This window comes from Silurus meridionalis, chromosome 5, assembly GCF_014805685.1.
Source record: "Silurus meridionalis isolate SWU-2019-XX chromosome 5, ASM1480568v1, whole genome shotgun sequence".
Lineage (NCBI taxonomy): Eukaryota > Metazoa > Chordata > Actinopteri > Siluriformes > Siluridae > Silurus > Silurus meridionalis.
This window is the reverse complement of record NC_060888.1, coordinates 20158631-20446988: the sequence shown is the minus strand read 5'-3', so window position 1 is coordinate 20446988 and position 288358 is coordinate 20158631. Positions and strand designations below refer to the sequence as shown.

The window sequence follows — 288358 nt, the reverse complement described above, 5'->3', positions numbered from 1 at the left end:
TCTTCTGCCACAGAGTTACACTGCACCTGCATAATCAACACTGTGCCATTGAATTGCATCTTAGGCAAATGAAGGCAAATGCATACTCTGCCAAAGGTTCTCACTTCAAGGTGTTTTGCCCTTCCCAAGCCAGGAATTTAAACTGTTCTATTGATGCACCCACAGTAATGTTTTTTTATCTTTTCTCCAACTAGTTAGATCAAATCCCAAATAGATTCCTATTTCCCCCAGTGCCCTAGATATATCCAGTATATAAAATAATAGGTCTGAGCACCCATCCTAGTGCCCTAGAATGCTTAATACAGCTCCAAAGTGCTTTGATCATTTTGCTTTACTTACCTCTAAAAAAACACAAGCATGGGATTTAAATATGAACTGATATCAAAGCAGAGAACTATATGAGAATGAAACATCTGCAGTCTATGTACACTGTAGGCCTGCATTTTTTGACAGAAGTAGACATGACTTACAATACAAGATTTCAGCAAACAGTCCTTGTGCTCAGTGTTTAATGATTCTGTTACATAAGAAAATTCAGATTGGCAGAGTCTGATCACTATCACATTCATGCAATTTAGCTCATTGGTTGGCCCCAGCTGGTTTGCCTGGCTAATGCAAGGACATTTCCTTTCTCGCTATAAGGCAAGGATGTCATATTTTGTCATAAATAGCCCAAGCAGTTACCCTGGATCTCAAATTACTAGATATACAAGCTGTTTTGGAGCCAGAAAACCAGTTTAAATCCACAGGAAAAGGATATCAATGCCTTTCAGAAACCTCAGTCAATTAGCTCGCTTTGGATGAAAATGTAAAATGAAAAATCACCCAATTGTGCTGAACCCAAGCTCATTCAAACTGAGGAAAAATGAACCATTCAGAAGGTTTTGTTAAAAAAAAAATATTTTTATGCTTTAAGTACAGATTTTTTTGTGAGATTCATGTGGTAACCGCAATCCAATTCTACAAGCGTACAAGGGCCTGGCAATATATTTAAAAGTCTTAACCTACTTACTGTGGAAATTGTTAGAGTACGAGGACATCAAGAAGGTCAATTTGTGTCCTAGAGCCATATCAGTTTAAACATAGAAAAAAAGTTAATTGACAGAGAGTCAAAAATGGAGAGAGTGTCAGTGGGTGTAGAAACAGACCAGCCCAGGCAGGCTACATAGAAATTGGTGTCCAGTAGAACTGAATGATTCTGATATGACAGGGTGAAAATTTGCAATGCTGATTTTTCAATGGCACAATGTGTCACAAGTTAAGACAGTGACTTCACTATGTTTCACTGAGGAAAAAAAAATCTAAAAAGTTTTCATTTTGATTTGAACTTAACTAATTCATTGCTGCAAATTTTTGCATCCCATGACCAATCACTGGGTATATCCTATAGCATATTGTATGGTGTATTGTACAGAGATGAGTAATTTACTGACGATTTTGTTTTCACTTGCACTTTTTGCACACAAGTTCTGTTTTTTCATGTGATACTTTGACACAACTTTTACACATGATTTTCATTTGAAATGTTTATGTTATTTACTTGTTTTTACACATTTCTTTTTTTCCCCCCACCAACATGTGCTTTTTTAATGAGATTTATACATGGTTACGTTATTCATTTCATTTCCTGGTATTTTTTTCCTCAATTTATTAATAACAGATTATACACATGATGAGATTGTTTGCTTGCATGCATGAGGGCATTTTCATACTTATTAATCACATGAGAAAAACATATGATCACATATGTATGATTTTTCCCATAACAGGAAGCCACAAAGCCCTGCACAATTTTAGTTTTTGCTCTGTTTTATGCACACTTCATCCAACTGGTGAGCTAATTTGAAATCTATCATGATGTGAACAGATGTGTTGGGAGCAGGAAAAAATAAACTCCTTGATCCTGAAGAAAAGTCAATGTTTATTTATTAATGAAATACTCTGTGAAATCAGGATTTTATATATGAGTAGAACCTTTAAACCTTGAAGTGTCTTTGTGTTTTATGGAAACATCTGACAGCTGAAGCCTTTGCCCTTCTCTCTCTCTCTCTCTCTCTCTCTCTCTCTCTCTCTCTCTCTCTCTCTCTCTCTCTCTCCTCTCTCTCTCGCTCTATTTTTTCTTCTTCTTTGTGTTTCTTTTCTGTCCCTGTGTTCAGAAGCAACAGGCTGAATCCCTCCGGCCTCACAGGTCCTGTGGTTCTCCAGATGGCTTGGAGTCCAGACTGAAGCAGCTGTAGTGATGAGAGATAAGGATAAACTGTGGAAATTCTAACACTCTTCAGACGAGATGGAGACAGAAGGGAAAAGATGAAAGATGTGGACAGAAAGCATGTTTTGCTGTTTTTTTATTAATTATATTATTCTATTTTACTTTTTAATAAACACGTGTCTGTTGATGAAACGTAAAGAAGAGCTGAATGGAACTGACTAGATTTGAGAGGCTCATTTTTTATTCCAGACTGGTTTTAGAATTACTGTAGATTTCCAAGGAGCCAAAAGATTAAAACAAACTGAAAAAAGGCTTCTTTTTTGTGTAAGAAAAGTGCATTTTATACCTGATGTTACATGAACTCCCGTTTTTTAACCTCATGAGCAGCTTCGCTGTGAAGTTTTACCCCATAAGCAGATATTAGGATATGAGATAATGAGTTTTCTCCAATACAATTGCTGCTTCTCAATCTTAAAGTTATGCAAATAAAGTCAAACAGCATCATTCATTTATTTTGATCATGACCTCAAACCAACCGATCATTTCAGACTATAGACGTTTTTTATCCAAGTATAGAAAATGATTCCTATATTTCTGATCATGTTGGTTTGTCTAAGTATTTTTAAACATAATGGACAAAATGGAAGGACTTTAAAAAATAATTCCTAAATGGCTCATGTAATATCATTGTTAAGCTCCTTGAATTCAGTCTTCAAGTCTGTTCAGCTAGCATTTTTGCGCATTGTTTGTTTGTGTACCTCCAGTTTTCAAAAAATTCAAGATAAAATTTGATTTCAGCTTCTTGTTGAATGACAGGTCTGTAAAGATCGGCTGTATTTATTTACTTTTTTTTATGAGAAATGACTATGTGCATTTTTGAGGAAACTCAAAAGGTGAGAGGTATTTGCTGTGTGAGTCACAGATATTGGTCTACACATAGCCAAAGTCTGCACCATATATTGCTTGAATATATTGAGTGAATCACTGTGTACAGCTTCTGGACTCCTGCTTTCCAATAGGCTGGCAGTGTTCTGATGCAGAGTGGTGATATTTAGTCTGCAGTGGTTCGCTGGTTCATCAATGTCACTTCCTTGGAGATGAATCAGTCACCTCAACAGGTGGTGAGGGCTGTTGGAGTGAAATCAAGCCTCTAAAGGAGCAAAAAAAAAAAAAAAGGACGCACCAATCTCTGGCTTTGATCCACAAATAACTGTGAATCCTGCTTTCTGCCTTACAGCTCCACGGGGAAGAGTAAATAGTGGGATGACAAATTTCACATTTCATTCCCACCAATAATTGTGTTTTGATCTAGAGAGGTGAAGCGTGATCCATCAAAGTGCCCTCAGCACAACACCGTGATTTGTTGTGTGTAGTGCATTCTGCTCCTATGAAGGACTTTTCCTAGACAATTTTTACTCGGAAACCTGCACCCATCAACCAGTGTTGATGCATAGAGGACTACAACTAGCTTACCACTACTTTGAACTGCAAAGTATTTATATTTTTTAAGCAAAAGATTATTGTGACAAAACACTACACTTCACTGCCTACCTCTCTCTCTCTCTCTCTCTCTCTCTCTCTCTCTCTCTCTCTCTCTTTCTTTGTTTCTCACTTTCTACTTTCTACTTTCTACTGTATTTTTTAATTATTTAATAGCAAATATTTTTCATTATTTAAAATAATTTTTAATTAAACAACCTGCAATATTTTCTTGAGGAAACCGGATCCACCCAGAACTAAGGTCAACACTATAGTGTTTGATTTGCTCATTTACACATCAAATGCACATTTATTTGTAACTTCTGCAAACCAGGAATCAATATACTGTCCACATGAAAACTTGATACACCGATGTAAAGCACACATTTAGGTGGCTTGTTATCTTGTTAACTTTTTTTGTTCAAGTTGTTGAATACCTAACCTTGAAAAATTGTTTTCTACCTACCAAATTGTTTTGATGAAGCATGACAACTGACATTATATATTTCACTTATCAAAAACTAAAAAAGTTTTTTCTACAAAATTTTTCTACAAGCATCCAAAACCAGCAGTTATTATAGATTGCTGTATGCACATTAGTTTTATCCAGATCTATATTTCTAAAATCAAATCAAACCAAGACCAGTGTGAGTCCTGTCTTTATTTCTTTGATATTTTACACATAATATTTCACAGTTAACTCTTTCTTACTTAAAATTAAATTTTTCCTAAAATCTTCCAAAGTCATTTTTGCTTTATTTTTAATAACGTCTATATTAACTTGTATTCTAGCTGCTTTATTAAAATGGTAGTTTTCTGTAATTTAGCTATTTTAAATCATGAGGTGCTTATAGATTGGATGGCTACAACTGCAAAGCTCTTGCCAAACCACCATTCTGAAATATTTGCTAGCTATACCATAAGCTAAATTTTCTTAATACTTAATTAAGAAGGTATTGTTGCTGTAGTGTATCTATTTCATAAAACATTAGTAATAGTTTATAGTTTGACTTAAAAAAAAGAAAAAATTATTAAAAAGGATTTAATTGCAATAGTTTGCCCAACGCTATGCCGTATCCTTCAGACAGTGCCTTAAGTTTATCACTTAGCAGTTGTCAGATTCTGATGTATGGACTCTTCAATTTTAATTTAATGATCTAGGATGGTCTGTTACAAGCACAGTTCAAGTCAAATCCTTTCACAATATAAGGCCTTGCACTAGTACCAGATCCTAATCTAGGTGTTTCTTGCGGTCTTCTGGTGTCACAGAAATGAGAAAATTATTTTAAGAGCACTAAAGCAAGCTATTACCTGTCCAGCAGCAGGAGGGGGGTAAGTTGTTTGAGGATGTTGTATTGACAGAATTTTTTGGTTAACACTCATTTACTATAAATACATACCTTTAAAAAGTGTTCTTATTCAGTGTTTTAAATAATGTTGGATGTTTTGGGACAAATTCAATTCCACTGCAGTTTCTCCCTACTGAAGCTTCATTTGGCATACAGTAATTATCAATGATTTGACTGTTAACCATAGCTGAACATGTCAGGTTCTCTAGAAGTTATTTATGTGACTTTGCACAGTGCAATTAATGAAATTGTGCGTGTATTGTATTTCAGTATGCCTTTTAAAGTCTGCTGGTCATGTGTGAAATTTCACTTTATTAACAGAAGTACTCAACACTCTTTGTCTGCCTTGTGTTGGTGGGTTACAATACATTTATTAATAATAACCTCATAGCCTGTAGCATCTGCAGAAACAATTGTAAATGCTTGGCCCAGGAGTCACACAGAATTAGTGGATGCATGTAGGCCATCGATTAATACTACATTTGACATTTTAATAATATTTTAATAATAAATGAATAAGCACATTTTTACATTTTGAATAAGGATACACATGATTGCAAACTACCTACTTTCAACAACTGTCCTGACTGTCTGCACTGTGTACATAGTAAAAAAATTAAATAAATGGCTAAGCAAAAGACTTTTTAAGAAAATGACTTTTATTGTGAAAGCCTAACTTGGTGTGTGTATATAGAATACAGTATACAAAATAAAGACATTATTTTAAGTAACCAATGTAAATCAATCACTGTCAATGTAAAAAAATGTATCAAAATTAAATAAAATTACATTTGAAAAAATGGAATTGAATTAAAAACCACTGTTGTAGTAGTCAAATGTGGTTTCTGAAGGCCTTCTTGCTTTTTTCTGACATGTCATTCATGTGGGTTCAGTGAACACAACAACTAAATTGTGGATTATAGGAATAAAGGCCATCATTCATCTGTCTTCCACAAACAAAATAGAGTGATTGTAGAGCAAACAGACTTGCAGAAGCTTTGCTTCCTCTGATGTGGACATTGCAGATATCTTCATGAATGAATTTGCGAAATTGCAAAACCTGTATTTCAAGTATTCATATGTGAACAAGAACCGCAAAACTACAGGGTTTCTCACAAGTTCAGACCTTGTAAATGTCATGTGCTGGTATTCAGCAAGGGTGTTTACCGTATGTGTAAACTGGTTGCATTTAGTTTTTCACGAAAAAGAAGTCTTGTAATTTGCTTTCAAAACAGTGTGAACCTCAAGCAAACGGTTGCAACAAAACATGCAAGTACACACATCCCTTTACTTCAGTGACTGATAAAGTATAATTTAATCAGCTGTTAGCTTCAGTAGTGATGTACATGTGCTGCCCAACAAAATACTCTCACACATGCATCTGTCCTATGTCCTGTTCTAAGTCATTTGGATGCTGAAAGTCTGAAGAGCACAGCTACAGTAATGACCTTTAATTCCAGATATTCACAGTAAATTAGAAGCTAACCAGGCATGTGATCTGGCTATAGTAGGTACCATTCAATCGAAAGTGGCTATAAAAGAGACTATTACTTGTTATTACTATTAAATAGATCTGTACAGAATCTGGAACCATAGTTGACTGGAAGAAAACGTCACATGATTCGGGTAATAATTTAGTGATCTGGTTTTGTTTTGCAGTCGGCCTGCTCTGAACTTCATCTTCAAAATCTGTTGCAATATTGAATAAATTTTTATCTACCAAAAATTATGTGCCTTATAGTTTTTTTTTCTATGCTGCTCTAATAATTGGCCACCTATCCTGCATATCATTATGACCACCTGTCTAATATTGTGTTGGTCCCCCTTTTCCTGACCTGTTGAACATTAACAGCCTTTATTTCTTCAGCAATTTGAGCTACAGGAGCTCGACCACATGGACAAGCCTCCGCTCCCTGCATGCATCATTGAGCCTTGGCCACTCATGAATCTGTTGCCGGTTAACCACTGTTCCTTCTTTGGACCACATTTGATAGATATTGACCACCGCAGACTGGGAACATCACACAAGATTGCAGTTTTGGGGATGCTCTAACCCAGTTGTCTAGCCATCACAATTTGGCCCTCATCAAACTCACTCAGATTGCCCATTTTATTTTGCTTCTAACACAAACTTTGAGGACAAAATGTTCACTTGCTGACTAATAAAACCCACCCACTAACAGGTGCCACAATGAAGAGATAATTAGTGTTATTCACTTCACCTGTCATAATGTTGGAATGTCATAATGACACCTGGTCAGTGTCAGTACAATGCAATAAAAATTTAGAGTTTGTGAAACTGACATTTGATCATATGGCATTAGATTGTGTCTGCTAAGTATTTTTGAACAGGAGGAAAAAAAAGAATAACTTTCTCATGGATATGCTGAAAGACTAATTTGGCTTAGCTCTTAGCATTTATTTGCCAACCTTAACTTTTGCAACTCTGTGTTAATTGGCTGTATTTGGATATTATGTGTCTGGATGAAGCTAAAATGAAAAGTAAGGACTAATTAATGTCTTTCTTTTATATAGACTCATTAAGGCAGGTCAGCGGACACTCAAGGGAGAAGTCACTCTCCATTAGTCCCATTATCTCCTATCTCTAATCTCTTCTTCTTTTTCTACTGTTCCATCAGGAAATAAATGAATTTCATTATGTCTCAACATCATTACTATAAGATGTACTATAGCTTTAGGGGACCAGTATAACAATATCTTTAATAGTCTACAAATATCCACTTTACCAAGAGGGAAATACTCTAAAAGATCTTTCTGTAGTTTGTAGATAGAACTTGGATGTACATGGAAATGAACACATGTAGTTAGTCCATATATGGAATTGAGAGCATGTATTTTTCAATTCTGTTAGCCAGCTAGCTGATTTAAGCCTTCATACGGTATTTCTGCAATTAACATTTAAGTGGTAGCAGTTATAAATTAAAAGTTAATGATGTTTCAAAATATTATGTCATATTATGTCTAATCTTGGCAGGTAAGCTAGCAAACAAAAACTTTCTATGTAGCTCTCAAGAATCTGTGCCACATGCAGTATTTGAGTGTCTATTACTACCCTACCATGTTTTCTTTTATTGTCTGGGTACGTATCAATCTTGGTTGCACATGGGAAGGCATCTCCTCCTGAAAGGTTGCTAAATTGGTTGGACTTTGAAAGTGATCTACACCAAATTGATGTATCCTCTGCAGTCAGCATCTCTGAAAAGCAACAGGGCTAGAAAGGAAATGTATATTTTTTCCTCATGAAATATCCTCCCTTGACACATTTTGTAATGCATTCCATTGACTTTTGATCCCTGCAGGTCCTCTCTAGCCTGAGCAGTAAGTCTCTAAAGGATTGTACAGCAAAAATGTCCACCTATTTTTTTTTTCACGAAATCTCAGATTTAATCCCATTCAAACTTGTGTTTAAAAATAAATATCATTTACCTGTAATTAGGTAATTGATCAATCCTAAAAAAGATTAGCTGTTAGCTGATTTAAATCTTATCCCAAAAAAAAAGTAAACAAATTTGAAACTGCTGTGCAAAAGAGATCTTGTTAGATTTAGGGGATTTTTGTGAAATATTAAAGTACAGTGGCTTATCTCACCCTCGGTTATCTCGACAACCCTATTAAGTCAACGTTTTTGAAGTGGAACTGCCAAATTCTTGCTTTTTTTCTAAGCATTTTTTCATCGGTTATGTCGCCTAATGAACCCTAATATCTCGAGCACAAGGGGGGAAAAATTTGCCATTTAACGTCGGTTATCTCGGTGCAGCCGCAGAAGAACTCGCGGAAGTGGCGGAAAAATCAAGTCTTACAGCTGCTACAGGTGTTGTATTGTATACTGGTGAATCTCTGCTGTTAGTTAGTGCACATATGCCTTTTGTTGTTAAATGTTATTCGATGAACGGGAGGCGAAAGCCGTGCTTGGCGGCGCGGAACGTGGGATGAGCAGCAAAATCATAGAATGAACACCGGCAGGATCGGGGGGGGGAATCCGCGGTGAGCAGCCGTTGAGAGAGTGCCGGTGGAAAGGCACGTACCGGGATACGCATGCATGATAACAACGACCGCCGTGAACCAACATATACCAACAATAACGGACAGTGAGAGTGTGGAAGTTAAAATAGGAGCTGGTGATGATGCTAAACGAGCACCATATGCGCGCGATTGAAGCCGGGAGCTTCAGAGAAAGCGGCCGGCACCTGCCACGCGAAGGGGCGAAGGGGCGAAGGGGCGTGGCAGGTGGATTCCTGACAGTTAACAAACATGTACTGTATGTATTTTTATAGCATGCCTTCATCAAACAAATCGCGGCAACGCTGTTGTGTAAAAAACCTCTCCAAAAACACGTGCATGCACATTCTCATTTATTAACGCACATCATGTACATAAAGAAATTTCAAGCACGTTAATATATTGCCGCCATTTTGATTTTCGTTTATCTCGATCATCGGTTACCTCGATGCTTTTTGGCGACCCCCTAGGACATCGACATAACCGGGTTCCACTGTAAAATAAAATTGCATTTGAATAAAATAAAAATCCATCAGGATGTTTATGGGTCTTCAGGATGTTCCATCTTTTTTTTATTACAAGCAAACAGCACTTGCAGATGTTGTACACAAGTTATTGTAATATTATTTCTTTCCCTGAAACAATTCAATTTGTTTTCCATTTGAATGTTATTGGTTGATTTGTTTCCCACATTAAATATGGGAAAATAAATCAGATTTTTTAAAACACATTTGTTTTACTTCACAAAAACTTAAAATAAAAAAGGTGTGTACACTTTTTTTATCGACTTTATGATTTCCCATTGACTACTTTGTTGTGTTGAAAAGTGGTGGCTGAATGGTCAGCCATTCTTGTGTGACCTTCTGCAGTTTACCATCCCTTGAGTATGCCTATTACAAGAGGGAATGACAAGATTCTCTGAGGACTCAAGGATAATTTAGGAACAACAAGTTCTTTTTTAAGCGCCGATTATGAAGAGAAAGGATGACATTCAGGCAAATCTCTTGTGAACAGGTTGTACTCTACAGTAATGTTAGCTTTAATTTGACTGAAGCTTGCACAGAACTAGGTATTACTGCTTATCAAAAGTACCAATAGCAAACTGCAACTTCCTGTCTGTCCTTGAAAATGTTTCTCATGTGCAATAATAATGACGGTTTGAAGTTCCTGAGAGGCGCCTCTTCCCCTTGAAGCTTTACTAGTGACAACTTGGAATGAATGTGCTAAGCAAGTCAGACATTATTTTGTTCTCCTTGTGAGTACTTCAAACCAACTCCACAGGCACCGCCCTGTGCTTGTGTTCTGCATCATTCTGATGTTTTATCACTTTGAATTTTAGTGTCTGTCATTTAAACATACAGTATGTGCTACTGCTGTCACAGCACTTTTTTATTGTTTCTTGACTTCATTAACAAGCCAGGGATTATAGTTTTAAATTATTGCTCTTGGCAAGACAGTGTAATGCTCATGTATAACTTTTCAAATGTCTCCAAACTCTTTTAACAGTGACAGTGCAAGACTGCAACTAGTCATCACATAGAAAATGATTGCATTCTTGATAGCATTTAGTGCCATTGATGGACTCTAATAAAGTTTGAATTATGGCTTGACATACTATTTAAGGTTGATAATAAAACAAGTAAGAGGCTTCATGTTGACTTGCACAAACTGGTCGAAACATGTAAGTGCAGAGCAATTTTGAAATGTTTGAAAAAATTTCATATACATTCATATAACTATTCATATACATTTCATATAAATTAACACATTTCGTCGCCATTTACTTTTATAATAACCTCCACTCTCCTGGTAAGATGTTCCACTAGATATTGGATTGTAGGGTGTGGAAAATGAGCTCATTCAGGCACAAGGATGTTAATAAAGTCAGGTACTGATGTAGGTGAGGTGGAGAGGCCTGGGGTACAGTCAGCACTCTAACTTATCCCAAAGGTGTTCAGTAGGGTTGAGGTCAGAGCTCTGTAGCAGGGCATTCAAGATCTTCCACTTCAAAACATCTAAACCATATTTTCATGGAGCTCAATTTGTTGTACTGGTTTGGGTCTCTGACTAGGGAAATAAGGGAATGTCTTATTATAAGGGAAATAAAATGAAACTATAAAAGTGTGTGCCTCTAGCTTTCTGGAAACAGTTTGGGGAAGAACCACATATGCTGGAAAAGTTAGGTGACCCAATATCTTTGTCCATATAGTGCAGCTTCAGCATTGCAATATATCTCTATTTAGTTGTTGAGGCCATACATAGAAAAAAAGAAACAGTTTTTTATTTTAATGGGAATACGGTGAAAGAAAAATGTATTTAGAATGAGACTCAGGTGTCTGTTGTGCAGACACTTGTCTTTGATTTTGTCTTTGCAGGTGGTTAGGCTCTTAAAGGAGTGACTCATGCTTCACACAAACAAAAACACACACATACACACAGATCATGGCATTTATTCACCAACGACATGCGTAATAAAAATAGCATACAAGGTGGGCACAAAAAAAAAAAAATTTAAATCAACCGTGTTTAAGTCAAAACAATTGCAACTGATGTTTTAATGTCTTTAGCAATACTGACTGCAATTAATATAAGAATATTAAGAATTTATTAGGCATGCAGAATTATAGTATTCAAATATGGGTAATGTGATTGCATGATTTGTTTGATTTATTTATGTTTCATAAATCAGATGTATAAAATATATTGTACAACATATTGTAGAGTTTGTTCTTTTTACTGTAAATAAATACTTGTGTACAAATACAACCCATATAATACCTGGATACAGGCTCTAATATATCAGCAAGCAGGGATAATTAAAGTAACAGAAAAACTGACTTCCAAAGTTGGGATGATTTAACTTTGTATCTTTTGTATCTTTGTATCATTGTGTAAAGTGAATTAATAGTTTGTTTAAAGATATGCCTATCACTTGAGACCACTGCTGTAATTTAACAAACATTACCCTGGAATTCTGATGTGCTCTTGACCACTTGTGCTTCCTTATGCAGCATGTCTCAGGCATAAGTTTATTATATATATACTGTATATATATACTGTATATATATACTGTGTATATATATATATATATATATATATATATATATATATATATATATATATATATATATATATATATATATATATATATATATATAAATATATATAAATGTGGAAATGTGTTGACTAGTGAGGAGAGTGTGTTGAGAAGATGGAGGCAATATTTTGAGCAGCTGATGAATGAGGAAAATAGAAGCATGGAGATGTTTAGGAGAAATGGCAGTGGGGTTTTTAGCCAGGTTGTTCACAAAAAAATTTTGGAAGTTAAGAGGATGTCTGAGGAATGGAGAAGGAGTGTGCTGATACTGATATTTAAGAATAAGGGAGATGTGCAGACCTGCAGTAACTACAACGAAATAAAGATGGGAAAGAGTAGTGGAAGCTAGGCTGAGCAAAGAGGTAACTCTTTGTGAGCAACAGTATGGTTTCATGCTGAGAAAGAGCACTACAGATGCATTATTTGCTTTGAGAATGTTGATGAAGAAGTATAGAGAAGGTCAGAAGGAGTTGCATTGTGTGTTTGTGGATTTAGAAAACGTGCACGACAGGGTGCCGAGAGAGGAGTTGTGGTATTGTATGAAGAAGTCAGGTGTGGCAGAGAAGTATGTGAGGGTGGTGAAGTGTGCAGTAGGAATGAAAGACTGGTTTAAGGTGAAGGTTGGACTGCATCAAGGATCGGCTCTGAGCCCTTTCTTGTTTACAGTGGTGATAGATGTGTTGATGGATGAGGCCAGACAGGAGTCTCCGTGGACTTATTTGTTTGCTGATGATATTGTGATTTGTGGTGAGAGTAGGGAGCAGGTTGAGAAGAGCCTGGAGAGGTGGAGATACCGGCTGGAGAGAAGGGGAATGAAAATCAGTAGGAGTAAGACAGAGTACATGTGTGTGAATGAGAGGGAGGGAGGCCCGATTGAGATGGTTTGGACATGTGCAGTGGAGGGACATGGGGTAGGAGAATGCTGAGGATGGAGCCACCAGGAAGAATGAAAAGTGGAAGACCAAGAAGGAAGTTTATGGATGTGGTGAGGGAAGACATGCAGGTAATTGGTTTAAAAGAGGCAGATGGAGAGGGCAGAGTAGTATGGAGATGGATGATCTGTGGATAATCTGAACTGTGGTGACCCCTAATTGGAGCAGCCGAAAGAAGAAGAAAAAAGATTTTAACTCTTGAAATTCCTGGTGTTTTTATTAACATATTTACTATATAATAAAAGTGGTATTTATTAATGTTCAAATTTCTTATGAAACAGTCCTTATAAAGGAATATCTAAAGATTTATGAATTAGTACATTTGTATAGGTCCATTGAAAATACCTCACATTTAATAGTCAAGACAAAAATAAAATCTTAAAAAAATTTGTCTAGTTTGGATTAAGATCAGGTGATGGTTTTTGACTGATTATTTTTAGACTATATTGAACCCAAACTGATAATGCGATGTGTTTGAGGCTAGGAATGTGTGATTTCCTGTTACTACAGCATGGTGTCAGTTACTGTGTTTGTCTATGCATGCATGTTCGGTTAAAACAGAATCTTTTCTATGAGACGGAAAGCTAAAAAAGAGCAGAAAAAAAAGCCGGAGAGCAGAAGAAACCACTGACATGCTTTTACTTAAACATCCTTACCTGTATCAGCCTGAGATTTTATGTGTGCTGTGTCTACAATTTAGGAGTGCATCACTCTTTGTTTCAAGCGGTTGTGAGCTATCACTTCAATGTGTCACTTTGTCATTGGCAAAAAAGAATTGGCTCTGCGTCATGCCATTTTGGGCAATGATAGGTTGGCATGGTTTCCGTGACAACCAGGACTTCAGACAGTATAATAGGAACAAAAAAGCCTTTGCTGTGAGAGAAGTGGTGGTAAAAAAAGAAACGAGATAAGATTGGTTCACAGGTGCTCAGCAGGCATGATGAAGCATTCTTCTTCCTGATGGCCTTTAATGTATCTGGGGGTATTTCGAAATTCCCCACCACTCAATCACAAATCCCAAGCCATTCATGGCTAAAGATATTATCCTTAATATGAGCACGGTAACTATGTACTTCGCCGGTGGTGATTAGTCTTGGCATTTAATTGGATGAATCATTGCCGAGGCTAATAACTGTTGATATTTGTCTCCTCCAAAAATTTTGTATTGACATGCAATCAGAGCTCTATTGTGGTGTTTGCAAAGCATTCAGGCCAGAAAATAGATTAATTCAGTTTAAAAAATAAAAAGCCCACAGGGTTTGTGACTCGAGAAAAGCAGGCGTGCATCCTGACTCCCACGCACTGATAGAGGGGCTGCATTGCTGCTAAATTTATCAGTTTTCACTTGTCATGAATGGTAGGCAGAAGCAGATGTGAATGCAGTGTAGAATTATATTAGAAGAACTGTTAAACAGATCTAAAACGTGAGGCAAAGATGTAAACAGGAAAAAGGCAAAAAGTCAAGCGATCAGCAGACTACAATATAAGTGCAAATCCCAAATCCATGTAGAGAAACAAAAAAAACACTGAATAGATGCCTCAGTGAGATCAGGAAATGAAGTGGTTTTTTTTTTTTTTTTTTTATTGAGTGAGTGTTTGTGAGTCCCTTTTATATTGCTTAGAGTGATTGGCACAATGAGAAGTTCAGGGACAGCGTAAGCATGACTAAGCGTGGACATCTCAGTCAGCTCCCTTTTAGAATAGTCAGGGCACTGATCAACGACTCAGCTGGCTCAATCTCAAAATCTTTCCAACGCACTGGAATATTTGCTTTCTAAACTATCCCACAATGCACCACAAAAAGCTAGGGCACACTGAAGCTTACTGTGTTTACTTACTGGAAATGAAATCATATTTAATGCAGTTAAATTCAAAATTCAAGAATTTATTGTCATATGCACAGGAAGCAGTCTGTTACACCATACAATGACATTCATACTCTGTGAATCCCGCAGTCTATGACAAAAGATAAAAGGACACAGCGGATGTGCAAATGTCTCACAGAAGTTCTCAAGTAGCCAAGTAGTTTCTTATTGTTGTTGTAGTTTTGAAACGATTACTTATATTAGTAATTCATTTGACATTACATATATTATTTGATATTTAATTGGTTATGAGTTAAAGAAAAATCTTCTAGATAGCCTGCAATACTACATGTCTGAATAAATTGACAAATGTAGATTATATATCTTAAAAGAGTGGTTCAGCTGTCGTAGATCTAAAATGGGAAGCAGCCCCCCATCCTTCTTGGGAACTATGAAATACCGGCTGTAGAACCCGGACTCTCTGTCGAACAAAGGGACCACCTTGATGGCCTACTTGCTCAAGAGAGTTTCTACTTCTTGTTCCATAACCAGAGCCTGTTCAGGCCCCACCAGTATGGGACATGGAAACGGGGTGGACGATCCCTTGACTGAATCCTATAGTCTTCCTTTACAGTGCGCAAGACCCATTAAGACACATCCGGCCGTTGTTTCCAGGCTGCCAGATAGTCTCTTAGGGGAATCAGTCTCTCGAAACCCTGGCTCCAGGGGCCTCCTGAGAGGCGGCGAGCCTCCCAAATCCGCTAAATTCTTGGGGTTACACGCTACGTTAACAAGCCGATTCCCTCAGGGTGCCGTGGAGGGGCGGGTACCGTATGCTGAGGTGCACGTCGTTCCCCCTGGCTGTGAGCCCAAAAAACTCCTGGCCTCCTGGAATTTATCGACAACCTTATTCACGGCATCGCCGAACAGGACAGTTGGTCCCACGGGGACGTCCAGAATGGCTCTATCCCTGGCAGACAGGGTTAGCCAGAGGTGTCTCCATGTAGATCTCTTTCGTGGTAGCCCTCAGAGGCTTGGTGGGCTGTACCGGGGCCTTAAGGGACGATGCAGCACACAGGGAGAGATAGCTAACGTCTCTTCAACCCGGAGCATCAATCCACAACCACACTCGGTCAGCACAATTACATTAGGGTAGAGTGAAACGTTGGGGTTGAAGAGGCAAGCCGAATAAGAGTTATTCCATGACCTGGTGTGCAGGTCTGGGGAAAAAGGCAGACCCCAGTGTGGCGGCAGCAACGTCATTTGCAGGAAACCTTTGTCCAGCTTGCTTAGGGGAAGACTACCTTCAACAGCTCCTCGAACTGAACTGGCTGTGGGAGCGTATCCTCTACAGGATCTCTGTTGTCCATACCCTTCCCCTCCTCAGAGGAACAAAGGTGTAGTGCAATGCTTTCTGCACAGGGGAAAGAAACCACTGAAAGGTGTACTTCTGAAACAGGGGAGAAAGCGCTGGATCTTTGCTAGCCCAAAGACATGAATTGCCACTTTGCCTCCTCAAAAGAGTGCTCTCCTGGAGTGAAGCATCCACATGGACATACGCTCGCAAAGTGGGCAGCTAGCTCCCTCAAGAGCCGACCGAGCATGCTCTGCCCCTAAACAAGTTACACACAAACTGTGTGTACACCCTGTAATAAAGCTGGGGCAAGAAGGAACACACAGCCTAAAACCCTGCTTGCTCTACCGACTTACCAACATTTACCTGTGACAAAAACAGACACACACAGAGTGCTTTCTGAACAAACAGAAGCTAGCGCCGTCTCCACGGCATGCGCTTTTATGGCTCCATGGTCATGATGTCACCCTGCTGGTGACACCATGCTTTTCAGTTGGAAAGATTGCACACTTGATTCAGAGTGCGGAAACACGGAAGCGTTCCCAAAGCATTGTTGACGCAGCTCGAGTTCCTGAAAGGGAACAGGGTTGACCTCTAAATTATCCAGTGCTTCCAAGGGAGCAAGCAACAGGTTTTAGTACTTACAGCAAAAAGGAAATTATGGACATCTATGTCAAAGCCTAAGAAGAATGTGGATTGAAATAATACTGTAATAAATAATAACCTTTGAATAAATGACTATGTAATCAAAACATTTTTTTCCATGGTAACTAGTTGTTATCACATGTGACATGTGCTCAGGCATAATCAATTTGGTCTTAAAAAAAGGGTAGCTGATGTAATAATTTATTAAAGAAGGAAGTAAAAGTGATAAGGCAGAAAAAAATAAACAAAGGAGGCATTGTTTCTGTTTCTGGATCTTTTTAAACTCCCACAGACAAGCAGAGCAAATCATGACTTTTAGATGACAGTGTAATTTAGGATGACTGTGTTGTAAGTATTTTTTATAATTAGGAAGGTAAGATTTTTTTTTTGTATTCATATCTTTGTGTTATGTCATTCAAAGAACAAAATGTATGCACTTTTCTGTGACTCATGCTCTTTTTGTTAGTCCTACAGTCTAGAGACAACGAGAAAATGCTCTGAGCTGTTAAGTTTACTTATTCATGAAGTTTGGATCAGCATGAAATCATCAAGTTCTTTTTAGGTGGTGGCACATCTAGTCCCTGTTCTTAGGTGTTCAATTTTTTTTTTTTTAAGTGCAGAGAAGACAAAGAACATTTTATTTTACATAATAAGAAGTCCCAAACACTCATATATCACAGTCAAGAGTAAGCAAAAGGCAATTTTTCTTTATATGCAGTAGGTGCACATGAATGAGCATGCCTCCCAACTTTCATGCTTTTTGCATCCAGTATTAAAGTTTTTAATATTTCTGAATATGTTTAAAACAGTAAGTGTAAAAAAAAAAAAAAAAAAGGTTGTCATTAAATAATTACCTACTTTACTCACAATCTGCAGAATGAAGCTAATAACTTATAGGTTATTAGCTTCATTCAGCAGATTGTGACATTTGAATCATGGATTACAATTACAAAATTACAGAAGTTCAGTAAAGAAGAAATTGTAATCCATGATTCAAATGTATTAATTGTGGTCATTTGTGTCGAATGAATAGGAATTATACTGATCATCAGGTAGTACACAGCTGTGTGTCAGGAGATGTTAATAAGAGGCAATGGTGGTAAAAGTGAACATCTGGGAAAAGGCACATTTACTTTGTCCTGTTTGGTCAAGGTGAAGTCTGTTTAAGAGATGACTGAATGCGTAAAAATCTTAATGTGGCTCTATTTTTAGACCACATCTCCATTTTCAGACAGTGACATTGAATGGTTTGATGAGTTGCAGAATGATATAAATCATATGCTTTGGCCTTCTCTGTCATCACATCTCACATAATTTAAAACCAAAGAACAGTTTTAGACTGATATATCGCAATGTTTGTCTTTCTCATCAAGCCACCAGCTGATTGGAAGATTTTTTGGAAGATCTTTGTTCATCTCCAAGTACACTTCCAGATACTTTTGCAAGAAACACTGACGGTATTGTGATGGTTCAGATCCTTAATTTGTTGTCTATGAGCTCTAGAAGCTCTATACGTTTTGCATTAACCAAGAAGAGCAGCTTTAATTGATATTCTCCAGGATCTAATGTTCCAGCTCTTTTCTATCTAATATATGCATAATGTATAATCTTCTAGTCAATATGCCTGTATTTGTATTTGTTAAAAAAATCCAGCATTCACTTTTTCTTATTTGTCACAATTGCCAGATGCTAGCACAGATTTCCATCTACAGTATGATATATAAAGTAACCATCTGTTTTTGACTTTACCACAAAATTATAATTCAAATAAATCTTCGAATAATTTATTTACCTGCAAATCAGGCATTTTTATAGATGTGTGTTAGTAAAATATCAGGGTCAAATGATGAAATCCGTCAATAAGGAAACTAGTAATAAAATGTGCATGCACTTGTTGGTCACATTTGACAAATTACAGCTTCATTGACTAAAGGCCGAAGGTTTTGTTGACATGACTGTAAATTTTCTGCTCTTAACATTTATTAATAAAGCGTTTTAAATGTGTCTGTCATTTAAGTCATATGAGCATCATCAGAATAATTAATATACCAGTTTGTTTTGTCAGATATCAGACTATATTGCTACAAACAAGCTTTTTGCTCATTACACATATACAATATTGTTGTACAATTTCTTTTTGTTTTAGTATTATGGCAGTAAATGTCATGTAAAAGTAACCCAAAGCATAATCAATCCACTAATCAATACTTAATTTCTCTTGCACTTGTTCATTGCATATGTTTTTTTAACTGATACACAATGACCAAATGTGCATTTAATCCTATTTAATCCATTAATCACATACATACGAACGACAACTGGAAATCGACATTAATCTCTCTGCTAACAGCCTAGTGACTCAATTTGGCAACTCCAGGGATTGTGTTAGAAGAAATAAGAGCATTTGTCTTTTACACTGATTGAAACTTTACCATTGTTCAAACTCAGGCACATCAATTCATGTAAATATTTCAGTCAGTGCCACATATCCCACTTTCCCTTATTTTATATTGCACTAGAATTCTACTTCTTTAAATGAACTAACTACGTGGCATAAACCATCATGTAAATATCCTGTAACTAAGCTTACTAATTACCCATATTATTAACCGGCTAAAATATTGATTCCCTCTGAGGCACTTATTGGATTTAATTCACTGGTTAAAAAGCCCCAGAGTCTCAAGAGCCAAAAATAGAAAGATATTACTTTGACCTGTTAGTCAATCCCATGAAGTGAAAGACATTCATCTGAGATATGAAGAGGACTTTGTACCATGGAAAACAGCCGTTTAATAAGACTGATGAAAATGTAGTCAAAAAAAGGCTCCCAAAAATACTCATACACTATTTAAAGGGAAAAAAGTATTTATTTGTATTTATTATAAAGTAGCATTTTACCTTACAATTCCCTTAACTGATATTTAACACATTAGTTAACCATGTACTTTGATAACATACTAATTAATTGATGTTGGCATACAGTTGATAAAGATAATAAGACAAATAACACCTGCATTAAACAATGTTCATATATATATATATATATATATATATATATATATATATATATATATATATATATATATATATATATATATGTTTGACAACTGTCCATATTGTATATGTTAAGTAGCTCTGATTAATATATATATATATATATATATATATATATATATATATATATATATATATATATATTAATCAGAGCTACTTAACATATACAATATGGACAGTTGTTTATGGACACATGAGCAAAATATTCTTATGTGCTTTGTAACATCCCAACATTCCCAACAAGTCCCCTATTTGCTGTTATATTAACCTCCAGTCTTCTGGGAAAATGTTCCACTAGATTTTGGAGTGTGCTTGTGGAGATTTGTGCTCATTCAGTCACAAGGGTGTTAGTAATGTCAGGTAATAATGTAGTGAAGAGGCCAGGAATGTACTCAGCGCTCCAATTCATCCCAAAGATGTTTGATAAGGTTAAGGTCAGAAGTGTATAGCAGGCCACTCAAGATCTTCCACTCCAAACCATGTAAACTATACCTCCTTGGAGCTGGCTTTGTGCAAGGGGCATTGTCATGCTGGAACAGGTTTGGGTCTCCTACTTTAAGTGAAGGGAATATTTAATGCGTGGATTTAATTCACTGGTTAAAAAGCCCCAGAGTCTCAAGAGCCAAAAATAGAAAGATATTACTTTGACCTGTTAGTCAATCCCATGAAGTGAAAGACATTCATCTGAGATATGAAGAGGACTTTGTACCATGGAAAACAGCCGTTTAATAAGACTGATGAAAATGTAGTCAAAAAAAGGCTCCCAAAAATACTCATACACTATTTAAAGGGAAAAAAGTATTTATTTGTATTTATTATAAAGTAGCATTTTACCTTACAATTCCCTTAACTGATATTTAACACATTAGTTAACCATGTACTTTGATAACATACTAATTAATTGATGTTGGCATACAGTTGATAAAGATAATAAGACAAATAACACCTGCATTAAACAATGTTCATATATATATATATATATATATATATATATATATATATATATATATATATATATATATATATATGTTTGACAACTGTCCATATTGTATATGTTAAGTAGCTCTGATTAATATATATATATATATATATATATATATATATATATATTAATCAGAGCTACTTAACATATACAATATGGACAGTTGTTTATGGACACATGAGCAAAATATTCTTATGTGCTTTGTAACATCCCAACATTCCCAACAAGTCCCCTATTTGCTGTTATATTAACCTCCAGTCTTCTGGGAAAATGTTCCACTAGATTTTGGAGTGTGCTTGTGGAGATTTGTGCTCATTCAGTCACAAGGGTGTTAGTAATGTCAGGTAATAATGTAGTGAAGAGGCCAGGAATGTACTCAGCTCAATTCATCCCAAAGATGTTTGATAAGGTTAAGGTCAGAAGTGTATAGCAGGCCACTCAAGATCTTCCACTCCAAACCATGTAAACTATACCTCCTTGGAGCTGGCTTTGTGCAAGGGGCATTGTCATGCTGGAACAGGTTTGGGTCTCCTACTTTAAGTGAAGGGAATATTTAATGCGTCCACATCTGAAGACATTCTATACAATTGTGTGCCTCCAACTTTGTGGTAACAGTTGTGAAAAGAACCATATACGGCTGGAAAAGATAGGAGTCCCATATAGGTGTCTATATAATATATTTAAAGTTGCTTGCTGCAAAAATTCTAAATTCAGACTAAGAAATAATTACCATTGACACATGAACTCATCCACATTGAGAGACATTCGGCACTCGGAAAATGTGCTTGTTACTTTGATGTAAATGAATTTGGTAAAGGAGTAAATAAAATGTATTTATTTATTTTTTATTATTTTTTTTTTAGCAATGCCAGTGACAATATTAACCTAATTTCAAATGTGTGGACTGAACAAGAGAACCTTGTGTTTGTTTAACTTAGATAAAAAAGATTTAATTCAATATATTTCAGTGCCATTGCGCGATAAAGAAAATAACTCGTTAGCTGAAATGAAAGTATTTTCATGCAAATAAATCGCTCCCTTTTAAATTGATTCAGTTTTGTTGATCAATTTTAATTTAGTAATATTGACTAGACTTCATTTTCATTGACTGCATTTTCATTAACTTAATTAAAATTGGTTCGCTGAGCATAGACATGGCAGTGTTGGTATATTTCACTTATACTATATGAATAAAAGTATTGGGACACCGGACTTTTACAACAATACTGTATGCGATTCTTCTCCAAACTGTCACTGCAAAGCTGGAAGTACCCAAATTTATAGGATGTCTCAGGATATGGAAGCATTAAATTTTACCCTCACTTGAATTAGGAAACCCAAACTTACATCAGTACCTGACTTTCCTAATGCCCTTGTGACTGAATGATCATATATCTTCAAAACCACACTACAAAATCTAGTGGAACATCTTCGCAAAAGAGTAAAGGATAACATAACAGCAAATATCTTATGTTCAGGTGTACTGATTAATTTATAAATGATCTACGATCTAAAATGCCAGCATTACAATCAAATTATGTAATACATTTACCGTATTTTTCCGACTATAAGCCGCTACTTTTTTCCCACGTTTTGAACCCCGCGGTTTAAACAACGGAGCAGCTAATTTATGGATTTTTTCTGGGTTTTTCCCGGTTTCACAAACTTCAAGCCAAAAAACTAAACAACATAATATTAGACCAATGAAATTTCCGAACGGAAAAACAAAAAACGCACCTCACTTGTGTTTTGAGCTCCATGGCATCGGGAGAAAAGCTTCACCGATGGAGATTTTTAAACGCACGACGATGCCAAAAGATAAACTCCCATGAGAAATAGTTGTGAAAGGAAGGAGGAAGACAGTGAACAATGACTTTCTTGGTAGGCTACTGTTTAGATACAAGCCGTTGTAACGCGTTGTATGAGGGTCAAGGGGATAGTTTGCTAACTCCAGTTGCAACAGAAATCATATAAGCGCAGACATGTTTCCAACAGTGTTACGGGTTAGTCAAAGAGAACTGAGCATCAGAAAATAATAAAGACATATTCCTCGGCCTTGCACACATGCAGTAATTCCGGAAATGTATATGCTGGTTATAATAATAATTCCATTTAAAATTTCACAAACATTTATACACTTTCATGCCAATGAGAATCACAGACATATGCAGAAAGAGAAACAACCTGAAATCAACCAAAAATTCCAAACTAAATTTCCTTGTTTTACAATGCAAATGCCAGGCACGAACAGCTCAATGACCCCAAATTCCAGATTTCACAACTTTCATTTGTGATTTCTTTCCATCTAGACTATTTTCTATCCTATTTACTATTTTCAAGCACTTCTAAAGATCATCATGGAGATCTTCTGGGGAGTTTCTTGATAGTTATGTTCCAGTGAATAGCTAAGGCTGAAGGATATATCAATCCGAGCAACATTCACACTGCAAATGCCACACTATAGAGTGCTCTTATCACTTAAAACCCCTCAAGGATTATTCTCATATGTTCTGTGTCATCTGTGGTCAGTGAACCATCATGTTTTATAGCACAGGTGGCAATCACCATCTATAGCGTCTCTTTATTGAAATGTTCCATTTCCTGCAACAAAACAAAAGCGAACTTTATCTCACCTCAGTGTTGAAAAATAGGGATGCATTTCAAGTGCATGTAAGGTGAGAAAGTGATCGTTTTAAAAGCTTTAAAAAAAAAGGTTTGAGATTGACTGAGAAAAGAATAACATCCATAAAGAAAGAGAGAATGAGAAGCATGATGGCTACATGGTATGAGTGCAGAGAGGAATGTTTATTTGGATAGAGGGAAAGATGGATGTACATGTTTTTAAATGAGTTGAAGAAAGGAAGGAAGGAGGAAGAGAGGATAAAATAAAAGGGGAAGAGTGAAAAGGGGTATATTGAAATCAAGAATGGAATAGACAGGCATAGAGAAGGGAATAAATTAGTAGAGAACAAACTAACACAGGAAAAGAGTGCATGAATATGTAGGCATGAGTGTGTTTGTGTGTGTGTGTGTGTGTGTGTGTGTGTGTGTGTGTGTGTGTGTGTGTGTGTGTGTGTGTGTGTGTGAGTTTGTGTGAGTAAAAAAAAAAAGAAACTGAATAGTATTTGGGGATACAGACCACTTCTTCACCACTTTGCTTGGATGTTCTTTCAGGTACACACAAAAGCTTCATACTGTAATTCTTGTAAAGAGCATGTTGAACAGTGGATATGGATTAATTTGTTTCTAACTACACCCAAGTTGAAATCGTGAGGGATGTGTTTCCGGCTCCTGTGAGTGCAAAATAAACGATATATACACTATTTCTTTAAAAACGACCGGTGGTGGATGAAGCACACAAAGCATGTTCTAAAAAAAAGGAAAAATAGAGATACAGTAGGTGAAATATTTCTCCAGTAAAAGTAAATGTAGTTTCTTTTAACTTCCAGTCGAGTAAAAGTACAAAAATATTTGCTTTTAAATGTACTTAAGTATCCAAGTACTATGATTTATTATGGCTATAACGTTCCTATTATCATTTTCTATCATAAAATGTTTGCTTAATCAACTTAGTTTATGTAAAAAGACTCTAATGTTACTCTTAGCATCTATTATTCACCCATTCTCTCAGAAAGAGGAGCGGGGTATAAGTAAGAAGAGCTGAATCCAAATAAAAATTATGGATGATAAAAAAGGTCTAAACCCTCAGGAGCCCAATTCAGAAAAAAGAGGAAAGAAGTTAGGGGGGAAACATGGTAACGATTAAGGTGTGTATGCAGCTCTATCACTCTCGTTATGAGGATAGTAAAGACTAATGCATTTAATGAAATAGGCTAATAATTACATTTACTTCGTTACTGTCCACCACTGGACAGCCCTTAAACCTATAATTTACAGATTCTCTTTCTAATTTAAAAGGTGCATTAAAATCTTCCCTTCACCTGAACTAGGCGACCAAAATCTGTTCCAGCATGACAATGCCCCTGTGCACAAAGTGAGCTCTGTGAACATATAGTTTACATGGGTCGGAGTGAAAGATTTTGAGTGGCCTTCTAAAGACCTCTGACCTCAACCCAATTAAACACATTTGGGATGAATTAGAATGCTGACTGCATCTAATGTCTTAAAATCCTACATCAGTACCTGATTTTACTAACATCTTTGTGTCTGAATAAGCACAAACCTCCACAACCACACTCTAAAATCTAAGTGGAACGTCTTCTCAGAAGAGTGGAGCTTATTATACCAGCAAATAGGGACCTAATGTGAAATGGGATGTTTAAGAAGCACACACAAATCTTATAGTCAGATGTCCAAACCTTTTTTAATATAGTATAGCCTAATAATAATAATAATGCCCTTGTTCTAATTTATTATTGTTTCTATAGCAACAGCTCAGACACAGGAACATGTATGGCAGGAGCTCCTATGTTTCTTGCAAGTAGACATTTCTTTAGCATTTATGGTTTCTCATTAATGTAGCAGACTGTGTGTTTTTTTCTTTCCTTTTTTTTGAGAACCAAAGAAAATAAATGTCTAAACTTCTTTCTTTAAATCTGAAACACATGTTGTTTAATAAATGAAACATTGTAGTTATTGGTAGATTGATGTATTATTAATGGAATAACTCTGTGGAATGTCCCTATATAAGAATGATTTATTTTCATATAATGACATTCTGTTGTGTGGTGGTGTTGTTGTTGTAACCTTTACTTACTGTTGCTAGGCAACAAACATCAAACTTCAGCTTAGCTGAAATAACTAAAAGCGGTAATGTTTGAGCTAGCACAGCAATGTGAGCAAGGCTTACCATGTTTAAACAATTCTGACATGTAGCTTCTATGCACTCAAGTCATGACTTTGACATAGTCATTTTGCTTACTCCTATGAGCACAATTGCAAAACCTGGATAACACACTCACACATAGACACACAATTGATGCCTGGTCCACACAAACACATGTAAATCTAAAGACATGCTAAGTCGTTTTCAAATGTACACAAGGGCTAACGCTCATCTTTGTAGTATACAATTAAATTAAAAATGTAAACACCTGAAAAGGTATGAAAAAAGTAGGAATTTAATGAAAGCTGTGATGTAAAGACAAATACTTTTTTTTTACCAATACATTCGTTTAAGGAAGCAGACAAATCTTTTTAAAAACATCTGTCCACGACGTCTGGAGTGTGAAATTCCTCTGAGACGTTAGCACAACCCAGCCATGTTTATGTAGCCAAAGTGGTTTTGAAGTTAACGATTAGTTTGTTTATGTTCTCTTGAATCATGTGTAAAAATTAATTCAACTGTTGATTATTTAGTTTTCCTATCATAGAGAAGGTGCTAATACTTCATGTCTGTAAAGTAATTTCTGCTCATTTATGTACGCGTGCAGTGGGAAGTATTGCTGCCTCACAGCACCAGAGTACATGGTGTGAATATAATTTCTATGCATTATTGTTCGCATATCCGGGTTCTCCAGATTCCTCATACATTTCAAGACCTTGCTGGATTGGCTATGCAAAATTGCCTTTGGGTGAGAATATTTGTGCATGGTGTGGTGTGATGGATCTCAACTTTACACCCAGTGTTCCTGTAATAGACTCTGGATTCATTGTATGTTGAGAAATTTTGCTAGTTCAGTTTATAATATAATGATAATAAATATAATATAAAATAATAATAACAGCAATAATAGTAGAAAAGTCAGTTTAATAGTAATAGTAAGGTCAGTTTATGGTGAGTGGCAGGTGCATTGTGCACAGTGTGCAAAAAATCAGCCAGAGAATTGGCATGTGCATGTGCATCATGCACTGTGCAAAATTCAGTCAGAGTATGTGTGGAACATGATTGAAATTTCAGTAAATATCAGACAAAGATTTTAATACACTGCTGCCTATGTGGTTAATCACCTTGCCTATGTGCAAAAAACAGAGAGACCACATGACATCTTGACTTATCTTGCATAATAGCGTGCATAAAGTTCACCCATGTAATTAAGCTTTGGTCAGCTTCAGCTATCAGTAGTAGAATTCAATAGTCATGCTTTAGAGTACAGTTTAGCATATATAAAATTAGCATACATTATATGATCAAAATGCTTGTAAATGTAATACGTTATAAAGGCCAGTGAGCAGATAAGGCTGATGGATTAGGTTAGGGATTAGAAAAACTGGCAGTTGTAGGAAATAAGGGGAAAGTTCATAGTGAAAGAACAATAGTGTTCGGTCGTGAGGAATATGATGGACCAGAATTGTCTCCAGTTGCCATGGGAGAGGTTGGGGTATAATCAGGAGAGACGGAGCGTGGAAAAAAGGCTTGATCAGTAGCTCGAGATCAGTTTAAGTAGAGGCGTCACAAGTATGAACCAGAAGAGTTATTCGAGGTGGAAAATAGAGACGCATATGAGGACCAATAAGTCGCTCCAGAAAACAGATATGAGCCATGGCCAGTAGAAAGTGGTGACCACGCACACCAGGCAAAGTATGGAGACTGAGGAGACAAAGATAGGAAAATCTATTGGGAAATAAAAATAAAATAAGCAAGCAGCATGCAGGCAACATGCATTAACTATTCTCAAACAGCACATATGCATATATATTCAAAGCACAAGTAGAAACTTAAGTGAAAAAACATATAAAAAATGAGAATATTTGCAAGAAAATGTATAAGAGATCCAATGGCCAAAACACACAGGAAGTAACATGTTTCTATGAGAGCATGATGTTAAGATGCAGGCAGGATGGGAGTAAGACAGGAAATTCTATATAAAGAAGGACTAGAACAGAAGTATATTTTGAGAAGATTTTAGGAAAAACGTAAAAGTAAGTAAAAGACGAGAGCTATGAAAAATAGGAAAAGCATTTGAAGAAAAGAGCTGGTGTTTTCAAATCAAATCAAATCAAATCAAATTAAATTTTATTTGACATATACACATACATACAGAGTAAGACAAGCAGTGAAAAGCTTTTTACGACGGTCCGGCATGAGGGAAAAGGATGGGGAGAAAAATAACCCAAGAAAAAAAGAAGGCAGATAAATAAAGAGTATAAACTATATAACATATAATATATATAAAGATATATATGAGAAAAAAATTTATATACAAGGATGCTTATGACAGTATACAGTAAAACAGTAAAACTTTGAGGTGGTTGATTGATGTGATGGTGAAGTGTTATTGATTCGTGTAAGTCCTATACTTTAAAACTAAAGCCCCGATTTGGTAAAACTAGAAAAAAGAACATGTTTCTAGACAAGGTGTATACAAAACAAATGATGATTTGCAGACAGAGAAAAAACCCAGATGAGATTTTTAAAAGGTGTGAAAATTGCAGCGGATGATCTGTTGCATTGCTATTTGCGAAAGAGCACGATCAGGGATTTTTTTAAAAAGGTCACTATCAAGAGATATTGAGATATTTTTGGTACATGTAAATTAGAATTGTATAGAGGTGAACAAGAGGTTCACATCACCAGAATGTGCTTAAGCCAATGGGTGGAGTATGCAAGCCCTCGTAAAATATTGGTGTATGTAAATTTGAGGAGATATTAGAAAAATATGTACATTTTACTAGGTATGAGATATAAAAAATGAGGATTTTTTAATATGAATTTCGCACTTACATGCATAAGCTGACGGGTGCCATTGCTGTCAAGATGGTTTTCTCCTGAGAGCTCTATGGGACAGGGATGAATTGAATGCAATAAAGCTGATTTGCTCCTTTTCGTTCATTACAAGAAGATGTCTTCATTTGGTTGGTTTAAGTATTATTTGAAGTTTTGAAACGTATTGATAATTGATTAGTGAATAGCTAAAACTGATTTGAGTATTGAGCCACTAAATGAGCGAATTATTAATAAGTGTCACTTATTGTTAGTTAATGTATTAATGATGTACTTATTCATTATTTTAGCTTTTAGTCACTTCCTTTTATAATTCACAAACTATTTCAAAAGTTAAATGAAGCATGTAAGCAGTCCGCCGAGATCGATTGCTGGTATGCAATGTTCTGCCTGTTCATGCAATAATTTCTGGGAAAGTGTGAGATATCACTTCCCCTCGTAAAAATGATCCCAAAAGGAATGTACACATAGATGAATTCACTTGATGAATGCAGATTTGGAAAGCAAGGCTATTTGTTGAGTGTTGTCATCTGTCAACACTAGATACAAGAACATATTTCCAGGTTTGCCCATTAAAGAAAGGAAATTGTAGGCTATTCCCAAAACAAAATGTTTAGCAGTGATAAATGCTTAAAATATGTGCTTAGTGTATTTTGGTCATATGACTGATGGGGCCCCACTTGTGGGGCACTAAAATAGCAGGGTCAGTATTCTCAAGCGTGGCTAATGCGTTCATTAACTCTAGCCATGGAACAACTCTGTAGGAAAAAATCTCATCCTTTCAAAGAGAAGTCAAAGAATCACAGCATTCTGATTTCATTGCACTTCCTAGCAGGATATCATGTGCTGTTGTGGAAAGTGCAAAGTTTAATCATGCAGAGCAGAGCAAGAAAATGATCAGAAAAACGGAGGGTCATAGGTCTTATAATGGCATGATCCCACAAGCATCAAGGAGCGTAATGCGCATTATGATGTGAGCCTCTGTGGCGTAAATCAAAACCCACAGGCAGGTCAGAGTGACCTTTCTCTTTCCTGTGGAGCTCAGAAACCTTTTAATAGGACACTGACCACTGTTCAGGCATCAGCAGACATCATGCCTACAGTAGAGTCTCACGCTTTTTTAAACTTAAGTAGCAGCACTAAGTTTCTGTGAATAAAAATTTTCTCCCTCAACTCACTGAGATTCCTGGTTGGCTGATATAAATGTACTGTTCCACTTTTCTTTCAGATCACTATCCCAATCCATCCTTTCTCAAAAAAGAGAAGAAGTCAGAAAGCAGATTTCTTTTTTTTTCTACATTTATGAAACAGTGCACATTACTGGCAATTGAAGCAAAAATGGTGCAAAGGTGCAACCTATCGCTGATTTCTTTCTAGTCAAGATTGCACATTCATAAAGCCTATCCGTGACAGTCATGTCGAGATTTCATCTCTATTTTGCTGCTATTTTTTAGCCCATGTTCCTGACACCGTATTAACGTCATCAGCAGTGATTGAAAAGGCATGTGAGCAATACAGTTGCAGACATAACAAACATAAACAAGGCAGATTATTTACTCTATTGAGATTTTTTCTGCCCAAAAAATGCTTTTGGAGGATAAACTACAATTTTATAAACACACATTGTCTGATCAAAGTAGAAATTAAACAAAGGGACAGAACACAGAACTATAAACATGACATGTGGAGCTGTGTGTATGATCGGTTGCTGCACAAAATTCTAACAATGCCATTGGTGAAGCCTTGCGATATCATGCATTGATCGAGTTTCATTGACTCATTGTCTAGAGACAGTATTAATAGATATTAGATTTCCATTTACTATTGTTTACCTATATGTCTCCGTGTCATTGCTATATTCCTCTGTACACTTTGTCTATATCATTTCCCTGCACACCTGCTTCACCCGGATGCCTTTGAGCCTCGTTCATTATACTCCTATCTCTCACTCTATTTAACTTCTGTCATTTGCATCTGATTATAATGCTCCTGCTTGTGCTTCTGATACTAATGTCTCGTTTCTGATTTCCTCCTATCCCAACCCCAAGGCCTGCCCCCGATGTCCAGACACGGAGAAGGGAAACACAACCTTCACTTTGCTATAATCTTGTGGGTCCTGAATTGAGTGTATCCTGTCTGTCTGCCACCTGCCCATGTCTGACACTTGAACCTCTTGACCTCACATCTTGACCAAACATACTCGGCGTAAATGAAACATAATTAGTTGTTTCAAGTACAGATTTATTACCATTTAAAACCGCACTCTGTTGTCTCATCAGCTCTGTTTACTTTATTAATAGTAATCATTATTAACAATCCTATCATACTATGGATGCTGAACCACATCTTTTGAAAGATTTTGTTTTGTTGTTGAGGTTTAGCTTTTTTACATTTTTTTATTCTGCCTATTTCATAGCACTGCAATAGGAAACACCTTAATTAGCTACAGTACAATGTTGCATGCCATTTGGACACAGGATTCAAAATCCGTGTGGCATTTTACTTTAGCTAATACATTTCTGATTGCAATTTCACAGGCATTGATTGAGTCTCCCGTATCCTGAACCAGATATATGGCTCTTTTTAGCTTGTTGGATTGTCTATTTAAATTCATTATAAACTTGTGCATTGATTTGGCCTGTTTTTTATCAAAGCATCAGTATCTCCTGTACCTTCTGAATTTTGACATTGTATTACACTCACACCTGATAAGTGATTTTAATTGCCGAATTGATGTTAATTGCTGATTAATAGGACTAATCATGTCCTGTTTACTAACCATGGAGTGTTTGTGATTAGGCAAGGTAAACAGACATCAGTGTTGGTACATTTGGGTTGTGGGATTTTGAAAAAAACAGTGTATGTTTTAAATCTGTTAAACATGATAAACTGACCTTCTTGTAACCTGGTTGCCCAAGTGCGCACAACACTTTAATGCTTTTGCTTGTAATACAGCATTATTTTGGTTAATAATATACGCACTTACACATCATGTCTTGATTATGAACAAACATATCTTTAATTATGCCCAAAATACAATACCTTAGTATCAACAGACCATAACATACAGTATTTGCCTTAAGTTTTGTGGTGATTTTTATATTTTATTTATTTATTTATTGTGCAGGTATATATGTATGTATGTATGTAAGTATGTAATGAATGATATTAAAATCACTATGGTTACGGCAAGGCAACCAGTGCAATAACTGTGAAATAAGGGTGATGTGATCATGTTTGCAGCCACCCGTGAGCAGACAGGAAATCACATTTTGAACCACCTGAAGATGAGAGAATTTATAGATGTTACTTAAGATATTACTTAAACTCCTGCAGATAAATGCTCAAGTTCAACAAAGCACAACCAATTGTTCCTTAGTAAGAGCGATCCTCAAGTGGTACATGTTGAAGGTCTAGGAAGCTTTTATATCTATTAATCTTTTTAGGTATCCCACATTAATACTTTTCCTTTGTTTGCTACTTTTGTGCTGACACTTTCTATCCTTCACTCATCAGAAACTCATTGACAGTAAAATCATGAGTACGTAGGTAAAAGCTTCTGTTTATTGGATCTACTGCTAGTCTCCTTTTTCACATTCCAAATATCCAGAGCACCTTTTATTTCTGTATCACTAACTTGAACTTTCTGCAACCCCAAATATACAGCATTCTTGCTTTATTTCCTGCATTTGGGTCAATTCAGGGTCAAATCTTTCTCATTGTAATCAAAACAGTACTACAGTGAAATTGTTTCAGGATTCAATTCAAACTAAACACTGCATATATGAAAACATCCTTAAGTTTAATGGTGATTCAGGGCCCAACTGCTAGGCTAAGCTTATATTTACTCCTTTGAAACACAAAGTCTAAGTACACACCCTTATTAAATAGAATAGGTTTAATGATTGACAACAAGTTTCAGTGAAATAGACTTGATAATTTCTTATATATTCTCTTTCATAATTGGCTATTCAACATAAGCCTCAATTTTCACTCTCATTAAGATTCTTTGGATGCTGTTATATGTCACATATAGCCTGAGAGGAAACTCTGTGTGACCTGTATTTGACAATAAGTGAAAAAACAGGTATTACTGCCTGAGTACTTTCTGCTTGTATCATAAACCCTAAAATTATAACCGAGCATGTTAGGTTATGTAACATTTGAGCCACGTACACTGCCTTAGAAGCCTCCAATACTGCCTCCTGGAAAAAACAGGGAATTGAGTCTACTAAAAGTGTCTGTTTTACTGTAATAAAAACTGAACACTCTGTACAAACTTTCTTTATTTTCCTTTCTAAAGTAATCTACTAACTAAAAGAACTTTCAAATGTTGACTCCAGATGGTCCTTAGGACTCCCCCATTTCCCAGGGTCAAAGTTCAAGGGTGAGTGACTTCTAAAAGTGAACTTGAATCCGAAGAGAATGCTGTGTCTCTTTCCTGTGCTTCCTTTTCCAAAACCATGATGGCTGTCTGGTCGGGCCTGTCTGATTGGAGTGTAATGTTGAGAGGCATGCTGCTGGCTGATGGTGACTGGTGGATGAGAGACCTAACACGTTGCTCTTTGTTCCAGCATGCATTTCAGGAGTCTCTCATCATATCCAATCAACACAAATGGGACTTGCTATGACTCCTGCTATCAGCAGAAATCAGCAGCTCAGCAATAATAATGCAATCAGAGATTGTCAATAACTTGGCACAGTGGGAAGACTTCAAGAGTCGACTGACAGAACATTTGCATATTGATAAGTGAGTGTGCAACTTTATCATTTCGCTTTACATACTGCTGCTTGTGCTAGGTATAGAATTCAGTCGGAAGCACAATATGGCTTACATCTATGCTAAAGCAACATACAGTCCCATGTACTTGCTTCATCATGTATCGGATTCAGCTCTTTAGAAAATAAGGCTTACCCCTGTGCTGCTCTATGCCCTTTCTCTGCATTTGAAAGATAGCATGAGTGAATGAGCTTGGATTTGCAGCATGGGTAAAAGTCTATGGGACCTTAAAATTTGGAGACATTCTTGGTTGCACTAATCCTTGTATTGAATTTTTTGGGAAAAAGGTATGTGAGTAGGCCATAGGATTGTAAAAGGTGCTCAGATTTATGGAGGCAGACAAGATACTGTGTGTTGCCACGTTGTTAAGAAAGGGTATGAAGAAATGCTGATGGCTGCCAGTAATCCACTATTTTATATGGTTATGACCGAGTTTGGCTAGCACCCAAACAGCTGCGTAAATTCCCGTTGAACGGAAAACAATGTTGGATTGTAGGACTAAATTAAATGAACCCCATAAATTTATCGTAATTCTGTCCTTTGCTTTCCTGTAGACTAGTATGTATCCGTCATTCAGAGATCGGGTTTGGAGCAGAGGTGCATCACGAGAGATACAAAAAAGTTTAATCTCCATTATACATGGGAAATATAGTAAATATCAGACTTAATGAACTGTGAAGCATGACCATGTTTAGTCCCTATGCACCATTCTATCCTGCTCACCAGTGTTTCTCACCAATGTTCATGGAGTCTCCTGTGATGCCTGTGCATAAGCATTCCCACCCAGATGCTTTTTTTAATCTTGGATTTTTTTTGCTTAGGGTTTGCCTTTCCGTTGCTTTGCTGAAATAAAAAAAAAATGTTTGTTTGCAGAAAAAGCTAAAAGGGTGGTTAAATACCAAGTGAGCTTTGTGATGTACAGTTCTGCGGTTCAGTAAAATACTTGAACAAATAGCCTTGTTTGCGAAAATAAAGGTCAAGAAGGTCAAGATCAAGAAGCTTACGTAAAAAACGGAGCTGGTATTACTGGAAGAGCATGACGTGATCCATGAACTTGTTTGCTTCTTGATTTGAGTCATTAGCTTCCAAATATGCAGTGAAGTATCACTAAATGCTTTGAGTTCACCCAAAAAAAAAAAAAGTCGCTGCTCCAGCAAGCGGTTGGATTTTACAGCCCGGTTGTTGAATAACTATTACACAGCATTACACTGCAACCGGAGTGTCAAAACTCATCCCGTCTTTATAATGCATGGAATTTGGCATTGTAAATATCTCTGTAATTATCTGGGGGTATCCTAAATGCATTCAAAACACAGCGAGATTCCTGTTCTCTGTGGCTAGAAGTCTAACACCCTCACATCACACTATGTTGTTTAGCAGGTGTAGGAAGTGTACAAATTCCATGTTGTAAGGGAGATAACAGTGCAATAAATTATAGCCTTTCCATGCTGTTTAAAAGTATCCTGTGTTTTCTAACTAACACATTGTCAGGCTTCAACAGTGTTGCCCCTGATTTACTATTGCAAGGAAGTTGTTGTGCACACAATGTCAGTAACTAGTGAATGCCAAAACCAAAACATAACGCTGTACGTCATGCACAATCATAAACAAGTTATAGTGCGTAGAGCTAATGTGAGTGGTTTGCAGTAATGGAAAGTAAGATTCTTATTGCCTGATGTTGGCTACAGTACATGCAGTCAAATTGTCTAACTCAAAAACCTGTACAACTGTGAAAAAAAAGTCCTACTTAGATTTTTTTTTATTTTGCTTATATAATATTAGGCAAACTAGAACAGTGGAAGTCTATTTACACAGATGTTCATGCTCCCATGACTGCCTTTGCTTCCTGGTTGAATAAAATGATTTTCTGGCAGTTGGTCTCAGTTTTGTGGTGTGATTGGTCTGCTGCTTTTATCTTAAAAAGCAAACAAGATTTGCATTTAGATTTGCTTTAAAGTCCCGTTTGATCCAGTTGAGTTTTCTGATATTTAGGCGATGATATTACCTCTTCATAAGCTGCAGTAGTGATGTAAGTGAATATGAATACATTATCCGGATTGAACTGATAATGTTTTCTAAACCGATTTAGGCACAGATACTAATACAGTAGATGGGGCTTTATTGTATTCTTAGCCACAATGGTTCAACAGGGTATCTGGTTTCTGAGAGACTAGAAATGTGCAGGAGTTTGTGTTAGTGTGTGCTTGGTTACTTCTATAGGGACATAAATAAGCATGCAGAATGAAAAAAGTCCACCTTTATGAACATGTGACTTTGTGCAATGCATTTGCAGTATCATTAGCAGTGGAGAATGAAGTACACTAATCCTGTACTTGAGTAAATGTACACATACCCTGCTTTAGGATTATTTAAAAGTCATAAGTAGATGGCCCCCGAGATACGATGGTTCGACTTAACAATTTTCCACCTTCCTTGGATACTGCCTGGTCAGGATCATGATGCCTTAAATTAAGTTAGCTATTTGTTTATATTTTAGGCAATAGAGCTAAATCTGTTAGAAAATATTGTAGGCAGGAACATATATAATGCACAAAAAGAATTTCACAAAACACTCATGACTTGTGCGCATCTCTAGTTAAGACCGATATGAAGAGACATGTAGCTGAGGAAGTGTCAATACAATAAAATTCAAATTTAGGACACGTCTGCTTCAGTTTTACCTCTGAATACAGATAGAGTATTTGAAGAACTAAACAGATACCAATATAGACAAAGTTGCATTACAATAAGTACTTCATGAAAGATATAATTCATCTTTCCTCATCAGATCTTCAAGGTGACTCCAAGCTCATCTTCATTTCTTCTACTAAGCTAATTTATCCTCATAACTACACTGGAGCAGTAAATGAAAAAATAAAATCCTGTACACATCCTAAAAGAATTTCCCTGAGATATGACTCACTCAATCCACACTGGTTCAAAACGTATTTTTTTAGCTTTAGCTATAAAACTGCTGTTATAATATACATTCAGGGATGATCACTAAAGCAATGCATCTAATGGAATAATTGTAGTGAGATTATTATGATTTATTGATTGATCAATGTCTCCTTGGATGTATGTGAGAATTAGCCTTTATGTGATCCTTTTTCCTACTTTGCATTTTGCATTTTATCCTTATCCTTATTATGCTTTCGCATACAGTACATATGCGTCTATAATATGGGTGTACATGTTGGAGGGAAATGGTGCTTTAAACTTGTCACATATACATTACAGAACAATTCTTTCTTCGCATATCCCAGCGATGTTAGGAGAGGGGTCAGAGCGCAGGGTCAGTAATGATACAGGGCCCTGGAGCATTGAGGGTTAAGGGCCTTTCTCAGGTGTCCCAAGAGTTGCAGTTTGGTGATACCAGGGATTGAACATCACCCTTCTTTTCAGTAACCCAGAGCCTTAACTATTGAGCTACCAAAAAAAACATCAATCTTGGAAACCACTTGCGCAAAGAAATCATTAAATTATTATAAATGTACCCTATATGGACAACAATTTGAGGACACCTGACCATTAGATTGTGCTTTTTGAACATCCCATTACACACTTTGTCCCAATTTGCTCTTTTAATTACCTCCACTCTTTTGGGAATATGTTTAAATAGATTTTGTAGTGTTTGGGTTTCCTAGTTCAAGTGAATGGAAATTTATTTCTACCACAACAAGACACTCTATACCATTGCATACCTTCAAGTTTGTGGTAACAATTTATGGAAGAACCAGATATGACTAAGAAAAAGTTAGGAATCCCAATACTTTTGTCCATATGGTGAAATCAAGTCATATAAAAATGACATGTGAAAGTAATCGATCACAAAGTCAGCCGAAGCGTGCATACATTTGCCTGTGCAAAGGAATAAGTACTGTGTGATTGAAAATCTGACTGATTCTTTGGTAAATCAGGCCCACTGATCAGCAGCTTCAATGTTTTTGAGAAATTTCAAAATCCTCATCTTTAGTCTTTTTTTTTTAGAGGTCACCCATTAGCTCCACTCTGTTGCTGTTTTCCTTATCCCACGTCAATTCACATTAATGCAGTCAGAGGCTTTCTAGGCAATTCTGGTTCAGCAGGAAACTTCAAAGTGCTCATTTGCACTGTCAGAGAGACCCAATGATCCCTGAGCGCCTTACTGGATTTGGGATCTGTTTTGAAGTCTGGTCATAGGGTTCTAGCAACTAAGTCATGTCATGCAAATGATAGAACAGTGGAAAACACACTCACACACTCACACACTCCTGCAACGTTAAACATACACACACACACACACACACACACACACACACACACACATAAATGCACACACACACACACACACACACACACACACACACACACACACACACACACACACACACACACACAAAGTGCCATGTGAAGTTGTTCACTCTTTGTCATGCAGCAACACATTATTTATCACAAAAGAACAGCACTGTTTACTTACCTCATTTGGCTTTTCAAACTTTAGCATCTGAGTTTCTCAAACTGAATTTCAAAAAGGGCCATGTTTTAGCTTTTCATGTGTAAAAAAATAGAAATTATAAAATAGATTTATGGGAATCAAATTGGACTGATCATATGAGATGATCAAATGTTTAATATTTTATTTTGTTTAATGTTCGCACCTGCCTTAACATTTTCCATCATCCCCAGCTAGTCAACATGCTACACACATCACATAATTGATCACAATCAGCATACGACCAGTCACAAGCAAGAATTTCTTAATTTTTTCAGTCATGTTTCAATTAAGCACATTCCTGTTCCTGACTGTTGCTATTTTAGACACTCTTTGTAAATAACTCAAACATTTGCTTCTTTATTGTATCAGTGAACTTACAAAGCAATATATTTTTGTGTTCTGTCAACCATTATTTTCTTTTTCTCTACATACGGTATATGCCTTTGCTTACCTTAGCTTGTTGTAGTTCTTCTAACTTTTCCATGTTTTATTTTGATTTGTTTGACTATTTTTTTTTTTTTTTCTAATAACCTTGCTTTTGCATCCAAAAAAAAATGCAGTTGCAGATGCCTGCAGCACACTGTTTCCATGACCTTAGCAGATGTTCCCAGTTTTGTCAGCTATGCCTGGAATTCCATGGTGCGATTTAAATAAATCTAATCTAATAAATAATAAATAAATAATAAATAAATCTAATATATGAAAAATCCTTAATTTTTAACCTGTACATTGAAAAACAGCTAGCTACAAATGGAATGCATGAAAAGTACATAATTGTTTATATTACAGACAAGAATAGACCAAAATGATGGTTCCTTTGTTGTCTTTCCCGTAAAGGGAAGCATCAATGTAACACAGTAAACATCTACAACAGAGGAGTGATTGTTCAGAGCAGTAAACTTCATCATCATGTGGTCGTGAGCGACTGCCCTGTTCTTCACCCTAAAATGATCCAGACTACCAAAGTGAATAAATAAACCTCGTCCCGATACGCTTAGCTGTTAACATACCAACGTGCTGCACGTGGCTCTGCCAAGTGATTAGTGTGTAACTGACCCTAACACAGTGTGTGGCGGATCTAAATTTAGGAAGAAGATTAGCTTTTCTGTTCCAATTACAATCCACTAAACAAGACAGCCAAAATAACACAAGAACCTCATGTAAATGATCAGTTGCTTGATTTTATAACACTTCACTCTAATACTACGCCTGGCACCATCATATTTTTGGACATTTTTGGACGTAATTTAAGAGCATGTTTATAACTTGTAGAAGCATTTGCTTAATGAATGGCTTCCTTTTACACTCTAGTTTGCATTGCTACTATGAAAATATATCTCTACACAGATATCTCACACATTATGTAATCCAAACAATGCAAGGTGGTCAGGTCTTGTTTATAAGGGTAGATAAGTGTGTATGTTCTGGGGATAAAAAGAAATGAGCTGCAAGCACTTTCTTTACTTAACTACAAAGTTTATTGTAATGGTCATTTGGTCAATATATATATATATATATATATATATATATATATATATATATATATATATATATATATATCTAAGATGATGCAAATCTTTCTTTATTTAAATTTCATTTCAAGAGCAAATCAAAATGTAAAATATACACTTAATTTTGCAAAAAAACAAAACAAAATAGTGCTTGCCCTTTTTCCAGTTCCTCCCGGTGCTTAAGGATACCCAAAACTTTAGCTTGTGGCCAGATTATCTCACCATCTTCCAAAGTCCCTGAGAATATTCTTGCCACCCTGCCCGCTCTGGTTCCTGTTCCTGTTCCTGCTCCTGTTCCTGTTCCTGTTCCTGTTCCTGTTCCTGACCCCTCATCTGCCTCACTGGTACCCAGTTTGGACTTTGGTTTAGTTTTGGCGTTTTTGTTTTTGCCCTACCTATATTTCTTTGGATTTTTTGGACTGTTTTTTGGCTTTGGTTTTGTCTTCCCTACATCTCCTTGTTTGCCTGTGTTTTAGACCCTGGACTGTTTTTGGACTGTGTTTTGCCTTGCCCCATTGCTCATTTTGTGTCTTTATTAAAGCCTGTTTTCTCCTTAACCCTGTCGCATCTTGCATTCGGGTCCTCACTCACCTAGTCACCCGTGATTACTGACAGAATAATCTAGCCTTGCACCCGTTATCACTGACAGAATAATCTGGCCAAAAGATGTTGCTCCACCCCCGGGTTTCTCCAAGGTGTTCGCCTGGCCCCAGGGTTTTGCTGATGACGTGGTTCAGACCTCCGCCGAGGGCACCGCTCTGCCTCAGACCTCCACCGAGGGTTAGGGTCATCATTAGCCTCATCACATAGGCTAGAAAGTGCTTGGGGCAGCCACCTGGATGCTCGCTCCACACTTTATCCGACCCATACCCTTTTTCATATACTGTTTACAGTTCACTTAGCTAGTTAGCATCATTGTTTAAAATGTGTTTGTCATATATAAAAACATTTTTATTCGTTTTTGCAAGATGTTACTATGTAAACGAGTTATTTGTATAGTTGTATTTTAGTAGTAAAATTGCTGCAGTATGTTTATGCAAGCCATTGTTTTAAACTCTGTTTAAATTTAGATCATACTGTAAGGCTGGAACTGAGGACCCTCTGGGAAAATTCTTCCTCAACCTAAATAATGCAAATTCCATATCTAGCCAGTCATATTGGGCTGCAAAAGAAGTTTTTACATGAAACCCTTGACATTTATGTTCGTCTGCTAGTACTGATGCAACATGCGATAGACTGAAGAGAACAGAGCCAGCATTTCTCCGAAATCTTGAAAATGTCAAGGCATAGTGTTGCATCCATGGGTGTCTCTCCTGTGGCTCCTGCGAGTGGCAGAGATGACGTCATAATCAAGCAGGCGCACATACCTTCTGTGTTGCAGGATTCTTCCATTATCATGTCACATGCTATTCTACTAGAGTGTTTAGAGCCGATGGCTTTTATGATCACTCCAGCCTTCTGTAACAGACGCTTTGAAAGCCTGCTTTTGACAAACACAGTCCAAATTGCTCTTTTCACATTAGCAGCGATAAAAGGAGCTTGACGTTTACAGATGCACATAACCCAACATCACTGACATTTGGCTGAATGGACTAAGAATAGTGTCTCCTCCAGGGCCTGTATTACATTAGATGGGATCTTTTTTTTTGCCTGAGAGCTGTAGATGCTTGCTGCTTTTGACAGGAAATGGGCCAAGTGTTGTCGGCTCATACATTTTTGAATCTTTCGCTTCTTGCCACAACCTGGTTAAAAGCTAGGTCATTTACATTCTGGCCACATCTAAATAAAAGCTCTAAATACATTTTAAGAGTGGACAATTGTGTAAGAAATTCATTGTCATTCATCTTTAAGGAGCTGTTTATTCTGGTTAGGGCCGTTTTGGATCCAGAGCCTGAAACAGGAACACTGAGTACAAGGAAAGAATAATAAGGGACACTACCACGGGGTTACATGCACATGTGCATACAGTATTTACACACTTACTCACACCTAGGGGTAAATTACCATACCCAATTCACATCCATACCAGTTTCTGATAGAAGGAAAGTGGAGAATGTTGAGAAATAAAAAGAAACACCACACAAACAATAACACAAGCTCTCAGCGGATACTTTTTCTTTTCTTTTCTAAGACCATGCTATATAGACGAGGCCAGATTTGCTTTGCTAGCCCACTTGAAACAAACCAAATGGCGAGTAGGAGAGATAGATAAATAGACGTGTATGAAGTGTGAAGACTGAATGTGTTCACCTCTGTGCAGTTGGCTTCATCGTTCTGTTTTGTTTGTAAATGAAAGAGAATAATAAGTTATGACATTTAATTTCGCTGTTACCACCTACACTACACAGATGGTATTTCAACAAGAGTCCTCTGAGACAGGTCCTGGGACTACAGTGATCTTCAAGGATAATCATTTCTCTCCAGGCTATAACAACAGCCTAGTTAATTAAATCTGAAACAAGGATCTGTTTTTTTGTGGTCCTTGTCAAATTCCAGGAAGGATTTCATGGATTTCCTATAAAAAAAATATCGCCCTAATAATATTAATTCCCTGGTAGGAAAGAGGAAGATAAAGTTTTGTAACACAAGGGTGGGTGGTTAAAAAAGTAAAGAAAGTAAAGTTATGTACATACCAAAACAATCCACAGGGAACAAAAGGAGAAGCTTTAGTAAATGTGCACTAATGGAAAGTTTGCTCGACCCATTATAAAACATCATTTATATTCCCATCAGAGTTAACTGGCGACTGCTTCTCCTATTACGGCTTGGTGCATTAGAGCTAAGTATTAGCGAGCATAATGCATTAAATGGAAATCACTGATAATACACCCTTGGGGGTTCCTATCCAGTCCATCATGTGGAATGAATGCCAGTGTACAATGCCAGCTGAGACCCTGTGTAGTTTGCAGAAGCCCCTGCTCACATGTGCTCAGATCAATTATTCAATGGTGTTTACATTTTGCCCGGCTGGAATTGAATTTCTTTCTGCCATTTGCACTTGGCCTGGTCAAACAAATAAACTTCTGTATGTCTTTGGGCATTGCTGCAGTTTGCTCCTATTTTCCACATGGCTGCTCTCAGATGACCTGCAGGAGGTCTGGGTTTTTAGGGAGTCCTTTGTACCCCCCCTACCATTTAGGTCAAGGAGGCCTGGTCATTCCTGTCAGCATGTCCATTCTGATAAAGACAAACTCTATTTCCCACTTCTGCTTGGAACTCACAGTGATATTATGTGTGAGGGCTAAAGTCCATTATCTGTCAGTAGCTTGTTATTGAAACTAATAGGGTTGAGCAATGTTTTTTACAAGTGGAGAATGCTCTACTGGCTTATGTTTCCTCTAATTATGAAACACGTAATAATTCATATTATAAAAACAAAAACACTAATAAAAGAATGAGAGTGTAATAATCCATCTTGCACATGTTTATAACACCCATGCCTGTATTTTAAAGTCATAGATGTGTCAGTGACAAGGGCTAGGCTAGGAAGAAATCAACTGAAGTTTCACTTCTTCAGATACATTTATATGATCATATGTTTTAAGACCTTTGTTAACACCAAATAATGTAACAACTATTCAAGCTTTTGTTTGTTTTTGAAAAACAGAGGCGCTTAGCCTGCTAGCCTATTTATTTCCACTGCTCCCATTGTCACTATTTTAACTTCAGCTGCCATATATATTATTTTGTCTGGAAATAAAAAATTATATTGGCTTTTAATTATTAAGCTGTAAACATTAGGTAATAAAGTAGGCTTTGGGGTAAACTGTCACACAATAGCAGCGATGGTGGACTTAAGTACAAACATTTATTCTAAGTGCAAATGTAAAACACCAAAAGACATGAAGACAAAACTGGAATTCACTAAGTAGATGAAACAACAAAAAACAAAAAAATATAATGCAAGCGGGAACATGAAACCACAGCAACCATAGAAAGCCAAAATGAGAGATAAAAAATTATAGAATAGAACTGCAGTAAAATTACTTTTTCCTCTTCACTTGAGCTAGGAGACCCAAACCTGTTCCAATACAGTATGACAACCCTGTGTGCACAAAGCCAGCGCCGTGATTTACATGGATTGAAGTGGAAGATCTTAAGTGACCTGCTATAGAGATCTGACCTCAAACCCTAATTGAAAACCGCTGAGATAAATTAGAGTGACGTACCCCAGGCCTTCACACCCAACATCAGTACCTGACTTTACTAACACCCATGTTGCTGAATGTGTGCAAATCTCCACAACCACACTCACAACATCTTTCCAGAAAGTGAAGGTTATTAAAACAATAAATGACCAAAGTGTTATGGTCAAGTGTCCATAGAGTGTATGTGCTAATTATTTGTGATTTCAAGTACAGAAATATAGTGACAGTGTTTTATGCACTGCAAAATCTTATGTCCCTTAATGAAAACAATCAGGTCGGTATGATAGCACCTTCCTCTCAGTCAGTGCTGAATCGATGCACCGAGTCTTATCATTTGAGCACATTAGAAGATATTTCCAGCATTTGAAGCATTTGTCAGTTTTTTTTCTTATCACTTAATTAGCTGACATAATATAATATTACTTTAGCATTGTGATTAATATTTACACATATATTTACACAAGAAATTACTCCAGTAATTTGTATGCCCTTCCTAACGCAACCCTCCGCATTTATCCGGGCGGGACCGGCACTAAGGCTTGTGCAACCTTAATGGCTGGGGTTGGTTCCCTGACCGGGGATCGAACCCGGGCCGCAACGGTGAGAGCGCCGCATCCTAACCAGTAGACCACCAGGGAACCTCATTGTGTTTTATCTACATTTTGTAAAATATTTTTACAGTGTGTAAACATAGTCCAATGTCTCCTTTACATAAACCATTAAAAGATAGTGATTGTGTTGTAATACAACCTGTATCTGCTTAGCTAATTATTTGAAATCAAATATGATTTTCTCACCCTTACTAAATAGGGCTTAATTGAAAGTAAAAATATTACCCATCTTTATGACTTTTTGATTGCATTCTATGGGAGTTGAATCTCAATGCACAAATCATATCTCAACCAAATGTCTTGTAAACCTTTCTAGCAACCTTATATAAAAAAAATTGATAAATAAAATTCATTGTGAACTTAATATTTGTATCAGAATTTCTTTGTTTTGAATAATGTATTCATTTAAACCCCAGAGATACACTGAAAACATTTTTTATTGCTGTTTCTCAATTGTAAAAAAAAATACTTCATTTAACTTTAAATCTGAAATGCAGAGATTAAAAAAATGAGAAAACAAATGAGTATTGCCCTTGCTCATGCTCCTGTGGAAGAAAAATCCAGGTCTCAACAACTTAAATCCTTCTTTATCGGTATCACTAGTGTTTCTCATCTAAAAGGACTATCTGGCAAACTTCAACGCCAAAGCAAGCATAAATAAGAAAAACTGAATCTTGTCGGTTTGGAGCATCAAAATATGTCTGCAGCATGTGTGGTCTAAAGTCACTTCACTGTGTTTTCAATCTAAAACGGTGATGGTGGATAAAAAAGCTTACCAAAGTTTAGGCTTGCACGCTGCCAAATGTTTATTTGTTTGTGTGTTTGTTAGTGTGTTGTTAAGAGATTATAAGAAATACTGTTTTGCAGTATTTTATGAGGTCAGAATGGCAGATATTTGACAAATAACAGTATGACAAATATGCTAACAGATACATGGAAGTAAGAGCTGGTGGTGGTGTATTGGTGGTCATGTAGATCACAAAAGAATAAATAAAGTATGCATTGTAATGTTGTCAGACGATAACAGTGTCTACATAGTTGGAAAAATTTAAGACATACTACATGCACTTAATTTCATTACTGTTTTGTTTAGTTTTTACACTTTATTATGAACATATTGTGATGTCTGTACATGTCTGTAGGCTGTAGCTGTGCTAGAAACTAAATAATTTAAGTCAAACGTCCAGGAGCTTCATTTCTCAGGCAAGGCTTTTTAATCTTTCTCTATAATTTATCCCCTTGTGTTGTACCTTCAACTTGATTCACCTTGGTTTTGACAGGTGTGAGTACTTCCTAGTGTCTTCACATAGAAAAAAATACATGAAACCTTTTTTCCACAGGATGTAAGGGTATGTTTATCGACATGTCAATATCCACTTGGGCAGGATAATAGTTTATTACCTCGGGTTATTTTTTACTAGTCATTTTATAGAAGGAAACACACACTGTAATCTTTCCAGATGTGAGGGATTTTGATGAAAATCTCTGAGATTTGTAAGTAATAATTCAGTGGTGGAAAGAGTACAAGCCAACAATCTTGAGTAAAAGACTATAAACTGTAAGATCACAATATATTTACCACAAGAAGCATTCATTACAAAACATTTTAAGTTTACTATATTTTTATTTAGCTAGTCCACCTGTATAGCTTTTGCAGGTTGAATGTTAAGTTAGCCCTCAGGATTCATCCTGGGATTATTTGCAGATTCTAATCGCACTGATAGCTTTGACTGGTTTTAAAATTGCAGATATCGGATAAATTCGGCCAGGGCCAAGGATGTTCATCAGTATCTACTATTTCTGCTGTTACCTTGCTGCTGCAGATCATTATATTACCACAATTAGCCTCTCCTCTCCACGTCAATCATAAACACCTGCCTTTACAGATTTTCGGCTTCTGATGTCAGTTAAATGTCTAAAAGGAAGACAATTGTATTGCCTAGCTTAATTTGCATTGTCACTAAAACTTAATTGTATTTTGAATGACAGATACAAACTGCAATATCGCCATCTTTTCATCAAAACTGTACTCCAGTATGCATTTTGGAAACATTTTGGACAATTATATATTTTTGCAAATAACTGTGATTTAATTAACATGGTTAAGGCAATATTTGCATTTGTTTTATACAAATATAATATACACATGGAAAAGTTTTACTTTAAGAAACAGCTGGAGGAACATTTTACAAATAATTAAGTTAATTGGCAAAAGGACAGTAAAATGATTGGGTATAACAATAGTATCTTAAAGAGGCAGAGTTTCTCAGAAGTAAAGATGAGCAGAGGTTCACCATTCTGCAATAGAAAACTGTATACAAATTGTGAAACAATTTCAGATTTACAGTTACCAAGACTTTAAATATCTCATCATCTAAAGTTCATAATATCATCAAATTTCTAAAAAAAATGGGCTGAGAAATGTGTGCAAGGGACAAGGGTGAAAATCAGTACTGGATGCTCATTATTTTTAATCCCTCAGGTGGCACTGCATTAAATGATTTTGTAATGGATATCACTGTAGGGGTCTCAGGAACACCTTCAAAAATCATTGTCTGTGAACACAGTTTGTTGTGTTATCCACAAATGCAGGTCGAAACACTATCATGCAAAGAATAAGCTATATGTGAACATGATCCAGAAATCCTGCAGATTTTTCTTAGCCAAAGTTCATTTTAACATGGCCTGAGGCAAAGTGGAAAACTTTTTTGTTGGTCAGACGAATTGAAATTGTTTGGTAAACTATGGATGCCACATACTCTGGCTTCATTTGGCTTTTTATCAGTGCTCAGTTCAAATGCCTACATCTCTGATGGTATGGTGGTGAATGGACAGCTTTCACATCTGGAAATGCACCATCAATGCTGAAGGGTATATACAGGTATTGAGCAACATATACTTCCAACCAAATTGCATCCTTTTCTAAAAAGCTTTGTATATTTCAACATCGCAGTGCAAATCCTCATAGTGTATCTATTACAAAGCCATTACTTTGTATTAGAAGAGTGTGCAGCTTTTAAAATGTGAAAACATTTGCTGCTTTGTGAAGTAAAAAATATGACAAAAAAGACCCAGACCCAGACAAAAAAGACCCAGACCCAGACAAATATGACCAAAAAGATTCCAGACTAGCTAGAATCCTGTTTCAGACTCAGGGAAGGTCACTTCAGAATAATCCAATGTTTTGTTCTGAGTCATTAACTTGATGGATATTCATGAGCTGTAACTGAGACAAAGCTATCTGATGCTGAGAAGTATGTTTCACTTCAGAATGCATTAAGTTTATGGCTCTGCAGTTTCGAGGCACCCTGTGCCAAATACAGAAAAGCAGCCCCAAAATTTCATCAAGCCTTCTTCGTACCTAGCTGAAAACTTTACATATTTGAAAGCTTTACATACAGAGATGTGCCTTGCCAAAAAAGGCAATGTCTAACCTTTGTCTAATCTGTTAATAGTTAATTCTCCCTGAAGTGTTGTGGTTGTGAATATAATATTTTACACTATATATTTGCATTTTAGCAAATTTTAAAGGAAACAAATCATTTAAAAGGTCGATGTAATCTAGTTGTATATATTTATTTTCTAGGGCTAACACATTTGTCCACATCTGTATATGTGGTCATTACTATCAAAAACACCAAATAACCATTTTTTTTTTTTTAACATGAGGACAAATAGTAGGTTGTTTGTTGTGGTTGTTGTTTGTCTGTTGTTTTTTGTAATTCATACTTAATGCAAAATTATTTGATTTGCTGAATATTATATTATTGCATTGGATATTGTATTATATTGGTTCCCAGTAATTTCAATCCCAACACATAAATTTAACTGTTTCAAATTACCCTTCACTCACAGGCATAATTTATTTCACAACTTTTAAAGTGTTCATTCGTTCCAGTTCTGTCAATCATATTTCTTGTAACACACAAAAGCATTGCTGAACTGATAAACCATACTATTTTATGGTCCATGGCTGTACTTTGAACATTCTTTGATATCAATCTGCCACCTCTAAATAAGGAACTGGTTAGTTTGTTAATACTGCACTTTGCTATGTTAGCAAGTATTTATAATATACACAGCCGTACCAAAATAATTTACTTAAATTTGTCGGTCTGTTTTAAACATGCCGCCTTTAATCCTTCAAGGCATTTTATTGCTCGGGCACAGGAATCTGTTTCACCATGAGGCACTTTGCTGTTACTCGCCTAGCCAGACTGTGCTCACTGTTGTTTATCAGTCCTCACTACAGATGAATGACAATCAATTAACTCAGCAGAGCAAAGCACTTTGTCCCCCAGATCATCACAAAGATAAGGATTTGTGACTGCCTCTCTGACCAAAACCTCCTACATTGTGAAGACCACATTGCTGTGTTTCACTCCATGGAAGCTTGTGCTTTTGAAAAATGCAGACCAATGCTACAAAGGATTTTAGCCTTTCATAACAGATTGATCTTTTAAAAGTCAAGCATGATACAATATCCTCTTTATACTTGCATTCATAAAATCTATTTGTTTAAAACAATACAAATATTCAATTTACCACTTCAATTTAATCACAGATATTTGTAAAATAAATAAATAAATAAATGAACAAACAAATAAATAAATAAATAAAAAGACAGCCTGGGCCATATAAAATCATATGCACATCTATATTATCCCAAATGGTCTCGCTAATAAAATTATCATATTGGAGTACGCAAACAGCTGGTGTTTTTACAGATGACTTTCCTGTGATTCAAAATGAAATTAAATTTTGGAGTCATTGACAATTAAGCTAGGGAATACAATAATCTTTCTTTCAGACATTTCACTGACATCACAAGCATAAAGAAACTGAAACAGCAGGGCATTATGATTTATCTGGGAGGGAAAGCTCATTGTAGAGATTGAATGATCTATTTTTTAGGCATTTAACATACATCAATACACATTAAAACACGTAAGCATTAATTATTCAAAATGTTATACCACACCATACCGCACACAGACACTTTACATCACACCATTCCGCACACGGACACTTATGGACACTTTACACCACACCATACCGCACACGGACACTTTATGGACACTTTACACCACACCATACCGCACACAGACACTTTATGGACAATCTAAACCACCTTAAATTGTCTATTGTTTACTGTTTATTGTTTACGGTTTCACTGTAAGCATTTCTTGTATATACTTTTTCCTTTCATATATATATATATATATATATATATATATATATATATATATATATGAAAGGAAAAAAGTATATACAAAAAATTTCACTGCATGTCGTACCCTGTATGTATGTGTATGTGACAAATAAAATTTGATTTGATTTGATTGATCTGATTATAATATAATGAGTGTCACTTATAGACAACTCCCCCAATCCCCCACATACAATTTTCTTTTGTAGTTTTGAGCACTTTTTGATAATATAAATGAGAAACCAAGAACAATCTTTAAAACATGAATCATCTGAAAACTTTTCGTGGGCTCAGACCAGTTTTGCTGTATTGATTAATACTTTTGAAATGTTCAGAATGTTTTGTTACATATACAGTAACACAGTACAGAGCTATAGTTAGTGTGTAGAATAGTGGATCATTCTTTTATTATCTTTTACTTTTATTTATAAATCTCTTTTTCTGGCACCTGTTGTTACTAGACAGACACAACTGTACCAAAGACAGTCCCTGTGAGGTGGATCAAGCATTAGTGCTTGTAAAAGACTGCTAGAGTTCATAGTTTTGTGACCCTGGCCATCTGCCAGCTGTCTCACTATATCTACATTTGCTTCAAAAGACCAGAAAATGTATTTTAACTGCTAAGGATGGATATATAAATGATAAATGATCACTCTTGCATGGTAGACACATATTATAAATGTTTCTCTCAATGTATAGGGATGGAGATATTTCATTCATTCAGTTATTCAAACAATTCAAATAATGTAGCCTATTCAAAGTCTTATTCAGAGTCTGGATATGGAGATCTTTGAATTTGTTATAAATATCACCAGTGTGAGGATCACACTTCAGAATTTTTTTATTAATATAGATGTTCTTTATTATTGTCTATAAAACCACCTTTAAAGACAAGCAGTTAAAGCCGATAGCAAAAAAACCAAAAACAAACCTAATACTGCTCCTAATTCAAGCCAATATCCTGCTAGAACATCGGTTTAAGGTAATCTTAAGGTCAATATTGTTTGTAAATGAGACACACCTGTTTTTCAGCAACCTCCAAAACCTGCCCACTCAACAAACAACAAACAACAAACAACCGCTGGCCAAGTGTCTGAGTAGTTCGATTTGGTATTACTGTAACTCCTCACTATATTCTAGTACCATCACTATACATTTGACAACAGTGTGGAAGGAAGAGTTAGAATTTCTGTTTGTCCTTTCAATTAAAGTGCACAAGCTTAGAATTGTGAACAAAGAGCATTAGTGCTTTCCTCTGAATGCAGTTCAAAACCAGGTACTGGCTAGGTCTAATGGCTAGTGGCTCCCCCCAAAACAAGAAATGTCCCCACTTTATTGCTTCTATAACAGCAACTAGAATGTTATGTCCATCACTGTTGAAGGGTCTGACCACTTGGAAAAAGAAATCCTTGTTGAAAAAGATAATCTTATACCATCTTATATAGATAGATATAACTTTGGATAGATACGACTTTATTGTCATTGCATATATATATATATTTATATGTATATTGTTTGTTTGTTTGTTTTTTATAAAATGCACTCATTGTATACATATATATACATGAATGTGAAATGTTATATGCCTTATATTAAGAAAAAACATAAGGACTAATTAGCCATACTGGTTTAACCTGCTAGAGACGCACAAGCTACAGTAACTGCTCATGATTCTATACAATTGTGGTGAGTAGAAAAGCATCCCAAAATTCACAACATGCTGAACCTTGAAGGCAGATACAGTTGTGTTCAAAATTATTCAACCCCCAATGCTATAAATGGTTTTAGGGAATTTAGTGTACATTTGTAATTGTATTCAGAATGAAATCCTACAAGGACTTCTTAAAGAACCATATGCAACTAAAATGACATCAATTAGTTTTGTAATACAGTAGTAAATGTTTCTTTTGTGAATTCTTCATTGACATAATTATTCAACCCCTTAAAGACTACCACTCTGAAGAACAGAGGTTCAATGAAGTGTTTTCAGTCAGGTATTGAAAACACCTGTGGATATCAGGGAGCAGCAATAAAGCCTAATAAGCACCAATTAGGCAGCTTTAAAATTACTGTGATACTCAGCTCCTTCTAGACATTTACTGGTGTGGTTACAAACATGGTGAGGTCAAGAGAATGGTCCAGGAAGACAAGAGAACAGGTGATTACTCTTCACAGGAAGGGCAATGGCTATAAGAAGATTGCAAAGATGTTAAACATACCAAGAGACACCATAGGAAGCATCATTCGCAAATTCAAGGCAAAGGGCACTGTTGAAACGCTACCTGGTCGTGGCAGAAAGAAGATGCTGACTTCGACTGCTGTGCGCTACCTGAAGCGTAGAGTGGAGAAAAGTCCCCGTGTGACTGCTGAGGAACTGAGAAAAGATTTGTCAGATGTGGGTACTGAAGTTTCTGCTCAGACAATATGGCGCACCCTGCGTAATGAAGGCCTCCATGCCAGAACTCCCAGGCGCACCCCCTTGCTGTCCCCAAAGAATAAGAAGAGTCGACTGCAGTATGCCAAAAGTCATGTGGACAAACCACAGAAGTTTTGGGATAGTGTTCTGTGGACTGATGAAACAAAATTAGAACTGTTTGGGCCCATGGATCAACGCTATGTTTGGAGGAGGAAGAACAAGGCCTATGAAGAAAAGAACACCTTGCCTACTGTGAAGCATGGCGGGGGGTCAATCATGCTTTGGGGCTGTTTTGCTTCTGCAGGTACTGGGAAGCTTCAGCGTGTGCAAGGTACCATGAATTCTCTTCAGTACCAGGAGATATTGGATGACAATGTGATGCAGTCCGTCACAAACCTGAGGCTTGGAAGGCGTTGGACCTTTCAACAGGACAATGATCCCAAGCATACCTCCAAGTCCACTAGAGCATGGTTGCAGATTAAAGGCTGGAACATTTTGAAGTGGCCATCGCAGTCACCAGACTTAAATCCGATTGAGAACCTCTGGTGGGACTTAAAGAAAGCAGTTGCAGTGCGCAAGCCTAAGAATGTGACTGAACTGGAGGCTTTTGCCCATGATGAATGGGCGAAGATACCCATAGATCGCTGCAAGACACTTGTGTCAAGCTATGCTTCACGTTTAAAAACTGTTATAACTGTAAAAGGATGTTGTACTAAGTACTAAGATTGAATGTCACTTGGGGGTTGAATAAAACTGATAATGATGTGAGCTCAGAAAAGACATTTGTGGTTATTTCATTATAAATGTTATGTTATATTTGTCTGACCTACACGTGCCTCTTTGATTTAATTGTAAGCAGGATGACTGAATGATCAGAATCAATGTCAAACCGACCAAAACAATCAATTTCAGTGGGGGTTGAATAATTTTGAACACAACTGTAAGCTACAACAGCAGAAAACCATGTAGGGTTTAATTTAGTCAGCCAAGAACAAAAAAGCTGAGGCTGCAATTTGCACAGACTCACCAAAACTGCACAGTTGAAGAAAAACACAGCCTGGTCTAATGAATCTTGATTTCTGCTACAGCAGACAGTTGGTAGGGGTAAGAATTTGGCCCCAAGAGGATGAATCTAGTAACCCAACCTGCCGTGTGTCAACCGTCCAGGCTGGAAGATGTGGTGTAATAAAAATGGAAACAAATTTGAAAGGTGTGTTTGAAACATCTTCTGGAATCTATATAATAAAGTATTGAGGCTGTTTGGAGACCTTACCCAGTAGTAGTATGATGTTCCAAATCAATTGCTCAGTGAGTATATTAAGACTTTCAAGTATATTATTTGTAAGATCTTTAAATATTATAACACAACAAGAGACTGTTGTATTTAATGTATGTTTGATGTATTTATCAGCTTTATAGATATAAATTGTTCATTTATTATTAAATATTTCGTAATGATATCATCCTAGATTTTAATTTCATTTTATTTTGTTTTAATTTATAATAATTTTTAAAATTTTATAAACGGTCTCGATTTATATTAGAAGCCAGTATTTTCCACTCAGTTGCTGTGACTCATTCTGCCTACTTAACAGGAGTCAAATGCAATAAAGAGTTAGAAACAGTTGGCCTGCCAGCTGGCTGAATTCTCTGAGTAACTTATTTTGAGAACTGCTTTAACAGGGATCTACCATTTATCCCACTGTCTTTAGTTAATTCTACTGTCAAAGATTTGCATTCCAGTATCAGGAACAAAACAAGTTAGAAAACAAACGAGCTGAAAGCGATTTAATTAAATGCATTTTATTCATTTAAGCATAAAAAAACAATGCTTTTTCCATGGTGTCCATTGAACTAAATGTAGAGTGTCTATCATGAGCCTGATGTGCCATTGCTATTCTGGTAACATTTATGTTAATCATTATGCCTTTTACTTTAATTGCAGATAAACACCTCTCTTGGTATTAACAAAATGGCATGTATGGTATTTCCTCTTCCACATCCGAGGCTGTGCTGAAAGTGGACTGTGCCAAGCAAACCATGGAATAAACCTTTTAAATATGTCAAACGCTGATACTTGTTTTCTGTCTATCTTTAAGTCTACTGGGAGTCTAAATATCTACTAGGGAAGAGTTGTACAAGCAGAGAAATCAATTAAGATCCAGCAGCTTGGGAAAAAAGAAATAAAAACTACTGCACGTGGGTGGGCTTAGAGATGCGTGTTTTGTTTTGTGGACAGGCGTATGTTTCTGTGTTTTCCTTTTGATGCCAATCAGCTTGATCGAAATAGAGGCAGGGTTCAGCTGGGTTTTGTGTCAGTAGGGTGTAGCTTAAAGAACAAAATGTTAGACTGAAGCATAACTATAAGACTCGGGGTGGGGGAGCGAATGAATGATCAAAGCCCAACATGGGAAGACAGCAAACCATCAAAACACATGTGAAATCACAAAGTCTTTGAGGGTGACATCTGTGTACACTAGTGGAAAATCAGTGTTTACACCTTTTTTCTAAAAAAAAAAAAAAGTGCTACTACTTTTATGATGCATCTTCTATATACTTTCATATTTTCTATGAAATAGAAGACCAACTGTATTTGCCTGGTATACTGTCGATCAAATGTCTTATTTGGGGTCAGTTGTACCAGACGTTTCAAATTAATAAACAATCACACGATCTATAGGGGTAACACTCACTCTGCACATGCTCAGTAGCATCTATTGCCCACCCACCAAAGAATAGTAACTAAATTAAAGCTCTGCCACTATAAGCTCAATTGTCGACTAGTTTGGACGTAAATGAGCATCTGCTTGAGCTCATTAACCACTAAAATCTGCTGTACCAATCAACAATGCTTTAATGTAGCCTTAAGTTGTGATATAAAACTTACTCTTAACTTAATTCTGAAAACAACCCTACCGTATTTTTCGGACTATAAGCCGTTACATTTTTCTATGTTTTGAACCCCGTGGTTTAAACAACGAAGCGGCTTATTTAATGAATTTTCCTGGTTTTCACAAACTTCAAGCCAAAAAACTGAAACCCATAACATTAGACCAATGAAATTTCCGAACAGAAACGAAAAAACGCACCTCACCTGTGTTCTGAGCTGCACGGCATCGGGAGAAAAAAACGTTTTTTTTTTTAACGCACGACGATGCCAAAAGATAAACTCTTGAGAGAAATAGTTGTGAAAGGAAGGAGGAAGACAGTGAACAATGACTTTCTTGGTAGGCTACTGTTTAGATAGAAGCCACTGTAACGCATTGAGTCTGGGTGAAGGGAGAGCTTGCTAACTCCAGTTGCAAATGAAATCATATAAGCACAGACAGGTTTCCAAAACTCATGCTTTTTTATTTTTCTTGGCAACAGCGTTACGGGTTAGTCAAAGAAACTTAGAAATGAGCATCAGAAAATAATGACATATTCCTCGGTCTTGCACACACGCAGTAATAGCGAAAAAATGCAGAGCCAGGCTATTCCCAAAATACCGCTATGCTCCTAAAGGAAGCGCAACATATTTTACCCGCTACACCGTGTGTAATGTGTCTTTCGTTAAAGCCTGTGTAAAGTTCATTAGTTTCAAATTATGGTATACATCCATTTAGATTTCTTTATTATTCATTATAGAGATATCTTTATGTGTATAGTTATGATCTATGATTACTAGACATAGTAAAAATGTAGCATGAAAACATCAAATTTTCAATAAGATTAATATTTCACAGTAAAATTCTATACCCCAAAACTACGTTTTCGAACTACGTACGGTTTTGAATCAACTTTACACCACGAATTGGAACTTGTGTTTAACTTGTACAACTAACTCTAGATAATATATCAAAAATCAGACTTCTGAGGTATGAAGGTATATAAAATTGAATATAAAAGGGTTTGGCATTCTTTAAACAATGTTATAAATGACTGCAGAATGTACAAAGGACTGCAAAAGTATAGCATTTAATATTCCATAAACCTGCTAAAGGGTTAAGGCTTCAATTTCATTATTTCCAAAAGAAAATCAGCTTTACTGTACTGTGTGTGGAAGCAAAAATATAATAATTTGTTTCCCAGGGGGTGAAACAGAAAAACTTTACACTATATGTTCATGACTTTGATGAATTCCTTGCATCCAAGGAATTTGCAACTCCCTCTATTCATAGTGTAGGCAGACCTGCTTTCTGTATTGTCCAAATGGACAGGAGCTGATAGTTTTGGTGCAAAACGGCTTCATTTCATTTTTATATCTAGAGTCCATGTTGAGAATTTGACTTGCAAAATTAGTTATATCTTATTAAATAATTATTTATTAAAGTGGATTTAGGGTACATTTGGCAACATCAAATTGTAGCCTAATGAAGCTGCAAAAAAAAAAAGCATATTAAATGTAATGTAAGATAATTTCACCTATGAAAAGTATGCCAGCTGGTGACTGGCCTTTTATTAACATAATTAGCTATAGTATTTAGCTATTTAATAATATACATATGAAATAATTTAAACTGAACATGGATTAATACATGGGATTTACAAGGGGTTGGGGAATTATTATAGCTATTGTGTTACTTTTTTAGAGTTTATCCAATCAAATGTATAATTGGTAACTTCACAAAGATTAGAAATTCAAGTTCACCATTCACACAAAACTAAAGTTGATAAAGCTGCTTTCATGCAATTCTGGATTTATTCCTTAAATTGTTTTTCGTAATGTATTCACTGAAAAATTTAATACCAAAGGAAGGTCTTGTGTAGAAAGAAATTTGAAGCAGGTTAAACTGCAGAGTAAAGCATACAAATTTAATTTCTTTGGATATATTCATCTACGCAGTAAGATCTACCACTCTGCATTCTGGCAGCTACACTATATACTAAAAGGTGTGTAATAGAGATAGGAAACAAAGAGTGAAACATCATCCTATAGTAGCAGCAGCAGCAGCAGCAGCAGCAGCACTACTCCCAGCCTGCTTCTAACCTCCAAATCTTTTCCACAATCCTGTGACTTCTCCTTTTTTCTCCCCAAGGGTAAACTAACTCTACTCAGATAAATCACAGGTCTCATTGTATTTGTACGGTGACTCGAGCATCAGAGCAGGTTCCTTCCAGACATGAAGTAAGAATTGAATTCAACAAATAGGAAATTTCAATTGTAAAAGGAGCATAAATATGCAGATGGCTACAATACATCAATACATCAGGCTGTGAATCGAAATTCATTTAGGTCGGCAATGTGATCCAACCAGATAAAATAGGCTTGCCATGGAAAATGCTTTGGGTTTGCCTGATGGAATGTCAAAATGAAAGATCATTTGTCTCTGAGCTCTTCCAAAACCTAGCACATCACAGGAGTTTAACTGTGTAGGTTTTTGTGTCTGAGATTCGAGAAGCGACCTAACGAGCTCATTAATGACATTAATTAAACACACGCCTTTCCAACATAGAAGCGCTGCGCAATCATGAAAGATGCATGACTAACCTTAGTTGACGTCTCACCCACCCATAACCCATGAGCACATACACAAGGATGGCTATTTTCCAAAACGGGGCAATTTTCTCTAAGGAATGTCAGGAGAGTGTCTCAAGGGTGATCATTTTCAAATCTGCTGTCACGTCAGTGGTGCAGGGTGGGCGGGATTTAACACGGAGATGCTGAAGATGGCCTTAGAAATATAAGGCAGGCTACATCAGTTCAACAGGGCAGACTTTCAGGAGAAGGACAGGGAGGTGAAGACTGAGACATTGCTTCATTGAGAAGCAGCGAACAGCCTGCTTTGGCTGTGGCACCTAATCAAAAACTTTATCACCCAGAAGCAACGGCTCAACTGTCAGGCGTAGGGAGGTACTGGACATCTCCTGTTTTGCATGGTTTTCTAGTTTATTGTTTGCAGGAAACACCATTTCCACTTTCCAATTTCCACATGACCAGTGACAGAGGAATAGAGAGCCTGTTGAAGCAAACTGTGACCTGGAAGACATTTTCACTATAGCCAACACCTGAGTGCGCACAAGAAAAAAGCGACATGTTGTATGACATGCTAAAAAGGAAGATCTTCAGAACAACAGTATATTTATACACATCCTTGTTGTCATATAACAACATCAAAGTGAATGTATTATTTCAAATTGCATGGTGGCTAGAGACAGGGTGGCAGAGGCCAGATTCTCGGTCACGTCACGTTCTTCCAAAGCTGGCAACTGATTGGTAATGACTTGTAGGTGTCAGACACAGGTCTCAGTGTCAGAGATCAGCCAGTGTGCATGAGACAAGAGCAGAACACACAATGAGATGCAGAAAAGCAAAACGTTAAGTTGTCTGCAACAGTGCTCGGGGCCGAGGAGCATACCGTTTTCCTGAAGAAGGAAAATATTTAAGCGAATGCGCGGGTGTTTCAGGGGCTTAATGGACCATTTAGGCTGTAATTGCTACTGCAACATCAGCTCTTGAGCATACTTATGCCTCCCTTAATGAACAACGTGTTTCATTCCAACAAATGGAAATAGTCTGGCTGGGGCAGAAGGGTTCAATCTGGAGCCCTATTGCTTTTCGTCTGGGGAGTATTGAAAGTTTAACGGCCATAAACTTGGGTGTGGAGGGTCATGATTTCAAACGTAATATCAGGTTTTATTTACAGTTGCAAGCTACGTTTTAGTGTATGACCATAAAAAAGCTTACAGGTAATGCCTTCCTGTTTTTAGGTCATCGCAGCAGCGTTTGAGGACAACACAAATTCTTTTGTCATGTGCCATTCTGCTGATTTATTTAAGATACAGGAAGTGAAAGTATTTCAATATTTATAGCAGTTTGACCACTTCTCTTGTTACTTACATTAGTCCACTTGCAAGACTAAATATACAGATATTTGAAGTGAATGACTTGGGAACGTTTAGGACTTCCTCTAAAAAAACATGACCCAGTTTGTGAGTAAATGAGGATATAGAAGAACACTTATGATTTATGAATACCTGTTTTCAAAAGAAGGAGGAAACAGGAATGCTCAGCAACAGTGGAAGATGTGTGAACAAGGAGTGTGTGCACATCTGATCTGTGTGTGTGTGTTGTAGAGCTGTAAAATCTCAGGATCATATGTAAAGTTTTAAAGAAAACAGTATAAGGTTGAGTGACATTAGAATGTGTGTGAATAAGGCGTGTATGCTCATCTGATCTGTGTGTAGTGAAGCTTTAGTTAGGAAGGAAGCAGTAAGGTTGAATGACAGAAGATTTTTTTTTCTTTTTTTTTTTGGAAAAGAGTGTTGTGTTACTTGAATATAATAAATGTTTAGAGACAGGAATGCAGTCTGGTCCAGTCTGATTGCATTTTCTGTTGAGGCTTTGTATTAGTGTGCATCTTTTAAACTGACAGCCTTGCCTTGCAAACAAATAGAAAACAAATAGACTTGTAAAGTGGAGTGAAAGCGGTAGGACGCGGATGTGCATTGAAAAACCCACAGTTTCCACACACGCATACACACACGCGCGCACACGCAGACACACCAAAAAAAAAAAAAAAACGCGTGCATACAAAAGCAAAGCGGTGCGTTACGCGGAATACAGTGTAGCGTGTGCACGCCGCGTGGAGATCACCGAGAGGAGGGGATTCGAACGACCCGCTCGACTTTCTCTCGCCCGTGGAAACAAACGCGTGAGCAAGCGCACGCGCGAGCGCGCCTCCGCTGTTCAACCAGCCGCGACGGTGCAAGCGCGCGGGATCTCACGCGCACTCCGACGGAGAGACAGAGAGCGCGAGAGCAAGGGCGCGCGCACTTCTGTCACTTTCACCTTCTGAACGGGGAAAAAAGAAAGCGCTCCGTGGAGAACTATTATTGTTATTATTATTATTACTATTATTATTTCATTATTATCTCTTAGTTTTTTTTTGTTTGTTTTTGCCTGTTGTACTTCGACTGACGCCGTTACGACGAGTTACCGGTAAAAGCACGACAACTTGTCCATTTCCGTGTGTTATATCGTGTTCAGATGCGAGGATGTGCGTTCCCACATGAGGCTTTACAACCGTGCCATGCTACTGACCCGGGGTCTCCTCATGGAAATGGTAATCCATTACTCTCTTTATATATATATATATATATATATATATATATATATATATATATATATATATATATATATATATCTTTTTATATATGCATGCGCGATGACATCCCTCCCCATCATTTCTACTCTATGTCAGGGAATTTCTAGTTTACAACAATAAACGTGTAATATATGAACCTTTTTGGTATATTTACAAATCTTTTTTTTTGTACACAGATTGTTAAAATCGTGCCATTAGCTCAGGAAGTAATTCAAGTAGGCAAAAACTTGTTAGAAACGAGACACAAGGGGTATGTGCTTTGTTTGTGCTTTAAAAGTCACGTTCGATTTCGAGCAGCCACAAAGATTATCGCGATACACATCAAGATTTTGTAGAGGAAAATCGTGCCTGAGGCTTCTAGATGAAGGTAAAGGCCAGTAGGAATTTCTGTTCAGAAAATAAAATACTTGCAGACACCATTACTCTCACTTTCATTTCCTATTTCTATCTATCTATCTATCTATCTATCTATCTATCTATCTATCTGTCTGTCTGTCTGTCTGTCTGTCTGTCTGTCTGTCTGTCTGTCTGTCTCTCTCTCTCTCTCTCTCTCTCTCTCTCTATATATATATATATATATATATATATATATATATATATATATATATATATATATATATATATATATATATATATATATATATATATATATATATATATATATATATATATATATATATATATATATATATATATATATATATATATATATATATATATATATATATATATATATATAGTCAATCACCTTGTCAGACTGTTGGCATGAGGTGTTTGACACAGCATTATGTAATCCAGAGCACTTTAATGGAAAGTACACTCTATCTCATGGTAATTGACCTTATCGCAAGTTTCAAAAGCCACTGAAACCGTCTCAGATATAATCACCTGCACTCTAATAAGGGTTTTTCCTATAATCTATTCTAAATGCATTTCCACTCTTAGTTTCCTTCAGTCACGTATGAGGAAACCTCCAAACACATTGTACTGGAGCGTTTCAAGCCATTGTTTGCTTTATGCTTGGCTCTGGAGTGCAGAACCAACAGAGGTTTTTGTGCGGAAGCTGTCTACACACGGGCATGTGGATGTCCCGATATAAAGGAGCTCACAGCAGGAGAAGTTTATCGCAGACGCACAGGATGGCCAGATCGGTTTGGATTTATGCAATAGAGAGTACATTGTTCGATAGGGTGTCAGACGTGGAACGGATATTTGCTGATGGATGGCACGGCACAGCCCAGAACGCCCATCGGTGGATCAATGCATACCCACTCTCACACCACATTATGGCCTTGTGTAAGTCTCACCAGCAGACAAAGGTGAAACATGAGAGCCAGCAGGAGGAACGTGTGCTTCTGCTACAGGTAGCAGTGTCTTAACTGTCAACAAACATCTCATTTTTGTGTGCTGTTCAACATCAGTGCAATATACCGTACAGTAGTGTGGATATAGTGCTGATATGTTAAATGTCTGGCTTTAAACTGGTTGATGAGGCAAAAATTTTGAGGACCACTGAATTAACAAAAATAAATAATTAAATAATATGAACTTAAAGGTCAGACATTCAGCATTAATGTGAGAGTATTTAAATCCAAACAGCTTTGAAAGTTTAGGAATAACAGCACATTACCCTACACCCTGCACTTCCTTATTATTTCATAGGTCCAGAAAGTGATTTCATATGTGGCATTTGCATTTGGAATCTGCTGCTGCTGCCTATGAATATGAGGTCTGATATCACAAGCCATCATTAAGCGACAAATCCAAAACCAACCCACCAAAGAGTAGGAGTCAGGTGTAACATAGGAACACCAAAAAAACCAAAACAATACTGGTGTGTAACAGAAGAATTCTTCAGCTGGTAAACACATCATTAAGCAGGATTGCATGTTTAGCGAGCTAACTTTGGATTGAACATTGGTTTATCTCTACCATGAAGGCAGCTATCTTTTCAGTGGTTGGTTGATCACCATGGCAACTTATTCCACACGGTTAATTTACTCCAGGGCAAGTTAATTTGAAGCTTACCACACCGAGTGTGTATAAAGCCCACATCCTTTCCAATCAGAGCCCTATAAATTATAATTGCATCACCTTTTGTCAAGGATCCCGTGGAGCTTGCTGCTGATCTCTATGGCATGCCAGAGATTTCGAAAAGAGACGTTTTTTTTCCCACATTTCACATTTTTTGAGGTTTTTCAATCGATTAGAAGGGAATTGACTTGTCAATACTTTGAATTCTATTCAAAGGAAGTCATACATTTACACAATATCTAGTACAAAGTACTATAACAAAGCAGATATGAATATAGAACCTTTTTTTTTTGCCCAGTTCACATGACATTGATGACCAGAGTCAGTCCATATTCTTGTATTCTCAGTGAGTGCACACTATTTAATCATTTATAGCTTTTCTGCATGGATTTGCGTTAAAAATATATAGTTCCTCAATGCCCTTGGCCATTCTGCATTGTAGATTATTTTTAATGGGCTGCTTCGAGACAGAGGGTACACCTGCAGGAAGTGCCTGATGACTCCATACTCACAGCTACTGCTTATAACTAAACAAAGTCTGTTTAGGCAGCTCATGCGAACCCTATGGTCAGAATAGAAATGACTGCTGTTAAGTCGGACTTCAACTGTTTATATAGACCTACTGTAACATGAGCATGTGCCATAAAGGTTTGGCTCTGCATAGCCAAGATTAGGAGAAAAAGATACTCCCAGGTTTGGTGTCATGGCTGTAAGCCAGACAGTTTTAGAACAATTCTCTGTTTCTGAATGAATTTATGTTACCAATGAAACCCCACACATTAAACAGTGCACAGTCATTTTTATTTGGCCAATACATCATTTAGTAATTTTCTGCAAAGAAGAAGAGAAGGGGCTTTGCTATCACATTGCTAGGAATTAATATTATTTGAGCATTTTGTGGCATTTTCCTACAATTTCATTAGTTCTGTTTCATTCAGGTTAACTTATATATTTATCGCAGGAGTTTATTCTTCATGTGTCGTCGAGATTTTTTAGTATAGCACTCTTTTCCACACCTGGCAGATGTAAAAATGCTTAATAATTCGCCCTGCTGTGCCTACAGGAGGAGAAATGTTGTTACCATGTACGCATGGATTGAGCAGGAAATAAATATTCATAGTAGCAGTGTTTGAACCACACAGGCAAAGTAATTAGTCAAAGTCTGAACGAATTTGTATAATATTTTTTGCACTTGTTTGTATATTTATAATATATTTATATAAAGGCTGATTGTGATTTCCAGCTGCACTTATTAATAACGATACATTTTGTTTGCAATTACAGTTAGTTCAGTGTCGTGAAATAAAATAAAATCATCAGTTATATGAGATACATTAGAAGATGAAAGCATTTCTTGAAAGAGTACAGAATAGTACAGTAAAGTTGAGTAGAGTACAGTATAATACAGAAGCGTTAAGTACAGTAGAGTAGAGTACAGTATAATACAGTAGAGTTAAGTACAGTATAGTACAGTATAATACAGTAGAGTTAAGTACAGTATAGTACAGTATAATACAGTAGAGTTAAGTACAGTATAGTACAGTATAATACAGTAGGGTTGAGTACAGTATAATAAAGAAGAGTTAAGTGCAGTTCAGTAGAGTACAGTATAATACAGTAGAGTTGAGTACAGTACAGTTGAGTACAGTATAATACAGTAGAGTTGAGTGCAGTAGAGTACAGTATAATACAGAAGAGTTAAGTACTATACAGTAGAGTACAGAATAGTAGAGTATAGTAGAGTTGACTAGAGTACAGTATAATACAGTAGAGTTGAGTACAGTATTGAATACAGTACAGCTGAGTAGGGTATTATATTGATCCCTGATTGGAAACTCAAAATAACTTTTGCACTTACCATTGACATAGTTGCCTTTTCTTTTCTTTTCTTTTCTTAATTAATTACCTACAGTATTTAATTAATTAATTCTGATGCTGCACTTGTTTTTACACACCCATTATGATTTCTATTTTCTTTGTACAGAATATAAAGAAATAAATAATGCAATTACAAAAACTCTAACCAGGATAAAGCAGTTACTGAATACGTATTAATTAATTAAATTATTGCTAATTAGCCAATTAATTGATTAATGTATGTCCAACATACACCAGAATCAATAAAACCAACATGAAACCCTGCACCCTAATACACTCCCATGTTACAGTTTGTTTTCTTTTTGTCTATTAATCTCAGTTAATCTGTACTGCATAACTGCATTTTTGTTGTGAATGGGAGATTGCAAAAAGCTGGCAAAACCTTATTCTCAGGTGATACTGTCCTGCTTAACGGTCTAGGTGAGGTAACTGCATACCTGACTAATGCCACAATCATATCTGGGACAATATTTAGTTTAAAGCCCACTGTCATTTTCCCAACCCTTAACTCTGATGTGAATTGCTGACAGCAGCCATTTTAGGATTATCTATAATTCCTTTTTAGGAGCTGTTGTAGGTTTAGGAGCCGGTTTAAGTGCTAAAATGCTTTGGGGATACTGCATAATACACCAATTTCGAAGACTTTATTCTAAACCAACCAGTTAAGAGCTATGTATAGTTTAATTGGATGATTACATCATCTGGATTTGATCAGACTTGATCTCACAATTAACTCATGTTATAGGCCGTCAACATTGGTCTATAGACAAAAGTTTGTGGACCATAAGATTACTATATGGTTTTTGAACATCCAGTTGTGCACTATGCATAATTATTCCCATTTGCTATTAAACATAATCACTCTTTTGGGCATGGGTTTGCACTACAATTTTGAGTGAGGTTGTAGATATTAATGCTCGTTAATGCTCATGCAGGTTCTGGTGTAGGTTCAGGAGGCCTGGGGTACAGTGTTCCAATTTATCCCAAAGATGTTCATTAGGGTTGAGGTCAGGATCCTTAATTTAAACCATATGAATCATATCGTCATGCAACTCCCGTTATGCAAAAAAAGCATTGTCATGCTGGGAAGATTAAATGCTGCTGTGTGAGTCTGGGCAGTTACTGAAGACTCATTGGTGAGTTTTCATTGGTTTCATCGGTTTCAGTTCACTATAACAGAACTCCCTAATCCCTCATTTTTTTGTCATATGTATGCTTAATTTGTTTGTAACTTGCTTATTATTAAATTATGTTTTTTAAAATAGTCTCACATGGCTCTGTTTCTCAATTTGTATTCCCATGTGTAAATAAAGATTAATCATGGTGCCTCTTTCCATTTTAAAAATAGTTGTTTAAACAATGTTGAAGCAGTAGGATTAAGGACTAATAGATTTGACTCAACTTTAAAGATTTAAAGGGGCTTTTAGTTTGTGTGTGTGTGTGTGTGTGTGTATTTTGATTTAACAGAGCTGCCTTAAATGCAACAGTTGTGGGAGGGAACTGAGCTCTTGTTCAGCCTCACTTGTCGAAAAAATGGCCACTGAACCCATACACTAACATCATGATGAATACAGTTTGTACCATCACCCCTCCCTCCTTATTTCAGCTAGGAAATTACTTTTTAGGGAGCAAATTTATTTTGTTTGTATGTGCTTATGGACTGATACCATGTAGTACAACAAGCTGGTGGCTGTTATTGTAATTACAACAAGGAGGGTATTAAGGTCAGGATGATGCCTTGTTAAATCACATTACCTTCAGGTCATTTCTACAAAAGCTTTGTAAATCGAAGATTCATCTTCTGTCATCACGATTAAAGTAGAAATTATGAAATAAAATTTGAAGATGCGCAATGCCGCTTTACAGCTTCAGTGCTCTGCTCAAAAATAAGCAGAATATGTGTTCAGCCAGGGAGAAGAAAAGATTAGGTTATAGTTTGCAAAACAATATTAGTTTTTTTATTATCAGATGATGATTTCATTGCTGATACTAAAGGTAATTTGTAAAAACAGAGACAAATGTAATATTTAGATATTACATTGTCATTGTTTACAATACAACCAAATTTAGTGTGGCAATGTTTACATAAAGCAATTAAACAATTAAGCCTTTAAAAGAAATAAGAATACATTTCATAATTTAAATAAGTTATATACAAGAAGGCTTCTGATTACTACATTAATTTTAGAGTGTGATTTTTACTTAGTATTAATGTAGACCAGTTAAATTATATAATCTCGTGAGGACATTGGCACTGACGATAGCTGTAGTATTGAATTGGGAAGTGGAAGCTCAATCATTAAGACATTGCGCTTGGGATCGGAAGGTCGTGACTTCAAACGCCATCACCCTTAACTGCTCATTTAGATAATTGAGATGATTGTAAGTCACTTTGGATAAGGGTTAGGGTTCTGCCAAATTGCATAAATGTAAATTAGCGCAGGATAAACATATGAACCAGACCACAGCCCAGGTGAGAGCGTAAAGTTAGATTTATTTTTCGGTGCTTTAAAAATGCATAATCAAATTGTGCTGGATGTACAACAACAAATTGTGTTAAGGTAAACAAATTCAGCATGTGGATCTAATTTATACACATTTGCATTAAGTTCATTTAATGAGCTATTTTTAGTGCATGGATGTTTTTCAAGTGTCCATATGAGTTTCCTTGTGAGTTTTTTTCTTTCTTTCTCCCACCTCCTCATGAACTTCCTGGATTCACAGAGGGTGATGATGATCACTGAAAAGAAATTAAATAAAATACATATATATATATATATATATATATATATATATATATATATATATATATATATATATATATATATATACACACAGTTTATATGACCTAATACATGATTGCATAACCTTTTTTAACATTCGAAAAGATGTAAAAACATAAATTACACTATGCTTTTCAGCCTTATTCTTTTATTTAGGACATACTCGTACACTATATCACCAAAAGATTGTGGACACCTGGTCATAAATACAGTATGTGCTTTTTGAGCATCGCATTCCACATTTAGTCCTAATTTGCTCTTATCATTTCCTCCATTCTTCTGGGAAGATGTTCGACAAAATTTTAGAGTGTGCTTGTGGAGATTTGTGATCACTCAGACACAAGGGTGTTAGTAAAATCAGGTACTGATATAGAGTAAGGAGCCCTGGGGTGCAGGCAGCGTTCCAATTCATCCCAAAGGTGTTCAGTAGGGTTGAGTTCAGAGCTCTATAGCAGAAGATCTTCCACTCTAACCCATATCTTCATGAAGTTTGCTTTGTGCACAGGGGTATTGTCATGCTGATATACAGGTTTGGGTCTCAAAGTTTAAATGGAGGGGATATTTCTTGCTACTGCATCCAATGACACCCTATACAAGTGTGTGCCTTCAGCTTTGTGATAACAGCTTGGGAAAGAACCACATGGACTGGGAAACTCAGGTGTCCAGATACGTTTGTCCATATAGTGTATGTACACATTTGTGTAATGTTAGAGAAGAGTTGATTGAAGTTAAATAACTTGTGTCTGACCAACGTGAAGTAGGTTTAAATGACAAACATATCAAACAGAAAAGTCATTGTAGATTAGAAACAAGTTTCTTATAATACTGTAGCAGTATGTTGTGCCAGGTTAAGCATCAGCAAGTGTGATCGCACCACCACCCATTAAAATTATTTTGAAATTGTATTTCTTTCATTTTATGGGTTGAACAACACATCATAAATAGCAGAATATTAAAAAGATCTGTGAAATGTTTTTCGGGCATAAAAGCATCAGACATGGTTCGACTGAAGGTGAGAACCTCAGACAGCCTATTCCTCACTCATTAGTGTTGTCATGGCCCAGCAGCATTACAGTGCATCTGGGAGAAGATCAGAGCAATATGTTCGTCTGTGGAGCAAAGAAAGTGCTGCTATTAAGCTTGTGCCTACTGTTCATTTAGTCCAGCGCAATGACTCAAGGTGGTCTTTGCTGAGAATGTGTACTGTTCCAGTGGCAGAAATAAAAGCAGAATCTAAGCTGCCATTTTGTCTCGAAACAGAGAATGCAAAGTGTGAATGCAAAGTGTCAATGCAAAGTGTAGTTCATTTTGTTATTGTAATCAGTCACGTCATGAGAGAAATTCATTAAAATGATCATTGCCTGCAGAACTTGGTGTAAGTGCTGTAGAACTTCAAAAGGCTTGTGTGTGTGTGCGCGTGTGCGTGCGTATGTGTGTGTACAGAAAACTGCTGCAGAATGAAAAAAGCGTCTTTATAGTAAAGATTTTCCTGCAATTGTTTGAAGTTTATTATAGTAGCAAGCTATCAGGTTACTGTGAATATCTACCAGGTAATGGTGTGTGCATGTCAAAAGCACCTGTTTTGCTCATTTAAGTTAAAGAACACACAGAACACAAACTGAGGCATCTGCTTCAGTGCTGTTACACTCATTGTTGCAGTGCTGGTTTTCTAATCACTGTTCCAGCCTTGACTCTTTTTCACTGTAATAATCTCCAACATAGTTTTCTTAAATAAGCTCATGAAGCAGGTCTTGAAGATGTATTGCACTTGTCTCACATCTTGCATGAAGGAAGTTACAATGCTCAGCTAGCCATATTAAAGTAAGATATTGTATGATTTCTGACATGGATGATGGATACAGAATTCTACCCTAAAACACACATGAATTAGTATTGATTAAACTTTTTATTGACATCCTTATTCCAGCTTTTATTGAATAATCTCTGGATGATGGGAAGCACCTGAGGTCGAGGGTTAGGCTTCCAGTTAACACTCGGTTGTATTAATGACCAGAGAGTTGGATTATGCGAAATCTACATTTAATGGAATATCTATGCAAACCAACATGCTAAATCAATACATCGGGCTATTGATATCGATTTCACCTTGACTCGTTTGCTTTAAGTTAAGATCAAGAAAACGTCTGCATGCGCTGGGTGAAACGCTCGTTTATTTCTCCCACTTGAAAAGAGTTTTAAAACCCCTTTCTCCAAAAAAAAATCTATTTAGTTTAGCTTATAGCAAAAATAGTAATAATAAAAAAAGAATACATTGTCATAAAGTGAGCTGTTCAGTTCTATCCCCCAGCGAGACAACAGGAGGTCGCTGTATTGCCTCATGATTTGAGTGCCTGCGTGATGAAAAAAATAAAAACACACACACTTCTGGTGCTGTCAGCACTCAGCTCTCCCTGTGGACAGAAAACAAACCCAGGAACAGAGTAGTTCTGCTCTCCAGGGACCGCATGAATCGTGGGGGACCTCGCCACTGATTTATACCTGTCTCCATTCCAAAGCTAGCCTGGCGAAATCTACAGTGTGTCCTGGAATGTTTAAACGTTCCTTATTTTACAGACCAGTTTGATTGCTGCTGGCCAATGTAAATGCAATTTTCACTTCTGGTGGGAGAGATGACTGGGTGAATCTGACTTGTTATTACCACAGATATTAATACAAGAATTGTTCAAAGATCATCCAGTATGTCATCATGCTAAAAAAAAAAAGTGCACTCAGTCACCTTCAACTTTGTCTAATTTTCTCTACCGTAATTTGGGCACCTGCCAATTCCCAGCCAGCTTTTCCAAATAATACATTACCAACCAGGAAGGGTGAAATCAAACACATGCTTCCTCTGGCACATAAAGCCAGCCATTCTGATCTTTTTCGATTTGTCAAGTCAAGTCAAGAAGCTTTTATTGTCATTTCAACCATATATAGCTGATGCAGTACACAGTGAAATGAAACAACGTTCCTCCTGAACCCAGGTGCTACATACAACAACATAAAACAACAGTCACAGAACAGAAGAACACAGGGCCAGGAACTAAGATCCTCGCCACATAAAGTGCATGTGTGCAACTGGTGCAAACAGTGCAAAAGACAACACAAGACAGTGCAAGACAACACAGGACAGTGCAGGACAATACACAATACACAAAATATAAAAATAAAAACAGCAATAGCTCCGCCAGTAAAACTTGTCGTGACAGAATAAGGTGCACAGTAGCAGAAAAATGTAAACAGAATTGTGCAATTCTACAATAGCTGCAATCAAAATGAACTGAACAGTGACCAAAGGATTTGGACAGAATATTGTGTTGCTGTTCATTCTGCAACTCTTTTGCTGTAAATAAGCTGGTGTTGCGTTGATTTACTGGAAAGCCAGAGTATACCTTCCTACTCAACCAGTATTCCCACAAAGACTTCATTTCAGGTGCTACACTTTGGAGAAATGTTTTGAATAATCAATTTTTTTGGGGGGTGAGTAAATAACTTTAAACAGATATCTTTTTAGGTCTTGCATAATAATATCAATTTGATGCTTCCTTCAATGCTTTCTTTTTAAATCCAGGCTCCTGAATAACAAACATGGTCTGCCCCTGATAAATATAATAAATAATACATTCTTACATAAACATGCACATGGTCTATTTAATCAGTCTCCAATACAAATCCAGTCGCTGAAAACTAAACAGCCACAGCAAGTCTATTACAGCCATCTCTTTTTTTTTACGTCTTGCGTAACCCATTTTAATGAATGTTCATCTTTCTCTGATGTACCACTAGGCTAAATGTCCTCACCACTCACCACTGCTATGACTAAACCTGTATACCTCCTATTGTTTCAATAAATCAGCTACGTCTTCAGTTTCACCTTTTTTCTCGTCCAGATTATTAACCATAGTTGCAACTAAATCAGCAAAGTTTTTAGTTTTGTTACTTCCCATTTACTACATTTTCCATTCGTCTAAATCTTACACAATCAGAGATTTTGGCGATCTAGATCCCGTAGCTTCTACAACACAAAATCTGCACATTTATACCTGGCAAAAGCTCATTTATCGCCACAGATGTTGACATATTTGATTCCTGCTGAGCCAATAGGATCACCATCTAAGAGATAAATCTTCATTTGTTTGTGATTCCCTGCCCACATGCTTGACAACCATCATGTCAGGTTCTTCTTTTTTTTCAGGCGTCTATCAGAGCAGACAGCAGTGCGCAACACTCAAAAGAGCACAAGTAAAACGAATTACAGTAAACTTACTAACAGCTTTCATGTTTGTAATTCAGCCGTTCGTTATTAATCATTAAAATGCTTGAAGCTACAATTTTGAAGCATGGTGTAAAGATCGTCTACTGAGAGCCAGAAGACAAAACTGCACTTCATAATTATCACCCAACCCTACCAACTTGTCCTTCATCGGTTATCCTATTAAAACTTACTGATGAAAAAGTGTATAGAGAAATCTCTTGCACTTTTTAAAAAATCATATGAATTAACTTTTATAGTTTGTGTCCATTGCATTTAATTTTTTTTTCAGCTTGAGGGCAGAACATTAGCACACCAGGTAGTGTTCACAGCTCGCAAAACAGCCAGGTGGGTTGCCTGATATAACCTGCCCCTAGGTGTAAGCGAGTGTATGAATATTTGTGCTCCGTGGCCTATAATGGATGTACACTGAGCATGAGGCAGGAATGCAGGGGAACATTGTGGATAGGGTAAATTAGCTGCAGGATTTGTCTTTTAATCTGGATAATTTAATTAACTTTAAAGTATTAATGCTTATGTGGCTCCTATATAACTTTTTCTTTAGAAAAACATAATAAGGTTCCAGAGAATAGTGTGTAGAATAGAACTATTCACATCTACTGTACTTTTTTCTGTACTGTACTGGGCATCCTTTCATATTTTCATACATTAATATTTCATTTCAAGACTTTTTATGGTCATGCAAGTATTAACCAAAATCTGTTTTTAAATATTATTTTTGAATTATTATTTTTTTTTCCTTTTATTTTACCAGGTGCCAAAAACATTTTGTATTCTTGCATTTTTTATTAAAGCTAATAACTGCAACATACGCAGGCCTGTTTTTAATATTTTATGCTTTTCCTTTACTTGTGCAAGATGAACATAAAATAATAAGGTGCTAAGTATGTGCTTTCTTTTGTCTATGCATGGGACGAAATTTACAAAAAAAGCCTGAGGGGCACAAATGATAAAATGCCACCTCTGTGGCAGTATAATTATGCAGTCGATAAAGTTTTTCATGTTTTATAATTTTTTAATCTCTTTCGTATCTCAACGGTTTCCCTATCATTGTTATTGCAAATTGTGGAGCACTTTGTGAACTCAACTTTGCATAATTAAATTTCTGTTATATTAACAACGTTACTGGTGTACCTTTATGTCCCTTTAGAAGCAATCCATTGAAGACCCCTAGATTCAATTTTCAAATTACTGCCATCAAATCTGATTTGAGACTCAGATATAGTACATACCTGCTTCTGAGCCTGAGAGCATTAGATTCTCTTGGCTCACTATTGTTTTCCTCTTCCTTCTGTCATTAAAGCAGATCCCAGTGATTCACTTAGTCTAATCTTTTGAGCCTGAGCGATCCGACTTGTTTGAAAAGATTCACCTGTTCACCCCGAGTACTGCATACCAATAGATACTTGTATGTCAAACCTAATTCTTTGATCCAGCTCTTCCTCCTTTGATCAGTTCATCCTTCCTCCCATAGAAACCCACTGATTTCATTACCACATTAGCTACATCCAGCAGGTTTCATGTATTCATCAGAGCAGAGAAACTTTTTTGTACTGGTGTCACACTATACTTTTTTATGCGCACTTTGGAAAACCAACTTTGAGTTTGTTCACAAAAACTGCATAGCTGAAAATAAGTAGCCCGTTTTCCAGATTCACTTGAGAGTGGAATCATAGGCTCACTATAGAGTCAGATGCTTATAATAGACTCTTGTAGCCCATCCAGGCTCCAGGTTTGATGTGTTGATGCTTTTCTACTCAGCACTGTTGTAAAGAGTGGTTATTTGAGTTACTTCAACTTTCTGTTCATCTTGAAGCCATCTGACAGTAATTCTCCACTGCTCTCTCTCATCAGCAAGGTGTTTCCTCTTTTTTATTATATTGTATACACTTTGTAGACTGTTGAGAAAGAAAATCCCTGGAATTTTAGAAATATTCAAACACACAATGTCATGGTCCCCATTCTCATGCTTGATGTTAATATCTAAAGGTGAAAGAGGAGAAGACAGTCTCTTGGCTGATAGATTAAAACGTCTCGTCTCTTTTCACTGTTTTACTCTAGCAAATGCAGTATATACAAGACAGGTACAGTGATCCAACATGCTTAAGCACTAACAAAAGATGAAACTGTGCCCCAAAAGCCATCTATCTAAGTCACTGAAGGCTTCTCCTTGTCTCTCCACACAACAGCTCATCGTCTGAATTCCTCCGCCTGGCAAAATCCAAATGCTCCCCAAATGACACTTAGTCTAAGAGTGCCTGAAACCCAGACAGCAAACTGTGAACTATTTACTCTGTGGTTAGGCCAGTAAGAGATCAGCAACATTTATCCTGGCATAGTAGTGTGAGCATAGTATTGCTCTATTAAATGCCAGTCTGTCCTCTTCTCTAGCTCATAGCACAGCAGGTAAATAGAATTCTGGCATACCTGTATAACGCACACAGAGTTCCCCCGAACGTTTATTTCCCCTCCTGAGAGATATTCATTGAGTACAGTCAGATGCTTATACTTCTTTTTCTTTGTTACTAAAATCTTTCCATTTTTTTTCCTAATGATTGGTTGATTTGTGGACTAATTTAATTTGGCTTAATTACTCACTCAGATGAATTACAGTACATTTATAGCTTTTGTTTTCCTAATCACTGTTCATTCATTAATGCTGATTTCATCTTTAAAATGACATTCATATTAGTTGGTAATGAACCGAATGTTATGCAGTATCATGATATGATGGTATCAAATGTTTTTTTGATAATAGCATCGAAATCTTAAGTTTACCCTTCATGGTTATGAGAGAGAGACAGAGAGAGAGAGAGAGAGAGAATATTATACCCAGGGCAATAAAAGTAGGGGCATCGTGGGTTTTCCTGCTGTTGACTTTATATTGTTATTTTTTTTATGCGCCTTTTAGGATCAAGCATGTCATTCTTGTGCATTCCTCAGTTTACAGTACATAGATCATCTCTGGGTTAGGGGATCGAATGAGGGATAAAGGAAGCAGTGGAAATGTTGGTATCCACTTGTGCTGAGGCAAGCTTTTGAAAACCGACACCAAAACAACCTTAATTGAATATACCAAGGCTAACTGTGCTGTGAACCACCGCGCTGGTGTTTTAAAATTGAGTTTGTTCTGGGGATCAGTGTGAGGGATCAATGCTTTTTCCTCACTTCCCACACACTGAACTGCTCAGATATCAAGGACTATACTGGTAATGCTCAGTGTGATGGTTAATGTTTAATTATATAGGAAGGGTTTTTGTACATTAGAGAAACAATTGACACTTGTATACCGGGTGTATACGGCATGGTGTTCGGCGACATTCATACTCATGTTCAAAATACTTCATTTATTCAGAGTACAGCTGCAGCTAGTGATTGTTATGATAGATTCATATTTTGAATCAGTTCATATCACAGGTAATTTTCCACAAAGCTTTGAATGGTCTCCTCATTTTCACTGCCGGAAATCACTGAATTTCATGATGATGTTAACTGAAAGCAAGACGGCGGCTTAATGACTGAACACCCAGCATTTACTGCGATCACAATTTACTGTGTATGCACAGCAAACTAAACAATGCAGGGTCTTTCAACTGTAGAGAAAGTAGGATAGTCGCTTCACTACTTCACCAATCTGTAACGCACAAGTTGCCATTAATAAGCAATAGAGATTTTACTTCCATCCTGTATGTGTTTTTAGGCGAACTGAAATAGTGAACTGAAATAGTGACAATGGTTTTGCACGCTTCATAACGTAGTCTTTGTTTGCTATTTGTTTTATTTTAAATGATTAAAATTGGAAGTTAGTTGTAGCTCTCATTGACTATACTGTTATGGTTTTTGCATCTGTATAAAACAAAACACATTTGTTTTTAAATGCTTTAAACAGTGGGTAAATATTGTAAACAGATTCACCGTATCTTTAAAGGAATAACAACTGAAATGTTTTAATTCTTTTCTAAAATTGCATTGAAAAGTCAAAATCTCTGAACTGAAAATGATTGGAGCATAATGAACTTCTGAGCCATTTTTTTTACAGCAAATAGAGCTCCAGGGTTTCCTACCTTCTTCACAGAATCGTTCTTAGCAGGTGTAGTGGTTAGAGGCATGGGTCTGGTGTCATTTAAAGTCTGTTAAAGAGCTCTTAGTGTTATAATGAGGGAAGTAATAAAGAAGAAAATGTCACTTATCATCTGCAACAATTAATTGGTAGAGGAATTATGTTAATTGTGCAGTCGAATTAAGCATAATATATGAATCTTTTCGATTTTATTTTTATTTGTTAGTCAGATGCTCATGTTCACTTTATTACTAAAAAAAAAAAAAAACACACCTGCTCTTGTCATCTCGCATTCTAAGTAGAAATATGGGTGTTTATTATAATAATAATAATGCACATTAGGGCATGTTTATCACTTCAGTAAGCATGTTATGATCAGTTAAAAATGACATATGAGTTGAACTTAATAGTAATGCAAAATATAGAATGAAAGCTGGTGTGCCAGCTAGCAGGTGACTCCATATAAATTCTTTACTACTTCGGTATTTCCCTCTGTAGGCTTCTGACAGCAGGGACAGAGTCCTTTTCATTTGCGGCACGTCAAAGTGTCGAGTTTTCAAGATAACGCGCCTTTGTCAAAGATTAATAATCCATCAGTCCAAGAAGACCCAAAAGAACTCTCTGTTGTGTTGTTTATTTCTCTCCAGGTTGTTATGTGCACATGATTGAGGCTTGGTGCAGTCAGGGAGTCAGTATTTGATTAGTCTTTTGGCTGAAGTGGAGTGAATGATCGAACGAGGTTTACCCAGTAACGCAGGAGGAAACACGTTTGGGTGTGCGAGTCCTTGGACTCTACTCTAAACGGTACATAGCGTGATATCCTGTAAAATCACTGAGGGGGCGTTCAGGTGGAAAAATGCCATTTCGTTTATTGCATTGGTTTTGCTAACATGAAGCCAGGAAGTGGGTAAACTTTGGCACATAAAAGGGCGTGTAGAAAAGATGTAGAGATGTCGAAAGATTCTTAGCATGTTTGATTCCACAGCTCGCTCGTGTGATCAGCGAGAGCGAAACCTGCGTGTCAGAGCAGCTCAGTGTGAGCTACAAGTGTGTCTATAGGGAATTGTTTGTATTTCCTCTCGCATCAGGGTGCTAGCTTTCGCTCATGACTTATGTATGATGTTTCCATCTTCTGTTTCACATGCAAACATTAGCAGACATGCTTAAAAATTCCGGGTGTGTTCCAGATTACTGGAGCGTGTGTGTGTCTGTCTGTGTATGGGGGGCTTTCCTTTCTGGATGATAAAGATAAAGGGTAAATACTAAACTATTTTATCTTTTGGAGATATTTTATAGTCAAAAAACAACCAATTCTCTTGTTCACATGCATGATATCTTCTGATGCCGTACCAACACATAAAAAAGAGGGATTGTTGTGTCTGTGCTTTTAAGAAAACTTTTTATTCTTTCTCTGGGCACTTGGCCATAAAACTACTTCTTTCTCGTGCTCTATAATCACATGAATGATTGTGTTATTCTTTTCCAAAAGAGAGAGAGAGAGAGAGAGAGAGCAGCAGTACTGAAGTGCATTATGTTGTTTTTTTTTAGACTTACTGCTACTTTATTTATTTCCTTGTCTTTTCCTTTTCCTTTCCACCACTACAAAGGTCAATGATGCATTATATAACCATATACTGAAGCAACATATGGCAGTTGAAGCCTTTCGCATTAAATCTTTGCAATGCGCATTTTATTTAAATATGTTTCAGGTAACGCATAGCATTATTTTATTGTCCATTAGGCATACGTGATCTTAATTCCCTAAGCCAAGTGCTTCACTAATGGAGTATATTAATTCCTTGTTATGGTTTGTGCCTCCAAACTTATGCGTTGGCCTATAGCAGTGTATTCCTCGATGCCTTCTTGAGTGAAACATGTTTCATGATCTGCAATATTAATGGAGTGGTAAATTAGCATGGCACACTCAGCAGCCCTCATCTTCATAGCAGATGGAGCAGAGAGAGAGAGAGAGAGAGAGAGAGAGTGCCATTCACAAGCATAGCCTTCTAAATACCACCCAGTAAGTTAGCACCAGCTTCCCTGAGATCATTTTTAAAGCCAACATTTGCATTTAAATGAAATATAAAGGGCACTGGGGTGGTAGGAGATTTTTTAATGGTATACGGCATGATGACGTTCATTTCCGCGTATTGCGCTCCACATCGCTCTCTATGTGCACAGCAGAAGACCAAGCTCATCCCTGCTTCGTGTCACCTGACTATACATTAACAAGCAGTCTGCACTCTTAATTCAATCTGTCTCCTGGAAACTACTGACTCAACCATTTTTGTTTTATAGAGACAGAGGTTTTCCTCAGGTTTCTCAGGTTTCAGTGCTTGCCTGCTGACCTTTTGCTCTAAGGGCCATGAAAAGTAACATAATAATGGACTCAGAGACGAAATAAAATTTCCCCTTCTCTTCTCATATTCATTAAGTACATCAGTTGCACGTGCGTTATAAATAAAGCATTATGCCCCACACGCAGAGGATGCCTCTCACAATGCATGTTTGCAGTCAGTAAATCGTGTTGCTGCTCAGTTTGTTTGTTTTTTAAAAGCACGATAAAAGTGAACGATTTAAGCCTTTTAATGCAACACTTACCATGTGTAGGAACGACAGTATGCTTTTGCACTTAGTCGTTAGAAAGACTTTGAAAGGTCTTTAAAAGGATCGTTCTTTTTGTTTTCTCCAACACCAAGGCAGAAAGTCTGCTATAAAGCTAAGTGAACCTTCTGATCTCATAAAAGAGTCCAAAGCATCACAAACACGCAGTAAACATATAACTGCTGTATGTTTCATGTTGAGTTTTTTTTCATCTTTTTTGGATTATACTCTAATTTCCTCAACATATTGTTTTAATTTTAGTAGATCATTGTTATATAATTATTACATACATTTGGATGTTTTTTTTTTTTTTTTTTTTATCTTTTGGGATTCCTTTGCACTCTTGACTCGCAGTATTCTCAAAAGATCATTCCAGATACCTTGTCTATACTGAACAGTGTTTCTTAGCTCTGTTTGCTCATTTGATTTGTTTCTTTTACTTTGTCAATGGAGTAGGCCAGTATGGCTAACACACAACACACAACACACACACACACACACACACACACACACACACACACACACACACACAAAGCTGACTTCTTCTCTCCAATCAAACGGAAGATGAGTCAATAGATATCTGAACTTGGATTGATTTGCGCAGGTGTTCCACACTCTTCAGTGCTCAGTGCCTTCGCCTGGAAACTCCGCCCCCTCAATCTCACCTTGCATGCTTTCTGCACAGAGAAATGACTAAATATTTCAAGTTTGTTAATGCAAATGCAAAATTCTATTCATGTATGCTTGACATAGCTACAGTTAGATGAGAATATATTTAACATGTAATGTTAAATAGTAAATATAGATGTTGCCATGTGGACATTCGGCAGCAGAAAGTGTCCCATGACATCTAAAAAGGGGGCTAAGTTAAAGATACATGTCACTGCATTCTTTATTTTCATTGGCTAAATCTTGTGATGCATGTCTTCAACTCCGCCCTTTTTTTGACGCCAGAGGATACGACAACCAATAAATAAGCAGTTTCTTGTAACAATACTCATTTCTTATGATGAACTGAAATCAGGAGCATATATATATATATACTGAAATGAACTGAACTGAACGGAACTGAAATGATATACATGTAGAATGGACTTAGAGCTGGTGGTGATGAATTCCAGTGCACTGGATGATTAATGAAACAAGAAAGGAAGTTTGTGTGTCACTCAGCTGCAATATTTACACAGCAATTTTGTGTGAATTAGCAGGAATATGTACACATTACTGAATTGAACAATTTAAAAGCAGGGAAAGCGCAGTACAGTACAAACTAAACACAAGCCTGCTTAAGTTATTCCAGGACCAGGACTGGGAAACACTTCCCTACGTCATGTAGTAATAATGTGGATGTTGTAGGCATCTACTGTATACATCACATTTAAAACTGTCTGGGGGCCATCTGGAGACTGAAAATTCCTACTGGCGACTTTTTGCAGAAATTCTCTCCCCTAACTGGGTAGGAGATGATGAGCATCCCGCTGGGGAAGCCATCCAGGAAACTCTTTCTCTCTCAATCTCTCTCTCTCTCTCTCTCTCTCTCTCTCTCTCTCTCTCTCTCTCACACTCTATCACTGTCTGCTATGTGAGTGGGTGGAAGGCAGAACAGGAGGCAGGGGGTTAATTGAGATTTTGCTAGTTGTTGTTCTCCCCATGTGGATCTTTCGGTGATGACAAGATTCCTGGCTGCAATTGTAAAAAAACAAAAACAAACACACAAAAAAACTTGAGGCACCCGGAATAAGACGTTTCAGTGTTTTTTTTTTTTTTTATCACTGTGAATCAGGCAGGACCCCTGCTAAGTGCATACCTCAGGGCTTGGGTCAGAAAAACCCGATATGCATTTTAAAAATAGCAGCCTGCCAGTTGATTTCGGTGCATCGATTCGAACACTCAGTTAAAAAGATCAATTTCGACACATTAAATAACGGCTTTCATTTGACAGAAGTTCCTTTCCACTTCGTTTTAGTCCGAGCTGCTGCACATGTTTTAAATTAGCTGCTGGCATTCTATTCAGTGCAATTTGTAATAAACTTTGTCTGGCGTCTAATTTCAGCACTCCAACACTACCCATAATTCTGTTGTATATATTGTATAAGATTTTATTCTTTTGAGTGACTTCAGTTGTGTGCTGTAATAATAGTCATTAGCCCCTTTTCAGGTATTAGTCATTATGTTTCCATTTTGTCTTTTTAATGTGGCATTCATTTTTGCACAGGCAAGGCATTTTTTCCCCTTCCGGACGCCCACAGTCCGTTTAATTTAATGCATGCATCATTTACATAATAGATGTATTTTCTCTATTCAGAGGTGGTAGTGCAGATACAGTAGTATGCAGTCATTTAGGTGATGATTAGGATTAATAAAACAGTTTCATTGATGCTTTATATCTGTAGTCTGAATCAGTATTGGATTAACGTCCATCTCTGCTTTCTTTACAGAGACGCTGTTCTTCTATGGGTACATGAATCTGAGTTCCAGCGGCCAGATGCCTGTGATGGAGGAAGTCGATAGCAGTGAGAGGTCAGAAATCTATTCCTTCAGTAAATGTCTTAATATGTATTCTCTACCTTTGACCCGTTTAGAAATGATCCTCATTCATTTAAAGATTCAGTCATGTTTGTACTCGATTGTGCATTATTGGTGCTTGAAGCTCACCTCAGTGACCTGCTTCGTTTGAAGGAGGAGAAGAATCAATCCACTTCCTTTATAATGGCTGTAGGAGAGCGTTTTTGAGCACGGGCTCATATTTCAGGGAAAAAGGAAACGTAGCCTTCCTCTCGCGGAATCGCCTTCTCCAGCTGCTCTATCTAATTACTGCTCACCCAAATTAACCTTAAGGATACCGTGACAAGTTTCATGCATCACTGCGCTGGAAGGAATTATAAAAAGCAGCAAACAGGCACAGAGGTGACCTTTAATGCTTATTAAACTCTAGACTTTTTAGGCATTTCTACGAAGTTCGGCTGCAGCTGGCATGGTGGATTGACCGTGGCTTTGGAACATTGTTGCAGGTGTCGTAGTTAATTTGCACAAAATAAACCCGTGCATTCTAATAAGGCGCCGCAAAACAGGTCGCTCATTCATGTTTCCTGGTGTGTGCGCGTCTTTCCGCGGACGCACAGCGAGGTTGAATAGTTCAGGCAGCAGTTTGGTTCCATGTGAAAGGCTATTCTAGTGTGTTTAACAAAGCTGTCAAAAATCGCCATTGATAAAACGCAGGAAGCCTGGGCTGAGCTCATGATTATCATCTCCGTGCCGCGCTCGTGCCGCGATTGTGCCTTTCTTCCTCCTTTCCTTACATTTCCATTTACATCTTTGAGCGTGGCCTATAGTGTCACCGCATGATATCGCTCCAAACCACATGTTCTCCCGCTCGCTATAGTCCACGCTTATCAGGAGAGATTTGTTTTGCCGTCTCTCAACAATATTATACAGAGCAAGATTCAATGGATTAAGGAGAAACTGCTTAAGCACAGATCGGGGCAATGTTTTTTTATGCTTTAACACTTAAAATCATTTAGTGTCCTCCAGTAAAATTGGCTCCATTGTTGAATATGAGGAGGAAAAATGGTTCCCTAACCCTAACCCAAACCCTAACCCTATTGTTTAACCTTTGATTCTATTACAAAAATACTCTACTCTTATTGATACCAAACAATTTCAAAGCCAACAGTAAAATAATTTAACTGTACGTGTGGCACAATTATTTGCACCATTTAGCCAGTAACAGCTGTGAGTCTCTTATAATGAGATTGGAGAATAATTGGCAAGACCATTTCTTCATGCGGAATCTCTCCAGATCCATTAAATGTCTCTGCTGGTGGATTTTCCACTTCAGTTTAAAAGTTTCTAATTACCAGCTTTTATTTACTAAGGGTGCATTAGTTACTATTAAGTGGAGTGTCAAAATATCTGGCAACAAAAGTGAGTACATTCTATTTTTGTCTGCTAAAATTAGTTGCTTTGTGTTCAGTTCTTTCATACTGACCACTGCATGCTCAACATGGCACCTCATGGCAAAGAACTGCTATACAAGCTGCATATCCATGTTTTCTTTCTAAATTATTGTCCCTTGAAAAGATTATAGATGGTTATAGAGATACTAGCGGAGTGAAAATCTTTCTATCTTCCAGTGTAGTGTATGATACCTGATAACCATGACTGGTTAATGAAATGAGAATAAGAAAGGGAGAAACGGTTGATAATAGCTGATTTTGTTTCCTTCCGCTGGAATATGTGCTAGGGTTAGATTTAGATGTAGGATAGCATTAATTCGATACATTACCATCCTATTTATTTATTTGGTAGATGCTTTTGCCCTACATTTGCCCTACATTTGAAGAATACAACAAGCCATTTAGCCTAAGATGGCAGTAAACACGGGGAGCTATACAAGGCTTCAATCATCGAACAAATTAGTAAAAAGCTAGTACAAAATGCTAGCCTGCTGTAAAGCTCTGACAACACTACCATATTAAACACCTTTAGGATGAGTTGGAATGCTGACTGCACCACCGGCCTCCTAATCTACATCAGTACCTGACTTTACTAACATCTTTGTGGCTGAATGAGAATATCCACAACCACAGCGTAGAGGTTATTGTAACATCAAACCGGGATTAAACGTGGAATACGATGTTCATAAAACATGTACAAATCTTATGGTCAGTTGTCGGAAGACTTTTGTCCATTTAGTGGTCCATATCTGGATTAATGTCCTACAGACATAGAGTTTGTCCGGAACATTTTCTCATGTCTCCTAACGAACTTTTATGTATGTATATTTGAGGATAGCCCATAATCATGTGTTACAACTCAGAGTCGTGCTGTAGATTTAATATGCTGTGGTATAACATGCTTTACCTTTCACTGGTTGAATAGATGGGATGCGAAGCATGTGGGAAATAAAGGAATTGTATTTTTACTAATACGTTCTTAAAAGCGCTCATCCTTTCGTAGAGAGTTCCTTAAGAAAACGTACCTGATGGGACATCCTGACAGCTGATTGGTGGAAGGGTTGGAGTGTCAGGGTAAAGAGACCTGGTGTGACTTGATGTTTGCAGGCAGGCCTGGCTTAACCCTCTGTCAGCAGCATATGCAGCAGTGTTATCTTACCTAAATGATAAGACTAAATGATGAAGCTGACAAATTGAATAGATCAATGCATGTTTTTTTTTTCTAGCATATGCTTCTGATGCTGCTATGTGCATACTTGTAAAAGTAAACACGATACATGTAATGTGTAGGAAGGATTTATGGTATGCAATCGTCCCATGGCAGAGAAGATAAGGCTAACGTGCTGCACACACGGTGTATCTGTGGTTTTATTATATACCACATGCCCACACATACACACACTGCTTTACACTGATTTACTTGAATAATTTGGACCCAGACGTGCAAACAGTTTCAAACATTTCATCTAGGCTGAAATTTCCAGGACGGTTCGAGCAGATTTAACATAGGCAGCATGCTAATGAGTCACTCTAGTCCTGCAAAACAGTCAGCCATTTTGAATCGTTTAAACATACATTTAAATCCATGCCAGTCATCCACGGAAGCCCCGCAGAGATTGCAGCATAAAAAAGACCTGTTTATTTCCTAGGACAGAAAGATGCCTCTGAATTCGGCATATACAGACAACCTGATCCCATCCCCAGGTGCGAGTTATTATCATATTTCCAAATTAATTGGCATCAATCCGTGTAGCGGGATGAGGCAAAAGCACAAATGATAATTGTCACGGAATGGATTTAGGATCGCGCGAGTGTCTCACGAGCCTGAAAAAAAAAGGAATACAAATCGGTTGACGGACATATTCCGTGTTCTCAAGGCTGCCGGGTGTTCATACGCAAATAAAACAGTAGAACACGGAGAAGCCTCAGAAACGTGGGAGCATGTCGAAGTAGTTCTTTGCCTTTTAGAACATGAACTTCACTTCCTGTCTATTCTTTCTTCCACCTGACTTATTTTCCTGATTTATTCTCTGGAACGTTTAGTAAACGGTTAGACTGCTGTGCGGAAGGAAATAACATCGCTCCGGTATGTACACAAACAGACTGATTCATCCATGTAGTCATCAGATCTGAGCATTGCACGTGTTAATAGAATAAAGAGGGGTGACAAATTTAAGGAATAATGGCGGATCTTAGAACACATCACCTCATATCAGCACAGAACATTTCTATCCTAAAATATCTGCTCAGTGAATTAGTTTTTATAATTGTGCAGGATTCAGGAAATTAAAGTGTTATGTTATAGAGGAATGCATGTAGCTGATATGGCCTCGAAAGCCCTTCCGTTAGTGTGCTGTGTGCCGTGATGTGCAGGGTCGAACTTCAACTGAAATTGCATTAAATCTGGTTGTTTTAATCAAAATATTCCTGCAAGATTTATTTACTACATTTTTTTTACTACATTTAAGTTCCCTGTTATAGGCTAACCAGCAAACCTTGGGGGGAAAAAACACAGTTTATTCTCATGAATTGCTGTTAATTCCCATATATTCCTGTAAATTCCCATATTTTTCTGTTCATTCCCATGGTAAGTTTTCCGCTTTGAACATTTCTGGAATTTCGTAACCCTAGTGTTCAGTAATTACACAAGTTGATAATGTAAGAGCTTAATACGTCATATAATAACAGCGATACCGGCTTCTTCTTTATGTTCCTGTTCTTCGATTTAGTGTAATGTCAAACAACTCGTTGTTTCATTTCATTGAGCCCATGTTAAAATCCGAATATGAATGCTGAAACAGTCTGTAGTAGCTACTGATCAACATTTTCACACAAATCGCTTCTGGCAGGTCTGCCCCTGCATGCCATCCAACTGATCCGGAATGCACAATAACGCTCTCCCCCTATTATTACACTCCCATCACTGGCCTTGCGTAGCTGTCTGAATCAGATTTAAAACCAAGATGGACTTGCATTTGCTTATAGCACTTATTACACCAGCGTCTAGCACCGGCTCAGCTAGACCCTCTGTCTCTCGATACACAAGGAAGACATGCATCAACGCTCTTCTCTGTAAAGGCATACAGGTGATGGAATGAACTTTCCCTGCATGCCCATTACTGGCTGTCTTCAAATAAAGACTAAACACCTACATACTTCTTTAAAATTAACATTCTTTTTTCTACTCTCTACCTGACCAGGGTTTTTGGACTGATGGTATTCTTACTCTCTGTCCTGCTCAACTTGAGTGTATAATAGTGTCTTCTCAATGCTAAGAATGTAAATGTTAAAAAAAACTTAATCTTTAAACTAAATCTTTTTGTGTATTTCAGAGCCAAGGTTACTGCTGATACAGCAATAAAATTGATGCAAAAATAAAAAAAAATAGAACATTATAGTACATTAAAGTCCTGCATGAGATCACAGAAATGCTGATGTGACCCAGGCAGGATTTGTGTTTTGATGCCCCTGCGTAAGTGAGTCGTTTTCTTCTTCCGTCTCCATACCCTCCTGTCCTCTACAAATGCCTCTTTCAAACCAACTACCTGCATGTCTTCCCTCACCACATCCATAAACCTCCTCTTTGGCCTTCCTCTTTTCCTCCTTCCTGGTGGCTCCATCCTCAGCATTCTCCTACCGATATACCCCATGTCCCTCCTCTGCACATGTCCAAACCATCTCAATCTCGCCTTCCTCACCTTGTCTCCAAAACGTCCTACAAGCGCCGTTCCTCTAGTAAGGGATTAGTTTTAAAAGGCATTATTAATTTAAAGTGTAAATAATAAATGCAGTGAACAAGTCCATATTTAATAGACAGCTTCACATGACCAGTTCAGTGACACGGTTGACGTTAAAATGATATAGAAGAGAGTTTGCTCTACACTAATCAGCAAGTAGCACACTTATGAACAGGGACATTATCAACAAGATAATGGACATATATATACAAGAATACATTATTATTCATTGATCATTTGTAAATGCAAATAATGCCCTTTGCTCCCTAATCAACACATTTGTACTTTATGGGTAGGTAGTTAAATTAGGCAGTTCAGACGCAAAAAAAAAAAAAATTAACAGGAAAAGAACTGATGATAAATGGCCTCATTTTATGCCGAGATCGTCACCAGACAGCGAGTGCGATGATTTCTGTGTAATTAAGGTCAAGTTTGCTCTCACCTTTTGCAGTCTAAGTGTGAAGTGTCAGATAATTAGTCTGAGCTCTAGTTTCCGTTTAAAACCCGAATGGGAGATTATTATTATTAATTTTTCCTTTTAGTGACTTGTAGGTTTTTTAGATTATTTTATGCATTTATGAACAGCCTGCAGTCTAGTAAAAATCAGCACATATCTGATCCTCTCTTATATTTCTTATTTTGCCTGTTTTTTACTGTTTAGTATGAATAAAACCAGTTTTCGTAAACATGCCACCCAGAAAAGCTTTAACTGCACATGCTGGATTTGCCAAGACAATTAAACCTTTTATGCTGCTCAGGTGCTGGCAAAGACAATTCAGTTTATTAAAAAACGATAAATAAATATATATATATATATATATATATATATATATATATATATATATATATATATATATATATATATATATATATATATATATAAAATATATAAAAAATACGTTTTTAAGTCAAGGTTCTGTTCAATTTTGGTACGGTTAGAGGAAAGTTTTTTTTTTTAATATTAACCTCATTTATTATTATCAACAATTGTGAACATCAACAACTTTTAACGAAAACAATTTTAAATAAAATGGCAGCTTGTTTATATAATATAAAAATATTTTAGATTTTATAAAAATGAAATACAATAAATATAAATCAATTAAATCAAATTAATGCAATACAATTTTTATTATATTGATTCAATTGAGTAATCACTTATATTAGCACAAATTAAATTAATAAAATTAAATGAAATAAATAGATATAAAATGAAATAGTTTACATTTTGATAGACCCCATTTGGGTCCACTTAACTGTTCCACTTATTGCAGCATACTTTAACAAATTCCTTCCATCCTTCATTCATTCACTCCCTCGATATGTGGAATTGTACGGACTAACTCTAGTTTCTTTTTTTTTTTTTTTTTACCAATGCCATTGTTTGTTTTCACGTTCAATAATAATAATAATAATTATAAAAATGCACTCAAAGTGTGAGGCGGAGACTAAACAAACTTGCTGTCCGCCACTTAATACGTTCCTGCGGGACTACAGATTTGAACTATGGTCGTGTACCGTTTCACCCCTAATCTATATATATATACAGACAATCCCCGATAATTCGTGGCTCGGAAAATTGTTCGGGAACTATTTAACAGCACATTGTGGATTATCTTATAATTGGCGGGAATCCGCAGCATGACCGAATGTTCAGGAACTTTAGGAATAACATTTTAAACTATGTTTTAACTAATTTTATAAAAACAATTTTAAACACATTATTGTATTAAAGTGACATAATATGTAGATCAAGTTACTAAGGTACCAAAGGGTCTGCAAGGGTACATCCAAAATTCGCAGATTTTCTTAGAATGTAGCCCTCATGAGTTCCGGGGGACCACTGCATAGACATAACATAATGATCCATGAAGTGAATTAAACTGATTATCTCTACGTCATAGCACCTGTTAGTGAGTGGGATTTATTAGGCAGCAAATGAACATTTTGTCCTTAAAGTTGATGTGTTAAATGGGGAAACGTGAGGATTTGAGTGACGAGGTCCAAATTGTGATGGTTAGACGACTAAGTCAGAGCATCTCCAAAACTGCAGCTCTTGTGGCCTGCAGTGGTCAGTAGCTATCACAAGTGGTCCAAGGTATGAACAGTGGTGAACCGGCGCAAGGGGCAAAAAAACAGCAACATCCTGTACATTTGTGTTCCTCCAACTTTACAATTGTGCACTTAAAAACATGGCCGGAAAAGTATGGTATAATTTTGTCCATATAGTATGTGTACAAATTTAGGGATTCATTTTAATAAAACTTGCTTAAATATTTTTTTTGTCCTGTGTCGTATTTCTCTTAAAGCTGTTATCCCTTGTAACCTTTCCGGGTTCCGGCTTGTTGTTGTTGCAATGGCTCTAATGTGATTGGCACAAAGGCCACTAAATGATTCAAATGCGACATTTGTTTTGAGCCTCCTGCACAGAGCTGAGCTGCTCCGTGGCCTATCTAACGCTGGAGCTTGTGCAGTAGCTGACCTGAGGGCAGCTCACTTAAAGCTTTGATTACGCTGCTGTGTGGTGATTACACCATCAGCTCCGGAGCACACGAGGGGTGAGAGGTTTTAGCTGTCATCACAAATCACACACATGTGACCGTGTCTGCACATGTTGTTCCCATCACACACTCCAGTCTTACGCTCACAGCGAGGGAATGGAATTTGTAAGAAAGAATTTTGTTTGCTTAAAGTCACAGTGATGTGAAAAGGGAAAAGATTATTATGTCAGAAGAGCATATTCTTTTTAATAATATGATGTTCCTGAGCAGCTGTCAGGAATCTGATATTGATACTGACCCTCAAACTGACCCTGATATACTTTGTAGCAGCAATTAACAATTTGCATTTGTTCACATGCAACAGGTCAGATACATCAAACATCACAACTTGATAATGACAAAAGCTGTAACTATACAGGGGGCAGTGGTGGACAGTAGCAAAGTAAATGGAATTTGTACTGTACTCATGTAGTTCTTTTTGTTTATCTGTACTTTACTGAAGTATTTCCATTTAGAGACACTTTCACTTTACTACATAAAAAGTCAAAAATCTTTTTTTTTTTTTTTTTGCAAAATCAATCGTTCTTTTTTATTTGTAAGTGGATAAAAACCTAACCGGTTAACCACACAGCAAGCAGTAATCAGGGTCGAGCGTGAGCTCCGTTTCGAACTACCGTAGTTTTGATTGGCACTTGGTGGCATCTACATATCACCAACATACAGTTCAGCATCAGTTCAACAGCCAGCAGAACATTTTGAGAGGAATAAATGGTGCAAGGATCTCCTGACTCGAACTCGCCACAACTTTATGGGACTTTATTTGCACAATTCTTTTGAAGTAGTTTTGTATTCATGATCATTTTAATACATAAGAATCAGTGTTTGACTCTGGCAAAAATAAAAGAGGGCATTATAGCCATAATAAATCATAGACATTCGAAGGAAAATTATTTTGTAATTTTACTCAAGTAAAAGTTTAAAGGCAACACTTTTTTTTACTGGAGTAATATTTTACAGAGTGTATCTCTACTTTTACACAACTACATGGTTTGTGTACTTTGTCCACTACTGACTGTGACAGACAGGAGCTGCAACCAGTCATTACACAACTGTAAAGTGATTTAGCTAGAAATCGCATAACAACCGTCTAGCGACTACCACAAGGTCTGTGATTCTCTGTATTTAGAGATTTTGAACTTTATATGAAAATGAAAATGTGTCATCCAGGGCTTATTGTTTAGATTTTTAACTGCCATACTTACAATTTTTGTTCTGTGTTTCACAGGCTGGAGAACTGAGAACATTGATTCAATTGTAAATGACTCATCTGATGGGCCACTTCTAGACAATATTTATTTTGAAATCCCTTCCTTTTGCAATACACTCAGGCAATTACTTGGGCTATGTCATAAACTGCATTCTACCATACTTTATATACTTTATCAGTACAAAGTCGGCATCATTACTATTTAGGCACATGACCAAGTGCGATTTGAGCGCAGTAATCTAAGAGCAATCCATAATGTGCACGTAACGTAGTTTGTAGTGACACTTTTCTACCATATTCTACCCGAGTTTAATTGGGCTGAATGTGATTGCTCAGCATAACAGGAAAATGGTGACTTACTCTAACAGGATGAAATTATCTTTGGTAGAATTGTTGTGTATTTTTCAAAGATGTATCAGGGTGTGAGTAGAGGATGGTGTTGAGGGAGGGGCAGAGACTAGGCTTCCTGTTTTCATTCCTTGAGATCTGATTTTTTATTATTTGTCAGCACACTTAAGCTGCATCCTCATTATCTCTGACAGACGGCTTCTTAACTCTCTCTCACACACACACACACACACACACACACACACACACACACACACACACACACACCATGCTTTTCATGCTTATCTTTCTATCCAGTGCTTACATGATGGTATCGGCTTGTGGCAGAAATCTTTTATCAGGTCAATCTATCAAATGCAACCATTTACACTATCCATAGTTGCAACCAAGCTGAGCAACGTGCCTTCAATTTTTACAGTATAAGATAAGTATCACATATCGGGTTGCCATTTCATCATTGGACCATAAAACAAACCTTAAAATGTCAATCAGCAGATCCACACTGTTTTTAATCAGGCATTAGTAAGTGCCACATGATTGATTGCTGTCAAATAAGTCCTTATCATTTCTATGTTGCCACAGCAACGGCTTGCCGAAGAGAGTTGCTCTCATCAGCTTCCTGTCGCTGGTCATGCTTATGAGCGTCCTGGGAAACCTACTGGTCATGGTGGCCGTCTGCAAGGACCGGCAGCTCAGGTCAGAGTCCCTCCTCTGATACTTTCTTTTTCTCCTTTTCATCTGTTAACCTTACAGGAATGCTTCAATTTATATGATTAATATTTTTTTTACGTATATTACTGCATATGAATAGAAATTAGTTTTGTGAAAAAATTTAAATTAGGTTCAGAATAGAATTTAGATTCATCATAAAATATAGACAAAACATGATTTATTTTTTTATGTGCACCAATCACCAGTTTGGTACACATTTTATATATATATATATATATATATATATATATATATATATATATAAATAACTGCATTTAAAATGAAATGTTTTTTTCCTTTTAAATCTCCATCCTACAAAAAAAAAAAAAAAAAAAACGTCAAAACAATCTGAAAGCACTAGAATGAGCACGCTGAAGCAGTGATACAATGTCACAAACTGTTTTGTCAGTCGTGAGGAGCATGTGTATTGAGCGATAGATGAGGTGAACTACTGCCTACCCTCGAATACAAAGTACCCAAAAATCTCCACTTGCAGTTGGATCTGTATCACCGGAGCAGTGGATTTGAGAGTGTAGTATGTGTCATATTTATGAAGGTGTAATAAAATAATTAAGTGAAATTAGATTGCATGCATGAAAGGAAATAAGAAATGATAGGCCACAAAGTGATGAGCAGTCATTAAAAAAAAAAACAAACAAAAAAAACAGGCACTTATAGCTCATTCGTAACAAACGCAACCAGTACAATAGGGTTTTTGTGTACTCATAAAATTTTGGATGTTTGGTTGTAAAAACTTGTTGAAACAAACTAAAAAAAATCAACAAAAAAAACTTGTTTTCCTACACTACGGTGCATCCGGAAAGTTTTCTCTGTCACTTTTTTCACATTTTGTAATGTTACAGTCTTATTCCAAAATGGATATAATTACTAATTTTCCTCAAAATTCGACTAACAATAGCCCGTAAAGTGTTTGAAATCTTTGCAAATTTATTACAAATAAAAAGTAAAAAAAAAAAAATTACATGTACACAAGCTTTTGCGCTGTGAATACTTTCCAGATGCACTGTATATGGAAAAAAAGTATTGGGACACCTGACCAGTGCTTCTCCAGACTGTTAGCACAAAGCTGGATTCACACAATTGTACAGGACTTTTTTGGATGCGATATAATACAATTTTGCGTTCACTTGAACTTGGAAACCCAAACCTGTTCCAGCATAGCGATGCCCCTGTGCAAAAAGCGAGCTCCATGAAGATATGATGTGCATGGTTTGGAGAGGGACATCTCCTGTTATAGAGCTCTGACCTCATCCTTATTGAACACCTTTGTGATGAATTGAAATGCTAACTGCACCCCAGACTTCTTCACCTTACCTATATCAGTACCTGACTTTGCTAAAGCCCTTGTGGCTGATCTAGTGGAACATCTTCCCAGAAGAGTGGAGGGAATTATAAGAGCATATTGAGACTGAATGTCGAATGCGATGCTCAAAAAGCACTATAGCACTTTACGGCAATATAGTGTATAAGTGACAGATGAAACAACCACAACAGATGCTCCATTTAGTCAGTCATGATAAGTGGTTATTTTATTTATTATTGTTAGACGGATATATTTTTTGGTGCAAATCTGTTCAACAAGGATGCGTCCAAATGAAACGTTTATGTAACGTATGAACCTCGTCCACACTTGTACATGTCATGTGGTGTGAGCAGGACAGGGCTTCTGGGATCTTTTGTCATGGAGTGTCCACTAGAACTTAAAGTACTATTGTGTATTTTTGCTTGAATGAAAATGGCTGTTTGACCAGACTGGACAGGGTTAGAGAGTTTCTGAGCACCTAATCAAAAGCAAAAAAAAACTTTGCTTTAGCTAGATACAGTATGATGATTATTTGACCCCATCTTTTCCGAGAAGGCCCCAAGTCCCTCACATCAGAGAATAGCACTGTGTCTAAAGTATCAACACTCTGGTTGTGTGGAGAACGCCATTATATGAACGATTTTCTCAGTCACCATTGCAAGCTACACATGTAATGTAAGGTCACCTCATTCTTTCATAGCCGGAGGAACCCGGAATTTTAGCCAGAGGGTAAAAGGTAGCGATTTCAGCATTCTCAGTAGACGGCTCTTTGAAGTACACTCTTGGTGGCTTTTCAATGAGCTTCTTCAGCCTTGCATGTCATGTCTGTTAAAGTCAAGTCAAAGTTTTCCCCTTTCGCTTTTCAATGCTTCCCCATTATATCCGATTATATGCTATTTTTTGTACATTCAAGTGTCTTCATTTGCTCTTAATTTTTTCGAACCATTCTAAAGATAAGTATACAAAATAAATCAGTAAATAAATGTATCTTTCTGTAAAATCGTATGAATGCCATATTTGTTCAAAAGATTTAAAAGATGGGCTAAGACGTGTCATCAAGCAGTATTTTTTTAAAGGAAAAAAGTACATGAATTTCAAAAAGTGTAAGAAAATCCTTTCTTTTTCAAGCCTGCAGCATTTTCTGAAAGTACTTTAGTGTTATTTTTAGATCACACTTCATTTAAAAATCTTTTGTTAGCTCTCGAATTGGGCTCATTATCAGCCTAATGAACCGACTGAAAGTACCCATCTTCAGTCCTGAAGAGCCGCCACAGAGTTAAACATAGTGTTTACATTGCTATAGCACACCTGATTCAATCTGAGCTAATTATGTCATTATTTTAGCTTTTGATCAAATGAACTAGTCACAGTGATGCAGCGTGTAGCTTTGCTGCCTCATAGCTTTGTGGTATCTCTTTATCTGTTTATCGTCAGCTCTGGGAAAAACTGACAGGTTTTAAACAAACAAAACCCAGCTTTATTGTGCCACATTCAGGTTATTATTTTCACTTTACATTACATTAGATATAATTATGATAGAAGTGTATCTGCAAGAGTGAAAGGAAAAGTTTATAGGACTGTGGTGAGACCTGCGATGTTGTCTGGTTTAGAGACAGTGGCATTGAGTAAAAGACAGGAGGTTGAGCTGGAGGTAGCAGAGCTGAAAATTTCGAGGTTTTCGTTGCGTGTGACGAGGATGGACACGATTATAAAGGAGTTTATTAGGGGGACAGCGCATGTAGGATGTTTTGGAGACAAGGTGAGGGAGGCAAGATTGAGATGGTTTGGACATGTGCAGAGGAGGGACATGGGGTATTTCGGTAGGAGAATGCTGAGGATGGAGCCCCCAGAAAGGAGGAAAAGAGGAAGGCCAAACAGGAGGTTTATGGATGTGGTGAAAGAGACAGATGTAGAGGACATCTAGAGGAGATGGATGATCCGCTGTGGCGACCCCTAATGGGAGAAGCCAAAAGAAGAAGAAGAAGATTACAGTATATATAAATGTACCAGCAAACTGTCTTGTGGCAGTGTCTTTTCCACTTTTATCCTATTTGCAGCTCACTGAAACAGAGAATGCTCATTAGTAGAAATTGCACACACATGTTCGATCGTTACCACTCACTTTCTCTGGTTACACCCTCAGTTCACAGACCCTCACTCAAACATGCCCAGGCCCACGCCATAATATCCCTGTCTGTCTGTCTGTCTGTCCGTCCATCCATCCATCCATCCATCCATCCATCCATCCATCCATCCATCTATCACATTTTTTTAACTTAGCAAAAGGAACCAACACAGAGTTAGTAAGCAATATATATTGCACTGATCACGTGATATATACTGAATAGGAAAATACTAAATATTCCTTTATATTAGATTAAAAAAAAATATGTACCATTAAATATATTCATAAATATTTAACTTATTTCAAGCTTGAAATAATATCATTCCATTGGCACAGACATAAAAATGTTTAAATATCTGGCTTATTGTAATTTGATAACAGGAGATTTTATATAATGCTATAAATACTATATATATATTTGACTAAATTATATGACTAGAAAAAGGTATATACAGCAAATATGACTATATACATGTAGATATCTTCACATATATTTGATCTCCTTTTGCCCACTTCGAATGGCATAATAATATTTGAATTATGCAAAAAAAAAAAAAAAAAAAAAAAAAAAAAACAGTTCCACCTCAGTCTTTATGTAATTTATATATACAAAGGCTACACACTTCTGTTCAACTTGCAAGTGTTGGGAGGTGAGAAAATGAAGATAAATCATGGCAGATCTTTTTCCACCAAAAAAAAACCCTACAATTACCTGGTTGCTAAATTGTTGCACACACCCTTATTTATAATGGCGCATGCGACTGGGCTCAGAGTGAATCAATCACAATTCAAAATCATGTCCAGCAGCAATTATCATGCACCTGTCGTTAATGAAGTGAAACCGATTCGTTCAAAGTATAGATCAGCCTTTTTTCTGTTTATCATCTTTTTTTTCTTGGTTTTATAATTTGCATCACAAAACCTGTGTTTTTAACAGGTGTAGGTATACTTTGATACCAACTGCACTAGGCTTGTAAAAAAAGTGCGTATATCATGTGACAGTGGGCCAAACATTATACTGTAGGTAGATCCCAGAGACAGGAAACAGTCTTAGAGAATTGTTTTTAAACGAGCTTCATGGCTGTTAGTGCTGTATAAGCCATCTGGCATCATTATGCTTTAACAATGGGCTTTTAATAATAAGGCTTCTGTAAACACTGACATATCATCTGATGCCATAATTATCCAATGTCAAATAGTCATCAGATGTGCAGTGGTAAATGAAAACTGTCAATACACTTCATGTTTTCATTCTTGCACAGATGCATATTGTTAGCCGGCAGCTGGTAGTGCATTTTAATGCCGTGAGTACGAACAAACTACCGAGCGATTAGAATCTGTTTAGAGGTTTTCACGTGGCTATATATAGCAGTCACAGTCCACTCAGTCATTTTGAATAGTTATTAATGGCGAGCCAAAGTTTCTGGTCTTTCTCAAGCACTGTGTGAGAGGTTATGATATTTTATACAGAGATGCGCGCACACACTTTTTTTTATCATGCAGCTCATACCTCACTTTCTTACTTATATACATGTAAAGTGGCTTGAGGGAGGAAATGAATTTCCTTTTTATAAAAGAGTCACCCCTTCACTCCTCCAGGTAAGGAACTTTTGTCTGGTATTGCTTAATATTATTTCTGTTTTTATGCTTTATGTCCATTATTCATTGCCTTGTATTGTTGCACGAAGAACATCTGCTGATGAATGACTCTGAACAGGTTTTTATTAGTGCCATATTCCTTATTGAAAGAGAAATAAGTTAAATAAAATATTCCAGTTTTATATTATATCATGCTTGAGGTCAGGGGTGACTGAATTGGTTTGTGAAGTAGTGTCAAGAAGGATGTATCTGAGACATGATGTATAGTATGTCCCATCTAATCTTATGTCTGCATGGTCAAGTTGTTTCCTTTACTGTTTGTTTACCGCTTCCTACCCACAAAGCCAACTATCTGCTTGTGAGGTTAAAGGCTGATGCGCATCCTCTTCCTCTTTTCAAACCAGTGATCTTGCAGCGTAACAGGGCAGCATAACAGCCTACCTGCCCTCTTCCGCATACCTGACCTCACACGTGCCCTCAGTTGGCTCATGTGGGAAAGCAAGAGTATATCATCCCTCCCACCCAGAGAGCAGGGCCAATTTTGCTGTCTTGACTCCTGGCCATGGATGTCATCTCCTGACAACTGGGCAAACGCTTTTCTGTTGCACCACCAAAATTATTGCTTTTTGAAACCTCCACCTTTTCCATGTTACTGTTTTTTTTACTGAGTTCATAAGCAGGTCAACATATTTTAACTTTGACTTTGGGATGCCTATTAGAGGTTTAAAGTAATCAAATGAATATAATATCCAGCCTCTGTTTTCATTCTGATTATGCTGCTCTTAAACAAAAAAACAATATGCAAAATAAATGGTTTAATCGTTCAAACATTAATAGCGTGTTTACACTAGATTGCCTAAAGTTGTGTTTTCGAGCTGCGCATACCACATTTAGTCCCAATTTGCTCTTCTATTTCCCTCCACTCTTCTGGGAAGATGTTCCGCTAGATTTTGGAGTGTGCTTGTGGAAATTTGTGTTCATAGGCCACAAGGGTGTTAGTAAAATCAGTTAGGGATTTAGGTGAGGTGAGGAGGCCTGGGGTGCAGTCAGTGTCCACATTCATCCCAAAGGTGTTCAGCAGGGTTGAGGTCAGAGCTCTATAGCAAGAGATTTTCCATTCCAAACCATATACATCATATCTTCATGGAACTCACTTTGTGCACAGGGGCATCGCCATGCTGGACCAGGTTTGGGCTTCCAAGTTCAAGGGAATGTAAAAATGTATTATACCGCATCCAAGTGTCCCAATACTCTTTTTAATATATGTGCATGTGTTGCCATTTTTAGATGCCCATTATCTCTCTATGAGCTCAGCATAAAAGAGTTTTGTTTTGCTTTGTAAAAATCAAGAGTTATTGTCTGATATATATTAAGATTGTAATCTAGAGTACCAGTGTAGATTTATTAATTGCTAGAGACTCTTTTGTATGTCGCTCTGGACAAGGGCGTCTGCTAAATGCCGCAAATGCAAATGTGATGTAAATGCAAATGCAAATGTTTTCTTCCATCTATTCTAATCAAATGTAAAATACTTATATAAAGCCTGTGTTTCTTTTTAGGAAAATTAAGACCAATTACTTCATAGTGTCGCTGGCCTTTGCCGACCTACTGGTATCAGTGCTTGTGATGCCGTTCGGGGCCATCGAGCTCATCCATCAGAACTGGATCTACGGCGAGACGTTCTGCCTCGTTCGCACCTCGCTGGACGTTCTACTCACCACTGCCTCCATCCTGCACCTGTGCTGTATATCTCTGGACAGGTGAGACACACATTCTCACACACCCACGCACACACGTCTCCACAACCTCCAAACACTGTTCGACTTTTTACCAGGCGAGCACGGAGAGACGGGCATAAAGATGCATAATAAGTCTCTCAGGTGCCTCCGACTGTTTCTCGCAGGACACGAGGAGAATTCCGTAATAAGCCGTTGTCATGGCAGTCGTGCAGCGTTTAGTCATAAAAGCGTTGGCAAATCAGGCTTAAATTTCGTGAAGATATGCGTAGGGCATGTTGTCACTGTTTCCATGGTGACTTTAGTGTGACTCAAGCTGACTGGTGTATTCAGCTGCTAAATCAGACCTAACACTGTGATTACGAAGCCAATTACAGTCCACAGGATACTTCGAGGGGAATCCAAAGGCGTATCGTTATCACAGCTCTTAATTTTCTTTATAATCTTGGTAATGTCAAAGATTTATGTATAAAATTCATTCAAATTAGATTTGATGTCTCCTGATATTCGCACTTAACTCAAAGACATGTCAGTTGCAGTAAAATAGGGTACTAATAGAATAAATAATGGCTAATTGCCCATATAAACATGAGGTATATAGTTAAAGCATTATGTTTTTTTTTTGTTTTTCATAACAATGTGATGCAACACTGTGCAACTAAACAAAATGTAAGGTGGTGGTAAAAAATACATTATTAAAATAAATAGGTGGTAAATAAGAGTTAAATGCACCACTATAAGACTACTACAGGGATCTAAAGACATACATAAAACATGGGCAAAGAATAAATTATAAATGAGAGAAATAAAAAGACCATTACATAAAGAACAATGCAGTGAATCAGATATGTGCATTAGTCACATAGTGTAGTTTTTGCTTGACATGCCAGTGTCAGTGGCATAACAACACTCTAATATTTATACTCTATTGTGCACTGTACTTTATTTTCATTCAAACATAAATTATATACATAAATTCCATCAAATACAAAGCCAGTGATTAGTAACTTTTCCAAGGTAAAGCATTTACATTGAGCACTACATCCTAAAACCACTTTATTAGGAACCCTGTACACCTGCTGATTCCCACAATCACAATTGGGCAGCTGAAGACTTTGTAGTTTTAGTGAGCCTGTCCCTCATGTAGCCTCAGATTCCTCTTTTTGGCAGACAGGAGCGGATCTCAGTGTGATTGTCTGCTGCTGTGACCTATTCTCCTCAAGGTCTGACTGTGCTGTGCATTCTAAGCTGCTTTTCTGCTCAACACAGTTGTCACGAGTTGTTATTTAAGTTACTGTACACTTGTCGGCTCAAACCGGGCTGGGTATTCTCCTCTGACCTCGCTCATCAGCAGGACGTTTTCGCTGGCAGAACTGTGGCTCCATCACTGTCTCACTAGTAGAGATAAGGTCTAGAGAAGGTCTGTCGAGCGTGAAAAGATCAGCAAACACCTTTCAAGAATTAAGTTTCGGCACCAGTCTTTGAGTTTAGAGCTTTCTGAGTTTACAGCCTGTACCCGCATGCTTTTAAATCATCGTTCTGGTGCTGCATTATTGTCTGATTGGATGATTGCATGATTGAGTAGGTGTTCTTAATACAGAATTATGGCTGAAAAATTACTAAAAAAACACATCTGCAAAAGTATCAAAAAAGTTCCAAAAGGTTTTAGGGTTTAAAAAGTTTTACATTCTCTGTTCTAAGTTGTTCTAAGTGTTCTAACTAAATCATTTTACACAGGTCTTAATTTTCCGATGTCCATGTTACACTACCTTTAATACTCATTGAAATGTTCCCACAGAAATTATTTTTTTGTATTTATTTGTTAGTTATCCATGGTGTTGTAGTTCTTTCTTTTGCTAGCCCAAATATAATTAGCTGTATTACGACTGCAAATAAAACAACTTGCAATGGCCAGTCAGCTTTCTGTTATTGGTGCAAATCTCTCTTGGATTGTACCACAGATGTATGTTTCAGCAATTGGGAAGTGCAAGTTTAGCGATACTTGGCTTGAAAAAAAAATGGTTTGGTTACATTGTATCTGTGTGTGCTTTTGATGTCATGATATAGGTCTTAAATTTCATTCTCAATGGTGTTAAAAAGGTCTTCTGACTTTTTGAAACCTGCAAAAATCCTGTATTGTTTCCTCTTGAATCTGATGGATCAAATATTCTCATTTTCAATGTGTAGTTATATAATGTACAGTCATCCCTTAGCATTATAGGTGGTCCTTTTTTTTTGTTTTCTCCACTTCAGCTTTTATAAAAATGTAACTGATTATCATTATCACTGCTCTGTCTCACACATTAACTTAAAGATGACATGTCTGAACCTGTTGCAGCAAAACACAGTCATTGTCTCATTTCCTATCTTGTGTGCCGGAGTGCCAAATCAATTCAACACGAACTGTTGCACAGGGTCCTGGTGGCTCTTGCTGAATAAGCACAAGCATTGCACTCATCTAGGGCTGCAACTAACGATTATTTTGTTAATTAATTAATCGGCCAGATTTTTTCTTCTTCAATTAATCGATTAATCAGATTAAGATACAGTGAAGAAAATAAGTATTTGAACACCCTGCTATTTTGCAAGTTCTCCCACTTAGAAATCATGGAGGGGTCTGAAATTGTCATCGTAGGTGCATGTCCCATGTCACAATGTATGATTTTTTAACTATTTATTTGTATGATACAGCTGCAAATAAGTATTTGAACACCTGAGAAAGTCAATGTTAATATTTGGTACAGTAGCCTTTGTTTGCAATTACAGAGGTCAAACGTTTCCTGTAGTTTTTCACCAGGTTTGCACACACTGCAGGAGGGATTTTGGCCCACTCCTCCACACAGATCTTCTCTAGATCAGTCAGGTTTCTGGCCTGTCGCTGAGAAACACGGAGTTTGAGCTCCCTCCAAAGATTCTCTATTGGGTTTAGGTCTGGAGACTGGCTAGGCTACGCCAGAACCTTGATATGCTTCTTACAGAGCCACTCCTTGGTTATCGTGGCTGTGTGCTTCGGGTCATTGTCATGTTGGAAGACCCAGCCTCGACCCATCCTCAATGTTCTAACTGAGGGAAGGAGGTTGTTCCCCAAAATCTCGCAATACATGGTCCCGGTCATCCTCTCCTGAATACAGTGCAGTCGCCCTGTCCCATGTGGAGAAAAACACCCCCAAAGCATGATGCTACCACCCCCATGCTTCACAGTAGGGATGGTGTTCTTGGGATAGTGCTCAGCATTCTTCTTCCTCCAAACACGTTTAGTGGAATTATGACCCAAAAGTTCTATTTTGGTCTAATCTGACCACATGACTTTTTTCCATGACTCCTCTGGATCATCCAAATAGTCATTGGCAAACTTAAGACGTGCCTGGACATGTGCTGGTTTAAGCAGGGGAACCTTCCGTGCCATGCATGATTTCAAACCATGACGTCTTAGTGTATTACCAAAAGTAACCTTGGAAACGGTGGTCCCAGCTCTTTTCAGGTCATTGACCAGCTCCTTCTGTGTAGTTCTGGGCTGATTTCTCACCTTCCTTAGGATCATTGAGACCTCTAGTGTCTCTAGTGTCTTTGGACAGCTCTTTGGTCTTGGCCATGTTAGTAGTTGGATTCTTACTGATTGTATGGGGTGGACAGGTGTCTTTATGCAGCTAACGACCTCAAACAGGTGCATCTAATTTAGAATAATAAATGTAGTGGAGGTGGACATTTTAAAGGCAGACTAACAGGTCTTTGAGGGTCAGAATTCTAGCTGATAGACAGGTGTTTAAATACTTATTTGCAGCTGTATCATACACATAAATAGTTTAAAAATCATATATTGTGATATCTGGATTTTTTTTTTTTAGATTATGTCTCTCACAGTGGACATGCACCTACGATGACAATTTCAGACCCCTCCATGATTTCTAAGTGGGAGAACTTGCAAAAAGCAGGGTGTTCAAATACTTATTTTCCTCACTGTAGATATGTGCTATTTTTTTATTAGATGTTTTGCATATTATAACTATGGAAAAATCCTTACTCAGGGTATTTATGTAGAAAAATGTACTTACAAAACAAAACAGAATTTAAGTATGCAAGCTGAAGCAATTTGTTTAAATCAACATGTGTATTGTATTTTGCATATGGCAAGTTGACAAACATACTTAAAAAAAATCTAAATAAAATATAAAAATATAGATATTTTGTTCAGTAGTGAAGCTATGAGCATCTGGAATATATAATTAATTTATATAAATATATATATATATATATATATATATATATATATATATATATATATATATATATATATATATAGTATGTATAATAATGTAATGATGTATTCGTAAATGAAATATACAAACAGTGAAAGCTAACATTTAAACTGGGTAAAGCCACAGTAAATCACGTTTGAAAACAGATAAGTTACTGTTGTAGTAGACAAATGCTATAAAACGGGAATGGAACAGAGAAACGCAGCAAGTTAACAGGCTTAATACCAAAATAAAATTAATATTTAGATATATTTATAAATATTTATTTTAGATTTAGTGTTTGTCCGCACCATTTTAATTGAATCCATCACTATATCGTGAGCGAGCTGATTGCACAACCTGATGCTCGCGAGTCACGGCAGAACAGATCCGGTGCGACCGTCCCGAAGTTACAAACAAAATTTACACAATAGCATTTCATTTTACTATGCCTTTTTCACATGATGAGGATTCTACAGTTTTTACTTACAGTGCTGATGTTTCGCCTTCATCCGTGACACCAGTGTTTTCTTTAAACGTGCTCGTGCATCACTGTGGTACTTCTATGCCACACAAGCTCTGCTTTGCATAACTTCCAGGTACAGTTTTCTTTGTTGCTGTTAATATAAAACGCTCACATGCCTTGGATGACTTGGGATGCACACTTTTCCTGCTGCCAGTTCACCCTGTACTCTCCTCCATTTTCGCAAGCAGCTGTGTTGTCTTGCCGTCAAGCTAAACCATAACTTGAGCAGCCCAACTGACTGATAACGTCATTCGCTGACAACGAATTTGATTATTGATTGTATTGGTTAGTTGTTGCAGCCCTACACGCATTCCCAAACAGCCACACACACTAACCCTCCAAACAGAGAATCATTGTGTGTTACTCATTAAGATGTTCAGACAACATTCTTCATGTCAAATTTCTAATGGCTTTAAAAACCACAATTTAAATGATTACAGGTTTCTTTCCTCACTGCAAGACATTGCGGTACTTTTCCAAGAAGGTAGACAGTATAATGGCCTAGTAATCAATTACACTAAATGAATAGACGATGCTTTTAAAGAATTAAATGAAATTGAAAAAAACATGAACACCAGCAGAACAAGGTGCTGTTTTTGTCCAAATGTGCACTGCTCTTTACTGCTTTTCCCATTAAAGTACCTTTTTTTTATCCTTTGAACCAATTTGTCCAAGTGCATTCATCTGTTATCCATTATATGCTAAAACATTTAATCTAGCAGTTTTTTTTTTTTTGTAGAAATAAACATTCTGGATTGAATGATAGAGGATGAAGGATTAAGTTTTAATACACTTCTGGAACGTAAGCTTCTTATCTGACTCAGGTACGCTGTAAAGCACCATTACAGTCGAACAACATTGCCCTTTTTACACTCACCATTACAGTTACCAGTACCAGTTTAATTGTGACTGGTGTTCGAGAGAGCTAACAATCAAGCTTTCTAGCACACAGCTCTTTTGGCTGGCCTTTGTCACTTCCTGCAGTTACAGAGATCTTTTCAAAATCTGGCTTGTTACTCAGGTCACAATGGCAGAAAAAGAAATTAAATAGGTTTGGAATAATATTTTAAGTGGCTGATCCCATTTCTGGTTTTCTTTCTCTTCGTTGCTCTTTTTCTCTGTATTTAAATGTTTTGCTCACTTATCCACACACGTTTGTAAGATACTTGAATGAGTGACAGAGCAGCAAATGGTTTATTATAGTCTTTTTAGTCAGAGTGGCAGGAAAATAAATGCTCTCTAAATTAAGGATCTGTGCCAGTGTATGTCCTCTGCTCAGTAAGTATGACTGTGCCCAATTTTGTTTATTTTGTACAACAAACATTCTTGCAGTTTTTGCAATCGGAGTTGCGTTCGCCACAATAAGAGGGTCCGGGAGGTTTTTTTCTGACTGGCTGGTTATTGCCTTGATGAATCTTGTATCAGACATTTTTGGCCATTTTGCAATTTATTTCCTAAAGTGATAGAAGGCACTATGGGATTAGAGTGTCTTCTATTTCTCGCACTGGACACATATTATATCAGACATCTTTGACCATTTTGCATCCCTCTACTAAAGTAAGTGTACACAGCAAGAGATTGGAACAATATGCCCCCTGATTATCTGTCCTTCAGACAGTCATTCAACCCTAAATCTCTTATTAACCGTACCGTGTCATTTCATTCCTAGTGCGTGAAACTCGTGTGAAATTCTTAGCAGCAGCTTATTCTCTAATTGACCCGTGGAGCTCAGGTTGTTATCTGCCTCCTTTCATGTCTCACAAGAGACATGAACACGATACCAAATGTGCTTTAAAGTGTCTCACTTGACCTCCCTTTCCAAAGACAAAGACTATTTTTAGAATTTGATAGCTACTGATATGGAAAGTTGATTCAGAATATTCACTGCCGCAGTGATATTCAGACCCTTCAACGTGGCAAAATCCATCACCGACTCATATAATTCACAGAAAAAGATTGGAGTGTAGGTAAACAATGCTTTTCTCATTGAGTAAACTCTCAAAGAGTCCAAATAAATGTAATTTTTTTTACATCTCACTGTTCATGTAATCAAGTTTTTTTTATTTCGTTTACTTTTAACTCAATAACTTAAGCAATAAATACGATCATTTATTTATGTATTTGTTCTGTTATTTTTGTGACTAAAACCGAAACTTGTTAAATGTAATGGCACTGAAAATGTCCTTGATTTTAACTGATTTCAAATGAATTTATGCTTTTCTACAAATTTGAGTAGATTACATTCCAGTTCGAGTAGATGTCTTATACATTCCAGATTGTTTTGTAGGTGGCGTGTAAAGCTTTCTGTATGTTTGTGTTTGCAAAGCTCATAGATGAAATCCAGTGACTGCTAGGCAGTTCAGTTTACGTATTTTTTGTCCATTGGCACACAGGCTGCTGCTGGGCAAAGTATAAACACAATAAAGCCTTTTTAGCAAACAGCATTTTTTTTTTTTGCTTATTTTATGGAAGATGACCCTGTAGGAAGCAAAAAAAAATGTTTTTTAGGTCATATAATAAAGGTAATATACTTATTCATTGACAGACATCCCTAATTGGCTTTCCTTCATCTTTCAGACTGCAATTTTGTGCAGCATTGCTTAAAGTTTTCTGACAACCACATGGTTTAAATAACTATAAATATTTAATAGCACTGCCACACTAACTCCATTAAACCTTTATTAGAATAAAGTAGTATGAAACACTGATGGCCTTGTTATTGATGTTCAGACTAATTCTGTGTACACAGGAAGCGGATTTCTAGCAGGTTTCTAGCACTTGTGTATGTGCAGATTTAGTATGTTATGTATGTAACTGTCATGTTACAGTAGGTAATGAAAAGAAGCACAAGCAGTTCAATCATCACGCATTTACATCCAAATACCTACCATTGAGCATATTTACCGCAGCAGAGCTGTGCAGAGCTCACAACATCATCAAGGACTCCTCACATACCAGGAGCAAACCTTTTAACCTCCTTCCATCAAAAAGGAGACACAGGAACATACGCACCCGAACCAGCAGGTTCAAAGCCAACTTTTTTTCATCCACTATCACCCTACTGAACTCTAAACTACACTGTTAGGACACGGTATAAACACTGTGTATTAATTTTGTGCAGTTGTGTGTGTGTGTGTATATATATATATATATATATATATATATAAATTGTTTAGAACCAGGTGAGTATAATTCTTGGAATTTTGCGATCATCCCTATAGACTTTATCATGATTGCGTTTATAATTGAGGTACCTACAGTACTTTAGGGATTTTTACTTTAGCCAGGTGTGAGAGCAACTGAATGAACATTAGCACTTTGCTGCACTTAAAGACTAACTCACTCACTTGAAATAGCTGCACTTAAAAATGTTTAAAATGGCAGCGATCAGTGTCTAATGGAGTTGCCTCCTGAATCTGCTGCTGCGCATTGCCCTAAAGGCAGGTGAGCAGGTGAACAGAGACATTCTTGTGAGTTTTATTTTTAGAAGTACCACAAAGGCAGCAGACATGCATTAGAGCTCTCTGCTTGTGTTCTCCTGTAGAGCTCAACGGAATAGGCATTATTGCTCACTTCACTCCCACGACTTGGACGAATGCTTTTTATTTGAGTGCAGGAATTCTCTTCACAGTGAGCTCTTGTTCTTTGCCCAGCAAGCTGAGTGCTGCTTGTTTAAGCAACCATTTGTGATTGTATTTCCAGCCTTTACTGATGCACAACAAATGCACAACCAATTGCACCTACATGGAAACTGACCAAGGTTTTAGAAAAAACTATTCATAAATCCACATGTAACAATTTCTGTACAGCGTTCAGTAAAATATTAAAACCCCAGACAGGAGACAGGAGTAACATTGATTTCCAGTTAAAATTGGACAAAGGGGTGTGGTTATATTACACACCAAGTGAACTATTAGTTTGCAAAGTTGATGTGTTGGAAGCAGGATGAATGGGCAAACTTTGACAAGGGCCAAATTACAATGGCGAGCCAACTGGGTCAGAGCATCTTCAAAGCAGCAGGACTACAGTGAGCTCAGGGATCACGTTTTCTTTTACATCATGTAGGTGCCTGGGGACCTATGCATTATGTTGCTGCAAAAGGGATGGCCTCAGGATGCATTATGGGAAGAAAGCAAGCTGACGGACGATTTAATTTAAGCCGTAAATGTTTCTTTGCCACGTACCACTTAACTTGCAGACCAAGCACTCGTCTTCATGGCAACTGTGTTCCCTAATGGCAGTGGCTGCTTTCAGCAGGATAATCTTGCTCAGGCACTGATTCACATATACTAAAGTACATCATTTTTTGCTGGTTGTAGTCAGTCCTGGAAACTAAAAGCAAACCTCATATATTACCAACACTTCAATCTGACTGCTGTGTTTGTGCTCAGTTTGATAATTGTACTACAATTATAATAAAATTAGCCAGGTGGGTCTCTGACAGCTGTCCTCCAGCAGTCCAGCTTTTGCCATGAGATCTTCAGCAGGCTCCAAGTTACACAATGCAGTCCACGATGCCTTGGTACATGCAGAGAGACTAATGTGTGGGTCATGTTTGTCCTGCTGTTAAAAATTTACCCCTGTTGAACTTGCTCCCATTGCCAATCACACAAGTTTTTACAAAGGGAACAATGCATGTTTTTTTGGTCTTGTTATTTTGCATTTCAATTATCGGCGTATTCTGCGATTTAAAACTGAACGGCAACAAAAAAAACAGACTGTGAATGTAAAATGATTGAAAGTTTTGCAGGTGTTTTAAAGAACCCAGTAACAGCCAATACCCTGGAAGCCTCGCTCACCCTCTCGGCTCCTCTAAGCTTTTCTGCCCCTGCTTTTTTTTTGTCAGGATAAGTAAAAAATTATGTAAGTTCTTTAATGTGAAATGTACATGTTTAAATTGGCTACCACTATATAAATATCTAGTTAACATTCATTAACTACATATAATAGAAGAGAAATGTGTACGTCTGTGGGATACAAATGTCAATTGTAAATGACTGACTGTAACTGAAGAAATCGAGAACATCACAACGACTGTGTTATGTGAGAGATTTTATAAAAAGACTATATTTGTATGGCATTGAAAAGTTAAATAATGTAATCATCTTCCTGTTGCAGAAATTTAGGCTTCAGCTTAACCGTGTTAAATGTGTTGTAACGAGGATGTGTATATGTCAGGGGTAGACAAACAAGAAGTCACACACCAGGCTGACCACCGATACAGTCTCAACCACCTGAACTTGCTCATCATTGTGTAGCCCGAGAGCAGCTCTGAGCAGAACGTGCATAGGTATCTAAAGATCTTGACTGTACAGCAGTGGACAGATCATCAATTCATTAGCCAGAACAACGGCTCCAATGTGATGCATGTGCATTTGTATTGATACTGCTGGTCTCTGAGATTTACCAAACTGCTGGTCTCTGAGATATACCAAACTGCTGGTATCTGAGAGCTACCAAACTGCTGGTCTCTGAGAGCTACTAAACTTCTGGTATCTGAGATATACTAAAGTGCTGGTCTCTGAGATTTACCAAACTGCTGGTCTCTGAGATTTACCAAACTGCTGGTATCTGAGAGCTACCAAACTGCTGGTCTCTGAGAGCTACCAAACTGCTGGTTTCTGAGAGCTACCAAACTGCTGGTTTCTGAGAGCTACCAAACTGCTGGTTTCTGAGAGCTACCAAACTGCTGGCATCTGAGAGCTACTAAACTGCTGGTATCTGAGAGCTACCAAACTGCTGGTCTCTGAGATATACCAAACTGCTGGCATCTGAGAGCTACTAAACTGCTGGTATCTGAGAGCTACCAAACTGCTGGTCTCTGAGATATACCAAACTGCTGGTATCTGAGATATACCAAACTGCTGGTCTCTGAGATATACCAAACTGCTGGTATCTGAGAGCTACCAAACTGCTGGTCTCTGAAATATACCAAACTGATGGTATCTGAGAGCTACCAAACTGCTGGTCTCTGAGATTTACAAAACTGCAGGTCTCTGAGAGCTACCAAACTGCAGGTCTCTGAGAGCTACCAAACTGCTGGTCTCTGAGAGCTACCAAACTGCTGGTCTCTGAGAGCTACCAAATTTTGTGTGTGTTCTCACCAAAACAGCAAAAACTTAAACATTTCAGCTATGAGCTGATGGCATGTAAAGATGTTTCTGGCCAGCATTAGAAGTGCAGGTGACTGTGTTGTGTTAGTTTTATTATTCACACTCAAAACACTGATATCACCCAAATGAGGATGGGTTCCCCTTTTGAGTCTGGTTCCTCTCAGGGTTTCTTCCTAATAACAGCTAAGCGAGTTTTTCCTTGCCACAGTCGCCCAGGCTGCTTATCAGGGATAAACACACATCATTCACCTTAACTCTTAAATTCTGTAAAACTGTTCTAAAACAATGTCCGTTGTGAAAAGCGCTATTAAAATAAACTTGATTTGACTTGACTTGACTATTAGAGATATATGGCTTATATTTTCTGACTTTTCTTATCTGTTATTATGGAAAGATTGTCTAATTGCATGCCTAGTCAAATTAGTTCCTATTAGCAACCTGACCAGTTCCTCAGTTCTCATACAAAGTGCAGCAGGTGGAGGCATAATTAAGTATTGAGTTCAGCAGAACTGGAAAACTCCATGTTATTCCCCACATACAAATATCTAACACTTGATTAAAAATGTTTCTTTATGCATCAGTCTAGTAGTTTTATCCATTTGCACACAGCATTTAAAAAAAAAATTTATACTGGCTGTAATAAGTGGGAAAAAAAGAGAAGCAGCAACCGTTTTCCGTGTTCCATCTCTGATTCAGCGATAAATCTGATCTCCAAGTTATTTTTACTGACGGTCGTGCGGATAGTACGACCCATCATAGACATCTGTGCTATTATATCAGCAGCATATCTCCACTCGCACAGTCATCTCCCTTTGTTCGTGCAAAATAGCAGCGCTATACATTCATCAACAACTTCCTCCACACCATACTTACTTTTCTCAGATTCGTGTGGGCATTTTTTTCCCCCGTTTGTTTCGTAGAAAAGATCGCATTAAACCTCGCCTAGAGCCTATCATTATTCTCACTCGTGGTATTCACCATTTCGGAAATCTGGCAGCTTTGAGATCATGATTTGGGGCACGGTATCGACTTCTCTCAAAGGGTAAATCAATTCAAAATGAGATTTTATAATAATAATGTAAACTCATTAGTATACAGGATTCGTGTATTGTGCTGCAGAAATATGTGAAATTATTTCTCTAATATGGTCATTATGGCAAGCTGAATGTCACACAAAAAAAGTTCTTTTTCTTTTGTACTGCTTGTCCTGTAGAGTTTTTTAAAGGAAGCAACTGGAGATATTGCAGATCACCAAGCGTGCGGGTGAAAATATATATTTATTTAGTCTAGACACTTTTTTTTTTATTTATATTCAGTAGAATATAAATCTTAATCTAAATGAATTTTAATCTATAGTGCAGCATAACTTTGATAATGCTGAACATACAGATTAGAATAGCTAACATTATTTGAACAATTAACAGAATCAACTGTGGACTGGCACAGCACAGTGTCACTTTAATACCAGCACATGGACACTTTAATCTGTACTTCTGTCTATATCTGTCATACACACACACACACACACACACACACACACACACACACACACACACACACACACACACACACACACACAAACCTGATTCCAAAAAAGTTGGTACAAATTGTGAGTAAAAAAGGAATGCAATAATTTACAAATCTCATTAACTTATATTTTATTTACAATAGAATATAGATAACATATCAAATGTTGAAAGTGAGACATTTTGAAATGTTATGCCAAATATTGGCTCATTTTTTATTTCATGAGAGCTACACATTCCAAAAAATGTTAGGACAGGTAGCAATAAGAGGCCATTACATGTTAAATGTACATATAAGGAACAGCTGGAGGACCAATTTGCAACTTATTAGGTCAATTGGCAACATGATTGGGTATAAAAAGAGACTCTCAAAGTGGCAGTGTCTCTCAGAAGTCAAGATGGGCAGAGGATCACCAATTCCCCCAATGCTGCGGCGAAAAATAGTGGAGCAATATCAGAAAGGAGTTGCTTAGAGAAAAATTGCAAAGAGTTTGAAGTTAACATCATCTACAGTGCATAATATCATCCAATCTTCGGGCCCTTAGACAGCACTGCATCACATACAGGAATGCTACTGTAATGGAAATCACAACATGGGCTCAGGAATACTTCCAGAAAACATTGTCGGTGAACACAATCCACCATGCCATTAACTGTTGCCGGCTAATACTCTATAGGTCAAAAAAGAAACCATACTATACAAGATCCAGAAGCGCAGGCGTTTTCTCTGGGCAAAGTGGAAAACTGGTCAGACGAATCAAAATTTGAAGTTCTTTTTGGAAAACTGGGACGCCATGTCATCCGGACTAAAGAGGATAAGGACAACCCAAGTTGTTATCAGCGCTCAGTTCAGAAGCCTGCATCTCTGATGGTATGGGGTTGCATGAGTGCGTGTGGCATGAGCAGCTTACACATCTGGAAAGGCACCATCAATGCTGAAAGGTATATCCAAGTTCTAGAACAACATATGCTCCCATCCAGACGTCGTTTCTTTCAGGAAAGACCTTGCATTTTCCTACATGACAATGCCAGACCACATACTGCATCAATTACAACATCATGGCTGCATAGAAGAAGTATCTGGGTACTGAAATGGCCAGTCTGCAGTCCAGATCTTTCACCAAAACATTTGGCGCATCATAAAGAGGAAGATGCGACAAAGAAGACCTAAGACAGTTGAGCAACTAGAAACCTGTATTAGACAAGAATGAGACAACATTCCTATTCCTAAACTTGAGCAAATTGTCTCCTCAGTCCCCAGACGTTTGCATACTGTTATAAAAAGAAGAGGGCATGCCACACGGTGGTAAACATGGCCTTGTCCCAACTTTTTTAAAAGGTGTTGATGCCATGAAATTTAAAATTTATTCTAAATAAAATATTGAAATTTGAAACTTCCACATCATTTCATTCCTTTTTTATTCACAATTTGTACAGTGTCACAACTTTTTTTGGAATCGGATTTGTATATATATATATATATATATATATATATATATATATATATATATATATATATATATATATATATATTATTCTTAACCTTATTTACATACATTATAGTTATACTTATATTTTTAACATACATATATATATTTTTTTATTTTATTTCTATATTCTATTTGGACAGTCGTAAAAAGCATTTCACTACATGTCGTACTCTGTATGAATGTATATGTGAAATAAAATTCAAATTTTATATTAATATGCTCTCATTCAAATACGTTATCACTTCTCATTTACATAGTCATAGTGGATAGTTTTGAAGTATTAATGTTTAAAATAGGCATTAAATTGTTAAAATGGTGAAGTTTTCTTTAAGACTGTGTTCATTTACCATTTATAGAAGGTGTCAGGTGTCTGTACTTTGTCACCTTTAGTTTTCAGAACACATGATGAGATGACACATGGTTTCATTCACACAATAATGCTAGCTGTATGTTTTTATTAGTTAGTTAGTTAGTTAGTTAGTTAGTTAGTTAGTTGTATTTTTTTATACTTTTTTTTAGTTTAGTAATTTAAGAAAAAAAAAGGTTTATAAACATTTATCACACTGCTATTTATTGTAAATAGGCCACTTATGCACTTCTGATTAGATGCTAGCAGTACCTTGCACACTGACAATTAAGTTGAATCTAATCTAATCTAATGTAATAAACAGTTAATAGAACGTTGTGTTCTTTACAAAAATTATTGTAATCATTCATGCATTACTGTGATAAATGAGGAATGAAATATTTCAGATGCTGTCAGAGAAAGAATCACAACATGACAGCAGTCTATCAGTTACCTCATACAGTGTCCACAGTCATCCCCTTTATGACTAATGATGATTTCTGTAATTAACGCTGAAACACATGCTTTTGTCATGTTAAATGTTAATTTTTATTTAAGTAAATGTTATGTTTGAGTGTTCCCATAATCGTATGAGTATTAGTATTTATCTAAATGCTTTTGTTCCAGGTACTATGCCATCTGTTGTCAGCCCCTCGTCTACAGGAACAAGATGACACCACTGCGAGTTGCTCTTATGATCGGAGGATGTTGGATTATTCCCACGGTCATATCCTTCTTACCAATTATGCAAGGCTGGAACAGTATTGGAATAAATGATTTGGTGAGTCACGTCCGTCGGCTGTCACAGCCAGTCCAGCGCTTGAAAATGTATTTTGCTGCGGAATGTTTTAAAGATCATTTACCTTCTTTTGCCTGCCTCACGACGAGTACATGAACAAACACACTTCAGGGAAAATCATGAGACGTTTCATGAATAATCAACTCAGTATACACAGTACTTTTTTTCACTAGAGTGTTTCGGATATTTCTATAGTTCTGTATAGGTTCTCACAAGACTATTCTTAATGAATATTATATATTGCATATGCTTACAGCAAGCTTTCTTCTGATGTAGCTCCACTATTCAGGAAATGCAATGAGGAAGAGCTTAATTAATAACTCCCACTCACAAGTACGATGTAAAAGAAGCCACATGTCACATCACTCTATTAGAGCCTATAATTTGTAAATAAACATCCTTCACATGGGTCTGGATGTAGCGTGAATTGCTTTAATAAACGTCAGCAGAGACAGAGGAAACACTGTTTAACCCAAAGAAGCCATTTTTAGATCTTGGAAATGTTTAGACATTTCTTGAACATTGTTCTCTGTCGCTTACTATAGCATATACACTGACCAGTCTTAATTTTATAGCTACCCATCAGGCATAACATTATGAGCACCTGACTAATATTGTGTTGGTCCCCCTTTTGCTGCCAAAACAGTCCTGAGCCATCAAACATTAACAGCATTAACTTCCTCATCAGTTTGAGATACAGTAGATCGTCTGTTAAATCGGACCACATGGTTCAGCCTTCGCTCCCCACTGGCCTCACTGAGCCTTGGCCGGCTATGACCCTGTCGCCGGTTCACCACTGTTTCTTCCTTGGACCACTTTTGATAGATACTGACCACTGCAGACCAGCAACATCCCACAAGAGCTGCAGTTTTGGAGATGCTCTGACCCACTTGTCTAGACATCACAGTTTGGTCCTCATCAAACTCACTCAAATCCTTACGCTTGCCCATTTTATCTGTTTCAAACACATCAATTTTGAGGACAAAATGTTCACTTGCTGCCTAATATATCCCACCCACTAACAGGTGACATGAGATAATCAGTGTTCTTCACTTCACCTGTCATAATGTTATAGGGTCCTAATGTTATGCCTGGTCAGTGTATATGGCAAAACTCTCATTACGCTATGCTCGACAAAGTCTTTTGCAGTAGTATGTTAGCAGCATGCCTATACATGTTTGTATTTTTGTTCAGTTTAAATTTGAGGTAGGTCTATAAAACATATAGACCTCACACATCCAGTGATTCTGCTTAGAGGAGTTTCAAACATGGTGGTTTCCTAAACTCTGGCCTTGTTTATTCTGCATCAGATTATCCGTTCCGTTAATAGCCCACTTAGTACACAGTACTTTGCATTTCACACTCTACAAATAACGATCAAAAGCATGGTGAGGGGAAACATGAGAATGTTTGATTTCGTGTTCGGCTTCCTCAGTAATATTCACAAAGCATGAGTATTATCCTAATAACTGTTTATTTTGGACAGGAATTTAGCTGCATGCTTTAAAGTCAAAACATCAGAAACATTGCCAGATTTTTTCTCAAAGGAGCTGATTAGCGTTTGTAGCTCATGAAGGCTTGGGTCATATTCTAAGAGAAATATATATTTTGAACATCTAATGGTTATAAAACGACATTCCTCTCTTTTTCTGGAGATGAACGAATATTTAGTGATGTGCTGCGGCGATGTTTTTGCTAATGACTCGGTATTTAATTACCGTTCTCCAGGTGATCATGTGCAGGTTGTTTAGCAGTACAGATTTACTGTCCTCTGAAAATAACTCAACATACAGCCAATAGTGTCAAAATATCTGGCAACAAAAGTGAGTACACCCTAAGTGATAACAGCTGTATGCCACTTAACCATGCAAAGCCACATGTATTATTCACCATGTTCATGTTTTTATCTGCTTGACAGGACCATACAAATGTATGTATCTTGTATTAGAGCAGTTGATATTTGGTCCTTTGTGTACAATTCTCTTATACTGACCACTGGATGTTCAACATGGCACCTCATGGAAAAGAACTCTCTGGGGATTTGAGAATTAGAATTGTTGCTCTCCACAAAGACGGCCGAGGCTATAAGAAGATCAGTAACACCCTGAAACTGAGTTACAGTTCAGTGGCCAGGATCATACAGAGGTTTTCCAAGACGGGTTTCACTTAGAACAGGCCTCGCAAGGGTCCATCAAAAAAGTCGAGTCCTCGTGCTGTGCGACAGGTGCAGAAGCTGCATCAAAAAAACAAACACAAGTGCTGCCAGCATTGCTTTAGAGGTTGCAGAAGCGGAAGGTCTGCTCGTCAGCGCTCGGACTTTCTAGAAAGAAGCCTTTGAGTTTGCTGAAGACAACCTGTCCAAGACCATGAATTACTGGAACCATGTATTGTGGTCTGATGAGACTAAGATAAACTTGTTTGGCTCGAAAACTGGGTTGAACGGCAGTTTTAGAAACATAATAACGACCCCAAACACACCACCAAGATGACAACTGCCTCGCTGAGGAACGTAAAGCTGATGTTGTGGCCAAGTATGCCTCCAGACCTGAACCCTATTGAGCACATGTGGTGCATGATCAAGCGGAAGGTGGAGAAGCGCCATGTACAGCTCAGTGATGTCATTATGGAGGAGTGGAAATCTATGCCCATGAGGATTAAAGCAGTGCTAAATAAAAATGGTGATCACACAAAATATCGACACTTTGGACACAGTTTTGATGCTCATGGGTGTATTTAGATTTATTTTCAGAGGACAGTGAATCTGTACTGCTGCAGTATACAAGGTGCAGATTGGCTACTCTACATTTGATTAAATTTAGCTTAATTTCTATAGTTTTGTCCCTGGAGAACATCTAATAAAGTGGTTGCTGAAATGTGAGGGGTGTACTCATTTTTACGTGATACTGTATACGTATTGTTATGTGTGCTGAATGTTTTGCTTTTGGATACAGACCACTTGAAAACACTTTACAAAAGATTTCCTTCTGGTAGCTTCCAATTACTCTGCATTTCAACCATGTGAAGTGAAGCTAAAATGATTTCTTTAAATTATATTTTCTATTTTATTGATTTTTTAATTAATGGAAATGTTTTGAGGCCTAATCAAAGCCCTGCATCAAGCCTGAGAAATTAGAGGTGATTTGATTCTTATTTATGAATAACCAGGATGTATTGTAAAGTGCTGACTTTTTGAAAGCTGATTTTAAAACGAATGCCATCCAGGTTTAGCTATGGCTGGTTTCGAATATAAATGCTAAGAAAGATTTCTTCTGCTGACCGCTGACAAATTGACAGTTGCCCCAGGCCTAGGACCTACAGATTGGAATAGCAATGAGCTGTAAAAAAAAAAAAAAAACCCTAGAATAAAATGGTGTGACATTTTCTTTTTTGCTGAACGTGCTAAATGTGCGGTTTGTGTGCACATAAATACCTCCACAGATAGAGGCGCGGAAGTTCAGAGGCAACTCTACGGTGTGCGTGTTCATGGTGAACAAGCCATATGCACTCACCTGCTCTGTGGTGGCCTTCTACATCCCGCTGGGTCTGATGGTTCTCGCCTACCAGCGCATCTACGTAACGGCACGCGAGCACGCCCGTCAGATCAGCATGCTGCAGAGGGCGGGCGGCGCTGCCTCGGGCCTTGAGAGCGCCGAACACCAGCGCAACCACCGCATGCGCACCGAGACCAAGGCGGCAAAGACTCTGTGCATCATCATGGGATGCTTTTGCCTGTGCTGGGCTCCGTTCTTTATCACCAACGTGGTGGACCCTTTCATAGACTACACAGTGCCCGAGCAGCTGTGGGCTGCATGCCTGTGGCTGGGCTACATCAACTCCATGCTCAACCCGATCCTCTATGCCTTCCTCAACAAGTCCTTCCGCCGTGCCTTCCTCATCATCCTCTGCTGCGGCCACCAGCGCTACCGACGGCCCTCCATCCTTGCACCTAGGACACCCTGCACAGCGACACAGATCAACGGCTCCACACACGTACTCAAGTAAGTGAAATCATTCAAAGCCTTCTGTGTCTGTCAATACAATACATTTCAATTTGTATAAAGTGCTTTTTACAACGCGGTTATAAGAAAAAGAAAAGCTTAAAAGAACATGTAAGTCCTATAGCCTATAGGTTTGTTCTTTATAATTGTTTATACCTGATGAAAGAGCCACTGGTGACTGTTGCAAGGAAAAACTCCCTGAAATGGCATGAGATAGAAACCTTGAGAAGGACCAGACCCAAAAGGAAATCCATCCATGTCACTGAATGTCTATTCATTACAGTTCCAGTGTTGAGGTGTGCTGTAAAAAGATGCTTATATACAGAACTGTTCATGCAACCTGTGAGCCGTTGTTGTAGACTGTTGATATTAATTACAGTCCAAATCCATCATCAAGTTCTTAAGTTGATCATTTAAGGTCATTCTTGGGTTACATTTGTTTATTAGTGTTCATCCTGGTCTGTGTCATGCTGAGAAACGAGTAGATCTTCATCATTCTGATTGAAGTGAAAGAGCTACAAAACAAATAACCTGCGGGAACAGGCATTTGCCGCTACAGACTCATCAAACCCGGACAGAAAATGAAAGAAAAAAAATGTCTAATTTGATGTGAAAATCAAACTCCTTATGTGTATCTGTGGGAATTTATGCATTGCACTGCTGCTACACGATTGTCTGATTGGATAATTGCATTAAGGATGGTCAGCTTATTTATGTTCTATTTAATATATTCCCATCTCATCATTTTTAATATGCAGAGGATTTTTTTATTTTTTGGGGTGGGGGGTCATTTTTGTGGCTTAGCATGGACTTTCCCATGAGAATCTAAAAAAAAAAAACCAAAAACAAAAGAGAGAGAGAGAGAGAGAGAGAGAGAGAGAGAGAGAGAGAACATCCCTGAACCGTCAAGTTACTCTCCCACACTTGTCTCTCCTAAGATGATGAATGCACTCTCTTCATGCTAATAGCACTGTATCACTGCTCTCAAACAATTTACAGAGTAACTGTTGTAAATTTGTTAAGAAACGAGCAGTAATATTGTGAACTGAGAAATGGGAGGCCCTTTCTGTCTCCAAAGGTTTAGGTCTAATGTCTATGCTCCCTCAGGCTTTGTCCAAAGACTAGCATACTCTTACATACGAAATATAAAGTGTAGCCAGCTGGTATTTTTGAACAAAAAATCTCTCCAGGGAAATCACAAGTATTTTTATGCATTTGGTTTTATTCCTCTGTGAAAATGTAAGCACTTTCAAATCTTTCAGATTCTGTTTTCAACTTTCAAGTATTTCCAAGTGTATATGAGGTTCTTAAAAAAAAATCAATACAGAATTTATTGAATTTCTGTTATTTAATGTAAATTTAGGACCCTCTTCAGTCAGTCTAGATGACAAACCAAATCTCTGTTTTGATTGATGAATGTTGATGGATTCATTGTCGGGGCTAAACGATGACTCTGTTTGTTTTTCAATACCGATTGCTTTATACAGGATTGTCTTTGTGAAAGCAGTCCCTAGTCAGAAGAGGAAGGATGCTTCTACATATATAAATAATGTAGCGCTGCTACTTATTATAGTTCATTCGCGTGCCTTCCTCTTCTTAAACTTTTCTCAGGTCACCGAATTAAAAGCATCAAAACATTTGAAAAAACGTAGCTACTCAGGACCAAAGCCTTTCTCTCATTTTTGAGTTACAGTGAAGCAGACAATGTTGATGAGTTGCGAGTAATACTAGAAAGAGTTGTTTATATACTGTACTATAGTGACTGGGGTAAAAGTGTTTCGAAGAATTTGGCAAATTTGAGAGTTCTAATGCATGTCATATGTTAGAGGGCTTATTCTCAGAGGGCAACAACCATGAATGTAGTGCATTAGCACCAGTGTGGCAGTTTTTTTTTTTACAGCCCATGTGTAGCCATGGGAACGCAGCATGAGCTTAACACTAGGGTCATTGTCACTTGGACACTGGCTTTCTCTATAGGGCTTTTTCAGACTGCAGAACAAGTCGTCATAAACTGATTAGCTCGAAACATGAATTGGTGTTTGATAACAAAGGCTGTATGCCTCTAAAGTGGTGATGTCTTTGCCAAAATCAAGAGAGTCGGTATGTTAGTAATCAAACGCGTTCTGACATGCTGTGATTGTGTGGTCAGTGTCAGACTGGGCTTTTGCTTTGTGCTCTGTAATCATTTAAATGAAAGAAAAAAATCAGTGTTAAAGTTTCAGTGCAGCTGTAATGATAACAGATAATACAGGACTTTATATAGCTACTTACACCTGCCTCTAGTAAAGACCACCAGAACTTGTTGTTGAACAGGTCTATATTATTTCAAGATGTAGCAAGCTGTGTAAACAGAGGATCCGCTGCATTAATTGGTTCCATGCTGCACTGGGAACATGGGTTTTAGAGGGCAGGCAGACAGAAGGTGTCTGTTTGGAGATTTGAACCTGACTGGATCAATGAGATATAAAACCGGCATTATGACTCCAATGTCCTGGGAGTAAACGGGCCAGCTTGCAGCTCGGAGAGTATATCTTGATAATAACACCAGTTTCAAGCCAAGCATGTCTAACACCTATATATCTTCTTCCCCTAAACCACCATCAATCAATAACATAACATTCCTCTCACCTTACAGAGCAATATCCTATCTATAAATATCCATACACACAGGTTATCATGTGTAGTATTTTTTTTATATCATAGGATATGGATGTTTATTAGAGGATACATATGATTATCCAGTATATTTGTGGAGACATAATTCTTAAAATTGTATTTTATTTTTGTGGGAAAAAGGTCTTGAACACATAATAATAGAACTAATAATAGAATGCAGAATACATACACCGCTCAGGCATGACATTACGGTGAAGTGAACAACACTGATTATCTCTTCATTATGGCACCTGTTATTGGGTGGAATTTATTAGCCAGCGAACATTTTGTCCTCAAACTTGATGTGTTAGAAGAAGGAAACGTAAGGATTTGAGTGAGTTTGACGAGGGCCAAACTGTGATGTCTAGACGACTGGGTTAAAGCATCTCCAAAACTGCAGCTCTTGTGGGATGTTCCTGGTCTACAGTGATCAATATTTATCAAAAGTGGTCCAAGTAAGGAACAGTGGTGAACCGGCGACAGGGTCATGGGGGGTCAAGGTTTAGTGATGCACGTGGGGAGCGAAGGCTTAACAAATCCAACAGAAGATTTACTAAAGCTCAAACTGCTGAAGAAGTTAATGCTGCTAATGCTCAACAAGTCAGGACTGTTTTGGCAGCAAAAGGGGACAAACACAATATTGGGGAGGTGCTCGTAATGTTATACCTGATGGTTAGCTATAAAGTTATGATCAGTGTATATTTAAATATATACAGGCTTTGAATTATTATGGATCTAAGACCACTGCTGTATAGCTTTAAATTAGATTTCACAAATGTGGAATTGTGGTACTTCATATTGACACTAGTTATGTGTTGGTTATTCCTTTCAGCTTGTTCCATAGGCTGCTTTCATAGCCAGGAACTTATATATGTTGCAGGAATTAAACTATATATATATATCATTATCATCATATCATTATTATAATGTAGCCTACTACTGTCTTCCTATGACACTAACTTCACTGAAATGAAATAGAGGCATCTTTGGGGGTGCTTGTGAACCATTCTTTTAGCTCATTAAAACATATGCAGATGCGCCTGCAGCCGTTTTCCATTAAATAAGCTTTCAGTTTTCAACAAATTGATTGGTGCAACTGAAACCAAAACCTAGGGAATTTTCGTAACCCTTTGATTGCCCGGGGTGCCGTCTTCTTGGAAACTGCATGCTGCATATGTTGCCCAGGAAAGTAGTGTAGTGGGTTTGTGAAGTTTGCACTTAATTGACATTGAGATTATCAAGAGATGCTTGAGTACCAGGCTTGAAGGGGTTCCATGTTCCACTTCTGATGAGGAATAAATTAAACCTCATTAACAAAAGTGAAGGGCATTTACAAGTCCATTAGACCTCAAGTGAGTAAATCTGGTAATAAATGCTATTTTGCCCTTATATACTTATTTGGATGTGAAAATTTAATACTTGTTGTTGACATATACTACATTGCCGAAAGTTTGCGGACACCTGGTCATAAGTACGGTATGTTCTTGAGCATGGAATTCCACATTTAGTCCCAATTTGCTCTTATAATTCCCTCTACTCTTTTGGCAAGGTGTGCTTGTGGGCTAGGTGAGGAGGCCTGTAGGTTAGGTGAGGAGGCCTGGGGTGCAGTCAGCATTCCAATTTTTCTCAAAGGTGTTCATCAGGGTTGAGATCAGTGCTCTGTAGCAGGAGATGTTCCTCTCCAAACCATGTACATCATATCATCATGGTGCTCGCTTTGTGCATGGGGGCATCGCCATGCTGAAACAGGTTTGGGTTTCCAAGTTCAAGTGAATGCAAATTTAGTACAATTGTGTGCCTTCAGCTTTGAAGTGAAAGCTTGGAGAAGAACCACATATGGCTGGAAAGGTCAGGTGTCCCAATACATTTGTCCATATCATGTATCTTGGTGACAGTTTTGGGCCTAATAGTTTTTAGGAAAAATGCAAATTTTTGTAGAATAGGAAGGCAGGAGTGAGGTGCCTGGGTTCCACATAAACACTGGAAGACTGCAAAATAACCATAACTCTTCCCTAACATAGGTTTATGCTTCGTTTATGCTAACAAAACATCGTGATTGCTGCACAAAATGAAAACTTTACACACCGATTTAAAACTACACGCTTGAAGCTCATTTGATTAAACTCGTATGAAATATTAAAGTATAGTAATGCCTACGTTAACAAACCACATCAGGGTCTTACAGACATTTCAAACCAGAAATCCGTATGAATCCATATGTGTCTTGCATTCATTTGTAAAACAAGCTAATTACCTAATTCCCACAGTCTGATACATACAGTGTCCATGCACTTCATCCCCCACCTTGTCTGTGCACTTGAACAAATAGGTCCACACAATTCTTTTCCATGAGACATGAGGAACTGACATAGTATCAAATTTCTATTCTTTATTGTTGATTTTTCTGTCATTGAGACAGCCATTCCCAAGAATGCCATAGAGTGCTCTTTCAGTCAGGACAGCGACAAATTGAACTTTTCTCTGGTGTGCAAATGTAAAAACCCCTTAGTGGTTCCTGGTGAGCTGTCATATTTTCAACAAGGCCCTTCTGGGACTGCTCACCCTTAATGTAGTGTTGGAGGAGATGGAGCTCTAAGTGGCTTTGCCATTATGCCTGAAGTGTAGATGCACTAGATGGCTAAGACATTAGGATTCAGCAAGTATTAACGTAGCCACGCGCAGAGATTTGAGTGAATTATAAGATTTTAGGCAAAAAAGCAATGAGAGGTTCAGTCAGTGGTACAGAGATACACCGACCAGGCATAACATAATGATATTATAACATGGAGATTTATTAGGCAGCAAGTGAACATTTTGTCCTCAAAGTTAATGTGTTAGAAGAAAAAAAATGGGCAAGCGTAAGGATTTGAGTTTGACGAGGGCCAAACTGTGATGTCTAGACGACTGGGTCGGAGCATCTCCAAAACTGCAGCTCTTGTGGGATGTTCCCGGTCTGCAGTGGTCAGTATCGAGCAGAAGTAGTCCAAGGAAGGAACAGTGGTAAACCAGCGACAGCTTAACAGGCAGCCAAGGCTCATTGATGCACGTGGGGAGCGAAGGCTGAACCGTGTGGTCCGATCCAACAGACGGGCTGCTGTAGCTAAAAAAAACTGCTGAAGAAGTTACTGATGTTAACGCTTGACGAGTCAGGCAGCAAAAGGGGGACCAACACAATATTAGGCAGGTGCTTGTTATGTCTATCGGTGTATACCACAGATTTAAAATGTAATAAGAAACACCTATCATATATAAAGTCACGTTTATTTCCATGACAACAGAATAAAAAATCCAGCGGAATCAGGAGGTTGAGCCATTATTGGAATGAATAGACTTCAGAGTAGATAATAAATATGAATAACCGCTGTTTTATGTCACAATGACTGTGCTTGAAAAAAAAAATACGATCCGAAGAACAAAGCAAAAATCCACTTTAAATATCTACCCCAGTGTTCCGACCTTTTACACAAACAAGACAGGCACATTTGTTGCAGTGATTTAGATTAGCCTGAAATAGAATAGTGTAATGAGGCATAAAATTAATAGTAAACAGTGGAGCAAGAACACCTCAATTCCTGGCCTCGAAGTGCACAAAGTGGTTTGACATCGAACGCATATTATGTTAGCGTCGCTTCTTATTGCGTGTGACTCAGACTAGTAGAAGTGCTAATAAATTGCTGTCAGAAAGAGAAGGACATTTCAACATCTTTTATTTCTTGATGATTGTTTGCTAAAAACAAAGTGTGGAAAAACATGGCAATACCAGGCCACCCAGTCTCATGTGAACGACCTGCCACTTTTCGTTTTTTCTGCTTCACTTGGAACTGTGCTGTGGACATAAATCATGGAACTGTTTCTATATAGTGAGGCAGTCAGCATGTAAATGTGGCTGATAAACAATGGAGTAAAACTGCTTCCTTTCAAAGTCTCAGCTCTGTTGAGATCCAGAAACTGCTAAACATTTTTAGAGACACTGACCATAAGACAGTCCTGATGCTGCTGTGATTCTTAGTTACTGTTTTCCTATAGTTTAAGACAAGCAGCCCTCCTTTTTCTCCTTCTGAGAACTAGAGCATGCTGAAACAAGCAACATTATACAGTATGTGTTGTAATGTATAAGGTCATAGTGCATCTCTTAAGGTAACGATATCGTCTCTAAAGTCCGCCTCTTTTTTTTTTGTTATATTACCTAACGCAAGATTCAATCGCTTTTAATTTAAAGACTGTTTAATCACACAAAGTGCTTTTTTTTGCATGTGTATTTCCCGACAGTGGCTTTTTATAGACCTTGGCTTGCGAACGTAATGACGTAAAAAAGTTCCATCTGGCCTAGTGCATCAGTCGTTCCTTCGAGAGCAACTCGAACCGCTTTGAAATAGCAACGGCTTTTAATTTTCCGAACGCAGGTATCACGCATGACGAACACTCGTCGTTACCTACGTCGCACCTGCGATTTGAATCTGAGCCCAGTCGAGGCTGCACAACAGAGCACTGTCGAAAGCATTTTCATCTCGCGCGTTGTGCGAGCTGCAATCTGGTATAAGTACACTTATCAGGAGTCATTCTCCATCTGATACTACCTCTGCTCTTTCCCCCAACAGCTCCTTTATCTCCCCTCTTTCTTAGGGCCATCAATAAGATTGCTTTAAGGCTGTCTGAGTCTAGGAGCCGCAGCCCTTATAATTTAATGAACACTGTTAACAGATGTGTCTATAGATGTCTGGGCGATCTCACAGGCTCTTACGGGAAAAGTCCGCTCAGGATCGCTTTTCATTCTTTTCTTTGACATCTGTAATTACACCCTCCTCCACCACAGCATCCGATAATCATCTTGTAATGATATGTGAGGTTTTTTTTTTTTGTTTTTTTTGACATCCTATGTTATGCATCACAGTGAGTGACAACAAAGCCGTAAAAATACGTACGATTAACAGAGCACCTCTGTACTTAAATATACAGATGTTTACTAGAACATAGTAGAATTTATCTTTTTTTTAAATATATTCCATCGTTAATAAAAGGACTGCAGGCTCTATCTAATATCAAGTGTCCTCAAGTAGTCCTGATTAATAAATCTTTTAAAGCAGCATGACAAACCCGTCGGAGGTACCATGCCATCAGCTTGCGTGCGATAGAAAAAACAATTGCAGATTAATAAAACATCAGCGACTCCTCTAGAATGGGTTCATTTATCAGCATGTAAACTATATGGACAGCACAATACATTAGCCTTTACTCTTCTTCGAAGATGTCTGCAAGATTATGGAGCGTGCCTCATTCAGCCATAGGGGTGTTAATAAATTCAGGAACTGATGTAGGGTTAGGAGGCCTGGGTGTTCAGTAAGGTTGAGGTCGAAGCTGTATATCAGGCTGCTTAAGATCTTGTTAAAGCATATCTTTCGTCTACTTAGGTGACGTTTGAACCGCTGTGTTCTGGACAGTCCCTCACCATTATGCAGTCCTGACACTGTAAACGACCATAGTGTATCAGGTTGCTTCAGTCCAGGGAAGTCGTTTACCCGTATTTGGCGCCACCTATTTTTTTTACAGGTATTGACAATAGACTAGAGCTCGAATACAAGACATCATTTATTGAGATGCTTTTCCATTTAAAAATAGCATATCATACTTGGGATTATATGGCCTATAGCATTACATTTGCATAATAAATTATGTAGAAAGTATTTAAGGATGCTTTATAGAAAGTCATAGAAAGTAGGACCCTGTTGTGTACCACTGAGGATCCCGTTCTCATCTCTGCACTTTAACCTTTTGATTTTTTTTTTTTCACTCATCAGTTCTCTCACAGCCGTATCATTGAGCTTCATTTCGGCATGTCGTATTCCCTAAGAATTACATGTAGACCACTACATGTGTGTTCAGGGAAAAAATCTCTGAGTTTCTGAAGCCAGACAGAAGTCTCAGGACTCGGGGTAATGTCTGCCAACCAAGAAAATACTGTTTGTGTTGGACTCCCGTCTTTCTGGCTCTTACACACACCACTCCATTGCAGATTTATACGTGAAAGTTTGCGTTTTGTTTAATGAAGAGACTTAATCATTTCTGTCAGCCTGAATCGTACGAGTGTAAGCAAACTCTAGTTCAAATAAACGCTTCGGGAGATTAGAATCTGTGTGATTATATAAACACGAGACATTTATCACAGAACCCATAGCCCATTTGAAATGCTGAATCCTCTGAGGTATAAAACGCCGACACTGCAGAGGAGACTCGGTTGCAGCAGATGATGTATTCCACTGACAGGTTCACATTCATAAACGTCTGGTTGTATAGCAGGGAAATGAGAGGCACACTAGAGCGATCAGATAACATTCGAGGTTCGTCAAAAACGCTAGAAGGAGTTTGCGCTTGAAGACATGTCTCGGAGTCATAAAATGCAGGCACTAATTACGTACGAGCAATGGAATTTATGAGAGTGAAGTCTTCTCTTTCTCTCTCTCTCTCTCTCTATCTCTATTCTCTCTATTCTCTCTGCCTCTCTTTTTCTCTTTCTCGGGAAGTGTTAGTGATTAGATGTGCTTCGGCTACTGAGATTTATGCGTTTGACTGGTTGTTTAAGTGCACACACACACACACACACACACACACACACACTGAGGAATGACAGCATGCCGTCTATATCGCAGTAGTATCTTGTGTAAGGTTTGTAATTATTAGGTGGTGGCTTCAGAGGTCAAGGACCTTGCTTTTTTGCTTTGTAGAAATCTTCTAGCTTGCAGATACACAGCCTATAAAACCCATGCTATAAACACTCAGATACTCCACACATTTTACTAGGAAATTCCACCCACAATTTTCATCATTTGCTAATCGCACATGTTGCTGAGGGTTAAAAAGGGAGCCGCTTATCTTCAGGGCGTTGCAGTGGTTTTTTAGCGAGGAAGTGTGTTTTTTCTCTGTAAACCTTTTAAACCCTCTAAACGCCGGAAGAATTAGTTAAGACGCGCATGTAATACAAACCAGGCTTTATGGGTCTCCTCGATTACCCATCGTAGATGTTTGCTCGGTGCAGCCCTGGCATTAGCAAACGCACATGTTGGGGTTTACCAATGAACGGAGCGAAGCCGCGTCCCTATCGTTCTGCTCTTCGATATACCGTCCACATATGACTTGCATTATGCACTTAGTTTGGGTAAAGTTATCACGAATATCAAATACAGCATTACATGCATGCATTCAGCATGCATGTCAGAGACGTGGACGATCGATATCATGATGCTAGGGCTCTCCGGTCATGTGAGGACGTCATGATAGCTCAGCTTTATTATAAACAAGTCAAAGTCATTCAAACACTGCATAAGCAGCATATACCAAGCATTTTCTATTAGAGCAAAACTATTCAGGAAGGAAGTTGTAGATGTATAGAAATATAAATGCACCCTCACGGGTACCGCAGTAAATCGCAAAACAATGCTCTCCGCCCAGAGAATAGTGAGTCATTGCTTTGTGTTTGGCGAGTATTTCCGAGGCATTTCAGCACGGCTATTAGTCGACCTTTACAAGCAATTTACGTGCCGAGTCTATTATGAAATCAACAAACGAGGTGCTTTAGGCAAAGCGTATTTTAAGTGACTCTCCTCATTGCCTGGAAAAGACCCTGTGTTTGCTCAGCAAATAAATGCTGCAGCCATTTGTTAATATAAAAGCATTAAAATATCATTGATGATTAATAGAGCTGTCAACAAAGCATTCCCATGGTAAAATATCTCAAATTTGTCACAGTATAAAATCTTAATTTATTTATGAAGCTGCATTAATGCATTATTTATTAATTTAAAGCATTCCCATGGTAAAATATTAAGAAATTTAATTAAGAAATTAAATTAAGATTTTATCACATATATATATAAATTAAGATTTTATAAAATAGCTACATACATGGTTTTGTTGTCTAATTATTACTACAATATATTTGCCTGATGATTGAATAATGAACTGATTGCTGTGGTCAGCATTTTTTTTAGAGTAAGTAATAAAACATGACGGGGCATGCCGATGTGTGTTATTCCTCTTATCCCACAGCAGTTTGCAAATAATTATGATAATTGCCTATCCTTCTCTTTTTGTCTCTTTATGGTTACATGCAATGTTATATAAAATTCACAAGACAAGCCAGTTTCAAACAGTTGTTCCTTTGCAAGTGTCTCTTTTCTTATAGTCTTTACTTAAAGTTCCTTAAGTTAAGAGAAAAAAAAGTCACACAGTCAAGACTCCTCCCATAAATGTTAAATAAATGTCTCTAAACGGGAAAAACTATTATACATTTTTCATTTCTGAATCAGTTTATTTTTGGTCAGGATTATTTTGCCTTAGATAAGGTACCATGGGAGTCAGAATGAACGAGTGAATCCAAACAATAACATCTCAGATCATTAACGTGCTTTTCCCTTCTCTCTTTTCTCTTTTACTCTCCCTTCTTTGCCGTTTCTCCTTTTTGTTTCCTTCACCATGTCTGCGCGTCTCTGCTGCCCTCTGTCCCGCCTGCTCTCTACTCCAGCGGCTGCTCCTCTGCTTCTAAACTCCTACTCTGGTTCTGCAACACTAAGCCTGTTCCTGTCTAGTGCTGTGTGAGGAGCTCGCAAGTGAGTCACACACAGCTCACACATGCACACGCGCACACACACACACACACACACACACACACACACACACACACACACACACACACACACACATGCCCTCTCTCTCCCACTCTATCTCTCTTTAATCATCCTGTTCTGGAATCTGATTATATTTCTGCATAATCTTTAACTACACTGTGTGTGTTGTGTGTGTGTAGGTGCCATTTCTTTATGCAGCTGTGTTTTCTTTTTCTATGTTCTGTGTTGTGGATGATAAGGAACCTAAAGTACATAATTACTAAGCTCATGTTAATGGAAATAGGTTTTGTGCATCTGTGCAGGAGTGAAAATGAGGAATGAGTGTAATTTTAATGTATATATCACGGCTGTCAAAATCGAGTCCTTAATAACGTGTTAACGCAAATTCATTTCAACGGCACTAGCGCACATTTCCGTTTGACCGTTTTTTTTACAAATATAAATTGATAAATATAAAAGAGGAGAAACTAAAGCCTTAAGCGCAACACACATTTATTCACGACGTCCTTTCTTTACTCAGATATTTATTTAAAAAAAAAGATATGTATATATACATACCGATCAGACATAACATTCTGTGTACCTGCATAATATTGTGTTTGTTCCCTTTTTTGCTGACAAAACAGTCCTAAAACGTTGAGCATTAGCAGCAGTAACTTCTTTAGCAATTTGAGCTACAGTAGATCATCTGTTGGTTCGAAACACACGGTTCGACCTTCGCTCCCCACAGGCATCCAGCAGCCTTGGCCACCCATGACCCTGTCGCTGGTTCACCACTGTTCCTTGCTTGGACCACTTTTGATAGATACTGACCACTGCGTCCCCGGGAACATCCCACAAGAGCTGCAGTATTGGAGATGCTGTAACTGTCGGTTTCGCCCTTGTCAAACTCAAAAGCTTAAATCCTTACACTTGCCCATTTTTCCTGCTTCTAACACATCAACTTTGTGGAGAAAAGGTTTATTTGTTGCCTAATATATCCCACTCACTAACAGGTGCTATGATGAAGAGATAATCAGTGTTATTCACTTCACCACTCATAATGTTATAATGTCGTAATCTTATGCCTGGTTGGTTTATACAGTACATAGTCCTTAGATTTCAATGCTCACTATTCAGCATTGACTTATTATGGACAATTTTACACATAGTTGATCTGGAATACCAGAATACAAGTTATGCACTATATACATTTACATACCTACATGTATACATATATAATACTGTAATACCCCAAACAAAACAGTACAGTACCAGCAGTCATCTTTCAGGACTTTGATTGGCTGTGCTACTCTCAACACTCTGATACAACTGTGGAAAATCAAGCAAATTAAGGCCTGAATGAAAATAATGATACTATTTAACATACACTTATGAGAGTTTATCAGATTCATACCGTGGGACCTGTTGATTGGCAGGACGAGGGTCACTATATCCTCAAACACTGTAATTAAAAGTATCTCACTGGTGCTTTCTAAAGTTTAAGGTCATTGGATTGTCTGTTCTACCAATCTGTTCAAATCTAATCTGCAGTCAGAACACATCAGAGCTTTGGGCAGTGCTGGCACTTACTCCAATCGGTAGCCACTTGACTGCATTCCTTATCCCCAATCTGCTTGTGCAATTCATAAGAATTCAACTAAGTGTAAAGAGACTAAAGGTGTATATATATATATATATATATATATATATATATATATATATATATATATATATATATATATATATACATTGAAGAAAATAAGTATTTGAACACCCTGCTATTTTGCATGTCCACTGTGAGAGACATAATCTAAAAAAAAAAATCCAGAAATCACAATGTATGATTTTTTAACTATTTATTTGTATGATACAGCTGCAAATAAGTATTTGAACACCTGAGAAAGTCAATGTTAATATTTGGTACAGTAGCCTTTGTTTGCAATTACAGAGGTCAAACGTTTCCTGTAGTTTTCACCAGGTTTGCACACACTGCAGGAGGGATTTTGGCCCACCTCCACACAGATCTTCTCTAGATCAGTCAGGTTTCTGGCCTGTCGCTGAGAAACACGGAGTTTGAGCTCCTCCAAAGATTCTCTATTGGGTTTAGGTCTGAGACTGGCTAGGCCACGCCAGAACCTTGATATGCTTCTTACAGAGCCACTCCTTGGTTATCCTGGAAGACCCAGCCTCGACCCATCTTCAATGCTCTAACTGAGGGAAGGAGGTTGTTCCCCAAAATCTCGCAATACATGGCCCCGGTCATCCTCTCCTTAATACAGTGCAGTCGCCCTGTCCCATTTGCAGAAAAACACCCCCAAAGCATGATGCTACCACCCCCATGCTTCACAGTAGGGATGGTGTTCTTGGGATGGTACTCATCATTCTTCTTCCTCCAAACACGTTTAGTGGTATTATGACCCAAAAGTTCTATTTTGGTCTAATCTGACCACATGACTTTCTCCCATGATTCCTCTGGATCATCCAAATGGTCATTGGCAAACTTAAGACGTGCCTGGACATGTGCTGGTTTAAGCAGGGGAACCTTCCGTGCCATGCATGATTTCAAACTATGACGTCTTAGTGTATTACCAACAGTAACCTTGGAAACGGTGGTCTTAGCTCTTTTCAGGTCATTGACCAGCTCCTTCCGTGTAGTTCTGGGCTGATTTCTCACCTTCCTTAGGATCATTGAGACCCCACGAGGTGAGATCTTGCATGGAGTCCCAGTCTGAGGGAGATTGACAGTCATGTTTAGCTTCTTCCATTTTCTAATGATTGCTCCAACAGTGGATCTTTTTTCACCAAGCTGCTTGGCAATTTCCCCGTAGCTTGGCAATTTCCAGCCTTGTGGAGGTGTACAATTTTGTCTCTAGTGTCTTTGGACAGCTCTTTGGTCTTAGCCATGTTAGTAGTTGGATTCTTACTGATTGTATGGGGTGGACAGGTGTCTTTATGCAGCTAACGACCTCAAACAGGTGCATCTAATTTAGGATAATAAATGTAGTGGAGGTTGACATTTTAAAGGCAGACTAACAGGTCTTTGAGGGTCAGAATTCTAGCTGATAGACAGGTGTTCAAATACTTATTTGCAGCTGTATCATACAAATAAATAGTTTAAAAATCATATATTGTGATTTCTTGATTTTTTTTTTTAGATTATGTCTCTCACAGTGGACATGCACCTACGATGACAATTTTAGACCCCTCCATGATTTCTAAGTGGGAGAACTTGCAAAATAGCAGGGTGTTCAAATACTTATTTTCCTCACTGTATATATGGTGTCATTTGTAACAATCTATGACAATCAATTCCCCCACAACAATTTTTCTTTAGTTTTTTTGTCATAGTTGCTTTTATGTCTGTAGTTACTTTTGCATAAACTCGACGTTGACCCCTGACTAAAGGTTTCACCAAGTTAAAGAAAAGTGGAAACAGGATAATATTGATATAATATATGACTAGATTTCGTGTATCTGAGGGATGTCATCTTGGCATCCACACAAGTATGCTCAAGTCAAGTATCTTTGGAAACATATATAATGGACTCGTTGATCAGGAGCACAAACATGTAACATAAACAGAGCCTTATGAAGGGCCATGCTAATCAGAGTACATTTAAATTGGTGCATTACGTCAGTTTGTTTTCATCTTAGAAATCACATGATTTTAATGCACATTTCCAGAGTGTTTTCGGGTGTAAACAAGTGCAAACAAAATAAAAAAAGAATCCGATTATTGAAGATTAAGACACGTTATGCTGTTCCAGGTGCTGCTTTTTATATAAGGATTCTGTTAAGGATTATTCAGGATTATACAGGATTTATACAAGATTATCTTTATTAGATGTTTTGAGTTTTTTTTCCACAGTGCTGTCTCGGGCATTTTAAAATTAAAATACAATTCATAATAATAAGATATGATTAATTAATAGAGAAAAAGGGTGCAAAAAATACATCAGTTCTAAGGAACGTTATGCCATGATGAAGAAGCGCAAATGGATAGACTGGTTTAAGATAAAATGAACGCCACGGTAACTTGGAGCAGTAACCTTGGAAGGTGAAAAAGCATCTCAGTTGCACATGTACACTGCAGAAGACCACATCTGATATATCTTCTGTAGGCAACAGTGGGCATAGGCTTTCCAAAACTGGACCCCACCCCGTCATGAGGAATCTTGATTCTATTTCAGATGGTCAGAATTTGCCATCAGCAACATGAATCCTTGTGTTAACATTTCAGGGAGGTGGTGTTGTTATAATAGTATGGGGAATCTTTTTTTCACACACCTTGGGCTCTTAAATGTCACTGAAGCATAATTTGAACGCTACAGCCTGTCGGAGTCTTGTTACCGAACACAAGCATCCATTTATGGCTAAAATTTACCCTTTCCAGCAAAATGAGGCACCGCGTCACAATCATAAACTGTCAAAAGTAACGGTGTACTTTACTGGCCTTCCCGGTCAGCAGATCGGAATAGAGCTGTTTAAGCATCTTTCGAATGCGCTAGAATGGAAAGATTGGAAGAATAAGAAACATGAAAGTGCAGCTAAAAATTCTGCGGACGTTGTTTCATCTTAACATGTGTACAGAATGTTAAAGGAATTTTGCAAACAGTTTGGTGATTCCATGAATTGAGGTTGTTTTAAAAGCATAGTGATTCCAACCCGGTATTTGTGTAACATGGGTTTGAGAATAAAAGGGCTGAAATCTGTATTAACAGATTCTCTAGATTCTCGTTTGGTGACGGGCTTGTGGGTTTGGGAATGGATGTGGATATTGTATAAGGGGTTCTTATTGATAATATACTGAATGAAAATGTGAAAATACTGAACTTGGAATAATGCGTATTGAATGAATGGGCTTCACTTCGTATTGTTTGCGTGTTCGAGTCGTCTGGTGGGATAATGAGTCCAAGCAGGAGCTCTTCTCCCTGCGTTTATATCTCAGATGGATATTAGATTGCCCTTTGAGCTTGAAGTAAAGGTCTGACTTGATGCAATTATTATGATGTCAAGCAAGGATAAAGTGACCTTTCATAAATGATTCTTCGATTAGGTATTTCAAGATGAAGTTCTACTGGATTTACCAGAAAAGGTTGACTTGACCTGAGACTGTCAAATCAGGACAGGCCAATTAGTGGATCTATTTTCAAACCCGATGAGCACACGTTCACTGATAGAGGGCTGCGATATCAGATTTGAACATTCCCATTTTAATATCTACCCACAAACTATAAAGATTGGCCTAATAAGAAAGGTGTAGCGCAAAGACAGATATGCATTCACGATGTCATTTTTTTAAAGCTTTCCTGGCTTCATGCCATGTTTCCTCTGAATAATAAATACGGTAAACAGAAACTGTAGATTTTTTTGGTTTTTAAGGCACATTCATCACTGCTGATTATGTTGTTACAGATGTCAGTGAATTCGCTTGAAAGAAGAACCCAAATAAAAATCAAGGGGGTGGTTACCTCTGTCTGACATACCCATCACTGGTCTACTAGGACATAAATCTACAGTCTGGACTAGAAAGGAATCAGAACCAGTCTGCTTCTGCATAATGCTTTAATAGATATTTAATCCGATGTGGATGACAAAAGAAAATACTGCTGTCCTGCTAGTCTGTTGTTGTTGTTTTTTTTTTATCATCTACGACTACATATACTATGGATACCCACAGCTGCATAATCTTCTATGTATAGATAATAAAATTCAGCCACTCATCCTATTGTTTTTCTTCATATTAAAAAAATTATCATGAACTGCTCCAAAACAAAAATAATTTTGTTTCTTTGCATCATCAGTGTGTAAGTGCAGTCAATTTTCACTTTATCCATGGTGGGAATAACGAGGGGACTGAAATTGCCTAAAGCACCCCAGATTGCTGTCTCGGTTAAATTTAGCAGTGCAGATGTCATCCTGGCGTCGTCGCTTTTACAGACCTAATACTGACATTACTGGGGACAGATGTGTTTTTTTTTTTTTTTTTTTGAAGGGGAGCCACATTATCGATTCCAATCAGTTCCACAAATGCAGGAAAGGTCGATGTCATGATCTTATCTATGACTCTGTAACTTGCCTCTCCCTTAATGGCAGTGTGATGGTAGACGTAGTGTGCTTTGTTGACTGGAATAGTTTTATTTTTAAAGGCTGTAGACATTTGACTCAATTGAAGTTTGTAGTCAAAAATCTAGAGGCAGAAAAGAATGTGGCTGTAACATAATTTCTTTTCACTGGAACAAAATCTGTTTCAGCATGTACATATAGTGAGGTCCATGAATACTTAGTTCTTTAAGGTTGGACCTAAGAACCGAGTGCTTTCTGCAAAACGCTCCAGGCTTCCTCGCTCAACATCAGTCAACATCAGTGTCTGACCTCATTAATGCTCTTGTGATTGAATGACCACATTCTGAAAGCCACACTAGTCAAAAATTGAGTCCAAAGTCTTCATACAGTGGAGCTCATCATAACAGCTTATGGGGATTTTCAGCAAGTGTGTTATAGGTCTGGTGTCCACATAATTCTCGCCATAAAGCGTACATACATTGACCATGAAATGGGAGAATTAATTTGGATATCAGAAATCTCATTCTGTCCTTTAAAGATGTTTAAAATATAGATAAAATAATATTGTGTATTGGAAATGTGTATATCTTTTGGGGTATTCGGTTTTTGTGTGTAACACAGTGCTGATTTTTCAGTATGAGCTGTATAGATATAATTTACCCTTCCACGTAAAAGACATTATTGTAAATATGGTCAATTTTTTCCCACAAAGAGAACATTTTTCCATTAGAGTCTTAAAACAGCAGACCGTGGTCAGCTCTGTCCCTGGAGTGAAAGTGCCTTTAAAATAATATTAGGGTTCTCTATTCTTTTCACTCATTGCCCTTTTTTTAGATTCAGTAAGAACTCAGGAACTTGATGTGTTTAGGCCAGCAGAGAAGGCTTTGCTGGACCTGAACGCCTGCCACTGCTCTATATTATTCCTAAACATGTTTGGTTTTCTTGTTTTATTCAAACATTTATGTCATGAACAGCTTATACGTGTTTTTTTTTTTTTGTTTGTTTGTTTTTTTTTTTGCTCTTGTTTTAAAAAAGCAGTTGTGTATTTATAACGTCTTTCCTCACAGCTCCACGTACAAGGCAGGAGAATCCAGCAAAGATCCCCGAAGCACTTGATATGTGTGGTGCAGATAGCAGCGCCATTTACAGAGCTATAAGCATTCTAGTTGTCATAGCTCTTTGAATGGTACTGCCATATGTACTGGAAAACCACCCCTAATGACCCGAACGCAGGATGTTTAAATGTATGCAAATTACTTTTACAAATTGATTTTATTTTCCTCGACCTCTCGTTTATATGCGCGCCGCTCAGCATGCCAAGTAAGTATTGATCAAGGAGAGGTTTTAGGACACAGGATTTTCTTTGCTTATTGCAGAAGTTTACTTTGTGCTCCTCGATGCAAATAAATCAGGAGTTATGAATAATGGATCAATATGTTGGGAAGGAATGTTGGGAGCGGTTTACATTTACATTTGTGGCATTTAGCAGACGCCCTTGTCCAGAGTGACGTACTGTACAAAAAAAAAAAACCTCAAGCAGTTGATAGGAAATTAACTTTGGAATGCTTTTCTGAAACTGTGCCTAGGTTGGTAAATTCACTTTGAAGACTTCATCGTATGACTGGAATATCCCTCGAGTTATTATATATACTATTGACAAAGGTTTGCGGATACCTGGTCATAAGTGTGGTATGTGCTTTTTGAGCATTGCATTCCACATTTAGTCCCAATTTGCTATTATACTTGCCTCCACTTATCTGGGAAAATGTGCTTGTGGAAATTTGTGTTTATCAGCCACAAGAGTGTTAGTAAAGTCATGTACTGATATAGGTGGGGTGAGGAGGCCTGGGGTGCAGTCAGCCTTCCAATTCATCTCAAAGGTGTTCAGTAGGGTTGGTGATCAGAGCCAAACCATGTAAAAGCATTTCTTCATGGAACTCGGCATCGTCATGTTGGAACAGGTTTGGGTTTCCATGTTCAAGTGAACACAAACTTTTATTATACCGCATCCAAAGGCGTCCTGTACAATTGTGTTCTTCCAGTTTGGAGAAGAACCACATATGGCAGGCAGGGTCAGGTGTCCCAATACTTCTGTCCACATAGAGCAGTGTATGATGTTCTGGGAGTGTCTATATGTCCATTGCCTGCTAATGTTATGTTTTCTTGATTTTTTATTTCTGATGTAGCATATGGCAAACTTTTAGATTTAAACTTTTAGTTACTGTAATGAATCATTTAATAGCATATGATTTCTGCCATTATTAGAATGACTGTATGTGCTTCCCAAGAACACGGTGCTGCTTTAGTGCGCGTTGTCACGTGCGGTCTTGTGGTTGCACAGCGGTGTGTGTGTGCTCTTTTTACACTGCCACTGCTGTGCTGAGTCTAAATAAGGCTTATTATAAAAGACTCGACAGGATATGAAGCAAAATGAGCAGCCAGTTGACACGGTATACATGATAATAATGATATTTCTTATCGTTTTCTGACAGCGTTATTTCTTACAGTAAACTGACAGATTATCCCACAAGCTGTCCTAGTGTATAATACACAATAATGAAAAATATAAACAAGCACAGTGTACTATAAATATATAATTTAATATAATAATATTAATATATTGTGTGGGGTTTTTTTTTTATTTATTTATTTCAATAAATTGTCTGTAATTGTCTAATGTTGAATCAACACAATGTCACAAGAGCGAACTAATAGCGACAATGTGCACCGCTTAAAATGTATGAAAAACTGCAACGGTTAAAATTGGAGGCAGGGAAAAAAAGTTGTTTATGCTGAAAGAAATTACATCTAATCATGTAGTCTTTCATCACTGCATGAATTTCTCCTGATATTACACATGTTAATATCCGTAGAAAATAAACATAATTGCTTTTTTCTTAATATGCACAACTTAGTACATGTGCGTTTTTCTCTTCTAATGAAATGTGCATGTGAGAATGTGTGTGTGTGTGTGTGTGTGTGTGTGTGTGTGTGTGTGTGTGTGTGTGTGTGTACATTTCTCCAGCTTCATGCATACTGCGTTTCGATGCTGCTTGTTTAAATGCTGGTCTTTTATGCCCCATCATTAAAAATAAATCTTCCCTATAACAGTGCATCAGATATGGCATGCTATCATCACAGATGTTCTTATTAGCCTGGAAAATGCCATCGATAGGTTCTGAAAAGATTTTAGAAACCTGACATAAGGACCATATAAAAATGCCCTTCTTTTTCAATCAGATGGAAGTTGCGTGATTGTTTTCAGCTGCGGTCTTTCACAAAAACAAAAAACAACACAGCAAACAAACACCTCGGTTTTATAGGAGACGACAGCAGGCTTTAAAAGACGTTCAAATAAGTGTGTTTTGAGTAAAAAGTAAGTCTTTGTCACATATCGGATTCTGACTGTTCTCACTTGTGCCTTGTAATAAAAGAAAAAGAAACCAAACAGCAGCGCGGCATGAAAATAAGCCTGTATCCCAGCAGTCCAAGAAAAGCAGCAGGTCGAAGAAAAGAAACAGCAGAACCCTGATGGTTGTGTGTGTCAGGCCTTTTATGGACGTAATCTCACATTCTTAAATGTGTTCCGTTACTCAAATCAAAAGTATATATTTTATTTAGTCAGATGGGATTTTTTTTCCTCCCCTGGGTCCGTGTGCTGTGTGTATCTGACAAGAATATTTCCAAAATAAGTGCAAAAAAAACCATCTTTTGTATTCAGTATTACAGCAAAAGCTAGTTGACTGGTTTTAGATGTAATGGAGGTTTGTTGCAATGCTGTTGTTAGACAATATATTATAGTCACTGGCCAGTTTATTCGCTCAATTATGCAATTATCTACCAGACGATGATGAAGGTCATAGTCTTATTAAGAGTTGATGCTCAAGTAAAACATCTCACAATCATTGAGGTAATGTGATCTCAGTAGCTTTAACCTTGCCGTAGTTTAAGTAATTGAGAAATTGCAGATTTCCTAGGATAATTGCACACAAACCTCAAAATCCATTCTAGTAAACAAAGGCTCTATGAGCACCTTGATACTGCCATAGGATTGGCCAGAGGAGAATTTGTATAATGGTCAACAGAAAGGTTACAGTAATCAAACCACGGTGAGCAGAAAAGCTAACTGAACAGTTATCTGAAACTACAATGGCCACAAGTTCACTGGAAAAACAAAAACAATTTTTAACTCTTCATCCAGTCATTAACAACCATGTCACTGTCAATAATGTGCTGCTACCACATGATTGGCTAATGAGTAGATAAACTTAATGTTCTTATTAAAGTGGACAGTGAGTGTAGTGTATTTATAATATACTTACTGTAATACTGTTATTTTTTTTCATGCACAGGCAGCAGAAAAACTCAACAAATCATTGACAGAGTCGAAATGCTGTGAAAATATCTGCAGATACGGATCTATAAGCAGACGGTCTGCCGAGATCGATTTCCAGGAGTGACATTAAAGTTCATATTCTGCCTTCTGCAGTATTTATTTCCGTGAAAGGTTTTTTCCAGCTCTGATGCTATAAAGCAAAAACCAGGGGTGCTGGCAGCCTTAATCATGTAGCAATGTCTTCTCTACCTGCTGGTGTTTGTTGTCATGGTAAACGCGAGTGTGGCCAGACATCAGCTTCCTACTATGTGTTGGGATTTTTGTGGCATGTTAAGGACCGCTGTCCGTGTATAAACATTTATTACGATATTAGACCCGGTTTATGCCCTGACTCAAATCAAAAAGATGAATCGAACATGAGACAGACCTCCTTGTCCTGCTTGCAGTCTCTCATGATGAGTGAAGTGTGTACCCCTTATGTAAACACTAACACTCTTCTTTTTCTCTGTGGGCCTCCTTGTACTTTTTCACTCCCACGTTGCTCTCTCCTGAAATTCCCTTCTTCCACTTCAACTCTACTCTTCATTTCAGATAAGGGGACACTTCATTTGTGCTTAAATAATCAATCCTTTTATCTTCGCACACGTGTGCGTCGAACATCCAGAAATTGTTAGATCGCAGATTTATCGAGTCCTTGCGGTAAAGATCCGCAACACGCCACTTTACGGACGTCTATTTGTAGCTCCACGCCGGCTGTCAAAGAGACAGAGAGCAGAGTGTTTACGTCTGCCATATCTCTGCCAGCTGGCCTCATGGAAAGAGGTTGTATTAGATACAGCAGTGTGGTATGAAGTAGACAGGCTGGGAAACGCGACGTTAGATGCCGATTCCACTCCGACAGTGTGGAAAGGGCTGAGCCGTAGCAGTTAGTCTCTGTATGAAGGAAACAATGTGCTGTTTCGAAATAATCCCAATCAATTAGAATCTAATAAAATCCTTGCAAACAGTTCCATGGGGAGGTGCTGAGGAAGTGTGAAGTGTTTACTTACAGTTGAAAATGATTACATCTGTGTCTGACCTGTGGCATCGCTGCATATCCTAAGCCTATTACCATAAGCACATAACACTCAGATTTAAATTTTATAACGGCACAGTATTTGTGTGATTTATTCAGAATCTTGGCAGCGTTTGACCAAACAAAATCTGTGCATTAGAAATCTAGCAGATTTAAATATTGTTAATTAAACAATAGCTTTCTGGCCAGGCTTTCGGGCATCTTTGAAGCTTTTTATTTGCCATTGTGCTGTCAGTCATACAAGCATGCTTATTTTTTTATCCTCCTGCATTCAAGATAATCAAGTCTCAACCCTGCCAGTACGAATTTCCTGATTCCTGCAGTGATTTCTGCAGTGAGGACATTCTTCATGCGTATATGTGTGACTTCTAATTTTAGAGAGTGGTGTTTTAGTCCACTACTCACCAGCCATGTAATTTATAGTACAATGAAAGTGCTCCCATACACAAAGCCTAAAATATTTGTGATGAATTACCAGTTCCTGCATGTCGCTGATCATAGCCAAGCCGTTTTCCTAAGCATGGACAAGTGACCCTAAGATTGGTATGTGCTATTTTTGAACAAACCGTTCCACTTTTAGTCCCAATTTGCTTCTGTAATAACCTCCATTCTTCAGAGAAGATGTTCCACTTGATTTTAAGATGGTACTCATTCAGCCACAAGAGCATTAGTAAAGTCAGGTATTGATGTAGGTGAGGTGAGGAGGCCTGGAGTGCAGTCAGTGCTCTAATCCATCCCAAAGGTGTTCAATAGTGTTAGATGTAGACGTTCTATATCTTCATTGAGCTCACTTTGTGCACAGGACCATTGTCCTGCTAGAACAGGTTTTCGTCTTGTAGTTCAAGTGAAAAGAAAATCGAATTCTACCGCATCCAAAGATACAATACAATACAAAACAAAACCACATTTAACTGGAAAAGTTAGGTGTCCAAATACTTTTGGTCATATAGTGTAAAGAGAGAGCTACTTTTTTCAGACGTTACATTGAAGTCTTTCACCTTAAATAAATACCTCGCATTTTATAACGTTGTATAACATAAGTGATAATTTTTTTATAGATTTTATTATATACAAACACCACAATCCCTGACTCAGACTTCGCTCAAATGAGTCTGAAGCCCTGATTCCAGCTGCGGTGAGTTTCAGATAGATCGCCCCCTCTCACTAATAAGCTTGAAATTGCAGATCGTATCATATTATGGAGTAAGTTATCTCAGGCTGCCTTGTCTTGCTTAATCCCAAACCCCTCAGAATTGCAGTTTAGATGGCACGTCTTCTCTCTCGCTGACGTCAGCAGCGAGTATCACCTGCTGGATCAAGAGTCAATCCTCTGAAAAGATTAAAGAAAAAGCATTATAAATTAGGTTTTACGGACCACACAATGCATTTGGTCTTCGTTTCACCTCGTGATTTATGTGTTAACGGTATAACGTAGATAACGTAAAGCAGGAAAATAAAGTGATTTTTGATTCCGGTTATAAACGTATATAAAAGATTCTATAGGAATAGATGAGATATGGATGCCTGCTTTTTTGTATGTGTGTGTGAGTATGGAAGAGGTAGTGATCATCCATCAGCAAGTTAAGCTCTTATAAAAACGATTTCCTCGGTTTCGCGTATGTTTCTTGCAAAAAAGCCAACGATATGTGCGTCATGGAGATGAAATCCTTCTGGTTTCTTTTTCCATCAGTGAAAGCTCATTTTTAAAATGGTTTTCGATTTGCACGGTACTACCTCAATTACACTACTAATATTACACTTTTTTCTGTTATTTCTAATTGCAGTTATGTAATGATTTTATTAGTGCATTATACAGACCAGCCATTGGATTTGTATGTGCTTTTTGAACATCCCATTTTACATTTAGTCCTCATTTGTTGTTATAATAACCTCCACTCATCTGTTGTGTGGTTGTGGAGATTTAGGATCATTTAGCCACAATGGTGTTAGTAAAGTCAGGTACTGATGAAGGTGATGTGAGGAGGCCTGGGGTGCAGCCAGCATTCCAATTCATCCCAACAGTGTTTAATAGGGTTGAGGTCAGAGCTCTGTAGCAGGCTGTTCAAGATAAACCATTTTTTCATGAAGCATGAATTTTGCAGAGGGCATTGCCATTCTGAAACAGGTTTGGGTCTTCTAGTTTAAATAAAGGAAAAATTGAATGCTTCTGCATCCAAACACCTTCTATATAATTGTGTACCTCCAACTTTGTGGTAACTGTTTGTGGAGAAACCACCTGTGGCTGGAAAAGTCAGATGTCCATTTAGTTTATATATAAGTATATATATAGTATATACTGTATATGTATGCATGTGTTGAGTTGTATATGTTTGTCCAGGTGCTATTTTGTCTTTTTATTTCCATTACTCGTGTGTTGTGGTATGTTGTGTATCATTAACTATAATCCTTTGAAATTAGGATTCATCCTTTAAATAAACCTGCTATTATTGTCATTATTCAGTCAATATAGTCAATAATCTTGACTGAACCATGGCGGGTTTGGCTTACCTTAAAAATCTTTTTTTTTTTTTTATACTAAATTCGGCCAGGAAAGCACTCCAAATTGTGCATAAGGACATCAATTTAGAGAAAAGGACCGTTTTGCATTGTACTTGTCCTGTAATGTATAATTTTTTACTATGAACCAAGTGCTCAGCTTTCAGAAGTAAATTTTTTTGTTGTTTTAATTTTAACCTTTGTTTTTATTTTGCTTCCTCTTCTAATTGTAGTTTGTATACACAGAGGATCTGTAAAAGTTGTCAGTCTACTGAGAAAGAGTTTTAGGAGACCGTGCCTGAAATGAATGTAATCTTGTGTGTACAAAACCGAGGCAAATCCCTTGAAAGCTTATCGCATTTTTCCATAGTAAAAGAAGCTCCCTAGAGCAAGATAAATGCACTTCTTACACTTTTGCTCCATTGTACGTAAAGCCAACAGTGGATTGTTCAAAGGAGGTTTCAAGTAATGTTAGGGGGAATTGTGAGAGGCAGAAGTGCAAATAAACTGGTAGCAATTTTCTTTTTCATCCTCATATTTTTTGCTCTCTTTCTCTCTATATATTTTATATCTGTCTCCTTTCCTCCCTATCTCTCTCTCTCTCTCTCTCTCTCTCTCTCTCTCTCTCTGATTTTAAATCAGGTGTTGGATTTGGAGACACACAGCAGCTAACACAATCCACTGCTCAATCCTTAACCCTATTTATATTTCAGCCACCGAAGACTCTTGGTGTTTACTTTTTTAGTAAGTGTAATGTGTTTGATTACAATTTATTGTGTTGCTGGCACGCAGTCTCCCTCAGCAAATCTAAGAAAAAAACTGCCTGATGTTGAGACTGGAAAGACCAGCATATTTATAACAGTTCTGCATTGTATTGGAAAATTTGACATCTCAGGTAACATACAATTATGAGCAAACTTTGAACAGAGTTTCCTCAGACTGATGTTTGTTGGTGTAGGATGGAGGCACTACAAACAGTGTCTAGTTTAGAGTCTAGAGAGCAGCAATGTGGCAACAATTCTGCTTTCTGCTCGCTCCACTGAAAAGCTCTCGCACATTTCCTTTTGGGAATCCTGGAACGATTTTGGAGTAGATCGAGTGTTTTATGGCAGACTTCATGCCTATTTCATGTCAAGTATCTCTGCTTTGGAATAGTGCTTCAGAGGAAATTGAGTGTGTATTGAATTCAAGTGTATATCGATCAGCCTAATGTTGTGCTGCCAAAACAGCTCTATTGTCCTTCATTGCACCACTTTTGGTTCCTAACTACTGCATACCAGGACACTTGTCAAAGTTCTCAGATCTTATGCTTGCACTTTTTTCAACACATAAACCGCTTACTGTTCACCATCATATCAGGAGCTACAGTAATATGTTTCTAAATAATTAGTCTATTACTAAAGATTTTCTTTAGAGCAGGGGTAAAATAGCACTGAACTTTATTATGTGGAAGCAAGCAGCATTCAGTCCCTGGGCCGTAGTTTGGGGACCCCTGCTTTAGAGTCTGATTACAGAAAATGACAGTTAAAAGATCAAATTATATATCAGATGTTTGCACCAAAAATTTCTCAGCATACAGTATATTTGATATCCAGTGAGTGCACTATAATAGCTCATAATCCTAATAGAAGCAACAATGAAAAAAAAAACCTTTCAGAAGTCAGATTTATTGGGTTTCCTGTATTCCTCATCATTTCCCCAGAATGCACATATTTCCACATGCCACCCTGCATTCAATTTCTATGCAGTTTTATAAATACGTTATATCCAATGAAGCACTGATAGAAGTCACGGGTGGCTCTTGGAGTTGGCCACAGATTATGAAGAATTGTTTCAGACCTTTAAGACAGTAGTTTTTGAAGTACTAGTGTCAGAAGGTGGCCGTTGTGTGCTGCACTGATGTAACAGGAGGACATTGCTTGTACAGCCACAGTGGTATTTAATAGATGAGAAACATTTTTAATAATCTCAACCTTAAGTATGGTCATTAAAAGCAAAAAGAGCAACAGATTTATTTCTGAGCATTTTCACTGATGATTAGCATCACACTAATGAGAAATCCAGTGCAAAAATAGCGGAGAGAAGGCAATTCAGACATTGAACACAGTTGCACAGAGATTGGCTCAGCTAGTATAAGCGTACAAGATGAGGCAGTATTAGCATGAGGTTGAAGTTTTGGAGTGTAAAGATGTGGTAAGAGAGCTTGATGGTCTAAATTGCTGCTGCATAGGTCTCTTTGGGTAGAGATGAAGCCATTAGATTATTCAATGTACTCTAAAAGTCGACTTTGTTGATGAACGATATTTATAAGCATTTTAATTCATAACTTATTTATACAAGTAAAGTAGCTGCCTGGCCAGCACAGACCTGCTCCACTCAGCTCTTTTTCATTAAAAAGCAACTCACGAGGCATGCATGTACTGTGTCTAAAACTATACCTCATGCTTTTTTCTATCACACATTTTGTTCTCTGCAATATAATAGCCCTAAGATGTAGGGCTCCCAATTTTCCTGCGCTGAAAATAGTGATTATGGTGGCGTTTTGAACACAGCGGTAGAGGGTCGGCCGTGGGATGTGGGGGAAGTCAATGTTTTGAATGCACTTGCAATTCACCTCATACACTGCTCCATTACAGTGTCATTACTCTCGCTGCAGTGTTCCATAGTGAAACGCCAGAGCCGCACACTCGACTTTTAGAGAGGGTCTGGTGCAGGCCCAAAACATATATATAATACATACATGAAAATATATAATATATAATAATTATTATATATATATAATAATTATTATATTTTTGTTTTTGTTTTTTACTTCCAGATACTCAGTTCTACACAATGGAAACAACAGCGAACAGGAGAAACTGTCAGTGCAGAATGACACAGAGTCGCAGGAATCCTGCTTCTGACTTCATCAGGGCGGAAACTGGAAAGTGCCATCGCTCGCCATCAGCCCCCTCACACCTGCGGTGCAAAAACTCACACCGGGGAGTCCAGGAACATATTACTGAGTGGTGGACTGAGCTGAGTTCTATGCTCCAAGAATATAGTGAACAATGTTGCCAAAGGTATTCGATTTATATTTAAGGACGTAACGATTTCTAATGTTCAACGACCAGATCCGTTAAAGAATTCCACTCGTTCCCCATGCCAAAAAACACGATTTCACCATTACTGTTGGAATATTTAAGCAGAATTAATCAGGAGAATGTTTCTACTGCCCAGACGTTGCATAACAAACATCACACTGTGTTTAATTCATGTCTAACGATGCATTCAGACTTGTTTATCATTATTATTTTTTTATACAGTAAGCATAAAAAATGCTAAATATAATGAGAACACAATATCACACAATATTCTGCAAAGAGTTTGTACAACAGAATATTCTGATCCAGTTTCTGATCAACTCTGACAAGGAGGTGACAACAGGTAGAACAGAAAACGTGCCTTTGGGTGAAATTACGTGCAGGAAAATTAATTTGTGTCCCCTTTTTTTTGGCACTTTTTAAAGATTTTCACTACACTATATATTAAAAAAAAGGTTTGTGGACAGCTGACCTAAGATTAGTGTGCACTTTTGGAACATCTCATTTCACATTTGCTGTTATAATAATCTCCACTCTTCTATGATTGAGGTCAGAGCTTTATAGCAGGCCACTCGTGATCTTCCTCTCTAACCCATGCAAATCATACTTCCATGAAGCTCGATTTGTGCACAGGGGCATTTGGGTCTAGTTCAAGTAAGGGGAATTGAATGCTACCACACCCTTGTTAAATTGTGTGCTAAAGTTCAGGCTCATGATGGATCCATTACTTGGTTGTTCATTGTCTGGTACAGGAATAATGGAACTTCTGGGTTTCCTTTCATCTGCATTTAGTTATAGTTCAGTCCATGTGTTTTTCGGATTCATGGGTGAAACAGTCCTGCTCAGAAATGTCAGTTTATATGCCTCTCTATGTATGAGCATAAAAACAATGTTAATTTAGACAAAGGTTCTGCTTTGCATACCTCATCAAATGATTATTTCTATTCAGTGCATTATCAAGGTTAATTCAGGACGCTTCTGATACACAATAGAGACAAAAGTATTGGGACAACTGACCTTTTCTTGCAATATGTGGTTCTTCTCCAAACTGTCTCCAAGCACAAATTGTACATACTCAATAGTACAGGACGTCTTTGGATGTGGTATGATAAAAAAAATTGCGTTCACTAGAACTTGGAAACCCAAAACTGTTTCAGCATGGCGATGCCCCTGTGCAGAAATCAAGCTCCGTGAAAATATGGTGTGCATTATTCGGTAAAGAAGGTCTCGAGTAACCTGAGTAACCCCTCACAGCACCCACATCAGTACCCGACTTTACTAACACCCTTGAGACTGATGAACACATATGTCCACAAGCACACTCCAAAATCTAGTGGAACACTTTCCCAGAAGAGTGGAAGGAAATTGGGACCGAATGTGGAATGCGATTCTCAAAAAAATCACATACCGTACTTATGACCAGGTGTCCCAATACTTTTGCCAATATTGTCTAAATGCATCCTTTCTTCAGAACAAAAACACATTCATGTGTTTTAAACAGTTAGTATTTTTGTAAATTAGTTTTAGTTTATTCGTGTTTAATCATTCTTTTTGAATCTATCAAAAAATCAGCCTCAACTGAGCCTCGTATTTAATAACGAGATTTGAATTCATGTCAATAACAGTAAACCTTTCAGTGCTAATCTCAGAGGAGAAAGTACGAATCAGAGTGTTGACAGAGCCCATTGCTGATTTTCATTCAGCAGCCCCGAGCGCAACTGGCAGACCCCTTAGAAATAAACATAGCTTTGGATTTCATTTCCACATAATGACCTGTCCTGCAATGAAAGCACTTATAGCACTTTTTAAAAGGTATCGATTGCAGTTTTCGTGAATAATACAGTATTCTGGTTGCTAATATTTTATCAAAGACCAAATTTATAAGAGAAGAATGAGGAAAGATTCCTTAAATGTGACCGTTTGTTAAAGTGTTATGTGTGATGCTGTGTTGTTTTACAGAAGAAAAAAAAAAGAGAGAGGGAAGCTTGTGAACAAATAGCTCCATGTGCACTGCAAATGCTCTGTACAGCTAAATGTGCTCTGATAGAGGGGGAACCTCACAGTATGTTTTCTCCTTTTGCCAACAAAAAGCTGATACCATTCACAGGTGGACAGCAAAAGGTATAATTTTCTGTTTTTAGCAGGTGGTCTTTATATGCTGAAGGTCAGAGCTTGGCATGTGAGTGTGTTTTTTTATTTTTGCTGTAAATAGGAGTATTTTTTATGCAAGGGATCTGACAGTGGCCCACGTGAAGCCCTCACTTCACTCTGAGGCATCATTCTCGCAGGAGAGCGTAACAGTTAACTTCACCGCTGGATCGCACAGTGTCGTACAGTGCAACATCCCGCAGAGATATTAACACGATCACGTACGTGGCCGCAAGCACCTCAACCTTTTTTTTTTTTTTTTTTTTTTTAATTTTATGTAAAGGCTTCAGAAAATACTGGCAGAACATCAGACAGAATTTCATATTGACTGTGAAGCTTGGAAATGAGCTGCAAAAAAATTCATTCCTATGATTTTTAATGGGAACATAGAAAGTTTTTTCGTTTAATTTTATAATTTTTTTTTTCCCAGGGCATTCAGATACAGAATACAAAATTTCCCCGAAATGTCATAGGAATCAAGTTTTAAAGTTGTACACTCTTCAGGTATGAGTAGGCGAAACGGCGAAAGCTCAGAATTACCCAGGCAGCCTTGACAGCTGTGTATTAAAAATGATTTTGGGGGATGTTAATTAACAACAAGCAGTCTGGAAAATTATTTTAATGCTCCTGTTCCACTCTGAACTCTGCTTTTTTAATTATGTAGCACCCATTGACCATGAGTCACTGAGCACTCAGCAATTTTAGTAGCAGATGCGATCACAAAAAGGGGGGGTGAGGGGGTATCAATAAATCACTCGCATAATTTTACTAGTGTCAGTGTAAAGTTTGCCGATGAGAATGCGACATCAGGCCCTGCCGTGAAGACACACATCCGGAAAGCTTTCCCACAATGGCTGCCGAAATACCTACAGCAATGCAGTTTTACCGATTCGTGCTTCGTGGTTCTCCGACTCTCTTATCTTGTTAACAGTGATGTATTACAGCCATGTAGAAATGTGACATAAAAGCCGGTGTAGGCATGAGGAATGAGCGAGGATACATCTGCAATGTATTCTCGTCCTAAAGAGCCATTTACTTGTATTGCTATATCGGTCCTTCTCTCTCACACACACACACATATACTCGCATAGACACACACACACAAACAACACTGTGTCACTGTGTATGAAGTCCTGAAGGCAGAAGTTCTAAACATGAATGTGTTGTAAATCTCTCCATAAGTTGTACAAGAACTTTTGTAAACTCAGTATTTATTTTGGTGGATATAAAGATTGATATTTTTCATGTACGGCTTCTCTTTCAGGGAGCTATGTGGATTAATTTTTCTGTTGCTATGTGACAGCTCTAATACATGATGATAATTAAAGATGATGGGATATAATGTAAATTGTGTCTGTCGCCTGCTTCATCTTGATGTTATTTACAGCCATTACCCTCAATCATATAGCTCTCACCACGCAGCAACAAGAGGATGTTGAATATACAGATGTGCTTGTGGTCAGCCGATCTTTGAGCGTTCACAGATTTTTTTGTCAAACAATGTTTTTTTTTTTTCCTGGGATTATCCGAGAATGCAGGACGGCAGGGTGGCGAGCGCAGGAAGAGCAGCCGACTTGCCCATATGGCTCCACTTTGTGTTTGAAGGCAGTGACGAATGTGGACACAACTCGCTTCCTAAACATGTGCTCATCAGACTAAATAGAAAGCCACAAGCAAGATGGAGTCAAAACAACATGCAGCTAAAATAGCAGGAAGTTTTTCCTTTTGTTCGCATTTATACTTATTATTATACTTTCCCTCACCTGTTCCTCTTCCGGGTCGCTCTCGAGTCACCGGTTATACAGCCATTTTTTTTACCCTGGTCTAGCATACAGTTTGTCTGCTAGTCCATGCAGGTATATTACATTAAAATTGGCTCATTAATTCGAATTTTCAGTGGCGCTGAACATGACTGAGACCCAGACCCATCAGACCCATGCGGCCTAATGCACCAGTCCTCATCATAAATTTGTGTAAGTGTGATGAGTGTGTGTGAGTGAACCTACTTGTGTTTAACCCACTTTGTGTGTAGTTTTAAAGTATGATCATCTTTCTGTACTTCTCACTAAATGCATGTTTTACTTATTTCCAATTTCCTTTTGAAATATATTTGGCATTCTAAATAGAGATAAATGACTAAGGATTTCATTATACAATCAGAAGCTACAATAAAATTAAAAGATTGAGTGATTTATTTCATGAAATTGTATGAATATATATGGTTCGTGCTTTGTCTTTATTACAGCTCTCTCAGGTGCTGCTCACTCTTTTGTCTCGGCTCTCCCTCTCTACACACCCTGCTCATTACTAAACACTACAGAACATCTGAACTTAAATTTGTGTCCTTAAGCACCTGTAATGACATTACAATACTTTTGACATGTATGTTTTAAAAGGAAATGCTACTGTGTAAAGAAAATAGATGCTTTTGTCATGTAAAATTTAGAATTTTTGTGTTAAATGTTGAAGAGTGTAAAATACACTATATGAACAAACGTTTGTGGACTCCTGACCAAAATATTCTTATGTGATTTTTGAACATACCTTTGCACATTTGCTCTTATAATAACCTCCACACTTCTGAGAAAATCTTAAAGTGTGTAATCTCTACAGCAGGCCACTCAAGATCTTCCACTCCAATCCAGCTAAAGCATTTCTTCATGAAGCTTCACGATTCTTATACAATTGTCTGCCTTCAACTCTCAGTTTTGGGGAGGAACCACATCTATCTGGAAAAGGCAGTTGTCCTAATACTTTTGTCCATATTGTATAAAAAGGAAGCTACTCTTGCACATTTTCTAGCATAATTAATTCCATTATATGATCAGAAGTACCATAATATTATCAAATATAATATAGTAACCACTTTTGGACAGAACCACATATAGCTCTAAAAAGTCAGGTGTCCCAATACTTTTGTCCGTAAAGTGTAAATTCTGATGTTCTAATATTAGACATGTCTAATCACCTCAGGCCTTACAGGTTACTATATGAGACTGCTCTTTTATTGAAGTGAGTGATTATATCACTTCTATTAGAATGTCACTTTGCCAGCTGTCATTTCTTTTTTCACCTTCATCATTCCGTTTATTTCTCGAGTGTAAAAGAGAGAATACGGTGGACAAATGAATGCGTGCTTTAATTACAAGACGAACAAAGATCCCTGATGAGTGGCTTGGGTACAGCCTAGATAATTGCATGCGCCAATGCACACAGAGAATCTTTCTAGTAATGAAACGCTGCAAACCACTATGAGATGTAACTAACAAGTAAATTGATTTATATGAATTATAAGAAGTGGAATAGAATACAGTAAGAGGATGTGATATATATTTTGAATCTATGCCAAGCCCATAGCTGAGCAGTTGGCAATTACGGCTTTGTTTGTGGATTAATGGTGACTCTTTGGCGACCCCTGAGATTTTTAACCTTGTAGCAGTATGGACATAAAATTAAATGCAGTTACCTCTGACCACAGATGTGCTGTATCTGAGCATATGCTCTTTATCTATTTATTATATAGCATTTTTCTTTTAAATCTTTCTCCAATACAAGTCTTTAATGTGATACATTAGTATTACCTCTGCTCTTTCTTATGTATGTAAATTTTCAGGTCCTGCCAGTTGATGCCTTAGGGCTTCAGTTCATCCCAGGTGCTTAGTAGCAGTAGAGATGCCGTTATATGAACGAGCTGAGAAATGCCTTTCCTCCTGATTGCTATTTGGATTGCCTTGCTGAGTTAAGTGCTCGCTCATCAGCCTTTCTCTGAAAGCGTCTGGCCTTTTTTCTTTTGACATGAACCCCCCCTCCCGAAATTCTTACTCTGAAATGTCAAGTGTTATAACAGGGTTTGTGCTCAGCGCGATCACTTCTAATTACGACACTGAGCAGACCCCCTTTTTTTTAGTCACGATCGAGACAATTCGCGGTCCCGATTATTAGCACCTCCTTGTCGTTCTGCCCTAGAATTACTGACTTTTCTATTTTCTGGTGCAAGTCCTGAGGTGTTATTTACACCTGTTGAGATTTTCACAGTTCTTCAGCTCGATTCTCCTCCTGCTTTTGTTGTGCAAACCACCCATTACCTGTGAGGCCTGGCACATTTGCATTTGTTTACTAAGAGTATCTCAGATCCAAGGCAGGCCTTTCACTTTCATTGGCCATTACTAAGGGTTCATTGGCCATCACTCTCCAGCTTTGCAAGGTGTGATTTTGTCCATTGTGAAGCAGTTCCATGACTACAGCACATTGCTGTGCATAAAAGCAGACCGACCCAGGCGGGAAAATCATTTCTTCTTCGCATTTTTGAGAACGCACATCAGGATGGCCTCCGTATCACTGCCACGCAGGAAGAACCTCTCCACGCAACAGGCTTTGGCCTTGCTTCAAGAAATGGACAAAGCAGACTCTGATGGAGGAGAGATTTCATTTGTCCAGCAGGGCACTGATACCTCCTCAGAAGAATCCGAAAAGGAGACGGAACAAGAACCCAACATGCCTCCACGGAAGAGGCACCGTGGTACTGGGAAGCCCTGTCTGAGCCAGACGGCAAAAGACGGCACTGTGTGGGTAGAGGAGGACATTGGAAAGCCCAGTGCAGTAGCAAATCACACGTGCTTCACTGCGCAAGCTGGACCCACAGAATCTGCTAAGGTTTGTCATTGCCATTGTACATATGATATTTATATAAACCCATTTAGAGTGAGGCTCATGTAAATTTACCATTTTCTATTTGTTTATCTTCCGACAGCGTAAAATTACAAGCGTGCTCCAAAGCTTCCTTTGCCTGATAGACGTGGGAATGCTGCAGACCATCAGGGAGTGCACGGTCCATCAAGCCCGCAGAACAGAGCCGGACTGGAATTTGGCAATTCATGAACTGATGGCATTCATTTCAATTCTGTTTGTAAGAGCAATCATGTGTCCCGTTGGTGCCATTGTGGATTGCTGGTCAGAAAGCTTTCTGGTGCCAGTAATCAAAGAGACAATGCCCCGAGATAGATTCATTTCAATTATGAAACACCTTCGATTTGATGACAAGGACACACGGGCAGAACGGGTGAAAACAGACAAATTTGCGGCGATCTCCGACATCTGGACACGCTTCAACAAGAACTGTGCTGAGAGTTTCACTCCAGGAGAACACATGACCATAGATGAACGGCTGTTCCCTACCAAGGTTCATTGTCCATTCACACAGTATAACGCAACCAAGCCAGACAAATTTGGGATCAAGTTCTGGATGGCCACGGATTTGGAGACCAAATATGTCTGCAATACATCTCCTTACTTGGGAAAGGACCCCAAGGACCCCAGTGGTCAGAAGGGAGATAGGCTGGCAGAGAACGTGGTCATGAATCTGATGGGGCCATTTTTGGATGATGGGAGAAATGTCATGACGGACGATTTCTTTACTTCACTGTCACTGTTGCACAGACTGCTGCAGCGCAAAACAACGCTACTGGGCACTGTGAATAAAGTCCGGCGTGAACTTCCTCAACTTGCAAAAAACACTGCACAGCGAGAGGTATTCTCCACTTCAGTGCTTAGAAGTGGCAGTGTCTCCTTGACAATTTATGCACCTAAAAAAAACAAGACTGTGTGTGTTCTAAGTTCCATGCACCAAGACGTGACGATCGGTGAGGGCAGAAAGAGGAAACCCAACACGATAACAGACTATAACCACATGAAGGTATGTGAATGTGTGTATAATTTTACACCAGTGCTACAATGTTTTCTGATGTGTACTATACAGGCCTATAGAAAAAAAGCACATATACTCATGACTCTCTCTCTCTCTCTCTGCTTTTACAGTGTGGTGTAGATGACCAAATGGCGCGGATGTATTCCGTAAGGGCAGCAACAAGCAGGTGGCCAGTAGCGGTTTTTTACAATATGCTGGACCTGGCGGCGGTGAATGCCTACATTTTGTACAAGGCATGTACAGGGTGGACATTCAGCAGAAGATTGTTTCTGAGGCTTCTAGCTAAGGAACTTTGTTGCCAATTCATGCAGCACAAGGAAATATTGGCAAAGAGGCAGGCTGCTGAAGCTGCTGCAGCTGCTGTGCCAGGGACTGTACGGACAACGCAGTGCCAGGTGCAAGAGAACTGCAACAGGAATCGCAGCAGGTTTACCTGTGCAACATGTCAGAAATTCACCTGTGCCAAATGCAGGGACGATGGACACTGGGTCTGCAAACGCTGTAAAGTTTGAAACACTTTAAAATAAAACAGACTTGTGTATCCATATATTGTGAATGTGTGTCTTTTGTATAAATACGGCAGGCATTTCTGAAAGTTTCCATGTCACACACAATGACAAGGTTCGGCCTGCCTTGGTTTAAGCTAACAAATGCAAATGTGCCAGGCCTCACACCATGGACCATAACTTCACTCAGCTTATGACATTTGTGTACAAACATACATTGGAGACTGAAGTGTTAGCAAGTTTTCATTTTATTCATGTCATTGTATTAGCAACTTTTCATTCTGTTTTCACACATTTTTTTATAAATAAAACAGACTTGTGTTTCCATAAAATGTGAATGTGTGTCTTTAAAATTTGCAGGTCAGTCAGTGTGTGGGATATTTTGTATAGATACGGCAGGCATTTCTGAAGGTTTCCATGTCAAACACAGAGGTTTGGCCTTGGATCTGAGCTACTCTGAGTAAACAAATGCAAATGTGCCAGGCCTCACAGGTAATGGGTGTGTTTGCACAACAAAAACAGGAGAACAATGGAGCTGAAGACCTGTGAAAATCTCAGCAGGGGTGCTAGTAGGTGTTAGGTCCAGGGAATTTACGCAGATTTGCGCAGGGTTAATAAACCTTAAGATGTGTCAGTCTTTTGGGCTGCACTTAAAGCACTGTTTTTTCACATGAGGTTTCTTTGTTTACTTTTTCCCCTCAGTTAATATGACACATTTGTCCCCCAAAGTAAAATCGGTGCTCTCAAAGCAATAAATAGACACAACGTTCACAGAATGGACCACAGCAAAATAAATACAATTTGATCGGAAAAAAAAATAAAATAAATGTATTCCAAATCAATCTTTTTTGTAAAAGTATTTATTAAAGCTGTAACCACGCAGCTGCATCAATGCTAAAACATTTCCACATACAGCACTAACATTTCAATTAGGTTTTCATTACTGTGTATATAAATGAGGAATTGGAAAGGAAGTGGTAATATTCTTTTTGCATTTGAATTGTTTATGTTACTATGATTAAAGAAATTTCTCATTTATCATTTCAGGCCAAAGAATATTATCTACATTCCATAATATATTTCCTGTACATGGGAATAAATTGCCTGCCTTGCTCTTGCCACAAAAAAAAACCTCGGTGTCTTACTCTGCTATATGGCTTTTGCATTCCTCCGATTCAGAAGCAACTTGTGACTAGATTCATTACTTCAAATAAGAGCGAAGAACACATGAAATATGCTGTAGGCTGCCCTCGAGTGAATTTTTTGAGTAAGCAGCATGTAAAATAGGCAGCATGCAGATATCTTACAGCTTGTTTTGTTTGCTCAACTGTGTTTGAGGCAATTTCATTCATTAAAAGTTGCCAGGTTTAAGCAAAATGCCCCTTCCTGACAATAAAAACATATATATCTCAAAAAACACAAAATTAGTTCAGACAATTTCTGCATGGGCAGATGTTATGCACAACATTATAAGACTTTCTCTTTTCCCAATCTTATTGAGGCACAAATCATTTTGCACATCATAACCACACTGCCGGAACTGTTACTTTGATTTGTTGAATGTCGAATTTCTTAGATATTTCTAATCATTTGCATCATCATCTAATCAAAACAACCCTCTCATTAACCGTCTTCTCAAACAGTGCAAGCATGGGGCAGTATAAATCTTGTCCCAGTGGGCCTCAATGAGCCCTTATTACACTTGTGTTTGATTAACAACGGCAGCTGCTTTTGCCACTATGAAGCAAATGGCATTTATGAATACTCCTCAAGTCTACCTGCTCGACATTGTCAGACTCCATACTGAAATTAAACAGACGTGGAGAGAAACATTATGCCCTAAGTGCACTTCTCTGTTTTCTCTCCGGAACGTTCAGATGATTGAAGCAGCTGTGGATCTGCTTACAAAAGGAGGAACTTTCTCTCCACTCTCTCATGTGCAATTAGAGTGACCCTCTTCTCTGTCTTTTTCCCCTCCTTCCTCTCTAGTTTTCTCTTCCTGCTGCCTGGCCTCCCCCTACCTATTCCACTCGTTTTCTCTGTTCCGCTACGCATTCTTCATTCTTTTTCGACTGCTCTACTCTAATGATTTTGTTTAGGGATCAGGTAAAAAAAAAAAAAAAAGAAACATATTAACCTTGTCAGATCCTTTTCCCATCACTCGTGTCCTTATAGCAAGTGGAAAAACAAATCAGGATATTGAGGAAGGGGGTGCATAAGTGATCCCACTCTTTTATAACGGGTCAGACTGTAGACTGTATTTCACAAATATCTTGCAAAGCTTGCATCTCATGGTCAAAGGGTATTGATCCAGAGAGGGGTACAAAAGAGTTTCATTAACATTAGATGTACCATGGAACACTATGAAGGCCATCATCAGTAAGTGGAGAAAATTGTGATTGTCACTATGATAAAATGACTAAGAACGGGACGTCCATCAAGTATTAAAGAACAAGATGTGAGAACTTAGAGATATTGTAGGAATTTCTGGCAAGATGGCCAGATAGCCATGAAAAGACTACGTGACAACAATCTCACATAGTCTCCACATGCCAGGCTAGAAGTGGGAAGTGGTTGTTAAGTGATTAAGACATTGTACCCCCTGATTGGAAAGTCATGAGTTCAAATCCCAGCACTGCCAAACTGCTGGGCTCTCTACTGTAAGCAGGGTCTTTAACCTTCAACTGATCTGTTGTATAAATTAGTCGCTCTGCCTTAAATGTAAGCCTGTTCTCAACCCAGAGCCTTCTGACGTACCAGTGTTCCTGTTCCTTTTCTTCTTCGGATCTAACTGATTCATCGTCCTAACTCTGGATGGATTTCTTTTCAAATGGAGACCAGCTGAGGATGGTTTCACATCAACAACCTAAAGATCCATCAAGTTATTGAACAACGCAAGAACTTTGTGGATGGATTTGGACTGCAATTAATTTTAACAGTATACTACAATGGCTCAAGACCTCATTTTGCTTGAACAGTTCTGCATTTAAGCACCTTTCACCTAAGAGTACACCTCAAAAACAATGGAATTGTAATGACTGGACATTCGATGTCACCCAAATATGGATGGGTTCCCTTTTGAGTTCCTCTTAAAGGTTCTTCCTTATCCTATCTCAGGAAGGTTTTCCTTGCAACAGTCACTCTTAGCACACCAATCTATTAATAGAATGATATTAATGAGTCAAACACTGATATTTATTAAAATGATCATGAGCCCAAAACCTTCGTTTCAACTACTTAAAAAAAATGTAGCAAATAAGACCACTGGTGTTGTGGCGAGTTTGAGTCAGGAGTTTCTTCCATCATTTCTTCCTCTCAAAATGTTCTGCTTGGTGTTGAACTGATGCTGAACTGTATGTTCGTGATAACTACCAGCAAGCTGCAATCAAAACAAGTTCAAAACAGAGCGCACGCTTTCCCCTGATTAGTTTTTATCCGCTCATGAATAAAAAAGGAACAACTCTTTTCACAAGATGTAGATGAGAATAAAAAGGAAGATATTTGACTTTGAAATGTAGTGTTGTGAAGTTCAAAGAATTACTTTAGTTAAGTTATTTAGTTAAAAACGTAAAAAAAAAAAAGCTACTTAGGTACAGTACCAAATTACATTTACTTTGTCCACCACTGGTCTTTAGGGCTAAACTTACAAACTTATAAGGAACACACTTCATACCTTCTTTTATTCTTTATACCCTTTTTATCTCTGTAAAGCTGATTTAAGACACTGTCCAGTTAAAAGTGTTATACAATTAAAAATTTATCAAATTAAATTCAAAAAAATTTCAATATAGAGTCAATTTTGCAACGAGTTTTGCCTATGCTCCAGGGGCGCCATGTCATGGCCGACACAAATAAAGGCTATTCTATTATACAGGTTATTTTACTTTGTTTTACTTATTTTTGTCCCCGTTAAAAGCTCAAAAACCATCTGACACTATTCGTCTTGGTTTCTGTTTTTACCTCACAAAATCCTACCATTTCAACAGGGAGGTGTGTGTGTGTGGATTAATTTTTATTTTGTCACATTTGTCAATCAAATCGAACAAAATGATTCATCAAAAACATGGACACAACACATTTTCTGAATGTTGATCTTTTTCACGTCGTTTTCAAGTATATTTGTTTGAGGAGAGCAGTGAGGACTGACACCCCTTGTGCAGTTTAATAATAGGTGACGACTCTCTTCAAACAAAAACCCGCCTTGTGGCAGATATTTGCTGAGTCCATCAGGGGGAAATGAATTCAAAGATAAGCATTCTGAAGACTTATTCTGTGTAATCTGCTGTCTTGGCTTACAAGCAACCGATCTAAAACCCTATTATCTTCATATAGTTTTAGAGTGTGGATACTCCTGTAACACATCTGTGAACACATATATATGATTCTCTGTTATTTCTGCATCTTACAGTATTTCCACTGTTGTAAAGTCTGCTGTTGAATCAATGAAAAGAGACACTAATTTCTAACTGCCTTGTAGAATAGACACACCATATGGGCGAAAGTTTGTACCTGACTGTAAGATTCGTATATGCTTCTTTGAACATCCCATTCCACATTTAGCTCCTACTTGTTATAACCTCCACTCTTCCAGGAAGATGTTCCACTAAATTTTGGACTGTGTAATGGAGATTTGTGGTCATTCAGCCACAAGGGCATTAGTAAAGTCAGGTAGTGATGTACTGTAGATGAGGTAAGTAGGCATGGAGTGCAGTCAGTGTTTTAATCAATCTCAAAGGGCTTCAGTAGGGTTGAGGTCAGAGCTCTAATGCAGGAAATCTTCCACTTCAACTTATGTAAAGCATATCTTCATAAAGTCGGCTTTGGGCACAGGGGCATTGTGATGCTGTGAAACAGTTTTGGATCTTCTATTTCAATGAAGGGGAAAATGTAATGGTACCACATCCAAAGACCGCAGGTTAAGGAAGAATCACAAATGGTTAAAAACAAAGTGTGGTGTCCCAGTAGTTTTGTCCATATAATGTACATTGATTTGAAAACATTTAAGAAGTTGCATTCTTAATATCCTGAAATGTTTGGGGCCTCTACTGCACCAACTGAGCTTAAATTATTCATGGTAAACCTGCCTCATCTGAGCAAAGTGCTCCAGATTGGTTCTTCCCTAAATCAGTAAGAAATGCCTGAGATAAGCCATGTAGCGCCGCCGTATAAAACTAGAGCACAATGATGCGTCCTTCTTCTTTTCCTTCTCCTACTCCCCTTTCTTATTTTTCTATGCATTATTATGACTATTAGTAGTATTTAATTATCAGTATATACATTATTGCAGTAAAGGTAAATACAATTTTATTACTATTTGATGCGATGATGTGTTGTGGGCAAAAGCCCTCGTTTGCCCTCTGCTGTTTGATTCTGTAATTACACCTTTGAAAATGTAAACCATTAAACTCATTTGAAATGAGATATTCGTCTCGTATATCCATAAGAAGGACATGTATGTAAAATATTGTAGGAAAGCTGTAATGGTTGTGTAAGATGTGTTAGATGAGCCTGAGAGGGCTGGCATGATTGTTTTGATCGATCGGTTGTGAATGAATTAAAAAGCACTACATACCAAAAGTGATCCTGGAAGCCTGGCTTAAATATCAAATGGTAGTTTGCAACTAATGCAAAAAAACATGAATATGTTGAATAAATAGGTTGGTTATAAGGTCTGGTTAGTTAAAGTGTTGCATTTTCAATAGAACAAAACATTCCACCAGGGGTATACAGTAATTGCAATACCACTCGCGATAAACGGATGCCACCCCAAAAATGCTTTTTATTTAATTTTTTTTAACGTCCTCCCACATACTTAAAACACACCGAAAACATTTGCAAGAATTTTATTGCAAGAACATATTTCTTTAATTTTTTATTATATTTTTATTAATAAATTTCATTATTTCAACATTGAACTCCATAAAAACAATTTCTAATAAGAGAAATCGGGAAAATCAGCTAAACAAATTAGTTACGTCGTAAATGCAATTCTGCGATAAACCGGGGACACGAGATTCGAACCACGGTCTCCTGTATCCCCACCTCACACCTTATTCTTAGATAGGCCTCTGATCTTCAGTGACCCTGACCAGAATATAACAATTCTAACGATGAAATGAAATGAAATGAAATGAAATGAAATAAATAGAATAGAATAGAATAGAATAGAATAGAATAGAATAGAATAGAAGTCAGGGTTACCCAAGCAAATATGCGGATCACAAACAAAAAATTTCATACCGAATCGGTCAAGGCCCAGGTTACCAACAACCTCCACAAGTATTGGTGGAGACTGAAGGAAGAAGACTGTAGTGTAAGACAGGGGTTCGGTGGTGGTAAGAAGGTGCTGGTTGATTGGGCAACTACTGCAGAAGTGAGACAGCTGGAAAGACACTGGACATCTGGAAATAGAAAGGAAGACAAAGAGACGTGGTGGTGGAATGAGTAAGTGAGAAAGAGGTTGGCAAAACAGAATTTGGATCGACAGAGTGATGAGAAAAGTAGGCAGGAGTACAAGGAGATGCGGCAGCAGGTGAAGAGGAATGTGATGAAAGCCAAGGAAAAGGCATCCGAGGAGATGTATAAGAAGTTGGACACTAAGGAAGGAGAAAAGGATTTGTAGAGATTGTCCAGGTTGAGGGACAGAGCTGGGAAGGATGTGCTGCAAGTTTGAGCAATGAAGGATGGAGATGAAAATGTGTTGACTAGTGAGGAGAGTGTGTTGAGAAGATGGAGGGAGTATTATGAGCAGCTGACGAATGAGGAAAATGAGAGAGAAAGGTTGGATGATGTGGAGATGGTGAAGCAGGAAGTGGGTAGGATTAGTAAGGAGGAAGTGAGAGCAGCAATTAAGAGGATGAAGAGTGAAAAGTCGGTTGGACCAGACGACATACTGGTAGAAGCATGGAGATGTTTAGGAGAGATGGCAGTGTAGTTTTAAACCAGAAGGTGGATATGTACAAGTTCTTGCGATCAGCAGTGCAAAATAATGGAGAGTATGTTAGAGGAGTGAAGAAAAGAGTGCAGGCAGTGTTAGGAAGTTTTCCTATCCGGCTCGAAGGACCAAATGTTAGGAAGTTTTCCTATCTAGCTCTAAGGACCATATAAGGATTCTCACTATCTGGTATGCGCTGATCTGGGTATTTTAATCGCCCCAGCGCGTCAGTAAAAACACGATACAGGATTCAGAACACTCTACTTTACTGGGTATAGAATTGATTGTATATGAGGTGATTCTTGCTGTCTTCTGCTAGTTGCTGTTCAGTGGGTTGCGTGATGCGGAAATGCATGTCGCGGCTACGTGTTCGGGCCTTTTATACTCTTAGTGGAGGACGGTGCACTGTGATGTCACGGGTAGCTTGTCATTGCTTGGTAAACTGTATGTCTGCCTTTAGTGGTGAAGCGTGGAAATACAACTAAATAGGAATCCTTTCTTACACTGCCGCCCCCAAATATGCATAGCATATTTGCTTCTAAATCTTAGCTAAAGGTCTGTCGGTTTGATCTTGGTGTCGTCTTCAACTGCTATCTCTGGTAAATTAATGAGTCGGGTAACTGGCCGTGTGTATAATCGACCTTTAACGTTGACCTCTGCAGACCTAACTTGTCCATCTGCTCCAGGAAATGTCTTTGACACTCTCCCGATCAACCAAAGGGCTCGTGGTAACTGGGGATCAATAATCATGATGACAGACCCAACTGCAAGGGTTTTAGTCTCTGCATGCCATTTTTGGCGTAGTTGGAGATTGGGTAAGTAGTGTCTGACAAAGCTTGACCAAAAATGAACAGAGAGAACTTGACTTTGTCTCCATCTACGTCGTCCTATGTATTCATCGGCAGGGTCTATCACTTGAGGTAAAGAGCTGTCTAGCCGCCCCATGAGCAGAAGATTTGGGGTGATTGAGTCTAAATCTGCTACATTGGAGGAGACATAACCTAAAGGTTTGCTATTAAGGATTCTCTCTATTTCGATAAGTACTGTTGAAGAACTTCTTCTGCTACTGTACGGAGGGCATTTTTAATAGATCGGATCTCCCTTTCCCAGCTGCCACCAAAGTGAGGGGCATTAGGTGGGTTGAACCGGAATTCAATCTTCTGTTTGGCAGCATGCTATTGAAGTTCTTGGCTGCAATTCTTTAAGGCATCTCTTAACTCTCTCTCTCCACCCTGGAAGTTAGTGCCTTGGTCAGATATTAGTTCTGAGGGGGTGCCCCTACGTGCTATAAATCTCCTCAGAGCCATGAGGAAGGAATCAGTGTCTATAGCTGTGGAAAGCTCAATGTGTACAGATCGTGTTGTAAGACCTTTAAAGATTATTCCCCATCTTTTCTCCAGACGTCTGCCTATTTTGATAGGGAAAGGTCCAAAACAATCCATACCAGTACTGTACAAGGGTGGTTTGTGAAGTCTCCAGCATGCTGGAGAAAGATCAGCCATTCTAGGGTCCTCAGGTTTAGCCTTCCACTTACGACGAATCCAGACACTTCTCCTCAATTTAGTAAATACTCGTTTTGGTCCTGGGTGACACAGCTTACTATCATAGTTTTGAATGAGTAATTTGGTGGCTCGATGATGAGGGTCTAGGACAATACGGTGAACTGTTTGGAGTTCTAAGCCTTCAGCACGACGTAGGCGTCCTCCCACCCGTATAAGCTGACTGGCTTTATCGAATTCTGGGGCTAAAGTGAGCAATCTACTTGTAGGGGATACGGGCTTACCAGAGCTTAGTTGCTCGTATTCTTCTGGACAACTATCTTGTTGAATATTACAGAAGAGGAGATGTTCTGCTGTCACATAGTCCTTAGCTGTAGGTATACTAGATTGATCTAAATCACTTTGACGTTGTTGAACTGTGGCTTCAACAAGGTCTTTTCAAGAATTGTACTCACTGGGATCTAAGGGCTTTGATGTTCACGTGACACCACAGAATATACTGGCTCTCCTTTCCACTTTATCTTCAGGGGTTTTAAGGGATGGCAGGATTGGCCAATCTGATTAATCTTTAAATAAAAAGGGTGGGCCTTGACTCCACCTGTTAGGTGTAACAAGCTCTAGTCTCTTAATCTCTTCATTATATGCAACTGCCTTCACGGAATCCTTCGCCAACCGCCGCTCTATGCTTCTTAAGTTGGGCATAACACAGTTCTTAGAGGCACAGAGTTGTGGCATATTAGCTTTCCTCAAAGGGGGAGTTGTGTAGCGATTCACTCCATCTACAATCACCCTGGTTGTTCTGGTTTGTAATTAATCGTTTGCCACTTGATCCTGCTTTGATCACGTAACTAATTTCTAATTTCTGTGTGGAATAGTATCACCTTGCGAGAGTCTCTCTGCATTCCAGGATAGTTCTTCCATTTGAGGAGTAATAGAGATATGTAAACATCCTTGAGGCTGTAGCTGCTGCTGCAGAAAGTGTGTTGGGCCTTGTAATGTCCAGCCTAGTCTAGTTCTTATAGCTGATGGACCTCCAGGGGGCCCTAGGCGTACAGGCTTAACGGGTGTTATAAGGTGAGGATGGTCTGCTCCTATCAAAAGGAGGGGTTGTACTTTATCAATGGGCTGTAAAGGAATGTCCTTTAGGTGTTGGTCTCTCTGCTGGAGTGTTGCAATGGGATAAAAGTGCTCTGCCATACCTAAGTGCTCAGAGGTAAAGGCATTCTGGATCCAGTAACTCTGTTGGGGCTGCGATATAGAGTGTACTCTAAAGGAAACTGCTGCCCCATTGAGTTTCTTGAAATCTTGTTGAATAGTTCTTAATGTTAAATCTTTCTTCTGTCCTTGTAGCCCTAGTTTTTTAGCTGCAGCTGGGAGTAACATAGTCCTTTCGGACCTGTCATCGAGTACTGCATAAGTGTTCAGGGCTCGATTGTTGTGTTGTAATACAACGGGGATCACTTTTAGCAGAACACGCTTGGAACATTCTGGCCTGTCCAGATACAGGGTTTGTTCGTGGAACTCACTAGACAGGTACTCTCCCTTTGAGGTAGGCTATTAACCTCATGAAGGATTTGAAGATGTTTCCCACTGCACAGATGACAGGGCTTCTTTAGGGTACAATCTTTAGCCAAGTGTGATCGTCCACATTTCCAACAACGCTTGTTGTCTTTGATCCACTTAATCATCTGATTTGTACTGAATGCCTGGAAAGTGGTACACTGGCTTAAATAATGTTCGGTACTATAGCAGTATGGGCACAGAGGTCTGCTTTGTTCAGGTCCCCGTCCTGGCTCGGACTGATGCGAGGGCAGCAGCACTTGAGTAACTGTTTCTGGGGGGCGGTCAGCTCCATGCAGGACAGAAGCGAGTTTATGTTTCGCCACTGGGCCTGGTTTGGGCCGCACCATCCTACTTATCTGATCCTTTCTCTGATTCCAGTTCACAGAGTCTTGACACCGGGATTCAAGCTTGAGCCACTCTGCCAGATCCGGTAGAGTGTAGGAATTCTGATGAGGAAGGTGTCGTTTGAATGAAGCACGCAAATCAGGGGGTAACTTAGTGAGTAAGCGTTCTGCATGTGAGGCACACTGTAGTTCACCATCTCCCTCTGAGCCTAATGAGTTTAGGAGACCCATGAGAGCTTGAATTTGGAGGGCGAACAGATTGAAACTGGCTATATCTCCAGGCTCTACATTAGGGGCATCCATGACTTCTGTTATCTTAGTTAGGGCTAACTGAAAAGGTAGTCCATATCTGTCATTAAGCATAGTCATGGTGTCTGTGTATGGCCGAGAGGAATTCAGGAATGAGTCTGCTATTAGGCAAGCCTCTGTAAACTTGAGGTGTCCTAGGAGAATCTGATACTTAAAGAGTTCAGTTGCATCGGGAGGGAGGATGTTATTGAGGGCTAACTTTAGATGAGTAAACTCTCTAGGGTCTGGACTGGTAAAATCTGGAATTGTTGGATGCGGGCCCCTACAAAACATGTTCAAAGATACGGCACTCTGAAGCTGCCCCATCAAGGGAGGATATTGTGCATTAGGTAGATGGGCATATGTATCTACTTCCGACTTTAAGGGACTCTTACTAGGGGGCACTTGATGTTTGCGGGGGCTAGTTTGTGGAGTATAAGGCACTGGCTTAGGCGCTGCAGGTGGTTTATTGATAGTCGGGGGCAATGAGACCGATGTCTCTCTGACTCGATGTCGCCGAGGTGCCAGCAGCTTTACTGTTAACTTCTGCATATTCTTGTAAAGGACCTTAAGTTCTCGGAGTTCCTCCAGAATGGCCGCCTTATCTTCACGGAGTTGCCTATTTTCCATGTCATGACTCTTTGTCTTTGACTTATGTCTAATGGGTGTGAGGGCAGACTCTTCCTCCTGTGAAGAAGGCTCCTCCTCTTCATCTCTTTTGAAAGGCTGTGTGGTGAGCCACGGTCTATCATGTTGTATGTCAGCATCCGTAATTGCGTCAATGTCCTCAGCATGTGAACTTAGAGGAAGGGAATCAGTATAATCAGGGGGTAGCACACTAGATTCATCTCTCATCGTGCTTAACTGTGTTTCCTCTTCTTGTTCATGTGAACGATGTGCATAGAATTTTACCTCATAGTCTTTAAGGTGGGATGGGGGCTGGGTTCTGCGTCGTGGGCGCGAAAACTCGCTGGAGAGTTGCTCTGACATCCTACTTCTGTGGTAAGCACACTTATCCGGCTCGAAGGACCAATGTTAGGAAGTTTTCCTATCCAGCTCGAAGGACCAAATGTTAGGAAGTTTTCCTATCTAGCTCGAAGGACCATATAAGGATTCTCACTATCTGGTATGCGCTGATCAGGGGATTGTACTCGCCCCAGCGCGTCAGTAAAAACACGATACAGGATTCAGAACAGAATAGAATAGAATAGTATAGAATTGATTGTATATGAGGTGAGCTCCGTGTTCTGGCCTTTTATACACTTGGTGGAGGACGGAGCACTGTGATGTCACGGGTAGCTTGTCATTGCTTGGTAAACTGTATGTCTGCCTCTAGTGGTGAAGCGTGGAAATACAACTAAATAGGAATCCCTTCTTACAGGCAGGGTGGAGTGGGTGGAGAAGAGTGGCAGGAGTGATTTGTGATAGAAGAGTGAAAGGGAAAGTTCATAGGACTGTGGTGAGACCTGCGATGTTGTCTGGTTTAGAGACAGTGGCATTGACTAAAAGACAGGAGGTGAAGCTAGAGGTAGCAGAGCTGAAGATGTTCAGATTTTCATAGGGAGTGATGACGATGGACAGGATTAGAAACAAGTTTATTAGAGGCACTTTGAATATAAATACAATTTGCATTTGAATTTAGACTGGCATGTAGCACGTTTTGGGGCAAAGTGAGGGAGGTGACATTGAGATGGTTTGGAAGAGAGGGCGGCCAAGGAGGAGGTTTATGGATGTGGTGAGGGAAGACATGCAGGTAGTTGGTTTGAAAGAGGCAGATGTAGAGGACAGAGTAGTATGGAGACGGATGACTCGCTGTGGTGACACCTATTGAGAGCATCCAAAAGATGAGGAATATAATATAATATAATATAATATAATATAATATAATAGAATAGAATAGAATAGAATAGAATAGAATAGAATAGAATAGAATAGAATAGAACCCTGTGATATGCTGCAGAGTAAGTGAGATAAACAGAGGGGCCGATACGCTAGAGGGCAGTGTGCACCATTGATCGGTACAAGAGTCTCGACGGCGGAAGACACGTGACCGGAAACGCGTCAGTCAGGTGATCTTTTCAAGCCCGACTAAAACGTTTTCGCTTTTGCAGCGTTGACGGTGGAATTAAAACAGTAAGTACTTCGAGTTTATTACACTCTATGTAATAGATAAATAGATAAATGTGCATAAAGGCGTAAATATTATTTGCATTCGGAAATGTTGTTTCTCGGTTCGCCATTTTCTTGCCGCTATTAGCATGCTAGGTTTAATTAGCCAGTAGAAGTCGTAGGCATTGTGGCAGTGCTGCAGACTGGACTGTATTACTGTACACCAGGCCACACTGACTGACTAATGCAGGGGAGAAGAAGTGTGCAGTTAAATAAGCGCTAAGCTTTTATTTTATATTCTCAGTCTGTTACACTCCATTATCCTTCTGCAGTTCTACAGCACATGCGGTGTGACTTTAGCCCAGGCCTTTCTCTCGTTCTCGGCTTTGAGAGTTTGCGTTTTCACTGTTAGATTAGTTCTTTATTTAAATCTCCGAACATGTTGGTCATTTCTACATATGTACAAGTTTATTCAGCTTTCCTCACATTCAGCAGCTCTCCTTGGCTTAAGTCGGGAATGTCTTAACATCCTACAGCTTTGCACCTAAACACATTTCTCCCACACAGGAAACCCCATTAACCTCCTCTGTCTTTTTTTACTTCCATCCCACATCCCTATCCATCAGATTTTTATTTTCTCTAGTGATTTTTTTCCTAATCTTTAATAATAATAATAATAATAATAATAATAAAGCTCCTGTTGGTTACATACAGATTTCTGAACTCTCATTTGCATGTATTTATATCTCCAGGAATAAAATTAACAAATTTTTTTTTTATCCACCAAGGATAATTTGTTATCTTTAGGGAAATGAATACACAACCCCCAAGCCTGATTGCTCTATATATCAAATTGACCACATTTGCGAGCTGAAATTCTTGGAATTCTGGAAGTCCTGGGATGTGACCCCACACCCTGCTGTGGGGAAACCCGGATAGCTTTTTTCAGCCTCTATACATATAGGATAATAGAGAAAAATGTGCATTTTTTTTAAATCTCTAACACAAATGAAGGCAAAATGCTGTTTAGGCCATTGTTTTACAGTGTGTTTATTCCCTAACTGCAAAATTCACCCTCAAATCTGGTATATTGGTTTGCATAAAGACGGCCTCTTGTCTATCGTTTTATGTCGGCCCCTTTACATCGTTGTAAATTATTAAATTGAGCATGTTTATAGATGCTATTCCCGTTCTGATGTTATGCATCAAATTTCTGTCATTGCATAGTACAGGTACACAGCAACAAAATGCCAAAATTTACTTGTTTAGGCCCTCGAGTGCAGATTAGTATGTAACAGGGCTGCACGATTTGGGAGAAAATATCATGCTGTGATTATTGCGGTCAATTTTGTGATTGCGATAGAATAAATGGTATCAGGAGTCCACTTGATTGGCAATCAAGGAAATTGCACACACATTAGCGATAATGCTAAAATGTGTATTTGTAAAACTTTTAACAAACGAAATAGAGAGAGATACTGGGAAGCGCTGACTTAATACTGAAGACATCCAAACTATGAAACTACAAAAACGTGTTATTACCCTATTTATTTATTTTTTTAGCTTTTCAAAGGTGCCAACTGAAATCTTTGCACACTCTTTACATTCTCTTTCGTTCTCCATATGGTAATTTAATGGAAGAGTTTTCTAACAATCTTGAAGGAGTACCCAGAGGTGTTTAGTGCTTGTTGGCTGTTTTTTCTTCACCTTTCAGTCCTACTCATCCCAAACAATCTCAATTAGATTTAGATCAGGTAATTGTAAAAGGCCAGGTCACTCTCCTTCTTGAACAAATAGCTCTTATATAACATAGAGCTGAGTTTAGCGGTCATTGTCTTTTTGGAAAACAAATGTTGGTCCTATTAAGTGCAAACCAGATGGGATTGTATGTCACTGCAAAACGGTGTGGTAGGCATGCTGGTTAAATGGGCCACAAGCATGTCACTCTCACAACTCCTCCTCCATGCTTACAGTGGGAACCATAATTTCATAAATCCCATGTAGAAATATAAAGGGCACCACTGTTAAAACCAAAAACCTCACATTTGCACTCACCAGACCAAAAGACACTTTTCCACCAATCTAATGACCGATTCATTGTGTTAGTTGGTTCTTGTTGTTTTTACTAAGTAATTCATTTTATTTCCCTGACACAATTTGACCATGAATCCGCTGTTTCCGAGGCTGGTAATTCTAATAAATGTATCCTCTGCAGCAGAGGTAGCTCTTGGTCTTCCTTATCTGGCACTGTCCTCCTGCACTTGGGAATACATTTTAAATTCTTGAATTTTTTGGATTGACTAACCTTCAAGTAATTATGGACTGGCTTTTCTGTTTAATCTTTACTTTACTGATTGTTTCTTGCCATAATATGAATTTCTACAGTGGTTGTAGTAGCACTAATATGGCTATTGACTGTACCCAGCCTTCCTCTGTACAAGACAACTGATGATTTAAAGCACGTTAAGAAGGCAAGACTGTCACAAATGAACTGTTGATGAGGCATACCTGTTCCAGGTAAAAATCTTGTGAATCTGATGAGAGAATGCCATGAGCGTGCCAAGCTGACAACAAAGTTAAATGTAGTTACTTTGGACAATCTTAAATATAAAACATATTCTGGGTTATTTCAAAGGTTTTTGTTTACTCGATAATTTCCATACAATTCTTTAAAAAGTTTGGATGTCTTCATTAGTAATGTACAATTTTGTAAATAAAAAACTAAAGAAAAAACACTGAGAAGATTAAGAAGGTGTGTCTATGTATTTGACTGCTAATTTACATTATGTACAGAACATTTTTGTGCAGTTTCCTGTCAGTGTGCTGACTCCAGGCATAAACGGCATAAAATCTTATGTTGTGTTACGGTGTTAGTGAGCGTACATCGGAAGTACACTCCAAATCGGAAGGCATTTTGGGTCCAGAGTGTGAGACAGTATGAATTTAAGTTCACACAGAATTAAAACGCCACTACAAACTGGCCTTCACTAACTCGTATTCACTGATTGTACAATATGGTTTTTACTGATGTTTTGTGGTGATTTATTTATTTTTGGCTTGTAGATATTTCGGAAAGCATTTTAACTTCCCTGAACTTCCCACTTCCTTGAAAGCCTCTTGTCACAATTACGTTTGTGGAGTGAAATTTGCATTTAGCCAGTAACAAGCATATTCACACGTTCACGTGTTGTGGAAAACACCCAACACTCGCTTCAGTTAATGAACACCATCACATTTCCCAGTCGATCAGCCAAAGAAGCTGAAACCTATGGCTTGTGTTCTTGCCATTTATTCTGTTCAGTTCCGACTTAGGTAAAGGAGTTCATAAGAATTCGGGAAAAGCATTCATTCAAAATAAATAGCCATCCTTTTCATTGGTGCATTTAAAGCATGCATTAGTTTGTTAATTTTTCTCTGGGAGAAGAAACCCAATTGGATTTTGACCCTGTGAGGTAATTCCTTGTGTTTCTTTCACATGTCGTTTCTAAATCACCTATTTAGGGAAGATGTTCGATATTGTAGGCTCACTTGTTCAAAAAACAAAACAAAGGACCTCCATCCTGGAGCCATAACAAATAAACGCTTTACATTGTTCTGTCTTTTTCTGAATTTCTACCCATTTGAAGTCAATTGTCTATTGTCTGATTCTAATTCTAAAATATATATGTATAAGCTGGTTCATGCCTCCATGGTTTTCCTTCCTGGCTGTGATATACAATGCTTTCTTTCATTCCTGGTCATTTTAAACATGTACATATTTCTATCCTTTAACCGTTCTCTCCGATGATCTTTACTCGAATCTGTCATAAAATCCATATAGTCTTTTCTGTAACTCCTGATGTTTTGGGTCATGTTGCAATGTATTGTCATGTTTTACTTCTTTTCACTGTCTAAATATCACTGACTTGCTTAGCTATGGCACTGCTAACAATTCGAATAGATTAGAAATCATTGCTCCGTTGTCTTTCTGCAGACCTGTTTCATTCAGTCATAGAAGAGGATTTGTCCGTTCTCACCGTTGGCTTATCTTTGACTTTTGGAATTTTGTCCACGGACCGTCCTCTTTTGGGACCAATCGATCAGCTCCATCGTTCTTTACTTTTATCGCCTGTCTGAGGTCGTGTCGCCTCTCCCTGTCATTTTTGAAGCAATGTCTCAGAAGCTGACGCCGGACAACTCTCAGAAAGGCTTCGCCGTAGGCCGGGGGCTCTTGGCCGCCGCCGAGACTCTAAACTTTAGCATGAACGAGTCTCGGCCCGATCCGTACAGTTCCTCGTCCCAGCAGCATGGAGGATTGATGGGATTGGGTGGAGTAGAAAGCCAGGATTCCTCAACCATAGCCCCTCGTCGTGTGGGCAACCATCTCAGCAATACCATGAAGCTTTTCGCCAGCCTCGGTCTCTCCCCCAATGACTTGGACGCGCTGGCCCAGGTGCCCGAGGAGAACATCAGTGTGGATACGCTACCGCATCTTATCATGCAGCTGAAAAACCGGAAAGCAGAAACCAGTCGACTTGAACTGCTCTCTCAATCGCTTTCCCCAGACCCCTCATACAGAGGCGGTCGTGATGAGTGGGGAGACGTGCAGGGAAGACGTTCCTCGACTTCTACTAGCCAGAGCCGCACTTCTCAGGCTGATTTTGGCTACAGTTCTACTCAAGATTTATCCTCCCGCAGCTACGATATGCTTGATTACGGGAGCGGTGGCAGCAGTCGAGATCGCCAGTATTCTGAGCTTTCCACTGACCGCTATGGTGGTTTAGGCACGACCTCATCTTCATCGTCCAGCGATCTCTTTATGCAGAGGCGGATGGGATCCCCATCTCAGGGAAAAATTCAGGATTTCTTGGGTGTCATGCCACACATGTTTCCCCATGTGTGCTCCCTTTGTGACTTTGACGTGCATTCTTCCATGGTGAGTAGTTCAGAACAGTTTCTTTCACACTTCAGCTTTTTTTTTCTATCCCCCTAAACATATCAGCCACATGGTGAAGAACACCTGTGTCCAAAGCTGTTGGTTCAATTCAGTGCATCTTGGTTCTCGTCCAGTGTGTTTAATATGTGGTTCTTACAGTAGTCCATAGTCTTCTACAGATTTTTGCTACAGTGATCAAATTCAATTATAAATATTGTAGTTGAATATCCTCTTTAATTCAAATTTGTTGTCTTGTTTGAGAGGTCAGCCTATATTAGGGCACATTTGTAAGAATTTTCCTTATTATTGAATTAAATGTTTTTAATCAGCTGGACAGGGTTACGGTAACTTTTGTTAATGTAAAAAAAAAAAAAAAAAAAAAAAAGTGTGTTTGATCTTTGCAGGAATGGACTCAGCACACAACTGGGATGCGGCATGCCGAAAACCGGAGGGTCCTTCTGCAGCTGTATGTCCACCATGACATCCATACAGTTTAATTTGCTTTTAGGTTTAATTTATTTTTATAGCTTGAGCGATCAGTTATTAGCAAAAATCCTTACTATAGGTCCACTGTCATTGCAAGAGCGGCCTCTAGAGGCAAATTACTGACGCCACATCCTGTTTGTTTTACACATGATGCTGCAAGAAGAGCGTTATATTGTATTTATTAATATAGAGAATGCATTCATATTTATTTTACTTAACATATTTTTACACCTACTGTTGACCCATGTTATTTTTTTTCCCTTTTCTCTTGTTTGTAGGTATCCAGAGTGGGACCCTCAAATGCCCTCTGGCCGAATGTATGTAAATCCTACCTTTTTATAAATATGCATTACAATGATTGACAAATTAATGGTGAAAAATAAAATTGTGGCTCTGCTCTGGTTTGGATATTTATGTAAAGGGGAAAATAACTTGTGGGCCAACACCTTACCAAGATACTTTCCGTTTGTGAATGTGGTATTGATAGGAATGGATACAGCAGGTCATGTCTACTGATCTCTGCCTTTCAGCTTTTCATAGCATAAATATTTTCTTTCGAAAGCAAGATTTCTGATGTTTAGAGTATTTCCATTGTCTGTTTCAGGTCAGATTCTCTCTCTCTGAGCTCAAAGAACCGATCAGATGGACTACTGGGTGCTGCTCCATCATCTGCATCATCTATGAGGCAGCGAACTAGCATGGGTTCAAACTGGGGTAATTAGTCTGTGTACAGTTTTGGTTTTGTTGTTTGTTACTGTTGTTTAAGGTCTAACTATTAAATTTTTTTTTTTTAAGGATCTACATCAAGCATGAATATCTCAAACAAATCATCATATTCTGTAACACCCAAGGTAATAATGCCATTAAGACAAAATTATGGTGTTACATAATTCTAAGTATTTTGTGCTACTTGTTATTAAAATGTCATTTGATATACAACTTTTTTGTTTTTGTATTTTGTCATTATGTTGCAGATCAGAAGCAGGGTAGTTGTGGTAAAATATGACGAGAAGCCAAAGTTATCTGCTTTGTTTGCTTTAGCCAGTCGTTTCGGGGCCATTCGGGAACACCTCGTACTCAAGAATAAGGTAACGCACCCCATGGAATTTCTCCCCGTTTTTACACTTCACGAAATTTCATCTACATAATTTGTATGTAAAGGTTCCCTAGAATTTTGGTTTAGGACTTAAAATGAACATACAGAGCAAACAGTCTCATACATGCGGAGCACTATTTTGCATCCAGTAGATTATCCTGTGGGTTGACGTTGTAGATCTTATGAGCTTTACAGTAAGAGCATGGTGAAAAATGAGACAAAATAACCTGGACAGATATCACCCTAAATAAATAAATAAATAAATATAAATATATATAAATATATATATATATATATATATATATAAAAAATATGGCATTATCTACTTTAGACAAGTCATTTTTAACCTGAAGTTCAGATGTATTTTGTAGCCATGCAGGAATCATTCTATATTTCTTAAATTCGTGCAGGGTTTTGGTCATTAACCGATTAAACCGAACATGCAGTCCTGAGATTTATAAATTTTTTATTTTTGCTTCAGCGTTTTTACTCCCGTTTCTTCGCTAGGCTTTTCTGGAACTTATGACACACGAGGAAGCTGTCGCAATGACCAACCACTACCAGAACAAGCCTGCTATTTTACATGGGAGAGAAGTGAAGATTTACTTGTCCAAGGAGCTGCTGGTGATTGAGGTTAGACCACAATGTAAAGACGTTAAAGAATATAATTTTGCATTTCATACGGTTATTCTTCAATAACTGCTCCCAAACATTGTATTTTAGCAGCTGTACTGTAGGTTTGCAGTCTATTATATGTTTGATGAACGTTTAGTTTAGCTTTAAAAATATTTTTTTTATCTAATTTTAGATATTTCATATTGTATAAAAAAAAAAAAAAAAACAATGTGAAGGCTTCATGATGCTTTTTTTTTTAATTACTTAATTCATTTATTTTTACTGTAAAAAAATAGTTAATGCAAATACGTTTTACTGCAGAAAAACGACAGGCCAGAGAGGGAGAACAGACCTCGAGATTCCGGGCCAGTGGTGTTCTTTTCCAATTTGCCACGAGAGACTGAGAAGAAAGCAGAGCTGCTCACAATAGCCCGCAGATTCGGCACCGTAGTGAACCACCTGTTTTTAAATGATCAGGTAAATCTACCATTAACCCTGTTTTTCTAATGGTCAGTCTTTCAGTGTAATGCAGGGGCCTGTAAATGCATATTACAAGTTTTTATTTTTTTTTATTATTTCCTTTTTCCAGGCATTTGTGCAGATGAGTAACTCTGAGGATGCAGAGATGTTGGTGAAGTACTACACTATCCATCCACTGACCATAAGTCGTAGGACCATACATATGAACATCTGCACCAAATACAAGACCTTAACGTGAGTAACCGGTGTGTATATAAAGTAGCCGTGTTTGGGACTAACTGCCTGAGAAATCTAATAAGACTATTATCAAAATGTGTTTTAGGGTCAAACCTGGTAAAGGAGAGCAGTTAAAAGAGGACTTGGAAGAATGTGGTCCGAAGAACAGCAGCAGTAGAACAAGTTCCAAAAGTTCATCCAAGCCCCAGAGAAGCTCAAGCGCCAGAACTAAAGAAAGCTCGTACGAGAAGGCACAGGAGTCAAAGCCTAAGGAAGAGGAAGAGGAGGCCCTGGCCGGAGCAGGCTCTGGCGATGAAGGGGAAGGTGTTGTGGAAGCTCATGATGAAGAGGAAGAGACCATTGCTGAAGACCCGGTGACGGAGGAATCTGCGACTGCACAGCCAGATCAGGAAAGTGCCATGGAGTTTGAGAATTCAGCCATGGAGCCAGAAAAAGAAAATCTTCAAGAAGGTGATAAGACGGGGATTCCCGAAGAGGAACCAATTGAAGAGACCCATCAAACAGAGCAACCATTGGAGCATGACGAAGATCAGGAGCAGGAGGACAACACGGAAATCAAAGAATCAGAGGGTCAGGATGATGCGGAGCAGGACGAAGGTGCTGCTGATGATTCTCTTGAGCAGGTGAGTGGAAAGAGCAGTTAAGTTGTGTATTATTAAGAAATCTACATTTTACAATATCTGGCTAGAATCTGCTGTTCCAGGACCTGCAACTGTACACCTGAACAGTCATTGAGTCACTCGGTTAGAAATTCAACTCATGGGCAGAAGTGTAGGGCTTAGACACCCTGCCCTGCACCCATCACAGTTTACACAGCACATTGTTCAGCTTTCCTGTTTGTCATCAGATGATTATAATGTTTTGTCCTTCTGTGTGGTAATAGGAGGTACCTGAAGAATGTGATTTCCCTGAAGACTTTGATGAGTTTGTTACTCTGGATGAGCTGGCGGAAGAGGATGAGGCTGAACGGGTCGACTCACGATCTAGAGATCGAACTTCTTCAGGTTCTGCTTTTTAATGCTTTTTCATATTCAACACCAATAGATTATTCTGGCTAGTTCTTCTTACCAGCTGCCTGTCCTTGCAGTCCTATGTTTGAGATGATTATGTATCACTAGCTAACCAGACTTGGTTTATGAATATATAAAATATTGTAATACTGATTAGAGCTGTATCCAAATGTTATTTATTTACATTTTTTAAACTCTATTTTTTAGGTAGATCCAGGGACAGTGGTGTAAGTATTTCACTTTATTTTAAATTTATATATATATATATATATATATATATATATATATATATATATATATATATATATATATATATATATATATATAAAAAATTTTTTATCTTTGTGATAAGATCTGGTATTAAGTTTTGCTTTTTAGTTATACTAAACTATTAAAGGCTTGTAGGTAATATGCAAAGGTAGCAGTAAAAGGAAAGCTAAAAATTGTTCCCGGGTTCCTAATTTTCAGCTTGACTTTCTCCACCCCCAGATTGAAACGGTTCTTTCATGGTGCTGTAAATTACAGTGGATATTACATTTGAGACTATTTAGCAGTAGCAGTTTAATTTCACTCAATTGTAGTTGAAATAGTGCATAAATTAATTTATGTACGGAAGTCTGTCTTATTTTTGCAAAACACCAGTTAGATTACATTTAAATTTATGGGGAAATTTGTATTAAAGTTTAATCTAAACCATTAATCAGAACCTTTGGACAGCCTCTGAAAACCCACCAAGTTCTGAATGTTATGCAGTGATTGAGTGTCAAGGCTTCTGGTCTGCATGCAAATTTCATGGAATTTCCCCGAGGAAACTGTTATAATAAGCCTTGTGTTTTTACAGGGCTTGAGAGTCGTCAATGTGGTTGGATTCAAACGCAGCTATGGTTATCTGGATGAGATTCTATCTTTGGCAAAGCCTTTCGGGAAAGTTGTACGACACTTGGTTCTGCATTCCAGGCCTGAGGTGAACTTTTTAATCAGAAATAATATTAATCTAAGTAATATCCTGCGGGGTTTACATTTTTTGCTTTATACTCGTTGGTTCCTACATCTACCATTATTATCTACCATTCATTATTTTCCTGATTCGGTCTGGGTATATACAGACGGTCCCCGGGTTACGATCTTAGGATGACGATAGCGATATGACAAAATGTAAAAAATATAAAAAAATTCACGCAACAGGCGATGGACGATACGTCAGACACGCAGCTGGGATCTCTCGCCATATGAGATGACCTACGCTCTGGGACAAGTTGTCTTAGTGTGTAGTTTTTTCTGTTTCAAACAGCAATTTTTATTATAAAAGTATGTCTTCCAAGCGCCCAAGTATGTCGCCTGCTGGTAGTGTAAAAAACGAAGAGGAAAGCCATTAGTGTGGAACAGAAAATTACAATTGTAAATCAGCATGAAGCAGGGAAGACAGTTATAGCACCATCTTCGGCTTAAGATATTTTTGACTTACGGTGGGGTTATCGTTACGTATCTCCATTGTAATTAGAGGACTACCTGTATTTAAGTTTCACTAGTAGACATTTCGAGAGAAGAGACCTGCATGTCAATCAATAGCAGGCAAAGATTGAGCCACTGGCATCGAGTTTACTGAAAGTTGATAACTGAATAATCTCGAAATCAGAAATCATACAATATTATGTATAAATTCTCTGTATAGGGGTTGATGCTGTAGCTAATAATTTACAGAAAATATGGTGTTCATATTATCCCATGTTAAAAGAAATACAAGTATAAAACATTTCTATTTTAATGTCAATTTTAAAAACTAATCAAAATGGGCCCTTTTTCAAATCTGTTTTTGTTTTCCATCAATTTACTTCTAAATGCCTTGGTCATTGCTTCAAAGAACTTTGAGAACCATAATTTCTCAGAATATATAAAAGCTTATGTCATCTGTGTCATGTTTTGTTGTTAAGGCTTTTCTGGAGTTTAGCACTGAACAGGAAGCCAGATCAATGGTTCGTTTCTACAATGGAAATGTCATCCCATCTGTGTGTGGAAAAACAGTCAAAATTTACCATTCGATGACCTACGCAACCATCCAGGTGAGCCGCATTATTCTTCTGCACAGCGAAACAGTGGATCTGATTCGAAGTGAAATGTCTGACATGTTTGTCCTTAAACACTATAGAGCGGCAAAGTCGTCTATATTGGACACATCCCTGCATTTAAAGCATCAGACTCGTCCTTTTTGAAGGTTGCAGAGCCATTTGGGAAAGTCAGACGATACTATCTGAATCGGTCACGCAATGAGGTAACTAATTAATCGCTTTAGTGCAGTTCTCTACCTTATTATTCCTGTCTCATGTATTCGAGTGTAATAATGGCTTCATGTTTTTGCTCACAGTGCTTTATTGAAATGGAGAGGGGTGAGGACGCGGAGAAGTTTGTGGAGTCTGCTCGGCTGAATCCAATCAAATTCGAAGGCAAACGCTTGCTTGTCTACATCAGCAGGAAGTACAAACAACTCAAACATGGGTTAGTGCTTACTTTCTATTGTTTCAATTAATTTTCTGAATAAACACCCTGTATAACACTCTCCATTTACAGTCATATTGGGGGAAAGTACATTTTTACATAATAAAAATCATCTGGTCCTTAGCAGGTCTCAAAATTTGTTAATCCGTCCAACAGCTAAAACTAGACCAGAATTGGGTAATACAACAGGATGAGTGATTCCAGCACACCAGAAAATCTACAATAGAATGGCTGAAAAACATCAGTCAAGGTGTTGCAATGGCCAGAAGTCCAGGTCCCAACTTGAAATGAATTAAACTGTTGCGACAGGACTGCTATGAATAAACAAATACCCACAAACCTCAATGAAATGAAGCCAAAATTGTAAACATAATGTGAGAGACTGATATTTCCTGTGAATATATTTCATGCTGTTTGACACTTTTACATAACAGACACAGGCCTCCAACCTCAGACGACAAACGGGCAGCCAAAAGAGAGCACTCTGAGGAGACAGAGGAAAACCAGAGCGGGTCCCCATCGAAAACTACCACGGTGCTAGAAGAGGAACCGCCAACCAAAAAAGCTAAAGAGGAGAAGCCTAGCGAAGAGACAACCATGATTGTACCAGAGGAAGAGGGTCAGGTGGAGGAGAAGGAGGAAAAAGAAGAGAAGGAGGAAAAAGATGAAGAGGAGGAGGAGGAGCAAAGGGAAGAGGAGAAGGAGGAAAAGGAAGAGAAGGAGGAGGATGTCAAAGCTGAGCCTTGTGAGAGTATTGCTGAAGTGAGCAATGAGCACACTGAGGAACAAAACTCTGATGGAACAGAATCTCAGAATGAAGAGCTCAAACCAACGGTCAGTATTTTGTATTTTTTTTTTCTTTCTTTTTTTCTTCTTTCTCCGTGCCTGCACTAGTTGGAAAAAAGTCAGCCTTTATCTTTGCTTTTAACTTTCTCTCTCTGCATTGAACAGAAGGTTGAGAGTGACATTGATGTTCCTCCTACGGAGTCTTCATCCGTTGCATCCTCTGCTGCTGTGTCTGAGAAGAGCCAAGAGCAGACTGAAGCCCCCACACCTCCAACGGAGTCTGTTAAAAAGCCTCAAACCACTATAGATGCTCTCGGTCCATATGAGCCAAACGTCCCTGTGGGTAAGATATCGTTTTAGAGTCAAAGTCAAAATCTAATTCATATACCTATACTTGGGTGATGGTGTAAGTTTATTCCCAGAACTCTTACCAATTGGCAGTTGTGGATGAAGTACACAAAGCATGTACTTGAGTAAAAGTAGAGATACAGTAGGTAAGATATTCCTCCAGTAAAAGTAGTTCCTTTGAACTTTCAGTTTAGTCAAAGTACAAAAGTATTTGCTCCTTAATGTACTTAAGTATCCAAAGTACTATAATTTATTATGGCTATAATGTTCCTATTATAATTTTATCACATTACTCTTTGCTTAGTCAACTTAGTTTTTGTGAAAAGACTCTAATGTTACTCTTAGCACACTAATCTATTATTAGAATGATATTAATGAGTTAAACACTGATTAATATCTAATAAATGATCATGAGCCCAAAACCTTCTTTTAAACGACTTAAAAAAAATTTAATAAAAAAATTTCATGCAAATAAGGCCACGGGTGCTGTGGCAAGTTAGTCATGTGTTTCTTCCATCATTTCCTCCTCTCAAAATGTTCTGCTTGATGTTAAACTGATGCTGAACTGTATGTTCGTGATAACTAGATACCAGCAAGTGGCAATAGCGGTTCTAGGTTGAATGACGCCCCCTGGGTGAACCACGCCATGACCCAACATCTCCCCATTGATTAGTTTCAGCTCAGAAAAGCTTTTCTCTGCTTCAGCTACATGGATGAATAAGAACATATTCTCAGAGTAGTCCACAAATTTGGATGCACTGGAGATTCCCCCTTACTGAACTCAGTACAATCACAGAAACCTGTATGACATCACCTCAATTAAAGTTACCCAAATCAATACTTGCTGTTTAACTACAATCCAACTAGACTAGTTAGGCTGTAATTTTGTTGCTTTACACATTATGATCAACTACATGTTATGCAGCTAAAATAAATGTTCTCGCTCTGTGTGAAACACAGCATTACCGAAGTACTATATAGTTATTAGCCTATTTCTATTTCTATATTCGTCCTTGTCCATGTTGATTAGTGTATAAAAAAAAAAAAACTTGTCATGTATTAATTTTGAACAGATTAAAATGTGCGATTAATCGTGAGTTAACTTATGACAATCATTTGAACCGATTAACAGCCCTAGTAAATATATAATGAGAAAATGTTCTTGACGTAAAGTTTTTCCTCTGTTTATGTGTAAAGTGGTGCTGATTGAGAACTAACTTTGCACTGTTCTTTCAGGTGTGGAGTTTGTGAAGATGGGCTACTACTGTAGAGTGTGTTTCCTTTTTTACTCCAATGAAGACACTGCTAAAAAGGTGCACTGCAGTAGTCAGGCACACTACGAGAAACTCAAGGTGATTTCATGTTTATCGTAATTAGTCTGAATATCTAAAATCTGTATAAACTGACGGAGGAAATATAAATTAAAACGACTTGTTTTTTTTTCTGCTTTCTAGAAACACTTGGAAAAGGAGAAGGCCAAAGCACAGAGCAATCGTGAGAAGAACTGAATAAGGAGGAGTGTAATTGGTGCTGTACAGTATTTGGATGTGAATTAGCTTTAGTTTGCGTGGTCTTTATCATTGGAGGGTTGATTTTTAGTGACATTTTTTTAGGTTGATTCTATAATTTACTGACTTTCTTACATGTGTATTTGAGATAAATAGAAGAACCAGAGCCCTTTTATGGCTGATTTGCTTGTAATATTTTTTTTATTTTATTTTTTTCTCCCCGTCAGTTGGTTAGTTTTCAACCTCTTAAGATTAAAGGCATTCCTCACACTGGCTTTCTTGATTGTGACCACATCTTTGTCATTTATTCATTTTAATTAACTTTTTTTTCCCCAGCGACACAAGCGGAGAGCAGATAATTCCCTTACTCTCATTTTCTCAATTTCTACTTACTTTTCTTTAGAAAATCTATAAAAATACAGCAAAAGCTTACAGTAACTAAGCCTAATGAACATTTATTTATTCACCAATTGTTTGCCATTCTTTAATAGCACTATACATTATTTACTATGATCATTTTCGAAGAAATAAAAGGGCTCTTGCAGAACTGAAGCATTGTCAGAACTGTCTGGTAATCAATTAAATTACTATTAATTCTTTCAATTCTGGAACACTGCATTTCAATATATGGGTGTTTGCACATTTTTGGCAAAAACACTTTTGATTCTAGTTCATGCATCAAAAGTGTTTCCTGTGTCAAAAAACTTATTTTTTGGTTTCCTCAGTCTGTCACTTGTTTTAGTGTACACGTTTGGGTAGTTTATTTACAAGTGCAATAACAGATAGGGTGTTTCTGTTTATAATAAAATTAACTCAAAGCATTTTTACTAAAACAAAAACGTTTAACTCTGCAACTTTACTCTGGATGTCTATGTGCAAACATCACATCAGGTAAAGGAGCCAATTTTACAAACTAAGTGCAAAAACTAACTTCAGTTTGCCTAAAGATTTTTTTTTTGCTGGCTACATAAATATCAATAATTTGGTGAGTAAACCTTTTTTATTTTGTAAGAATAAACTTGTATAGCTGGAGATTCAGATACTCAGACTGAACTATTACTGAGAGTGTAATTAGGGCCAAGCACTGAAGGTGCATAGGCAATTCACTTGTCTTTTAAAAAAAAAAAAAAAGTCTTTCTATAGGAGCTCATAGACTCATGGGCTGTGAAGGAACATTTTCACCAAATTTGGTCAAAGGCATCTCCAGGTCGAGATGAACCCAATGCAGCATGTGTGATTTGAGAATACATTATATTAAAACGAGTAGAACTGATCTTGTTCTTGATCTTCAGAGTAAACCTCAACAATTTGTCTTGCTACTTCTTCAGTTATCATCATGTTTGTCTCACATTAAGTGGAATCCTTGCTTCTTGTTTGTTCATCTTTATGCATTATAGTATAATGCATAAAGATAGAATTATCGGTACCATATTACTGGTATAATGATTATACCAGTAATATGGTACCCCGATGAGGACTAAGAGCATGCAGATAAGCTTATCTGAGACGCTTTTTGACAGTTTGAGCAGAAATTCTTTGGTTATGCAAAACAATTGGTGCAGCAGCTGTCCGGGTGGCTGACAATCTCAGACAATCTTGGAGGTGAAGATGCTGGATGTGGAGGTCCTGGGCTGGTGTGGTTACACGTGGTCTGCAGTTGTGAGGCCGGTTGGCTGTACTGCCAAATTCTCTGAAACGCCTTTGGAGACGAATTATGGTAGAGAAATAAACATTGTTTACGAGCAACGGCTCTGGTGGACATTCCTGCAGTCAACATGTCAATTGCACGGGCCTTCAAAACCATTGTGCTGTGTGCTAAAACTGCATATTTTGGAGTGGCCTTTTATTGTGGCCAGCCTGAGGCACACCTGTGCAATAATCATACTGTCTATAATCAGCATGTTGATATGCCACACCTGTGAGGTGGATGTGCTCACTAACACAGATTTAGACAGATTTGTGAACAATATTCGAGAAAAATAGGCCTTTTGTGTACATAGAAAAACTCAGATCTTGAAAAATGAGGGCAAAATCAAGTGTTGCGTTTATAATTTTGTTCAGTATATTTACCACACATTTCTGCTCTGCAACATTGTAATACCCCTTTTAGTAAACAACATATGAAATATACAACTTTTCCCCACCAAATATAAAATTGCAAGTGATGTAGTTTTATCTCTAGTCATAGGGAGGCTTTTACTTTGCCTCATTTCCGGTTCCCTTCTGTATCCGGAATTTCCATTAGCTGTTTTGCTTCGCCGAATTCTTTATATTTTCACCAAACGGTATGTCATATCTGTTTAATAGTTTTGTGAATATTTTCTCTATAACAAGTTTGGTTTTAGTATTTATAAAAAAAAAGGTGAAAACCCGAACGGCTATCTGTTGTTGGCTGTTTAGCTAGCTAGCTGTGTAGTGCACTAAAGAGAAAAGCTAATACATATAGCTCGTATAGACGCAACATTTTATTTTGATGATCATCTCTTTTATAAATAGTTTCCCAAAACATGTATATTTAGGGGAAATAAAAAAATATAAAACATTTCTAAACTCTAATATAAAACATCTTATTCTTGGCTCTTCTCAGTGCATTATGTCTTTGGCATCTGTGCAAACACTCCACACAAAATTGCTGCATCTGCTTTAGGTTATGATCTCCATCTTCCCCGGTGTCATGCACAAGTCTTTTACAACATAAAAGAATAAGACTATTTTGAAAACATTAAAGAATATGAGTATTAACAAGTGTTATATCAATATTAAAGTCGCTCTAAGGAAATGGTTTGGAAAAACATGACGTTGTATGTAATGTTGTTACTTTGTATGACCTTGTTAAGGAGATTGTTGATTAAATAGATTAGATGAGACGGAATATATGATTACCAGTATTATTTTGGAGATTTTATGATGATTTTAAATGTTTATTATGCCTCCTAATTCTAGATTCGTGCATTATTTTGTTATGCACCGTACAGACAAATGAGCGTTACTTTTAAAAAGATCATCATCTTCTTGTTCCGGCTTCTCCCATTAGGGGTCGCCAAAGCGGAACATTCGTCTCTATTCCCATTTTCTTCTACATCTGCCTCTTTCAATCTTTCAGAGATATGTCGCCAATTAAAAGAGCATTATTACTTTCATTTTTTTTCATATTTATTGCTACCAAAATCAATATATCAATGTAATTATATAATCAATAAATGATAAGTAATAAATATAGCGCACTCTGTGCAGCACGCTGTTTCATGTGTAAAAACAAACAGCACATGGTGTCAGTGATTCGCCTCTAGAGACCGCTCTCGTAATGACAGCTGACAAGAAGCCGGAAAAACTACCCGTATAAATTTTTGCCGATCGTTTAAGCCTATCAACTATCTGCGCCTCGACCTCTTTGGAAATTTAAGCTCGAAAGCTAACCTTTATTTTTAAAAGCAGATATGATATGAGTAAAATACATCTAAAATTACATCTTCTAAATATCTCTGACATTGTTCAGAGTGCCTTAACAAATGTGGGGGTAGGCCGTAGTTTCGGGGACCTTTGCATTACACTGATCACACACATCTACAGTATAGATCAGTTCATATAATTACTGCTGTGACCAGCTGATCTGAAGCTGTTCCATTCCCCTGTCCTTTATTTGGTCATTGTAAAAGTATGACCCAAGAGTATCCATGGTACTGCTACAGTGCTGTTAAATCCTCCAATCTAATTCTGGTGGTAGTTCAAATCCACAGTATATTTTCTTTACATATAATTATTGATTTGTTGAAGATTGCTTTAAGAAGTAGTACCATTTGTGGAATGAGTGGCAGGGGGTCAGTGCTTTATAGTGAATGTATGTTTTCCACCATGGAAGAGTCCTCGGGACTGAAGAGTTTCCGCTTTGTGGTTTCTCTATAAAATAGCAATATAGATTTTTTTGGGCTGAATCTATTTGACTAAATAACTTGTGTGGGTGTTTCAACTGAAAAGATAAAAAAACTCGTCTAGTTGACGTTATGTGACATTAAATGTAACTAAAACAGTTTGAGGGATTTGTACAGTCCTAACGGCAATGTGATTCTACAGTCATACGACTCTAGATAGGAACCACCTGACTACTAGATCTAGCCAGCTAGGGAGTCGCAATTGTTAGGATAGCCTTGTAGGAAAAACTGTAACTGTTTGTTTTCTTTTTCTAGTTGTTAATTCATTGTATTTAAGAGGTGAATATATTTCCATTTGGTGCGCTTATTTGGCAACAACAGGGGTCTAGTCTTCACCACACTCTTAAATTCTATTCATCTTTAAACATACCAGTGAAGAGACCTTGATTTTTGAAGATCTTTACTAAATACATGCCTGACATTTCTTCCAGAACAGGAACCAGCATCTAGTTAGCCTTGCAAATATCAGCACACCCATTTCAGAATCTGTGTGATGGTATGTCAGACATGATTGCGTTGTTCACCAGCACCTGAATCGCACGCTGATGCTCGGAGGTAAGTCCGAGTTTGTTGGCTCGTTACTTGGCTACGAGAAGGACCATGAGTGCATGATTTTATTTTCTTATTGACAACATTTATCGACAGGTGAATAATAATCTGCAATTCGACCAGCATCAACTCCTCTTCCTTGACAGCATAATGTCTCATAAAAAATACCCCTATACGAGTACAGGGGACGACTTTCTGTCTCATCAAGACATGTATCCAGATTCATATCAGAGGCAGTACAGTTCGCATCAACCAAGTTCTAGATCCATGTCTCAGGAGCAAAAATGCTCTACATCATATTCCGACAGAACTGAGGAATCCCCTTTCCATGTACCCGGGATGGCTTTGTCATTTCTTCACAGCTGTGGACTGGACTCAAGTGACATTGCCCATCTTGCTGAAATTCCGGCGCATCAATTCACCGGTGAGACACTCTCCAAACTGCTTTCACAGATCAAAGAACGCAAACTGTCCAGCAGTTCATCATCTAGGCCCAGCACAAGTCAGCCTCTTGATGTCACCTCGACTTACTCCTGGGAGGGGAGCAGCCTCACCAAACCTGTTGAGTATCCCATCGAACTTCCTGCGCAACCGGTGTACCCTCTTCCTCCAGAGCAAGTTCAAACTTGGCAAGACCGATGGGGGAATCCTCGACAAGTTAATTCTTTACCCACAAATACCAGGAGTAAAAGCAGCAGTGTTTCAGACTACAGTGTGTCCAAGGACAGTGGCCCATATTGTGATATCAAATCACCAGAAACCTCATCACGCCCTTTTGTTGATTCCGGACCGAGGCCTTTGCTTTCTCTGAAATTAGAGCCCCCTTTTCCTGTGCCTCCAAGAAGGGAGACCTCAGACTTCAATTGCAAAATTCCCACAGCTTTTCCTCACGTGTGTTCTCTCTGTGACCTCTCTGTGCGTTCTACAAAGGTAAGTAGTTTCCTGACTTTTCATACAGCTATCAATTCCAACTCATCAGCAAACCAGCTAAAGATGTAAATTAATATCAGCTTTGGACACTCTGGTAAGTTTATTGGGGAAACACTGTTGCTATAATGTTTGTACTGCAGCCCTTGTTTTTTTTTTGTTGTTTTGTTTAAATATATATATATATATATATATATATATATATATATATATATATATATATATATATATATTTTTTTTTTTTGTTGTTTTTGTAGTTTTAAGTTAATATTGATATTTTAGTAGTTGATATTGTAGTTTAAGTTTGGGAGTATGAGATAGTCAGTCATGTGTAAAGCTGGTAACCTCTTCAGATTTAAGTGAAGAGCACTTAATTTCACTTTCATTTCATTAACTGTATCTGGTATATGATTCTGTGTGAATGGGGATTTTTGTTTCCCCCTTTTTATGTGTAGGACTGGAGTTTTCATGTTCAAGGTAGTGAGCATACAAAAAATCAGCTTAAATTAATGAAAAGGTAAAGTGCATTCAAGCTGTGTGGCTTTTATGTCATATACCATATCAAATCATATCATATCTCATATTTTGGTGGTCAGCCATATTGAACATTTCTAATTATTTCGTATAGGTACCCAAAGTGGGCACATTCTGTTGAATCGGAAATAAGGTAAATACATCTAATATAAACAACTTTTACCATTGTTTTTGCTGATATGAATTGAATCAGACCACACTTCACTATTTACAATAAAATCATACTGATGTAACACTGTGTATCTGACAAACCTTGAGACATGATCCTGAATTAATACAGGCATCTGCTTCATCAGTCTATTTAATTTTACTATTATACTGTTAAATATTAGCGTATCCATTTCCTTTAGCACAGTGCATTCCTTTTTTTCTCTTCTACCTTTGCTGTTTCCCACTACACTGCACTATTACAAAACAAATTCAAAACATGTCATACTGTTACAGAAAGAGAGGTACATAACTCAAACGTTATATTCTTGTCGTTTCAGGACTGAAAACGCTGAAGGTAAAAGTCAATATCACTCGACGCTCAACTACATACACACAAGATGACTCAGCATAACTTTTGTGTGTTGTGTGAAGAATTAACATAACTAATGCAAGTTCTGTAATACTAGAACAAATAGCAGGGTTACCATAGTGCAATACCTTGAAAAAAATTTTTGTTACAAAATAGTTTTGAAAGATTTATAACCATTTTCTTATTACACTTTGTGTCTAGTTTACAAGGTACCAACCAAAACAGAGGCTTCAGACTTTAATGGCGTCGTTCCCCCAGTTTTTCCAAACTTGTGCTCTCTCTGCAACATCACTGTCTTTTCCGAAAAGGCAAGTAGTCTTCATAGAAACATTTCTTCAGATTTCATTCAGCTCTTGTATTCTGTACAATGGCAATAAAGTTGTCTAATCTGGAGGCATTACTATATTATCTCATCTTTATATATGTCAGACATTAAAAACAGACATTAAAAATCTCAATCTTAGGCTGAATAACGAGATCATGTTTTATATACTATATATACATACTTGCATACATTGAACTGCATTTTTATTCACACTGTATGTGACTGATGAACACTACAGTAATTATGTGCAGTAAACAATGTCTTGCTTTTTTTTTGTAGGACTGGTCTGGACATATTATTAGTGGCCAGCATGCTAAGAGTCAACTTGACCTTATGGGAAAGTAAGTCAAACCAGTTTAGAAAACCAGTTCAGCAGCCTTATTACTGAAATAAATTTTTTAACTTTAATTATGAATTAAAAATTTTTACAATAGAAAATATACACCTTCAGTAGTTATTGTTAATGCATTGTAGATTCTAACTACTTTTCTAACTACTACAATTTAATTACTGATGGCCGAACTCAAAAGAGTCAAATTACTGGTTTATAACCTGATTAACAACAGGGAATTCAGTTGTCACGGCAACACAGTTGTATAAACTGTGCAGAGTATAAATAAAACTAGAAAAATAGTCCCAGGTGTATTTAAAATGTTTTATGCATTTAAAACGTGTATTTAAAAAAAAAAGTTATGTTTCTGTAGGTACCCAGAGTGGGATGGCACTGTCAAATCTTCTAGAAGGTAAACAAATAGTAAAATGAAATAAATAAAAATGTAAGAACTTTAGAATGCACTTAATTTGTAGACTAACTCTTGAATTTTTTTTTTTATTATAGAAATGATGGTCACACCTTCACTCACATAAGAGGTGCAGGAGCTTCTCCTGAGAATGTAAAAAATGTTAGTAAATATCATTATATATCATCTAGTAATTGTGTTGTTTCTTGTTCAAGATGGAGCTTAAAAACAAAGTACTTCAGACATGAAGATGTCACAAGTAAAAGTTTCTGCTATTTATAGTTCTATAATTTAATGCAGCAGTTAATTGGTTGTTTTTGTTTGTGTGTGTATGTTTTTTTTTTAGCCAAATTCTCGAGTTGGGAGCTTCTCTCACACCCATGGAAGATCCAGCTCAGAGAGGCAGAGGGACTCTCCAAGTCCAAGAAGATGTTCGTCAGAGAGGACTCATTCTAGCACAAAGAGACAACACTCATCAGAAAGGACTCGCTCCAGCCCCAAAAGAAGATGCTTGCCACAGAAGACTTGTTCGAGCCCCGAAAGAAGACTTTCGTCAGAGAGGACCCACTCATCTAAAAGTCATCAGCAAGAAGTTCCTCAAAAATCCAAGACAAGCTCTAGACCTTTCTCACATTCATACCTTTCCTCAAGCTCTCCTGCAGAAGTTAAAGCTACAAAGCCAAGCACATTTAAAGAGATAAAGAGAAGCGCAAGCAACGACTGTGTTAAAAATATGCATTCAGACGGTGACCTTGAAGTGCTAGAAGCTAAAGCAGATGATGGTGAAGAATCGGCACATGATATTAAAGATAATAAGCCTACAACATGCGACCAGGAGAATGTGCCATCAGAACCAATTGGCAAAACAGACGCTCATACACAGGAACAAGAAAAGACTGGAGAAGAATCTCCAAATGCTGGTAGATCAGAAGCATCAAAGAATTTGAAGAAGGGCCAAACGTTTAAAGAGCAAGAAATACAGGTACTTTTAAAGAAACTATTATACAGCATAAACACTGACCGCCCATGTTTGAGAAACATCTTATCTAATCATGTATTTCTATTTATGGCATTTGCTCAATGCCCTTATCCATAGAGTCTTACCAAAGTGCAGTGAAGTTTCTTCCAATCAATTCATCCTGCTACTGGTTCTATAGGTCAAGAATGCCATCAAAACAAAACAAAAAATTTGAATTTATTTATTAAATAAACTAAGTACATCAAGAAGAGACAGGTCTTTAGAGGTTGTTTTAAGACTGACAGTGATTTAGCTGTTAGAGGGAAATGACAAGCTACTGAGGGGCCTGCGTGGACCGAACTGAAGGAGTATTCGGCATGATGGTGTGAGATGAGCTTTGTGAGAGAAAAAGTACAGTTGGTTGTCCAATGAATAGACCATACTTGTGTGCATCGACTAAAGCTGAGATCTGTGAGTTCTTCAGGGAGATCATATGATCCAGAAGAGAGGAATAAAATGAATAGCAGTGATATTATAAACCCATGTGAGGATATGTAGACTTGTTGCAGTGTGTGCTGTGTGGTCTGAGCACTGACAAGTCAACTCAGTTTCTTTGATGGACCCTTGCTAAGTCTGTTCTAAGTGGAACCCCGTCTTGGAAAACCTCTGTATGATCCTGGCCACAGTACTGTAACTCAGTGTCAGGGTGTTACAGATCTTCTTATTGCTTAGAAAATTTTTGTGGAGAGCAACAATTCTAATTCTGAAATCCTCAGAGAGTCCTTTTCCATGTTGAACATCCAGTGGTCAGTATGAGAGAATTGTACACAAATTTAAACTGCTTTAATAGAAGATACAATTTCAAGCGAACATGAACATGATGAAGAGGACGTGTGGCATTGCATGGTTAAGCAGCATACAGCTGTTATCACTTAGGTTGTACCCATCTTTGTTGCCAGTTATTTATTTTATTTTTTTGAACAGTAATGGCTGTATGAGTTATTTTCAGAGGACAGTAAATCTGTACTGCTAAACAACCTGCACATTAACTACTTTAAAATATATCCAAATTTTATTTCTATAGTATTGTCCCTTAAGAAGATATACTGAAATGGTTGCTGAATTGTGAGGGGTGCACTGTAGGTGTTGGTGTCAGACAAGCAGGTTTAAGGTTTAAGTCACAGAATCTCCTGGTCACCTGGAATTTTCACAAACAGCAAAATGGTGTGAAAGAACAAACCAAACCAAAAAACATGCCACAATCAATTGTGCAGTCACATGGATAGATAAATACGTGACTGAGCAGGTGTACAATTGTTCAACCCTATAATTTTCTAAATTGTAAACAATTTAGGTTTTAACTTTCTCTCTCTGCATGGAACAGAAGGTTGAGAGTGACATCGATGTTCCTCCTACGGAGTCTTCATCCGTTGCATCCTCTGCTGCTGTGTCTGAGAAGAGCCAAGAGCAGACTGAAGCCCCCACGCCTCCAACGGAGTCTGTTAAAAAGCTTCAAACCACTATAGATGCTCTCGGTCCATATGAGCCAAACGTCCCTGTGGGTAAGATATCGTTTTAGAGTCAAAGTCGAAATCTAAACGCAGGCCTGATACTAATTGTGAATTAATTATAGTCTTGCATGTGTATTTACTGCCTTGAACGTCTCTACAAGTATTACAACTTGGAATTGAAAATTGACTTAATATTCAAAATTTTAAATGGCATGATATTTAAGAATCAGAATAAGCCAAAAAGAATATGAATATGTGCCAGAGGTACAGTTTTTTCTCTGTTTATGGAGAAAGTGGTGCAGATAAACAGTGGTTCTGTTTTTTCAGGTGTGGAGTTTGTGAAGACGGGCTACTACTGTAGAGTATGCTTCGTTTTTTACTCCAGTGAAGACACTGCCAAAACGATGCACTGCAGTAGTCAGGCACACTACGAGAAACTCAAGGTGATTTCATACAGGATCATTCTGAAATAAAAACTTAAATATTGCAACAAATGCAAGCTGTATTCATTCAAATGCAAACTTGTTTTTTTTTCTGCTTTCTAGAAACACTTGGAGAAAAACAAGGCCAAAGCACAGAGTCATCGGGTGAAGAATTGAAAAGTGAAAAATGATTGGTGATATATTTGATTTTGCATGAGCTTCGGTTTGCTTAGTTCTCTCGTATTGAAGGGCAGTTTTGTCTATTAATCAAGCATCGTCTTTCTTACATGTGTCATTTAAAAAACTGGCCCCGTTTCAAATAAAAGAGCCGAGCCATTTTGTTTGTTGCTTGTTATTATTTTTTTGTTTGTTTGTGTTTACTTCGACTCATGTTAACAGTAAAAACATTCCTGATGTAAAGACTTCATGAATACAATCATTTAAAATATTTTTGCTTTGTACTTTTTTTCTTTTGAAATATTCCCTTTCTCATAAAGCATTAACTGAAATGTGAACATTTGGTTTTCAGGTCAGATTAAATGGTTTTTTTAGTGCTCTCAGAAATTCTCACATTTTCCTACAAATATTTATATACAAATATTTATAGCCCTCTAACCAATCATTTGGAATATTTTGTGCTGCCACAACCCTTATAATGACAAATGATAAAAGTACATACAAAAGAAACAAAGGGTAAATTGTTTCTGCCTGTAATGAAATGTAATATGTATTTTATCATATTACAAAAAATAGGCAAAACTTTATATTAACTTAATGTAATTGTGGCCACGCAATGAAGTTTTATTCTATGATTACTCATTATTTGGGGGCCAAGTAACAAAGGTCTATAATTCTATTATTCTATCTTTTCTTATTTTGGTGTTCATGAAACCTAGAACACTCTGGTAAGAAGTTGTGAAGTTTGGCATAGTGATTGGTGAGGGCACACTGTCTTATTCTTCTTCTTTTGGCTGCTCCCATTAGGGATTGCCACAGTGGATCATCCGTCTCCATACCCCCCCTGTCCTCTACATCTGCCTCTTTCACACCAACTACCTGCATGTCTTCCCTCACCACATCCATAAACCTCCTCCTTGGTCTTCCTCTTTTCCTCCCTCTTGGTGGCTCCATCTTCAGCAGTCTTCAACCAATATACACCATGTCCCTCCTCTGCACCATCCATGTCCAAACCATCTCAATCACCTTGTCTCCAAAACGTCCTACATGCTCTGTCCCTCTAATAAACTGTATGATGCCAAATTCTGCCTAATAAGATTTTCTGCTATCTTGTATTTTTTTCCAATCGTGTCCAAATTTTGGCATGCCATCTTCAGAGTAAGGATCACAAACGTTATGTTAATGATCCAAATGTTTTGCCTATTCTAAGCCCAACAAATCTGACAGCAAAGCCTCCAAACTGGAAGCGAGGCAACAACTTTGCACACTGTTATTAAACTTGGTATGTATGTTCAGGACCATGACCTGAAGCTATGGAAACTTTTCACCTACCAGAGATGGGAAGTAATGAAGTACAAATACTTTTTGTAATTTGTAACTTTTCTGGTATCAGTACTTCAATATTTTTCTCACAACTTTTTACTTTCACATTTTAAACAAATATTTGTACAAAGTGCAAACTTTGAGTTGGTTTGTGTTGTCTATGTCTGAAATGCTTAAAACTAATTATGCTAATTATAACAAATTATGCTAATAAGGCTGCCATTCTTCTCCAAAATCACTCGGATTCTTTCATTGTTTTGTTGTGGTTTATATATAGTTAGTGTGCTAATGTGACACTAACACTGTACGTAACTGTATGTGTTTACAAATAGAATCCCTACTTCAAATTAACAGTATTAATGTTTCATAAAGTGAACCTATACAATAATATGTGCAACTTTCAGACAATTGTATTTCTCCATTTAAACGCTTTAGGGTGACATTTCGGGTGTGTTGTAGCATATTGAGACTTTTATTTTGCCTCGTGTTCCATTTTCATCCTGCGAAGCTTCCATTAACTGTCCTGCTCTGCTACATTCAATAAAATAAAGGCTAAATTCAAGAAAAGGTATGTTATATGTATATATAATAAATATATGTTGATCTAAAGCTAAACCCGCAGTGGCTTTCAGTCAAAAACAGAAGCTAGTCAGCTAGCTAGCTTTAAGCTAAAGCGTATGTAGGCTTGTAGAAAATGTCCTTATTGCACTCTTTCGGGAAGATTTCACACTTAGGTTTCATTATAGATGCAATATAATATGTATAAAATCCCCAAACACTTTATTAAATCACTGTAATGTAATAGAAAACATTATTCTGCTCGCTGTTGCGCTTTACGACAGCTTTTCTCTGTGTAGCATAATCTCTGTCCCTGGAGTCTAAATAAAGTGAATATGTGTTAAATAACCTCTAATGCCTATTAATGTTTTTATTTTATAGTTTATCATTTCTACTGTCCGCTACGTTATGTTGTAAACTGCATATATGTATATTATTATATTTATAATTTCTTCTCATGGACATTTCCCGAGTCATATCTTTGGAAATACAGGTCAAATTTATAGGATATTCCACTATGAGTACGTATTGAAATGAGTTATTATAAACATCATATGTCTATTTTTAAAAACATAATATTTGTATGATGAATAGGTTATAACCATATTTTAAGTCTCTACTTTTGATTTAGTGATTTTGTGTTAGGGTTTTGATCAATAAGTTCAAAGGACATCCGTTGGATGGCGCTATAGCGTGCAGTACGGAATTGCGATCATGTGTACTCTACTGTCTTTGCTCGAGTTAATGGCTGCTGCACCGTGCCGCTCCATATTTGCATTCAATTTCCTTGAATTTGTTGCTTTGCCAGACATGCCTACTCTCCCACCCACTCCCCCAAGGTCGGCGTTGTTCGTGCTGCTGGAAGTCACCATCTCTCATCTCACCATCTCTGGTTACTGTACTTTATTTTCACTCAGAGATATCAAATTCTTATGCCCGATATATATTGGGGGATTTGGGGCTGTCTTAGATGAAAGATGAAGCAATCGTGAGGATTTCTTTTGGCTCCTAAACAGTGGTCCTACATCATGTTGTGAGAGCGGTTCAGAAACGGCTGTTGTCATGGTCTTATGAAGCCTGTGTGAAAAACTCTACGACCTACATCTACTGTCTAGCCATGACCTGCGTCATAGGCTTCGATTCAATAGATGGCGTCGTCCGGTCTGCATACGTGTTGTACCCATGTTTATTGGATATATGTCGTACAGCGTGATCGCACGGTCTGTGGAAGGCATTAGATAACCAGATATCTAACGTCTATGACACGAATAAAGGAAAAACGAGTGGACAAAAAAGAAACATGGACTCTAAACAAGTAAAACTTTGTGTCCATGTATACCTATAGTACAGTAGCTAGAGTAGTGAAGGACCATGTACATTGTGAGCAGGGTATAAGTAGGGACTACTACAAGACTAACAATGACTGCATAGCTAAAAGGGAGAGCCAGAAGATAATGCATCCAACACCAGAGTGAACCCATGGGGTTTTAAAATCCCAGTTTACCAAAGCACTCTGTGCTTGTTGATGCTTCATATCTGCTCCTTCACCTTTTCCATAACTATGGGTCTTTGTGAAAGAAAGATTTCCACCTGCTATAGGTTTCACTATTAAGGGTGCCAACAAATAGCCTGCACCTACTGATTGAAGAAGACATGATGAATCATAATAGATCCAATGAAGTGTGGAAATGATAGGGCTGATGTGGTCATATCTTCTGGTTCTATAAGGACTGCATTCAGGATTGACTGGAACATGTTTGACAGCAAGAAAGTACAGTAATCCAACCTAGAGGTAACAAACATTAACGATTTGCGATTTATTTATTTCAATATTATAGCTGGTGTCTCTCATCTGGCTTTGCCCAAATGTACATCTTGTGTGTCATTGGCAAAACAGAGAAAGCTGATATAATAATCAGGTGAGTGTAAGTGAGTTATTAAAGCAGTCCTGGCAATGATGTGTCGAGGTCTTGCCACTGTGCTAGGACCCTCCTGATGTAGCTCTCAGTTAGCTAGCTAGCTAGAGAGTTTTCGATGTCGGGATGGGCTTGTGTGTAATACAATACCTGCTATTCTTATTCTGGCTGCTAGTTCTTTGTTTCAGTGTAAGAATGTGTTTCAAATTTGGTGAACTAGAACTTCGAGTGGCAGCTGGAGTCTAATCCGTGATGCGCATTTTTATTGTGAGAATTTCATTAATCCTTAAACAGACTAGCGATGAGAACATCTTGGTATACAGATTTTTACTGAACAAATGTATGTCTGTCTTGAAGATTTCTTCAAGAACAGGAAGCAGCATTTAGCTAGTCTTGCAATTATCAACACACCCATTTCAGAATTCCCTTGTGATGGTGGTGTGTCAGAAAGACTCACTGGTGCTTGGAGGTAAGTCAAGGTTAGTTGCCTTGTTACTTGACTACAGGAAGGACCTTAAATGCATGATTTCCTTCTTATCTACAACCTTTATCGACAGGTGATTGATAGTCTGCAACTCAACCAGCATCAACTCCTCTTCCATAAAAAAAAAAAAAACGCTTTTGTAGATCAGCCGCTTTCTCTGCTGTTTCCTCATCTGGAAATCTCCGGACCTGCAACATGTCTCAAAAATACCCCTACACGAACGCAGGGGATGACTTTTTGTCCCATCAGGACATGTATGCAGATTCCTACCAGAGACAGTCTCATACACACCAGCCAAGCGCTAGATCCACGTCACATGAGCAGAAATGCTCTACAGCATCCTCCAGCCGACCTGTAGACTGTCCCGTCCACTTACCCGGGATGGCTTTGTCATTTCTTCAGAGCTGTGGACTGGAACCAAGTGACCTCGCCCACCTCGCAGAACTTCCGGAGCATCTCATCACGGTCGAGACACTTCCGAAACTGCTTTTACAGGTCAAAGAACGCAAACTGTCCAGCAGTTCATCATCTAGGCCCAACACAAGTCAGCCTCTTGATGACACCTCGACTTACGCCTGGGAGGAAAGCAGCCACAGCAAACCGATTGAGTATCCCATTGAACTGCCTGAGCAACCGGTGTACCCCCTTCCTCCGGAGCAAGTTCAGAGTTGGCAAGACCGATGGGGGAATCCTCGACAATTTAATTCTTTAGACACCAGTACCAGGAGTTCCAGGAGTAAAAGCCGCAGCGTTTCAGACTACAGCATCCCCAAGGACAGTGACCTTTACTGCAATATCACAGAATCAACAGAGTCCTCATCACACTCTTTTGTTGAGTTGGGACCGAGGCCTTTGCTTTCTCTGAGATTAGATCCACCTGTTACTGTGCCTAAAAGGAAGGAGGCCTCCGATTACAACTGCAAAGTTCCCCCAGTTTTTCCTCATGTGTGTTCCCTCTGTGATCTCTCTATACCCTCTACAAAGGTAAGTAGTTTCTTGAGTTTACTTACAGCTATCATTACATCACCTCGCCAACAAACCAGCTCGCCGGTAAGTTTATTGGGAAACACTGCTGCTATAATGTCTGTAATGCACAGTGTTATCATTTTTCTATTTCTAATTTCAGCTGGATTTATTTGTTAGTTTATCTTCATTCATTTCTGCTAGGTTTAATTTTATATTGATATATTTGTCCTCTCTAGCCATTTTATTATAAATAGACATGTATTTTAATTGATCATTTTAGTTAGGAGTTCATTTTTGCCAGATCAATAACGACTAAAATGCACTTTTTTATTTTTTTACTTAAAAATCTTTTACAATTTATTTGGTTTGGTTGTATAAGAATATAAAAAAACTCCCCCAGTTAAAATGTCAGGTTATTGTGATGTAAAAAAATAAAAAATTAAGCGATATAAATCACGTCACATTTGAATTGAAAAAAATCCGAATTATTTATAAAAATAACCTGGTTGTATAAATGCACACGCCATTTTAATTGATGCTGCGGTTTTGTTCAAAATGAACCAATCACATTCAATCTTGTTTTTAGCATTAGTTATTCTGATTAACTAATGGGAAGGAATATCTCAACCAAAAGGGGTCAATGCAACCTTCTTTTCTGATTGGTTCTCACTTTCTTTTTTATTTTATTTTATAATTTTATATTGAGGGTGAAAAAACTTTTTACAGCATTTACCTTAGTTGAATTTTTACAGTAGTAGTGTACTTCATATCCATTGTGGTCTATTAGGATCACAGCTTTGGAAAGCTGGTATGCCCAATCAACAATTTAGTTACAAAACATGAGTTATGTCTTATGTTTTTAATTAATCTTCAGGAGCATTTTGAGTTTTGTTTCATTGTTTTCAATGTATTTTTTGCTTATTTTAAATCACCAAATGGCTTAACATTGTTTATAAATAAACTAATCAACTTACTTGTATAATGCAAAGGAGAAATCCCATCAGTGGTGGGACTAACAATCTCGAATACAAATGCACAACATATTTATTGTACTGTCTTTAGTGAAGGATTAAATTCTGTGCAATGTGTTTTTTGTTTTTCCCTCCAATATTTGTAGGACTGGTTTTTACATGTTCGAGGTAGTGAGCATGCAAAAAGGCAGCTTAAACTAGTGAAAAAGTAAGTGCGTGCTTCAGCCATAAACATAGTGTATTTTACGTTATATTGTTGTTATATGATTTGATTAAATATATTATTGTTGATAATTTGTGTATTGATAATAAAATAAAAATCAGAGACGCTCAGGCAGTGTTTACACTGTTAATGATTTTATCATGAAATATTTTCTGTAGGTACCCAAAGTGGGATCAGACTATCGAATCTGCGAGAAGGTAAATAAATAAATAAATAAATAAATAAATAATGGGGGAAAAAAATGAATTTTTAATAATTTGGATAGAACCAGTGTTTACAATAAAATCGCACCGACGTAAAACTGTGTCGGACAAACCTGCAGATGCGATTATGAATTTATATAGATTTACGTTATAGAAGATGCGTCAACCCATTTATTTGTAATCATAATTATACTGTTAAAAATTATTTTTGCGCTGCATTTTTCATTTCACTGCTTTTATTATTTTCTTATTAGGATGTGTTATATTGTTATACTAAATTCTAATGTTAAATTTTTGTCATTTCAGGACTAAAAGCACTGAAGGTAAAAGTCCTCACCTCTTCTTGAACATCCTATAGTCTCATGCTGTATCACTCAGTCTGGGGTTGTATTTAGTTTTAATAATTGGCACTCTGACTGCACGCCAGGCCTTTTCACCCCTATAAGACTAATTATCTTTACTAACTTGTGGTTGAATGATCAAAATGATCACAACCACACTCCAACAAGACCTTCCCAAGAGGAAGGGGGAAATTATAACAGCAGATGGGGATGATTCTTATGGTCAGGGTTCCACAAACTTTTCCCCCTATAGACTGTGTACAAAGCTGCTAGACAACAGCGGCAAATATACAGTGAAAAAAATACACATTGTTTAAATCATTCTTTCTTGATCTAGATTTTTTTTGAGAAACGTCTGTGTGAAATTTGGCATTATCTACATCCCTGCACAGAGAATACAAAATTTTTCGACTATCGGTTAAAATTATTGGGTTGCTTAATGTATTAAAAATATTTAAATGTCCTGTAAGTTTACAAGGTGCCAACTAGGAAGGAGGCGTCAGACTTCAATGGCACCAGTCCCCCAGTTTTTCCTTACCTGTGTGTTCTCTGCAATGTTACTGTCTTTTCTGAAAAGGTAAGTAGTCTTCATAGAGGCAGCAAAAAAACATTCATAGGTTGAATAACTAGATCATGTTGCTAGACACCTATGTGCATAATTACATGCATACATTAAACTGCATTGTTAAGCTTTTATTAATTTTCATTTATTTGTGCAATATGTATTACTGAATACATATTGCACAAATTATTGCATGATCTAATAGAACCGAATATTTTTTTCTTTATTACCACAACAGTAATTCTCTGCTATCTTCTGTCTGCTTATTTAACAAAAACAAAGTATTTATATATAATTTTTTTGTAAATAGAGCTGGTCTGGACATATTATTAGTGGACAGCATGCTAAGAGTCAGCTTGACCTTATGGGAAAGTAAGTCCATCCTTAACCAGTTTTCAATTAATGTACTGATACGACATTAAAATACATTTATAGTGTTTATAAAGCGTATATAAATGCGATAACGTTTCTATAGGTACCCGGAGTGGGATGGGACTGTTCAGTCTTCTAGAAGGTAAAGAAATGGTCAAGAATTGGAAATGTTCTTGTTTAAAATGTAATTAATTTGCAGACTAACTCTTTGTGATTTTATTAGAAATGATGGTAACACCTCCACTGACTTAAAAGGTAAAAATCCTCAACTTCTGATCATGTTAAAAATGTTAGTTCAAATATCATCATATAGTAATTGTGCTGTTTCTTGTTGAAGATGGAGCCTCGAAAGAAAGTACTAAAGACATGAAGATGTTACAGGGAAAAGAAGTAGGTTATTTTTTTACTATTTATTATTACCATATATTTCAATTCAATGGTTAATGGGTTGTTTTTGTTTCTGTTTTAGCCGAGTTCTCGAGTTGTGAGCTTTACACCGCTACCTGTTGGAGATGGTATCACTTCAGAGTTGACTGCCATTGCTAAACGCTTCGGATCTGTCAGGAAATCCTTGTTTCTGCCAAACCAGGTACCAAGTGGAAATTTTGTATTCGAGGTTCAAGTATAAATATGAACGAAAAGACCATTCCTTTAGTGCGTACTGCTGAAACTCTCCTTACATTATGATAATGTTTCTCTGCTCGTTTGAATGTGTCATGTATTTCACTTAAAATCACACACATGACTAAAAGTCATCCGAACCCTAAAAAAGAAAATGTCAAAACTGAATATCTGAGGTAATAAATTCGTAAGGTGCACTTTTGAAGCAAAATGTCAGGTGGACCTTTTTTCTAAGTTGTGTTTTTTGATACATCACTTCCTCTCTTTCACAGGGTTATGTGGAAATGACTTGTTTAGCAGATGCCAAGAAATTGGTTGAACACTATTCAGCCAAGCAGCTGAAACTAAAAGGCAAATTCATTAAAGTCACCTTCTCTTGTGACTATAAAACACTAAGGCAAGTAATGTTTATGCGTTATACAGTATCTCACAAAAGTAAATGCACCCCTCACAATTCAGCAAACATTTCAGTATATCTTCTTAAGGGAAAATACTATAGAAATAAAACTTGAATATCTTTTAGAGTAGTCAATGTGCAGGTTGTTTAGCAGTACAGATTTACAGTCCTCTGGAAAATAACTCAACATACAGCCATTACTGTCAAAATATCAGTACACCCTAAGTGATGACAGCTGTATGCCACTTAACCAGGCAAAACCACACATCCCATTCATTATGTTCATGTTTTTATCTGCTTGACAGCACCATACAAATTTGTGTATCTTGCATTAGAGCAGTTAAAGTTCTGTGCTTTGAGTACAATTCTCTCATACTGGCCACTGGATGTTTAACATGGCATCTCATGAACTCTGAGAATTTCAGAATTAGAATTGTTGCTGTTCACAAAGATGGCCGAGGCTATTAGAAGATCAGTAACATCCTGAAACTGAGTTACAGTACAGTGGCCAGGATCATACAGAGGTTTTCCAAGACTGGGTTCATCAAAAAAAGTTGAGTTTAGGTGGCTTCAAAAAACAGACACAAGTGCTGCCAGCATTGCTTTAGAGGTTGCAGAAGCGGAAGATCCACTTGTCAGTGCTCAGACCATACAGCACACACCGCAACAAGTTAGTTTGGATGGCAGTCATCCCAGAAGAAAGCCTCTTCTCAAGAAAACCTGCAAGCAGTTTGCTGAAGAAAACCTGTCCAAGATCATAAATTACTGGAACCATGTCCTGTGGTCTGATGAGACTAAGATAAACTTGTTTGGCTCAAATGTTTTCCAGCATGTGTGGCGATGCCCTGGTGAGGAGTACCAAGAAAACTGTGTCTTGCCTACAGTTAAGCATGGTGGTGGTAGCTTCATGGCCTGTGGCTGCATGACTGCAGCTGGTACTGGTGAGCTGCGATTCATTAAGGAAAACATGGATTCCAGTTCTGTGACATTCTGAAGCAGAACATGATGCCCTTCCTACAGAAACTGGGCCAAAGGCAGTTTCCCAACATAATAACAACCCCAGACACACACTGAGGAAGGTAAAGGTGATGAAGTGGCCAAGTATGTCTCCAGACCTGAACCCTGTAGAGCACCTGTTTTGCATCCGCAAGCGGAAGGTGGAGAAGCGCCATGTGTATAACGTAGCAAATCCGTGATGTCATTATGGGGGAGTGGAAGAGGATCCCAGCAACAACCTGTGCAGCTCCGGAGAATTCCATGCCCATGAGCATTAAGGCAGTGCTAAATAATAATAGCACTCACACAAAATATTGACGCTTTGGACACAGTTTTGACATCTTCACTTAGGGTGTAATTACTTCTGTTGCCTGTTATTTTGATAGTAATGGCTGTATGTTGAGGACAGTAAATCTGTACCTCTATACAAGGTGCACTTTTATTTCTATTGTATTGTCCCTTGAAAACGTATACTGAAATGGTTGCTTAAATGTGAGGAATGTACTAGCTTTTGTGAGATACTGTACATTTAGTTTTTATTATCGAATGTTATTGGTCTCATTGCAGCCATAGACTGAACAATGCACAGTGAAATGCTTTTTAGGACTGTAATATCAAACCAGGATGTAAATATAATGGATAAAAAAAGATAGATGGCAGCACCAGTATGACTATATTTGTAATAAAATGCAGATATGTGCAGATGTATTTGCAGTACAATGCTGTGCATAATCAAGCTTGTATTGTAAATGGTATTCTTTCCTTGTTTATCCCCCAGAGATGCAGAGGGTAATGACAAAACACAATCCCGCAGTTCTTACACCCATAGAAGATCTAGCCCATGCAGTCGCTATCAGAGGGACTCCACTAGTCCCGGGAGAAGACCTTCATCAGAGAGGACTCATTCTAGCCCTAGGAGACGACACTCATCAGACAGGTCTCAATCTAGCCCCGATAGGAAACGTTCATCTGAGAGGACTCAATCTGGCTCAAATAGGAAACGTTCATCAGAGAGGACCCAATCTAGCCTCAAGAGAAAGAGTTCGTCAGAGCGGACTCAATCCAGCCCCAAGAGAAAATGTTCATCGGTGACGAAACATTCATCAGAGAGGAAACACTCATCATCAGAGAGGACTCATTTTAGCCCCAAAACAAGTTATTCATCATCCAAGAGTGGTCATGAAAAAGAACGAAAAGATTCTCAAAAATCCAAGGAGAACCCTAGTACTTCTACACATTCATGCCATTCCTCAAGCTCTGCTCTTAATGATCTGGAAAAAGCAAGCATAGATACAGAAGAACAGAGAAGTATGAGCAACAACTATGATGAAAGCATGGATTCAGACAGTGACCTTGAAGGGCTAGAAGTGATAGCAGATGATGGTGAAGAATTGGCACATGACATTGATGATCATGAGAATAAAACAAGAGACCACGTGTATTTACCATCAGACCCATTGGATACAACAGACATTTGCACAGACAAACAAGAAAAGACTGGAGGAGATGCTGAGGACTTAGAAGCATCAAACGGTTTGATTAAGGGCCAGGACTTTGAAGAGCATGCAGACCAAGAAGTAAGAACATCAGTACACCTGCTTATTCATGCACTTATTCATGCACAGAAAAGTAGTTCTAGTCAGTGTTGACATTATGGGTTGACCTCAAAAATGTGATCACAGTGACTTTGACCGGGGCATGTTTGTTGGTGTAAGACAGGCTGGTTTGAGTTTTTCAGAGAATTCTATGATCTTTTGGAATTTTTCACACAGCAAACTCTAGAGTTTACACAGAATGGTAAAAAAACTATTCTGTGAGTTGCGGTTCTGTTGGCAGAATCACCTGAGTTGTCAGAGGATATTTGCCAGACTGGACTTTTAAAATTCATCTGCCTTAAGGTGTGAACAACCATCCATTCAGTTCAAACCTTTACAGTGATTCTTCTCTGACTGTTCTCACTAACAAGGTGCTTCCACCTGCAGATCTGCTACCCATCAGATTTGTTTTTATTGATTTTATGTAACATCTGTGGACTGTTATGTGCAAAAATCCAAATGTAAAAATATAAAATATAAATATAAGGTCACTAAGATCATATTTTTTCTTTATTTTGATGTTTGATTTGAACATTAACCGTACCTCTGGACCTGCAAGCGTACAGTTGTTCCAAAAGCTGGTCAATTAATGTTTTAAACTTTTGTTTCTCCACAGTACGATCATGACTTCCCCACGATCCTTGCAAATTGTGTGACCTTAGATGAATTCACTGAAGAAAACTTTTCAGACAGTCAAGGTAACTTTTCATAATGCCAGAGCACTGCAGCTTTGTCTTGTTTCTGTTTTTAGTTTAACTCTTGCACAGCAGATCTATAGAATTAAAATAATCTGTACTCTATATGCTTTTCAGAATCAGATGAACCAAAGGCCTCAAGCCCAAATATTCAGGTTAGTTTTCTTCTTTTTGGCATTTTATTTTCGGTGAATGTCTGAAGGAGGACACAGTAGATCTTGTTTCATACACGTTAATACACAATTGAAATAAGTGTGCTAAAATTTAACATTTTAGGGTTGATTTTATTTATATATTTTTTTCTATTATTTAAGGAAACATCAGACAAAACAACCACATCCACAAATACAGTTTGCGACGTGAAGCAAAATGATGATGAATCTGATTTGCCTAAAGAAGAAACTGAGGTTAGTCTTCTTATTTATTTCTTTTTTCAAATACAGTGGAACCCGGTTATCTCGCCCTCGGTTATCTCGACAACCCTATTAAGTCGACGTTTTTGAAGTGGAACCGCCAAATTCTCGCATTTTTTATCGGTTATGTCGACTTTTTTTATGTCGCCGAACCCTAATATCTCGAGCACAAGGGGGGAAAAATTTGCCATTTGTCGGTTATCTCGGTGCAGCCGCAGAAGAACTCGCGGAAGTGGCGGAAAAAATCAAGCCTTACAGCTGCTACAGGTGTTGTATTGAATACTGGTGAATCTCTGCTGTTAGTTAGTGCACATATGCCTTTTGTTCTTAAATGTTATTCGATGAACGGGAGGCGAAAGTAGAAGCGAGGCGCTGAACAGCACACGGGAGAACGTAGGATGACCAGCAAAAGCATAGAATGAACACCGGCAGGATCGGGGGGGAATCCGCGGTGCGCTTTGGTAAGAAAAGCGCAGACGTTGAGAGAGTGCCGGTGGGAAGACACGTACCGGGATACGCATGCGCGATAACAACGACCACCGTGAACAAACATATACCAACAATAACGGACGGTGAGTGTGTGAAAGTTTAAATAGGAGCTGGTGATGATGCTAAACGAGCACCATATGTGCGCGATTGAAGCTGCGGGAGCTTCAGAGAAAGCGGCCGAGAAAGCACCTAACATGCTGAAGGGGGCCGAAGGGGGCGTGGCAGGTGGATTCCTGACAGATAAACATGTACTGTATGTATTTTTATAGCATGCCTTCATCAAACAAATCGCGGCAACGCTGTTGTGTAAAAAACCCTTCAAAAACACGTGCATGCACATTCTCATTTATTAACGCACATCATGTACATAAAGAAATTTCAAGCACGTTAATATATTGCCGGCATTTTGATTTTCGTTTATCTCGATCATCGGTTACCTCGATGCTTTTTGGCGACCCCCTAGGACATCGACATAACCGGGTTCCACTGTATTATTATTTGTTTTTCAGTGAACATTTAAAGAACAGTGAGGACATAGATTTCGTCCTATATTGGATCACATAGAATTGTGACAAAATTGAATGTTAGGGTTGATTATTTATATTTTTCTTTTTATTATTTAAGGAAACATCAGACAAAATAACCACATCCACAAATACTGTTTGCGAAATGAAGCAAAATAATAAAGAATCTGAATCGCCTAAAGAAGAAAGTCCCAGCAAAACAACTGAAGAACTCGGTGCCTCCCAGAATCTGGACAATGCTGTAAGTCAGCCGAAAGAGGAACAGGACACTGAGGGAGCAAATGACAAGGTAAATAAATCTGTTGCACTAATTTTAATGCACATTGTATTTGTATTTTATTATTATTATTATTACATCTGATAATTTTATTACTCTGAAATTTTTCAGGAAAACTTTGGCAAAGTCCTTGAGGTCAGAAATCTACCAAGCACTGAAAACTATACGGACTCAGATTTTATGAACATCATAAAGCGATATGGAGACGTTACCCACTATGTGCTATTTCACAGTTGCAAAATGGTAAATAAGAGTAAACATTTTCCTCATTTCCTCATAAACAATCTGTCAACTTGTTCTGCATTTAAAATGATGTATTTATAACAGCTGCAGAATTTGGATACGTCTACAATTTTTTTTTGTCTGCGTTTTCCCGCACCAAGGGCTTGTCTGAATAAGCTCTAAATCATGATTCAAAACCTTATTTTCAAATAACAGCACATACAAACAGGTGCTATAGGTGTTTAACCTTAAACTTTTAAATTGTTATTGTGTTCCTGAGAAATTGTCTCTTTACATGTAAATCAAGACCTTCTGGCCAAATCAAATGAGTGAATTCAGCTGCACTTTTTTTTTTCCAGCACTGTAAATTGTTCTTGAATTTTTCTTAGGGGTTTGTTGAGATGGCACTTGCATCCGACGCTGAGAGAGTTGCAGCTGATTCTAAAAATCGAGATATTGTACTACGCGGTAACATCCTGAAGATCACAGTGACTGAGAAATACTGCTGTCTACCTGAAAGGTAATTCTTTTAATCCATATCAGTCTCATCTAACAGTTCGGAGTACAGTAATCCCCATTTTAACGCGGTTAAAATCTCGTGCCCCCGCTTTACCTCGGATTTGCATTTGCCACATAAATAGTTCTTTGACTGATTTTCCCGGTCTCTCGCGGATAGCATGATAGACCAAAAATTGGAATTGTTTTTATTGAGTTTTATTTTAAAATTATTAAAGTTATTAATACAAATATAATAATTACTTATAAAATGAAGTAAAATGTTAACATAGTACTGTATGCATAAAATAGCATTTTTTGGGTGGCATCCGTTTATCCTGGTTATCGAGGGATTACTGTATATATTTAAATGAGAGGGGTGGCAAAGGAATGTAATGTAAAGATGTACTGAGTGACTGTTATAAGTGAGATGAATTATTAAATATTAGTAAATCAACAGTTCGTTGATAAATGTTAAATACCTCCACCTGTTTAACTCATATTCTGTTAATATATACAAACACACATACTATATATACAGACAGTATGGTAATGTGACAGTCCTTACTTTATAATTAACAATATTAATGTTCTTTGGTGTAAACCTATACAATATAAAATTTCTGCCCGTCTGGGTGACATTTGGGTGCATTTTCTTGTATCACTTTTATTTTGCCGCATCCCTCTCTCTTGATTTCTATATATATATATATATATATATATATATATATATATATATATATATATATATATATATACACACACTATATACTGTGTGTGTGTGTGTGTGTGTGTGTGTGTGTGTGTACAGGGAGTGCAGAATTATTAGGCAAATGAGTATTTTGACCACATCATCCTCGTTATGCATGTTGTCTTACTCCAAGCTGTATAGGCTGGAAAGCCTACTACCAATTAAGCATATTAGGTGATGTGCATCTCTGTAATGAGAAGGGGTGTGGTCTAATGACATCAACACCCTATATCAGGTGTGCATAATTATTAGGCAACTTCCTTTCCTTTGGCAAAATGGGTCAAAAGAAGGACTTGACAGGCTCAGAAAAGTCAAAAATAGTGAGATATATTGCAGAGGATGCAGCAGTCTTAAAATAGCCAAGCTTCTGAGCGTGATCATCGAACAATCAAGCGTTTCATTCAAAATAGTCGACAGGGTCGCAAGAAGCGTGTGGAAAAACCAAGGCGCAAAATAACTGCCCGTGAACTGAGAAAAGTCAAGCGTGCAGCTGCCAAGATGCCACTTGCCACCAGTTTGGCCATATTTCAGAGCTGCAACATCACTGAGTGCCCAAAAGCACAAGGTGTGCAATACTCAGAGACATGGCCAAGGTAAGAAAGGCAGAAAGTCGACCACCACTGAACAAGACACACAAGCTGAAACGTCAAGACTGGGCCAAGAAATATCTCAAGACTGATTTTTCTAAGGTTTTATGGACTGATGAAATGAGAGTGAGTCTTGATGGGCCAGATGGATGGGCCCGTGGCTGGATTGGTAAAGGGCAGAGAGCTCCAGTCCGACTCAGACGCCAGCAAGGTGGAGGTGGAGTACTGGTTTGGGCTGGTATCATCAAAGATGAGCTTGTGGGGCCTTTTCGGGTTGAGGATGGAGTCAAGCTGAACTCCCAGTCCTACTGCCAGTTTCTGGAAGACACCTTCTTCAAGCAGTGGTACAGGAAGAAGTCTGCATCCTTCAAGAAAAACATGATTTTCATGCAGGACAATGCTCCATCACACACGTCCAAGTACTCCACAGCGTGGCTGGCAAGAAAGGGTATAAAAGAAGAAAATCTAATGATATGGCCTCCTTGTTCACCTGATCTGAACCCCATTGAGAACCTGTGGTCCATCATCAAATGTGCGATTTACAAGGAGGGAAAACAGTACACCTCTCTGAACAGTGTCTGGGAGGCTGTGGTTGCTGCTGCACGCAATGTTGATGGTGAACAGATCAAAACACTGACAGAATCCATGGATGGCAGGCTTTTGAGTGTCCTTGCAAAGAAAGGTGGCTATATTGGTCACTGATTTGTTTTTGTTTGGTTTTGAATGTCAGACATGTATATTTGTGAATGTTGAGATGTTATATTGGTTTCACTGGTAAAAATAAATAATTGAAATGGGTATGAATTTGTTTTTTGTTAAGTTGCCTAATAATTATGCACAGTAATAGTCACCTGCACACACAGATATCCCCCTAAAATAGCTAAAACTAAAAACTACTTCCAAAAATATTCAGCTTTGATATTAATGAGTTTTTTGTGTTCATTGAGAACATGGTTGTTGTTCAAATTAAATCCTCAAATAAAATTAATCCTCAAAAATACAACTTGCCTAATAATTCTGCACTCCCTGTGTGTGTATATATATATATATATATATATATATATATATATATATATATATATAAAATTTAATTTCTATTTTGTTATATTCTGTTTTCAATCTTTTATTTCTTAATTTGTTTTATGTTACAGTAAACAGTTGTAATAAGCATTTCAGATTTCAGACCATGTCCTACTGTGTATGGTTGCCATATATGACAAAATTTCAATTTCACCCTTGCTTGCTCTTATCTTTAGATTTACTATAGAGTCTGATGAGGATGATGATGAGGAGGAGGAGATCGGTAAAGGAGAAATATCTAAGGTGATTACAAATCCTAGTCAAGGTCGCATGGTGTAGACTTAACTAAAAAAAAAAAAAAACCTACAGTGTTTTTTGGAAAGGATTCAGACACTTTAGGGTCTCATTGATTCTGTTTAAATCAGAATCAATAGGGTCCCTCTTAGATTTTAACATTCGTCACAAACTCTATTTTATATTTATTTAGTTATTGAAATAGTAATTCCATTATCTCTTTTATTTTCTTCCCAATAAACATATTGCTACTTGTATATAAATATTATTGCATACTGTGTTTTATTGTAGGAGTCCAGTGATAAGCAGCGGAGTAATGAATTAAACGGTAACACAAAGTTTTCAAATGAATCACTTGATAGAGATGGGCCTATAGGTATGTATTTTAAATGATTATTTTTTCTTTATTGTTGTTACATATTACACTGTATAATAGATGAAGTATGTGCTACTGCTTCACAGAACCAAATTCTGGTGTTTTGTTCACAGGAACTGAGTTTGTCCGGCCTGTAGTGGGATACTTTTGTAGCCTGTGTAATGTCATTTATGCCACTGAAGAGGAAGCAAAAGACGAGCACTGCAGAAGTCCATTACATTATCAGAAAGTGAAGGTAAACCGTCAGCTGAGTTTGCTCTGAATTGTAATTTTCTTGTTGTTATTTATATCAAAATTATACTTCTTTGTGCTGATCTTTTTCTTGCACTTTTGTTTAGGAACAAAAGGAAAAGAGTGGCACTGTGGAAAATAAAAAGTAATTTGTATGGAATTGAAAGGCTTTAAGAGACATAGGACTCATTTTAAGTTTGCAGAGTGGAGTAGGACCCCCTCTGATCGTCCAGCTTCTCCCCAGGGGCCTGACTGAAACGGCTTCCGGTTTGTCCCAATTAGCACAGAAAATGTAGAAATCGACTGAATCGTTGAATCATTATTTTTTTTCCTGTCATCATATAAAGTCCTGTACTATAACTGTTTCATGTGTTTTGATAATAAAACTATTTTGCTGGTACATTTTATTCAATGAACACTAAGGAAAATTTGTTTATTATTTTTTTGCTGTTGAAATCTTTCTTTTTTTTTTATGTGTATTAACCTTTTTTGTGTCTGTTTTATCAGTGTGCACTTTTTTTTTTTTTTTTAAATAAAAAAAACATAAATGCAGAACTGATGTGAGAAATGTTGCCTATATAGTACTGTATTCTAAATAATGGCATGCTGATTTACAGGTAAGTGTTACAGCCTCACATTTCCAGGTTCCATAGTTTAATCCTGCTTGGATCAACCAGTGTTCAAGAGATTTTCTTCTGAGCTCTTTTTAGGTTTCCTCATACCTCCTGTGCAATGGGAATATGTACATTGATAAATAAATAGGTTGGCCATGCGAAAATGTGCATCCTACAACGAAGTGAATGTTTGTGTTGAAGTTTGCGAACGAGTTTGGAAATTGTCTTAGCAAAAAAAATTATATTTAGAGATTTTAACTGACATACATTCACACATTAGTGCATTGAATTAATGTTCATTGGGAATGAATGGAGAGTTTTACATATAGAGTTGACAATACTGTGTAAAATAAAAAAGGCAGGAACTCGTGAATAAGAAAAAAAAACATCTAGCATTTAAAACAAATATAAAATTGTAAATAGTTAATGAATCAAAATCAAACGGGTAGTTTTGCCCCAATTGGTTCTTGACTTTGCTGAGACTGAGATTAAGGGAACTGCTTTCTGCGAGCAGAGCCGCTATTTTACAGCGCATGCCCGTCACTTGACTTCTGATTGGATCGCAGTCACATGTCTTCTCAACAGAATTTCATTGGAGAAGGTGTAACGGTCGCTCCTATAATGCGACGCCGTCTCCATGGTATTCCAATATGGCTGCCCACGGTAAGACGCTTACAAAGATTTTATGCGTTGATTGTGGATATCAAGTGAAACCTATAGAAGAATGCATCTGTGCCTGCTATCCAAATTTACTTAGATCTGTGTACTTGTCATTACTATCGTACTGCTTTGCTCAAACACTTTTAAGGCTTTTTCATTTGTATTTTACTCTAATAAGTGTGTATGCTTTACTCCTGCAGTGTTTGTATATATGGATTATGAAATTTGTTTAGCGATTTTATCGTCTTATTTTATACAGGCTGCTCAAGCTATCAAGTTTAATGTATAAACTATCAGTTAATGTGATTCAGGATTGTAACCATTTTTTCTCTCTTTGTAGGACGGCACCCCATTGTATCCTTTAAATATAAAACTAACTCACACTCCTCTTTCTGTACTCATGTTTAATTAAAACATCATTTCCAGCAGAGGTGCTCACACTTTTCTTTTCTATGAAGGACCAATAATCAAACTTGATTGAGGGCCATTTTGCATTTGCCACAAACTGTATTATATTGAAACTAAAGTTGCCATTGTTCCCTTCATTTATGATTTTATATTATGTGGAAAACATACACAGATCAGGCATAACATTATGATCACCTGCCTAATATTGTGTTGGACCACTTTTGATAGATTCTGACCGCAGCAGACTGGGAACATCCCACAAGAGCTGCAGTTTTGGAGATGCTCTGACCCAATTGTCTAGACATCACAATTTGGCCCTTGTCAAACTCGCTCAAATCCTTACGCTTGCCAATTTTCCTAATACAGCTATTCAAGCTGTAAGCATTACAGTCATATCCTTGTAATTTTAGTGCTCTCTTATAAGAAACATGGAGCTGCTCCTGATTTAAAGGTTTAAAAATTGAGCTGCATCTAACTTACTGACACTCAGGATATTATGCAGGTGAGAGCTAGGTTGCTTTTTGGTTTACACTTGTTCAAGTTCATCAGACTGTACGTCTGCTCACAGAGGGAGGCACTGGAGAAGTTTTGCAAATTAAAAAACAAACAAACAAATCGTACCCTTTTCCTTCAAATCATAGGTTTCCCTGTGGGCTTTAGTTTGGGCATCTCTGGTCAAGAGTGTTACAGCAAAATTATTTGATATAAGCTTTCTTAACAAAATGCCAGTTGTCCTCTATGCCCCTGCAGGTCCTGTTTTATTTGAACAGTTGGTATTTTGCTGCCTTTTTTATTGCTGAAATTCTGATGTTTGTCTATAAAGGTAAATGATCATGATTTTTTTTTTTCTTTTTCTTGCACATTTATTTTTTTTTTATCTGTGAAAGCACTCAGTTGGGTATTTGTGTATCCTTACCCTGTGTTCATTCACTGGCTCTTAATATATTTCTTTCATAAGCCCTGATATGAGTAATGTCACTCATTTTCTCAGAATAGTAGTAAAGCCTGATATGATGAGGTTGTCAGAAGCAGCAATATTGCTGCAGTTATTGACAGTGTCAGACAGTAACAAAGTAAATGCAATTCGTTAATGTAATTAAGTAGTTTTTCGGGTATTTTCACTTTACTCACAAAAAATGATGATCACGTCAATGATTATATCATGTCACGGTGAATGAACCTGGTTGAAAAGTTCCCTCACTCATACACTCAGTAAGAAATGTTTGGGTGACGTCACCTCAGCCTTCAGGGTTTCCAGTGGGAGAACTGAGAAGAATTGGAGTGATGTCACGACAGTAAGGAGAGCTGAATCCAAATAAAAATGTTGAATGACCAAAAAAGGTCTAAACCCTCAGAATCCTAATTCAGAAACATGAAAAAAGATAAAGGTGTGTATGCAGCTCTATCACTCATCTCGTTATGAGGATAGTAAAGCGTACTAATGCATTTAATGAAACAGGCTAATAACTATATAGCACTTGTGTTATGCTGTGTTTCCTGCTATGCTTTTATGCATAGAGCAAGAACATTTATTTTAGCTGCATAACATGTAGTTGATCATAATGTGTAAAGCAACAAAATTACAGCCTAACTAGTCTAGTTGGATTGTAGTTAAACAGCACGTATTGATTTGGGAAACTATAATTGAGGTGATGTCATACAGGTTTCTGTGATTGTACTGAGTTCAGTAAGGGGACTCTCCAATGCATCCAAATTTGTGGACTACTCTGAGAATATGTTCTTATTCATCCATGTAGCTGAAGCAGAGAAAAGCTTTTCTGAGCTGAAACTAATCAATGGGGAGATGTTAGGTCATAGTGTGGTTCACCCAGGGGGCGTCATTCAACCTAGAACCGCTATTGCCACTTGCTGGTATTTAGTTATCACGAACATACAGTTCAGCATCAGTTCAACATCAAGCAGAACATTTTGAGAGGAAGATATGATGGAAGAAACATGTGACTAACATGCCACAGCACCTGTGGCCTTATTTGCGCGATTTAAAAGAAGGTTTTGGGCTCATGATAATTTATTAGATATCAGTGTTCAACTTGGTATTTGATTGGTCTGCTAAGAGTAACATTAGAGTCTTTTCACATGAACTAAGTTGGTTAAGCAAAAGTTGTGTGATAAAAATGATAAGACATTATAGCCATAAGTACATTTTAAGGCAAATACTTTTGTACTTTTGATCAAGTTCTTTTACTTGTACTGTAGTAATATTTTACCTACTGTATCTCTACTTTTACTCAAGTACATACTTTGTGTACTTCATCCACCACTGCTTATTAAAACACTCAGTGTCACTATTGCTCTGCTAAAATACTAAAGAACAGTTCACCAAAACTGTGCATAGGCGACAGTCTCTAACTCTGCATGTACAAGGTGGAAGTGTCTAATAAAGTAGGATGTGTATGAAAAAGACCCAGCAACTCTTCATATTTTAGTACAACACATAACAATAGCATGCACTTTAGGAACAACAGATACGGTAAGAAATATATCAATAAAAAATACATAGTACTGGGAAGAAAAATGGGCTCAGAATGGCAATATATGAAATGTATGAAGCTTTTAAATGGTCTTAACAATAAATTGTTAATCAGAAAATTAGCAAAAATGTGTAAATCCGACCTGTTAAACCTTGTTCAATTTATGAGCTTACTGTCAGCTTGTTATCAAATAATGAATTACCTTTTAATAAAATCCAAACTTTACAGAAGAGTTTGGAAATAGGGATTGAGGTAGATTTAGTGTATTAATTTTACATCAAATGTTTTAATCAACATTTACTTATTGTGCACAAAAACATTACAATAATAGTGAATTTCCATGCTTCTATATTTTATCCCAAAGTGTTCAGACGGAATTTTCCAAACAATGATTTTTTTTTGGGTTAACACTCTTAAACGTTTAATATTTTGCTGTTTTGGGTCCGGAAGTGTATAGAAATAGCCAGTGAATGTATCTATAAAATGTGACTTCATAATAAACTGTAAAGCAGAAATGTACTTTTGTGAAGCAAATTTGATGTATTATTGACTTTGTGTTTTCATTGTGTGAATATACTCAAATTTAATTATTTTAATAATGCAGATTGTGAAGTGATGAAAATTGATAATATTTATGATTTTTCACCTCTTCAGGAATCTTGCTGCCATACCCACAGGCTAATCTTATACTGGATATTGTTCTGTTGCTTCTCTATGTCGGTCTGGAAACCCTGCGATTATTTTATGGTCAGTGTAATATAAAGCTGGGATTTATGAAAACGTAGCTAAGCATTTCACATGTCACACTTCAAAGCAATTCTTTTCGATTCATTTAAATCATTTTGATTTGTATAGCACTTTTAACAATAGACACTGTCTCAAAACAGCTTTAGAATATTTTATAAAGTTGTGTAAAAGAATGTATAAGTTTAGTGCCTACAAGTTTGTTCCTTATAATTTTAAATTTGAGTTCATGATTCTCACTTGATGACTTGTTGATTAAAATCATGTTTATTTCAGGCTGGAAAGGAAACCTGTGTGAGCGCTCTCTGATGCTCATTGTTAGTGTCGGTATCTTGGTGCCCTGCACGGTACTAAGCGTCTACTATCTGCTCCTGCAGACGTTTATACTTCGCCTTGAATTTATCCTCAATGTTATCTTACTCTGTTTCTATGCACTGGAGCTGGTTCTGGCCGTAATAACCATTGCATCTTTTTCCAGGTAGAATGTATAATGTTTAGCATCTATTTTTACTTAATAGACAATAGCATTTTTGCACAATATTAAAGCTTAACTAGGCAAAGTACCATATCATTTAAAATCAGTCATTCATTTGGAGTGTTGGATCAGTATCTATGCAATATCTGGCCCATGTGTGTTCTAATTATTGTTGCCATATTTGTAGTCTGATTCTCTTTCTTTTCATTCTTTCAGGGTCAGTGTTTATTAAGGATGTTTATGAACAGAAGGAAATAGTTGTTGAATTAGAATATCCTGTACTCACGTCTGATCTACTCAACATAGTAACGCATCTGCACCACTTGCTGCATTTCTCATCCTCTTTTAACAGCAACTGAGATCAATATCACACATATTTAATCTTTTTTATTATTGCACCTCCGTGACTGTTTTGTATTTGATTGGAGTTTTTGATTGTATTTTGATAGTACCATATATGTTTTTCAATAAATTTTAAATATTTTTTATCAAAACTTCATTTGCTTACCACATTGCTTTTACTCTATTCATCTCTAGTTCATGTTTGCTTGATGAGAAAGTTTTGTTTTATTTTACTAAAACATTATTATTTTTTTTTGTACAGAAAATAATTGGCTCTTACCTAATAAACGAAATACTTAGAAAGAGTTGAATTTCCCTGTGGGATAAATAAAGGGTGGGTAGATAGGTAGGTAAGTAGGTAATAAAATGACTGATTGACTTTCAAGTATATGGCTTAATATATACAGTTATCAATATTACTTTTGGGGAAATTCTTGTGTAATATCATTCAATAACATTAAGTGGTTGATTTAAATATTGGTTTAAATGTCCATTTTCAGAAATGCATTTAATATAGGCTTTTTGTGAATATACAAAATAATATTGTTTCTGTAATTTTAAATGTATTTTTCAAAAAATATTAACAGTTTATGAAGTTTGGTGAAATTATCGATTCCTTACAATGAAAAAAATGTTTATAAAAGCAAAACTTTATTGCCCTTTGAATAATTTCCCTTTTTTTGCTGTCAATAAATCATTAAATTCGTGTTCGTGTATAGGACGTTTCTGAAACACGGTAAAGTGTTAAGGTATAATTTCTAGTATTAATAAATCGCACCATTTTGGATAAGATGGAAAAGGCATCAATGTTATGACTGTGGGCAGAGCTACGTCTGGCTGAGCTCAGTCACGTGATTGTCTAAATAAAGAGGCAATTCAATATCTTCACCAAAACTAATTCAATGTTGTATTTAGTTTGTGTTCATATATAATTACATTTGTTAAATAACCGTATAACATGCGGGTTGATGAAGCAGGGGATTTGCATAAGTAGTATTTGAAAATTGGCACGCGCGACCCGCCGTTGCGCGTGGACGCGCGCGCGCGCGCTCCCGTCTCGAAAGGCTGGCTGCGCGCGCACGCCGTGAGACCAGAGCGAGGGGGTCTCTGATGCTCCATTCCGGGTGGGACCGCTCACAGTCTACCGAAGGTCTATGGATGCGAGGGGGCTGTCTGCCAACGGTAATATCATTCGGACACGTTTTATTTCGAATTATTGTACATTTTATTGGAGTCGGGTCACGTGCTTTTTAAACGACAATTGTAGTGTTTCTGCGCTCTATTGTGCGCGCGCGCTTACCTTGTTCATTATTGCAGAAGCGATGGAGGCCGGTGGAGGAGGAGGAGGAGAGCAGGGAGAGTCAAGCAGAGTCAAGACCGAGGTAAGGGATGCTCCAGCTGCAAACCGAAATAAAACACGATAGGGATTACCCTGTTAGAGGAGAGTACAGTTCGTGGAGGAAGCGTAAATTCCGAGTTCTCTGCAGCTCTCAGAGCCTGATAACCGGCGTTTTGATTTATTCAGGCCACACCAGCACACACCCATCTGCAGACGAATCGGTTCTACCTCGTGCCATTTTATGCACAGAGGGTTACATTTCGGTGCACATAATGACACAGTGATAACACTTCGAGCTACATATATGCACACAGACCTTTTAAGGTTCTTAAATGGACTGGTCATGTATAAAAAGCTATTCCATGTGCACCATCTCCAGGTAAAAGTATAATAGGATCGTCCTGAAATGGATGTTCTTAAGAGCATCAACACTGCCGAGGTGTCACTCTTTCTCCAGGATACTGTAATCTTAAGAAGTCTTGCTGTAATCTTAACCGAACATATGTGCACTGATAAGACCTTTTCATTACACGATTGTGGAGTCATAATTTACAATCCCACTGTCCGATGTGACCTCTTGTCATCTCATGGAGTTGACCTTTCTGCTCTCGCGTCTACATAAAATCAATTAAATTTGATTTGTATAGCTCCTTTAACGATGGGCATCGTTCCAAAGCAGCTTCGCAGAAATAAACAGATTACAGATATACATTTTACAGTTATAAATTAGACTCTAATGAGAGAACCAGTGGTGTCAGTGGCAAGAAAAATCTCCCTAAAGAAAACCTTGAGAGGAAACAGACTCAAAAAGGAAACCTATTCTCGTCTGGGTGACACTGAACGTCACTAGTAGTTCAATCCTTGTTGAGGTTATCAATTGACAGAGACTTAGTCGAATTAAATCTATGGTTGCACTTGAACTACACAATCTATGGTTCACTGTGGTTTCCATTTATTTGTGGAGAATGTGGGCACAGATTAGAGCTTGATAACTTTCACTTATTTTGAATCACAGCAGACTGTTCATTCTCAGAGACCAAGGTATCCTGATACATCTTATCACTTATATTTAAAACGTTTTGATTATATGTAATGGCAAAGTTAAAATGTTCATGTTCAAGTGTTTGTCATATCCTTTAATACATGTTTCAGTGCCTGAGACTGACTGAAGAGAGAGATGAAGCTGAAAGACAGCTTAAGCACATTAAGAGAGGTAAGTTTACTCAAAAGTTGTTGAAGGTGAGTTTATGTTATAATGCTAATATTTTAAGTATCTGAATGGATTTCATTGCAATAATAAAAAAAAAATTATTACAGACATATTTTTAATCCAAATTGCCACTGAGGCAGAATCCAATTTATGTTTTGTGCTGAATAATGAATGAATACTAAAATAAAGAACAGCAACTCTTGGGGTCTTAACTCATTATATAATATCCCCGAATTTATCCCAAAACAAATCTGCATAAAATATACTGTATGGACAAAGTATCAGAACACCTGACTTTTCTAGCCATATGCAATTTCTCCCCCAAAATTTCCCTTCTTCAAACTAGGAGACTCAAACTTCCTCCAAAATGTGAATCCTCCTGTGCACAGCTCAAATCCAGCTCCAAAAAAAGGGTTTACATTTCCAGTGGCCTGCTGCAGAGCTCTAAACTCAACCCTACTGAACACCTTTAGGATGAATCCAGTGCTCCACTTCACCCTACATAAGTACCTGACTTTATTAACACCCTTGTGGCTGAATGAGTACAATATCTCCACAAGCACACTCAAATCTAGTGGAACATCTTTTTTGAAAGAGTGCAGGTTATTATAACAGCTAATGAGACTAAATGTGATATGGAATGTTCAAAAAGCAGATATGAATCTTATGTCAGGTGTCGACAAATATTTTTCCTTATATTGTACCTTCACGTCATCCATTTTTTTCATCCATTTAATCAAATGTATATTTTATATGTAGAACCTCAGAGCAGGTGAGTTCCCTTTGCTAAATGTAAACCCCATTTAGAAACCTGGAAACACCAATCATCCAAAGAGCCTATTAGGATCTAATCTTTTAACTTCCTAATTTCCTGGGTTTTCCAGTCTGTGTATTATTTTTTTTAAACGGGTCAAAGAAACGGTTTATAGAACTTGTAAAATTAATTTATCTTCAGCATTCATGCTTAGCCAGCTTTATATGGATGATGCTGGGTGAGACTTATATTGTGCAGAGTTGGCATTTCCTCCATTAAATTTATTTATTTATTTATTATTGTGAAATTTCGACATTTTCCACTGTGTGTAGTACAGATTATCCAGAAATTAAATACATGAGGTAGCTCCAATCACGGGTTACTGTATTTCACTGCATCATTTTCAAATCCAATTGCCTTCAAAAGTTCAATTGTAATTTTCTTTATCAAAGTGTAGAAAGTCAGCATCCTGGACATTTTGACAACCGGTTTCCGATTATAAATTAAGCATATTAATTGTAAATATTAAATCACTATTCAGTTTCAGGTTTTAGGAATTCAAAGGACAGGACCCTTTTTTGGTATAAGTTCCACATCTTTTAGTTTGGCTGATCCAATGTCTGTGCTGAAGTGTTACAAGAACATTAACTCTATGTTTGGCTTGTTACAGCACAGCTCTACAAGCTTCTAGACCTGATTTTAGTCACAAATGGCTGCCAACAAGTGACTTTTGTGACACTGGCGTATAGAGAACTGAGAAAAATATCCATCAATAGTCAATTTTCTATGCTTCTATGATATGTGTCACCATAGTGCACACTCCTACCATTTATTAAACCAGCACCAGACTCAACATAAGCTTTCCAGGAGGCCATTATATTAAAAAAAAGTCATTTTTAAAACAGTGAGGTGTCTAAGATTTTGGTTGGTTGACAGAATTCATTTTTTGTATTAAATTACAAACTACTACTGGGTGTCCACTTTCCTTTAAGAGTGCTGTAGGGGACAGTGACTTCATTTTGCTATTAATCTAACACTTGAGTGTCTCAGATGCGTGTTTCATGTCATCTTCTGCCTAACCCATTTCATTATTACACTGTCTCCAAGCAGTTTTCTAAATGAGAGGCTTTTTCCAGGTATGGTACCCCAAACCCTCAGTTGGAACCAAACCTAAAGATGGTTCATATTTGATGCAGTTTCTTAGCCATCAGAACAACTAAGCCTTAACTTTAAAACCACTAGAGGTCAAATGAATATCATAGATTATCTCATTACAATGCCAATTATCAAAGGTAGGATATATTAGGCAGCAAGTAAAGTTAAATAATTGGTCATTGTATGAATCTGAGCAACACTAGCTCTGATGGCTATGCCAGAGTGTCTCCAAATGACTGGTCTTGTGGGATGTGTTTGGTAATGGTTAGTACCTACGAAATGTGATCCATGAAGGGAAATTCTTAGAACCAGCTACAAGTGCAAGCCTATTGGTTCATTGATATTAAATCGGATTACACAAAGGTTCGTCTGTGTGGTCTGATTCCACAAAGGTTAAAAATGTTTATGCTGGCTATATCGGTGCCCATGCTGTCACCCACCCGTAATTGCCAACAATGGGCACATTAGTATCAGAACTGAATTATAAAGCAACAGAGGATGGTGGTCTGGGCTGATAAATGACATTCATCATGTTGACAGCCAGGTGCATGTGTGTTTCTAATTTGGGAAAGAGATGGTACTTGGATGCACTGTGGGAAGAAGGTAAGCCGGAAAAAAACATTAAATGCTCTAACGAGTGTTCTCTTGGGAAACCTCGGGTTCTGGTATTTATGTGGATGTTCCTTTTCCCTCATAGCACCTAAACAGTGTTGCAGACCAAGTATAACAATACATGACAGTGGTACTTCCTAATGGCACGTGCACCCTGCCATTTTGAATTATATTTAAAATGCAAAAGTAAAAAGAGGTCAGTTTTTACCCTGCTTCTACATTTCCTAGAAACCTCATTGTGTTTCTTTATTACATATATGTAGTACATGGCTCATCAGGACATGCTGTCCGGATCAATAGAGCTTAGTCAGATGAAGCCCCAGACTCTTTCAGAAACAATCAAAGCTTACCCCTAGAGCTACCATCATTCCCAGTGGAGGGTCAATAGACTCTGACAAGTACTGTACTCATCTCTGCCAGGCTCTTCTCTTTTGAATCATTTAAGACTATACCTATGAATTATTTACTAAATGAAAGTGCTTCTGTTGTTTCTATGATTGTATTTTCCCGCAGTCTATGCGGAAGTTTCATTTTAATTGTTTTACATGTACAAAATGTAAATGTGTATAATTAAGGTGTTTGAGAGCCAGTGTGCAGTAGGATACATTAAGCCAACAGTTTTCTGGTGTACCTAACATGACTCTGCGAATGTCAGGGTAATTTGGCCTAGTTGCTGACATGCAGTGGGTCTGTGCTGATTGGCTGGGGTTGGTCTAAATACTATTTAATCATTCGCTATGCTTGAGAGGCACTGAAGTAGACAAAAGGCAGCGGTTGACTATTCGATTATTGTTCCCTTGCCATCTACTGGGTTAAAAAAAGCCACCAAATACAGTATCATTATATAAGCAAAGCAATTTTATTATTTTATGTTATTAAATATACAAATATTTTAAAAAAAGGTGTTCCTAAATTGCTGTGGGTTGCCTTGACATTCATTTTATAGTAATTCACAGTCAACATTGTGTCAGTATCAGTTTAGAATTTATTTTGGTATTGGTACAGTGATTAAACTGCGATTGGCAAACAGCTGCATTTAACCAGGAGAAATTTGTTGTGTGATGTGCTGTTTATTATACTTTTTTTTTAATTATACAACCCATACTGCAAAATGTTCTCATGCACATATGCTGAAACAGCATTTTTCTACCAGAGGGTGAAATTCAAAAAAGCTACATTGCGTAGCTTTAAAATAAATTACATTCAGAAAGGAGTCTTTTTTTTATGCATTCTCGACTGATTGAAGAGGAGAGATGGCTTAAAAAAGATGCAAGGCTGTAATCTTGTGTGCAATTAAGCCTCAAGTTGCAAACAAAATTGCAGACTTATTAATGGTTCACGTTTATCAGCAACTTAATCACTGTAATCAAAAGGAGTACTTGATGTTAATTTAAACTAATATTAGCTTAACACAAACAGACCGTGTCAATATGGCTGAAAGAATGAATCTTGAGCCATCTTGTCTTCACAGCACAAACAGTTGCTGACCTAGAATCTGCACAGCAGAGCACAGTCAGTCATTAGAAAGCTAAAAGAGAGAAGCTAATGTCCAGAGGGCTTTGTTAGAATGGAGTGCCTTGACCTTTTTGTGAGAGAGCGAAACCATAGTCCTGCTGTATGTTCATTACCACCAGCCTGTACATCCTATCTCATTCTGATGAATAAATTAGATGGTATGAATGAACCATTCTCAGCTCAATGTTTTTGCACAATATCGAGTCACGTTGTATAAGGTTACAACAGCATTTTGCATTTAAACAGCTCTAAATCATATCATAATGAGTTACTGATTGCATTGAATGTCGGTTTCAATAACACAGACTGTTGGAAATATTAAGAGATGATTGGTTATCAAAAAATAAAAGAATAAACAGGGGGGAAAAAAAGAAAAAATAAGCTGAGCTACCTGAATAAGTAAGGGGTGTCTGGAAAGCTCTGCTTAAAAGCCAGAGATGATTGCAGAGATGATGTCCTAACAGGGAAAAGTGCAAAATAATAAACATTGCCAAGATGATATTTTTCCATTATCATACTTTTAGTGAAATATTATGACTTTAGTGATGCAATACAGGACTGCAATACTGTTTGGGACAATTGACTAAAGCATGTTGAACATGTGGAGCGAAGGCCGGCCCGTGTGGTCCGATTCAACAGATGATCTACTAAAGCTCAAACTGATGAAGAAGTTAATGCTGTTAATGCTCGACAGGTCAGGGCTGTTTTGGCAGCAAAAGGGGGACCAACGCAATATTAGGCAGGTGGTCATAATGTTATGACTGATCAATGGTCTTTATTCTATGTGTGGTCGTTGAACAGCTTCAGTTAATGTTCATATCAAACACCAGAGAAGGGAAAAGTGTGATCTCTGTAACTTTAATAGCTGGTAATGTCCTGGGAAAAAAAAATCATGACTAGACTGGTCTAACAGGAAGTCTATAGTAACTCAAATAATCACTCTTTACCACTATGATAAGCAGAGAAGCAACTACAGATTACATTAGGTTCCGCTTGTGTAAGAAAATGAGTATGAATCTAAGGCTGTGACGTGAACTCTGCTTTACAGTCTCATGGTGTGCCCAATTGGCTTCAGTGTGAAAAATGTTTGTTGAAAGCTGAAATAATAAAATGTTTTGGCAGCCTTTAAGAGGGTGGTGATATATTCCAGGCTGTCTTCTTGGTTCATGCATTATTCACTAGCTGCTTTGTAAAAGAACAAATGCATTAAAGTAAATCTTTACTCGACCCCACAGAGTCAGATATGAGTCATATGGACAATTTGGTTACTTGATTATCATGTTGCATTTGCGAGGTTATGCTCATGCATTGTTAAATTTTTTATTGTTTCACTGTGATGAAGAAATAAAAAAACAACTAGAGGCATGAATGGTACACATGCTATCCTACTGCGCATGCATTTCACTGTGAACTTGCTCCGTTTTACGATGAAGCTAAGACATCTGATCTGGCATCGTAAGGCTTCCGCAGGGTGTAGAGTTACTCTAGTAGGGTTCGGTGACACCAGGGGGTTTTAGCGTTGTCAAAACTGTTGAGAGGCTCCCCATTGTGAACATGTCACAGACAACAATTTGTTGGTTTCTCTTACATGCTAGAAAAAGATAAAGGCATGCTTTCTTTTCCTTTTACAATGTGAAGGTAAATACACAGATCTTTTCATTCTGAAAGTGTGGTATGTCCGATTTATATTTTGTGGTATTTTTGTGCTGTTGTTGTTTTATGTAGTTTCCCAAATGGTAATTGAGGAGGTGAATGTGCTGCAGACTCAGCTTGAGATTGAGAAGTCCTGTAGGGAAAATGCTGAAGCACTGGCCACCAAGGTAAAGTAACCACCTTTTATTCCATCTTCAGCCTAAATGCATGCTTATAAACAGCAATCATATCCACCGATAATGACATGATTATTCTTTATGCAAGTTTGGTTTCTCTGACAGAAATCATATTTTTACAGCTGAACTGTGAGAACAAGAAGCTGAAGTATCTGAGCCTGTCCTCTCGACCGTGTCTGGATGAGCTTCTGCCCAGCATATCAGACTGCATCTCTCTGGAGGAGGAAAGTGATCCACACGAGCACAGCCCAGACCCCTATACCCAGTACCAACAGCAGGTCAAAGGTACACATCACAAAAGCCCCTTTCTAGAAAATGTATCTTCAAGATAATGTCAGCAGGTAATGTTTCTAATATAAAATATAATATATTTAATAATATATTTACTATGAAAGATATATATTTTTTATTATAAAGAATTTAGAGAATTTAGGAGATTTAAATGACTACTGCTTTATATAAAAACACTGCTTTTTGTAGAGCTTCAGGAAACAGTAAACACTTTACTGGAGGAAAAAAAACAGTTATCCTGTCAGGTACAGGAGCAGCAACGACAGATTGAGGAGCTCACAGCACTTGTAAGTACCTAAAGGTTTTGCTACAGTCTTACTAAGCAGTGCACAACATACATGAACCTTTGAAATAATATATGAATTAGCTATGACACCTGAAAGTAACCTGCAGTATCTGTCCTTAAGCATTATGGAAAGAATATTACGATGAATTTTCTAACTTCACATTTTCAAAATATACTTTTTCTTTTAAATTTGACCTGTGTTTTTTTTTTTACACTTTTAACTGTTTTCTAGACTGAAAAAGAGCAAGCAGAGATGAAGGAGCTTTACAAGACCATTGAGCAGCAAAACAAGACCATCAAGAGATTCAACAGAGGTGAGCGTTAATCTGGTGTGCTTCGGTCTTGGAATACAGTGGCTGCTGATTTCCAATAATATTCTAAATGGAAAAAAAAAACGTTATTTGGCCTTTTGTTTTGTGGAGTCAAGAGTTCTCTGCATGACATCACCTCGATTGAGTGGTTGTGCATCCAGCATCTTTTACTCCCAGCCTACTCAGTCAGGGCTTCTAATTAACATCATGTTGGAATTAACAGGAAACCCTTTAGCTTTGGCTTGAAAAATGTAATTTACCCTGATATCTTCTAAACTCACTCCCTTTCTGTTTGTATTCACTTTAACTTTGTTGGTTTAGCTACTTTGTTGGTATAGTGCTCAAAGCAAAACAAGTTTATATAATGTCTCTCTTCTCAGTGTCCATGATGGCTGCTAATGAATATGATGGACTGAAGGAACAGCTGAATCTGGAGCAGAACTTGAGGCAGAAAGCAGAGACCTATGCACATGAGGTATGATAAATGTGATAGTTCTGTCTGTTAATCCATAACTAGTACCGCTAACACTATGGTACTACCATTTAATAGAAAATGTTTAAATTATTTATTTATTAATTTTCATTCATGTCATGGTTCCAACTATTTTATTATTAATTGTAGCTGATTTGCTATGAATGTCTCTGTAAACACACTTTTGTTTTGTTTCTTCAGTTGGAACTGGAGCTGGAATTCTTAGAAAGGAAAATTAAAGGTCTTGTTATTTTCTCCTTTAGATGTTGGTGAAGCAAAAAGAAGCTAACAGGCAAAGCATGATTCTTCTGCAACAGGTAGACCCTAGTGTTCAACTGCTCAAAGCACTGGAGGATGTAGCTACTGTAACCAAAACACTAGAGCAGGAACGACTGCAGCACCAAGAAAAGGTAGACCATCTTACTGTCTTCACCTGCAAAAAATGCTTATACTGATAAAACTGCATATCACAAGATAGTAGACTGTATGATTGTCACACCAATAAGGACTCGCTGTAGAAGTGGAATAAAATAGTGTCAACTTTCAATTAATGGACTTTCTGCCTGTGCTTTTCAACACTGCAGTCTTTTAAACTGAAGAAAGCTTGAACTTAGCAAGTTTTTTGTTTTGCTTACAAGTCTAATCAAATATCAGTGCAGCATTTAAAAATCTCTCTATTGTTTCAAAGAATAAAATGTGTAACGAAAATGGAAAGCTAATCAGCTGACTTAAAAATAGAAACAGATAAACAGTTACTCGTTACTGAACATTGCAACTTAGACAGACAGAGATAAAAAAAACACTGATGATACAATGCATTAAAAAAAAAGCACACACTATATATATATATATATATATATATATATATATATATATATATATATATATATATATATATATATATATATATATGCACTTTTTTTTTTTTTGCTAAAGCTGCTGAAGCACAACAAGAAACACGTGAGTGTTCCAGATGTGTAGTAAGCCTTGTAGGTCTGTTATGAGCACATTATGCTCAGTAAACTAACAATACAGCAGTGTTATTTTATTTCTGAGTATTGCACCCTGGTTGCTCGGTGTTTGCAGGCTCAGCAAATTGATCATTTTCCTGAGGAGCAATAACAAACTGAAAGTGAGAGGCTTGACTTGCTTTTACATCTGCATTGCATTAACATATCAGAGAGCAGATCCTGCAGCTCTAAATTAATATAGAACATCACAGAAAGTCCATGGGGAATTTTACAGGTGCAAATCATAACCTGCCCACGTACACTTAGGGAACAGGAAATTAAGGGAATGGCTAATTATGTGTATAAAATGTTATTTCAAAAGCATTGTGGTCCAGGTGACAGGCATGAATTAGAAAAAATATCAGCTGCTCCCAGGTTAATGACAGACTGTAGGTCTGCTGACAGAACTGCTGTTCTAAGCAGACAGGTGCAGGTGAAGTACTGGTAGTGGGACATCAATAAGTCTGCAGCCGCCCAGGGATTGCATGCAAATTTTGGGCAAGGTTAAATCAATATTCCGCAACGATGACAGGCCGCCTACAATGTTATACCACAGAACTGCAAGTGCACAACTAAATACAGTCTTTTTAAGTATTTGCTATATTGTAAATGTAAAACAAGCAACAAAAGTGTTTTTCTGTTGACGTTAAGATTTGTTTGCTGTAAGTCACTTAGCTGTCAAATCTGACCATGTTGATTGAAACTGTTCTATGTAGCTCCAACACATTTCTGTCTCCTCTCTCTCTATCTAGGTGAAAGCTTTGGAGATTGAGCTTGATCAGAGTGCTTTGCGAAAGCAGATAGAACAGCTGCAGAAGCAGCTGGAGCTAATGGACGAGGAGAAAAAAGACACAGAAGAACGTCTCCAGCAGGAGGTGAAAAAGTGCAGCGATTTGGAGAGCAGAGGTAAGCTCACATCCGGTAGAAGTATAGAATATAAATCTTTGTGATTTTTTTTATTCTAGACCCACCAAGGTGTCACCAATGCAGCCAATCAGAGTTTAGTATTTATTAAGCAGTGGGAGTTTATTTAGTAGTGTGGGTGAGAGTTATTAGGTTAAAGTATAGAATTATTATTTGTAGTAGTATTTTAAGATACTGGCTGACAGGAGGATCATTGCATTTTATTGGTTTTAATATGTGGCTTAACTTCTCTCCACTTGCTCTTTAAGTCAGACATCTATTCAGACATTAAGTCTGAATCATTTAGAAGGTCCCTGGGAAGTACGAAACATTATTTTTAACACATGGTTCATAAACCTGCTGCAGTAACAACCCCCGTTTTCTGCAGTGAAAGAGCTGCAGGAGTCTCAGAGGGAAAGTGAATCAACACCAGCTGCATCTCCTGGGACTGCACCTCCCCCTGCTCCTCCTCCTCAGCCCCCTCCACCTCCTCCACCGCCACCTCCCCCTCCTCCACCACCACCTCCCTCCCGCTGCAATCCGCTCAGGTACAGCATGTTTCATCCAGGCAGTATAGACTGTAGATTTCACCCTCTGTTGGTCCACAAAAAAGCTTTTAACTACACTGTAAATGATATGCATACATACAGATACAAACACACACATTGTATATTTTTACATGTTAGAAATAAGCATATAGTTTAATGCTGGTTTGATAAAAGACACACGACTGAAGTTATTTTTCTCATTTTATACATTTTTATACAACTTTGTAACAGCTCCCTCATTGCAATCATGAGAAAATCTTCCAAGGCGGGAAAAGGCTCTCCAAAAATAGAACAGGCTCCAGGTAACTTTGCCTTTGGCTACACTTAGTCCTATGTTGGCCTGGCTTATATGTTCTGAATAAACCTGCCTAATGCTGGCTTAATATGCCTAATAAAAAGCATATGTGCGCAGTGCCCGAAGCTGCGGATGATGTCAAAGTAAAGGCTGTCAATGAAATGATGGAAAGGATCAAACATGGGGTGGTTCTCCGACCTGTGAAAGGACAAGACACAAAGGTGATGCTCAGTGTCTTTATTGAGTGGACTGTTACTGTTATAAATTTTACTGCATGTTCTGATACATGATTTGCAATTTTATGTTTGTTCTGCATGTGACCTGCTGAATTGATTGGCACATCAGCAGAGATTTGTTTCAAAGGTAAGTGGTAAGTCTGATGAATGATGCTCTTTTAGAAAAGGATTATTTGGTCATGCTCCCAGAGGAATAGTTTAGTTATTACGTTTGTGTTGTAGGTGGACATCTGACATGGAGAGAGTAAATTGACTGGTTAATTTGACGGACCATGACATCACACTTTCTCTATAGGGCTGTAGGGGTTAAAATCAATAGGTTGGACCCATGGTCAGGATTTCAATATATACCATTTTTTAAGTGATATGCCATATGTCGAAAAATTTAAGTATAATATTTAGCAGCTAGTAGAGTTTTAGCTTAACAGCAGTGGTGGATGAAATACACAAAGCATGTACTTGAGTAAAAGTAGAGATTCAGTAGGTAAAATATTACCTAAGTACAAGTAAACGTGCTCTGTTTAAAAGTAAAAGTACAAAAGTATTTGCCTTCAAATGTACTCAAGTATCCAATTACTATGATTTATTAAGACTGTAATCAACTCAGTTTATGTGAAAAGACACACCAATCTATTAATAGGATTATATTAGAGTCAAACACTGATTGATAAAAAATTCCAGTAACCCAAAACCTTCTTTTAAGCGACTTGGTCGGCTGTCCATGTCACCTATGCCTAAATCCGCCACTGCCAAGCGGCAATCAAAACAAGTTTAAAACACAGTGATCTCTAACCTGATTGGTGGCTTGCTGCACGCTTGACCGGTTAAGTTTTAAAGGAACAATTAATTTTGCGAAATGTAGTGAAGTTAAAGTAAAAGTCTCCCCAAACGGCAGTAAAGTACAGTAACGAATTACATTTACTTCATTACTGTCCACCACTGCTTAACAGTGTATTGTGTCTTAAAAAGTGCCAGTACTGTATATATTTTCTGTAAACAGCAAAGTCCACCTACTGAGGAGAAACACCAGGAGAGTGCTATGGAGGAGCTAAAAGGCATTCTGGTACTTAACTTTCCATTGTACATACTGTGTTTAAGATCATTCTATGTATTTTATGACAGTATACATGGATTTTATATATATTTTGGTATATGAGATTTATTGGTTCTCATTTGATTTCAAAGGATTCAGTTAAAAAAAGCCCCAGTCGTGGCCTCCAGGAAACATTGCCTGTTAAGAAGGACAGTGAACTGGAAGTGATCCTCAGGAGGAGACGTAAGCAGGCCTGTGAACCAGCTACAGCAGGTTAGTCTAATGTTAAAAACTAATATAAGGGTAAATGTTGGTGTGCGTGAGCAAACAATTTTATCAGTAATGTGTCAGATGATGTCAACTCAGTACTGCATTTGATCCATGCCTGTTTTTCTGTGGATTGTATTATAATTTTTTCACTAATGATATTTAGTTATTTGTATGATGACCATATATATTATGATATATGTTTAAGTTAAAACAGATTGTAATTAAATGTGATTGGACTGTTCCCATACCTTTGTAGATGAAATGGAAGGTCAGATCAGCAAAGTGTCTTCATTTGATAGTCTGAATGGCCGGCACAGTTCAGACTCAGGAAAAGACACGGACGGACCAAGCAGCAGCTCTCTCTCAGGGAGTGATTCCAGCCCCAGGAACAGCTCTGATTTAGGCACCGAACCAAATGGAAGCAAGCAAAATGCTGCTATGCGTACATCTCTCTCAGAAAAAGAGCCCGATGGACTGGTCGTCAACTGTTCTTCTGCACGGTAAAATTACTTCAACAGTTATCACAATACAGAGGAAAATAAAAAATGCCATTTTAAGATATATTAAGATATTATAAATACTATACTACAACAGGATATTAAAAAGGTGATATATATATAAATAATAATGTTATACATGTATAGATGTGTGTGTGTGTGTGTGTGTGTGTGTGTGTGTGTGTGTGTGTGTGTGTGTGTGTGTAAATAATAATGTTATAACTTGCGACAATTGTTTCCATTCAGAGTTGCACTAATTGCTTGTATTGATAATGGGAGTGTAATGGCACTGCGGCGTCTGCTGAGCCACTGCTTAAAGTCTTGTCAAGCACATCACAAAGATAAAAGAGAGAGAGAGAGAGAGAGAGATTTTTAAAGTGTAAAAACTGGTATACAGAATTCTACAAATTGCCTATATGGTACAGTATGTCAAAGTAACATAATAAACATAAAAATAATATTTATGATTTTTATATTTAATGAACATTTAGAGGACACAAATGAAAACGTTTCACAGTGCACAAAACCTATACATACAGACCATGTTTGCCCCAAATCCTATCAAACAGGTTTCCCCCTGAATTTGGGTCCAAACTGAACTGTTCCATAACAACTACAAAGCTCAAAGATCTCTCGTGGTGTGTTTCAGAGAACTTAAGAATGAAGAGCAGGAGAAAAGTAAAGAGCAAAGTGGCCTTAGTCACCCGGCGCAGCACAAGGACCCACACGTGACTATCAGCTCCTCAGCAGACAGTACCAACGTAACAAACAGCAGCACAGATGCTGAGTGTTAACAACAATGAACGGCACTAGCAGGACAGCTTCAACATTTGCACAGAATCTTGTTTGGATTTTTCATTTATTTAGTCCAAAGTCCAGATATATGCCTCGGTTCTAGTTACTTACTGTCCAATTATGGAATGCAACAGTATTTACATTTCCTTTACAAATGTATTCTGACACTTTCAAAGAGTAAAGGCTCAATTTCTGATTTGATAATTATAATTTGATTCTGTGGTAATTATTTGCAAATTAGCTGTGTCTACAATAAGTACAATGAACGAAGATATTTCAAAAGACACATTTTAAATGCATTCCTAATCAATGTGTATTTTAGGAAGCATTAATTCTCTTAAGATATATTGTTCCATCTCCATCAATTTGGCATGGGGATATTTAAGCAATTTTGATGCTTGCTTTCTTATAGGTTACAGTTATATGGCTTTTAAGCCAAAAAAATCTCTGCTTTCAGTCACCCGAATATATTTGATTAGTGCTGAACAACATGTCCTAAAATAATGTTATGATTTTGACTTTAATGATATTTTGTACTAATATTACCCATTTACACAGTGGAAAATGACATCAGACAACACCTGCAAAGTGAACAATGAACAACCTATATTCTGAACCTCTCTGAGACAATACTGCACATCAAGGCACTTTTGTTGTCCTTTTTGAGGTTTTTTATTTTTAATTTATTTTGGTCACTCTGTGTACTAGCCTCTTGAAATGCAAACACAAGCCATGTATGAGCTCGCACAGATATGGAAAAGCATGAAGGAGAGAAGTGAAGGTCTATTCACTCTACCTCCTATAAGACAAACTCACCTCCTAGCTATTTGTAATTGTACAGCTTCTCTACATCATAAAATGTGAACACCCTCAAGGATTTAAGCGTTTTTCTCTGATGTCTTCCATCTGTGTTGCCCTACTTCTTGCACTGCAATGGACGCACTGTTCAAGGGTACTTGGATATGCTTTAATACAATTTGAGGGTAGAGCTAGTGGTGTTGAGGTTTGCAGCCTTGATAGACAATGCAATAACATCAGCAAATTGTAATGGTGTGCACTGCACCTAATGCACGTCGAGGCACTTTTATTCCATCTGAGGCACTGTGGTTCGGTCTCTGACCCATCCTAATAAGATAATGATTATTGCAAATTGTTTGCGTATCAGCTGTAAAATTATTTGACTGCTGGACTATTTTTTCGTTCCTACACCCATTAAGAATTAATCCTTACATGTATATATGTGTGCATATATATATATATATATATATATATATATATATATATATATATATATATATATATATATAGCACATTAGAACAATATTCTCTAACAATTTTAGGATACATTCTTCTGGAAAAACGTACTGATCCATTCATTAGTCAGCGCCTTTGGAATGTTTACTGGCCTTATTATAAACACCATTTGTTCCTTTTCAGCCTTACTGGCTTTACTTTGTAGGCTACAATGAATTTAGATGATGTCACTGTTGTGATCACATTGTGTGTATGTGTGCGTGTGTGTTTTTAAAATGAGTGCACCTTTTCATCTGAAACCATGTTATTCTGCTGCACTGTACTTTCTAAACTGGACTGAATAAAAAAATTAAACATAAATGGACATTGGGAAGGCTTTTTTTAATATGTGATGATTAGCATAATGATTATCGATGTTTAAGCACATTTTTGACCAGTGAGTGAATAACACTGCTTATTTCTTGATCTTGGCACCTGTTAGTGGGTGGGATATATTATGCAGCAAGTGTAACAGCAAATAGACATCAGAAAAATCTGGTATTCTGATCAAATCTGATTTTATTGACAAAAATTCCTTCAACATGGAAACATTCTGCTATCAAGATGAACCTGTTACATACTAAAGACCATTTGATTTGTTGGGGGGTTTTGTAATTTGCATATAGAGAAAAAAATCAGCTTTTCTAACATTGCACTTGCCTTATTGATGCTTCCTGCACTTTATAATGTCTACACATGTAACATTTGTTTTGTGACTTAGGAAGTAAAAATTGGAACCCAGTCAACTCATTCAATAGACTGCTGGTATGTACAGTCCCTATAGGCTACATATTGAGACTACAGCTCTTTCCAGCAACAGGTTACATTTCATATTTGAGCTGTCCAGGCTGCTTTAGTATAAGTTAGGTTACATTGATCAGGCATTACTTTATGACCACCTGCCTAATATTATATATAAATAACTATCAGCAGTTTGAGCTACAATAGATCGTCTGTTGGGTCGGACCACACGGTTCACCAATGTTCCTTGGACCACTTTTGATAGATACTGACCACTGAGGACATCCCACAAGAGCTGCAGTTTTGGAGATGCCATGACCCAGTTGTCTAAACATCACAATTTGGCCCTCGTCAAACTCACTCAAATCCTTACGCTTGCCCATTTTACCTGCTTCTAACACATCAACTTTAAGGACAAAATGTTTACTTGCTGCCTAATAAACCACACCCACCTAGAGGTTCCATTATGTGGGTTTAGGGTTTGGTCATAATGTTATAATGTTATGTCTGGTCAGTGTGTTTAGGATATTTCCACTTGCTAGGACGACTTTTCCCCCTCAGAGTGTTTGCTGTGTTATAGAACCAGGTTAAAAAGTCCTCCTGTGCGCTAGGCGGCGCCGTCATTTCACTAAAGCTGGGTTTAACAGTCGGCGCAGTGAGTGAGTGAGTGAGTAAGGAAGGAAGGAAGGAGTGGATGGCGGCAATGGCGTCAATGGCGTCCTCCTATTATCATGAAATGCACGAGAATTTCAAGAACAACAGCAAAAGTCGGGAGTTTCCGGCTCATAGCGCGAAAGTTCACTCTGTCGCTTGGAGCTGTGATGGACGACGACTAGCTTCGGGTTCATTCGACAAAACCGCCAGTGTTTTTGTCCTCGAAAAAGACCGTCTGGTAGGTGCAGTTGGGTTTACTCCTGTACTGGACACTGTCAGATAGGACACTTTCATCCTGTAGTTTAATATAATACAGTAAATATCAAAGTCTCTATAAACTGCCTAATTAGAATCAGTTTCAACAATTTCTCCATTAACACCTTCTGAAACTACATTTGCAGTTACAGCATTTGGCAGACGCCTGTATTCAGAGCGACTTACAATGTTTTCATTCATACACCTGAGCACTTGAGGGTTAAGGGCCTTGCACAAGGGCCCAGCAACTTACTGGTTGGATTTTAACCCACGATCTTCTGATCAGAAGTCCAACATCTTAACCACTAAGCTACTACCTTTCTGCTAGGATTTGTTTGCTAGTAATTGATGCCTTGACAGTTATTAACATAGGCCTAAACCTATAAATGATTTATTCATATAGTATAGTTTCTTTTTCCTAAAGTTAACAGCCATCGTGTCTGCTTTAATGTTTCTCATTGGTTTAAGACTTGACATGTTCTTCTGCTCAACACAGGTGAAGGAGAATAACTACAGAGGACATGGAGACAGTGTTGATCAGCTGTGCTGGCATCCAACCAACCCAGATCTGTTTGTTACTGCATCGGGAGACAAAACCATCCGGATCTGGGACGTCCGGACTACTAAATGCATGGCGACGGTCAGCACGAAAGGTAAAGCTCTGAATAAAAATATAAACCCAGCAAGGTACGTCTGTCTAGGAAAACAGTTAATGAAGTGGGGTGATGGATTGCTACTTTGAAGTTTCACAGCTGACGGATGATATTTGTATTATTTAAGAAAAGCAAATCATCCCTTTACTGGTTTAATGTTGTGAATACTTTCTACAAGTTGGTTCCCAGTGTCACTGTCACTGTTGTTCGAGTCATTTCTATGGAGAAGAAGAATGCAAATACAGACAATTAAAATCAAATGCAGAAAATGAATGCATTAAAAATATATATATTTTTTTGGTCATTTCCACATTTCTGAATGTTTTTCCACATTTTCAGCATTTTTTAAACTGAGTGCTATATCTGTACATTAACTCAGGGAGAATAGGTGACAGTGTGGGCCACCTAGTTTCAGCTAAAAACTGAATTTAGAAAAAAAAAAATGTATGTGCTGTCATTTTCAGGAGAGAACATCAACATATGTTGGAGTCCTGATGGTCAGACCATCGCTGTTGGGAATAAGGATGATGTGGTGACGTTCATTGATGCAAAGAGTCACCGTCCTCGTGCTGAAGAGCAGTTCAAATTTGAGGTCAACGAGATTTCTTGGAACAACGACAACGATATGTTCTTTTTGACCAACGGCAATGGCTGCATTAACATTTTGAGGTAACACCAGAGTTTTCCGTTGAATAAATAATAGAAGAGGGTATTTGCATGCAGGTATAAATTTGTCAGCTGCGGTCAGATATAAACCTGCTATTGTATAGTATTGTATTGTATTTTATATTGTATTGTATTATATCATATTATATTGAATTGTATTATATTATCTGCCATTCTTATGAGAACATGGATCTCTGGCAGGAAGTAAAGACTGCAAACTGTTAAGGGTGTTTTTTTATATATATATATATAATGTGTGTGTGTGTGTGTGTATGTATGTATGTATGTATGTGTATGTATGAAGCAGTATGGCAGATATTGACATTATGAATTAAAGAGATTTAGGTCGGGGTACATGTATACATTTTCTTTTGTTTTTCCTTTAGATTCAGACTAATAGGACAGAAAGCCCTCTTAGACAGATTTTAATGATTGCATGAATTTCTGTTCGCATAACATTGAGCTTGTATGTATGTCTCCATTTATCAGATTTTTCATTGCCAGTTTTTCTGCATGTACTTACATCTTTCCCAACTTTGTGATTAATTTCTGTTGCAGCTATCCTGAACTAAAGCTTATCCAGTCCATTAATGCCCATCCATCTAACTGTATATGCATTAAATTTGATCCCACTGGAAAATATTTTGCTACTGGAAGTGCTGATGCTCTGGTCAGTCTGTGGGATGTTGAGGAGCTGGTGTGTGTTCGCTGTTTCTCTAGGTAAAAACTTTAAAGCACTTATTCATTTTGTTGATATAACAAGTGTCTGTTAAAGCCAAAAGAAAGATGCACGTAAATGTATTCATATATTGATTGGATGTGTGACAGGTTAGACTGGCCAGTGAGGACCCTGAGTTTTAGTCACGATGGCAAAATGTTGGCTTCAGCCTCTGAAGATCACTTTATTGACATTGCTGAAGTAGAGACAGGTAAAGTATCTCCAGGTTTCTTCATTACTGATTTGTTTTGAGCGCACGGATGATTTTTAACATTCAAACTCTTATCTAATTTTTTTGTTTTGATATATTTGTGTGCAGGGGAGAAGCTTTGGGAAGTGCAGTGCGAGTCACCAACCTTCACCGTAGCCTGGCACCCGAAAAGGCCTCTGCTGGCGTACGCCTGTGACGATAAGGAGGGCAAATACGACAGCAATCGGGAGGCAGGGACCGTAAAGCTCTTTGGCCTTCCTAATGACTCTTAATGAGCAAAATGAAACATGGACATGACTTTTAACTCTCAAACAGTCTACTTTGTGTTGCTCTACATGCCCATAACTCTTTCAAGAGGAGAAGATAATCCTTCTTTTCTAATATGTTTTCTCAATTTGATAACCACAGGTGCTTTCTCCTATAGCATATGTCTGACAACTTGGAAGGTCTGTAAATATAAAATGTTGTTGTTTATACATAAACTGATGTCCGTAATGGGATTTATTTTTACAGGCCTGGATAAGAGTTTTGTCATTTTTTCACAAAGAATTCTGAGACGTCTGTTGCCGATTAGAGCCTTCTGTGCATTTCATTTTAGTACATAGACACTAGAGGGCACTGTGGCTATTTCCACTGTAGCGCACACTGCTGTATGTTTCCCATTGCAGGCATTTTTTTTGTATCGTGTTTTATTAAAATATTTTTACAATATTGTTTCTTTATCACAAGGAAGATATGTATTCATTATTAATAATCGATCTTTTAAGATGGACAGGTAGCTGTAAACATTTGAATGCAGCTGTTTGTCAACAAAAAAAAAAGGGTTGTATACGTGGAATTAGCATCTAATGTACAAAAAAATATGCACTGTGAATACAAAAAGGTAATCAATACTCAGGGTACACTTTGGGATAAAGATGCAAACCAAGCATCTTGAAGGTTTTTTCTGTCTGTGCTTATGGACGAATTTTGCAGTTTCTATTTCATCAACAGTTCCAAGTGAAAAAACAAACTCAAGACCAAACTGTTGATCCTAAATGTAAGAACCTTGTATATGTTAGTCATTCTCTTAGATGTATCCTATTCTGTGAATTATGTAAACCCCCATAGGTTAGGTCTCCATATACCAGTATATGCTTTATAGGCATCTCTAAAAACTGTCTATTTGATAGAGTTTATGTAAGCAAAGGAGTGGGAGAAGGACATGCTCTGGCTCTAAGCTGGTATATCTTGTATATGTTAGTGGTTACATGTTCAAGTGATATTGTGGCAAAATAAAATGAACATGTTAAACCATGAGTTGTGCCCAAGGTCATATCACCCAAATTAGTCAATTAAATTGATGACCATTAATAAGGCACACCTGAGATGTATTGTTTGTGTCCAATATTATTTAGAGTTGATCAAATCATCATAAACAGAACTCGGCCCACTTGTGATGGACCTCATCCAAGTATCCTATTTTATGATTGGACACTTAGGACCTTATTGTGACCAGCAGCTTTAAGGGGCATTCGCTGTTCTTTATTGGAATTTTGCTGCCCGAGGAAGTCTGTTCTTCTTCTGCCTTGGTATCGCCATGCTCATGCTACTGATTCCACACAATTAACATCTCTCCTTGTAGTGGGTGTCTGTAAACACCCTTTCAGTTAGTTCTGTGTAGGTTTCTCATGACATGGTCTAATGCTTTTTCCAGTTAATTCTCACCACTTCAAGCAATAAGGGGAAGTGAAACAGAATGCAGGATTCCTTGGCATCATTGCTAACAATTTTTCAGGAAAGATGACTTTCTGGTGAGATGAAAGCTTTATGACACCCCCATCAAACATCAATTTTAAGGCTAAAATGTTTACTTGCTGCCTAATGTATCCCACCCACTAACAGGTGCCATGATGAAGATATAAACAGTGCTCTTCACTTCACCAGTCAATTTTTTAATGTCATAATATTATGGCAGGTCAGTGTATCAGTAGTGTCCAGCAAACTTGTGATTCTGTGATGAAGTGCTGCGATTTAAAATGTTTGTGTTTCCCATCCAGTGCACCTCTTCCTTGCACTTAGTGTACCCATGTTCTCCTTGAACACCTTTGAGATGAGCGCTGACTGTACCTCAGGCCTTTGACCTCTCTACTCATACTCTTGTCTGTGAATTAACAAATCTTCACACTCAAAAACATAGTTGCTAGATGAGTGGAAGTCTAGCTAAGAGCGACAATATCTGGAATAGGATGTTTCAAAGCACATATGAGTTTGATGGTTAGCTGTCCACAAATCTTGATCATCAAGAAGCATTATGCTCAAAATGAAAAATGTAACTCACTGTTTCCCTACACTTACATTTACATTCACTGGGGAGCACAAGAATTAAAATCAGTTTTCATGTTTGGTCTCACTGGCTGAGTGCATAAGAGAGTGCACCAAGCAAAAAAAAAAACCCAGTGTGCTGTTAAATGGGCTAATAATTTGGTGTTATTATTACAGTTGGACTTGTGTGTTTGAATGGGTTGTTTGGGCCTGCTGGAAAATTTAAAGCCATTTGGCAGCTGCACCACTTATGTAGTACTAGGAAACTGCTGCTACTGCAAGTTCTCTTCCACTCATTGCCTCTTATTATATGCTGAGGTCAACAGTCACAGTGCTGAAGTTGTGCCATGCATTAACTAAGAGTGCAGGTAGAGCAAGTGGGTTACCACTGATTAAGTAAACACTGGCTGCCTGTAGACTTTGAGTCTCTGGTCACTTGGGAATGAATCCCAAAGTGAGATTAGACATAGGTGTGTAGTTAATCTTCTTCACTGCTGACAGACTTTCCCAGCATGAACGCCATGTGTCCACGTGAGCTGGTAGCAGCTGTCCTCACCCCGTTCTCCAGTGACTCAGCCCTGCAGGCTTCAGGATGTCTCATGTCTTCACTTCCTACACATTGCAGGGAGCCACAAGCACCTTCTGAATACACCTTAATTACGCTTAATTTAGCAAAAGCCATCTCTCTTGTCTTGCCCAGGTAAGCATAGGAGGGATGGGAAAAAAGGCTTGTTTGTTCTTCCTGTTCAATCAATTGCGTATTTATATATAACCATACAGCACCTTTTTTTTTATTCTTTTTTTTTTCATATAGCAGGTTTATATAAAATCGCATGAATTATATGATCAGAGACATTGTAAAAGAAGAAGATAATCCTCCACTTAATCACAAAATTATTATGATTTATATAGTGTTGGATAAAATCTAGGCAGGCGCTTCAAGCTTGGCAGTGTGCAAGTATGGCGTATGGAGAAAATGAGATGGAATTGTCTCTTAGAGAAATAGATGTAAATATAGACCAGTGCTTAGAGCTTGTCAGTGTACAAGTGTAGCCCAAACAGAAGAAAATGTCTTTGAGGAATTCAAGGCCATTTAAGTGTAACCATAGACCGAGGCTCCATGCACAGTGTTCTTCATGTGACAGCCTCGGTTTCCCCCGTCAGCCCCAGATCGATGTTGCAGTCATGCATTGGGGACTGGCAATGCTTTTGTAAGTGATATGATATTGCAGGGCTATTTCATTATCTTTTTATACAATCTCATAGCAGTTCAGTGTGATCTCATATCTGATGTAAATGCTTCTGTCAGGGTCATCCAGAAGGCCAGCTTGTCCAACTGGTTTGTTGTATGTGTCTCTGTGTGTGTGTCCTTGTGTCTCATAGACAAATGCATTATTTCTATTGTTTATTTTAATGATTATTTGTGAATTGCTAAATAGCTAAAGGCTATTGTAAGATTGACGATTTCTTTTGCACACCTTTGCCTCATCGACTTTCCAACAGATGAATGGAAATGTTTACTACAAATTAAAATGAAACAGAAAAATGCCAACAAATAATAAGGAATCTTTTTTCCTTAACATTTCCCCTCATTTCCTACCAAACATTCTGCATCGCCTTTCTTTTCACTGATGAAATCTGATCACTGCTAAGGCCCGGTCTCATATCCAAATAAAACGAGATTAGAACAGCCTGGATACCCGTAACAGAATTCATAAAGGTCTGATGTTGCTAATCTAAATGGAATCTCTGGGTAGGGGAAGACACATCGTGGAGTGTTTTAAATCATGTTGCTTTCCAGGCACCAGTCAGCTACAAGACGAGCAGTAAATCCACTTACTGACAGTTTAGGATACAAAACAGAACGACAACATGTATATGGTAAATATGTTATGTACTAACAAATCAATACTTAGGTAGACCTTTGTAAAATAGACTTAGAAAATAGGATCTGAATCTTCTAGTTTCTCATATCATTTTACATTTAACCTCCTTTAAAAAAAAACAAAGATTTGATCACAATGTACATCATCTGCTTATACAGTGTTTTATACAGTGTTCAATTGTTAATTTCTTTAATTGTCACCTGCTACATCTGAACATAATATTTTTTCTTTCATTTTTTTTGCCTTCAAACAGTCAGTTTCTATTAAGCTTTGATGTTATACCGTAACCGGTAACAATTTGTTCTTTTGCTTTACTCTGGCTGGAATTGAAACAAACCACTTCTGACATTTAATTTCTTTACTTAATTTCTGTCTAAAGAACTCGACTTTTTGTAAAAATTTCCCCTCCAAATCCAGGATCGTAATTTCATTATCTTTGTGTTCACTAGCAAAATGAATGAATAAACAAATAAATCAATCAATAAATGAATAAAAAAGAAAAACATTTATGCATCTCACTTTTAGTTACTTCCATTTAAGGTTTCTCCTGTGCAGATGTTTGAACTGCAATGACCTTTAATAAATCAATAAATAAAAGTAAATATTAACAAGCATATTAAACAAGATACCGCTCCCTGTTCTTCTGAGTTTTTCATTGTAATATATTATAAAACGCATAGTAAAACAAAAGTACAAATTATTCAAACTCCCTCCGAAATAAAATAAATAAAATGCTCATCACAGAAATGTTTTTAAAAAACAATTTTATTTGTTTATGATCTTTCCAAAAAGGCTAAATTCAACTCTTAAATTTTGTTAATGACAATTTTACAGTGATTTGGTTTTGATGTGTACTGGGACATGCAATCAAATAAATATGTCATATGTTTACTGTACATTGGCAATACACACACACACGCACGCACACGCACGCACGCAGACACACGCACACACACGCACACACACATGCACACACACACCCTGCAAAAAGTTATTTTTATCCTTTTGTTTTATTTGTAAATCAGTACCTTTCAACTTTATCATTATCTCCATTACAATAAAAAATACAAAATATACAGAAGCAGACCAAAATATGATTTAACAGAAATGAAGGAAAATGACATCATTGCAGTTATTAGACTTTTTGGCAGATCATCTTGTTTGAAAAAGGACATCGAAATTTATATATTTATTAACAAATATATTTCTTTGTTAATATCATTATCAGGAAAACTACTTCACCCTGTTTTGTGTTTTTTTTTTAGCAGTTTTGTATTTAGCTATTAGCTGAACTATTTGCAATGTTTTTGTGTTCAGCATGTTGCTGTCAGTATCCTCACAATGTACAGGTTTAAAGATGGCATTGTTAATGCAGAATAAATTATAATAAAAAAAGGTTCTACATGCAAGAAAGAATTTCTGTTCCACAAATAAATCCATTCTTTTTTTTTTTTTTTTTTTGTAAATAGAAATACACAACATTTTAAGGTACACGAAAATATTTTTTCCATGATAAAGTTGAAAGTTTAGCTATATTATATAGAATAATATTGATTAGATTACTAACCCCGGCAGTTTCACCCTTTTAAGTGCAAGACTAAATCATCAAGCAGTAAACATTAATACATGAAGGCTATTCACACATCACATGTTCAGTTACATTTTGTGTAATTGCTTTTTCCAGAAAGAACATTCCAAGCTTTAAATACACTCTATGTGAAAATTCTTTTACTGTTTTATAAGAAATACAGTATGTCATTACAGATTTTGAGAAATAATAGTATTTCCCTGATTGAAGTTTTTTAGGTCCCTGGAACAGAAACTGAATAAATTTTTCAAAAAGCTGAATTTCTTCACTCCTTAACTCAGATATACCAGAAACAAGCAGCAACACAAACATCTGGGTAAGATAATGAGCACATTATGAATAATAGTGCTAATCTCACTCAAACCAATTCGGTAATTTATTGTTTTCTGAGCTTCTAGCTTCTACCTGAAATAATGCAATTCAAACATTCAGAAGGGTTTTTTCTTCCCTTTAAATTTACATCTACATTAATTTTACACACAAGAAAATGTACTAATGAACAAAATAATGCAGAATGCAAAGTCATGAAACTGAGACAAACCCTTGTGTAAACACAGGCAAATTTTCCTCTTTAAAATCAGTTTGTCTGCAAGAAAGTAGCTGGCAACAAAAACATTAAAAAAGGAACATGTGTAAGTGTTGGAATTGATAGCCCTTAGCACAGTTTCTATGTGGTTTGCCTTAGACAAACAGAAACGAAGAGCCAACAGACACTCACAAACAGCATTTCCACATGATCGTATATAGTAAGCATGGTAAGGCTTTAATGTGAAATGAAGACAAATGATGCTGAGAAGCTGCTTACCTCAGATATGAAACGATGAAGAAACAAAACACAAAAAATCAGTATGAGATAACCTTTCAAAGACAAAGATTGGAGATCAAACGCTATTCAGTATGTCGAAAAATAGAAAGTAGAAGCACAAATGTACATTTCCAGCCCTTTACCCAGTAGGTTGAATGCGGTGTTTTCTACATGAAAAAAAATCAGGTGCAAATATATAGTACAAACATATTAAATGGGTTAGCTGTCTTCTGTGTGAAAGAAGCTTCAGAATAATTTATAAATGATACAAAAAAATTGAAGTCAAATGTAGTATGCCGTAATACACTCGTAGAAAAAAAGAGTACTAAACTGTATATAGTTGCTGAGCTGGTACGCTCAGGGGGACACTTCCTGTACCATCATTTACCTAAAAAGTTGTATACCTTGAAACATGTTTCTCAAAAATAAAAACTATTTACGCTCCTTTTATGTATATTAAAGAATCAATTAAAGGTACATCATATCCACATTTCCATGGGAAGATCTAATTGGACCCCAGTAACAAGACAAAGTACAGTTCTACATGTACAGATCTGTTTTTCAAAGGGTAATTTGTATGATCGTATGATATAAAAAAAAGTGGAAGTATATTTTACTCTGAACATGTACAGAGCTCAATGGATGTAAATAATCACTGGAAATCTCATGCACAGGCCTTAATACCAGATTCCTTTCCGTTCGAACAGAAGAACAACATTACTCTTTGATCTAACGAGCAGCTTCTGTTGCAGGGACATTTGTACATTAAACAGCACTGAACCTAGTGTTTTGGTATCAGACAGCATGCGAGTCGGACATTGTGCTGTCTCTGAAACAATGAGACTTGTGCACATTCAAGTTATGAAACACCCACAGCATCAACAGTACATGAACTAAGAACATGTCATACGTTACAGACGAGCACAGACACATATACACATTCACATAGAGAACTCGTAGTACGTACAATAGACGTAAACAATGGCTTTGAGTATGTTTATCCTTTTAGAAATGTTTGCATATATACCTAGGTATATACACAGTTTCACATACATGATGTCAGAGATTACAGTTATACGATCGGAGGATGCGTGAAAGCATCCACAAAACTTCTACATTTTTACAGGAAGTGAATGCATGACAGAAAATTGTTTACCTACATATTATTTTCAGTAATTATTGCAGTCTAAACAATATGGCTTTAACTAGTGAAAAAACGCTCAGCACTAGAAAAAAAGGTCACCCTTTATCATTCCTAGCTATTCAAAATAGAAAACTTGCCTTCTGGATTAGACCTAAAAACTACTGTCAATATTTACTTCGAATCTTTTTTTAAGCCAATCTGCCAATTCCACAAGAGTGGCTCAGGGACTTTTGTGAATTGGGTTTAAACACTCTAAATCTAGAAACAGCTGCTAAATAGAACTACCGTCCTTCCTTACTAAGAATAGTTAAAGGGTTTTATATTACCCTACATCACCCATTGCTCAGCTCAAGCTTTGACATGCCGAGTAATTTTTATTTTTCAGTATCAGACTGGAACATGTGTATGTAAACCCCTTGATATTGTCTGCTTATAAAATTCTGTAATTTTTAAACAGTATGAAATGTAAAGAAAATCAAATCAAAATGTTCAAATTATGCAACTTTTGACCCTTTAACCGATTTACCAAAAACTTTTTGCCATCTCTGTAATATTTTATCTTAAAAATGCCACAGTGGTTAAATGTTTAAAAAATCTTGTTAGATAGATTGGCTATAACCAGCAGATATATAGCCACAGCTATAAATAAATAGATAGCATTCTATTTATCTATGAATATGAAAAGGTTACGTAGCATAAGATCTTGGCAGTATTAGACAGTATAGTTGTCAGGGAACTAGAATGTAGAATTATTGTATATTTAATTTTTATTGGCTTTGTTTCATTGATTCTTCCATCTAGCTTGGAAGCCAGAAAGTCAAAAACAGCTCATTCTAGACTTCGATTTGATTACAGGAATGAAGATTTTGATGCTCTTTATATGGTCTATAGATTTTGGGTGCAAATCAAATTATTTCCTAGACACCTCAAATCAGGATTTTTGTTTCTTGTTAATATTTCTCAAAATGGATTCACATTAACTTGCTAGCCAATTTCATACTTTCATTACTTTTAATATCAGTATCTTTTTACTGCACTACAGTGGTGGCATTTGATTGTCTTTCTGGGCAAAAGTGATACCTCCAAATAAAAATCACTTGCTCATTTTTCATAGAATCTAGCTCCCATCAGTGCAGTGTTTTCCAGGCTGGATAACAAGTACAAGTTTTTTCTTCACAGAAAAGATTTGGTCACTGAAATAATTATTTAGCTTAAATATGGCAGTGTTTTTATTTATTTATTTATTTATTTATTTATTTATTTATTTATTTATTTATTGTTAATCCAATACAAACCTATACATACTTTCCTTTCCTAAAAATCATGCTGGCAGGACTGATGTGCATATTACTTCTCTTCCAAATGTTAAACAAATGACTTCTCTTATTTATTCATACTCTTGCACTCTAAAAGACAAATATGGAAATAAGGGGAAGAAGTGTATCCAAGAAATGACAACTAGACATTGTGCATTCAGGATGTCTAGAACAGCATTGTAGACACACTCATGTTTTCTCGCAAGTCAATAATTAAGTCGAGATCCATTATTCAAGAGAGAAAACTTTTTCAGTCATATCTAAAAAATAACATAAATTCCTCACAAACAATCAAATTCAACTCAAATATGTAGAAAGTAATCGGAAGGCATCATGCTTAAATTGGGGGACACTATCTGCACACACATAAACACCTCATCCCAGTGCCAGAGTTCTTTAGTGTCAACTGCATGGAATGCATTCCTGTTGTTTCCTTTATAATGAATCCCAATGGCCCACTATTTGCAGAGTATGAGGCCATGGTTGTGCATATAAGTTAACTAATAGAAAAATCTTCAACATATAAACAATCTGAACCTGAATGGCAGTGACAAGACCAACTTTGTAGGGGAATGGATTGTTTTTATCAGTAGAAATAACAACTAAGACTTTTTTTAGGCAGTGAAAAGCCTTCCACAGTTTGGCAAGATTCCCACTATACCCAGTCTCAAACTACATCACTTCCTCGCAAAAGTAAACCTCCCAGCAGCCCCCAAATACAGACTCATGTCCATTACTTTTTAAACATGTCCTGAAGAGGTCCCGGCAAAAATTTCAGAACTGTGTCCAAAATGCTCTCCTCGTCTTCATCGTCGTCATCCCCGCACCCTGCCGGAATGGCCTTTTTCGGGCGAGTTAGTGAACCTTCGCAGGCTTGCTCCATTGCCGCTTTCTCCTCAGCCTCCTTCTCCTCTTTCTTCTTCAGTCCGTACTATATAATAAATGATTCAGACCACAAGCAGGATGAAGCATTTCAATAATCAAAACTTGCTTAAGTTTCTAGTGAATTGCTTTTAAATTGTATTAGAGTATTGTGGATTTCAAAAAAGACCAATGGCACATTTTATTATTTAAATGTAAGGTAAATGTAAATTTTTTTAAAAATTGTGCTATAATATACTTCTTAAATCATGTAAAATGCATACACCGGAAAAAACTCAACGGCATAACAGGTTCTTCCCTTTGTTCTGAGTCACAGTCATTCTCAGCATGACACAGAGCCACAGGTGAGTCCTTGAGGAATCCCCTAGTGGCGGGCGGTCAGGGCCTGCAAAGTCTTCTCTGCTGGCCTAAACACTATCAGAAGCACTGACCTACATTTACAACCTAAATTCTAATATTTGCTCCATGAAATTGTATTAATTTATTCCCAACAGTTTATTCTCTTCATTTCATAGCGTTTCTCTTTGCTGCACTGCTTCCAGTACGTGTATGTGGATGTTAGATTATTTGTCCAATCAGATTTCAGCCTCTATGTGCTGCCATGTCAATCTAATCTGCCCAGGGCCTTCAGAGTCAGTACTGCTGGCTCTTTGTCCATAGAGAATATTAGCAACGGGTCTGTTTCTTTAACCAATCAGATTTTCATATTCACATCACCGAGCCAGCTAGCTGACCCAGAATAGCGCCAGCATTTTTCCATCCACTGATGGGTTGGTCAGAGGGAAACTGTTACAGCCAAGTTTGACTGGCACAACTCGGCTGTAGCGCTCATACACATTAATACATCCATACATTTTTTTACGCCTACGGAGGAAGAGAAATTGATTTGGTCTCAGACATACTTAAAAATAAATTTTCCAGAAAAGCTAGACTTTTGAGGAGGGGTCAGCCAACCCCGAAGCGAGCTAGCTTGTCTCAGCCCGGGAAAGGGTTTGTTCACCACTTCCAGACCAGTGAATAAGAGTGGTACCACTGGATTACAGCCTCTGAGGAGCGGTGCAAGTCTTCATCTCTGGAGAGTATGTTGGATTTTATTTACATTTTTAATATTTTTGTCATGTTATTAGACAAATATTGATTCTGAACTGATGCAGATGATGTAGGTGGCACAGTTGCGGTTGTAGTGTGTAGTTTGTGAAATGCCTCTCTCTCTGTAATGCCACGTGTTGTTATATTGCATTTTTTAAATTATTTTTGTTAGAAATTTCCCCACTGTGGGACGAATAAAGGTTTATCTTATCTTATTTTATAGTATTGATGGTTTCTATAATCGCGATGTGATAGTGGTGGTATTAAGAGGTAGATTAAGTTGCGTAACTCCTCACTAAAGGCCCAGGTACTAAATGCACGCCCCGCCCCTTAACCCTTAACTGCTCAATTATACACTTGGGCTTTAATTTACATCACTAGTCAGCTACTTGGGTTAAAAAAAGGTCTACAATCTACAAATTGTCATCTTCTTAAGAGACTGATACAAAAGTAATTCTATTCTACATAAAAAATGCATCCTGTTCAGTCAGACCCTAATCTTATACAAACTTAACATGATTTACTTCAGATTTAATATGAAATATAAAATAAATGGACACTCAAAACTGCTTCAATAACCATAAATTCTTTGATGCCTAAGACAAACATCCTTTGAACACACTTTAGTTCTAGTTGACAGTTTTCAGGTGTACCACAATAAAAATGTGCAATCAGCTGTCACCAAGAAGATAATGGATTTCCTTCTGAGTGGGTTCCTCATGTCTTTCCAGGGAGTTTGATTTCTCATGCCATCACCTTTGGCTTGTTCATTAGGGAACTGAATATAAATCTACATTCAGATCTCTGTAAAGCTGCACTGGTCTATTGTTAAAAGTGCTATGCAAATTGAATTGAATTGAAATGAATTGAATAATTTTTCCTTGTCAGCACTTAGAAATCTGAATCTTTTCATCAAGGGCATACATGAGGTGACACTATCTCTAATGTTTTTTTGATTTTATAGAGTTATTGACATCCACATTGGGCTTGAAATACGTATATAAACACAGTAATAGGCTTTTGAACAAAATCAGAGTTAGAGATTACTTTTGTAACTATCTAATAAAATCTTATACAAAAACACATTTAAACATAGCAAAATTATAAATGTGCAACACAATAAGTCAATCTGTGCTTAATTTGTGGTGTTGGATCAGTTTCCACAGGCGTTTGGAGAATACAGGAAGCTTACCTTATCTCTGATGCTCTGTCTGACCTTTTCTCTCTCTGCCTCCATGCGAGCATGCTTAGCCTTCCTCTCCTCCTCTTGTTGCCGCAGTGCCTCCTGCCTCTCCTCTTCTTTCTTCTGGGCATCTGGGTCTTTTTCCTCTTCTCCACCTAACATTTTCCCCATGTCTTTGGTGGCCCCTGTAGAGGGCAGCCAGTATCTGTGTTAGTAAGCAATGCTGTACATAGTAGACCAGTGAAATTTTGATCCTAATACAGGATTGCTCTTCACATGCAAATTTGTTTTTAAACCCCTTACAACGCTTGTCACAATATTCAGCTATTAATCTAAAATTATTATATGATTCACAAGTGGTATTTGTTTATTAGTTTCTATAATAATTGTGTGACTACAGAGAAACTAAGCAATGTATTTACAATTATAAGAATAGAAACCTTGTGCATTGTACATGTACTAACTGTTGTCTTCGTACAATTCTCATTGAAGACATAAAAATAATTATTCTCATTAAGAATATATATATATATATATATATATATATATATATATATATATATATATATATATATATGTGTGTGTGTGTGTGTGTGTGTGTGTGTGTGTGTGTGTGTGTGTGTGTGTGAAGAGATATATTGTAAATCCATTTGTCTGCATTATTGTAAAAATAAATAAATAAATAAATAAATAAATAAATAAATAAATAAATAAATAAATAGCAAAGCAACCAGAAATTCTTGGGATATCCAAAGTAATCCTTAACTCTAAGCTTCACAAGGCTTATTTTAGGTTTGATCTCACTATTTTGTGTCCTCTGCTTGCCTGTGAAAAGACTCTTTCACTGTGTGTGATGCTGCGGTGTTCTCAGCGTGACACGCTGCCTAAATGGATATTTCTGAGCCAAAATAAAGAAGCCAAACAGGGCCCCTAGAGAGATACATGCTTCTCCTCCCGCATAGCCATCTGTTTCACTTGTCTAAGTCTGCATTTGAGAGATAGACTTCTTAGAGAGAGCCACTGTGTAATTCCTATCTCTCACTGTTTTTTTTCAGCTATTGGTAAGGAGTTTGCTTTAGTAACTCATACATTAATTTTAACCATATAACACTGAATGAACCAATCTCTAGATACATGTTTTAATGATTGGGAGTCCTACATTGACATTATTTGAATTTAAATAATAATAATGTTTTACTAAATCACACTGTTTCTGCCTTTGTGAAAGGAATGCTGCTATATGTGTTTACTCCATATTCTCTGTATATTCGATTTTATTGTATTTCACTGCAATTCTATTTCATTTATATTATATTGTAAATTCTATATTATTTCTATACTCCTATATTCTATTCTATTCTATTCTATTCTATTCTATTCTATTCTATTCTATTCTATTCTATTTAATTTTTTATTACATTCTTAAATATTACACTGCACCAAAATGCGACGTACTGTAATACTTCTGACATGACACTTGACGTTTCCTTTAAATATTAATGTGGCTAATGATCCTCTCTGTCACAGTGTTTTATAGTTAAAAAAAAGGAAACTGCAGAACAGCCATTAGGAACAATTGAGTGATGTTGATTGTAATAGCGGGTGTATTATTCAGCTGTAATCCATTATATTACATATCTTAGATTAACATTTTTCTCGAGTTTCACGGAAATGACTGAGAAAGCATTCTGTATTTTCTACAGTTACAGGATCTAATATATGGCATATAAAACTATATGCGCTTTATACAGTAAATGTATATCTAAATAAATGTTTTGTGTAAATCCATATGAACCTAATCAGCAAAGGTAGAGCATGACAGAATCTAATTAAGTGCTTCTTGCACTCATTGACTTAATCTGTTGAATCAATGCATAGCTTTGGAGCGACTGTGCTTTTGAAAACGGAATGCTCACTGTGTGCTACGTGCAAAAGCCTCGTTTCAAATCAACTCTAAATGATAATGCACGGACCTCTCCTGCCTTTAATTATGTCCACAGGCTTCCCAGGGCATTCACTGCCAAAAGGATTTAATTGGCGAAAGTGTGTGATTAGGACACCTTGGGCTGACAGATTAGCGTTCAGCCACGGTCTAGCTGCGTGTACAGTCTCTAGAGCGTAGACAGTAAAAGGTCGCTCTTAATTTCCGAACTAGTCTACCCACTCCCACTCCCTATCACCTCCACACTCACACACACACACACACACACACACACACACACACACACACACACACACACACACACACACAGCTTCTTAAAAGATAATTGACTCTCCACCCCAGTGGTCGCCTTTTGGCTAACCGAATTTGAATGCATGAGCGTTCTGACGTTCCATATGTACTCAAGGTCATTGCTGGTTTATTCACAAATAAATAGTGTAATCCGAATAGAATACACAGGTCCGACCTCTATAATGGTCCATCAATATAAAGCTTTGCTACAAATTCGTAAAAATATGTTTTTTTGGTAATGGTTCAATGATTACCATACATTTTATGTAAGTTGAAATTTTTCTTATGAGGAATTTCTTCATTTGTACACTGCTACACATACAATAAAACATGTAAGCCATTTAATATAGTCATACCACACAGTTTGTTGTTACCATTACAAAAGACAAGAGCTCCTTTTCTATTACATGCTGCATGGCTTTACATCAAAGAACTGAATGAATGAAAGACCGTGATGATGGAGGATGGGCGAGCAATTCTGATGATTTATCACAGCATTGGTTGAAAACTCATATATCAGAGGAAATCTCTTGTTCTCAATTATATGATTTTTTTGTAAAGTGAAACACAGAGAAACAGAGGTATAAAATGGATCATAAAATCTAATTGTTCCTATAATGGATAGTGTCTCTGTCATTGTCTTTGTGCTCATTTTTAGCTGTCATTGAACTCGGTGCTTTCGCAAAAAAAGCTCCCGTGGGAGCCAAATGGACCTTGGCATCAAGAAGACATGTAAAGAGTGTTTCAAATTTAAATTATGTTTTTATGTGCAGTCTACATTGATGTTCAGAATAATCTTGAGATGGTCAGTCCAAACAATTTCTAAGATGTGTTTTAAAAAAGAAAAAGGTCAGGTCCATGTCTAAACCAGTATGGGTGCACAAGTTAAATGTAAAAAAAAAAAAAAAAAAAAAGTTCCTGAAACGCTATATATATTCCTGAATAATTTGTACAGGATGTGGAAGTTTGATGAGTGAAAGTGTTCTGAATAATAGATGACCTTCATGGATTAATCATGTCCTGATACTGTTACTACAGAACTGCACACAGATTAGCTCAAAGGAACAAACATCAAACACAGTGAAAAGAGCTGTATAGTTGATAAATGTGTTCTAAATTATGGTACGTGTGAGATGTCATGTTTGTTTTCATTTAAAACTATTAATATACTACATAAATAACACTGACTTTTCTGTAAAGCATTGTTACTTAGGTTCGTTTCTCCTATTCCTACATTGAAAGCAACAGCGAATGCCAATGCTTTGATCTAAACCTGACTGCAAGCCACAATGCAGTTACTCAGAACATGTTTAGGGGAGCAATTACTATTTGAAATGCTAAAACATTGGAAAAACACAAACAGTCAAAAAAATAACCATTCAAGGCAGTAATTCAAGCTTAGTGCTTTTGCACCTGAGACACAATACATAAAAGGTCATCATCCGATTACAATGGCTCTCAAGTGCCTGACACATCTGGACCCATCTGAGGCAATAGGGAAATACATTATCTACAGTTGTTTCGCTGATGAAACCAATGCACGGAATTGATTTGAAGAGTTGACCTTTAAACAAAACCGGTCCTCTTAAATTAGAAAATCTATATCTCATCCAAACAAACGCCTGAAATCACGACCTGTTTACACCGTAGCCTTGTGTAGAATGAGATCCAATAAACTGTCATTTTACTCTCATGCTCTTATTTGTAAGCAAGACCTAAAAATAGCTTTATGACCTTAAGGTAAACAAATAAACACCTAATTTTGTCTTTCTGTGATGGCAAAAAAAAATGTTGCAAAGATAGCATCAATGCATTTTAGTTGGGAAACTTTAAGACTCTATTAGTGGTTAAAATGTGATTTACCTCCCAGTGCTTGCTTCATTACAAAATCCATGGTGCACTTTATCTGGTCTTGACAAAGTTAGAGAAAAGGGTGCATGTATTCTATTTGTAGTCCCTGTTGTATTTAGCCACTACAGCATGTATTCTTCTGTGCTTGATGTTGGTGCTTTCACGCCTCTGAAAAAAACCACACAAAACATTGGTAAATAGTCTATATTCATAAGTGGAAAAAAAAATGTGAACATTACATTTACAGCAGCAATGCATACAGAGTATAAATCAATATTACAATGATAAAACTAGATTAATAAAAATGCACATATATTGAGATATGATACAATGGTTTTGCATCTGACCCATGCAGTAAAAATGATCTCTTTCATAACTGATTCGAGCTCAAAGTCAGTGTAAATGAACTCGAAACACTTGTGAACACTCCCACTTTGCGAATCAGTAGGGATTTATATAATATTACTTAATATAACTGAGACTGAGAAAAGTACCTTCATATTATGAGAAGATTTAAAGGTGTAAAAATGATTTGTTTTTATAGCTGTTTTTGAATCAAGATCACACTCATTACAATTCTGACACTGCACATTACTTATATCAGGGTGATAGCTGCAATGTAAATCAAGAGTATACTGTATTTTGTCTAAAATGCATCAGGCGCTGCCCTTTGGGTAAATTGAGCATGGCATTTTGTTAGATCATGTTAATGGAGCGAAATGCAAACAGATGGCTGATATATAGCATGTTAGTGGGAATCAAATCCATTAGAGTGTTTTTTTTTGTGGTGGTGCTGAGCTTAGCACACCATTATGAATAGGTTATGAAACAAACCAATCAAATGGCCTGTATTAATCATGTCCTTGGCACCATGGTTTTCCTAACAGCACACAAAATGACTTAGAAAAGCAAAGAAAAAAAATTATTTAGCAAAGAAGAAACTGCAGCAAGTCATGCTTTTGTTCCCTCCAAACAAAATTGTTCATGTACAGTATGCAGCATCTTTGAAATGGTTCACACTCAAAAAACATGAACAGAAAAGAACTGTTTTGTAATACGGACCACGCTGACCAACGTAAAGCAAACTGAACCTGACAGCAGTCATATATCTACATATGTAAATAAGCTTTTGCAGCATTTCTTAAGCAATGAGCTCTTTTTTTTGTATGATAGGTTTCTAGTAGATAAACCACCAAGTTTGCATCAACAATGTCTGATAAACCAACCAGTCTTCTTTATATTTTTAGATTATTCAAGACCACATAATAATAATTATATTAAAATAATTATATAATATTAGATCTAAAGCTCATTTTCCAACACAGCTCTAATATCCTGTTCAAAAGTAAATTAAGTTCTTATTGATTGTAACTACAGTATAATGAGTGTCAGAAACCATTCCCACTGGGACACAGGGTTGTAGATTGGAATATTTCTTGATTTGGCACTGATTTATTAGGTTGAATTCGGGAATGGATAAAAAATGTTGTGGTCCTCTGCAACTTGATCCTGACACCCTTTGACTTACATTCACACACCAAATGAGGATCCAAACACAAGTCCTATAAAGAGTGTAAAGTCTTGCTGGAAATACAGTGTAAATTAAATTTTAGTTTCCAGCCCTGAGCACTGCAATATACAATAGAGTAAACTTGCAAAGTAAACAGCCTCATGCCATCCATCTTGCTGGACTAACAGGTAATTGTAAAGACTTTTATTAGATTAGACCGCATGAAGTCACTGACCAGAAATCTGTTGATACCTGTGGAATATTATGATAAAGCTATAACATTTGTAATTGACCCAAAATGTAGAAAAGATTGCTGATGTGATAGTGAATTAAAAAACATACATTCAAGTACATGGGGCAAAAGTAAAAAAAAAAAGTTTCATACTATTGAGAAATAGTAAAAGTCCAGGTAAAATTGTTTAGTCATTTTTCTTTTTGCAGTTATAAGTGAAGTCTGAACTGGTGCGCCTTGTGAACTTGAGGCAAATTCTCAAATTCTCTAATGCTCATACCATGCATAGCATTTTGTATATAATCTTATATTTTGTATATCATATATACAGTACAGACCAAAAGTTTGGACACACCTTCTCATTCAAAGAGTTTTCTTTATTTTCATGACTATGAAAATTGTAGAGTCACACTGAAGGCATCAAGGGCTATTTGACCAAGAAGGAGAGTGATGGGGTGCTGCACCAGATGACCTGGCCTCCACAGTCACCGGACCTGAACCCAATCGAGATGGTTTGGGGTGAGCTGGACCGCAGAGTGAAGGCAAAAGGGCCAACAAGTGCCAAGCATCTCTCGGGGAACTCCTTCAAGACTGTTGGAAGACCATTTCAGGTGACTACCTCTTGAAGCTCATCAAGAGAATGCCAAGAGTGTGCAAAGCAGTAATCAAAGCAAAAGGTGGCTACTTTGAAGAACCTAGAATATGACATTTTTCAGTTGTTTCACACTTTTTTGTTATGTATATAATTTCATATATAATTCCACATGTGTTAATTCATAGTTTTGATGCCTTCAGTGTGAATCTACAATTTTCATAGTCATTTTCATGAGAAGGTGTGTCCAAACTTTTGGTCTGTACTGTATATATAAAATATAAGATTATATAAGAAAAAAAGAACATTAATTACATATAACAAGCATTTAATCAAGAGTCAAGTTGAATCAAAAACTTATCCTAGGAAAATTAGGTTCAAAGCAGGGACAAAATTACCCACCAGTCCCTTTTTGGGCACCATACATTTATTTACTCATTCATATCTAAGTGAAAATCAAGCTTTTGAGAGAAAAAACAAAGGAAACCCACATGGGCACAGGGGAAAACTTGCAAATCTGCACAGACAGTACCTGAGTTCAAAATCACAGTAAAGATAATGTACAAATACAGTACAGTCAGACTCTTTTCTCTGCATATCCCAACTTGTTAAGAAGCTGGAGTGGAAGCACAGATTTATCTGCAATATCGTGGTCCTGAAGCAGAAAAAGTTCAGGTCTTTATCTATAAGGTGTGCTCGGATTTGAGCTCAAACGTTAATTTTGAATAAAATAACCATTAACTGAGCATTTCCGCTAATCTCCCACTGCCAAAAATTAGGAACGCTTGTACTAAACTGCATAATACACATCATTTTTATATTTGTTGAATGTACCTCTAGGTTATAGTGGTAAAGGTTAATATTATTCAATATTTCAGGTGCGAAATTTGTCAAGAGCAGATATATAAGGTGTATATACATGCAGTCAATGGCTACATGCCATAAACCTACTGGGTCCTAGCATTCCCAGCAAAAACCTAATGACCTTGGCGACTCAGACCACACAATAGGAAAATCAGTGAATCGGGGCACCTTGAAGCATTCAGAGATACACATAAAGGATTGCTGTTTGTTTTGTTTTATTATATAGAACAAATCTATGATAAATAAAACAGCATAAATAAGGAAACCCTGACATCTATTTCTCTAGTCATTCTGGCATCTCAGATTGTTTTATATTCATTGAAAAATAAAACAATAAATCAAAATAAATGCCTTCACCTATAATATATAATTTGTCTATACCTCTCAAGTTAATAGACTGAAATCATTTATTTAATTCCTGTGACTGGATGGTAATAATTTATAGCAGGAGGTCATGCTAGAGGGAAAGGTGGCCTGGTTTCATTCATTTTTTACTACAGTATCATACACCAAGCCTGTCGTTTTAGAAGTCTGTAACAAATTAGTGGGAACTCAACTCATTTTTACCCCATAGCCTGAGAATAGATTCTAAAAAAGGCCATCTCATTTACCATTGCTTGAAGGGCAAAGTCATTATGAAATAGATATCTCACAGTATAAACGAGCCCTTGTCATAGAAAGACACTGGGGATTATTTATTAGAAATTCTTTATGAAAAGGACTTGAGGAACTACACTGCAATTGTAATGTAAATGCATTTTTTTTAAATAAATATTAGTTTGCCATTGTATTAGGGCAGTTATAATAAACAAAAGATGGTTTTATTCTGGATTAACTACCATCTGTTAAAATTGTAACACACTTCTATTTCCTAATTACATTCCATATCTATTTTCTTGTATGGTAGAAATGTTTACAAACAGTTTAACTTGGAAAAAAGAGAGTCTTTTAAATGCATGGCAACCTGACAAAAGTACACCCACCCTACTGTAATGTCAAAGATAATATCGACAAAATCCTGTGTAACTCCTCAATTTTTAAGACCTTCAATTTGTAGTTTCAAAATGTGATACAGACCTTACACGAATCGAATGCAAATATTTAACATTTGAAAAATTAAAACATGCCAGCTAATCACACAGAGGGGGCTTGCTATGTAATTAAAACCACCAATTTGTGTGTGACTGGTCACGGTTGGAATTGGATAAATTGCAATTTTATCACTAAATCAAAGAAAGTCAATGAAATGAAGTGTCAAATTTCCTAATAAGAATTACTTGAATGCTTGATCCTTGATGCGATTCACTTTACTGGACTTTCCTTATTTTCCTTGTAGGAACACCTACAGGTTTTGTAAGCAATTTATCAATGAATGTTAAAATAAAAATCTCTTTTTTGTGGTGATGTTTTTTTTTTTTTTTGCTTGTTATCTAGCAAAATGAGCAGCATTTGTGCATGGTCATAAGTTATTATTAAGCAATTTAATAATTTTATTAATAAAACTAGCAACATTTTAATGCAAATATAAAGATAATTATGGAATATGTCTATGCAACAAAAAGAAAACAATCTGTTATAGTTTCCAATCTTTCCACAGCATGTTTCTCTGTTAGAAACACTGCACTTTGACAAACCTGTCAAAAGTTGATATTTTTTATACAATTCTTAAATTTTAAATGGCATTTTGACTTCAGAGATGATTCTTGAATCAAGAGCACTTTATTTATAACACTTGTTCATACGTACAACTATCTAATCAGCCAGTCATGTAGCAAAACTGCAATATCTAAAGTGCCTTGTAGATAATGGCCAACAGTTTAGGGTAATGTTCGCATCAACCATCAGAATAGGGGAAAAATGTGATCTCAGTGATTTTGACTGTTGCATGATTGTTGGTCAAGGATAGGTGTGCGTGAATATTTCAATACAGGCTGATTTCCTAGGATTTTCGCATACAACAATCTCTAGAGTTTATTCAGAATCAGGCAATGACCACTTAGATAAACAATCATCAACTGTGTTAGCAACTGTGGTGAGCAGAACTGCATGCCAGAATACACAACATGACAAACTACAACAGCAGAGGACCACAACAGGTTCCACTCCTGTCATCCAAGAACAGAAAGCAGTGTGCACAAGCTGAACAAAACTGCACAGTTGATGATTAGAAAAACATGGCCTGGTCTGATGTATCTCGATTACTACTGAGGCACACAGATGGTAGGCACAGAATTTGCCACCAACAGCATACATCAATAAACCTAACTTTCTTGTGCCAACAGTCCTGGCTGGTGGAGGTGGTGTAATGGCGAGGGGAATCCCAAACTGTTTTCACAAAAATGACAACAAGACCAATGTTCTTCAGTAGGCTTTTTCAGACTCCCGGTTCTAAATACTATACCTTTGGGATGGGGTAGACCACGAGATTCAAGGCAGAAAACTACATCAGAACAATATGCAATATTGCATGATGTAATCATGTCAAAATAATTTTCTTAAATCATGTGCAATCCACGGCATGGCAAGCTGGGGACAGAGCACAGGGTCAGTCATTATACAGCACCCACTTTACAAAGAGGGTTAGGGGCCTCGCTCAAGGGGTCCAGAGCAACAGCTTGGTAAATACTGGGGCTGGAACCCCTGACCTTCAAATCAGTAATCCATAGCCCTGATCTACCACTTCCCCACACCCATACAACTGCACTAGAATTTAAAATGGAAAAGGGACAATTTTTATTCTGCCATCGGACATTTTGTACACAATTTGGCAAATGCAGTCCTTAATCACTTTGAATTGATAAATATGTACTTAGGTGTTTCTTCGTATTGATTTTTTGTCAAGAATCAGTCAGAAGTGCACAAATGAGTTGTCCAAAAAAGAACATACAAATGGCAGTCATATGGCAGCATACTCAAAGTCAGGGTATAGTAGATAATTAAATTACACTGCATGATCCCAAGCTTGGTTTACTAAATGATTCTGACAGCAAAGAACCATAGATGGTAAGATTAAATGTAGGGCATAAAGCCAAGAAAGAATGTTGTGCAGACCCATCACTCCCAAACATTACGCTTTTTAATTATTTTTATTTTTTTACTGTACATGAGCATATTTCGAACAAGGATTTTAGACTACATACTAAACAAAATACATGGACTGCTCATTAAAGTATTTCAAAAGTCTTTTTTGGAAAGATTTTACACATACCTGACAAAATCCTTTTTCCTTTTTTTTTAAGTAAAAACAAAAATGAACAAATAAATTGGTAAGTAACTAAAGACTTGGCTTTGCATTTGGGAAATTAAAGTCTTAGTAAGTCTCTTGAGGATGTATTTGCTCTTATCAAAAACTTTACATATTTGTGTGAGGTCTGACTTTATGTGATTCTTCACCCATTCCTGCTGTGTCATTAATTAACTGTGGCCCCTGCTTTTCCTGCATGCTTGACTGAACAATAATTTGTGGTTTTAATGATGAGTGACGGTGTTCCAAGTGCTGCAGAGATGGCGTGAATAGAGTTTGTGGGGGACTTTGCTTGGCATTTCACACATGGTACAGCATGAATATTTCATTTTGTAGTGTTTCTTGGTTGCACAAAAACACACTTTTATTATTATTCACTTGACCACTGTCTAATGGAAAGGTCACTTTTATTAAATAACATATGAGACAGGTTTTTAATATAAAACTGCATTATTTATCTATTTATTGATTTTTTTGTTTAACAATTTTAAATTAAAAATTTTTAATTCATGATGTAACATTTTTTTCTTTCTTTTAAACTTTAAGGTTGAGAACCTACTTTATGAATACAAGTCCTCTGAAATGGGAGATGACAAGACGTAATATAAGACATGAGGTCCTGTGCTTTTGAAACCTTGTAGAAGTAAATGCAGTCAAAATATTATTTACAATGATAATACATAATATGAATGAAGAAAGTGTTGGAAATCCAGCTGAAGTGTGCATCTAAATAACCTCTTAGGTCCCACCTGAGTGTATCTCATAAATTGGCAGGGGCAAATAAGGTGATGTTTAAGAATCAGTTGGGAAGAGTTGTTGCCAAGGCAACGGCTTTCCATGTAAAACACAGGGTGCCAGGACGAGATGATGAGGCCTAGTAAAGCGCAGGAGACTCCAGGACATCAACTCTTCATTACCCATCACACTTTCCACACTTCAACACACAGTGAGTTGTAGCTGGGATTGAATAAAGCCTGCATTGGCTGAAATAAGTTTGAGCTAATTTTTGCCATGGTTTTGCATCATCTTTCTTAGACACCTGTACTTGCCTGTCAAGGTTTTCAATATCCCTGGTCAACTGGAGATGTCTAATAGTCATATACACTTTTCATGGCTCATGAAATGGTGACTCCAGATGAGTAATGAAATTTTCATATTATATGTCAATCTCCTTACTTTGTACCAGAATGTACATCTGGACATCATCTCAAAAATGTTCTGCAAAAAAGTATTTTTGGCTTGTTAAGTCCAAGTAACACAGGTTCTACCTACTCCTTTTTCTTTAATTAAATCAGAATAAATTCTTAGGTGAAATTTATTTTTTTGACACAATTTTTCTTTTGTGTATATTTGTTTAATTGTGATGACACTATAAACAGTCAGATTAGGGGTACAATGCAATTACACTAACTGCATCTGTAATTGATTATGTTTATGGAGCTGGATTAATATCCAAATTTGTATTCAGATTTAAACCCAAAAATGAACTTAGCCGAAACAGGTAAGTTCATTGCTCATGCAGTTTTTATTTTTGTTTAACATTTCTAACAAATGTAATTTGTTCTATTGTTACCACAAAGTTTAGCCCAATTTAAACCACCATAAAACTAACCTGACAGTTACTAATAACACTGTAAATATATTGTGCCTTGCTTACAAACCTTTTTGTCTTGTGAACTTTATAGCACAGAAGTTTACACTTTGTGACTTTTTCGCTGCCTCTTGTGGGATCCGAGTTTTTATCCATATTTTTACTCTAAACAGCACAAATCATCTTACAAGCATATTTTTTTCTTAAAAAATACTAATTTGTAGCTCCTTATTTATATTTATTTTTACATACATTAAGAACACATTATTGTTTTATTTTGAATAATAGTATTTGTTATCATTTCAATAATATATTTTCACATAAATCTATTTATTATTAACAATCACTATTCTGTAAGCCAAACTTTGTTGAAAAGCTATGACTCATGCCTCCAATTGTGGAGTCACACTTCTTTTGTGCCTAAACTTGGTTGGTGTTATAATGTTTAAAATATCGAAGCTGAAATATGACCTGCCATAATCCCGATCTGATCCCTCTGACACTACGCTGACTGTGAAAGAAACCATGCATACTGTAGCTTTAATATATAATTATTATAATATTAAATATTCCATGTTATTTGTTTTGTCTATTTTTTCTATACTATATTATTAGCCTCAGTCTCGACTCACATAGACCAACATATGAATATTTATACTACAGCAGCATATGAATATTTATTTCACGATCAGTTGTGTCTACTTGCTTTCAGGGAAGGTTTCTGCACTCACTTTTTCCTAACCACCTGCTAAGTAGGTGTCAAAGTATATCAGTGTGTGCTAATAGCAGGGAGGCCACGGAAGCTCCATTCTCATATGGGGGGCCAATTAGCCTCTGTCATAACACCATATCTGTGTCTGCCACATATTTGCTGACTTCAGTAGTTACAACAGAATTCATATAGAAAACTGCAGGGTTTATGCAAAAGTACTGACATATGAGATCTATAGAAGAGATTATTGGATTCCAAAATAGAGTTCTCTATGCTCTTTTTGACATTTTGTGATATTACTCATCACTGCTGTCGATGATAAAACAAACATATAAACATATATAAGAAACACATAAAATTATAGTTTTATAAATAACTGGATATAATCTTTTTTTAACAATATTTATTATTTGATTAACTATGAATAGCTAATAATTGTAAGTTGTTAGCATCATTTATTAGTAGCATAATGTGTATTATTTTTCAGCTAATAGATTTTGCTATGACTATGGCCATAGCTTTGTTTAGCAACAGCTACAGCCAATAATTGTATATAACCAATTTTTCAGCAAACATTTAAACACAATCACTGTTAATGCCCAAGCAGAGATTTACCTTACTATTCAAAGGTAAATACAGAAAAAAAAACTAATAAAAAAAAACAACAAGCCTAAAAATCTGGTAAGTTTAATCATCACTTAGAATTGATCATTTTATAGATATTCTTTCATTCTATCAGTCTCCCATTTTGTTTATTTATTTATCTTGTTCTATTTTTATGCTTGTTTCATTTACTAATAATTTGTAACGTGTGATACATTGACTCTATGGCCTGTAGAAAGGATCATTATTATCTGCTGTTTTGTCATTATCGCAGTATAAACAGCAGGTAGTTATTGCAGACCTTATAAAGTAAACAATCCGAAAAAAACAGGCATGCAACATCTGGCATGTTAGACTTTCACATTAATATGAGCTTCAATTTTCATACACCACATGTAGATTTTAAGATTAGCAAACGATATTAGCAGTTATATCCCTGTGGAACATATATTAGTCCATCTGTGCCACAGAAACGGGCCTGCTGTGCTTTCTGAAGTATGATAGAGCAGTTTATTTATTTAATTATTAAAAAGATTCTCTGGGTTTTTAGAAAAAAAAAATATATTGTATAATGCAACTATAATGTATAATATAATATATGATATGATATTGTATAAAAACAAATAAAAACACACAAGCTCACAAGCAAATAAACAAAACAAGGTCCAGAACAATTATTAAGACATGAACTCTTTTGAATGCGTCCATCAGGAAAGCATTACTGGATCGTGAGGACAAACAATGAGAATTGCGTGGTGTTTTTATTTTCCCTTTCAGGAAATCCAGCTACTAAATCTAGGGCCTATATATTCTGACCTCACACACAGACACACATAAACATTTGCATTATTACAAAATAGCATTAGGAAACTTTGTATAAAACACTGGGTTCTGTATATATGGCAAAGTTTATTTTTTTTTCAATATAACACTGACTTACATTCTGGTGTATGCCTATTATATCTTGTTTACTGTTTGTTTGTTTTTATTATGTGATTACGCTGTCTGTTTGCACTGTGGGATGGGTTTAACCTTACACTACATTACATCATGTCAAGTATGTGATATGTATGAGCCAAATAAACAACCTTGAACCTTAAACCAATATTAAAAATTCTCAGTTCAAATAAATATTAAATCAATTGTAATATTAAATACAAAAAAAAAAAAAACCTTTAACCTGGAAAGCAATTTTAGGCTACCTCATGCATGTTTTGTTAGTCGGAGAAGTGCTCAGTATCTGTGTGTCTGCCCAGAAGTGCACCACTTAAAAAGTACAAAGAATGTGGGCAAGAAAGATAAGCTGTTATTTTAAAAAGCTTGCTGTGAGCAGGCATCCAAAAGAAAATGATTTTGCACAATTTACCTTAATTAAAGGACTTTTCAGTTCACAGCCATCTTTCCAAACATCCGACAATGGCAATAGTTTTCAAAAATTACATTCTGTTCATGTTGTGTTTGGGGTTAAAATAATAAATTTAAGGTTTCGAATGAAACTGAAACCTTACAGTATGTGCTTGGATCACGTTTCTCTAGACATTTTCTAAAAGCCATAAACCATATTTATATTACAGAGATTCTTACAGAGGTTATTTTGGTGTTGGGGTAACAAGGTAAAATATATTTTAAGAAAATTAAATACAAATAAAAAATGAAATCTGAAACAGAAAAAGTCAATGCGGTTGTTCGATTCTCTATGTCTATCATTTACACTCCCAGCTGTGCACACACACCTGCCACCATTAGCATCTCCAAGGCCATCATCAGTATCTCCATAAGAGCTTTTGTGTGTATTCAAATAATATGGTATAGACTGTCACTTACTGCCATAAAAATGATATGCATTACAGGGAAATGTTTTGTGTGTATCACTAAACTCTAAGTAGGGATGCTTCAATACCTAGATAAGTACTGTATGGGTCTATCCAATATATTGCATATTTATTCATATTCATGGACATGTTCTAAAACTACATGTTACTAACCAAGTAAATGTACTCACACTACTGACTCCAGGACACTAAATGACCAGGTATGGACGTATTTTACAATTAAATATAACATAAATGAAAAGTGGAGAAACTACATTATCTTTCTACAATACAAGCAACCTAACGAAACATCTTAAATGTAAAATTCATCACACGAAATTCATGACAAGAAGCACACAGAGGCAATGAATGTGGCAGCAATTACTAACATAGCAATACAAAATGAGTGAAAGCTGAGTGAAATTAACATCCCTTACTCAGTATTTCGTTCTTGACAATCAGCCAAAATCAGACATTTCCAATTGCAACGGAACATTTTTGACATTCAGTAAGACAAAAGCTTTCCTAAATGAAACAAAACTGTCCCCACTGCAACCCTATTGATTCAGTTAGTAATGTTATTACTATCATTATTATTATTATTATTATTATTATTAAAAAGCAGGCCTAATATTGTGATCATATAGTGATTTTCATGGTCACTATATAAATCTCAGAAAATTCAACAAAACCAAAAATATTTCCTGATTGCTTAAAACTAAATAGCTTACTAATTTCTGTATGTGTATTTGTACTGTTATTGACCAGTACCAACAAATATGTACCCGTACCTACCATTATGGTTTTTTTTCAACTGAGCTTTACTTTTTTGCCCTCTGGCTGTTACATGTTCAGTGTTTTCCTATTGGAAAAATGCCATTATAACCTAGCAAGATGAATGCGAATCACAGAAAGATTACATCCTGCATTGGCTATTTCTTTGGTGCTGATATGAATAATTTAGCACTTGATATCTATCCCTGCTGCTGAGACTTTGCTGATGATTTTTCGGAAAAAGAATGCAGGAAATAGATTAAGAATATGCCATTCATCAACTGTCATGCATAGTATATTAGTACTATGCAGTTCACATTTTTTTTTTTTTTATTCTGGTCAGCTTAGTAGACATATATATTTAAGTAATAGCACAGGTGTATGCGAGTGTGTGCGGGTTCTGAGATCATTATGTTTGTTTGCCTCTCAATGTGTCACCGGGATTTCAAAGAAAAATAAAACCTCCAAACAGTTTTGACCTCCCAAGACTAGATGAATAGATCAAAATAAATATTTGAGCAATGGATATGATAAGGGCACTTCTTATCTCATGTATCAGCGGCCCATAATTCAAATGGTACTTTGAAATTCCACAGCATTTTGATTGATATATAATAAAAAAAAATGATTAAAGTAACATTTTAAACTTCAGTCACTGTAGAGCACACATGAGCACTTTACAGTACATAATCACAGCTTTGGTGTCTGACAATGTTACAGAAATAAGAGCACTTGAAGAATGTTCTGGGGTTGCACATTATTCAACCTTCACCTCGGGAACAATGGTTTAAAACAGCAGTGTGCACTTAGGGACATGGGGTGTGCAGAGTCCCATTGGCATTAGTATCCCTGCAGCATTATGCATCAACCTGACCTGTGTTTTTCTGTCAAACAAAGATCTCATGTTGTGTCTATCGTCATGCTCTGTAGCTTATGCCGTCGTTCTTGCACATCAGTACTAATTTACTGTTTTTTATTTTGGACATCTTTAACATATGTTCACATCTATTGTGCTTCTGATTGAAGTGTGCACACCATCGTATCTCCGAATGCCGGGTGCAATAGCTGCAAAAAGGCATCATACATATAGGGTACGACTTATTACTTCATAAAGCGTTACTGTATACACATAAGCACGCACGAACGAACGCACGCGAGCGCGCACACACGAACACGAACGTGAAGCAACAGGGAAGAGCAGTTCAGCTTCAGATGAATTATTTACGCTGTGTATGCATGTGAAAGCCCGTTGAAAGCACTGCGCATCTGTTCAGGCCCGTGCGTGTTATTGATTTCACTATAAAGGAAGTGAAACGTGAGAAGAGGCAACGTGTGATTCCGGGTTTAGGACACACCGGCAGCCTCCACGACGAACCGACACAGCAGAAGCATCAGCATCCTCTTCCTCCTCCTCCTCCTCCGCCGTCGTCTCCTCCATCTCATTTTCTCTCAATGCACATAAAAGCAGACACAAATGCACGCACGAATGCACCTGAAAAAAAAAAAAACTATTCATGCTGTTTATTGCATGTGTGCGCGCGCGTGAGTCCCGCACTTCCCCGTGCAACGTGAAGCCGAAGCGGTTCATCCCGTCTTGCTCCGCGCGCCCTGCACCCTCACGCGCTCGACACTAAACCCTGCGGCCGCGAGCCGAACGCTGCGCAAGATGGGAGAGCTACTTTAACACTGCGCAAAAGATCCATGCATGCAACGACTGTAAGGCATACAGACCTTGCGCCGACAGTGAGGGACAGAAGGGCTGCAGTCTCCGGTTTTAGTCCGCCTTATCTGTTTGAAGAGAACAGCGTCTGCTCGCCTGCGCTCTTACGAGTCTCCCTCCTACCCTCCGTCCCTCCCTTCATCCGCAGAGCTCCACTCCTCCCTCATTCTCTCCGTCCCTCCCTCCATGGTGCATCCATCCCCCTCCTCCTCACTCCTTTCTCCCTTCTCTGTCCCCTCACTTTAGTATTTTAGTAACCTGCTACACATCATACTCTCATTTCAAAATTTGGTGCAAAACAACAACTTCATACCTAAACGAAAGCAATGCATTTCCAATATTCCATACCAAGAGAGATGCAGTAACACTTACTACAGTTACACTTACTGTACTGATGAAAATCTGTTGCTCAGAAAACATTCTTCTTGTTACCAATAACATGGTTCTTAGTATTGAATTGTAATGGACAGGACTGAATATACACTGTGGATGAACAGCTACAGTGCTGAAACACTTACATCCATTCATCCTTGTGAACTGAACCCAGGGCCATATGTACATGCACATGCACATGCACACACACACACACACACATACACACACACACACACACACACACACACACACACACACACACACACACACACACATATGTAGCTGCAATATAAAGAAGCCAATTCACCTCCAATCCACTGTTTTTGAATGTGGAGGTAAATGAAAAGCATTGAGGAATCAGATGTGGAAAAGGAAAAGAAAATGTGAAACATTTCACAGACAACAACTCAAGTTCAAGCTCCAACCCAGAGACCCTGAAGCTGTGTCTGCCTCACACTACCAACTGCACCACCATGCATCCCTGCAGTGTACTCTTTGTTAAGCTCTCCTCCATTCTGGCAGCTGTCGATAAAAATATGCTCAAATGAATAAACTTCCAACATGCAACCAACCATGACCAGGAGACATCTCTACTTGCCTGTCATTCATCTTGACTTCTCTTCTTTCACTTGCATTCTCAACCTACGCATGTGTTTTTTGTTAGGGAGGATCACGGATGGAAGACTGTGGAGTTGAATTTGTGTCTCAGAATAGCTCAATTCTGCTTTTCATACACGGTTGGTGTACACCAAAATCCATGTAAATGTACTCGTATGTTCATGAAATCAACAAGATAAAAATATTAGGTAATTCCAGTAAGATTTTCAGTCACGAAATAAAATATTATTTAGCTTGTTTTATATTTCGTTTTCTTTTCAGTAACTCATGAAGGATGTATACACCATATCAACCGTAACATTAAAACCACCTGCCTACATTTGTGTAGGCACCCTTGTGAGGTCAAAACATCACTGACCTGTTAAGGCTTGGACTTTGAGATCTCTGAAAGTGTTCTGGGATATCTGACACCAATACATTAGCAACAGTTCTTTTAAATCTCCTGACTTCAAGACGTGGCCTCTATAGATCAGACTTATTTTTCCAGACATCCCACAAATGTCTCCATGGGATACCTCCACCAAATTGCCTTCTTCCTTCAGTGCATCCTGGTGCCATCTCTTTTCCAGATAAGCATCTCGCACAGACACCTGACCATCCACATGATATAAAACAAAAAGTGATTCATCAAAAACGGCATGTTCTTCCAATGCTTCATGGTCCAGCTCTGATACTCATGAGCTACTTGCAGCAAAGGACAACAGGCTCAGCATATCTTAAAGATATGTAGCCACAATTTGCCATTATTCTTACCCCTCCCCGTTTTTCTGCCTTCAAACACAACAAATTTAATAACCAATGACCATGAAATTGTAGAAAACATTCTTAAGCAGTGAAATTCATGGTCATTTTCAAGATTCTATTAGTAACAAATTTGTCATTTAATATTGAATGTGCTAGACGTGATTTAAAAGAGGAGAACGCTTTCAAAAGATTTGAACTGTTTTTCACTAACAGTAATCACTTCACTTGCCATATATTTTCACACCTGTGCTGAAGGACACATCGGTGCTGAATTGCTTTCATTTCTTTTTAGATACTGGCACCATCAATCAACAGCTTAGCATTACATGTGCTCAGTAACTTTAGTTTGTTTATAAGAGTGGTTTTACAGTGTTTTTTGGTGATGCTGAAGGTGCTCATCTGTCATTATCTCTCCTATTCATCAAAGCCAAACAAACACTACTGACAGCTGTGCAGTGTGTGCTGTGGGTAAAGCCAGGGTAGAACATTATATTGAGTTTAGAAGGTGACAAAAGCATTTGAATATGAATGTCATATGCGGGGTGAATTACATTAAATAATATTGCTGTTTTAAATATAAAACATTACATCTGCATTTACAGGTTATGAATTTGAATTAATACATACAGAATAAATATATATATAAAAAAGTTCTAATCCAACAGTACAGATTTGATGTAATTTAGGTTTATAAAATAGGAAAATAGATACTTTCTATAATAATAATAATAATAATAATAATAATAATAATAATAATAATAATAAAATATTTTTTTAATTAAAAAGTTTTTTTTACAGACATAAAACTCTCAAAGTCCAGTCTTACTTTATTATCATGTTTAAGATAGCTAGCTAATCTAACAGTAGATTGCTGAAAATGATTAGTTGCCAACAACCAAAGTTAGCTTAATTTAGTTATTAAAATAAAATATAAACATTGTAGAAGCACTTACCTCATCATGATTTATATTTTCTTTTTTTTCTATTTACCTCTAGTCTAAATGCTTTCACATTATTTCATAGATGTAAATGTGGAAGAATAAATGTAATTACTAAAGCAAGAAACCCAATGAACACAATTCAACAAGTCTCCTTTTACCTCAGTCACAGCTGCACCACCTGTGTACATAATCTCTAGCACCAATAATAACCTCATAAATTGACCCTGGGTGTTCTGTATATTTGTATTCTTTTTCCGGTGCATTTTGGTTTTCCTGGGGATTTAAATTAAGTAAAATTTTAGGTTTTAGTACAAATTTAACAGAAAAGAACATGCGAGAGTATAAATGTTTCTGTTTTTAACTGTTTTGACTAATCTTTTCCCACAAAATGTAAGTGTATCTGCAACCAAATCAATTTCTTCTGCTCTTTCAGTCATTGTGGGGAAAAAAATCAGCTACTAAATCCACTTAAATATATTTGATCTTGCATCTTGCATCTTATAGAGGCAGTTTGCAAGTCTGACTAGTGTGCTCTTTGACCATCCAAGCAAAGAACGTCAAAATACCTGACGTGACTGGACGCCAGCTAGGGGGCCTTGGAGAGACCAGTTCGCAATCTGATTGGTTAAAACAACTTTCAACTTTAACTTCATTTCTGCTGGCCTCACAGCAATATGTGATGTTACAGCTGAAATCTGATTGGATAGATACTCCAACGTATCGTCACAATCGGATGCGCTGCTGCAAGGAGAGAAATTATATGAAATGAAGGAATAGATTATTGGGAATAATTGCTATACATTTTCATGGTCAAAGATATATTTATACATAAGTCTCTGATTCTGATAGGCCTGCAAAGAAGACTTTGCTGACCCTGACGGCCCACCAATGGTGAGATTTAATAATTTGAGATTTTTTTAAACTTGGGTCATAATGTTCATTTATTATTTACTGTATTCTTTTCTGGTAATGTTATTACAAATTTCTAAAATCAAAATCACACATTTAAAAAAAAAATCTGTTTCACTTCTTCTTATGCTTTCTATATAGATCACACAAAAATAAAAAACTCGGTATATTCATGTGTGTGTTGTGTATGCTGTGACCAGAGCAAGAGAACAATGAGGCTAAAGACACCACTGACTTTTAGGTCAGGAAAATGTATAATATACGTAGTCCTTAAATAATTGTCAAAAGTTGGATTCTGCATGTATGAGCTTTTATGACAAAATAATATAAATGTATTAAATAATATTAAAAATCGATAAAAGCAAAGTGACATTTATTAGTGAAAATCTTTTTCCATACTGTTTCTGACTATAGTTGTGGCATTTGTACACTTAGGAACCAGTGGTGGGCAGTCAGGGCCAGCAAAGTCTTTCTTTGCTGGCCTAAAAAATATCAGAAGCACTAAACTAAATTTACAACATAAATTTTAATATTTGTTCCATAAAATTGTATTCATTTATTTTCCAAAAGTCTAATCAAAGTCATTAGTGCTGGCCTTTTTACCATAGTCTTCTTAAGAATTAGCTCTGTTTCTTCAACCAATCAGATTTCAGATTCGCCTCACAGGGCAGATAGCTGACCCAGAATAGCGTCAGCATTTTTCCATCCTCTGATTAGTTGGTCAGAGGGAAACTGTTACAGCCAAGTTCGACTGGCTAAAAAACATGTCTATATTGCTCATACACATTAATACATCTGAGTTACACTTTTTAATGCCTACGGAGCAAGAGAAATTTATTTGGTCTCAGACATACTTAAAAATACATTTTCCAGAAAAGCACTTTTGAGGAGGGGTCAGACAACCCCGAAGCTAGCTAGCGTGTCTCAGCCCGGGAAAGGGTTTGTTCACCACTTCCAGACCAGTGAATACAATATAATATTGATTCTGAACTGCTCCAGATGATGTAGTTGGCACAGTTGTGGTTGTAGTGTAGATGGTGTAGTGATGATGGTTTCTATAATTGCGATGTGATAGTGGTGGTATTAAGAGGTGGATTTAGTCAAGTAAGTCCCTGAAGGCCCAGGTACCGAATGCACGGCCTGCCACTGTTAGGAACATCCTTGTTATAATACAGTATTTAAAAATGTAAGAGGCCAGATCACCTGTCAATGGTTTTCTGTTTAAAATCCTGCTGTCCAGTTCGCTGAATCTATCTAAAATCATTAGACATCGACAGGGAAGTGATCTCTTGACTTACATTTGTGATCAAATGGACAGCTGTTTTATGACCTTGCAGCTCAACAATAGACTCAACAGATCTGTTTTGAGCTAATGCAGTCTTTTATAAAGTATGCTTTATGCTGTTTACTATCCTGCCTAATGTATGCTTGATTAAATAAATAAAGGTGTACAGAAAGTTCGTTATATCGTTGCATAAGGCTTAATGTTATATTATATGCATTATTATATAACTATGCAGTGTTTTTACATAACACCAAATAACTCATAATACTTAGAATTAAAGCAAAAAAAGCCTTATTTACATAACAAGCATCTAGCACCAAATATTAAATAATAATTCCAAAAGATCATTTTGTTAATATGGTTCATTTAAGCCACCCTGCTGTCTAAAACATGCAGCAGCCCGTGGAGCCTCCTCATGTCCTATATTCATGTTCCAACTGCTGCTATAATAATTTAAATCTGCACTTTGTAGCAAAATGCATAATACACAATATATATATATATATATATATATATATATATATATATATATATATATATATATATATATATATATATATATATATATATATATATATATATATATATATATATATATATATATATATATATATATATATATATATATATATATATATATATATAACCTTATATATATATATATATATAGAGAGAGAGAGAGAGAGAGAGAGAGAGAGAGAGAGAGAGAGAGAGAGAAAGAGCTACTGCACCTCAACACATGTGAGTAAGGTTAAGTGAATATAAGCTTGACGCTCCATAGGGAGAACAAATGTCTTTTTTAAGCAGATTAGTGTCAAGTGTGCATTTACCTGTCAAGAAAAAAAAAAAACATTTGTCCACTGTTTCATCTAAAAGGCCATTGACAAAGACCTTTAATTTAATCCAGAATCCTAAAAGCATCACAGCATTATAACTGAAGCTGCAATGATCCTTGTATTACTTTTAAAAATCGAATATTTATCACAAAAAGCAGAATTGTAGCATGCATAAAGAACATTGTGACACTTTATATATTTGCACGTCACCACTACTGTTCATTCGAACTTTAGTTGGATTTGTGTGGGTTTTATAACCTGATTTCTAATCATTTATGGTGTCTGATGCATCAAGTCATTAATGTCACTGCTACAAAATAATGTCCAGACAAACTGATCTAACGTATGTAAAGTCGGTTTAGTAAAGAGAGATCCTCAGGTAGTGCAGAGGCTGGTTATCATGTTTCTCTTGTCTCATGTTTGCTTTTTTGTAGGGAGGTGCACTCAGGGGATTTATACCAGCCAGGAGCAGCAGCTGGCATGCGAACCTTCTCTGTCCCAACAATAAAAGAGCAATAAAACCTTATTCATGACATCCACGGACACGCTGAGTAACCCAATCACAACGTCTCTGCCGAGAAACAGTCACTGATGCACAATGAATGATAGCATGTGGATTGCAAGAGGTGATCAAGCATTAAAAATGCAACTGCTACTGAATTTAGTTGAATATTGTAATTGTTGCCCGAATGTAACCATTTGTCTAAAATAAATACTTAGATCAACAGATCCCCCCCTTTTTTTTACAATTTCAAATGAATTTTACAATAAAGCTAAATTAAAGTATTCTTTTGCTTTATTTGTGTTATTGTGTTATTAACAACAGAGTCTGATTTTAGTTTGTGATTTCCTTTCTCCTTTTAAAACAATCTCGTGGCTGACAGACAATGAGTAGGGACAATAACCCATTTCTGTTAGAAGCATACCCGTCTTTATGTGGCTCAGGAGGTTTCAACCCCAAAGATTCCATTTTAATCCCCTTAAAGAAATCAATAACCGAAGAGCCTTCTCTCATTTTCTTACTGTGGGCCTTTCACTGGATATTCTGAGATGAATTGCATTCAGTATGTTCAGAATCAATGCTGATGATGGAGACAGGACCTTTTAGATACTGGCTGTAAATAAGGTTATCTAGAAATATTTTATGACCAGTCAGCAATAACCTCATCGCTAAAGAAACATTGCTATCTGCTGACATTTAACTTTTCCACAACAGATTTAAAAATAGTAAAAAAATACAAATCGGGTAGATTTTAGTAAGACTATAGTTATTACTTACTTATACTTTTAGTTATTAATATAAGATTAAAAAGACATTTAGCTAATTCTCCATTATATTACATGCTATTTCATTTATACAAATACATTTAAATTCATAGAAATATATATATACAATTTATAATATACATTTTTAATAAACCATCATTATAATTGAGTGTTATAAAAGAACATAGTTGTTCATTCTAGTTTATGTTATTCCTAGAGTAAAATTCCTAGAGTGTTTATCTTAAAATCGACAGTAGTAGCAGTAAATACAGATCCACTAATTAGGTACACTGCTGACCCCTAGCGTTAAAAACCCAAAACACAACTCACTGCACAAACTATTATAATTTAATGCAATATCGCCACCAGGTGGAAATATTTATCACATTTAAATATAAAAAAAATTATCATTTATGTTATTTAGAGTTGTAGATTTATTATATTAGCTTTACTACACATACATTTTTGGAGAAATCAGTAATGACAAACCATTAATCTTGTTACACTCTTGTTAAAAGTCAAAGTGAACTATATTTCTTGCTCTGTACTCTGCACAATGACAAAAAAAGCTGAATTAAATCTAATCGGCTCCTTTTTTTTTTTTTTTTTTTTTTTACATATTATAGTATGGTTAAGTATACCTCATAATGCTAAATATTTAATCTTGTTATATTACGCACACACAAACACACACATATATTTATATTTTTCTTATCTCTAGTTAGAATTCTGCTATTGTATTTGTAATTAATTATATGATGGTAAAAATAATAAAAAAAAAATACATTCTTAGGTCACAAACCATTGCCCACTTTTTTTTTTTTTTTTTTTTTTTTACAAAATATTATAATTCTTTATAGAGAAACCATGCTAACAAATGCAATGTTATTAAATATACATATATTAAAATGCTCTGGTAAAAGGATTTCTAAAATCATGTGCAATTCTTATACTATATTTCTTCTCTTAATATAAGAAGTAAGTAAAAATGTCATTGATAACAAAACAAGGTATCGACAACCAAGTTACCCATATTTAGTCCATTAAACTTAATAGTTGCACAATGAAATCTTAATCCAACTTTTTCAACATTACAAAAAAAAATCTGTTGTGTTAGGTGGAATCTTGGACACATCACGGGCTTCGGAAAAACTTGAGAGACAATTCATAACCCAGGAACATTGTAGCGCTCATTGGAAATCCTCTGATGGCACTTATTGATGCCCCACGGAAGAAGACCTGAATTGGAGATTGAAAACACTTCAGATGGTTTTATGCATCTATTTGTATTAGTTGACATGGTTTATAATATGCATAATGAATAATAAACAATAATAAGCCACTTATTAAGGGGAAAACCAGGCATATTTTCCTGGTAAAATCATGTTTTAGCATGCAAAGTTAGGAAAGTGGTAGGGTTTTTGATGCAATTGGTGCCTATTTAAATGCTTCAATCTTCAATCTTTGAAAGTAGACAAAACAACCTTTTTGCATATGTTACTAAGGCAATACTTTCTTATTTCTGGAGGAAATCGAAGGGAACTATTATTATTTACAAATAGGCTATGCTATGAACATTGAAATGTATACCAGTCTGTGACGTAGCTAACTGACCAGAAGTTACCCTTCGTAACTTCTGTGGGCAGTGAGAATCACATGAGCACCTTCTTGTCCAGGTATGCATGCTGAGACCTTTGACAAAATTATGAAGTGACCATAGGATGTGTTTCATGTAAATAGCATCAATATCCAACAGTTCACATTGCCATTCTTATGCTTGTCTCATAACCACCAGAGGCTCAAGTGTAGTTGGCACAGTCCTCACTGCCAGACAGATGTAAATCAACCAAAGAAACATAAAGAGTGCCAAGGATGGTCTTTTGGCCTGCAGCCCAAAAAGCCCTTGAGAGAAAATTACAGGTCTTGGAAACAGCACAATTAAACAGATTGGAAATGTGGCATCCTTGAAACACCATAGGCTGGTTCTTTAGCTAGGTAACCACACACGTTAGGCTCAGACCGACAGTATCATGTTACCTTGTGGGTCCTGTGTGGATGTTAAGATCAGGGTTTCAGAAAGGCACATTTAAATAAGGGTCAAAATATTCTATGAAACAAATATGAACACTCCCATTCAAATTGCAGGTTTTGGTGATGTAAACCAGTTAAACTAAGATAAATCATGTCAAGACTTTTTCCACTCTCAATGTGATTCAGCAACCAACAGCTGAATCTGCTGCCCCCATTAGGGATCGCCACAGCGAATCATCTGTCTCCATACAACTCTGTCCTCTACATCTGCTTCTTTCAAACCAACTACCTGCATGTCTTCCCTCACCACATCAATAAACCTCCTCCTTGGCCTTCCTCTTTTCCTTCTTCCTTGTGGCTCCATCCTCAGCATTCGTCTACTGATATACCGCATGTCCAAACTATTTCAATCCTCCTACATGCACTGTCCCTCTAATAAACTTGTTTCTAATCCTGTCCATCATTGTCACTCCCAATGAAAATCTCAGCAAGGTGGCATATGTGTATATACCCATTTATGTAATACTGTGTTAAGCACTTTGAATCTATTTACTTGCCTTATTTCACTCCAAAAAATCCATAGATATTACATTTCAATAGGCTGTCCTGTGCACTGCCCTTTTTCAATCATACCACAGGTTTTGGATGGGATTTAGTTCCAGCAATTCCAAAATATTGTCATTCTTCTTCTGAAGCCTTTTATTTGTTGACTTTAATTTGTGCATTGGATTGTTATCAAGCTGAAAGTCAAACTGTTCTTCATTATTAGAGGTCTGCAATTTTTTGCCAAAAAGATTACTTTTTTGAGCCATTTATTATTCATCTTAATTAAAGCCCCAGTACCAGTTAAAGAAAGGTAGCCCCAAAGCATAATACCAACACCTTCATACTTTACCTTGGACACTGTGTTCTTTTTGGCTGATAAGCTGCCTTGTTTTGTGCCAAGTACATCTTTATATCTTTTTGTATTTGGCAAAAAAATTGCTTTCATCAGATCAGAACATATTTGCAACTTTGTTTTTTTCTTTTGCAAAAGCAGTTCAGTCTAACCATGGGAACATGTTAAGAATACAAGAGATGCTTTCACATGTAACTAGTGACCATTATGCCTGATACCTGAGAAGGAAATCTTGTATAAACTTTGTAAGCTCTCTTTGCAGACCCTGGTTTTAGCAGTCCAAAGAAACCAAGAAGGTTTCGAAAAAACTCTACAAAATAATCTGATCTTTGTTTCAGGTTCATCAGAATCACTTTGTTCATGACAGGTATATGATCATTTCATTTGCACATGGGCTTGAATGTGATTGAGATTAATTCCAAGCTTACTTGTAATTTGTATCTTTTTTTTTTACACCAAATATATTAGTTTTTTCACTCATTTTTGTTGGTTGCTATATCACATGAAAGGTGTATAAAAATCAGGTAGCACTGATTTTAGTTAAACTTTTACACCACAAAACCCTGTGATCCGTAGGTGGGTCTGTCTAGTCCTTAAATTCTACTTTTCAGTTATGAGACACCAATACATGCTGGTCCATTCAGATAATGTCACAACATAGGTAGATCTCTTTACTAATAACAAAGGGACCCCCTGTCAACTGTGGTTATCCCCAGCAGAGCTGGAGAGCCCACTAAGTCTTGACACACTGGCTAAATAGTGGCTTAATTTTCTAGTGTCAAACAAGCAAATCTAACTAGTGGCCCTAATTTAGCTTGGTTTCCACTGCTCCTTTCTATAGTGAATGCAATGCATTGACACCTTCTTCCCTAATTCAATATCTGAATTGAGCTGTATGTCGGTGCATACAGTTTAATTTTTTTTTTATATTCAAATATGTACAAAATCAAAAGCCATCTTGTGTATAATTATATGCCACATAGTGATCATTTTTACAAAAAGAATAGAAGAACTATATGCCTTAACCATAAGTGTATCAGTGACTGGATGGGTGCCAGACTTTTGATTGAATACTTGAGCATCTGCTCAAAACACTCACTAAAACAAGTAACCGTTTTTATCTCTTAACTTACATTCCATGGTGAAAACCTGCTGAGTGTTCTTTGTAATTGACAGTATACACAGTATACACCCTGTAATACTATTTGGACTATTAGTTGTGGCATAGGAAGTTACTCAGATGATTCTCACTATTAATGTCGGTTAGGAGGGCTAAACTAGAAGGCTGGTTATTATGTTACTATGATTCTGTATATAACTGTGAATCCTAGGTGGTTATCTGGTGAAGCACTAAACTACAGTTACATCCATAAGTATTATGGTATAGTATAGCAAACTTACATGTAGTCCTTCTGTCCTGTAACTTTGCATGATGCAATGAATGACTCCTTTATACTTTCTTTGGTGCAGTGTGTCAGCTTGCAGCCGACTCTTAATCACATCAGCTGGCGTTGCTGTGACCCAGGAAATAGATCCTGTGAAACAAGAACAAGAACAATTTCAAGAACTGAAACACACGCTTCAGTGAGAAGCATTTCAAAGAAGTAATTTTATTGATTCACCCATAATTTACCACAAGATCAAATTTATACTACAGGTGTTTCTATGATTTAATAATGCTAGCTGAACAAACACACACGCACACGCACACACACACACGCACACGCACACGCACACACACAAATGTATTACCCAAATGGGGTCTAACAAATGTAAACTATTTAATTAATTGTTTTAAAATTTTTAACTGTTGATGTTCACAAATGTTAATAATAATATATATATTATAATATGTTCAAAGTTGTTTGTCAAAATATGCATACTCTTGCTGTTAAATTATGAAGTTTTCAGGGTATTTCTACAGGTACATGGATTGCCATGGTTTTATTTACCTGCTAATCCACCAGCAATCCATATGGAGCAGGGGTGAGGGGAGCTGTTACTGTTAGGGTTTAACCAGCCACAAATGATTGTGTATGGGACAAAGTAAAGGGCATAACCAGGTACATCACGGAGTACCATGGCTCCTGCTCCTCTGTAGAGCCCATGGATTCCCTCAGTCTGCAGGATGCTGCTGATGCAGTGAAGAGGTCCTCTGTAAACTTTGCACTCTGTTCGATGATTCTGAAGATGAACACTTCCATTGCCCGCAAGTGTTACATTTTCTAATAATATGAAATAAAATGTTTTACATAAATTGGCAATGTCCCTATTCTGCTAACTTTGCAGATTAAGAAATTATCATAAATGACGGCATTGCATCAACATTCGCCAGGTAGAATACAATGTGTAGTTGGAAATTTCATTTATTTGAAAATCTTCAGAAGAAATTACATCAGGAATATGTTTTAATTTCAGACTTACGTGTGAGGATGGTTTGCGTTTGCATTTGAAGTCTAATTTTGACCAGGTCCACTGGTGCTCCCAGGCTCACTGATACCAAGCCTGTCATCATGCTGGCCACAGTAAGATCAAGCATATTGCATGGGTGCCTTTTGTCACCATAACGAAGACTGCTAATAAATCTCTGAGCATTGCTGAAGAAGCCAAACACCAGCGAGTTATACACTGTGATGCTTGCCAGTGGGAAAGATAGACCTTTGAAGAAGCCAGTAAGCTGCAAGTAAAAAAAACAAAAAACTAAAAGGTCAGTTGTTTACAAATTGGAAAAAAATGTTTTAGGAATATTTTTTTTTTAAACAGAGATGGCCAAATTGGGCCCAATGGGACAAAGTAAGGCCATGGTGACCTTTGATTTGGCTAGCCATACCATATTTAAAAAAATTTAAAAAAAGGGAAAACAATTCATTTACACATATTTAATTTGATATCTAGCATAACATTTCCTTTTTAAGCTACAAAAACCTCAGTAGTGCCTCCTTCTGTAAACAGACTTTCAGTCTAATAATTTCAACAATTATAAACTGATTCAACAAGCAAACTTACTGACTCTCCCCTACTTAATATTCTGAGCGTGTCAGTAAGTTGATCAGATTAGATCACAGTCATGTTTCCTTTTTATTAATTTATTTGTTTGTTTATGAAAAAATAATAAAATTATAAATAAGAGGGGCCATAGCAACTTTAATTTTAATATAATACATGCTATAATGAGATATTACTTTCTGCCCTCAATCAAGTTTGTATTTCGGCCCTTCATGAGGCACTTTTGCTTCAGACAGACTACGATATATGGATACAAGCTAACACAGCGAATTGGATTTCGATTTTTCTTTTATATACCCCATAATGCATATGGAACGTTTTGTATCACTTACAGTTTCTTTTTTGTAGATGGTGACAATACAGTGGAAAGCGTTTTTGTAGCCCTTGCCGGCTTGTAACCGCGTCTGTGAAATGAAGATCACATTGTAACAAAGCATATTAAAGTCTCATAAACAGTTTCCAAATAAAACATGAATGCAAGAGTGGAAGAAAACGTTTAAATAACAGGATTGCCTTTTATAGCTACAGTATGGTTTTTCTTTTTTTGTTTTGTTTTCTATTTTTTTTTTATTGAAGATTTAAGATACCTTCACGGTGTCAAGTGGATGTCCTATAATCACACTGGAGGCACCTGGTGGAAAATAATAATAATAATAATAACAATAATCCATTAAGCCTGTTCTAATTAAAACAGTAGTCTGGAGAGGATGAGCTGTTGAACTTGTGGGTTCAGTCTGTTGCTGATGATTTAATAAGAAGTTATCATCTCTAGTGAATACCACACACTGTCAGTAAGTAAACACCCAACTAAACTCAGGGACTTTGTAAAAGAGTGGTTTTTCGGGTATATCCGGTTCAAAACAACTTGCATTTGAACTTTAAATCCTGTGAGACTTTTCAGCCCCACTACAGCAAACCCCTACTGCATAATAAACAGGTCTTACTGAACAACGGTGTGCACTTTTTCTTGGAAGAAAAGCGAAGTTACTACATGCCAAATTTGCCCTGTAAGGATTCCTGCGTTTCGTTTCCCCCTGTTTTTTACTAGTCATATGTGAGCCCCTGTTTGGATGACATTTGGCTGAAACAGCAGTGAAGTAGCGATAATCGGAGATTCAGTACCGATTCAGGGAACGCGCTCCAAACCAGCGCGTTATCGACCCTTACTTTGATTTGACTTTGAACAGTAATAATCGAGCACACCCAAACAACACCCCCTCCCCAACCCCCTCACCCCACCCCACAACCACCACCACCACCACCAATATATTTAACCTAGGACCAGGACATGACAAGATGATAAATAAATAAATAAATAAACACACAACCACCGCTTACCTCCTATCCATCCTGCCAAAAAATCATCCAGCCGAAAGAAAGTCATTTTTTTTATGTTTCAGTGGGGGGAAAGTTGTTTTTTTTGCGCATTCAGCTCGAACAAGGGTCTTCTTCAAACTGCACACGGGATTCCAGATAACAGGCTTTTCACTGCGCACGGCGCTTTGCAGGGAAGAAAACAGAACACCTTATAGCAAAAACAACTTTCCTTTCGATCTGTACGTTTGAAGGGGCGAGGCTTTGAGGGATCCAGCTCTCTGAACCAATAATATCTCAAGTGATTCCCAGAGCTGTGTGGAAAAAAAAGGTGTTGTACGAGTTGTATTATAAAGTATACGTTGAAAGGGCATGTCATAGGAGCGCCATGCATGTAGCAAAGCCAGTTTTTAAAACACATTTCTGAAATATCTTTTAACTTAAATCTTAATTTACATTCTTATATTATATATAAATAATATGTATTATCTATCTATCTATCTATCTATCTATCTATCTATCTATCTATCTATCTATCTATCTATCTATCTATCTTGCATGATACGTTCATGATACTGTAGATACAGTTGCTCCTACATTTGCAGCTGCTACAGTAATTAAGCTCTGGATGTGGGTTTCATGTAGACATTTACAGTACAACACAGACACTTGATAATGTATCTTGAATCCAAAAGCTATATGATGATACTGTTACAAGGATGATAACCTTTTAAGGTCTCATAAAATATGAACATGATTGGTTATAAAGTAGACCAACAACATTCTTTTTATTGATGAAGACAGGCAATATAAGCTCCATTCACATTCCTACATGGCATCTTATGACCATAACTGACTTCACTATATATAGCTTTGCCTGTGGTTTCACTAACATGTTACAGCACTTCTGATTCTCAAGTCTAAATGTGTCATGCATATGGCAGAATCTGACACGGAGGGAAAACACACATTCTATATCCCGAATATATATTTATATTAAGGCATTGTGACATAACCCAGCCATTAGGGTTGCACAAGCCAGTGCACTCTTAGAGGGAGGGCAGTGAAGTGGTGCAGCTGCAGGGAGAAGAGGTGGTGAAGGTGGAAGAGTTTAGGTACCTGGGGGCAACAGTGCACAGTAATGGAGAGTGTGTTAGAGAAGTGAAGAAAAGAGTGCAGGCAGGGTGGAGTGGGTGGAGAAAAGTGGCAGGAGTGATTTGTGATAGAAGAGTATCTGCAAGAGTGAAAGGTAAAGTTTATAGGACTGTGGTGAGACCTGAGATGTTGTATAGTTCAGAGACAGTGGCATTGACCAAAAAACAGGAGATGAAGCTGGAGGTAGCAGAGCTGAAAATGCTGAGATTTTCATTGGGAGTGCCAACGATGGATAGGATTAGAAACGAGTTTATTAGAGGGACAGCACATGTAGGAAATTTTGGGGACAAGGTGAGGAAGGCGAGATTGAGATGGTTTGGACATATGCAGAGGAGGGACATGGAGTATATCGGTAGGAGACTGCTGAGGATGGAGCCCCCAGGAAAGAGCAAAAGAGGAAGGCCAAGGAGGAGGTTTATGGATGTGGTGAAGGAAGACATGCAGGTAGTTGGTTTGAAAGAGGCAGATGTAGAGGACAGGGGGTATGGAGACGGATAATCCGCTGTGGCGACCCCTAATAGGAGCAGCCGAAAGACGAAAAAGAAGATAAAGCAATCGTGACATGTCCTTATTATAGTATAGCAATATTAAAAGCAGACAAACCCTTAATAACAATGGGTAAAAATTGACTTCCTTTATTTTGATTACAATGGCTTAGAATATATCAACTCCAAGAATCATGTACATGTCTAAGCAGACACTAATCTCTATATTCAAAGATTGGTTAGGATGGACTGAAAATATTGCTGTTGTGCAGACAAACATTTGTCCTGCACTTAAACAGCCACTTATATACATTTATGCTTTACATACATTAGGGTTTATTTGGTTGATAAAAATATAAAGTCCACTTTGTGTTTTAATATGTGTTTTGTGCCGTTTGTTAGTAAGCAAAGAGCTATTCCTGGGAAATAATCCTGTTTCATTGACCCCTACTTTCAACATTTCTTTTAAACAGTAACTCTTGACTATTTTGTTTTATGATTAACTCAACACCTGTATATGACCTCATGGCTTGTCCTTTAATAACCTTACCTAGGTTATGGCATGTAACAGAAAGCTAAACTGTGAAATCAGTTTGCAACCTGACAGTATTACAGTCATATGACTTTTAAAAACCTTTGGCATTAAGGTGTCATGTATATGTTGATTGTAAATATAAATGAATATTTATCAATCTATTAAAAAAAAAAAAAATATATATATATATATATATATATATATATATATATATATATATATATATATATATATATATATGTATACATGAATGTGAAATATTAGGCAGAATGTACAGTAAGGTATATAAAGATACACAAATAAAAATAGTAGTGCAGATGTATGTAGGTCACAATATGTGTAGAGAAAGAGGAATATAAAAAATACAATATGTAATATGTACAGTGTATGTATAATTGTACAGAAGTTATATACAGTGTTTATACACTAACGTTGTCGTGTACAGTTCAGTAGTGTGATGGTGGATGGAAGGAGGTTAAACAGTTTGTGACTGGGATGTGAAGAGTTCTTGATGATGTTGTGGGCTCTGCACAGACAACTGCTGTGGTAAAGGTGCTCAATGCCAGCATGTGGTTCTTCTTCAAACTGCACAAAAGTAGAGGCACACAGTTGTATATTCTCTTTGGATGCGGTATATTTAAATTTTGCGTTCACTTGAACTTGGAATCCCAAACCAAGCAAGCTTCATGAATAAATGGTTTACATGGTTTGGAGAGAAGAGAAAGCTCTTGAGTGGCCTGCTATACAGCTTTGATTTCAACATTACTGAAACTCTTGGGATTAATTGCAACAATGTCTGCACCCCAGGCCCCTTCACCCTACTGTATTTGTACCTGACTTTACTAACAGACTTTACTTACACCCTACCTCTCCAAAATCTATTGGAACATCTTCCCAGAAGTGTGAAGAGAGCAAATTGGAATTAAATGTGGAATGCAATGCTTAAAAAGCACATACCATACAGTGTATATATATCTAATATATTACCCTCTGCACCAACATGCCTGGATTCAGTTCAGGCATGTTGGTGCAGAGGAAAGTGTTACTGCATATAGATTATGGTTTATGTGTCTACATGGGTATCCTCTGCAAATTTTTGAATACAGGGGTCCTGCTAGCATTCTTTATATTAAGAATTTATATATATCATTTATAATATATATCATCTTATATCTTATCTTATATGATGACCACAAACACTAAATTCCAAGACATCTGTGAATATGTCTTTATGTACAACAATACTAGAATTCCATTCTTATTTTATGTACTTGCATTGATGATTACAACACTATGCCATTTGGCCCTGTTAATATATGGTTATATGATCCATAAAAAATTTCAATACATCATAAAATCATAAAAAATCATTCAATTCAATTTAATTAATCTTTATTTGTATAGCACATTTACCAATGGACATAATTCCATAGACATTTCAAAGTATCTTTACACAGAAATTGCAGTAATAATGAATGAATAAGAATGTTCTTAATAATTGTATGTTTGTCCCTAGTGAGCAAGCCGGTGGTGACTGTGGCAAGGAAAAAGTTCCTCAGATAGAATAAGGAAGAAACCTTGAGAGGAACCAGACTCACCTGGGTGGCACCGAATGTCCGTTTATTACAGTTAAACATTGTTGAGGTGTGCAGTGCAGTGTGCAGTGTGTTGTGCAGTGTGCAGTGAAATACTCCAAACTTTTAGTCTTCTTTTTTATAGATCTGAACCAAACATCCTTCTAATGTTCAACTAAGTAAAAGATCAAGACACTTGCTTATGTATTTCAAATAAGCCATCCAACCAGAATTAATAAAAAAGAAACATTTTTATCTGGCATTAAACAGGTGCTGTTACAACTTCAGACTAAAGGAGGTGCTATACTTGTTTCAGAGTCATACTATATGTGGTCTAAGTATACTTCAGGAGAACATTTTGTATAATCCACTTTTACTTGCCAGTGTATTGTATGATTTGCAAACCAGCATGTCAGCTATTTTATATCTGAATTAAACCATCAGCCTTCCAGTCGCCTACTAATGAGGTGACTGGATTTTGTACCGGAGGCTATGGTTTTCTGCACCTGTCATTCGCTAGCGATTTTAAATATGCATTAGAGATAATTATCAAAATCGTTTAAATATGGAATATCTAAGACAATTCAATTTATAACAAAAACATTGAGAGAAAAAATCAAGGGATTGCTTTGCTGTAATACAAGAATGGGAAAAAGAATGAATGTGACTTAGTGGAGTCCTCATATCAGGACATTGTCATGAAATGTGAAGCGGAAAGCTCTACTAAACAAGTAGGAACCACCCTGGTTAAACTATGATAAGGTTATGACCAATGAGAATCTAAAAAACATTCCTCACAAACACCACTAGCCCAAATGTGTTTGTCTCGGTCATCTAAGCTTTTTAACTAGTGTCGATGAGTTCATCAAATTTAATTTAATCCAAACTTTATTAAATACAATATTATGTTTAGACTGACTTGCATACAAATATGTAAACATTCAGCTGCATCATTATATTAAATCATATAATTTTTGCAGCAAGTCAATTCTTTTTTAAAATAGACAAGTACATACTTGCAGCAAGCTTCAAGTAGCCAAGCAAGTCATTACAGTGAAGAGCTGCTGTGATTCTAACATTTACTACCCTGAGTGTCTCGCAGACACCGGGAAATTCCAGCTGATTTCATTTCAGAGAGATATTGTTTTTATTTGACTAAAGGCACTACAGTTCAAGGCTAATGACGTCTGATGGTTTTGACTGATCAAAGTTGGGTTGAGTTGTGATAGTTTAGTTTGTTTCTAAATCCAATGCAAAGATCAAAACAGGTCAACAAACTTTTAACTGGGTAAATAGAAGTTTATTTACAAATTTGCTGCTTTTTATTGAGGTAAAAATTGTGAAAAACTAATTAAATGTTTATACACACTAGGTTGATTATTTTTATTGTCTTAAATACTGATAAATACTTTTGGCAAATTGAGTTATATTGAAAACTGTAATGTTTTCCAAAACAAATCAACATCTTCCCTATGAAGCTGACTGAGAAGATGTCAAGGGATTTATCAAGAATAATGTTGGTAATTAAAACAGAAAAGATAATATCTAATTTCATAATGTCCACTTCTTTATTATGTTTGAAAAAAAAAAGCATTTTCGGATCACTCTATTTTAAAAAGTAAAAGTTAGATTTTTTATTTTAGGATTTGGTGCCATTCCACTGATTTCTGTGCAGATTTTTGTTATCCATCTGAACATAACATGGATTATAGCATCAGAGATTTGCAGGTTTTTGTGAATGTTTGGATAATCAGAAAACAAATTCTATACAAACAGTTCTAGTATAAATGGTGCTTATGATTAAATCTAAAGTGAAATAAAAAATGAATGTAATAAGAAGACAATACCAAAAAAAGAATTTTTCTTCAGACAAATAATATTAACTATTTAAGTTTCTGATCTATAGTATTTATTTTAGTTTTATCATCACACACACGCACACACACACACACACACACACACACACACACACACACACACACACACACACTTAAATGAAAATGAGAAGTCTATTCCCTCCTTAAAATTAAAAGATGGAAAAATGGAAACAAATATAACTATCAACAAAATTACAGTGAACAAAACAACAACAACAAATCGCTAAGGTACAAAAACAAAAACCCCACAAAACCTTGCAAAATCATTGACATACACTGACTAGGCATAGCATTATGACCTCATAACATTAAAATTGGGGAAGTGAATAACACTGATTATCCCTTCTTCGTGGCACCTGTAAGAGGGTGGGATATATTAGGCAGCAAGTGAAAATATTGTCCTCAAAGTTAATGCTTTAGCAGTGGGGAAAATGGGCAAGTGTAAGGATTTAAACGGGTTTGACAAGGGCCAAAAACTGGGTCAGAGCATCTCCAAATCTGCAGCTCTTGCAGGATATTCCCAGTCTGCAGTGGTCAGTATCTATTAAAAGGTGCCCATAAAAAGGAACGATGGTGAACCGGCGAGAAGCTAATGGCCAAGGCTTATTGCACATGTGGAGTGAAAGCTGGCCCATGTGGTCCTATCCAACAGAAGATCTACTGTAGCTCAAATTGCTGAAGAAGCTAATGCTGTTAAAGCTTGACGGGTCAGGACTGTTTTGGCAGCAAAAAGGGGTCCAACCCAATATTAGGCAGGTGGTCATAATGTTATGCCTGGTCAGGGTAAGTGTGTTCACAGATGTTGAAGAACACTTTAAATCACGTTTTGATGTAATACAATGTTTAGTTAAATCTATTATCTTCAAATGTAACAATTTCTATGCACAGGGGACCCAGAATGTTCTATCTTGGTCTAATCAAACCAAATATCTTGTTCTTTTAAAAGTGCAATTGATCTCTTAGCAACCTTAGTGACAGTGATTATCTTCTTGTCCTTTCATCAATTTTGGAGGGACATCATGTTCTTAGTAATTTCACTGTGAGGCTCCTTTTCACTATTTGTTGATGAAAGTTTAGGACATTCTTTTGTAACAGCTACCAGATTGATACATTCCAAAATGGGATTCAGTACTTGCTTTGTAAGCTTTTTGTGCACCATGGTAACAGCAGTCGAATGAAACCAACAAGTTGTCAAGAAAATCCTACAGAAACAGACAGTCTGTATATGGGATTAAACAGAACCACTTTATTGCTAACATGCATAAGATAAATCCTTTTAAATATAATTTTGAATCTGATTGTTTCATTCTGCATACAGTCACATGGCTAATAATAAAAAAAAGGTCCAAACAGGTTATTATGACTTTTTTCTTTTTCTATTTGTTTTGTCTTTTACTTGAAGGTTGCTATAACACATATAAGGTAAGAAAACGATCTAACACTATTTACCTTTTTTTTTTTTTTTTATTATTTTACTTTTTTGTAACTAACAAATACCTGCAACTTGAATAGTGTGTCCAACTAATATTATCATTTGAATGGGTTCTTAAACTAGGTCAATATGTCCAAATAACCACCAGAGAAAAAAAAAATCTATGCCACTGACATTTTTATATCTGTGTGTGACCTAATGCATGAGTGCAAGTTGCTTAACGTGTCTAAAGATCAAAGTTGCTTTAAAGTTAAACCTGAATTCAGTACACCAGCAGCATTATCAGATTAAATGGTGCAATAGAAAAAACCTAAATCCATGGTCAAATTTGACATAGACTGGCACAAAATTCCAATGGACCTTGCCAAATATACTTTGGCAATTCAAAAAGGCATTTCATTTAGCAGTGCAAAACCCATGTTCTTTCTGTGTTATGAAATATAATATGTTTTGCAGATTAAATAAAAAAAAAGAAATTTGGCAAAAAAAAATCACAGCAGAAAATACAAACAAACATAAACCTATTTTTATATTCAGTGGCAAAACAACAAAACATTTATTTCCAAAATCGTCTGTTTTTTAAATCACATAAAATGTAACATATAATTGAACATTTTAAATGCAAGATTTTCATTATATTTTAATTTTTATTTATTATTGTATTTAATTTCCCTTTTTCTTTACATATCCTGCAGGTGGCAGAAGAGCCCAATATATTTTTATTTTGTTGTTTATTTTTACTCTGTTTTTTATTTATTTTTGGTGGTCCCTGGTTAAAAGAAGTCTTTTCATAGATGAGATTACCACTGACCTTTCCTTGACTGCTAGTCCTGTTACAGTGTAAAAGTCTAGAACAGTTCTTTCACTTCTGTCAAACTGTGGAAATTTCATATAAATTCTTTTAACAGTTTTTTCCTTTTACTAATCGTAGTTGCCGTGACAGAAAAGGTGTGCACTGACATTCATAGGGCATTCTTTTGGAGAAACAGCAAATGAACAAATGTGGTAGCTCAGTGTTTGAGGCTCTGGGCTACTGATTGGAAGGTCGGGAGTGCAAGCCACAGTATTGCCCAGCCACCACGCATAGGCCCTTGGGCAAGCCCCTTAACCCCTCTGTGCTCCAGGGGCACTGTGTCATGGCTGACCCTGCGCTCAGACCCCAGCTTCCTAACACTGCTGCGATATGTGAAGAAACAATTTCCTTGTGCTGTAATGACAAGTATTAAGCACCTTTATGTTTTTTTCCCTTATTTCACTCATTTGTTATTAAAAATGTACTTAAGATTTAGCTATTTTAAGGGATTCTATAGAATAAATTTAAGCATGTACCATGTCTGGTTTTGCATCATCACTTACATTTTTACCACATGACTCACAGGCTTACACTGCACTCATCTCAACATGCATAGGAATCTACTAAATGACAGCAGGCAAAATGTATCCTTATCATCAAGGTGCTATAGTGTTGACACACCAGCCATGTTGTATGTAGAAGTGCTGTGGTAGATACTACAGGTTGATGATTACTGCTATTTTATCTGACTGTAAAAAAAAAAAAGTACAAGTTTTAAATGTTGCATTAAAGATAGCAACTTTAGACTTTGAGTGGCTGAATTATGATTTGACAGAAAATACAAAACACTTACGATTGTGTTTATAACACTAAAAAATGTGAACCATTACTCTCACTATGTTTGCTGCAAATGAGCTAAATCTGGAGTAAATATTATTTCCATAGGGATGTTGCTTTTATTAGCTAGGGCACAGTCTCATTTGTAAAACTTGTCTTTACAGTCATTTGGTATGCATACAGACTGTAACCACATGGCAATGCTTAGTGCGATGACTTGCGAGCAGATGTACAGAGGTAATTTGCATTCGAGGAACTGTTCCTTTTAAAAGTCAAGGGCAACAGAGAGCTTGAAAGGAGGAATACAAATGTGCCAAGCTACCAAATTTGGAGTTGCTAAGACAAAAACAGTGTTACAATAACAGCAAAAAAATCCTTCCAAATGACCACTCATTGGTTGGTTCATGCAAAATGTGGATACAACCCAAAGGTTTTAATATGTTACTAAAATTCGTTATTGTTTTTGCTTTTCCTTGTACTGCAGCCTATGAAGTCTGATATATACAGTCACTGTGAGGTAATTTAAATGCTTTAGTCACAGGAGTGATTTGTGTACATTTGTGCTTATGTAAAAGCTGTTTTTTATCCTACAGCTAAATATTGAGGAGAGGCACTGACTAATGCTGAGTGATGTTCTTAAAAATCAAATTGGCTGCAAATAACTTAAAATGATCAGGCAATGGATGACTAGCCTGGCTGATGATTTGCTGGGGCTTCTGCAAGTTTTAGCCCAGTAGCTGTGGAAGTATTGGAACTTTGTAAAAAAAATTAAATATATTAAAGCATTAATTGCACATATCTGTATTTGTGGATGCTGCTGATGAAAGATGGACGATAAAAACATTTCTTCGCTTCTTAGCATTTTTTTGCAGTGCATGAGATGTCTCACCTCATGTCCTTTTTTGTTAAAATCCTGTTTGATACATCTTTGTTCTACAACTTGATAAGATGTATATGTTCTAGTCCAATGTGCTGAAATGACCTGAACACAACTCTGACATGACCTTCTGCATACCTGTCAAAACATGGGTCTATACATTATCAATGAGAAATGATTTTACTTTTTTATTTTCCTAACAAAATAGTGTCATTCTTACAGATTTTTATTTAAATATCTTCACTCTGCATATCTGCATTCTGCACGCAAACCCCAACCCCTGTGTCTGATAACAGTGTAATTAAATTATGGTGTTTACTGAAAAAGCAGATTAATTTAACATTTCTGATATACATACATGAATTAAACCACTGGAACTTTATTTTAAAATTTTACCATGAGGGAATTTAGGGTGTCAAAATGCAAATGCTTCAACAAATGCTTTGCTATTGAACTGACAGATGTACTGCACACATGCCCTGGGAACAAGCTTTAGCAAAAATGACATCTTTTAAGCTAATTAGCATGGATCACATATCTGATGTTGATAACTGTTTTGTGTTGCTGGTGACATCACCAGAAAAACACAAAGTCCAGATATACAGATTGAAAGGATTTGATGATATTTTGCAGTATTAGCTGATGTATGGTATACTGGGGCAATCCATTAGCTATTTTATTGCTTGTATTTGAGAAATTGTAACAGATGCTAAT

General features: G+C 37.2%; 10 protein-coding genes across 21 annotated transcripts; 8 read left to right on the top strand and 2 right to left on the bottom strand.

Moving 5' to 3' along the window:
• Positions 1 to 59201: 59201 nt before the first annotated feature.
• htr4 (5-hydroxytryptamine receptor 4) lies at positions 59202 to 148153 on the top strand. Of its 3 annotated transcripts, none has more exons than XR_006925932.1 (8): positions 59202 to 59747; positions 79860 to 79941; positions 89813 to 89926; positions 96549 to 96749; positions 111589 to 111742; positions 115199 to 115758; positions 143805 to 144051; positions 146032 to 148152. XR_006925932.1 is itself a non-coding variant. In XM_046850325.1 (8 exons), exons 1-7 carry the CDS (start codon positions 59672 to 59674, stop codon positions 126990 to 126992), a joined length of 1251 nt encoding a protein of 416 aa, XP_046706281.1. In that variant the 5' UTR covers positions 59202 to 59671; the 3' UTR covers positions 126993 to 127013; positions 143805 to 148153. The 3 variants fall into 3 exon arrangements, 2 of the variants coding, with proteins under 2 accessions (XP_046706281.1, XP_046706280.1); XM_046850325.1 differs by adding an exon at positions 126929 to 127013 and having other exon boundaries at positions 143805 to 148153; XM_046850324.1 differs by having other exon boundaries at positions 143805 to 148152.
• A 2374-nt stretch (positions 148154 to 150527) lies between these two features.
• On the top strand, positions 150528 to 152619 carry LOC124386364. Its single transcript, XM_046850157.1, has 3 exons — positions 150528 to 150873; positions 150971 to 151912; positions 152035 to 152619. The coding sequence occupies exons 1-3, from the start codon at positions 150544 to 150546 to the stop codon at positions 152434 to 152436; spliced, it is 1674 nt and encodes a 557-aa protein (XP_046706113.1). The 5' UTR covers positions 150528 to 150543; the 3' UTR covers positions 152437 to 152619.
• A 12478-nt stretch (positions 152620 to 165097) lies between these two features.
• On the top strand, positions 165098 to 179416 carry LOC124385802 (matrin-3-like). The gene is made up of 21 exons (XM_046849137.1): positions 165098 to 165191; positions 169141 to 170082; positions 170487 to 170548; positions 170847 to 170885; positions 171173 to 171282; positions 171364 to 171419; positions 171543 to 171656; positions 172172 to 172297; positions 172601 to 172756; positions 172869 to 172993; positions 173082 to 173619; positions 173880 to 174000; positions 174214 to 174233; positions 174848 to 174970; positions 175938 to 176066; positions 176153 to 176275; positions 176369 to 176499; positions 176934 to 177333; positions 177451 to 177628; positions 178870 to 178985; positions 179088 to 179416. Exons 2-21 carry the CDS (start codon positions 169318 to 169320, stop codon positions 179139 to 179141), a joined length of 3486 nt encoding a protein of 1161 aa, XP_046705093.1. The 5' UTR covers positions 165098 to 165191; positions 169141 to 169317; the 3' UTR covers positions 179142 to 179416.
• A 1919-nt stretch (positions 179417 to 181335) lies between these two features.
• LOC124385803 (matrin-3-like) lies at positions 181336 to 190004 on the top strand. 5 transcript variants are annotated; one of them, XM_046849139.1, is made up of 14 exons: positions 181336 to 181426; positions 183502 to 183625; positions 183716 to 184549; positions 185002 to 185063; positions 185175 to 185213; positions 185569 to 185585; positions 185802 to 185908; positions 186205 to 186266; positions 186630 to 186668; positions 186764 to 186827; positions 187012 to 187647; positions 189008 to 189185; positions 189462 to 189577; positions 189680 to 190004. In XM_046849139.1, exons 3-14 carry the CDS (start codon positions 183770 to 183772, stop codon positions 189731 to 189733), a joined length of 2154 nt encoding a protein of 717 aa, XP_046705095.1. In that variant the 5' UTR covers positions 181336 to 181426; positions 183502 to 183625; positions 183716 to 183769; the 3' UTR covers positions 189734 to 190004. The 5 variants fall into 5 exon arrangements, with proteins under 5 accessions (XP_046705095.1, XP_046705099.1, XP_046705094.1 ...); XM_046849140.1 differs by having other exon boundaries at positions 181341 to 181426; positions 183507 to 183625; XM_046849143.1 differs by lacking the exon at positions 183716 to 184549.
• Positions 190005 to 190732: 728 nt separating this feature from the next.
• Positions 190733 to 208042, top strand: LOC124386027 (matrin-3-like). 4 transcript variants are annotated; one of them, XM_046849617.1, is made up of 24 exons: positions 190733 to 191624; positions 193888 to 193999; positions 194088 to 194998; positions 196098 to 196159; positions 196333 to 196371; positions 196684 to 196700; positions 197189 to 197295; positions 197591 to 197652; positions 197756 to 197794; positions 197876 to 197907; positions 197990 to 198042; positions 198122 to 198241; positions 198546 to 198670; positions 200445 to 201243; positions 201878 to 201959; positions 202074 to 202111; positions 202271 to 202363; positions 203483 to 203671; positions 203771 to 203902; positions 204271 to 204401; positions 206971 to 207037; positions 207320 to 207404; positions 207518 to 207639; positions 207743 to 208042. In XM_046849617.1, exons 3-24 carry the CDS (start codon positions 194210 to 194212, stop codon positions 207782 to 207784), a joined length of 3225 nt encoding a protein of 1074 aa, XP_046705573.1. In that variant the 5' UTR covers positions 190733 to 191624; positions 193888 to 193999; positions 194088 to 194209; the 3' UTR covers positions 207785 to 208042. The 4 variants fall into 4 exon arrangements, with proteins under 4 accessions (XP_046705573.1, XP_046705572.1, XP_046705570.1 ...); XM_046849616.1 differs by having other exon boundaries at positions 190733 to 193999; XM_046849615.1 differs by lacking the exon at positions 193888 to 193999 and having other exon boundaries at positions 190734 to 191624.
• Positions 208043 to 208724: 682 nt separating this feature from the next.
• tmem216 (transmembrane protein 216) lies at positions 208725 to 213522 on the top strand. The gene is made up of 6 exons (XM_046848848.1): positions 208725 to 208912; positions 209250 to 209263; positions 210047 to 210140; positions 212464 to 212556; positions 212830 to 213031; positions 213245 to 213522. Exons 1-6 carry the CDS (start codon positions 208900 to 208902, stop codon positions 213258 to 213260), a joined length of 432 nt encoding a protein of 143 aa, XP_046704804.1. The 5' UTR covers positions 208725 to 208899; the 3' UTR covers positions 213261 to 213522.
• Positions 213523 to 214393: 871 nt separating this feature from the next.
• Positions 214394 to 230345, top strand: shtn3 (shootin 3). Of its 3 annotated transcripts, none has more exons than XM_046848668.1 (18): positions 214394 to 214552; positions 214688 to 214752; positions 215862 to 215922; positions 221681 to 221775; positions 221907 to 222069; positions 222265 to 222362; positions 222594 to 222675; positions 223053 to 223147; positions 223408 to 223554; positions 224907 to 225060; positions 225446 to 225605; positions 225837 to 225907; positions 226018 to 226121; positions 226249 to 226263; positions 227137 to 227199; positions 227322 to 227442; positions 227696 to 227939; positions 228586 to 230345. In XM_046848668.1, exons 1-18 carry the CDS (start codon positions 214525 to 214527, stop codon positions 228728 to 228730), a joined length of 1911 nt encoding a protein of 636 aa, XP_046704624.1. In that variant the 5' UTR covers positions 214394 to 214524; the 3' UTR covers positions 228731 to 230345. The 3 variants fall into 3 exon arrangements, with proteins under 3 accessions (XP_046704624.1, XP_046704623.1, XP_046704625.1); XM_046848667.1 differs by having other exon boundaries at positions 226246 to 226263; XM_046848669.1 differs by having other exon boundaries at positions 214431 to 214552; positions 214691 to 214752; positions 226246 to 226263.
• A 1052-nt stretch (positions 230346 to 231397) lies between these two features.
• Positions 231398 to 234644, top strand: thoc3 (THO complex 3). Its single transcript, XM_046848810.1, has 6 exons — positions 231398 to 231657; positions 232171 to 232327; positions 232792 to 232996; positions 233552 to 233713; positions 233822 to 233922; positions 234031 to 234644. Exons 1-6 carry the CDS (start codon positions 231460 to 231462, stop codon positions 234192 to 234194), a joined length of 987 nt encoding a protein of 328 aa, XP_046704766.1. The 5' UTR covers positions 231398 to 231459; the 3' UTR covers positions 234195 to 234644.
• A 4215-nt stretch (positions 234645 to 238859) lies between these two features.
• cplx2 (complexin 2) lies at positions 238860 to 263979 on the bottom strand. The gene is made up of 4 exons (XM_046850510.1): positions 263868 to 263979; positions 250216 to 250371; positions 246129 to 246304; positions 238860 to 243896 (listed from the first exon to the last, which is right to left on the bottom strand). The coding sequence occupies exons 2-4, from the start codon at positions 250244 to 250246 to the stop codon at positions 243699 to 243701; spliced, it is 405 nt and encodes a 134-aa protein (XP_046706466.1). The 5' UTR covers positions 250247 to 250371; positions 263868 to 263979; the 3' UTR covers positions 238860 to 243698.
• Positions 263980 to 271246: 7267 nt separating this feature from the next.
• On the bottom strand, positions 271247 to 278345 carry slc25a48 (solute carrier family 25 member 48). The gene is made up of 7 exons (XM_046848793.1): positions 278104 to 278345; positions 277353 to 277396; positions 277098 to 277169; positions 276184 to 276436; positions 275712 to 275984; positions 275161 to 275294; positions 271247 to 272069 (listed from the first exon to the last, which is right to left on the bottom strand). The coding sequence occupies exons 1-7, from the start codon at positions 278147 to 278149 to the stop codon at positions 271965 to 271967; spliced, it is 927 nt and encodes a 308-aa protein (XP_046704749.1). The 5' UTR covers positions 278150 to 278345; the 3' UTR covers positions 271247 to 271964.
• Between the last annotated feature and the right edge of the window lie 10013 nt (positions 278346 to 288358).

Coding starts and splice junctions, on each gene's coding strand:
- htr4 (XM_046850324.1), top strand. CDS start 59,672: ATGCGAGGATGTGCGTTCCCACATGAGGCTTTACAACCGTGCCATGCT. Junction 59,748..79,859: donor GGGGTCTCCTCATGGAAATG/GTAATCCATTAC, acceptor CTTTCTTTACAG/AGACGCTGTTCTTCTATGGG. Junction 111,743..115,198: donor GTATTGGAATAAATGATTTG/GTGAGTCACGTC, acceptor ATACCTCCACAG/ATAGAGGCGCGGAAGTTCAG.
- LOC124386364 (XM_046850157.1), top strand. CDS start 150,544: ATGGCCTCCGTATCACTGCCACGCAGGAAGAACCTCTCCACGCAACAG. Junction 150,874..150,970: donor GACCCACAGAATCTGCTAAG/GTTTGTCATTGC, acceptor ATCTTCCGACAG/CGTAAAATTACAAGCGTGCT. Junction 151,913..152,034: donor CAGACTATAACCACATGAAG/GTATGTGAATGT, acceptor CTGCTTTTACAG/TGTGGTGTAGATGACCAAAT.
- LOC124385802 (XM_046849137.1), top strand. CDS start 169,318: ATGTCTCAGAAGCTGACGCCGGACAACTCTCAGAAAGGCTTCGCCGTA. Junction 176,067..176,152: donor TGACCTACGCAACCATCCAG/GTGAGCCGCATT, acceptor TAAACACTATAG/AGCGGCAAAGTCGTCTATAT. Junction 177,334..177,450: donor ATGAAGAGCTCAAACCAACG/GTCAGTATTTTG, acceptor TGCATTGAACAG/AAGGTTGAGAGTGACATTGA.
- LOC124385803 (XM_046849139.1), top strand. CDS start 183,770: ATGTCTCATAAAAAATACCCCTATACGAGTACAGGGGACGACTTTCTG. Junction 186,267..186,629: donor CAACTTGACCTTATGGGAAA/GTAAGTCAAACC, acceptor ATGTTTCTGTAG/GTACCCAGAGTGGGATGGCA. Junction 189,578..189,679: donor CACACTACGAGAAACTCAAG/GTGATTTCATAC, acceptor TCTGCTTTCTAG/AAACACTTGGAGAAAAACAA.
- LOC124386027 (XM_046849617.1), top strand. CDS start 194,210: ATGTCTCAAAAATACCCCTACACGAACGCAGGGGATGACTTTTTGTCC. Junction 201,960..202,073: donor AAACTTTTCAGACAGTCAAG/GTAACTTTTCAT, acceptor TATGCTTTTCAG/AATCAGATGAACCAAAGGCC. Junction 203,672..203,770: donor CTGAGGGAGCAAATGACAAG/GTAAATAAATCT, acceptor GAAATTTTTCAG/GAAAACTTTGGCAAAGTCCT.
- tmem216 (XM_046848848.1), top strand. Junction 210,141..212,463: donor TCTGATGTTTGTCTATAAAG/GTAAATGATCAT, acceptor TCACCTCTTCAG/GAATCTTGCTGCCATACCCA. Junction 212,557..212,829: donor AACCCTGCGATTATTTTATG/GTCAGTGTAATA, acceptor TGTTTATTTCAG/GCTGGAAAGGAAACCTGTGT.
- shtn3 (XM_046848667.1), top strand. CDS start 214,525: ATGGATGCGAGGGGGCTGTCTGCCAACG. Junction 225,908..226,017: donor AAAAATAGAACAGGCTCCAG/GTAACTTTGCCT, acceptor ATATGTGCGCAG/TGCCCGAAGCTGCGGATGAT. Junction 227,443..227,695: donor CTGTGAACCAGCTACAGCAG/GTTAGTCTAATG, acceptor ATACCTTTGTAG/ATGAAATGGAAGGTCAGATC.
- thoc3 (XM_046848810.1), top strand. CDS start 231,460: ATGGCGGCAATGGCGTCAATGGCGTCCTCCTATTATCATGAAATGCAC. Junction 232,328..232,791: donor GGCGACGGTCAGCACGAAAG/GTAAAGCTCTGA, acceptor TGTCATTTTCAG/GAGAGAACATCAACATATGT. Junction 232,997..233,551: donor GGCTGCATTAACATTTTGAG/GTAACACCAGAG, acceptor TTTCTGTTGCAG/CTATCCTGAACTAAAGCTTA.
- cplx2 (XM_046850510.1), bottom strand. CDS start 250,246: ATGGATTTTGTAATGAAGCAAGCACTGGGAG. Junction 246,305..250,215: donor AATGAAGCAAGCACTGGGAG/GTAAATCACATT, acceptor TGCCCTCTACAG/GGGCCACCAAAGACATGGGG. Junction 243,897..246,128: donor GACAGAGCATCAGAGATAAG/GTAAGCTTCCTG, acceptor TTTATTATATAG/TACGGACTGAAGAAGAAAGA.
- slc25a48 (XM_046848793.1), bottom strand. CDS start 278,149: ATGACTTTCTTTCGGCTGGATGATTTTTTGGCAGGATGGATAGGAG. Junction 277,170..277,352: donor ATCCACTTGACACCGTGAAG/GTATCTTAAATC, acceptor TTCATTTCACAG/ACGCGGTTACAAGCCGGCAA. Junction 275,295..275,711: donor GATTGCTGGTGGATTAGCAG/GTAAATAAAACC, acceptor CTTGTTTCACAG/GATCTATTTCCTGGGTCACA.